The sequence below is a fragment of the Carassius auratus genome, chromosome 20 (genome assembly GCF_003368295.1).
Source record: "Carassius auratus strain Wakin chromosome 20, ASM336829v1, whole genome shotgun sequence".
NCBI classification, from domain to species: Eukaryota; Metazoa; Chordata; class Actinopteri; order Cypriniformes; family Cyprinidae; genus Carassius; species Carassius auratus.
Genome location: NC_039262.1, coordinates 13,577,188 through 13,822,377, shown reverse-complemented (window position 1 = coordinate 13,822,377; position 245,190 = coordinate 13,577,188). Strand labels below are relative to the sequence as shown.

The 245,190-nt window shown below is 37.1% G+C and overlaps 5 protein-coding genes across 10 annotated transcripts; 3 read left to right on the top strand and 2 right to left on the bottom strand.

The window, feature by feature from the left end:
- Positions 1 to 3,781: 3,781 nt before the first annotated feature.
- On the top strand, positions 3,782 to 10,213 carry LOC113121009 (uncharacterized). Its single transcript, XM_026291207.1, has 7 exons — positions 3,782 to 3,914; positions 4,742 to 4,934; positions 5,038 to 5,106; positions 5,289 to 5,390; positions 8,191 to 8,596; positions 8,721 to 8,858; positions 9,049 to 10,213. Exons 2-7 carry the CDS (start codon positions 4,743 to 4,745, stop codon positions 9,267 to 9,269), a joined length of 1,128 nt encoding a protein of 375 aa, XP_026146992.1. The 5' UTR covers positions 3,782 to 3,914; position 4,742; the 3' UTR covers positions 9,270 to 10,213.
- Positions 10,214 to 48,406: 38,193 nt separating this feature from the next.
- lnx1 (ligand of numb-protein X 1) lies at positions 48,407 to 86,766 on the top strand. 5 transcript variants are annotated; one of them, XM_026291203.1, is made up of 11 exons: positions 48,407 to 48,642; positions 51,945 to 52,452; positions 71,215 to 71,462; positions 73,125 to 73,280; positions 75,199 to 75,407; positions 76,052 to 76,441; positions 79,347 to 79,481; positions 80,904 to 81,081; positions 81,954 to 82,212; positions 85,059 to 85,217; positions 85,385 to 86,766. In XM_026291203.1, exons 2-11 carry the CDS (start codon positions 52,025 to 52,027, stop codon positions 85,518 to 85,520), a joined length of 2,298 nt encoding a protein of 765 aa, XP_026146988.1. In that variant the 5' UTR covers positions 48,407 to 48,642; positions 51,945 to 52,024; the 3' UTR covers positions 85,521 to 86,766. The 5 variants fall into 5 exon arrangements, with proteins under 5 accessions (XP_026146988.1, XP_026146986.1, XP_026146991.1 ...); XM_026291201.1 differs by having other exon boundaries at positions 71,215 to 71,468; XM_026291206.1 differs by lacking the exon at positions 48,407 to 48,642 and adding an exon at positions 54,917 to 55,026 and having other exon boundaries at positions 52,332 to 52,452; positions 71,215 to 71,468.
- Positions 86,767 to 87,223: 457 nt separating this feature from the next.
- On the bottom strand, positions 87,224 to 111,522 carry fip1l1a (FIP1 like 1a (S. cerevisiae)). Of its 2 annotated transcripts, XM_026291199.1 has the most exons (16): positions 111,256 to 111,522; positions 110,042 to 110,087; positions 108,399 to 108,444; positions 108,216 to 108,289; positions 108,014 to 108,063; positions 105,694 to 105,786; positions 105,449 to 105,576; positions 104,636 to 104,679; positions 102,047 to 102,146; positions 101,848 to 101,965; positions 98,250 to 98,301; positions 98,009 to 98,143; positions 93,254 to 93,315; positions 91,690 to 91,900; positions 88,447 to 88,593; positions 87,224 to 87,729 (listed from the first exon to the last, which is right to left on the bottom strand). In XM_026291199.1, the coding sequence occupies exons 1-16, from the start codon at positions 111,311 to 111,313 to the stop codon at positions 87,582 to 87,584; spliced, it is 1,512 nt and encodes a 503-aa protein (XP_026146984.1). In that variant the 5' UTR covers positions 111,314 to 111,522; the 3' UTR covers positions 87,224 to 87,581. The 2 variants fall into 2 exon arrangements, with proteins under 2 accessions (XP_026146984.1, XP_026146985.1); XM_026291200.1 differs by lacking the exon at positions 98,009 to 98,143 and having other exon boundaries at positions 111,256 to 111,521.
- A 658-nt stretch (positions 111,523 to 112,180) lies between these two features.
- scfd2 (sec1 family domain containing 2) lies at positions 112,181 to 220,787 on the top strand. Its single transcript, XM_026291198.1, has 9 exons — positions 112,181 to 113,100; positions 113,905 to 114,073; positions 130,412 to 130,539; positions 136,171 to 136,346; positions 169,200 to 169,473; positions 207,617 to 207,762; positions 216,328 to 216,462; positions 218,592 to 218,711; positions 220,093 to 220,787. The coding sequence occupies exons 1-9, from the start codon at positions 112,287 to 112,289 to the stop codon at positions 220,183 to 220,185; spliced, it is 2,055 nt and encodes a 684-aa protein (XP_026146983.1). The 5' UTR covers positions 112,181 to 112,286; the 3' UTR covers positions 220,186 to 220,787.
- A 1,446-nt stretch (positions 220,788 to 222,233) lies between these two features.
- rasl11b (RAS-like, family 11, member B) lies at positions 222,234 to 225,327 on the bottom strand. The gene is made up of 4 exons (XM_026291197.1): positions 224,995 to 225,327; positions 224,787 to 224,843; positions 224,610 to 224,686; positions 222,234 to 223,479 (listed from the first exon to the last, which is right to left on the bottom strand). The coding sequence occupies exons 1-4, from the start codon at positions 225,104 to 225,106 to the stop codon at positions 222,991 to 222,993; spliced, it is 735 nt and encodes a 244-aa protein (XP_026146982.1). The 5' UTR covers positions 225,107 to 225,327; the 3' UTR covers positions 222,234 to 222,990.
- Positions 225,328 to 245,190: the final 19,863 nt, after the last annotated feature.

Genomic DNA, 245,190 nt, shown 5'->3' with positions numbered 1-245,190 from the left:
TCTCTCACTGGGCCCTTGCTCTTACTCTTCTCGTCATATCATTATGTTTGTCTTTTTCTGTTTCTGTTTCCAAAAACATCACTCTTCAAAGTCCTCCTTTTATGTATAAGTGTCAGTGTAATAGAAAAAAATAACCCCTGCAATTGAGTCTAAGCCAGATTGGAATCAGCTGTGGTGGCCCAATTTACACAACATAAATCAGCTAAGATAATTGTTTTGAACTATTAATTGCAGAAGCAGATTTTTTTTTATACTTATCTATCAGGTTTGGAACATTGTTTTTGCTATTGTGGGATGTTGTGTTGTTTAACATTGTAAAATACTACAAAAACGATCCATAATTTTGTTGGAGGTATAGCTTGTCTGTTCAGAAAATGTAAGCATTGTGGAAATGTGTTCAATGACTCCATATTGTGTAAAAACGACATGAAATGTGTGAATGGTATGGCCACAATAGACAGATGCTGTGCTAATTGTGTTTAGAGTTTTTGAAAATATGACAACTGCTTGGACAAATACTTGTTTGCGACTGAAAACAACTGTAATAATATAAAACATCCAATTACTGTATATCCCACATTTCATGGTGCAGTTAATATTATTAGGCTAACGTTACCAGTAAATCCGACAAATGGTGGGAATGTTGTAGGACAAAGAAGCCTTCTGACTGACCACAGGTGTTTTCTCCTGTTTGTCAGCCGCGGTTTAATCGGCCTTTAAACTGCGTTTAAACACTGAAACGTCTGTTGTTCTGGCTGAAAGTCAAGCGCTTCTCACTGGGATCTGATGACAGAGACCGATCAGCAGTTAAACGCATCTGCTCTAGTGAGCTCGTGCGAGTCATGCTGCGCTGCCGTTTGGACTAATTGAGCCAGAGGCGGAAAAAACGGTCCGCATTGTGGCGCGTGGGTCAAATGAGTTCGGTTCCGCTTTTGGCGCATAAACATTATCGAACATTTATCGAACTCTGGATATCGTTTTATCGAGAAATTATATCATGATAATTATCATTATCATTTTATCGCCCAGCCCTAGTAATAATGTTAATCTACAAAACTGAGAATTTAATGTAAGGCAAGTCATATGGTTGTTAGGCCACAAGTTAAACAGTACTTTATAAATATATATATTTTTTATTGTGCAGTCCAGATTCCTGAATAGAGTTCTGCTGGCATGAGCCCTAACTGTACGTACACACAGCCGCCGACTTGAGCTGCAAAGAAGCTCTGGCCGCCCTGTCAATGACGCTTGTCAAAAAGTACGGGGAAGCTTGTTGACGCTTTGGCTGCTCTGACATAGCATGGAGAAGAGAAGTGTCACAACATAAAATGTAATAAACAGAAAAACAAGCAATACACTGAAGAACCATTTATAATGACAGAATTATTATACCGTTTTGGTCACATTTGTTTGGGAAGAAAAATAATTAGCTATTATTGTTATATTAATATTATATTTACTTTAATGTAATTGGTCAAATTGGTGTTACCGTGAGCAAATTAATTGCATTCCCGCTTAAAACGAGCGCTCGTAAATATTTCAAATAAGTTGAGCTCATTCTCAAATGTGTATCACTGTCGGATAATCGTGAAGTTGTTGTGTTTGGTGCTGCTTGAGAAGACATCGGACTCGGAGATTTTGGGTTCATGAAACCCTCCAGGGCCGTTATCAATTCAGAGAGTATCACCGGCTGGTGCAGCAGCTGCGGCTCGATCACGAGAGGTACGTCCAGCGGAACTTCAGGCTGGACACAGTTTGATAGCGTGTTGATAGAACTAATGTTTTGGTAAGAACGAAAGTTTACATCGTATGTTTCTCCGGAATCAGCCAGCGCGAAGGACGTCTATATTCCGATTGGTTGCTGGCGTTTTGCTGCTGCTTGCCGCTGAACATAGCTCATTACCATAAAGTTGAGCTACTTCAACTTTCAGATTGACGCTCTAGTCGCTCAAAACGCCATGCCAAGGAATTTGACGCTCCTTGCAGCTGAGAGAAGCCAGCTTCCATTGAAAATGAATGACTTCCGGTAACTTTGGAAGCTCAAGTCGGCGGAGGTGTGTACGTCGTACAGTAAAACAAAGCAGTTGCATTTTTGCACTTCTGGTTCCATCAACCCAAAGTCAATGTTTATTTGCACATACATAACCCAATTATGCATAATAAGCCAACAGTTCTGGTGGTCATGTAAACGCAGACTAAGGTAATCATAAACGGCATAAGCATAAACCAATCGACACAGCTAGATTTTGTCTATGTTGTTCCAAACCCGTAAAACCTTTGTTCATCTTCGGAACACAAATTAAGATATTTTTGATGAAATCTGAGAGCTGGATCACTCCTCCATAGACTTCCAAGGGACTGAAACTTGTTGGCCCAGAAAAGTTATAAAAGAGATTGTTAATATAGTCCAAGTGACTACAGTGGCTCAGTCTTAAGTTTATCAAGCGACGAGAATACTTTTTGTGTGCAAAAAACAACAAAAATAATGACTTTATTCCACTATTCATTTCCTTCTCTCTAGGCCTCGAGTGAGTTCACGTAGTAAAACTGCGCAGTGGGTCTGTGTTACACGTCACCACGTAGGCTCACTATTGGCCGACGCTGGTCATGTGTGTGATGCGTGTGACGTGCAACACAGACGCACTGCACAGTTTTACTACGTGAACTCACTCGTGGCCAGAGAGAAGGAAATGAATAGTGGAATAAAGTCGTTATTTTTATTTATTTTATGCGCACAAAAGTATTCTCGTCGCTTGATAAACTTAAGACTGAGCCACTGTAGTCACTTGGACTATATTAACGATCTCTTTTATAACTTTTCTGGGCCAACAAGTTTCAGTCCCTTGGAAGTCTATGGAGGAGTGATCCAGCTCTCAGATTTCATCAAAAATATCTTAATTTGTGTTCTGAAGATGAACGAAGGTTTTACGGGTTTGGAACAACATGAGGGTGAGTAATTACTGAAAGAAATTTCATTTTTGGGTAAACTATCCCTTTAACCTGTGTTCTGTGGCTTATTGAAGTGAGCATGTGTGATGTGTGACAGGAAAGTGTCCTTATTGTGGATTTAAGCACATCCAGAGAGAGCAAGCGTTTTCTCTACCCAAGAAACTCTTAAAATGTGTTCTCATCTCATGCAGAGGTGGTACAGACAAAATCCTGCATCCGATACTGGATGAGAGGAGAATATGAGTGTAAGATTCCCACTGATATTCTGGAATACTCTTGGGCTTTATTTAACATCACAAGTGACATGACATATGAAATACACAAAGTCAGATACACATATGGTTTGCTTTTGACGTCATTAACCTGATTTACTTATAAAGGCACACAATCAGTCAAACATACATTACAAGAATGTAGAAACATTATATATATTACACAAGGATATGGATTTTCTATAGGGTTCTAAAATCCTATAAGGTTTTTGTGGAGGGAACTAGGTGAGGTGAACTACCGGGTTGCCCTTCAAAAATACGTCATCACTGCGGCACTCTGTTCTAAACAATATATAGCCATGATCATATTGTTTGTGTAAGAAAATGTATGTAATTTTAACTGTATAATTTTAAGACTTAAAAGTATGAAAAGCAAAGCATGCTTTGAGATTAGCCTGGCTGACTATTTTCCTTCAGTAATTTCCCTTCTACATCATATAATGTACATCATATGGTAGAGAACTTTTAGTAAGAATCAAAATAATATTTGACATTAAAGAAACTGAAGCTAATGTATTTCTCCTCTTCAGGGCGTGGAGTTTTCACCACTGGAGCTTTTTTCAGAGGTGATTTTGTTCTTGAATACAGAGGTGAACTTCTGAGTTCACAGGAGAGTCTGGACCGAACTGGACACTACACTGAAGCTGAGAACACGTTCCTGTTTGATTTTCAGTGGCATGGCAAAAATTGGTGGTGAGTACAGAACTGTTGGATTGATGTAGTAGGTATGCTAAAATATCTGGAACTGTAAGATACTTAGTTCATGCCTGTAGTTCTGTTCGCTCGTTTCTTTTGGTCCGGATACGCTTAGTGTTCAGATTGGCATTTCTATCGTTGAACCTAAGTTATGATTGACCAGTCTGTCCTTTTTAGGGTCACATATTCCTGTTTTTGGTTTATTTACATGTCTCTGGTCCATGTTATGTTCATATTTCATTTGAACTGCACCAGAGTTCATTTGGAAGCCAACTGAGACCCTTCTTTTCAGCGTCTCGGTCCGCTTGTTTGGTCGCACCAGGTTTCAAATAGCAGCTTTCACATTTATTCAGATGAACCACATTAACAGTCTAAAAAAACATGCCACATGTGAACACACCCTAATACTTCAAATTCACCATGAACTGACATAGAGTACGGAGTGTAGTTTCTTTGAGTCATCAAAAAAAATTCCCCCTGTATTCCCTAAAGAGAACAACATGGTAACTTTTAGATGCTTTTATCTGAGAGCTGTACATTACCATACATTGCAGTACACTATCATATAGATCAGTGGTTCTGAGACCCTCCTCTGCAGATTCTGTAGGTCTCCTTCACCTGATGCACTCAGATGAGTTCATAGAGCCATGTTCTGATGATGAACTCCTCATCTCAATCAGGTGGATTAAAACACAGACATACAGCATATGCAGAGCGGTGGGTTCCCAGGACTGGGGTTCAGAACCACTTGTAAAAATAACTGTACATGTCTAGCATATATACTAAGATTATAAGTATTGAGTGTTCATTTTATGTTTTTATAGCATGGATGCATCTAAAGAAGACTTGTCTTTGGGAAGACTTGCAAACGATGAGACCAGAAATCCTACTTGCAAAATGAGAACTGTTGAAGTGAGCAGAAAACCTCACCTGTGTCTGTTTGCTGTACGAGACATTCTACCAGGAGAGGAAATCACTTACAATTATGGAGACTCAGATTGGCCATGGCGAGTCAAGGTACTATCAATAAAATGCTAAAGAGATTGATCAGTAATTCATGATAATTTTTTACTCTAATTCTGATTAGTTACTATGTGATTGTGGTCTCATATTTCTCAAGACTTTGAATAAAGCATCAGCAGAATCCACTGATAAAAAGCCAGTCAGCAGTTTGCGCCTGCATAAATCTGTAAGTCCACTTTAAAACATCTGTATCATTATTCTATATTATTGACTCTCTCAGCATAGAGTTGTGTGTGGAATGATATATAAAGTATAGGACAGCTAGAGGAATGAACATTAACAAGTTTTTTTGTCCTTTACAAATATTCTGATATTTTGATATTCACTGGTTTCTTTTCTGACATCTAGCCCCATTGTGCAGCTTCTGTTTCCTCTCCTGAACTGGACAAGGTAAACAGCAATGGTCCTCATAAGCAGTCAGGCAAATCAAGAACATCAAGGAATAAAACGGTAACCATCTTAAACATGCAACAACTATCTACTGATGTTTACTGCCAGCTAGTTAAAAATGCAATAAGTGATTTCTGAGAAACACTTAATATTTGAAATCGACACCCAAACAAACACACCCCTCCCTTCATTGCTCCGCCCCCAAAATAATGAACACGCAACACAGTAAACCACTATTAGCTGGTGCTCAGGTGTTCAAATAGAAAATATCTTTATTGCTGGCAAACCATAGAATGGTTTGGTTTAAGTTGATTTGTAGGTGCATATCGACTTCATCAAGCACCCGTGTCATTTGAAATGTATTTATGTACTCACAATTAAAAAAAACAAACAAGAAATTATTTAACGCTGCAGTCCTAGTTTTTCGTCTTTGTCGCCATTTCTGTTTCGAAATCTGCAATTGCAGTCATTCGTGGAACTATCAACTTTACATGGGTTGTGCTTTAACACGGCACAGGGAGAATGAATCCAATGTTTTGAGGAGAACGCGCTGCTGTCAATCACATCGCGTCGGTGTGGATACTGTCATTTGCAATGACCGATTATACTTTTTGGAAGTATGAGTCATGACCAACAGAAGAATGTTCACCGGAAAATGACACTGGAACAAGTAACATCCACTTTTGTTCTGACCAACTAAGGGGAAAAAAAGCATTGCAGTAAATCGCGCTGATGAAAGGTGGGGTATGTGATTTGCAAAACGGCCGGGAGATTTTGAAAATACACAACTCCTATGGTCTTACCTTCTTTCCTTTGACTCCACCCATTCGAAGTACAGTATTGTTCAAAATAATAGCAGTACAATGTGACTTACCAGAATAATCAAGGTTTTTAGTATATTTTTTTATTGCTACGTGGCAAACAAGTTACCAGTAGGTTCAGTAGATTGTCAGAAAACAAACAAGACCCAGCATTCATGATATGCACGCTCTTAAGGCTGTGCAATTGGGCAATTAGTTGAAAGGGGTGTGTTAAAAAAAATAGCAGTGTCTACCTTTGACTGTACAAACTCAAAACTATTTTGTACAAACATTTTTTTTTTCTGGGATTTATCAATCCTGTGAATCACTAAACTAATATTTAGTTGTATGACCACAGTTTTTTAAAACTGCTTGACATCTGTGTGGCATGGAGTCAACCAACTTGTGGCACCTCTCAGCTGTTATTCCACTCCATGATTCTTTAACAACATTCCACAATTCATTCACATTTCTTGGTTTTGCTTCAGAAACAGCATTTTTGATATCACCCCACAAGTTCTCAATTGGATTAAGGTCTGGAGATTGGGCTGGCCACTCCATAACATTAATTTTGTTGGTTTGGAACCAAGACTTTGCCCGTTTACTAGTGTGTTTTGGGTCATTGTCTTGTTGAAACAACCATTTCAAGGGCATGTCCTCTTCAGCATAGGGCAACATGACCTCTTCAAGTATTTTAACATATGCAAACTGATCCATGATCCCTGGTATGCGATAAATAGGCCCAACACCATAGTAGGAGAAACATGCCCATATCATGATGCTTGCATCTCCATGCTTCACTGTCTTCACTGTGTACTGTGGCTTGAATTCAGAGTTTGGGGGTCGTCTCACAAACTGCCTGTGGCCCTTGGACCCAAAAAGAACAATTTTACTCTCATCAGTCCACAAAATGTTCCTCCATTTCTCTTTAGGCCAGTTGATGTGTTCTTTGGCAAATTGTAACCTCTTCTGCACATGCCTTTTTTTTAACAGAGGGACTTTGCGGGGGATTCTTGAAAATAGATTAGCTTCACACAGACGTCTTCTAACTGTCACAGTACTTACAGGTAACTCCAGACTGTCTTTGATCATCCTGGAGGTGATCATTGGCTGAGCCTTTGCCATTCTGGTTATTCTTCTATCCATTTTGATGGTTGTCTTCCGTTTTCTTCCACGTCTCTCTGGTTTTGCTCTCCATTTTAAGGCATTGAAGATCATTTTAGCTGAACAGCCTATCATTTTTTGCACCTCTTTATAGGTTTTCCCCTCTCTAATCAACTTTTTAATCAAAGTACGCTGTTCTTCTGAACAATGTCTTAAACGACCCATTTTCCTCAGCTTTCAAATGCATGTTCAACAAGTGTTGGCTTCATCCTTAAATAGGGGCCACCTGATTCACACCTGATTCTTCACAAAATTGATGACCTCAGTGATTGAATGCCACACTGCTATTTTTTTGAACACACCCCTTTCAACAAATTCAACTAATTGCCCAATTGCACAGCCTTAAGAGCGTGCATATCATGAATGCTGGGTCTCATTTGTTTTCTGAGAATCTACTGAACCTACTGGTAACTTGTTTGCCACGTAGCAATAAAAAAATATACGAAAAACCTTGATTATTCTGGTTAGTCACATTGTACTGCTATTATTTTGAACAATACTGTACATGGACACGATGGGGAGGGGGTATGGTACGACCATTTGATTGACACAGTTACTGTCTAATGATTCTAGGTAGTTTTGGAAATGATTGGCTGGAGTTTTTCGAGTCCTGCCTGTTCCACAGATGATTAAATTGCTTACTTTTCATTTCAGTGCTTCTAACTCAGTGGCTGTAAGTGGGTTAGGAATAGGATTTCAAGTGATTTTGAAAAAATGGACAAAAAAGACAATTACATACCCCACCTTTAAATCTAACAATCGCTTATCAATTATCATATCACATCAAACCGTGCAAACTATACTTTGTTCTCAAATTGTTAATGTTAACAACATCAGCATTGTGTGACTACATTTAAGGCCCTTCAGATATTTATCCTTGTTTTCGTGTGGGCCAGGCGGCCAGTCTCTTTTTTTCTGTAGCCACTCCAAAGTCCAAGTCACCCACGTCACCTTCAACCTCGCCTGTGCAGCCCTCATCATCCTCGCCTGCCTACAGAGGAGGAGAGCGCATCAACAAAGCTGCTTGCGAATGTGGCATAAAGAACCCTGAAGCACTGTCATCAACTAGGCTCAGGAAACACATAGCAACCATGTCTAAAATTCTTAACCTTAATGAGAATGAAGCAGACCAACTGGCTGATTTCCTTGGTCACGATATCCGAATCCACAGACAGTTTTATCGGTTACCAGAGGGAACACTGCAGCTGGCAAAAATGAGTAAAGTCCTAATGGCCATGGAGAAAGGAACACTGTCTGACTACAAAGGAAAGAAACTTGATGACATTGAAATCGACCCAAATGGTATGAGTATACATGCTCTGTGTGTATCTGTGCTGTACATATTTGCAAAACAATGTATATATTCATGTCACAGATACTAGGTATAAGCAATAAAGTGTTCATTTTTCGTTAATTAATTATTAAGAGCAACTTGAGGCCCAAGGTGATTCCATGTCAAGTGATGAGGAGGATTCCAGTGACCTATCTCAGACACCAGCACCAGCACCAGTACAGACTGATCAACCTGTTCAATCTGAACAAGCTGTTTCACAGGAGGATCAAGGTAAGAAAAATCTCTACATTGCACAAACAACAATAATCAAATAAACATGAATTAGCTCCATGCAGCAATATCCAGACAAATTCAAAAAAAAAATTATGCATTGGGAACACAGTCTTGATTTGCTCTTTACTCACCGATTTAGTTGTAATGAGAATGTGTAATGAGAATTTACTTTTTAATTATTTCATAGGTTCTTCAAATGCTCCAAAAAAGAAATGGGAGGACAGTGAGGTAAAAGCAGTAGAGAGACACATGATGAGTTTCATCAAGACATGCAAAGTTCCTGGTAAGCAAGACTGTGAAAGATGCATTCACGCAGAGCCAGAAGCTTTGAAGCAGCGAACATGGACTGGTGTGAAAAATTATGTGCGGAACAGGATCACGACTCTTAAAAGAAAGGGTGGTTTGTAGGGAGGGACAAACACTTCAACACTTTGCACATTATGCTCTTTTTGTAGGAAATGGAGCTAAATTAAAAGAAATGAGGATAAAGGTGTAGAAATATTTTGTGGATGGAATGAAACAGAATATAAAGTGAAACGTTAGAGTATAAGAAGGCTAATGAAGAAGTAGAGGATAGTAAGAGTCAATTTTCTTTGTTCAGTTACAATATAGTTGGATGAAATGTCATGTTAAACTTTTTGATATTTCTGTCATAGAGGGAGGAGAGAATGTAAAGATGATAAAAAAGGGAAGAGTGAATAGCTGTGCTGGACATGGGCTGTGGCTGGATGTAACTGATTGGTGAGAGTTGCTGTGTGCAGACTAGAGAAGCTGAAAACTGAGATGTGATGTCAGACACTTTCTGCTTCCCGTAGTGATGCAGAGCCAGAAGCTTTGAAGCAGGGAACATGGACTGGTGTGAAAAATTATGTGCGGAACAGGATCACGACTCCTAAAAGAAAGGGTGGTTTGTAGGGAGGCACAAACACTTCAACACTTTGCACATTATGCTCTTTTAGTAAGAAATGGAGCTAAATTAAAAGAAATTAAGATAAAGGTGTAGACATTAAAATTAAGAGACGCTCGCGCTGTTTGCATACTTTACCACAGCTGAAGTAGAAAAAATGCATTATTTTCCAAATACACAGATATTTCGGAGACATTTTCATTCAATACATGCACTGCTTGATACAGTGTCTGTTTGTACAAGAATAAAGTTCAACATAAGCCTAAATACAAACGTAAAGCGGGAAGAGAGAATGTAAAGGGGGACGTTAAAGGACGTAAAGTAGAAGAGCATGTAAAGGGGACGTAAAGAGGGAGGAGAGAATGTAAAGGGGACGTAAAGAGGGAGGAGAGAATGTAACTGGGACGTAAAGAGGGAGGAGAGAATGTAAAGGGGACGTAAAGAGGGAGGAGAGAATGTAAAGAGGGAGGAGAGATTGTAACGGGGACGTAAAGAGGGAGGAGAGAATGTAAAGAGGGAGGAGAGATTGTAACGGGGACGTAAAGAGGGAGGAGAGAATGTAACTGGGACGTAAAGAGGGAGGAGAGAATGTAACGGGGACGTAAAGAGGGAGGAGAGAATGTAAAGGGGACGTAAAGAGGGAGGAGAGAATGTAAAGGGGACGTAAAGAGGGAGGAGAGAATGTAACTGGGACGTAAAGAGGGAGGAGAGAATGTAAAGGGGACGTAAAGAGGGAGGAGAGAATGTAAAGAGGGAGGAGAGAATGTAAAGGGGACGTAAAGAGGGAGGAGAGAATGTAAAGAGGGAGGAGAGATTGTAACGGGGACGTAAAGAGGGAGGAGAGAATGTAACTGGGACGTAAAGAGGGAGGAGAGAATGTAACGGGGACGTAAAGAGGGAGGAGAGAATGTAAAGGGGACGTAAAGAGGGAGGAGAGAATGTAACTGGGACGTAAAGAGGGAGGAGAGAATGTAAAGGGGACGTAAAGAGGGAGGAGAGAATGTAAAGAGGGAGGAGAGATTGTAACGGGGACGTAAAGAGGGAGGAGAGAATGTAAAGAGGGAGGAGAGATTGTAACGGGGACGTAAAGAGGGAGGAGAGATTGTAACTGGGACGTAAAGAGGGAGGAGAGAATGTAACGGGGACGTAAAGAGGGAGGAGAGAATGTAAAGGGGACGTAAAGAGGGAGGAGAGAATGTAAAGGGGACGTAAAGAGGGAGGAGAGAATGTAACTGGGACGTAAAGAGGGAGGAGAGAATGTAAAGGGGACGTAAAGAGGGAGGAGAGAATGTAAAGAGGGAGGAGAGAATGTAAAGGGGACGTAAAGAGGGAGGAGAGAATGTAAAGAGGGAGGAGAGATTGTAACGGGGACGTAAAGAGGGAGGAGAGAATGTAACTGGGACGTAAAGAGGGAGGAGAGAATGTAACGGGGACGTAAGAGGGAGGAGAGAATGTAAAGGGGACGTAAAGAGGGAGGAGAGAATGTAAAGGGGACGTAAAGAGGGAGGAGAGAATGTAACTGGGACGTAAAGAGGGAGGAGAGAATGTAAAGGGGACGTAAAGAGGGAGGAGAGAATGTAACTGGGACGTAAAGAGGGAGGAGAGAATGTAAAGGGGACGTAAAGAGGGAGGAGAGTATGTAAAGAGGGAGGAGAGTATGTAAAGAGGGAGGAGAGAATGTAACTGGGACGTAAAGAGGGAGGAGAGAATGTAACTGGGACGTAAAGAGGGAGGAGAGAATGTAACTGGGACGTAAAGAGGGAGGAGAGAATGTAAAGGGGACGTAAAGAGGGAGGAGAGAATGTAACTGGGACGTAAAGAGGGAGGAGAGAATGTAAAGGGGACGTAAAGAGGGAGGAGAGAATGTAAAGGGGACGTAAAGAGGGAGGAGAGAATGTAACTGGGACGTAAAGAGGGAGGAGAGAATGTAAAGAGGGAGGAGAGAATGTAAAGGGGACGTAAAGAGGGAGGAGAGAATGTAAAGAGGGAGGAGAGAATGTAACGGGGACGTAAAGAGGGAGGAGAGAATGTAAAGAGGGAGGAGAGAATGTAACTGGGACGTAAAGAGGGAGGAGAGAATGTAAAGAGGGAGGAGAGAATGTAAAGGGGACGTAAAGAGGGAGGAGAGAATGTAAAGAGGGAGGAGAGATTGTAACGGGACATAAAGAGGGAGGAGAGATTGTAACGGGACATAAAGAGGGAGGAGAGATTGTAACGGGACATAAAGAGGGAGGAGAGAATGTAAAGAGGGAGGAGAGAATGTAACGGGGACGTAAAGAGGGAGGAGAGAATGTAAAGAGGGAGGAGAGAATGTAACTGGGACGTAAAGAGGGAGGAGAGAATGTAAAGAGGGAGGAGAGAATGTAAAGGGGACGTAAAGAGGGAGGAGAGAATGTAAAGAGGGAGGAGAGATTGTAACGGGACATAAAGAGGGAGGAGAGATTGTAACGGGACATAAAGAGGGAGGAGAGAATGTAAAGGGGACGTAAAGAGGGAGGAGAGAATGTAAAGGGGACGTAAAGAGGGAGGAGAGAATGTAAAGAGGGAGGAGAGAATGTAAAGGGGACGTAAAGAGGGAGGAGTGAATGTAAGAGGGAGGAGAGAATGTAAGAGGGACGTAAAGAGGGAGGAGAGAATGTAAAGGGGACGTAAAGAGGGAGGAGAGAATTTAAAGGGGACGTAAAGAGGGAGGAGAGAATGTAAAGAGGGAGGAGAGAATGTAAAGGGGACGCAAAGAGGGAGGAGAGAATGTAAAGAGGGAGGAGAGAATGTAAAGAGGGAGGAGAGAATGTAAAGGGGACGTAAAGAGGGAGGAGAGAATGTAAAGAGGGAGGAGAGAATGTAAAGGGGACGTAAAGAGGGAGGAGAGAATGTAAAGGGGACGTAAAGAGGGAGGGGAGGAGAGCATTAGGCTTGTTGGACTTCATGCAGCGCTGCACAGAACGATCAGCGGCTAACTTGAGCAGTTCTTGACGGTTAGAACTTGTGTCTGACTTCAGACAGCGATGCCCGTGACTGTGCCATAAGGCAACAGAGTACAACTAGAGTGATTGGAGAGCAGGAGGACTCAGATAGAGCAGATTCTCTAGAGCGACTCACGAGCTCTGATGATGACACAGCTAATCCACGATTGGCAGAGTACACTGCTTGACAATGATCACGTGTGTTTCATTTTTCTTCTCACACCTTCAGTTCCACTAAGGATCACATCTGTTCTTTATAACAGTAAAAGCTCTTTTCATGTAGTTGCGATAGACCCCACTTCACTGGTATTTAGGCTTATTTTGAACTTTATTCTTGTACAAACATTAGTGCATGTATTGAATGAAAATGTCTCTGAATTATCTGTATTTGGAAAAAAATGCGTTTATTCCACTTCAGCTGTAGTAAAGTATGCAAACTTAGCCTGAGCATCACTACAGGAAGCAGAAAGTGTCTGACATCACATCTCAGTTTTCAGCTTCTCTCATCTGCACACGGCAACTCTCACCAATCGGTTACATCCAGCCACAGCCCATGTCCAGCACAGCTAATATAAGGGAGGAATAGAGGCAGTAAATGTGAAGAGGATGAAAAGAGGGAGGAGTAAAGCGGGTAAAAAGAGTGAGGAGTAGAGTTAAAGAGGATAAAGAGAGGGAGGAGTGAAGAGGGAGGAGTAGAGTTAAAGAGGGAGAGAATGTAAAGGAGGAAGTAGAGAGATTTTGAAGAAGGGTGGATGGAGGAAGTACAGAGGATAGTTGGGCACTGAGAATCATTCCCACCTCCAAGTTAATTGATTTTTCATTGTTGTTCTGTCATTAACTGCAATGTGCACTTTCAACACAATGTGTCCAAGACTGTTAATATTAAAGAGTCATTTAATCAGAGTCCCCAAAGAGTCATTTAATCGGAGTGTGTGTGTCACTCGAGTCCCCAAAGAGTCATTTAATCGGAGTGTGTGTGTCACTCGAGTCCCCAAAGAGTCATTTAATCGGAGTGTGTGTGTCACTCGAGTCCCCAAAGAGTCATTTAATCGGAGTGTGTGTGTCACTCGAGTCCCCAAAGAGTCATTTAATCGGAGTGTGTGTGTGTCACTAGAGTCCCCAAAGGGTCATTTAATCGGAGTGTGTGTGTGTCGCTAGAGTCCCCAAAGAGTCATTTAATCGGAGTGTGTGTGTGTCACTAGAGTCCCCAAAGGGTCATTTAATCGGAGTGTGTGTGTGTCGCTAGAGTCCCCAAAGAGTCATTTAATCGGAGTGTGTGTGTGTCGCTAGAGTCCCCAAAGAGTCATTTAATCGGAGTGTGTGTGTGTCACTAGAGTCCCCAAAGGGTCATTTAATCGGAGTGTGTGTGTGTCGCTAGAGTCCCCAAAGGGTCATTTAATCGGAGAGTGTGTATGTCGCTAGAGTCCCCAAAGGGTCATTTAATCGGAGTGTGTATCACTATTTTTATTTGTATAGAGTTTTTTTGACAATTACTACACTTTACAGAGGAACATGCCTAATGTCTTAAAACCCCAGTGTGTAGCCAAAGATGACTCTGGTGAGGAAAACTCCTTAAGATGTTTTTGTGATAATGATTAGTTTACAGTCGATGCTAAATTAACTAGAGGGATGCAGATTCGGTCAGTGAAAGGTTCTCTGCCATGAAGTGAAGTCCGTTTTATTTCTATAGCGCATGATACAATACAGATGGTTTCAAAGGAGCTTCACACACATAAAATAACTTGCAAATGTCAACAATTATGAAATGACTAATGTAGAGCTGTTTTGCAGTTGAAATTAAAGAAAATAGGGTTATTATTCAGCTCAATTCTGTTCATCTTTTGCTTCTGATAGTCAATCAGTCAAGTCAATAACATTTCTGAATGTTAATTGTCATTCCCCAACTGAGCAGCCAAAGGCACTTGATCTCAAGCTACAAATCAGACAAAACATGTAGGCTACCCATTTACAGTGATCTTGCTGAAAAGAAGAAACCCAGTTTACTCTCTCACACCTGTATCTTTGCACTAGCTTGATTTCACTGTCCAGTATTGGAACTTTGAATTGTAATATTCTACTTCTGTCTTCTTAGGATAAATAATATATACCATCTCAACAATGTCCTGAAAGTATACCTTAACCAGAGTTTGTGTATCACCATGGTCCTCAAAGTATGACTTGATCAGAGTTTGTGTTTAATGTCCCCAAAAGCGACATATAAAATAATGTCCCTAAAGTGAAGGTAAAATGTCAGGTCTTTAAGGAAGGCTTTTATTGATAAAATCAAGTGATATTTGTGATGACAGATTCTCCAGAAGTGCAGTCATATCTTTCTTTAGTCTCTAGACCCTTCAGAAAGGGGTGTCCCTAAAGGTAGGGTTTCCAGTCATACGTCCTCACATTGTGGTTAAGTAGGTATGTGTGTGTGTGTGTGTGTGTGTGTGTGTGCCTGTGCTGCTGCATGTATGCATGTGCATCTGTCGTTTCAAAATTTGAATCATATGTAGATGAATTCACTGATCACTTTCATTTCCACACTGTCATACTTGTTTATCCATAAGGAGAAGCACTGAACTCATCTAATGCACTTAACTTCAATATAAACAATTTCAGATTGTTGAAATAAACTAAATAGATTCCACAATCTGACTTCCATTACACTAAAATTGTTCTGGAAAATAAAGTACTGCCACATTTTCACGAAACTCATTACATCTTTTCTTTTCGTAAATATATCAGCTGCAGAGTGGAATGTCAGTATGCTAATGAAACATTACATTTTTAGCTGCTCATTTCAAAGATTTACGTTCTCTTAAAATGGATATGTTGGGACAGAGAGCAAATTATTTGCAAACAATATATAGGCTTATACATACAAAATCAGTTTCGACAGCCTAAACAACATTAAACAACTATGGTTTAAGAGCCCACACATATTCTCTTCTTTTCAGTCACCCACAATTCCCTCCAACTTCTAGAACGTTAAAGTACTTATGTAAGAAATAGAGTTTGAAAACAACACAGGTGCAAATTAAGCTAAGAATAAATCTGCTGCCACTTTTTTCTTCATTATCCAATCAGTGCATATCTAATCTGCAGCTTCGACATCACAGCTCTTAATCTTCAAAGTGTCAAAAAAAAAAAAAAAAGTGCTTATCTCTTTGACTTTTGAGATGCACAAATATGCATACACACAGACAGGCACAGTTCTGCACTGTTACGTAACCTTTATATGAAAGGTTGCAACATCAAGGCACACAGTAAGCCCTTGATCAGCAGGAGAGCGGTTGAAGATCTCTCATTGGGAGAGCGGATAATCAGGGAGAGGAAGCTGAGAGCCCAAAGTAGGTGGTTTAGCATATTAAGAAGGCGGCTCTGTTAATGAGCTGTCTGGATTCAGTGCCATCAGAGTAAAAAGTTAGCTGATTAAATAACTAACGGGGCAAATGATAAATGTGCCATGTCTTCCCGGCGATAAATAAACCACCATCTGTTCAGTCATCTTGCGTTTTGGCTCTTCAAATTGACCAGGAACAAATGGCATGATCATTTACCTCTCTCATCAATGAGTGTCTTAAGAAAACTGCAAGCCAGAAAAACCAGCAACAGAAATATCAGAGGAAAATTAAACATCGCAACTTTTTATTAAGCAATTTTTTATTGTCATCCATATTGGTATGTTAAGTAAAACAGGCAGATATATTTACGTTTATAATTTATAGACCCTGGTACTGTATATTAAAAGTAGTGCTGTCAAACGATTAATCGTGATTAATAAAAGTTTTTGTTTGCATAATATATCTGTGTTCTGTGGATATTATGTATACACTAGAAATACACACATATACAGTATATATTTTGTATATATTATGTAACATTTTTATGAAGTATATACATGCATGTGTGTGTGTATTGATGTATGCATATTATATATACACAGCACACATACATGTATTATGTAAACAAAAACTTTTATTTTGTAGACTATTAATCATTTGACAGCACTAATTTAAAGTCTGCTAAACTGGAAGAACTCATTCTGTACTTAATGCACATAATGATGCAAAAGTAGTGCTGAAGTCCAACTAAAGATATACTGAAGTAAGTATATTTGATTGTCTTAAGTGGAACTATTGCAAGTATACTTCAGGGACACTCATTATACAATCATCATCAATAGCGACATTAAAACAGTTTGGGCTTAATATTAAGAAATATGCATTGTGCACTGGTAGTACTTAAATTATAATTTTTATATCAGTAAGTTTTGAGTGATATGTCAGTAAATGTGTTAATATATCTGAACCACACTTAGTATAATAAATGTGCAACATACTAGATACCAATGATGCATTGAGAAGCACGTCATAAGGACCAAAGCTGATGATTTAATTTCTGGATATGGCATTTTTGGAAGGAGATTGCAAGCAGCCAGGAGATGATTCAGCCAATAGGAGGTTGGAACAGGCCCCACATGGGACAGAGTGAGATGTTTGTTCACTAGATGGGAAAAAGCTTTTAGCGGACCTAACTACCAGACCTCCCTTGATCTGTTTCCTGTTGTGTGGTTGTGCTTTATAAATAACCCGATAAGAGTCTCTTTCAGTCGCACAAGCTGTTTTGTTTCTATTAAGTTACTAGTTATAAGAGAACCAGATTTGTGACTAATGTATGATCATCTGCTTTCAAATTTTTGCTCCTCAACATTTGCACCAAATTTATATTTTACTCAGTCAAAATATTCATACTGAAATGGCATATTCTAGTCTTTGGTGTAGCTTTGCAGATTTAAAGGCAAAAGGGGACATTTGGAAGGGAACGTTAATTAAAAGATTTGCTTCCCATTCATGATCAAAGACTACAACTAACCAATAAGTGAGATGCGTTTAAAGGGTTAGTTCACCCAAAAATGAAAACTATGTCATTAATGACTCAACCTCATGTCGTTACAAACCCATGAGATCTCTGGCATTTTCAGAACACAGTTTAAGATATTTTAGATTTAGTCCAAGAGCTTTCTGTCCCTCCATTGAAAATGTATGTATGGTCTACTGTCCATGTCCAGAAAGGTAAGAAAAAACATCACCAAAGTAGTCCATGTGACATCAGAGGGTCAGTTAGAATTTGTTGCAGCATAAAAAAAAAAAAATACATTTTGGTCCACAAATAACAAAAACTACGACTTTATTCAGCATTGTCTTCTCTTCCGGGTCTGTTGTGAGTGCGTTCACAACACTGCAGTGTAGTGATGTCTGGTTCGCGAATGAATCATTTGATTTATCCGGTTCTTCTTGAACCAGCTCACCAAATCGAACCCTTTAATGTCTCAATAGTCAAATAAAATGCAATTTAATAAAAAGCAATGAAGATTTTTATTTAAGTCTCCTACTCCCCAGTTGTTTCTCTTGATGCAAAAAGTTATAAAGTTTCAGAGACCTTAACAATGTTTCACAACAAAGTCTGCAATCAAAAGTCATACATTTAAGCATCCCATCAAATTCTTCCAAGGCCAGATTATCTCAAATAACCTGTCTATACCAGTTTATAGTTCTTTTTATAAATATTTTTAATGAATCTCAACAATTGTCTCATGTGCATATATACCGTTTTCGTTTTTAGAGAAACACTTGTTAAATGAAACATAACCGAGGTCTCTATTTCATCTATGCCCTCTGAAAAAGCTGAGTAATACATTTTTCCTTCGAGAAGAGCTCATAAAGAAGATCAGTCGGTGGGCTTCATGGGTGGCTGAGCCAATGACGAAGAATTTGAACAAGCAATGTCAAGGGGGGAAAAAGACAGGAACACCTTTTCTCACTTTTCCAAATAGTAAGAAACCACATACACACATATACACAGGCACACATCTCTGAGGGGCTCATGAGGTGAAGGCTGGTGTCAAAGGTCACATATGTTGACTGACCCTGTTCTCTGACAGCTTTGAAGAGAATTCATGCATTGAGGGGAATCCTTCATGTCAAACCGAGACCTTCTTGCACACAAGACCTATTTTTTGCGTGTGTATCTGTGTGTGTAAACTTGCAAAATTTACTAACCTCAAATCACACTACTTTTGTGTCTTTTGCACTATAATAGACCACTAAATCCAATGGTTATGGAGTACAAAAACACAATGAGGTTTCGTAATAACAAATTCTGTAGCTCACAAGATAGCACCACAAGAATGCCAAAGGCATAGGCAAGATTACCAGGGAATGCATTACATTATCTTTCTTTCATTTAATTATTTATTTTTAATGCTTTGAGTTTGAAAAACAAAAGCCAAATGCATAAATTTAATGTAAGATGTCTTCATAGTGCAATTTTGAATGAAGAGTCTTTTGAACAGTGCTTCCAAACAATCCATAAACCTGATACAGTGAAAATATGACTAATATCAGGTATATCATTTACACACCAGAGCATCCAGATGGTTTACTGTAATCCATCACTGGTCTCTATCTTGGCTGGTGAGAGTAAACAGAAAAAGGAAGAAGTTGATTGGTTACAAGAATACGTTGAAGTAGGCATCTATTTAAACACCCTTGTTTTGTGATTGTCAGGATTAAAAGAACATGCACCTCCCAACGTTTCATATATAACTCCCATTAACTATCAAAATTATAAAATAATCGTCAAAATCAGGCTAAAATCCAATGAAAAATGAGGGAAAATCAATGAATCTCTACACTGAAACAAAATTGTTGCTTGAAGACGTCACAGATAGAAAAAGAACTCAGCCATCAGATAAGTCACCCTTCCTGTTCTCTCCGCATCTCCTCTTTATCCGTTTCCTTCTGTTTATTCTGTTATTCCTTCTCCCTCTACATTCCTGATAAGTATCCTCTATATCTCTTATTCTCTCTTTTAACTTTGCTGAAAAGAAGTAACTGTGTGTGTGTGTGTGTGTGTATGTTTGGCTGTGTGCGTACGTGTTGCGTAATGTTGCTGAGTGAACATGTTCCTATCCGTCAGAATTCTCTCTTGGGACACATCCAAAATGTCACTTGCTCTCCCTCGCTGTTCCTTTCTGTGTCTCTTCAGTATCCTTCAGTCCCTGACATTTACACTACATACTGGAGCCTTTACCACACTTCACATGGGACACACTCTGAGAAAGAGGGAGCTGGCAAGGACCGAAGAGATAAAATCAGGTGAAAGAAACTAAGAAACAGGCAAACATTAGAGAATAACAAACCTTGCAAAAAGCAGGGAAAGATGAGAGGACACCTACATAAATACAAGCAAGGCCTGTTTAACATTACAGTGCCAAGCTGTGCACCAGGCACATCAGCATGGTAACATAAAAATAATACACCAAGTATTTGAAATAGCTATGCACCATTAAAGCAATTTTCTATGCAGGAGGTCGAACACAATTAAACGGTACTAACACAAATAGCATATAAATCCTTAAAAAAGAAAAAAAAAATGTGTCTACCATCAGACAGTAGGCTTTTGCTTCATTAATATAGGAAAAATCACAAATCGCATCATATATTAGCCTAACTTAAAACACACAAATCATAAACATTAAGTCTCACATGTGAATGTCAAATATGATTTCTTGCTTTTCATTGTTGTGTTATTCCCTGCTGTCCATATTTATATATATAAAAAAATAGTTAAAAAGGGAAATTTTCAGAAGGAATTACTTGTGAAAGTTAAAACAGCTTAATGATGAATCTGTTTCTTACAGACACACAGCTTTTTGCTTCACAAGATGTTAACTGATGGAATGGATTTGTGTGGATTATTGTGATGTTTTTATAAGTTGCTTGGACTCTCATTCTGACAGCACCCATTCACTTCAAATGATCCACTGGTGAGCAATGTACTGCTATATTTCTCCAAATTTGTTGTGATGAAGATACAAACTTATCTACATCTTGGATGGCCTAAGCGTGGGTAAATTTTCAGCTAAATTTTCATTTTTGGGTAAACTACTCCTTTAAGTTGAGAACCACTGATTGAGGTGTTATGTTCAATACACACACAAAAAAAAGAAGAAAACAATTTTCAATCCTTAAGGTAAAAAGTCAAGCTCATCAAGCACACTGAAAAGTGGATCCCTACCTTGCAACAGCTAGCAAACTCGCTAAAAGGTGCTACAAGGACCCCAGGTATCCCTCGTATTTGCCTGCATTCAATCATTTACATCTAGCAGATGTTTTTATCCAAGGCGACTTACGAATGAGGACAATAGAAGCAATCAAAACTAACAAAAGATCCATACACACACACACATATATACACACACACACAGACAAAAAATTGTGTTTTTAGAAAAAAGAAGATAAATAAATAAAGTATAATTAAAATAGAATAGAAAGTGCTAGAGTTAGAGGGTAAAATAAGTTTTTGGCCGTTTCTTGAAGATGGCTAATGACTCAGCTGCTCGGATTGAGTTGTCCAGGTCATTCCACCAGGAGGGAACATTTAATGAAAAAGTCTGTCAAAATTATTTTGTGCCTCTTTGGGATGACACAATGTAGCAATGTTTACTTGCAGAACGCAAGCTTCTACAGGGCACACAAGTCTGAAGTAATTAATTTAGGGGTGCAGAGCCAGTGATGGTTTTGTAGGAAAACATTAATGGCTTGAATTTTATGTGAGCAGCTACTGGAAGACAGTTCAAATTGATGAACAGAGGTTTGATGCACGTTCTTTTCAGCTCATAAAAGATTAATCTTGCAGTGGCATTTTGGATTAATTGTAAGGGTTTGATAGAAGTGGCTGGAAGACCTTTCAAGAGAGCATTGCAATAGTCCAGCCTGGATTGAACAAGAGCTTGAACAAGGAGCATGTTCTGAAAGAAAGGGAATGAATGTCGTGGCCTAATGGTTAGTGAGTTTGAGTGTCGGACCGGCAGGAATTGTAGGTAGGGTGAAGGAATGCACAGCGCTCTCTCCAATACCACGACTGAGGTGCTCTTGAGCAAGGCACTGAACCCCCAACTGCTCCCTGGGTTCTGCAGCATAAATGGCTGCCCACTGCTCTGGGTTTGTGTTCACTGCTCTGTGTGTTCACTTTGGAGAGCACGAATTCAGACAATTCAATGACAATCCTGGCTGAATGTCATGTTACTTATTTTCACTTTATCTTCCTAATGTTGTAATCAATCAGTTACATCACAACCAGCTAATACCTGTTGAAACAAATTGATATCTTGCCATCCGCCGCTAACACTTAGTATAGCTTTTCAAACTACATTGAGAATTGATTTAATAGGTGCCACATTTACATTTATCTCAAGCTGTAGCTATGAACGCTGGATTCAGTCAGATTTACTGAACAGAAATTGCTGTTTGTGTCTGTCACTGTGTGAAACTCGCATCAACCCTGACTGACATTTGTTTTCAAATAACTGGTGAGTAATATGATCTATTATTTTATCTTTTTATCCAAAAGGCCAATATGGCAAAAGATTGTGTTGATCAATATGTTTATAGTGCTATTTATCTCAGACATATTTTACTGCTAAGCAGAACTGTGTTTGTGTGGACAGTGTGACCTGTAGCCTGTTAATATAAATGGGGAAATAAATATGCACTGCTTTCACGTGTGTTGTGAAACAGACCTCGGAAGCAAAGACAAATGTAAGTGAAGGAGGGAAGGAAAAACATCCCTTCTCCCCCAGGGACTCACTTACTCCTCTCCTTCTCTCTCTTTGAGTCATCCATCTGACGGAGATAAAAGAGCCTATAAAACATCAAAACAAAAATAGCATAATTTATGCAGCAACATCATCTTAAGGAAAATAAATAAGAGAACTAAGCATCACCTCATTGTAACTGAGCAGGCACACAAAGAGTTTAAAGGGCCAGAATGCTTAAAGAAACCATAAAGATTCTTCACGCACCTTGAAATCCTCAGAGACATGCTTACATAAATGATCTAAAGAACAGTCACAGGCATTAATAAAAACTTTCTTTGGTCAGTTTCACACACTGACTTTTACATACACACTGAGCTCTCTATAAGCTCTCATAATCTATATGGTAGCTGTGTCTGGTTTAGAGGAAAGTCAAAGCTGCGAAATATTCTTATTATTCTGCTAGGCTATGACAGTCATCAGCCACAGAAGCTCCCTTTATCTTAATATTTTTGTACATCTGTGTAATTTCTGATCAATTTAATGTGTCTTTGCTGAATAATAATGTCAATTTCTTAAAAAAAGAATTACAATTACTTTTGAAAGCCTTTCAGAGTGAGGTGGGCAGTTTAAGCATCTTAACAGCAAATATTTATTTGTCAGTCCTGGAGGGTCTACGGTGGCCCAGTAGCACACAACACAACGAAATCTCCACAACAACAAAATCCCTACAACACAATGCATAGGAATAATTTAATTGTGTTGTGCTAATTTCTTTGTGTTGCAGCTTGTTTCTGTTGTGTTGTACTAATTTCATTGATGTGGCTTGTTTCCACTGTGCTGTGTTGCAGCTTGTTTCTGTTGTGTTGTACCAATTTCCTTGTTCGGTCTTGTTTCTGTTGTGTTGTGCTAATTTCGTTGTGTTGTGGCTTGTTGTGGTTGTTTTGCTAATTTTGTTGTGTTGCAGCTTGTTTCTGTTTTGTTGTACCAATTTCATTGTTGTGTCTTGTTTCTGTTGTGTTTTGCTTATTTCATTGAGTTGTGGCTTTCTTCTTTAGTTTTTAGTTAACTTTGTTGTGTTGCAGCTTGTTTCCCTTGTGTTGTGCTCATTTCATTGTTGTGGCTTGTTTCCATATAGTGTTGTGCTTATTTGGTTGTGTTGTAGCTTGTTTCCATTATGTTGTGCTTATTTTGTTGTGTTTTGGCTTGTTTCCATTGTGTTGTGCTTACTGTTGATAAGGCGCTAATCATGGGAGATTTTAATATTCACGTTGATAATGCAAATGATACATTAGGACTTGCGTTTACTGACCTAATAAACTCCTTTGGAGTCAAGCAAAATGTCACCGGGCCCACTCATCGTTTTAATCATACACTAGATTTAATTATATCGCATGGAATCGATCTTACTGCTATAGATATTGTACCTCAAAGTGATGATATTACAGACCATTTCCTTGTATCGTGCATGCTGCGTATAACTGATATTAACTATATGTCGCAGCGTTACCGTCTGGGCAGAACTATTGTTCCAGCCACCAAAGAAAGATTCGCAAATAACCTGCCTGATCTATCTCAACTGCTAATTGTACCCAAAAATACACACGAATTAGACGAAATTACTGACAACATGGGCACTATTTTCTCTAATACATTAGAAGCTGTTGCCCCAATCAAATTGAAAAAAGTTAGAGAAAAACGTACTGTACCATGGTATAACAGTAATACTCACTCTCTCAAGAAATTAACTCGTAGTCTTGAACGCAAATGGAGAAAAACTAACTTAGAAGTTTTTAGAATTGCATGGAAAAACAGTATGTCCAGCTATAGACAGGCTCTAAAAACTGCTAGGGCAGACCATATACACAAACTCATTGAAAATAACCAAAACAATCCAAGGTTTTTATTTAGCACAGTGGCTAAGTTAACAAATTACCAGATGCCACCTGATTCAAATATTCCACCAACGTTAAATAGTAATGACTTTATGAATTTCTTCACTGATAAAATAGATAACATTAGAAATACAATAGCGAATGTAGATTCTACAGCGTCTAACACTTCAGTTTCATCCATCGCACCCAAAGATAAACTGCAGCGCTTTACAACCATAGGACAGGAAGAGCTAAATAAACTTATCACTGTATCTAAACCAACAACATGTTTATTAGATCCTGTACCCACTAAATTACTGAAAGAGCTGTTACCTGTAGCAGAAGAAACGCTTCTCAATATCATAAACTCGTCGTTAACTTTAGGACACGTCCCAAAACCATTCAAGCTGGCGGTTATCAAGCCTCTTATTAAGAAACCAAAACTAGATCCTAGTGTACTGGCAAATTATAGGCCTATTTCAAATCTTCCATTTATGTCTAAAATTTTAGAGAAAGTTGTGTCTGCTCAATTGAGCACCTTCCTGCATAAAAATGATATGTATGAAGAATTTCAGTCAGGTTTTAGGCCCCACCATAGCACAGAAACTGCACTTGTTAAAATTACAAATGACCTGCTCTTTGCCTCAGACCAAGGCTGCATCTCATTTCTAGTCTTACTTGATCTTAGTGCTGCGTTCGACACCATAGATCATGACATACTCATAGATCGATTACAAAACTATACAGGTATTCAAGGGCAGGCTCTAAGATGGTTAAGATCCTACCTGTCCGATCGCTACCATTTTGTTTACTTAAATGGGGAGTCATCTCATTTATCATCAGTAAAATATGGAGTGCCACAAGGATCCGTCCTAGGTCCCCTTCTATTTTCAATATATATGTTGCCCCTTGGTAATATTATTAGAAAATACGGAATTAGCTTCCACTGTTATGCTGATGATACTCAGCTATATATCTCAACGAGACCAGATGAAACTTCCCAATTATCTAAGCTAACAGAGTGTGTTAAAAATGTAAAAGATTGGATGACACACAATTTTCTCCAATTAAATTCGGATAAGACAGAGATATTAATTATTGGACCAAAAAACACTACACAGAATCTTGTAGATTACAATCTGCAACTAGACGGATGTACTGTTACTTCCTCTACAGTCAGAAATCTGGGTGTTATATTAGACAGCAATTTGTCTTTTGAAAATCATATTTCCAATGTTACAAAAACTGCATTCTTCCATCTTAGAAACATTGCCAAGCTACGAAACATGTTATCTGTTTCTGATGCAGAAAAGCTAGTTCATGCATTCATGACCTCTAGACTGGACTATTGTAATGCACTTCTAGGTGGTTGTCCTGCTTCTTCAATAAACAAGCTACAGGTCGTCCAAAATGCAGCAGCTAGAGTCCTTATGAGGTCAAGAAAATATGATCATATTACCCCAATTTTACAGTCTCTGCACTGGCTACCTATTAAGTTCCGTATCAGTTACAAATTATCATTACTTACCTATAAGGCCCTAAATGGTTTAGCTCCAGCGTACCTAACTAGCCTTCTACCACGCTACAACCCATCACGCACCCTAAGGTCACAAAACGCTGGACTTTTGGTCGTTCCTAGGATAGCAAAGTCCACTAAAGGAGGTAGAGCTTTCTCACATTTGGCTCCCAAACTCTGGAATAGCCTTCCTGATAATGTTCGGGGTTCAGACACACTCTCTCTGTTTAAATCTAGATTAAAAACACATCTCTTTCGCCAAGCATTCGAATAATGTTTCTTTTTAATTGTGAGTGTAGTTGCATCTGTTCAAAGTTGCATTTTTATTCATTAGCTTGGGTTAAACTAATTTTACTTTGTTGGATCAGCAGCTATGCTAATGATGTCTGTATTTTGTTTCTATGTTTCGCCACGGGATTTACATCCCGTGGTAACTAGGATTTAAACAAGCTCCAGTCTGGATCCAGAACACCTGAGAAGAGATGATGCTGACCCTCAGAGGACCCCAGATGATGCTAACCTTGAATCAACAAACAGAACTAACAATTATTGCAAAATGTGTGACTGAATCATATAATAACTTAATAATATTGATAGTTCATCGTCTAGCTGACTACGTCTTGTATTATTATTATTTTTTTTTCTAAAATCCTGTCAAATGTGCACAAACTACTAGCTACTACTAAATATTGTAGAAACATAATTTTCTGTAAAGTTGCTTTGTAACGATTTATTTTGTAAAAAGCGCTATACAAATAAACTTGAATTGAATTGAATTGAACTGTGTTGTGTTGTGGCTTGTTTCCATTGTGTTGTGATGATTTCTTTTGTTTTGTGCACTACTGGGCCACCGTACCCGTGTCATACATAGATTATTAACAAATCCCAATGTAACCCACTCTTCTAATAAGTAATACCTGAACACCTTGACTAGCTTGTTCAGGTATGTCCGGTTCTCCAGAAACAGGGCTAAGGAACCCAGTTGTACGTTTTATACTGACATGAAACAATTTGTTTCTGAGAGCAATCTGTCTTAATCTCTTGTTCTGAGTTAAATGTGGAAATAAAAATAAAAACAATGTACTGAAATTGCTCATTTGTGTAGGCCTACTGCACGTGAATGCATTAGCCGACTAATCAAAAAACTCTTCAAGCATTACTCACCATGATTGCACCTGTGCAGTGACTGTTGTTGATGTAATACCTCCCCTTAGACAGAGAGCTGTCTACATGCATACTTGTCCCAGATAAATACCTGCTCCACCTCAACACCTGTTCCCATTGTCTATTAGAAGGGCTTGCACTCCACCCAGTCAGTGCAGAGGTTGATTTAAAGAGACTGCAATGAGCCTCAAAGCAACAGGAACTGGACGCTCACTGACTTTGACTCACTCTCTCTTGCTTCCTTGCCATTTGTACGTCTAGCTTGAGTGTATCATGAATAATGTATTTAATCAGCGCTTTGTCTCCAGTGTGGTGCTGCTCAGGGTTGAATTACAGAATGCTAGTTTGACGATTGTCGTCTCGATGAAAGTTAAGATCCTTTTTTTGGGCTGAAGGAAGAGTTGGACACAAATGTCTTGGCAAGCATCAAAAGCCGTTGATCATACACCAAAAGGCCGCCTTGCCTCTGATCATGTCCTGGAGCAATGCTTTCATTTGTAAAAGTTCCTTCCAGTGGATTTTTTAACTGAACATGCACCTCGAGGAGTTTTATATTAGCTGGATATGTGCGGCCATCTTTGCTTTGTTGTTGGCATGCTAGGTTTTGAACTACCATGTGACTTAAAATTGGTGTCATGATTGGCAAATATTTAAATTCCATTCAATAACAAGTTTGGGGGGAAAACTTACTAGGTGTGTTTGACATAATTTGGTACTGCGCAGACCGATAAGTGTCTGGCTTGAGGCAGTGCATGTTGGTTCGAAATTTTGTCCAACTTGAGACAGTCCCAACGCCAAATTAATCAGACAACTATTTGAAAGCAGCTGGTTCGCTCAATCAGTAAAACTTATCCAGATCGGCTACACAAGCTCTGATGATAACAGTTTAGGATTGACAAAACTCAATGCCAACAACAGTGAAATGCTTTTGTTAGAGTTATGACACCATATGACACCAAGATATACTCGATTCATTATCAGCAGTACGTAAAGTCTCATAATCATCCAAACGCGCCGCTCCTCTGTTCTCATTTGATCAGCAAAGCTCACTCACACGACTCCAGAAACTTTTTCAAACTCTGCTGAATTAGCGTGCCATCATGCATCATGACGCAGTATTTTTGGCGTAGCACATAAAACAAAAAATATACCTGTTGCATGGTTACATGTCATTTCAGGCTCTTCATTTCTGTGTAAGTTCGCAATTCATTGTGTAGTTAAACCAAAGTCTTTTCTTAGACTCATTCATGACTCATTGACATAACTAGCATTTAGCCATTTTTACAGTGTAGTGTAGCTTAATATTATTCAAATATTATGCAGATTAGTTTAGATCTGTTAAACTTTTGCTTGCAGTTATTGCAATTATATGTGTTTAAGTGACTTAGAACAACATAATGATATTGAAAGTATTCTTTACACAAGTACAGTACTATTACATGCAAATACAGTACTCTCATGTATGACACTGAATGTCAAAATGTATGTCGAAAATTAAACTTCAAAGTTTTATTAGAGTGTACTGTATAAGAAGTGTATTTAAGTTTAGAATATACATTTCAGGTGCATTCATGCACATAGTATATATTAAAGACTAAATACATTTAAAATACATTAACAAATGTAATTTTGAAGAACACACTTAAGTAGAAATTAAAATAAATTATTTTACATGTGATTTAGTATACTGATAAATGCATCAAAATAAGTGTACTTATTTTAAACAATCAACTCATAATCATGTAAAATGTATGTTTAAATAATACTTAATAAAACAGTATTATAAAGTGCATTTTTTTAAGTGCATATAAAAATGCAATGAGAGAAATTATTCTGACTGAAAAGAATACTCCCTCAAATAATGCATTCACATTCAGAAAAAATGAGCAGTCAGTGGTGTTTTGATGTCTCATGGTGATGCTTGCTTATCAACATTCCCCTCTCTCATGAGAACACTCACACTCCTCATCAGCAGTTTGGACTCAGAACACTGTAATCTGTAATCATACTGTATGCACAAAAACAAAGTCTGAATTCCTTCAAATCTGGCACTTATAGAACCTTTCCTGTCTGCAAATCTGATCACAATGTATCTCACATCTGAGAGTCTCCGCCACACACAGGCAATGATTTGCATACACTTGTGTCAGGAGTTCAGTGGACGTGACTTCCATTCTACTTTTTATTTCTCACTTCAGTTATGCAGTGTGTGTCTTCATGTTTTACTTGCTACTTGTGCATTTGTTTGTCTTGTTTGTTCTGTTTGTTCCCTAATCCAAATATCCCTTTACCTCTGTAGTCCATAATGGTGTTACTGTGGGCTTCTGGGTGGAGCAGTGTTTATAAACGAGGTCGCTGTAATTTGGGATATTCTCTCATGTATGTGTCGGAGCTGTTTTAATGCATTATTGTCAATGTTCCTTTGAAGGATGGTTAGGTGTTTGTTTGTTTATGAATCTGATGGCAACTGGCTCATCCAAAGCTACATGTCTCTTGGTAATGCTGGTAATTACCCAGCATTCCAGAGTGCTTAGTCTCTCTAAATTACTTACTGAACATGCAATTCATGTACAACTCACACAGGACATGGGTTTTCATTATAAATGAGTGAGCGTGTGTCTACATGTGTTTGTTACACAATATGATCGACTAAGTTATAGCACACTGATGGAAATTCCTAATAATAAGTGTAATGCTACTAACTAATTTAGATTCCTCAGGAAATGAAGAAATTACATAATCCTGTGAATATCAGATTTTGTGATGACAACCTTTTTTGAAAGTAATTTATTTAATAAATAATTTATAACTAAATTACCATTTTTAATGAGGTCTACATTGTCCTGCTATATAAAAAAATAAAATAAAAACATACAAGTTTTAATTAAAAAATTCTGTTTAATACTTTTCCAAAATAAATAAAAAAATAAAAAGTGATAATGCCTTACAGGAGCAATAAATCAGAATCCGTTGATGCTGGATATATTTTCATCCATACAAGGGCATATGATGAGATGCTGATGTAACTGTTTAGCTCCAAAAAAAGGACCATAACAGTAGTCCATATGATTTGTATTTATTGTTTCAATTATCCTCAAGTTATTTGATTGTTTATTGTGAAAATACATTCTTTAGTCATCATTCACACAATATCTTGGATCGCACATTTGAATCCCATACGTAAGCAAGAGATTTGTTTACTGAAGCCCCCCCCCCCACACACACACACACACACACACATACATAATATTGTTGTGGATATAAGGAGGTCTTTAGAAGTCATTCATGGTATGTTAAAAGTAATTTGTCAATGCTTTTACGCTTTTAAATCTGTGTTTAATAATCAATGGTTGACGGGTGAGTAAAATAATGTCACCTCACTGTACCCAGTTATTGAAATTGCTTATTATAACATTCATAGACTGAACCTTTCGCAGATAGTTACAGATACAGTGTAAACAGGATTTAAGCATCATGGTGCATAGAAAAAAGGTGGATAAAAACAGCAGTCACACAACTTTTTACACAATATTACATCAATATTATGTAATATTATGTCAATAATATCATTTTACACATGATACATTCAGAATGTAAACAAAAAAGTAATAAAAAGTCAAACAAAATAACAATCTGGCATATTTTGGACTCATCACCTTTAAACCTCACCTTTAAAATGTAGCTGATTGCAAACCACTTCAAACTCCCAGCACAAGAACACACGGCTGAGAACCAAGTACTGTGAAATCTCCCCATCTTAGTCTCATTCCTAAATCAGTCAAGGTCTAATAAGCTTGTGATTTGGAGTTTGTTTGTCGCTGTTTTCCTTATGCCTGGTGTCTAACAGTGCAGTGGGGATGTTTTGATATCTCAGGTGATGTTTAGACAGTCGCCACACTCCACTACAGAAATGGGACATTTTAATAATTTCACATCTGCCACAGAGTCATTCATCACACATCAATGGGGAATAACTCTACTCATGATTTCACTCACTCACTCCTACCTCTCTCTCTCTCTCTCTCTCTATGTCTTTCTCTGTCTCTCTCACTCTCACTATTTTTCCAACTCTCCCACCTTCTTTTCTTGTAGGCACAAGTTGAAATTGGAATTCAGAAAGCGTTTTATTTGCCATGACAATAAGCATATTGAACACATGCCGCATTCAATTTCATCCTGAGTAAGAAAACTTTCCCTCTCTTGCGTTCACCTTGCCTGTGTGTATTCACACTTTGCTTTTATATGGCAGATTTCTTAAGCTTTTGCTTGAGAAAAAAGCTCAAAGAGATAGATGAGAGAGAGGGAAGCAGAAAGAGAGGTGGGCACTGAAGAGCGTGAGCTGCTCTGTGTCGCGTTCAGAGACAGCAGTCACCCCTTTGTCGACTTTAATTAAAGCTCATTTAGCATATGGCTAATGAGGAATGGTTTTAATCAGTGAGGCTGTGAAAATGACAAAGCGAAATGAATTGAATTTGCTCAATAGATGATTTAAGTTCTCCTGCAGTCTAATTGCTCTTGTGAGTTATGTAGTTTCAAGGCAAGAACAGAAATAAATGGCTCTATGGATATGAAAAGTGTCCTGTGCATTCTTATTACAGTATATACAGAGTCACTATTAATTATTAAAAATAATTATTTTTTATGCTAATAATTCCACTTAAACATATTCAAAGTACATCCTTGTCTTTCTACCTTGCATAATTTTGCATATGTGAACTTGAGTTTATTTTGTTGATAGTTTAACTGGAAAACTACAAATACATACAACAAGAAAATGAGAAATGAGACTCTTTTGCTGTATATAATCCATAATCAATCTGCACTTTGATCAAATTCTTAGTTTAGTTGGTCACATAAACTGTTAATCTCTTGTAAAACTGTTTACAGTATATATGTGTCTTTGGCTTAAATGCTAGAAAGACCATATGGCTTCTATGATGTCACTACTCTTTCTCTCAATCGACTTATTGACCAGCTGTTTATTATGTAATAATGTTCATGTAAAAATAGCTGCTATCACATCTGCCATTCACATTCAGTCAAATCAATACCTCCTGAGTCCCAGCACCTGCTATAACATGGAGTATTAGTCTCCAGACATTTGATTACAAACACGGTGGCATCTGCACACTACATATCTATAGTATGAGTTTAAAACAACAGCACCCAGTGACACTTGACCTTGTACACAGCTGTTGAATTACACAACATCTTGTCAACATGGATGCATGTTGTCACGTTAAAGCAATCGGCAAGAACGATGGCAGTTGAATGATGCATTTCATTCAACAAAGACAACTTACTTGGGAAACTATAACAGAATTCTGCTTGGAAATTTACTCTGATTTACTCTGACATACGTAGATAAATGATATAATTATGTTATCATGATGATATTATACTCTCTATAAAATAAAATAAATTATAATATGTTAATGAGCTAAACATGAGCCAGCAATATGATATATTATGTACACTAAAGTAAAAAAGTAAATGAATAAAAAATGCTTACAGAGACAAAAAAAAGTAGTACAGTTAAAATTTCATTTTTGTGAAAACATTACAATTTAAAATAGCTGTTATTCTATTTCAATATATTCCAAAATGTAATTTATTCATGTTATGGCAAATCTGAATTTGTAGCAGTCCTTTATTTTGTCTTCATTGTCACATGATCCTTCAGAAATCATTATAATATGCTGATTTGCATTTCAATAGACATTCCTTATTATCATTGAAAAAGTTGTGCTGCTTAAAATGTTTGTGGAAGCCATATGTAACAGTATAAATTTCTTCACTGTGACTTTCGATCAATTTAATGCATCCCTGACGAATAAAAGTATGAATAAAAACTGACCCCAACCTTTTCAGTGTAATAAATAATACAGTAAATTATATTTACTCCATCCATTATCTCCATTGCAGCGAGGAGGGTACAAAATGTTTAGCAGAGAAAGGTGTGTAAAACATGGTAAATTACTGTATCATCTCTGCTGATACTCACACACCTGCAGAAGAATTGCTAGCACTGCATAGCAAACCAATTTCTTTGTTGCTGCCATCTATGTTGACAATATATGAAGTGCAAAATTAAAGTTAGCTCTGCCATTTTATTCTCTACCATATTTTATTTGAGAGTAAAATATGAGGCCCATTAAAACACTGTGGTAGGCTGTGAGATTGTGCTTATCTTAGCACTGAATTCCGACAGAACGCAGTGAAACGAAGAGGCAGTCCTGCTATCTAACTCTGCTCCTGCATTCCCGTCTGTTGTTTTCTCTTTCTCCTGCTGTCTGTTCTATTATGTGGTTGCGCTTGGCTGCGGACTGAGCTGTGATTGTCTCTGTGGGCTGCTGCTAGCAGTGCAAAAGCTGGTATTAGCCAAGTATAGAGCTGTCGGGACAGAAAAAATCAACACACCTGAACAGGAAAGCAGAAAAAAGAGAATTAACATTACTCTCTATTGAGAGTTAAGAGCAGTTGTATTGTTAATATTGCTCTTCTGCTTCTCTACCATGAAATGCATCTCAGTACAAGCAGGAAATGGAGTGTAGTCAGAATTTATGTTTGGGGTGTTTAACCAGAAAATAAATGGCAAAATCTTTTCCAATTTTGAGGACACATTGGCCTACAGTATGTGTATAAACAAATGCTCAAATAAGCCTTATAAAGCAGTTATTGTGTGAGAAGGTGAGTATGACACTGAGTCATAACCGCAGACGTGACTGTTTGACGTGTACCAGGTGTGTGTGTGTCTGTGTGTGTGTGTGTGTGTGTGTGTGTGTGTGTGTGCTCTTGTTTTTGTGACATATCAGGACACAACTCAGTATAATGACATGGGTATGACACAAGTATTAAAAGGAGAAGGTGACTTATGAGGACATAACGCTTGTCCCCATTTTTCAAAATGCTTATAAATCATACAAAAATAGTTTTTTTGAGAAAGTAAAAATGCACAAAGTTTCCTGTGAGGGTTAGTGTTAGGTGTAGGGTTGGTGTAGGGCGATAGAATATAAAGTTTGTACAGTATAAAAACCATTACGCCTATGGGATGTCCCCACTTTTCACAAAATCAAACGTGTGTGTGTGTGTGTGTGTGCTCTTGTTTTTGTGAAATATCAGGACACAACTCTGTATAATGACATGGGTATGACGTGTGTGTCTTTGACTTCGTGTCTGTGTGTACCAGAGTCTGTGCAAGGGGACCTTGAGATGCCATTCATGATATTTTCACTCCAATGACAGTTTTGTTATAACAACAGTCTTCAATTAAACTCTTTTTTTTTTCTCTCACTCTCGCTCTACTTCTCTAATGTCACGGTGCCTACTGTGTGGAGTAGAGGAACATGGAAATGAAGGAGAGTCACAAAGAACAGTCTTTATTAATCCAAACCGGGGTAACACGGGTCTTGGCTGGAACACACATACTGTAGCACATAATACGGACGACACTGGACAAAGGAAAAAAGGAAAGGACAACACTTTAAATACAAGACTTAACGAGACACACCTGAACCAATTCATTCAGTCACACAGGGAAGAAACTGGGTCACGGGGAGCACATGGGGAGGTTAACACATACAGACAGTCCAGGGGCATGACATCTAAATAGCTATTGTCATTATTAAACTTATTGTAAGTTTAACTGCATTGCTTTATTTTGATTTCCTAATTTGATTCTTCAGAGACTTGAAGGATTTAATATTTTGCATTTATGCAATTTAGAGTTATTTCAGTAATTATGTGCAAGTAAATGTTAACAACTGTAACTTTTTTAAATCAAATGCAGCAGCTTTTCATTTTGGAATGATTTGTCAAATGCATAAATCTGCTGCATGAAAGGTTTTCTGTAGACATGATTTATGGATCAGATGCAGAAATATCAACAATTTCCTTTTGATTGTGTCTCAAGTTGCAGTTTTGGGAAGTAAACAACTGTAAACAGAAGTAAACTTTGTCTCATCACATTGACAGAAAATTATAAAAATGAACATAACTGTTCTCATCATTGCACCAGCTGCTCTGTCTCTTTCTTGTTCTCTTCCATCTGTGTCTGAGATCTAAGACAGACTAAAAGTCCCTGCGAGACCGAGAAGAAAAGGTGTCTTGAATATTTATGAATATCGATATTCTCTAAACTCTGAACACATACTCTGAATTCTGTTGCAATATTAAACTTTGGATGGTTGAGTGTGTGTGTGTTTGTATGTGTGTGTGTGTGTGACCTGTAAATACTTATGCGACCTGTCATTTGTTAAGTAACATTCAAATCAGAGAGACATACAGTAGCAAATGTATTTGGGCACCCAATCACTTGGCCTATATGTGCTTGATGAAGATTTCATTTGAAAACCATGGAAATTAATGGGGAGCTAGACATGAGCATCAATAAGGTCAGGCACTGGGCAACTGGGTCTGGTTCAGAGACTGTTTCTCAATAGATCCTAAATGTGTTTAGTATGGGTTTTAGGTCTAGATGTTGTACAGTCATGTTTTTCCACCCCAGATTTAGTAAAACCTTTCATTTGTGAACGTTAATGCATTGCATATGAAAGGCTTATTTGTTTGTTTGTTTGTTTGATTGTTTGATGGAGCTGATATAGTCAAATGTGTTATTTAGAAAGAGGGGTAACACTTTAGTATAGGGACCAATTCTCACTATTAATTTGTTGCTTGTTAGCATATTATTAACATATTGGCTGTTTATTAGTACTTATAAAACACATTTTGCATGACCATATTCTACATCCCTAATCCTACCTAATATCTTAACTTAACAACTACATTATTAACTATAAAAAAGCCAAAAAAAATAGGAGTTCATTGACGGTTAATGGTTTGTTCATAGCAAGAATTGGACCTTAAAATAAAGTGTGACCATTTATATTTCTTAATTTATTCAATGTATTAGGCATCATTAATGGACAATATTTCTATGTCGTTTCATTTTGTATAAATTCAATTCAGTTAATACAATATGAACAAACAGAACATTGATTAACATTGAAAAATATTATTTTATTAAACTAACAAAATAACTGTCCACTATTAGCTTATGGTATCCAATTAACTATCAATTAACTATCCCTTATTTTGTTCCAAAGCTGTATTACTTTCTTTCTTTTGTTTAACATATTTTAAAGAAATTTGACAACCAAACATTTTTGGTTACCATTGACTTCCATTGTTAAATAAATAAATAAATAAAATAAATGTTTGAAATGACAGGGGACAGACTATTTATCTTTGAATGAATCCTGTGATGAAGTCTTTTGGGGAAGTAGATGAGTGGATCTGTTTATCTTGCTGAGAAAACCCCCAGGTTATGTGTGATTAGACTTCTCACATTATTTACTATCATAAGATCTTTCTTCTTGAGGATGGTGTGTCTTAAGAGTCTTGTGTGTGATTGTGATGCATGTTGTGTGAAAATATTTCATCTGGTGAGAATAAACACTTGGCCCAATAGGCAATGTGTTTCTTTAAATCTGTCAATCGCTTCAGACACAAGCCGTTCTTTTTATGGATATTTTCAGCATCTCAGACAGGCACATTTTACTATTATGACATATGCGGACAGCCTCTGGGCCAGTCGGCTGAGTGGGTTAGTTATAAGATGGCGTTTTGACAGACAGCTAGGCTGACAGCGTGGATCTGTTTTTGAGAGGATGGAGCAGATAACAAGACTGCCCTCTCAGATGGCCACCTGTTCTGAGCGCAACCCCATCAGAGAACGACCCAAACAGACCTCCGCTTTCCAGAGGAAGTGAGTGTGTGACAGACAGACTTGAAAATTGAGAGCGTCTCTCTGTCAGGAACTTCAGCCAGAGGGAAAGTGAATTATTACCAAAGGCCTGTTAGCTCCTTAGGGTGCAATGCTCACCATAAGGCTAAATGTCTTTGCTGAGGTTGTTCTATTTGTGCTGCTTGAGGCAAAGTAGGGACATGTTTTACTCTGTTACAGTTTGTGTGTGATCACACGTTTAATATGCTTGTGTGTGCATGTGTTCTACTCTGTATTTATATTATCGGTGTGTGGTGTTTGTGCTTTTCGTTCACTCCTGACAGGGTTGTGTCACATTTAGTTCATCTGTCTTCATTTTATGCTCACTGCAGTGATACATTGTTACCTGTTTACATGAAAACACTCTTCTCTCATTCTGAGAACAAATGAAACACAGATGTCATCTATGGTGGGGACAGATGGGACATGGCTGACTGCCATCTATCTGCCGTTATTTCCTGCTATTGTTTACATAGAGACTGCAAACTCACAAAATATGATTTGTCACTGAAAATATGCATAGGATTGATTTTAGTATATAAGAATCAATATTGCAGTTATTCACATGATTATTGTGATTATTTGGAAAAGGTGATTTTTTTTTATCTTTCATTCATTCATTCATTCATTCATTCATTCATTCATTCATTATTGGAATGATTAATAATAATCATATCAATAATAATTAATAATCATAATCATATGATTATGATTAATAATCATAAGCTAAACCTTTATTTACTTAAATATGCACGTTCAATTTTATATTTTGTCATTTAAAATCATAAGCTATTTATTTATTGTTTGTTTGTTTGTTAAATTACTTGCTAAATCTAATTAACAATCCTAAGCCAAGCCTTTTATTTTGTATTTATTTAAATATTAGCTAACAAAATTATATTCATCATTTATTTATTTATTGCATAACATAATCAACATTAATAAGCTGAGCCTGAACATTAAATTATTTTGCTAAAAAAATATATTAATTAATTAATTTATTTAATGTTAAATTATTTGCTAAATTTAATTAATTTTCAATTCAAGCCTTTTATTTAGTTAATATGATTATTAAAATGATTGCTAATAACATAATATTCACAAGCTATTTATTTATTTACTTAGTCGATTGTTTAATTATTTGCATAACTTGATTTATATTCACACACAAAAAAAAAACTAAGTTGAATTCTTACTTTTTTGATGTAAGAAGAAAAGACTTTGCTTTCACCGATTTGTTGATTTTTGTTCGTTTATTCCCCTGTAGTTTACTGAATCATTTTTATTATTATTATTACTATTATTATTATTTGCATAATGGAATTAATATTGCCAAGCTATAACTTTGTGTTTTGCCATTTTGATTTCAATTGCCACGTTCATCTTTAAATGTTTTCTATTTTCACTTTTGCTTTATTCTGTGACTCTCTAGTTCTCCTTTACATACATCCTCCATCCCCTGTCTCTTTCTTGATTTGTGTCTTTAATCATGCTGTCATACTCAGAACTGTGTATGAGTCACATCAGTGTTTGGCTGTAGTTCAGCACAGGGCTGGATTGGGGTCTTTCGAGGTCCTCTGGTACAGCCTGCTCATTAGGCCTCACCAAAACAATAAAAAAAACACTGCCTAGAAAGCCATTGATTAATACAAGCTTCTTTCTCCTATGTAGTTAAACTAATGAAAATCTCAGTCTTGACTTTCTCTCTCTCTTGCTAATGAGTTATTGAATAAATCATCATTAGTTCTTCATATTCATTTCTTCTGAAAAATTAAAATTGATTATTTTCTAGTGTTGTTTCTTCTTCTCCGTCTCTACAACCATCTTGATTAGAGACTCTCAGTCTGTCTTTTTCTCCCATATTAGTTTTTACTGTGACCAGACTCTAATATAATATAATATAATATAATATTCCACATAATTAAAAGTATAAATCATTTAATATAAATAATAATAATAATTTTTCTTCAAATATGTTCTGATCACTTGTTTTTTTTCTCATTGTGGATGAGGGTTATATCTACTTTGTAGGGAGATGAACTCAACATACTCAGTATTGACATATTGGCAGCGGCTGTGTCAATGATGTCACTGGAAACTGCTTGGCTCTCATTGAAAATGAATGATGTGTTGGTCTGTTTATCACTGCAAGTGGCTGTATGTGTCAGTGACTTTTTTTTTTTTTTTTTTTTTTTTGCTAATAGCCCTACGTCTCGTCACTTGTGTCACCTCAAAATGATAACTTTCATTAGTAGTGAATGAACAACTGGTTGTGTTGTTGCTGCAAACAAAAAGGGAGCGAAATGAGTCATAGATCAAGTAAAATGTGCTAATGTTTGGATTGACAAAATATATGTGAAATGGTTCTTTGTTGCATCATCAAAATGCACCAGGTCAGTTGTTGTATACGTTCTGTGAATGTGTATCTCTTTGTGTGTGTGTGTGTGTGTGTGTGTGTGTGTTGGCTTCAGTTTGAGTGATTGAAGCTCACACACCATTACTCTAAGAGGTGAGAGCAAAGAGCCGTGAACCTCCGGTCTGACTCATATGCCACTTCTCATTAAACCTTGAGACACACACACTTTCTCAAACACAGAGAGCTGTGGATTTCTAGCACACTAATGCTGCAGAAAACCCGTTATTTTATAGTTCTGTTCATGTATGTGAAAATACAGATCATGTGGGTCAAGGGCAAAATGACAGAGTGTTGAAGAAGAAAAAGATAGTCTCAGTCTTTATCCTTCAAAAAGAGGCAGAGAGTCAGAGAAAATATCTCCTCATATGTCTTTGAATAATTACCTCATTAGAGTATCTGGAATAAATATAGTTAAATATATTTTAGGCTAAGCAGTCCACAGTGCTTTCAATATATATATATATTCCTAATCAAAATGTATTTGAAGCATGTTTTAATACATTTTGGAAAGGCTTGAATATATTTAAAAAAATAACAATAATAATAATTAGTATTATTATTAAATAGTTATTAAATAATAAAACAAATAAATTAATAAAATTATTAAATTATTAAACCACAATTAAACCCAATAAACCCATATACAGTATATTATAAAAGGAAAAAGAAAAAGACAGTAAGAGGGATGAAAAAGGAAATGGAGAAAGAGAGGAAGAAAAAAGGGGGATTGGAGCAAAAGAAAGGAAGAAGAGGAAGAGTAAAATAAAAGTGAAAATGCTCACATTAAATATATTTTATTGCATATATATTACAATGCTTTTATCATTATTATATCTATATGCTTTTTATATGCTTTGTTCCTCTTCTTTTTTTATTTTGTCCACAGTTCAGTTTAAAGGTAATGCATATATTTTTATATAGGCATTTTAAGGGGGGGGGGGGGGGGTGAAATGCTATTTCATGCATACTGAGTTTTTTACACTGTTAAAGAGTTGGATTCCCATGCTAAACATGGACAAAGTTTCAAAAATTAAGTTGTACGTTTGAAGGAGTATTTCTGTTCCAAAAATACTCCTTCCGGTTTGTCACAAGTTTCGGAAAGTTTTTTTCGAGTCTGGCTCTGTGTGACGTTAGATGGAGCGGAATTTCCTTATATGGGTCCTACGGGCACGTCTGCCGGAAGAGCGCGCGCTCCCGTATAGCAGAGCACTGAGAGAGGCTGAGCACAGACAATCACTGATCAGAGCGAGAGCGTCGCGAAATGTCACAAAAGAAGTGTTTTTGGTTGCCAGGGCAAGACAACCCTGCACAGATTACCAAAAAAAAAACAGCATTAAGGGACCAGTGGATGAAGTTTATTTTTACAGAGCATCAACGGAGTTGTGCAAGTGTTTGTGTTTGTTCCCTGCATTTCGAAGATGCTTGTTTTACAAACAAGGCCCCGTTTGACGACGGATTTGCACATCGTTTATTTCTTAAGGATGATGCAATCCAGTTGCTGCTGCTGCTCTCGTTCAGTTTCAGCCTCGGGATCTGATTCTGGATCATAAATAAACGGCTGAATCTGACTGTTAGCCATGGTTTATTTTGGATGATTGTTTTTTCCTCAAGGTAATGTCAGAGCCATTAAATATGTTTTTCAACGGCTCTGGGTAATGTCACAGCTTCCAAACCATCTCAACGCAAAAGCCTACTGGCTCTCGTGATTCTTTAGCTCCGCCCACACGTCACGCCTCCAGCCGGTCGTGTTTTTCCGGGAAAAATCTGTATCTTTCTCTTATGAATATAATAAAAATAAAGACTTTTTGGAGTTATGAAGGATGCAGTACTACTCTATAGGTACTCAAGATTAACAGGATATTGAGTGAAAATGAGCATTTCACCCCCCCTTTAAATATCTTACATATTTATTTAAAAAACTATATTATTTTAAACATGCATACTGTATGTATTTTTTTTTTTTTTTCAGTTTTTGTATATTTTAAAATGTCTTTGTCAAAGGTAGGATGCTCTAAAAATTGCCATTAGGAGTATTTCAGACTCCCAACCATTCATACTGAGAGAGCATGATTAATATCATGTCTGCCTAGAGCAGCAAGAGACCATAAAAAAGCATGGATAAATGTTCAAAGACTAATAGAATAATTATAGCTTCTTCACAGTTTAGTAACAACTGTGCATGCTGCCTGGATGTTTGGGAGTGTGGGTGAGAGAGATACTTGCAAGAGCACATGTCTGCATACATGTGAGGATGAGGCTTTAGATGTGAGCTGAGGGATGTCAGCTCAGTGATGATGAGAGAGGGACTGAAAGACTTCCCTGCCCTGATTACATCAGTTATCACCTCCACACACCCGCAAACGTGTGAAAATCACTTATCAGTTTGTCCCCACGTGTGTAAGGGGGTTACTGTGAAAGGAAAGGAAAGAAATGGTATTTTCCATCAACAAGGTGCCATCGTACATCTTTCCATTGTTGTAGAACTGAAATAATTGGCTTTGCATTGGGTCCTAAAATCAGGAACAGGAACCTCTAACATGCAGCTACTGAATTTTCCATTAGTTTAGAATATAAGTTAAATATAATCGTGTATAAAACGAATTTATATGCGTTTTGTTCATCATATAATCAGAATAGCTTCTTAAGAATTGTACGATTCATAAAGTTGTTTTTTTTTTTTTTTTTTGGTCAGTGTGTATAGTAAAGAAGCCGGTTACACCAATATATGGCTCTCAAGTCAGTTGAAATGCAAGCTGGTTCTCAACGAGGTTCACAATCCAGCACCATTTTTGTGGAAATGTGGTAAAAGAGAGAAATATCGATTTGATGAGTTCCCATTAACACCTGTTCCATTCCCATAAGGCACTTCTGGTACACTGTGGTCATTCTATGCTGTAATAGCTGCTCGGCTGTTGTGATGGACTACTGGATTCCTAAATGAATTACTTTGCACCTTCTGATGGATTGTGGTGTGCTGTGCTCCGCTGGGCTTTTCATAAACAGCTTTGACTCTCCCATTCCTTCTCTCAGATTCCTGAACCTCGAATATTACTGGAAGCTGATTGGTGAAGGTAGCTATCGTTGGTGATTGGCTTTGCTTGAGGCATGACAAGTGGCATGATGCTCAGCGTTTATCTGTATAAATTATTTAAAAATACATAAAAGTGCAATTCATATTTTTGAATAGCGGGGGCTATTTCAAGCATTTTCAAATTCTTGATTAAGTAATCAAAAAAATAATTTCAGTTAAAAATAAGAAATATAGTTTTTACAAATAATTTATTGTGATCATGGATACTTTTAGTTGACCCAAGTACAGTTGGATAGATGGTTATTTTCATCTAGAAACTTCTCAGGACAAAGATCATGGCAGGACTTTGAGTTAACAGGCTTATTATGTTTAAATGATTTAAGCGAGACCCATTTGCCAATTCAAGCAAAGCATAACCTACTCCTAGTCAGAACAGTCATTGGTTCCCATATCTCTGGATCTCATCAAAACTGTCTCAAACATTCACACAAACTTACATTTTTGGTCTAAATGAGTCCATTTTATGAGTGGCTTGTCTCACCACCATGTACTGTCTGTTCGTTGACCTTCTTGTCTTCCTCTTGCATATTCATATGCACAGTGACATTAGCACTGCAGCTATGAAATATGTATGCTGTATGAAGCAGAGAGCGCAAAGGCTGCCCTTTCACATCCAGAGTCACTGGGGATGGTGGTGAGGGAGTGTTTCTTGAAAAGTTTGGAGACTTTTGTAAGGCTTTTGTGTCAGAATCTTGTGGGAAAGCTAAGTAGTTCCAGACTTGGTAATAGAAAAAGTGGGGGAGAAGGAGGGTGGGCAGCTAAGGGCAGACAGCACTGTCTCTACGCCAGCTAACACTTTAAAAAAGCCATTGAAGTTCCAGACTCACACTGGGATTTGTGGACTGGATTAGACTCAAACTAAACTAGATATGCACCCAGACTGATTTAGAGCCTGATATGAATCAGATTTTAAGCCTAAACTCTGTCAAACCTATTCAGACTGATGAAGGAATACTGACTCTAGCACTATTACTGTCTTTAGCTCTCTCTTCTACACATCCTTCTTGTTCTCTGCCTCAGACTTAAGTTAGTCTTAAATTACAAAATAAATACAATAATAATTGGGCGACTCGTGTAATTTATATATTTAAAAATACATGAAAAAACAAAACAAAACAAAAAACAAACAAACAAGAAAAAAAGAAACAAAGCAAATTAAGTTTAAAATTAAAATTGAATGTCAGATGTTTTGTTTATTTATTGAATGTATGCTGGTGAAACCAGATGATTTTGCTGTTTTTCAAGCAGAGAAGAAATTTTGTTAAAATGCATAAAAAAAAAAAAATGATGCCAAACTGTTTTGGTTTTCTTTATAAATGAATTGTTAATAAGGATTTTTCTTAGTTATGATATTAGATATTATTTCTTATAATGATATATATATATATATATATATATATATATATATATATATATATATATATATATATATATATATATATATATATATATATATATATATAAATTTAAATTCAGAAATTAAAAACATGCTTATCATAGAAGTCAGTATGAATCATATTTTTATGCATTTGTTAATAAATTAATATATACTGACAAAACCCAAGGATTATGTTATAGATCTAATTATTGATCAGAATGTCATACTGTCCAAGTCTGAGAAAAAAAAGATGAAGTAGATGGAAGAGTGAAATGGGAATATTACTTCAATAACTGACATAATGTTAGTTTCTAAAAAAAAATACTTCTGTTCATTTTAGGACATTAGGTCATTAACATTAGCTCACACACTGTACATAAACTAATATTAACAGATACAACTTTTCATTTTAAGAAATTAGTTAACATTAAAGTAACATAAACTAAGATGGATTAATTCTTAGAAGTATGTTTCATTGTAAGTTAATGTTAAATAATGTAGTTAACTAATATTAACAAATGGAACCTTTTTGTAAAACATTACTTTAATTATTAGGAGGAGAGAGAATAATATGAGAATTAATGCAAGATGCAAGAAGAGAGTGGACTAAAATGAAATGAGTGAACTGAAAATAGTACGCAAACTACTTCCTGTAAGTAAGACCGCAGGAGTGATAGAATGAGAAGAAGAACAAAACAGAAAGAAAAGGTGAATCATGTATCCTGTCTAAAAGATCTCACAGGAGTGTGTGTGCGTGTGTGTGTGTGTGTGTGTGCGTGTGTGTGTGTGTGTGTTTGTGTGTGTGTGTGTGTGTGTGTGTGTGTGTGTGTGTGTGTGTGTGTGCGTGTGTGCGTGTGTGTTTGTGTGTGTGTGTGTGTGTGCGTGTGTGTGTGTGTGTGCGTGTGTGCGTGTGTGTGTCGCCTCTCATTCTCTGCAGGGGGGTCAGTGAGAGGATGATGAGGGTGACAGTAGGTCACCACACAGCATCATGGGAAGGCGGGGTGTTTCCATTGCACCACAGCATTAAAGTCACCTTGAAATGTGTGTTTATGTGTGTGTGTCATACAGTAATAGATCAGCTGCATGAGCTTTTATCATTATACTGTAATGATATATACAGGCATACATACTGTAAGGCATGCAAATGCACAGCTGGTGTCAATAACTAAAGCATATAAATCAAGCTGGCCTGGATGTGCTTACAAGTCTGCTTTTATGTTAGTGTGTTTGTGTGTGACTCATTCGATGTGGGATTCTGTGGGCATTGTCATGATGTCATAAACTGTGTTTCTGAGCCAGTTATGCCCTACTTGTGCTCACTTATGATCTAATGAGTTATTAATGATCACACACATAGCCATCGCCACATACATGTGCATAGACATATTACTATGATGTTTTATCATAGTTGTATACCGCTGATCAAATGTTTGTGGTATGTTTGTGGTCAGTCTTATTCAGGTATGCAAGAAATAACAAAAGATTTAGATTTCAAAGAAATGCTGATCAAAGAGCACTGAAAATGTGTCACTGAAGACAAATCAAATCACAAATCACTTATTATACATTGTTTTAAATTGTAATAATATTTCACAATATTTATGTTTTTACTGTAATATTGTTTCAGCAAGGCTGCAAAAAAATGCAGTGTTGGTGAGCATAAGAGACTTCTTTAAAAAATATTTAACAAATCTTTCAGACCTCAAACTTTTGAAAGTCACCTTTATTTATAAAGTGCTTTTAACAATACAGATTGTAAGACAGTGTTCAGTCCGAAACCAAAAGCAACCAAATATATTGCATAAATTAAGTGCCTTATCTGAAAAAAAAAAAAAAAAAAAAAAATCAATACATGAAAGTGGCATCATAAATATTATAGTCCAGAATCAAATTTAAGAATAAACTCTGATTTCACTGATTTCACATTAATCAAAGCAGACAGCTCTATAAAACCATTTTTTTTTTTACATCTGTTCAGTCAGTTGTCATAGCTGATTGATTACCTGCTTTGTTTTAATATTTCATGCACTCCGCTGTTGCTCTTATCATCAAAATAAGCTCTTTTTCTATTATTTCAGTGCATTTTCTGAATATAGAATAACCAAAATTCTTATCCATTTAGTATTCCTCTTCTTTCTCTGGAATTTGGAATTTGTTTTTGCATCCAATGTAACTTGATTTTTACATGACAGTATTACCAGAAGTTTAAGCAATATATATATATATATATATCTACACACACAGGAAAGACCAAAAGTTTGGACACACCTTCTCATTCAAAGAGTTTTCTTTATTTTCATTACCTTGAAAATTGTCGAGTCACACTGAAGGTATCGAGGGCTATTTGACCAAGAAGGAGAGTGATGGGGTGCTGTGCCAGATGACCTGGCCTCCACAGTCACCGGACCTGAACCCAATCGAGATGGTTTAGGGATGAGCTGGACCGCAGACAGAAGGCAAAAGGGCCAACAAGTGCTAAGCATCTCTCGGGGAACTCCTTGAAGACTGTTGGAAGACCATTTCAGGTGACTACCTCTTGAAGCTCATCAAGAGAATGCCAAGAGTGTGCAAAGCAGTAATCAAAGCAAAAGCTGGCTACTTTGAAGAACCTACAATATGACATATTTTCAGTTGTTTCACACTTTTTTGTTATGTATATAATTCCACATGTGTTAATTCATAGTTTTGATGCCTTCAGTGTGACTCTACAATAGTCAATAGTCATGAAAATAAAGAAAACTCTTTGAATGAGAAGGTGTGTCCAAACTTATGGTCTGTCCTGTATATATACATATATATGTTTATTTTTATTTATTTTTACCCTTTTTAGAAATAATGATCGGATAGTAATGGCAAGCTGTGTTTAATTTAATCAAAATATCTGCTAGTGTCATACTGTAAAGCAGGGGTGCCCATCTCCGGTCCAGGAGAGCAGCTGCCCTCCAGAGTTCAGCTCCAACCTTAATTAAAACTCACCTGCCTGTAACTTTCTAGTAACCCTTCAGACCTTGATTAACTTGCCCCAGCATTCTTAGTTCTGAGTCTTTAGTTTTTGATGTGCTGGTTGATATGTTATTCTGGTCTTGGATTTATTTAAAACAAAGTTTATTTGCCTATGAAGTGAAACACTTACAGTAATTATTCAAAGTTTGAACTTGTGAGCTGTCTCATGATTCAAAGACCAGTAATTGTCTAAATATTCACACCGTGACGCACAAACACAGATGACCCATTTAAACATGCACGTGTGTGTAGATGCAAAAACACCCTCTGGTTACATGTGCTTTCTGATTAATTTATACTATGTGTCAGAATATATAAACCTGTTTGAAAAATCAGCTCTATCCCTTCCTTGTTTAATAAATTCAGCAATGAAAAAGTTATTTAGAACATCACTTGTTACTTAATGTGTGATTGAGTAACTCAAAGTCAGCTTGAAACCCTTAACTATGAATTTAGAAATTTTATGTAAAGGAGTTGAACGCAACTGAAATTAAAGTTAAAATGCAAATGAAAGGGAAGCATGTTTATTTATTTATTTACCAACCAGTTATGCCCACAGAGAGTTTGTCATTGCTCTACTGTAATAATTGATGTTGATATTTGATACTGATATTTTCAGAGAATTACAGTTAAGTGTATTTACTGTTAGGCTTGCTGATATTCAGTGTGAAAACCCTGTGAAATAGGGCCCAGGTACAGATCATAACATGCAGTACATTCCACTTTAAATGACTTCATTCCACTTCAAATGCACTCTGTAATTGAGCATTTTGATGGGAGCAACAAGCAAAACAGGCAATTGAACATTTCATTCATAATTGGAAGAATAATAGACATACATACATACAGACAGACAGACAGACAGACAGACAGATAGATAGATAGATAGATAGATAGATAGATAGATAGATAGACAGACAGACAGACAGACAGACAGACAGACAGACAGACAGACAGACAGACAGACAGACAGACTGATAGATAGATAGATAGATAGATAGATAGATAGATAGATAGATAGATAGATAGATAGATAGATAGATAGATAGATAGATTGATTTTGGGAGCTGAATAAATATATGGGACATTGAAACAATATTAAATCTCTGTCTCTCTCTCTGAAAAATTCTCACAAATTGAAATGATCGCACCTCATATTTCTCAGGAAGAGACAAAACTTTACCAAGCATGAGTTGTAAAAACCGCCCCTGATCTCCATACAATCTTTCTTAATCACACAGCTCATACGCACACAAACATTATGACACACGGTTTCCTGAGAAATCAAATCCACAGCAAGTGAACTGAAGACAAATATCTACAGTTGTTTTTGTGCAGGTAACCCCCACCCAGACAAAGATCCTAACCAAATGCGAAGATAAGACCAGCCTTTCCTCTCTGTCTGGTGTCGTTGGTTGGGTGTGGGCCTCTGGATAGTGAAAATCAGCTTTACTGAATTGTTTGGGGGTTCTTAAAGCACTTTGTTCATGGTTATGTATGAGGATTTCTCAGAGGCATGTCACAGCTTGCCACATGCCACCGCTGTGTTTGCATTCAGTTTGGTGTGACAGCATACAGTAAATGTACTTCCTTAAAAAATGGCATTTGTTTGTTGTGATAGATTCTACTTTAGTTGTAGCCATGTTTTTGGCATGGTTTAGTGTACACACAAACTTATTTCTTTATTTCTAAAGTATAATGTTCAGAGACTGCTATCTTCCTCACAGTTATACCGTGTGTGTGAGTGAGGGTAAACCAGTTCCTGGCCATACCAGAACAGGTTAGGGCAGTTCTCATGTTTACCTGCCTACCGTTTTAGCTCTGCCTCTTCTCTCTCACTTCCTGTATCAGGTGCATGCATGTGTGCAACAGAAGTTGGCGTCCCAGTGAATTACAGGATGGCCAGGGGTCCCTGGATTAAAATACTTCCTTGAAGACCAATAGGACAACTTTCAAAGTTTACTGGACATCAGGGAAATTTTTAACTTGTGGCCACAGGGCCAAAGTCCTTTTATTTTCTCTTTTACTTTCTCTCATTCACGGTCCTTTCTCATTTTCCCTCTGCCGGAGCGGTTGGATTACCTGTTCAGGTAAGCAGGAGAAATACACCGGTCTGAGTATATGTAATCAGCACATTTTATCTCTCACATTTCACTCATCACACTTTCACCTGAAGCTGATTTTTGTTTGGTAACCATGTACTTGTTGACTCAGCACAGCTGTGGAGAAACTAACTTTGTGTATAAAGCAAGATGAATCCTTTGAAGTCACAAAGCCTGTGTAAATGTGTGTGTTTGTGCACAAGGAGGCATGTGTAAGCATGGCACAGGTGTTGATTCATCTAAACACCTTTAGCTTAGATTGATCATCGCCATCATTATTCTTTTGGTTAGACTGAGTTTTTGTCAGCGGTTTTGACCACCAGATCATGTCACCTGTCAGTGTGCGTGGATGTGTGTGTGTGGAAATGGAGAATTATAGCCTCACTTTTGCTATGTTTGCTGTTATCTTTATTGAATTTTACTTTATATGGCATAACTGTTAGGCTTTTATCAGTGATAAGACATTTATGGAGTGTAAAACAGTAAAAATAAATCCTACAAAATACTAGTCATTTGCTAGATGGCATTATATTATATTGTATTATATTATATTATATTATATTATATTATATTATATTATATTATATTATATTATATTATATTATATTATATTATATTATATTATATTACACTATCATATAATTACATAATTTTTAATTAAAATATTTTAAAATGTAAAATGAAAAAAATTAAAAGACCACACTAAGAATTTTTGAACCACACTATATATGTGACATAACATCAGTGGAAACAAAAGATGGCATAGAGAGGAACAGATAGGATTATTAAGACAAGATTCTGAAGAAACAGATGAAAACGTGTTGGAAGGAAAGTGGGTTAAAGAGGAAGAAAAGAGAGGGGTTCATACAGAAAGAGCCTGAAACAAAAGGGTGGGGGTGAGCTATGTACATTTCCATATGAACACTTATGTAACTCTCCCCATGCTATGCTTGCGTGAAGTTTTGATGTTCTTCTCCTACATACCTTAAACATATAACCTCATTTCTTATATGCACTTTTTATTCAAAATGTCTCTTCTGAAATATATTTGCATTATTTGTAATTATTTTCCTCACTCAGAACACCCACTTCTGTCATCTCTTTAAGTGTGTTATTTTTTGTGGGTGGCTATGCTCATTAATATCCATAATGTCTGAATAGCCATTATATGAGCATTAATCACAGTATGGATTTATTGCATTATTCATTAACTATATGACTTAACAGTTGAATGTCTAATCAAAAGGGAACCCTAAGGCTCCTCATTAGGACCTATAACTCAACCATTCAACCCTGTTCAACAAAATTATTGTATAATATTTTGTGTGGGTATAGATATACTGTATGATAGTATGTATGCATCAAGAATCAAGAGTATCCAAAGATTCAGATACACTGTGGAATGTTCTACAACATGTCTGAACAAAGAGCGGTGAAGTCAAATACAGATCCACAGCAGGAGCAAGATAGCAAGAGATCCACCCTTCTGCCACTTTTCTTCATCAAGCGTGCTATCTGTTCTCTTCTATTAGAAGCACGGGTGGTATTGCAAGGCTGAGATGTTACAGGGGGAAAATGCCATCTATGAGCATTTTCACTAGTAGTCTTAGACTTTTGGACCCCACTATATAATTCTGTGTCTACTTTTGCATTAATTCCTTCATTGGTGCATTGCTGTTCACTTTGTGTGATGGGAAAGTATGTGTTTGTCTGTGCTGAGTGATATAAAAGTGCTGACACACAACACACACACAAGACAAGGGTGATTAGGCTCAAATGACTGAACCATTAATACACTACAGTATGTTCTGTGTCTGTCAGTATATTCCTTGCATTAAGCCATTTATTGAGGATATTTTCAGCTTTTTCAGTCATTAAGCAATGATCCCACTGGATCTAAGATTATACTGTTATTTTTATGTGTGTAGCTTTCTGGTTGATTGTGCACTTTAATGCCATTAACACTTTTTTATGCTTAGTACACTTACCACCGCTTTCCTCTGTGCCAAAGGTCACCCGAGAAACAATATTATTTCCTCAGAGGAAAATATGAGTGAAAGAGACAGAGTTGAAAGAAAGAAAGTAAAATGAAACAAGTAGCTATTAAGTCCTGTCATTCTGTTTGTTTAGAGCAATGGATCTTTCAATAGAAGTTCCTTTGAATCCGGGAAGACAAAAGAAAATGGAAAATTCCAATTGAATAAGATCCACAGGGTAAAAGCAATTATTTTTGTGTGTGTGTGGATCTCTCTCTCTCTCTCTCTCTCTCTCTCTCTCTGTGTGTGTGTGTGTGTGTGTGTAATGCAGTGCAGTTGCATACTCAAGCCATATCATCACTCTAAAGGATCATTAAAGAGATGATGATTTACGGAGAACGCAGGGTTGCCAGGTATAACTGTGTCCTTGGGCACACTCCTTTATGGGTGGGAGTGTGTATGTGTGTGTGTGTGTGTGTGTGTACTCTTATAGTCCTGGTTAAGCTTAGATCAGATTACAGGGAGGCAGACAATAAAGCTATTCTCATGCATTCACCTGGAGTGCACTGTCGTTCAAGGGTTTCCTGTTCAAATCAACAGACTTCACACAATCGGAGGAGCTATATTCAAGCTCACAGAAAGATATAACGAGACTTTGTGTTAAGTGCAGAGATTGTACTCAGACACTCCAGACAAAATTTTATGGCAGTAATAAAATTACACTCCCATCATAACCATACAAACTCCCACGTGCAAATGAGATGTCTGTGTACAACAGGTGTGGTGATGCAGGCTCTTATGCAAGAACATCCTGACCACAGCATTTCTTTAAAGATAAAGTATGAAGTTAAACATTTGTCATCATTTACTCACCCACATGTTATTCCATACCTGTATGTGATTGTTTTTACTGTGAAACATTTATTAATTTATTATAAAACAACTGTTTATAGAGACTATGCTAAGCTAGGAGTGCCAGTTATAAAATAACTTTTTTTTCTCCAACTGGGTTTATTAAGAGTCATCAGGTGCAATATTGATATTTCTGTTGCCAGTGGAATATAAAATGAGTTTTGGATCAGTCTGACATTTATCCTTCTGCCAGCTCAGGGAATTAAAAATAGAGTAAGAGCAGAACGGGCAGAAAGTAAAAACTCATTTTTGCTGCCCTCTTTTTGCTAAACTGTGACTTTGGGTGTGTGCGAACTGGCTTTCCGGCAAAGTCAGCTAGCAAGATTATTATGTGGACACACCTATTTGCCATTAACGACAGTTTCTTTTCACTTCTTCTTTTTATGTGCTCCTCCCATACAGGTGGATGGCTCAAAACGCAACCTGACACAACAAAGCCCTCCAACCACAAAGATTCAGTAAAGCTTCGACACAATTACACAATGAGTCATCAGGAAGAGGAGGGTGCTGAAGCCATACCTGTTTGTGGTGCAACAGGAGTCAGTCCCACGTCCCCTCCTCTTGACCTTTGCCATGTCTGTGGACAACGGCACCTACAGGAGGAGAACCATGAATATTCCTACAAAGAGGAGGTGGATGATGACCTTATGTGCCACATCTGCCTTCAGCCTTTAATCCGGCCACTGGACACCCCCTGTGGACATACCTATTGCCAGGAATGCCTGACAAACTTCCTGCTGGAGAGCGACTTCTGCCCGGTGGACCGCACTCCCCTGATGCTGCAGACCTGCCGGAAGTCCAGCCTGCTAGTGCACAAGCTGCTGGATAAACTGATGGTGTCCTGCCCCTTTACAGAACACTGCACAGAAGTGATGCTGCGGGGAGAAGTGGAGGGACACATCAGGAGCCGGTGAGGAAACCACTCTCTAAGCTGTTTTGATGTGATAGTAGAGCTCTTAACAGGATTTGAGATTCTTGATGAAATTTAGGATGGCGGTAGACAGGTTTGGATAATGTACAATGTGATTAAGCCAAGTAGAACATAGATCTGCTTCTTTTGTTGGTCCGGGAGCAATATTGCTTTAATCATAACCCAAATACTACCAGAGGGCATGGTTTATGAGAAATACCATTGTTTTTTATGTTTATTTTACCTGAAGTCAAACAGCTGCATGGATGCAAACACTAAAGCAGCCATCTTACTATGGCAAATGCTTATTTATCTGTCAGCAAATTAATTAGGACTTTTTTTAGCCTTTTAAATACAAATTAGGTAATGTTTCTTTGAGGGTTAGTTCACCCCAAAAAATTTATTCTGTCAATAATTACTCACCCTCATGTCGTTCCAAACCCCTTAATACTTTTGTTCATCTTCGGAACACGGATTAAGATATTTTGAATGAAATCTGAGAGCTTTCTTACCCTCCATAGACACCAATGCAACTACCACATTCTTGGCCCAGAAAGGTAGTGAGGACATTGATAAAATAGTTTATTTGATAGCAGTGGTTCAACCTTAATTTTAATAAGCTACAAAAATAATTTTTGTGTGCAAAGATGACAAAAACAATGACTTTATTCAACAATTTCTTCTCTTACTCTCGTGTTCCTCTGCTTGGAAACAAGGTGTAGGGTGTCTGGGTTTTACCTCTACATTCAACTCTGCGTGTTGAAGACCGACATGGAAGAGAAGAAATGATTGAATAATGTTGTTATTTTGGTTTTCTCATAAAAATAATTCTCGTAGCTTTATGGTGGAACTGTTGAAGTACTGATGTCACATGGACTATTTTAATAATGTCCTTACTACTGTACCTTTCTGTATTTCATTTGCTGTTTATGCAGGTCAGAAAGCTCTAGGATTTCATCAAAAAATCCTAATTTGATAGTAATTAATGACAGAATTTTCAGTTTTGGGTGAACTATCCCTTCAATATTCATGAGCCAAGCAGATATGTTTTATAATTGTATCTGTCCATTTTCAGACCTTTCTATAACGCTGATCCCCACCATGGTGTGGTCACATTTACCATTGCTCAGAGAAAAAAAAGCAGAACAAGATGTGACAAAATACCATGAATCACATACAGGTATAATGACAATGAGTTGAACATACCAAGCTATTCTGCAAGCCAGCAATCAAATCAACCCTAAATAACTGCTTTCCAAACAGACGTTTTTATTGACAGGATTATAATGTTGGTGAGTAGTTGCTGCTTATCCATTGTGGATCTTATGTTTTTTTTGTTTTGTTTGTTGCTTAGTTACGAGTTTCTGCCCACACAGAGGTCACTGACGAACATCAACCAAGATGCTTGTTATTGGCAATTGCTGCAAATTTGCACAGGGAAATGTATTCACCACCGGAAGTTTATCTGGTGAAATTGCATTACACCAGTTCCCGTTGAACTGACTGGATTTCACTTGTGAAATTTTGCCAAGCCACAGTAAATGTGACCACACTGTAATGTTTACAACCAGATGAAATCACGAAAAAATAGTGGTGGGGAGATAAATATGAGGCCAACCCTAATCCTAACCCAAAACTAAAACCTAAGTCTTATTGGCTAAAAAACAGTTTTTCAGTTTTAAAGATGTTGATCCAGACATTCAGCCTTAAGGTTTGAAGGACATTTTAAGTAAGGACTCATCTTCAGATGTCTTGATTTGAGGTTAACATGAAGGATTCACAAAGCGCAGTTTAATGTATTTAACTGTATAAGCAAGTTTTGAATTGCTGAATGTGACTGATGTATTCACGCTTCATCTTCTCATTGGCATTCATAAGCAGCCCTTCATTTATTGTCTTTCATAAAAGACTCTTGTCAGCGATTTGCCTCAATAGAAGACATGTGTCGAGCACATATCTGTCTGCGTGCATGCATTTTGCTTTGTTTATTTCGTTAAGAGGATTCTTTTGTTCTCCACTCCTCAGAGGTAGCAACCCCACAGTGACCCCTGTTTAACCGACTAAGATATCTTCCACCTCAGTGCCTTCGGGGACGTTATGCTAACTAATGGTTTTTATTGGAACTCTCGCTCACTCTTGCCATTTTCAGGATGGTAGAGTCTCTGCCGTTCCTGTGGACTGTTTCTGAATCATTAGTGCTCCACAGGCCTGAGGGCCTCTGTTGAAATTAATTGCATTTTGTTACTGGCGTTAATGGAAAGTTTCCCTCTCATTTAAAATTCCACTTACGGAAACACAATCAACTTGCCCTTTTCTCCAGTCACCCAAGAACCCACACTTGCTTCTTTCCATTCTATTGCTCCTCTCCCCTCCCACATCCTTCTCTCCTTATACTGTGCTCTTGGGCTTTCAATTCATAGTTCTTTGTCTTTCTCTTCCTCTCCCTACTTTCTCCAATGTCTAGTCTCCAGTGGTCACAGTAGGTTCAGGACTGTAAAGTTGGACAACATTCAAAATGGGATGGGACTTAAGCGGAACAAGCACTGGTGAGGACCAGCCAAAGACTCTTTCTATGTAAGAATGGCCTTCCATACACAATTTATGTTTTTTTTTTTTTTGAGAACTTTTGTACAACGTAAAGTTCCTCTTAATTCCATGCATGTAAGCTCAAGAGATGAATTTTTTTGGTGTCAGCTGCAACATATTGTGTTTGTGTCCCAGTATTTGTGTTCATGTTACGTTAAACCATGAGGCGTCCTTTACATTGGTGACTCATAACTGTGTGGTGAGAAGATCTGGTGTGCTAAGTCAGTTTTGATTGCAGCTTTGATGTGTTTTAGCTAGATTGCATTTGCTCTAGAGCTTTGTGTCAAATGTTGAGAACTTTGTATCTTGTGCCATATGTCGGCCTGTTTAACTTTTCCGTGTTTGCACTCAAGCACATCTAGATGCACTTTGTCTCTGTGCGTAAGCATGTGCTTGTGTCTGCATGTATTTGGCAGTGCACAGACTTTCCTGGAATCCTAGATCAGATCTGGGTAGAGAGGAGGGAATGTACTGCCTTAGGCTGTCCTAGGGCTCTTATGGACATGCAATATTAATGATAACACATACTATACCTTCACCAAATTATACGGTTATTGAAACTGCTGTAAAATTTGGAAATCTTTGAACCTATAACCATTTTCTGATTATGTGATCTCGTGAGTTATTGTCTCTTTGAAGAATGATTGAAGAATATTCAAGTTAATCTATCTATCTATCTATCTATCTATCTATCTATCTATCTATCTATCTATCTATCTATCTATCTATCTATCTATCTATCTATCTATCTATCTATCTATCTATAGCTAGTCACACAGCTGAACTGAAATATATCTGTTTCTATCTCTCTGTCTATCCTTCTGTTCATCTATCCATTCATCTATCTTACTTTCCATCCGTCCATGCGTCCATCCATCCATCCTCCACATGCCTACCCTCTACACACACGTACACATAAGCACACACACACACCGCTTCATAGCTGAATGAACCGTTGCGTAGCAGAGGGGGGTGGTCTTTGCCACACGCTGTACCCTTGAGGCATACGGACAATGATAGATAGACCACCCAAGCCTACATCTCCCCCTCTCTTCCATGTTAGTTGGTTCGCCCCAGTTCTCTCTCTCTCTCTCTGTAGAGCATGCTGCAGTATAAGTCAGACGCTGTGTTGCCACACTCACATACTCGCTCTCTCTCTCTTTCTCTCGCACAATCACAGCAGCATGTGGGCTCGTGAGCGTAAATCCTCTCACTCTTGGATGAAGCCCAGGGCAGATTAAACTGCAACGCAACCATCGCAGCCGACCAGCGTGCCAGCAAACGCCGCTCTCTGCCTCCTCTTCTCCTTCTACCTCACCCTTCTCTTTTCTTCTCCATCTCGGCTCCCGTGCACCTGCACCAGCTCCAGACGCCGCTTCTGCCACCTTTTCTTCTCGAGTCTTTCTTCATCCTGTACTCTCTGTTCTCCTCCGCTGGCAGCGCTCCCAGTCTTTACCTCTCCCTCTACTGCTGCTGATCTCTCTACCGCTGAGATGACCGGGCTAAAAGCCTGAGGGAAGCGAGGATTGAAAGAAAAGTGAAAAGACAAAGAAACAAGAAGAAAAGGAAAAGGAAGAATAGCTTTTTTACATGAGAGAAAGGCGGGAGGGGGGGTCAGAACTGTAGTAGAGGTGGAGAAGCAAGGGGCAGGGAGGAAGCCGGATAGGAAACACTGCATTCAGTCTAGAGAAAGAGAAAAAAAGAAAAAAAAAGAGAGACTCAAGACCCTGGAGAGAGAGGGTCATGAAGGCTCTGCTGCTGTTGGTTCTGCCCTGGCTCAGTCCAGCAAACTACACTGACAATGTGGGCAACCTGCACATCCTCTACTCAGAACTGTAAGTAACACACACGTTGTCCTGTGTGCCTGTCCGGTGTGAGTTGCGTCCCATAAGTACCATCTCATCTTCTAGTCTTATACAGGACAAGTCGCACTGTACCCCATCCCATCCAGTACTGCAATGTGTGCATCTGGTTGTGTGTATAGGTGTTTATGTGCGTGTGTCCATACATCATTCTCAACAACCTGCATAAATCCCAATTGATCCCATTTTTTTTTTTACCTAAACAATTGCTTGCATATCTGTTTGTGTTTGTGCATGCTTGCATATATGAATAGGAGTTTCTAGATGTAATTTAAAAATGAAAAATTCCTCATGTTTCCCGATGCCTTTTATTGTAGTTGCATGGCTGGGGACAGTGGTGTAGAGGTGGTTATGGTTGCGTTCTGTGATGAAGCAAGTTTTGTTTTGATGCTACCAAGCAATGAGGCACACTGCAGCATGGCTGAGATGACCTAATGTGTGTGCAGGTGTGTTTTCACATCAAACAATCAGGAGAATTGGGATTTCTGACATTTTAAGGAGGTTTTTACTGTTATATATCATATATTTGTATATATGATACAAAATGTATGTTATCTTTGCATAAGAAAAAGGACTGAGCGCACTGTTGCTAGGCACACCATTCAGGAAAACAAAACACAGGTATTCAAACACCCACTGGATATCTGACAACAGCATATTCAGTTGCTCTTGGATTTGCATGGAACATAAAACATTCAAGCTGAACTTCTCTCTTGGGGCAAGAGCACCACACACTCCTTAAAAGAGTAAAATATACGCCTTTACGCAGCAACAAACACTGTAAAAGCTTCTTCGTTGTGCGCTGCACTGTTAAAAAGACACTTCTGCATTCAGCGTGAGAGTACCGTGAGTGTGTTTGGGTGCAAGCTGGTTATATTGATCCCGGGTCTTTGGCAGGAAAACCAATTTTGGCATTTAAGTGTGTGTGAATGGCTGAGCGTAGTACAATGGACTGCATTACAAATCCTCTCTGCTTTTAGAGTCTAGACCATACACAACACAAGCATGCTGAAATTGGGGTGTATAGCATGGAAAATAAAGAAAAGGAGCATTGGAGTGGAACAGGACAGTCAGGTGTCTTCAGAGGGATGAGTGGTGAGAAGACAGATAAGGTAATTTCCTGCACCATCTGCCCATATGCTTGTTTGGCTTGGATCTCTTAGGATGAGGTCTTTCTGTCTTTCATCTCTATGTATGCGGGTCACCGTATGAGCCGTGTCTTATGATTTATGTCCCTGTGTATGTGATTGTCATGTGTAGACATGTATGAGTCGATAAAAGATAAGAGAGAGGCTTTGTGTAGTCCATTTTTGTTTGGCTGGCTGATGGGAGCATGGTCGTTCGTCTTCATCATATATAATGACACAAAGCTCCTATTCTCATCTCTCTCGCACACTCTGGCCTTCTTTCTTGTATTGTCAGCTAGCTGTGCTTTGCTTTGCCCAGAAAATCTCTCTTCATTTATCACATATCAGTATCTTTTTCTTTCTGTCTATCTTTGTTATCGTATGTTATACTTTTCACAGATTTCTCTGTGGTGCTGTGCTGGGTTGAATAGGAATGGATAGGAATGGTGGCAAAATAATCACACCCATGCTAGTATCTTGTATTAACATCTATCTCAGGCGTTCCAGTCACAAGTGTTCAGGAAAGACAGGTTTACTTGCTATTAACATTTCATGGAACCACTCTTCTGCCAAATATACCTTTAAGTTTTTCAATATGTTTTGCGTTCCGTTTTTTTTTTTTTTCAATTAGACACTTTTATTTATGTATTTTAAACCACAAAGTAAAACCCTTGTTTTAGTGCAACTGATGACTGAGAGGTGAGCATGAGGTCCTTTTATTTTGTCTGGGACAAATGCAGTGTGATCCAATGCATGTCTGACTACCTCCGTATGTCGTCTGAGTGTTTGGATTGCATCTGTTTTGGACCGTGTTTACACTTGTATTTAGAACTGACCGAATGTGAAATTAATGTTAATACAAACAGTGTCTGTCAGAGCTGATATCCTGAATGTTTGATCTCGGCTGAGGCACACACATTTCCCTTCTCTCTTATTCTTTGACATGCTTAATTAGATTTTGAATTAAACATGAATCTTCTCTGTGCACTGTTGCAGATGGGTTTTTTTTTTTTAAATGCAGATGCTTGATGTGTGTTTGTTGTGTGATGTGTGTAGAGGCACAATACCTGACAAACAGCATTGCTAATAATACTGCAAGCAGTTTAGAGGTGATTTCTGCACCACTAGTGTCACTAAATGGTATTGCAAAAACAATATTGGGCAAGCAGGTACCCTGCCTCAAACTTACGCCACTGTTTGAGCCAATGTTTCAGAGTTGTCAGAGTTGTCTTGATAGTGTGACAGTCATACTCATAGTCAGTATTTACACTCTTTTAGGAAATTAATTTGCCAGTGGATCACTTGTAATGTCCTCTCTTCCTGATATCCAGCTCTGTTCATTAAAAAAACAGTTCTGCTCCCTAATGCTTTTAAATGTGTCGGTGTATCTTGTGCATTGCATGAGTGTAAAAGTATGCTGAGATGTGCTTTTTCATGTTTGTCTGATGTTGGTTGTGTCTGCACATGCTTTATCAGGTGGTATTCAAGAAAAACATCTCTAGAGACATAATAAAGCGCAATAGAACTATTGCCAACATTAGCATATAATCTGAAATGTAAAATAAATATGAACAAATTTCATAATATGCAAATGTTAATGAGGTTCATGGAATGTTTAATTCGTTTAATGAATAGATTGATTTTAATGTATTTCACAGTTAAAATATTAACCTATTTGGACATTATATTGGTTTCAAGAATACACATTTCTGAAAGGATTTGAAATCGTTTTAAAGAGTTTGAAATAAATAATTAATTTGATTAAATAAATCATTTTGCCATTTAAAATAGGTTTTCTGACAAAGTTTTTCCATAGTTCACTGCTAAATGAGAGTCGCGCTATCAGATTGTGCTTGAGCTGTGATGTAATCAGAAGAAGATGCTGCCAGTATGATCATATTGTACATTTCGTGTCTATCCAAATGTAAATATAAATGTTTCACATGAAAGCATATGAATACTAATAAGATCTTCGTGTCTGTCCACATTTCTCACTGACTTTTTAACCCGGCAGATAGGTGTGAGGAGCTTCTGTTACCATTAATCCGATCACGTTATGTTACCTCAAAAGAAATGTGTTAAAAAGTGTTAAGATGTACTTTAGAGGTAAGACGTCACACTTCTTGAGGGCCGTGCTAACTTGTCTAGACCTTTAATATGTTATTGTGGCATATGTGGGCTGGAAACAGTTCTTGTGAATCAGATTTGTGTTACGATAAAGCTGTGCTTGAAAGCGGCTCTGACTAATATGAATGTGAATGAGAGTGGCTGGAAGGCTGATCCCTGTCAGTATGAGACTCTAGATGAATATGGTGTTGATTCGTGCACTTCGACCTGGTTTATATTTTTATCTTTTAGTAGGAATAGATCAGTTATGGGTGTGGGGAATGGTGACTGATTTTGTGTACGTGCATGTGTGTATGTCTGCATGGCTCTGGTCAGACAGCAGCATGTCGTCATCAGGGTGACGTCCATGTAGTGAGAAAACAGGGCTTTAGCTGTGGGGCCGCGTGTTGCCGCGGTGACCTTATTTTTAGGCATAGTGAGTGGATGACCGCTGAACGTGAGCGGTTTGTCCTGCGGCATTCGCTGGCTCACTCAGTGACCACATAACCCATCTACTTATCTGTGCCAAGGCACATTACACAAACAGCACACTGCATAGAAACCACATTTAAGAAGAATTTATATTCTTATATTTTATATGATAAATATTAAATATATAAACAACATATTTTTCTTAAATATATACATGTATGTGTTTGTTTGTAAGTATATATACATAATAAACATAGACATTATACACACATATATTATGTAAAGAAAAACCTTTATTTTGGATTAGATTTTATCACGATTAATCATTTGGCAGCACTAATATGTAATATAAGAGCCATCAATGAACAGACAGCAGTAATGTATGGAGATATATATATCCACTACCGTTAACAAATTTGGGGTCAGTGAATTTTACATATATATTTGAAGTCTGCATGGCAGCATTTATTTGATTAAAAATACAGTAAAAACAGTTTACACTTTTAAAATAACTTTAAAAATATATTGTAACATCTTCATTTGGTGCTAATTAAGAGCACAAGAAACATTTTAATAATCAGTGATGAAAACAGTTGTGCATGATTAATTTTTCAGGTTTCAGTTTTCTTAGATTATGTGTGTGTGTGAGTGTGTGTGTATGTATATATATATATATATATATATATATATATATATATGTGTGTATGTATATAATCAGGGATGTCAAATGATTAATCACATTTAAAATAAATGTATTTGTTTACATAATATAAGTCTGTGTACTGTATATATTTATTATGTATGATATATGTATGTGTGTGTGGTGTATATATATATATATATATATATATATATATATATATATATATATATATATATATATATATATATATATATATATATATATATATATATATATATATATATATACACATATACACATGCATGTATATATTTAAGAAAAACATGTTATATGAATATACATGTATACATGTAAATACATGTAAATATTTTCAAAATATATACATGCATGTGTGTGTATTTATATGCATAATAAATATACACAATATGCACATACTGTATATATTACGGAAACACAAAACTTTTATTTTGGATATGATTAATTGTGATTATTAATGTTAGACGCTCACAGACCAAAATACCAGAGACAACATTACTACAATGTACAATGTGCCCATGTTCCGAAGTGAATTAAACCCCTGCTCAGGGAGTTAGGGAGCAATGAACATGGTGTAGGGATCATATCCATCGAAATATAGTTCATGCACGTAGCTCCCTTCTAACGAGCTGATTATCTGAATTGGGTGTGTTAACTAAGCAAGACATGCAAAATATGTGTGCAAGGATTGGAATTGGGAACCGCTGGGCTACATCATGTGAAATTCACCGGCGAGAAAACTTTCAAAGTACTACAATAGCAGGAAGGAAGATCGGCCATTCTTGCTCTGGCTGCACAGGTGGGTGAACGCGCTGATGATGTACCCTGTCTGCGCTAACAGAGGGCACAGAGGTATGCAGATACATACTTTGACATGCAGGTAGGGAAGCCAGTTAAAATGCTCGGACCTAGCATTTTGATTGGACGAATGTTTATTGGTCCTACGCAATACGCAGAATATATAAATATAGATATTTAGACCACTTAACTTAATGATTGCTATCGGAGACGTAAAGAGACTTTCAACCAGCATAACAAAGAAGACAGTCACCTATTGCACCTTTAACACTATGTTCACCAGAAAAAGTATTGATGAATGAAATAGGAGTCAAATCTCTTCTACATCCCACCCTTAAAAGTGCCTGTTGCATCCCTGTCAGACAATTATCATTTTGAACTGTGGCACATCTTACAAAAGACAGACCCGAAGCCCTGTTTTATTATCAATCATTAATAAGGGATGTCAGAGATGGCTAGTTATCTCTAAATAATTACTCCATGTCTGCTTTCCTTCCTTGTAATTATTCATTAAGATTTCATTTCAGCTTTCACACGCACATGTACCTTTAACTGGTGCAAGCCTGCAAAATCAAAGCAGTCTTCAGACAAATGAGAAGGATGACCTACATGTGACTGCCACGTTCTCCTCTGCAGAGTCAAATACAGCTTCTGAGCACTTTCCCCGGAGAGCAAGAGTTCAACAGATTGTCAGATGTTCTGGCCTAAGTGTCTGTCCTGCAGTTGCTCTGCAGTTGTTCTGCGTCCTCTCGCCTTCCTCTTCAAGTTAATGATGATGAGGAGCAGGAAGAGCAAAAACGTTGTTGCTAATTCGACACTTTAGCTGCATCCGAGACAGAGAGTTGGCAGAGTCCTTTTCCCTGCTCAGCACCTGAGCTCAGGGTCAGATCTGCACCTGGGCTGGGTGCTCAGTCACTGCTGGGAGATGGTAAGAGGGTTTGGAAAAGGCACAGGAAGTGGAGGGTGTGGGTTTCCTGTCTGAGTGTAACATACACTGGCCTTACAGCTTAAAGTGTGCCTTTTACTGTTTTTTTAATGGTTTTGAAATAAGTTTCTAATCAAATGCAGTCACTACAGTAAGATACTATACTAGTGTGATTTTGGATGAAGCTCACTTCTCAAGATATGGCACAATGAGTTTCCAGCTACGAGCAATTTGTGAGTTCACAGTAAGACTGAAATGGAGCATGGCATGAAATGCTTAAAATGGAATTTGAGGTGGGTTTGCACTTAACTTGTTTGGGATAATATGCGTTTCATATACATGAGGAAATGCTATGCAGGATCAGTGAGGTTTTATGTGAAGCTACCTGGCATTTCACCACAGAAAAAAAAAAAAAAACGAGCTTAGGCGCATCACGTCTATAATAATCCTGAAGCATAATCATCAAAGATACAAATACGTGACCTCCCAGTTTGAATGGGCTCCTGCACACTAGTGTCGTCACAGTGGCACACTCGAAGAGGACCGCATATGTGAAGATATCTGGAAAACTAGGCCAAGCAGAGCAGCTCAAGTGAAGCTAAAGTGTGTATAAACAGAAGCTTACACATATACACTCAAACCAACAGTGACCTCCTCTGAAGATGTTTTTGCACTCTTAGGACAGATGCATATTTTAAACCTTACGTGCACAAGCACACACACATTCACTGGAGGACAAGCATATTAAAAAAAAACTTAAAATGCACTGCTGGGGTGTCAGTTCTGAATTTTTGCAGAACAACATGCAATGGGAAAATGGATGGAATGGAAAAGGCTCGCTCTCCGTCTGCCATGAGAGTGGGTCAGCTGTATCTACCACTTCAAATAGTGCACAGGTCTTAATGTTAATTGTTCGGAAGATAACACACACTCCGGCGCTATCTCCTGCACACATTAGAGAACTAAAGCAGATCACTGTCCTGGTTCACACTGAGAGAGAGAGGGAATGTGAGAAATAAAGTCAATGCGGTCGCTCAGCTGGGAATGGGGAGGGGGGGGGGGTGGGGGTAGAGGGATGAACATAAATCTGCTGCTGTCTTCATCCTGCTGTTCTCATCAAAGAGAAGAAGGGAAACAAAGAAGTGGGAGGGGACAAGGGAGGTATAGAAAGAAGGTATGAGAGAGAAAGAGTGGTGGAGGGAAAGGGAGGTCTGCATAACTGTCCTTGTAGTCTGCCAGTGTGAGATCATTGGTTGGCTGAGTGAGTCACATGACACGGTTTCAGCTCAGGGAACTGGTTAATGCTAATGGTTAAAGTATTTATTTGGCAAAGTGTTTTTATTTGTATTTTTAATTCCAATGCAAGTTCAGAGGCATCGATGAACAAGGTTATTCTTGTTCACTAAAACTAGAACTAAAAAAATAATACTTTTTTGTTAAGTTTAAAATAACTAAAACTAAACAAACTAAAAAATATAAAAATACTTATAATAAATTAAATTTAAAACATACTTATAATACTTATAATAAATAAAAAATAATATAGACATAAAAAAACTAATAAAACTGACAAAAGCACACAACATAAAAAAACCTTTAATAACAATTAAGATGAAAACAGAAAATATACTAAATATACAAAAAAAAAACATATTTTTAATAAATTAGTTGTATATATACATTTTTTGTATGGTATATCAATGTAATTAATTGTAGATATATCTGGGACTATCTGTTCACCAGTCAAATACTAGCGAGTGGGGCCCACATAAGGATAAAGGGGGAAAAACAGGCTGTGAAATTTTGAGAAGTTGAAATGGATTTAAAAAAAAATCCCTTAATGAGTTTTCCTTGGCCATTCATCTGTCTCTCCTCTTCTCTGGTCTTACTAGTTCTCTCAGAGCGTTTGCCATGAGTGTGCAATCCTCCAGACAATGAATTACTTGACGTGAATACGTCACAGCTCCAAAAGACCCGAAGAAAAACGATGTCTCCTTCACCCTCCTCCTTCCTGTATTTTTCTCCCTAAGATTATTACTTTCCTTAATCCTTCCTGAAGCACTGAAGCACTGATCTTCAAGCCCATCAGCAGATTAAGTACAGATAAGGTGGAAGACGTCTCCTTTGATAAACTAATAAAACTGCATTTATATGTGTGCGCATGCCTACCAAGTCAAACATGACAGAGCAATTAAAGAGATCAGACAAACCGAGCACAAATTTCCCATGATGCACTTCTCTTTACAACTGTTCACGCAATGAAGAAAGGGCAAGACCTCTGAATTATATCCCTCAATGTATCACATACATTATATAAGGAGTCTTAAGTTGCTATAAACTAGACGAAGTTTCACACATTATGATCCCTCCACTTTTAGTTTAACCCGTAAAGCACCGTTCACTTTCTGCATTTCAATTTTTGACGTATTGCAGCTATTCCAGACACTTTGCATGTTTGTCTGAAATAGAATCCTTGCGTTTACTTTTTTACTTTTATATATTTACATTTATAGTTAAATAACTAATTCGAAACCCCTGCAATATATCAAATATACTGAGCTGGTTGCAGGAACACACACAATATCCTGCAGCGCTCTGAGATTTCAGATGTCAATCGGAACTGAATGTGCTGCAGTTTTGTCAGAAATGCATTTTGTGCTGGTGCAGCGTTGCGTTGCAATGCTGTCTGTCGGACAACTACAGTCTCCGGCTCTTTAACTGCTGCAGTGAGCGTGTTTGTGTGTACGCCTATGTAGCCACTTATAAGACTGCTGATTGTGTGCGAGGATGGCGTGATTTAGTAGCTCTCTCCCTCTTTCTCAGTGGTTCAGCAGTGAGCTATGAGGATGATATTTCTGTCCTGTCCTCTCCTCTCTGTGTGTCAGTCGCACACAGCTGTGATTATCCTGATGCTTGGGCCTGGATTAGCAGGCTAGCGGTGGAGATTCCAGGGGGAAGGGATGGAATATCTCACATTTTTTAAAAACACCTCTGCTTTCCTTAAGATGAATACACTTGAGTATGAATGCAGAGGAGGAATGCATTATGTATTGTTAGTATCTGATGTGGCATGCATCCAGGGTCTTAAATACAGTATAGAATGAAAAAAGAACAATTAATAAGTATTATCTCTGCATTAAAATTAATAGTAGTTAAAAGTATACTAGTATTTTTGTAGGTCTGAATGGCTCTCAGCCACTCACAAACAACCCAGTCCTTATATATTATATTTATCTATTTCCAAATATCTTTATAATATACACATATACATAGATTAGGAATAAATACAAATAAAGTAAATAACAGATACATTTAGAAATAAATACATTTAGTTTAGTCAATTAAACATTTCAATAAAAAGTATATGATGGTGTTACAAAAATACAAAGTATAATATAATATAAATATAATATATAAATATGGAAAGTATTACTTAACTGCACTGAAAAAAAGAAAGTAAATAGGTCTGAAAATGTGTGTGTTTCATCAGTTGAACATGTCTTAATAAGCTGAATCTGAATCATGACAGTTCCTGCTAGAAAATGGTGGAAAAATATAAAAAGGATAATCATACACATACAAAAGTAATGCATGTAGTTAACACTGCATGAAAAAAAAATCTAAATAAATCTAAAAAATACAATATAATACAAAGTCAAGAGTATATACTTCACAAATGTTGCTGTGTGTTTATGTGAAGGATGAAGGATGACAAAAATCTAACCTTCACCATGAGAATCAGTCAAAAACTATCAGTCCTGCAACACCACCAGTCTGAAAATATGATTGGCACATGGTGTATTCTCACACAGACACTAAATGTGTGTGTATGTGTGGAGGTCTTTTTAGGTCAGTTTCAGGAATTGAGTCTGGCATCTCGCTCTGATGGAAATATGTTTGTATGTGTGTCTAAGACTAGTACATCCCAGTCTTAGGGCTGTGTTATTTGGTTAGGTTAAAGGTAATCCATTCACTCAAAAGAGGATTGAAATGTCGATCTGGTTTTTATGACTCAGATTCAGACCATTGTGTATTCTGATGTCTGTAGTCAAAGATTTAGTGTACTGGATTTAGTGCGTCCGAGCTGTAAGTAGCCAGTGGAATATTCTGGAGATTAATTTCATTATTATCAAGAGGAGAGGAGCACATAATTCTCCCTCGTTTTGTCAGGTCATTATGAGGTCTCTCCAGGCTGTGGCCTACATCTCCATTTGCAATCAAAAACAGCTAGGGTAAAAATAAAAATGAAGAGCAGGGTTTGATTTTGTGTGTATATATATATATATATGTGTGTGTGGAAAAAAAAAATGCCTAAATTAAGAACTAAAACTAATTAATCTAATAAGTTTAAAAATCTAGGAAACAATATAATTAAATAAAAATATTTGTTAATATATAATAAATATATAAAACTAAATTAGAATCTAATAAAGATTTTTTTAACTACATAAACATAAAAAAAGAGTGAAAAAATTAGCAACAAAATGACTAAAACGTGAAATTGAAAAACAAAATATAATTTGAATTATCAAAAAAATAAAAAAAGCACAGTAAATATATGATTCTAAAATAATGTGATTGTGATTTGTGATTTTGTTTCAAGACAGTCAAGAATCAATGACATTTCTTCATAATGACATCCCCACTGGACAAAGATGTATATTCATTCGCTCACTCGCTCTTTTACTTGCTCATTCATTCATTCATTCATTCATTCAATTATATGCATAATAACAGCATTCAGGTTTGGTAAAACATGAGGATGAGTAAATAATGACTACAAATAATGAACATTTTTAGATGTACTGTCTCTTTAAGAAAACTTTGAACTTAAAATATTGCAGTCTGGATGACAGTGAAGAGAAAAGGATGCATGAGAAGAGGAAGTTGAGGTCGGGGTCCCGGGAAGATTGAGAGACAGAGAGAAGAGAACGAATGAACCGTTGGGAACATGGGGAGAAAGAGATGGAAAAGTGCATGAGAGTTGTTAATCTCTCTCTCTCTCTGTTGCTCTGTGTCCTGCTGCCTGTCCATATGGCTGCGTATGTGTGAGAGAGAATAGACGAATGAGGAAATTGGGAGCAAGGTGACTGACACATGCCATCATTCATATAACGGGATGGTTGGATTAAACGATAACTTCTGGATTGCTGTTATTGTGGCTGCAAGGTTTATGTGTGAGTCTGTCAGGACAAAGACTCGGCTTATGACTTCAGACCACAGACTGCTGCTTTATCTCTAACAGGAAAGCCTGTTTTAATTAACATCTGCCTAAGCCCTTTAACGAAGTAACAGACAAGACCATTGTGTTGCATCTCTTTCTCTCTGCACACATACACACACTGCATAGCACTCTGCAATACTAACTAATATTATCATATTAACAGATTGTATCATTTGCTATATTAAGGCCTTCTGTAGTGAATCAGTGCTTATTATGAATGCATTTAACGTTTGTTTACAGGAGCAACGTTATAATATAATATTTAGTGGAAGTTAGAGAAAGGGGTTTATAACATTTTTAAAATAGGTATTTTTCTTAAAAAAAAAAAGTCAATTCACTACAGGTTGCCTTTATTCACCCCCCGGGGCCATGTTAGACACGTTTTATTATGGATGGATGTGCTTTGTTGCATTTCTTTTGAACAGAAACACCCATCTACTGCCATTATAAATCTTGGAAGAGCAGGGAGAATTTTTTATACGTATAACTTTGACTGGATTTATCTGAAAGAATACATTTTTCTCACTTTAGTAATTTTAACTGTGTCATTTTTTTTAGAAAACAAGACTTAAGCTTAAGCCATTTTACTTCTCAAGTAAACATTTGTTGTTGTTTTTTTTTTTCTTTTTGGAGCCTTCACCAGACAAGTATTTGCATGGTGCAGAACAAAACAAAACAAAAATCAATGACCCTTCATGAACTCCCCATGTACTTTTCCTCTCTCTCCTCTAAGAGAAGAGTAAAACTTGGCTTTATTAGCTATGCAATTCACTAAGGAGACTCTTCTTTGCAACTTTATAAATGATGTAAGCATTTTAGACTGACAGACTCAAACCAAGGGGGAAGATCCTGAACTGAACTAACACTGTCCCAACTGAGCTGACCACTGGTTGGTCTCCACTGAGCCCCTGTGTTACATAATATAAGGAGATGAAGTTTCCCTCTCAGCTGATCACACTAACTGCTTTTGATGGCCATAGAAGAGGCCAAAAGTGCCTTTCATTTACTATACTGTTCTTACCCTTTAACAGTAAATGAATCTGTCTGTCTGTATGTATCTGGGTTAGGTTATAAAAGAGGGGTAGTTGTCATCATAGAAAACTCCTAAGCCGCAATTTTATCTTGACACACTGTCAATTGACCAGTGTGAGACAGCATTTGAGATCTTTCATCAGCACAGTAACAGAGCCTGATTGAAAGCAGCCGTTGTTCTTTTAGACCAGTTATTAAGTTTGAACACCTGAGGCACTCCAATCAGTGGTCAGCAGTAAGTGAGATATATACGGCCAGTGTCAAGCTCTCTGCCACACATACCTTTTCTCGCTTTCTCTCTCTTATGGCATCTATGAGGATGAAGACAGGCATGAATACTAAGACAAAATGTTTTATTTTAAACCAGGTCCCCAAGGCATGGCATCTCTCTTGGTGCTCTACACACCTTTTTGCTTTTATGTGTCCACCCATTGATTTATCTCTTCACAGCCGGCCCTTAGAGAGAGAGCTCTGCTCCAGCAGCCGCCATAATGCTGTCATCATTCACTTTGCAATTGTTTGAGATGACTTTATTGTTTCCTTGTTAGTATACAATATTTACCCAACTGTTTAGCATCGATGAAATTAACCAATCACAAGTGTGCAACTGGGAAGTATCTATCTATCTATCTATCTATCTATCTATCTATCTATCTATCTATCTATCTATCTATCTATCTATCTGTCTGTCTGTCTGTCTGTCTGTCTGTCTGTCTGTCTGTCTGTCTGTCTGTCTATCTATCTATCTATCTATCTATCTATCTATCTATCTATATGTCTGTCTGTCTGTCTGTCTAGCCCCTTTCACACTGCCATTCCGGCAAATACAGGGGTAAAGTGTTCCTGTAATTGTTCCCTGGTCGCTAGATTTGGCACTTTCACACTGCCAGTGATGACCCGGTATATGTGCGTGCTTTCACACACAACCCCTGAAGATCCCGTAACGACACGTGACATCAGCGCGTGACGTGTAATGTACGAGTCGACAACGCTTGGCACGTTATACTTTAACTGAAGCAAGCTAACGATCTCTGCGTCAGCGCGGAAAGTGAGGAACTAACTGATCTCTGCTTCATTACAGTTTGCACATATGTTTTCGTCGCGAATGTTGATCTTCCTTCAAAACAGCCGGTAAAAGAGTCGCGCGATAACGCGCGTCATCACTTCGATACCGAATTTGATCTGGCTTTTGTTCACACAGCGCTCGTTCCGGATCGATTACCGCAATGTTACTATGTCCCCGACCCGGGTTCGATTCGGTAATCAATTCCGGGACGTGGTTGCTTTCACACAGAAGGCGACCAGGCAATGTTACGGGAATATTGCGGGTCCGACGTGCAGTGTGAAAGGGGCTTCTGTCTGTCTGTCTGTCTGTCTATCTATCTATCTATCTATCTATCTATCTATATGTCTGTCTGTCTGTCTATCTATCTATCTATCTATCTATCTATCTATCTATCTATCTATATGTCTGTCTGTCTGTCTATCTATCCATCTATCTAGCTAGCTAGCTACCTACCTACCTTCCTCTGGGTAGCCCCACCCACGCTGAAACCTCATTGGTTCAAAATTAAAAACATGTGCATTGTTCACTTGTGTGTCTACTCACGGGCTGCTGGTTTATTGGTTTGTCAGTGTGTCTGTGTGTAAAGAAATAGCTTTAGCACATGATTAGTTTTGTAAGATAACAAATCTCATTTCAAAGGTGATGCATTTATATTCTAGTCTTTGTGCTTGTTTCCCATGCTTCCTTGGGCAGACATGTTTGTTTGTTGGTCTGCTCTTTCGACAGTGCAGCATAATATATCAGCTACACCAGAACACAGACTCACAAAGATCAAGTCCAAATATACCCTCTTGCAACAAAGTAATTATCCAGTCTCCTCTACTTGACTTTGCTTTCCTAATTGGCACATACAGTAGATGATGGCACATTCATTGTATGGTAATGTATCTTGCTGACCTAGCTGTCGGTGTGTGTGTTCTCACAGGTGTAAAGGAGCGTCACACTATGGGCTCTCCGCAGAGAGAAAGCGGCGTTCTCAGGAGGGAGACTGTACAGACAGCACCTCAGAGCTCACTGTGGCAGCACTGCCCGGGGAGGGATGCCCCTCCTCTGCTATCGCCCTCCTATCAGACGACCCCGGCCTGGTTAATCCCGCCTACGAGCCCAGTGTGGAAGATAACAGCCAATCTGGGAGCACCACCAGCCTGGCGGCACGTAGTGGTTCGAGGAAGAGTGAGTGTGAGTGCACACATCATGTATTTGTCACACACACATACAAAATTGTAGTTAGTAACGTAATCCATTACAAACCATTAATTATTCATCATTCATACAAATTTAAGGTAATATATTTGTCTAAATTATGTTTTTAATTTCACAAACACATTGTATGTAATATATGTGACCCTGGACCACAAGTGTCAATTTTTTCGATATTGATATTTATATATTATCTGAAAGCTGAATAAATAAGCTTTCCATTGATGTACGGTTTATAAGGATCATACAATATGTGTCTGAGATACAAATATTTGGAAATCTGGAATCTTGGGGGGCAAAAAAATCTAAATACTGAGAAAATCACCTTTAAAATTGTCCAGATGAATTCTTAGCAATGCATATTACTAATTATAAATTAAGTTTTGATATATTTACAGTCTCTCTCTCTCTCTCTCTCTCTCTACTGTATATTATATATATATATATATATATATATATATATATATATATATATATATATATATATATATATATATAATGTATTTCATAATATAGGATTTTTTTTTATAATAAAAAAATAAGTAATTGTACATTTGAGGACATCCTTCACATATAACTATAAAGACAGATAATCTGACTAATGCCAACTGTTCGAAGTATAGCCCTCTGCACTATTTGTCATTTTTGAAAAAATCTATTAAAATGGCTGAAAAGGCTCAGCTGAGACTCACAATTGATATTGCAGTTAAAGAAACAAAGAGGAGGATATATATATATATAGAGAGAGAAATAGAAGAGTTCAAATATGCCTTAAACATACTTTATGAGGCCTGTTCCTGACCTCCACAAAGTAGTTCAGATGTGTTTCATTGTCTGACGTCCCCTCGAAACATGAAGCCTGGAGAATGTGGACAATAAATGCTGCTGCACCAGCATTTCTGGCTTTGGGACTGGAAACAGTGTGACATTGAAGCTGAACAAGCTGTCTGCCTCCAATCCAGCCAATGCTTCTGTCAGAACTATGTCCATCAGGAGCGAAAGACTGAAAGAGTAGAGGAATGAGACTGAAAAAGCGTTTTAACCTTTAAAGACCCAGCAACCTTTGACACAGACTCTCAACTTCTAATAATCTAAATCCACACTTAGAATAACTTCCTTTAGGAACATTAACTAAATTCAGAAACATAACTAACTTAACCGGTCATTAGTTTGTAATACTCTGGAAGTTTGATATATTTTCTCCACTGATCACCTGGAGGGTGTTTGAAAATCTTGGATGTTTTAAAATTTGGAAGGTTTGTACATAATATAGTTTTAATTTTGTCTTAAACTTTCATCTGTGATGACTTAAGTAACACAGACATGCAGAAAAAAAGTGTTCTATACACTGTTCCGTGCTGATTCAGGTCTGACCTGAAGAAGTTATAATCGTACTGCAGTGTCTACAATACAGAACCAGCAGGTGCTGCTTACTTCAGATGTTCATTGCCTGGCCTGCAGGTGCAAAGCATTATGATGCTCAATAAAAGAGACAATTTGATTGGCTACTGTGTGCCCACTCAATTCTGATTGGCTGAAAGTAGACAGCAGAAGAGGGACAAGTCCAGGCATGTTTAGTAGGAAAATTAATTTCTCCTCCTTTCTCACTCAGTTCCTTCTCACACTCATTCACAGATCGCAACTTTGACAGAACGTCAGTGCGTAGTCGCTCTTTTCGCCGCCTAAATCGAGCCTTCAGTGTCCTGAGGAGGACCAAGAGTGGGACAGCAGTGGCCAATGAGACCACAGAGGAGAGAGACAACCTCAGAAACACCAACATACCACCGGAGGGTGAGTGCGGGTCTTGCAAGTGTTGTATTCGGACACCAGAAGAAGACCAAATTAAACCAGTTAAGACCAACAAACTAAGTTGTTTTATTATAGACCCTGTTTTATCATTAACATTAGCATGTATTGTAGTAAGCATGTTTATAATTGTTAACAATGTAGTGTAACTGTGCTGTTATTAAGCATTATTGCATACCACCTTGCCAAACATGAACTGTCCTATGAATATCATTCAATAGCATACTAAACCAATATCAATGGATAATAAAAGGAGAAAGGGAGTGTGTCAGAAGGTGACAGTCTGGTTTGGGTCCGCTCAGCCCCGCAGTAGCATATGCTCCTTTAATAATACAGATGGAGCCTGAGGAGACTTGTCAGAGAGAGACAGAGAGGAAATGAAGCAGTGTGTCGAGACAGAGGGACTGGACAGATGAACGCTGAGTGAGAGGGTTGCTTTCTGAATGAAAACAAAAGAGAAAAAGGATGCTTGGGAGATTGAAAATGATTAAGGAAAATACTGATGAGGACATGTGTGTTCATTATGTAACACCCTGGTTGCGGTAGTAATGAGCTTCACTTTCTCTCTCCCTGCAAGCATTCAGGGGAGATGTGAGGAAAATATTGACTTTGAAAGAGAAACTGCAGATTGTGGAGAACAGGCGGATACGAGAGAGGGTGTGTGTGTGTTATAGAGAAAGAAGGGATGGATAAAGATAAGCAGAGACAAATCACAAAGATTGTTACAGAAACCGGCTGTAGTTTACAGTCTGTTCAGGCACAGGTGCAGTGTGAATCTTTCACCCAGAACAAATAGAAATGCATAGCATATGCTGAACAAATTTACAGTATGAACATATATTTTCAGAAGTGCCTGACATAACACTAGCTCTAGAGCTGCATATGGCTCCTTTAGTAATTTGGATTTCATCAGTAGTTCGGCTAACTTTGATTGTACAGACTCTTTCTGTTGTCTTAACCACAAGCAGACTTGGTGACACATAAGACACTCAAAGGTGATTGGTTACTTCGAATAATGAATGGTTGAAAAACGCCTTTTCTTTTCTTTTTCCGTTCCCTTCTTCTCTTTGTCATATAGTGATAATTTAAAAGGAAAATTATAGCAAAATGAGAAAAAATACAATATGTATGTATTTTTCACAATATACACTACTGTTCAAAAGTTTTGGGTCTGTATGGTTATTTTTTATATATAAAAAAAGTATTCTATGCTCACCAGAGCTGCATTTATTTGATAAAAAAAATCCAATAAAAACAGTAATATTGTCAAATATTACTACAATTTAAAATAAATGTTTCGGTTTAAAAATATTTTTCAAAAATAATTTATTCCTGTGATGTCAAAGCTGAATTTTCTGCAGCCTACAGTTTTCAGTGTCACATGATCCTTAAGAAATTATTCTTATATTTATTTGATGCTCAAGAAACCTTTCTCATAATTATTGTTGCACTGCCTATTTATTTTTTCTTTTCTTTTTCTTTTTTTAATTTAATGACTAGAATTTGAAGTTTATTTCAAATATATATATTTTTATAACATTATAAATTATTGTACTGTCACTTTTAATTGATTTCATGCATCCTTGCCTGTTTTCAATCTGACTGACCCCAGATTTTTGAATGATAGTATATCTGAATTAAGCAAATTAGTGGTTAAAATGATTTAAACAAACGTGAACTCAATCACCGAAATGATAACATTCATCTTGAATACATTTTCGGAAAGTCTTGGCCCTCCTTGCTTCCTCTGATGGATGATGCCCTGTAATGCTTTTTTAAGGCTAGTCACGTTTGGCTCTGCTCTGCTCCGCTCTGGACAGATGCCCTGTTTGTGGAGCACAGAAAGTGATGATCATGTGGGAGTTCACTGATTACAGATGCTCTCTTTTTCTCTCTCTCTCAGTATTTGCATTACCTCAGCTGCATCATCTAATCCCTGATGGTGAAGTCACCAGTATTAAGATCACCAGGGTAGATCCTTGTGAACCACTGGCTATCAGCATTGTCGGGGGCAATGAAACGCCTCTGGTTCGCATCCTCATTCAGGACATCTACAGAGAGGGCGTCATTGCTCGAGATGGAAGACTTCTACCTGGGGATATGATCCTCAAGGTGCGTATGTGTGTTAGATCTGATGTTACGTCACTGTACAGTAGGAGTGAATGGTCCTGGTTTTGATAGCACATGTTGTAATGGGCTTCACCATCTGTTGTTCAGAGGGGAAGTGTATGAGGATTCTGCATGTAAATTTGTGGAATGGAGTTCTTTTCAAGTATAATTATTTTAATGTTTGTAACTGATAAATGGCCAATATTTTAATATATTATGGTACTAATAATATCAATAAATTCATTATCAATAAGATTAATAATAAAACACTAAAAACTGCAAATGTTTAAAATGAAGTGAATTTAGGCATCACAACTTGTACAGTATATACACACACACACACTATATATATATATATATATATTTTTTTTTTTTTTTAAGATTTAGCTAAATACTTAAAGGTATTGTTAGTTTCTATATTGTTGGAATAACTTACAGAATGATTGTTTTCCAACTGATAAATGATAAAAACACAGACAGCCAATCAGTAGCAGACATAAAGTTGACTCCGAACTGAATCCATGACATTTTCAATGCCAGCACAATCCTCTACTGTGTGAGCTTCAAAAATGCAATACAAAAATCTTACAAACATAATCACATTTTTCTGGATTTTTCTCTCTAATCTCATGCTGTCCTCCCATCAGGTCAATGGTATAGACATCAGCAACGTGCCTCACTGTTATGCCGTGGCGGCTCTGAAGCAGCCCTGCACACTGCTGCGGCTGACTGTTCTGCGAGAGCAGCGTCACCGTTACCGTTCCCATCATCACTCTCCCACCGAGGCCTTCCCCACCCACACCCCCACCATCAGGGACGACAGCCTGCATGTGGTCCTCGTTAAGAGGGCACCAGACGAACAGCTGGGCATCAAGCTGGTGCGCAGACCTGACGAACATGGCGTCTTTATCTTCCACCTGCTGGAGGGAGGGCTGGCCGCCAGCGATGGGAGGCTAAGGGTAGACGACCGCGTGCTGGCCATCAATGGCCATGATCTGAGATACGGCACCCCAGAGCATGCAGCACTGCTTATTCAGGTGAGCAGCATTATGGGAGAGGTTATGTGGTGAGTATTAAATTGATTGTTTACCCCAAAATTTTTATTCTGTAATTAATTACTCACCCTCATGTTGTTCCAAACGTTATAAGACCTTCATTCATCTTCGGTACATAAATTATACACGTTCAAGGTACAGAAAGGTAGTAAGGACACTCTTAAAATAGTCCATGGGAAATCAGTGGTTCAAGCTTAATCATGTGTAATAAATTAGTTAAAGGGATAGTTCACCCAAAAATGAAAATGTTATGTTTATCTGCTGACCCCCAGGGCATCGTAGATGTAGGTGAACTTGTTTCTTTAGTATAACACAAACCACATTTTTTTTTTTTAGCTCAAACCGTTGCAGTCTATCAGTCTTATAATGTAAGTGGATGGGAATCACAGCTAAAACATACAATAAAAAAAAAAAAAAAAAAAAAAAGCATATTGTGTGGTTTGTGTGATTGAGATTGTTGTATAATATTAAAAATCTGTAAAAGTATTTGAATAAAATAAAGAAACTTATGTGACAAAAACAACAACCGGGAAATGTAATTTTGATGCAGTGCTTCACTAATGGGTTGATATTTATAAAGCCTAATATTATTTGAAGTAATGATAAATAATTTAAACACTTTTATTGTTTAGCCTTTCCAGCATGTCAAAGAATGAATGTAAGCCATCTAATCCTAACCTGTGGCATCTTATTCACTGAATCATTCATTAAATGGTAATAATTACACTTAAACCAAGGATTAGACTTAATCCTGAGCCCCCAAAACCAACTATGTAAACTACGTTATGTTTCCAAATAAAACCTGTTGTGTTCCTTGAGCAGAATTGCAAAAGATGTAGAGCTTACATAAGGTTTGTGGCAGTTTATTTGATTGTGGTTTCATCTCTGCGGTAAGAAGTGTGTAACAACGATATAAGAGTGTGTAAGAGTGAATTGACATTCAACCAAGTATGGTGACCCATACTCAGAATTCGTGCTATGCATTTAACCCATCCAAAGTGCACACACACAGAGCAGTGAACACACACACTGTGAACACACACCCGGAGCACTGGGCAGCCATTTTTGCTGCGGCACCCGGGGAGCAGTTGGGGGTTCGATGCCTTGCTCAAGGGCACCAAAGTCGTGGTATTGCCAGCCCGAGATTCAAACACACAACCCTAGGGTTAGGAGTCAAACTCTCTAACCAGTAGGCCACGACTTCCCCAAAGAGAGTAGTGAGTGTGTGATTCAATATGTATTTCAGTGTGGTAGGTCTTTCCGAATGTTGTTCTTCAGCTTGTTGCTTCCTGTCTGGTTCAGATTGGTCTCGAAGGAGACAAGATGGCCGCTCACAGCAGGAGTTTCTGACATAGAGTAACTGCTGGCAGGAAACTGATTAAATTAGTCCAATTAGGCCGATAACAAGCTAAGCCCACTCATTTAAGTGGCAGCGACAGAGCACTGAACTCCATAGGCTCTCATTGCGAGTGTGCACTTGAGAGCAACACAAGCTACAGGGTTGTCATAATAAAGGGTTAATGAAGAAGAAAGCGGTGATGCACTCAGATGGAACGACAGGAATGGATGAAAAATAAATCAGAGATAGAAAAACTGGAGCCTGTGCCCTACTTCAGCTCACACATCCACACAGACTGCAGAATGGATCCCAAATCTCCATATATATTAGTTTTACTTTAATAAGTACACACCTCTCAGATATACTCACACATTCACACTGAGCTGGAGCTGTAGGGCATTGGCAGTCACCACAACATCTGGTAATTGTGCTTGCTAGACATCCGGAGAGTAATGAGACATTACACACACACACTCTCCAGGGTATGAACAAATGATTTAAAATTTTAAATTCAGTTTTTGAACCGCTCGCTCCTCAGGGAAGTTGTTGTCCTCTGTTTGCTCTCCTGCGGAGTTCGAAAGGTTTTTGCAGTAGACAGATAATGTTGCAGCTTTCACCCACCATAACGCCAAAGGCCCCATGAAATCAAAATTGCAGTGTGTTGGCTTTAAGCCCATTCCTACAATATAAAAGCAGCTATATTTTTAAGATAAGATACTTTTGTAGTGAAAATAATATGCAGATCCATTGCCATTTTAATGCATAAATTTCAACGAAACATAAAATCATGACTAATCTGAGCAGTCTTTAAAAAGATTTTATTCCCATTCAGATGAGTTTTAACTTATTTTTATTATTTATATAAATATTGATGACGCATATTGTGCTGTACAGATTTTTGTCCAATCAAATGTTCTCTAGAATAAAATGTCCATCAATTTATTTATCCTGACACTTCTAGTAAACAAACATTTTCATCATCATTCATAAAACCTCATGCATTAACCTCTTTTAAGGCCCGTTTACACCAAGAACAATAACAGTAGGATAACTATAATGATAATGACACTAGTCAACATTTGAAGTAGATCAAAACCTTTCATCAAAGTTGTCCTAAAACCAAAATGCGTTCTTGTATTAGGACAGCTTTGATGAATTTTCTTGATCCACTTTAAATGTTGACTTCTATATATTAACATTCACACCAATGGCAGATAATGTTCTGTTTATTATAAGCATGTTGCAGTTTTGTTGTCTGCCACTTTAAATGCTCAAGCTCTTTAAAGCAGCATTGATTCTGATTGGCTGTCATTGTTTTGATCACTCATCAGCTAGAAAATAATCCTTACATTTATTACAACAATATCGTTCTACTATGCCATTTCTGTTATAGCTGTGGTGTTGATTTCCCCATTCTCATAGACTTGGAACAATTATTCAAACTTTATAGTTATCGTTACAGGTCTTTGGTGTGAAAAGGCTTTTAAACCCTTAAAAAAAAAATCACATAAAGCAGAACACTAATGCTATCTGCTATATGTTCTGCAGGCGAGTGAGGACCGCGTCCACTTCATTGTGTCCCGCCAGACTCACATCCCCACTCCGGACATCCTACAGGAGGCGCCATGGAACATGGAGGGACCACCACCCTACTCGCCTGTGGATATTGAGCACTCTTTACTGGTTGGTTTCCTGAGCATAAGCTGCACAAACTCTTTATTTCCCTTCCCTCTGCACCGCTTTACTAAACATTCTCTTATTGAGGAAAAAGATCTAAAAGCCTATTACTTCTACATCAAAGAATCAAGCAATCAGCCAGCTCTCTCTCTCACACACACACACACACACACACACACACACTCCTTTGAGACAGCCGTCTCCAAACCTATTAACAGAAGAAAACCCAGCAGGAGGAAACACAGCCACGGCAAGCTGGGTTTCAGTGTGTCTTCGAAACTGGATTTTCTGCTGCTCAGTATCTGCACTGACAACTTCCCTTGTTCTTATAAAAGTCAAATACATTGTTTAGTCATTTCTCTTTCTCCTTTGCCTAGCAGAAAGAAAAAAAAAACATCTCAGATCAACTTTTGAAGGTTTTTGCTTGCTTAAGTGCCAATAACAAATAAAGGAACAGTCACAATTAGTTGTTCTGTGAATTTTAATTTTTTAAGTATTATATAATGCATTATAAATGTATTTTAATCTCCTTAATAATTGTAACAACAGTCAATACATTATAACACAAATAAATTCATTGGAATTTTAATTTTTTTTATAATTATTTACAACAATAAGGTATTCATTCCAATGTAAATTATGAATAATTTGTAATGCATTATATATAAAGGCTTTAAGTAAAGTGTTGACATTTAAAGTCCTAATAATCTGATATTTTAAGAGACTTATTAACCTTGACGCAAAGTAATGTGGATCTACAGGGGTCCTCTCTATGATATAATTTCCTGTTGTTTTTCAAAAGGCCCAAAACCCCTATAAAACCAGACCAGAAAAAACCAAACCCTAACATGACCTCTCTTCCTCTCTCTCTCTCTCGCTTTCTTTCAATCACTTTTTATCCTTTCAGTGACTCTTGTTAATTCTCTTTTACACACTTGGAGAGGTGGAAACACTCTGGCAGCATATTGTCAGAGGCTTTTCACTCCTCTGAATTAGACACGGCCTAACACACAGACACACGCACACACACAGTCACTCCAGCGATAAGCCGACACACTAACTCCAGATCTGATTTTTTCTGTAGCCAGAGGCGCAGACTAAATATAAACAGCCCTTTTATTGAACTTTAATAACGCTTTTTATTAAGTTAGGACTTAGTGACTGTGTTTGTTGTTTTTGGAGCAGTTCCAAGGCAAAATTTGACTGCGGTCAGCAATAACAGCGTCCTGCAAGCTCACCATTTATTACAAACACACAAGCACACACACACACACGCTTCAGGCAGTCATGTGTTTAGATATTATAATTTTTTGTGGCATCAGGAAAGTGTGAATCCAGATCATAGGTTAACAAATGTCAAACAACCGAGTAATTTGCTCTGAAACTTGAGTGAGTTCATCTTTCTCATTTCCTGTCCCTCCATTCCAGGATTCATGTCAAAAGCCTGCATGTTACGAGAAGACAGTGACTCTGTTGAAGGAGCCGCGCGATTCTCTCGGCATGACGGTTGCAGGTGGGATGAGCAGCAGGGGGTGGGATCTTCCCGTCTACATCACCAACGTCGACCCTAAAGGAGTGGTTGGACAAGAGGGCTCGATCCGCAAAGGTACAGCCTCACAAAGTGTGTTTGACCTATTCAGACACATCTGACAAAGCCACACACACCTGTTTCCAAGGTGCCCATCTGATCTTTCCTCCTTTTGAATGCAAATACACACACACACAAAGACACACCTGCTACTGCATATGTATGACCGTCATCAGCTCTGCAAATAAATGCATATAAATCACTAGAAAATGACAGACTCCCTCATGTACACTTGCCATACTGCTAAATCTGTCTCTGTCATACAAACAATTATCAGCTTGCGATGGAACGTATGGAAGTTTTTCAGGTTTATTTTTGTCATATGTGATATGTATGTAGGCGTGTGAAGTTATGATCATGCACAGGTCTGTGTTTGAAGGCAGTGCTTTAAAGTTCCTAACAAATACAGACACACGCATGCAAGATCAAAGCTTTGAGTCTTTATATGCTGAACAAAGGTGTTGTAAGCCTAGTGTTTGAACTGAACCAGAAATTTTGGGAAAACCTGATATTTGAAGAGAGTAGGTTTCAAATTAGGCACTAAGCTGTTAATAAACTACAGCTAGTTACTCCTTTCCATTTTATGGATTACTAAGCACAACTATGTACAATAGAAACAGTTCATAGAATAGAAAATGATTTATAATGATGCTGAAATACAGCACTTCAGCAATCTCAATATGCATTTACTGTCACATTAATTATGAACATTAGGTTTTATTACAAATAATCTGAATATATTTGTATTGAAATTAATCTAATAATAAATTAATAAAATTTAAAAAATATAAATCATATCTATTCATCATAGTAGTATGTCCTATTAATGTAACTCTTGATCTGTTACGGTCCTGTGATCCCCATAGTAATGTGACCATCCCGTCTTCTAGGTGACATCCTTCTAAATGTGAATGGGCTTGACCTGACGGGTGTGACTCGTAGTGAGGCCGTGGCTAACCTGAAGAACACCTCGTCCCCGGTGGTCCTGCGGGTGCTAGAAATGAGACCCCCAAATGAGAGCTCCCTGGACTGCATGCCGCCCCTGCATTCCCCCTGCGCTCTCTCGCCCTCTTCACCCGGAGATATCAAACTACCCCCGCCTAATGATGATTACTCCCCCCTCTGGGTGTCCTGGCTCCAGCTGCCCAGGTACACAGAGCAGAACACACACACAAAATAGACATACATTATTTGAATTCATTTGGTCTCTTTACACATACAGTATTGTTCAAAATAATAGCAGTACAATGTGACTAACCAGAATAATTAAGGTTTTTCGTATATTTTTTTATTGCTACGTGGCAAACAAGTTACCAGTAGGTTCAGTAGATTCTCAGAAAACAAATGAGACCCAGCATTCATGATATGCATGCTCTTAAGGCTGTGCAATTGGGCAATTAGTTGAATTAGTTGAAAGGGGTGTGTTCAAAAAAATAGCAGTGTGGCATTCAATCACTGAGGTCATCAATTTTGTGAAGAAACAGGTGTGAATCAGGTGGCCCCTATTTAAGGATGAAGCCAACACTTGTTGAACATGCATTTGAAAGCTGAGGAAAATGGGTCGTTCAAGACATTGTTCAGAAGAACAGCGTACTTTGATTAAAAAGTTGATTAGAGAGGGGAAAACCTATAAAGAGGTGCAAAAAATGGCTGTTCAGCTAAAATGATCTCCAATGCCTTAAAATGGAGAGCAAAACCAGAGAGACGTGGAAGAAAATGGAAGACAACCATCAAAATGGATAGAAGAATAACCAGAATGGCAAAGGCTCAGCCAATGATCACCTCTAGGATGATCAAAGACAGTCTGGAGTTACCTGTAAGTACTGTGACAGTTAGAAGACGTCTGTGTGAAGCTAATCTATTTTCAAGAATCCCCCGCAAAGTCCCTCTGTTAAAAAAAAGGCATGTGCAGAAGAGGTTACAATTTGCCAAAGAACACATCAACTGGCCTAAAGAGAAATGGAGGAACATTTTGTGGACTGATGAGAGTAAAATTGTTCTTTTTGGGTCCAAGGGCCACAGGCAGTTTGTGAGACGACCCCCAAACTCTGAATTCAAGCCACAGTACACAGTGAAGACAGTGAAGCATGGAGGTGCAAGCATCATGATATGGGCATGTTTCTCCTACTATGGTGTTGGGTCTATTTATCGCATACCAGGGATCATGGATCATGGATCAGTTTGCATATGTTAAAATACTTGAAGAGGTCATGTTGCCCTATGCTGAAGAGGACATGCCCTTGAAATGGTTGTTTCAACAAGACAATGACCCAAAACACACTAGTAAACGGGCAAAGTCTTGGTTCCAAACCAACAAAATTAATGTTATGGAGTGGCCAGCCCAATCTCCAGACCTTAATCCAATTGAGAACTTGTGGGGTGATATCAAAAATGCTGTTTCTGAAGCAAAACCAAGAAATGTGAATGAATTGTGGAATGTTGTTAAAGAATCATGGAGTGGAATAACAGCTGAGAGGTGCCACAAGTTGGTTGACTCCATGCCACACAGATGTCAAGCAGTTTTAAAAAACTGTGGTCATACAACTAAATATTAGTTTAGTGATTCACAGGATTGCTAAATCCCAGAAAAAAAAATGTTTGTACAAAATAGTTTTGAGTTTGTACAGTCAAAGGTAGACACTGCTATTTTTTTTAACACACCCCTTTCAACTAATTGCCCAATTGCACAGCCTTAAGAGCGTGCATATCATGAATGCTGGGTCTTGTTTGTTTTCTGAGAATCTACTGAACCTACTGGTAACTTGTTTGCCACGTAGCAATAAAAAATATACTAAAAACCTTGATTATTCTGGTTAGTCGCATTGTACTGCTATTATTTTGAACAATACTGTACATATACACACACATACATATATATATATATATATATATATATATATATATATATATATATATATATATATATATATATATGCTGCTGTTTTTCTTGAAAATCTATTGTGTAGATTTGATCCTACCCCCTTTCCCGCCATTTTCTTGCCTTCTCACACCAAATCTGTGGGAATTTACTGTGATGGAGTATGAAAGTTCTTAACAACTTTCCCAATTATTTCATATGCATAATAATTGAGAAAGTTGTGTGTAGGGTTGAAAGAGAGCGCGACAGGGGAGAACAGATCAGGGTTGAGGAAAGCCCTTCTCACCCTCTCTGCTGTAACGGGTTTAGACGCCTGAGAGAGTGTGACGGCTTTAAATAGACCTCTCTCTTCCATTCCCTGAACGTTTCCTGTTAGTTCTGTTCCTTTATTTCTTTCATGCATTCGTCTGCTCTCCATTTCTACATCATCTCATTTCACATAAGTCCACTTTAAATCTGAGCTCTGAGCTTTCACGCTGTTAGCTGCCTGTCAGACATGGTTGATATCGATATCTATAACAGTAGCATTTTTGCAGAGACTGTAAGTCTTTAAACACAAATTGATCCTTTCAGGGCTGCTCTTCATTTGAAACTCAATTATTTCTCCAAGATATCCATAAGCTCCCTCTGAACCTTTTATTTATTCTGAATTTCTCTCGTCCCTCCAGCTCCTGAAATGCACCCCTACGTAGGATAGTTGACCAAAAAAATAATAAACATTATAACAATGTTTAATAATATAAAAATAATTAACAACGATTTATTAATCTAGGTAAATGATCATTTACATACAGCACTGTGGGTAACCCTACTGCATCTCATTCACCTTTCTTCTCTCCCATTGCTTTCACACTTTTCTTGTTTTTCCCTTTTTCTTTTACAATAATAATTGATTCAAAATAGTTGATACCAAATGTATTAATATACTTAATATGGAATTTAATAAAATGTATTCATATACTGTACAGTATATACAGACATTATCATCAATCAAAATCTCTTTCAATAATTACAACAACAACCCAGTTTAAATTGAATTTATACTGTATATGAGAAATGAATGTCTGCTGATTCTGAATGAAAATAAAATTAACCTTGAATTTTCTGTCCATTCCAGGCATCTATATTGCTGTAAAGACATTGTCCTCCGTAGGAGCACGTCGGGCAGTCTGGGTTTCAGTATTGTGGGTGGGCAAGAAGAACTCAACTGTAACCAGTCCTTCTTTATCCGCTCTATCGTAGAGGGCACACCGGCCTACAACGACGGGAGGATACGGTACGGACACCAGGAATACGTCGAATTTGCTATTGTCGGAAACCATGCTTTAAGTAGAACACCTATAAATAAACTGCCTAGCACAGTTTATTAAATACAACTTTTTTTGTCTTTACTCTCTATCTTGTCAAGACATAATAAAACTTCATCCCTTTTTTTCCTATTAGCTGTGGAGACATCCTTCTGGAGGTGAATGCGAAGAGCACTTGGGGAATGACGCACACGGCTCTAGTCCGCCTGCTCAAGGAGCTGAGGGGTCGGATCACTCTTACCATTGTTTCTTGGCCTGGAAGCCTGCTATAGGACTACTCTGCATGTGGGAGGGGCTTATCACATTGACCCTGCACTAGAGGGTGGAGCTCACACTATAGACCTTATAATGACGACAACCAAAAGGGTAGAATTGAGAATCCGAGACTTCCTTGAAAGGTGGGGCTTATGATGCGGACTGTTCTCCGGGAGCAGGAATTGACACATGGACCTCATTCAGGTACTAGGAGCTCAGACTCTAAACTTGAAGGCGGGGCTAATACCATGACTCCGCCCACAAAGCAGCACGTTTATCACACTCCAAAACCAGGAGGAGCTTTCACAATTGCCCTTATGTCAAGGCATAAAGATGATATGTGTGCATGAGATGAACAATGTCTCGTTAAAGACAAAAGGCGGAGCTTTTAATCTGTATTAAAGGACTGTGAGCGTCTAAAAACACAATTTCAGGATGCAACGAGGAGCGTGTCAGTCAACAAATGAGTCGGATATAGATGTATAACCATTATGGGCACTGTGCTATATGTAGTCAGACTGTTTGACTCTAATGTTGTAATAGAGGACTTAATAAGAGGGGTTTCGCACATAAGAGGGGTTTCCTTCGAATGAGAGGTGAAATGTGTAGGGTTTGGGTGGGGGGGACATGTTGCCAATTCCATTAGTTTTACATGTTAGAAAATGCATCGAAGTGGACGCACATTCTTTACTATAAACGTCGATGTCTGAAAAAATAACTAAACGGATTCAAGCACTTGTACTATGAGTAATAGTAATTTTGGTTTATTTCTCTCTGTTCCTATGGCTTTCAGATATCGGCTTCGTTTTGTTCGTTCTGACAGTGGTTCTTTCTCTCCATCCGCTGGCATGGAGGCACACTTGCCAAGTAGTTCTATCTATGTTGATACATTTCAGATGCTGTCGCATACGAAAATAAACTATAGTGAGTAATAAAAAAGAATAGCAACTGAAAAAAGAAAAAGCAATGTTAATACTCTATTTTAAAAATGGATGAAAACTTATAATGCTTACAATGATAATGTGAGATTTTGGCGGCCTTGCTGACTTTTTTTTTTTTACTTTGGAGGTGAAAGGATAGGACAGAGTGGTGTGTGAAAAGCTCACTGTGTGAGTGTGAGTGTGTGTGTGTGTGTGTGTGTTTGTGTGGGTATCATTGTGGGGTAAGGTGCGTGCTCTGGCATCTCATGCTTTGGCTTGTGCAGTATATTGTATCTGTTGGTACCTTTGGTTCAATGATCAATAAAGTCAATCTACATGGAGACTTGTGTTACTGTCTCGTGTTCTTATTGTGCACTGTTTGTGCATATGAATATTTACATACACACACACACACACACACACACACACACACACCCACACACACAAGCATTGAGTTTCAGGTCAGAAGGATTTTTGTTTGTAATAATATTCAACAATGTTATTGTATTTTTGATTTGTATTTTTGAATAGATTTTAAAATGTCATTTATTTCTGTGATAGCCAAGTAGAATTTTCAGCATCCATTACTCCAGTCTTCAGTATCACATGATTTTTCAGAAATCATTCTAATATTCTGATTTGGTGCTTAGGCTTTCCGATTATTATAATTATATATGTTGAAAACATATGTGCTGCATAATATTGTCCAGACTTTTTTTTTCCCCCAAGATCCTTTGATGAATAGAAAGTTCAAAACCACAGCATTTATTTGAAAGATTCATTTCTTTCTTCTTTCCCCACACTAAATCATGGTTCACACACATTTACATTTCTTGATCATGTTTATAATTATTTTGCTTCAACAAAATTAACATTTGGCACAACAAAAATACCATTTTGTAAGTCAAGTCATTTTAAATAAATAAAAAAATTGTACACTTTTGACCACCTTTTACTTTTTTTAAATCATATTTTCAAAAAAAATTAAATGTTAAATAGCTAAAACGGTAACATAAACTATCAAGTGTTTGGCATAGGATTAATCAAAATCTAATCACAGTTGTTTACTCATAATCTGACTCACAGTGACGAGACTAATGATCTTTCACTAAAGACCTCCTACTGGTCAACAAATGGGCTCACCAGCTGGCCAGGGAGTTATTCTGTGGCCTCTGACTGGTTCTCCTGGTCCACACTGCACTCCTCGCTGGGCTCAAGGCTTCCTCTGTTGTGTCTAGAGCGTTTGTGCCTGTGTCTCCTGTGGCTATCTGCGTCATCACTATCATGATGCCGCCTACCGCTGCCACTAATGAGAGAAACGGAGAGAAGGTCACATGATCTATATATACTGTATGATGGTTATATAAGATGGTTTGCCCCCAATGAATCCCCTTTAGTGCCTTCTGTGTGCTTTTGTGTGTGTTACTCTGCATGATGGGACCGATATGAAACTGTAATGGCATGTTTTGTATGGGGACATCCTGTACATGCATTTGCTGTGGTGAATTTGTACATGAGTGTATGGGCTATTATAAAAGTAATTTACAATTTAATTTATATTAAATACATTTTCTGTGGTAATTTTACAGTACCTGTAACAAAAAAAAAATACATACATCACTTGGTCTATGTAGAGTATAATATAATAAAATATAATTCATCTGGAAAATTATGAATGCTATTTATATAATCAAAATCAACATACAATTTTGAAAATTCCTAAATAATTTCAGAATAAAGAAGTTATCTGTTGGTATAAATTCTGAATATGAGATTCAGCGATATTTGTCTCTGACACAGTGACTACAGATGACAGCTACAGGTCACTATGGTGTCAGTAGAGGAATTAAAGATCATAACTAGACAGGATTAGAATAGAATATTATGAAATATATATCAAACGTTAGATAACAGATAAAACAGGGACTTTTACCGCAAATACTTTTTCTTCCTAACATCTAGGGCATTTTAGTCACCTTTGGTATTTTTCTTTTACTGTCCGGCACTCTTTTCCTGGCATTACCTGTGTGAGGATCTGTGTTGTTCACTCCGGTCTCTGTGTTGTCTTTCTCGATGTCTGTCTCTCATTCCTTCTCTTCCTGAGCTTTTCCTGTACCTCTCACTTCCGTAATGACTGTGATCCCTGTGTCGAGACACACGCTCCTCCTCACTGCGCACACATGTAAAAGCAAGCAGACTTATTAATAATGAGGGAATAATGAGCGCTTCGCTCAGTCGTGGTATTGAGGGTGGAGAGAGTGCTGGTAATTTACTCCTCCCACCTACAATCCCTGCTGGACCTGAGATTTGAACCCACAACCTAGGGGTCAGTCCAATCTCTAACCTTTAGGCTCCAAAGGGGACAAACAACCATGAAACAAAGTTGTGAAACTGTAAGACTAATGGTTCGGTCACACCTAAAAAGATAACTATAACCGTAACTAAATTAGCATGCCAAGTGCTCACATGTTGAGTGGATTCCGATTGTTAAAATGTTCCACTTGTCAGGTATCATTTTATAATTAAGTACTTAATATTCCAATCTAAATAGTTGCAATTTAAATGTAGCTTCCCCAACACTGTTAACATACACAAATTATATAAGAATATATAACAGGGTCAATGTCAGATAAATGCACTGCATTTCTCTGAAATTACTCAACCTGCAGCCGTTATGATGTACAGTACTATAATGAATGCCTTCCGGTACACTTTTACTACATTCTTTCTCTTTCTCCGTGCACATCCATACAGAAAATAAAGACAAAGAAAAGAGAAAAACTCAATAACCTGATCACTCTGTCTGTAATTAGCAGTCAGTTGAATCTTCCGGCCCTCAGGTGCTGGGCTATAGATTAGTCTTGGAAACACTAATTGTTTGACAGGGGATAAGCGAGTTTGTGGTGGCAGAGGTCACTTGTCGAGTGTATGTGATCACTCCACAAAGCCAAATGTTTTTGTTTTACTTAAAGGCACCGTTCACTCAAAACGAACATTCTGCTGCAATTAACCTTTTGGGTGAACTATCCCTTTAAATCTTCTATGTTTCCTTTTTGTGCATTTCTCATAGTTAGTCAAATTATATCCATGTTATTGTTAGCAGCTGCAAGCCCAACATGAACCTGTATTTATAAGTCACATTTTGTTGCAATTTTTTCATGCTATTTATTAATAAAGATTTGAACCATATACAGTACATGTTCCGCTGGGACTTACAAATGTAATAAGGCACAATGAGTAAGACATGTTGCGAGTCTCTCTTTCTCTCTCTCTCTGTGTGTGTGTGTGTGTGTGTGTGTGTGTAGGTGTCATGCCAGCTGGACTGAAGACAGGCCAGTCCTTTCTCTAAGCCACAGGAATGAGATCATATCTAGGGGACATGTGTTCACCAAATGCTAAGAGCATCCACGTCCATGCTAAGAGAATTACCAATCAGATTAAAAGAGAGACAGATTGAGCGAAGGATAGGGCTAAGTGAGAAAAGGAGGAAAAAGTTAGTGTGGCAGATTGTCAGTGCAGGTGTTGTGGATATATCTGTGTTATTCTTGCTCTTGAGTTCAGCCCTGTTTAACCTTTGGTGATCCTATCATGAGCGATCCTGCAAAACAAATTAATCATGTAAAAGTTAATAGTTTAATATTAAAAGAACTATAAAAAAAAATTGCTAAAATATTTTAAAAAGTGATAATTTGCCACAAATGTGATGTAATTAGTTAATTAGTGTAATTACAGTACTTTTTTCAAATACATGTATTCAACTTAAAAAATAACTCTACATTCATTCATTCACTTTACATCACACAATATGTCCTGTGAAGTCTTTTGGAGTATTTCTAAACATAACAAACATCACTTGTTGGGAGTATATAGTGAATATATGAAAGGTCCTTACACAAAGCCATGAGGGACACCCCTGAAATAGTGATTGGACCACAAAACATTAACACTCATATTTATAGCTCATGATCAAATCACTTGAAATAGAACTTACCAGCCATAAACTGGATCTTAGTGTGTGTGATGGATGTAAAGTTCTCTCCGCATGTGTTAAAGTGAGAGAGGTTGTGTATGGTAAACAGAGTTGTTGTCTTTCACTCAGAATGTGGCAGACAATAATGGATTGTGCTGTTTTTGTGTGGATATTACATAAAACAGTGATAGAGAAGACAGAGATTTGTCAGTGCATATCAGACAGAGGATCTGGGAGCTGAACAAATATGTTGGTCAGTAGGTTCTCTGCTCTCTCTGTGCAATGACACAGATGCAAAGCCGCCAACATACTGTACCCTCAAAGCCTTGGCATGTGTGGCTGTGTGTGGCAATGTAATTCCTAGTTTATGTGGTACCATGGCAAAAGTTTGTGTGTGTGTGTGTGTGTGTGTGTGTCTTTGCACAGGCCGCGTGTCAGAGAACTTATGTTAAGATTTTGAAGTCATTTTATTTAGTACATTGTCATACTTTTTGATTAAAATGCAACCCTTAAGGCACCAAAGAAAATATATCCACTCAAACATGGTATCTCATTTTCATGTGAAGTGAGAGTAAGAGAGATGATCTAAGAGCAGGAGCAATTTGACTTCATAAGTCTGACAGACAGGTGTAACGAAATATGAATCATCCAAACTGAATGAGTTTCTTCTGTGGCACACTAAAGCAGTAATTCTGAGGAATGTGTTGGTTACTTTGCTGCATTAAGTTACAATGAAAGGGAACTGAAGTTGCCAAGCTTTGAAAAGTATGCAATGCACTGCACCATTAAACAAACCATAATAATGGTCCATATGACACTATTTAACTTCTTCTGGTGCCACATGATAGCTTCATAAGAGTAGAGTTCAATTGTTTTTTTTTTTAAGTTTGGTCTTTTAAATGAACACAGTAAGAATACAGTTGATTCAGTACACAAAAAAAACTTAATCACTCAATCTGATCATCAGTGAGTAATTTCTGTTTGTTCCTCACACAAAGCTGTCATATGGCTTCAGAAATCTTGTAATATAGCCCTCTTATAATTATTTTGCTTCATTTTTGAAGCTTAAAAAGCTCTACATTTGCTGTAGACTAATTTCATGGAAAAAGAAAAAAAACAGTAGGCTACAAATTTCTAGTTTGTTTCACAGAGAAATGGAAGTAATGCTGGTTAAGAATGAGTCAAACACTTGCACAGATCTTAAAAACAGCTCCAATTAAAGGTCCATTTAACCTTTCTATATTGAGACTGTTGGGTTTTCTTCACTGATTGGCTCGTGAAGCGAATTGGTCTTACCTTCTGTGATCTTGTGAGGACGGACTGTGTTCTCTATCTGTTTCTCTGTTTCGCTCTCTCTCTCTCTCCCGCTCTTGCTCTTTCTTGTGTCCTCTTTCTCTGGTTTTCTCTCTCACCCTTTCTTTGTTTTGGCGGTTGTAGTTTTCCCATGCTTTGCCACTGTCAATCACACCTGACCACGAAGCCATGCCCACTGCAGGTGAATACACACCTGGGAAAAAGAGACATAAGATTATTAAAAATATACATATGTACTGATTTGTGTTGATAGAAATATACATCTACTGAAATCTATTATCAGAACAAAAAAATATATTAAAAAAAAATTATGAGAACATATAACTGATAATTTATTGTATTTAATTATTATATTATATTACTATTATTTTTAAACGTGTGAAATATATAATAATTCATTATTATAAAAAACACACACACACACATACACACACACAATAATGAATTACAATAGTGACGTTAAATATCAAAGCTATCACACAAACAATACTGAGATCAACAGCATTTTACAATAACACAACAACTATAAAAAAAAAAACAATTCTGTTCTAAAAGCAAACCAGTTTTATGCAGCACATTTTTACTGCATATTTAAATGGCACATTTGAGACAGATGGCAGGATAACAGCTTGCTATTACGATAACAGCTATTGCTTGATTTCTACCTCTCTTTTACACACGAACATGCATACAACAATCACTGAAAGCTCACAGTGACAATAACCAATTTAACTTCTTGAGTATGCCCAAATCATTCCAACATGTAGAGGTTAACAAGGCCACAGCAGATTTTCTGACATGCTCATATTCTCTGTGTGCGTGTATGTCCTTGTTAACCTCTGCCTGCAATAATGATGTGTGCTGGACTGCAGTGGAAATGCTTGCAGTGCATTTCTATGCTTAGTGACTGGAAACGTATCCTTCTACGGTTTAACGGCGTTCGTTAGTGTGTGTGTGTGTGTGTGTTTGTGTAGTGATGATGAGAGTGTTGAGTATGCTAACACTTTGTATGCAGTTCAACTTTCTGTAGTCACCACCAACCACATGCCTCCCCATGCATCCTCACAGCTCTGTGATGTGTGTGGCAGTCTGGCTATGTTTGTGCGAGCAGAAACTCTTCTTTTCACTCTTTTGACTGGCAGTCCGTGGTGTTGGATGCTCCAATCAAGACTCTCCAAATACGGGTTCCAAATAAAATATTTTCTCACTATTCGCGAAAAGATGTTTGGAAAATCCACAAGGAAACGTTCCCCAAACACAGACTTAAAACACATACACAAAACATAACGAGGTTTCCTTTCCCACACACACACAATTCAGAAGCCAATGAAAACTCAAAAGAGTTCCATTAGAAAATATATTTAATTTCCCTCAAGTCAAAAATTTATTGCTTAACATTTCAATTGATAAAAATTCTGATTAGTAGGTTAAAACTTGCAAATAATGGTTTTTAGAACAGTAATATATTCAAAATATATTCTTTACTCAGTTTTACCCAAAATTACATGTGAAATGCATATCTTTTATAAACTTTCAATATTCATACCTGCAGGGAAAGGGTAAGATGTAGCCGACCGTCGATCAAAGCCTCCCGCCAAACGTCCACTGCTGCAATTAGAAAGAAAGTGTTAGTGTTGATAGTGTGGTTTCACTCATACATTATTTTGAATATTTAAAATAGTTTTATTTGTTGATATGGCTTTACATACACAATCTATCAATTTTTCTCTTTCAGTATAAAGTGGTACTGTAATGTATGCAATATTATTTACTGTGCCCAAACTGACCTTATGAACAAAACTGAAAGAGTGTTAAAAATATATATTAAATTCAAATGGTAATTACAGCACACAGAGCAGCAACTCCCCATTATTTTTTTAACTAACAACAAAGAGACAGGAATAAATAGAGCATACCAAAAAAATAGGCAAAAAGTAAGAGAAAAAGGGGGTAGACAGAACTTTTCACAATGATCAAAAGACTTTCCTCTGTTTCTGAGCTCAATTTCCTCATTGTTTGATGTTACTGGCATTAACTCAAAGTGCAGCATGCGCCCGGTAATGTGCCAGCAGTGTGTGATTATGTGTGTGAGTATGTGAGCAGATACAGCTTCATCAGTAACAGCTCTGATCAACACTGTTCATGTACCTCAGGGTAAGATTCAATTAATTAACATTTAACCAGTTTAAAATGGAGTCACTGAAATGTAAACCTTCGTTTATGTATTTTTGACTTAACTACACTGTATCTGACGCGAGAATAGTTCGTAATTTAGGTTTGTACCTTAGCATGGACTCGCCAACTTTAACGTTAGTTTTAGCCAGAGATATCTTGCTGAAGCACAAGATGATATTAAGGTTCTGCTTGAGCAGATGAAAACTATAACTTAATGAGAGTATGGAAATCAGAAAATTATCATTTTCATCTTCATTGGGATTGGGGTTGAATACTTGGGTTTGTTTGGGTTTAGGAAATGTAATAAAATACATTTTGATGTCTATCCTCTCGAGATACCTGGAACCAGTGTTTCAGTTAACCCAGACACAAATCGGTTTTCCATTTTTGTAGCATAAACACCATCAAACTTATGAAAGCTTAGGATCTTCCAATGTTTCTCTATGGCCCTGTCCCAAATGGAACACTTAATGTGCACTTGCAGTCTTATGGACTTACAATGTCCGCCGTGTGCGCAACACACGTGATTAATGCCACGAGACCATAGAGTGTGCCATTTGTCATTTTAGCATTCAGAAGGGTGCTCACGAGCACCCCCTCTGTGGTGGTTATTTGCCCTTGATCCACACTTCTGACGAGCCCATATTGGTGCAAGCTCCGCAGCAGACTTCTACCTGACAGTAAAAGCGGCATTATGTCACGAAATTGCCGACTCAGAGGAAGACTGTGAGGGTTTAGGATGCCATTTGGGACAGGGCCTATGGCACTGAAACCTAAAGATGAGCGAGTTCCGCTCCCCGAGAAACTGATACTCGACTGCCATCGGCTCATCTGCTTTCGAGGCGAGGGGCTTACCAATAGGTCAATTGGTGATCCATAAACCCTGGCTGGCCGCCCCGCTTTAAGGGCATTCTGCAGGAGTAGAAGTTAAGTGTGTGTGTAAGAGAACTTGCATCCAACAGAACTCCTGGTGGTCAGGTGTTGGTTAAGAGTGCACAGTTTCTAATAATATCTCTGGAAAAGATGCTACTGTTCTGGTTTCTCTTTGTCTTTCTTCCTTCCTCTATCCCTCTTCCTCTCTTCTCTTGCTTATAAACCCTTTTAAATTCAGCCAGCTACAATAAACGTTCAATATGTCTTTTTCCCCTCATTCTTGTTACAGTATATCTCTATATACTGTACAGCAGAACAGACAAAAGGAGATCAGAGGAATTTATAATAATTGATATTAGATGATCTGACAGTTACAGTCTTATCTCACCCCTGAGGTAAGCCTTAATTAGTGCCTGGCTCATTAAGACAGCTAATCACTTCAGAATTTGACCTCAATGGGCTCAAACTAATGGCTGTGCAAAGATGCAGCCCAACCAGTAGGCATATCTGCATCCCTCTGGTAAGTAAACGTATCAACAAAACAATCATTATTGATATTCCACAACATGTGATGAGGGATTGCTGACAAGTCTCAAGACATCCATTCAAACCCAGCGTTGAAAGCATTTTGCCTTCAATATAAAATGATTGTCTCTTCCCTAAAATGCTGTACAAAATGGGTTTCATAAACATGGACTGTGACTGCAGAGCCAAAGCATGATACTGTACATTTAAAGCAGAAGTAAAGGTTTTGTGCTTTTGAAATGATGCCCCAGAGAGCCTTGTGGGCTATTACAGGGGTGTCCCTCAGGGATATGTATAAGGACCTTTTATATTTATTATATACTCACGACATGTGATGTTTGAGTGTGAAAAATGAGCATGCACATGACAGAGAGGACAGAAAAAGAGAGGGAAAAATAAAAAAAAGGTTTTTGGCATGATGGTATGAGAGGAAGTGATTCATGAATTATACAGTCCTTGGTTGGCAGGGTTCAGATGAACGGAAACTCCTTTAAGGATGTTTGGACTTGGCAGAGAGACTGAGACATGAGAAGAACCATTCTCAAACAACAGAAAAAATAAGTTAAGGACCAGGAAATGGGGAAAAAAATGAGGGAGCTGGGTCAGAAGATGGTGAAAAAGTATAAAAATAGCACAGAGAAGCAGAGATAAAGAGGAAGAAAATATAACAAAATAATGACAACAGAGACAAGACTTTAAATGCTTAGCTTCAATATCATGTACAACATAATATATAATGCAATATAGTATTCCAAAAATGTCTCTTCAAATATAAATACATATAAAATTAGGAATATATATATATAGTAATGTGTGACTGTGTGTATTTATACATTTAAAATAAAATTAAATAAATATTATTTATTTGAAATAAATAATAAATTATTAATATATTAAATGAATAATAATTTTGAAATGATCTCCCAGAAAGAATTTCAGGGTTGTCCCCTCGTGGCTTTGTATGAGGAAAGGACCCTTTATATTTACCGGCAATATATGTTATTTACAATATACTGCACACACAATAAAACAATTGGCACTGAACCACACAAATGTTCTGCAGATGATGACGATGCCTGTCAAACTGTGAGGGGGAGTGAATCTAGAAATAAAGTGGGGGGTATGGGGGGGAGATGTAGACAGGCCAAGACTTGGCTGTTTGTCTTAGGGAGAAAGGGAGGAAGCGTATGAGGCATAGATGGATGGGGAGTTCTGGATGCCTGTAAACAGGAGGCCGGAGGCACAAACATGGCCACCCTGTCTGTGTCTTTCTCTGCTTTATTTGGCATTTGACTTGGTAGGGGATGGCTTTTTAACCGTTTAACCGTTCAGTCCTAAGAAGATAAGTTACACTGTCAGAGAGCTGAGAAGCAAATAAGTACATGTACAAAGACACACACACACACACTTAACCACCTAAACACACATTTGATAGCTTCCAAGCACAGGGATGAGCTGAAAGAGCCGGATCAAACTGAATAAGTAATTTTGTGTGTATAGAAGAAAGACAGTCACAGTGGATTAACTGAAGCAGATGGGAGTTTAGTGCTTTTGTCTTGATTTCTCTTCTTCTAAGTCTGGGGAGAAACTTTGATGAGCTGCCCTACATACTGTAGGCAAGAATAGAGACAGAAGTAACGACTCTGACAGAGCAATACAGCTTTTGTGGCTGCAGCCTAGTTTTACTGTCCCATAAACTCCATGAAGGCTGTCAATCACAGCTTTAGGAAGAGTCAATCATCTCTGTCATGAGGGACAATGAATGTTTGAGTCCCATAACTTTATGGACATCTTTTTTTCTTCAGATTTATGTGATTTTTCTTTTTGGTAGTAAAAATTTCTCACAAAGCAGTCTGCTATAAGACAATATTGGGCCCACTGGTAGTATAATTTATTTAGCATGTGCTGTTTGGGTTGTTTTAGCACACAATGCATTAATTATGCTGATAAGGTAATCTAGCAAATACATGTCCCATTCAAGCGTTATGCTATTTAAACTAAAATGTCTTTTTTTGGCCTATTGCTTGATTTCTGAGGATGGTAATAGAGGTTATAAAAATAACTATGTTTCCATTCAAGTTGCGAAATATGCAATGCGTTCAAAAGTTTTTTTGTTTTTTTTTGTTTTTTAAGAAATTAACACTTTTATTCAGTATGGACGGACACATTAAACAGATTGAAAGTGATAGTTACAACTTTTACAATGTTAGAGAAAATTTCAATTAAATGCCGCTCTTTTGAACTTTCTATTGAAAGAAAACTGGGAAAAGCATCATGGTTCCCACAAAAATATTAAGCAGTGCAACTGCTTTCAACATTGATAATATTAAGAAATGTTTTTTTAACACCAAATCATGTGAAGGATCATGTGACACTGAAGACTCAAATAAAGCCTGCTGAAAATGCAGCTTTGCCAACGCAGAAATAAGTCACATTTGAAAATATTTATATTTAAATTGTAATAATAGTAATTGTAATTCCACTATTACGGTTATAATATTTATTCACCTCAAATAAAAAACAACATAAATATTTAATATTAGCCTATAGGCATTTTGGATTTTTTTTATCTTGTTGTTTTTACACATTTTAATGCTATATCTCAAAATTTGCTTCAAGTATATGGATGGACACTTCCGCTTCATTTGAAAATCAACTGATATTCAGGTTTTCTGAGACACAGGTATTTTACATCAATGTAACATTAAGTTTCTTTCACAAGCTCTACCTCCTTCTCTCTCCCTTTCTTTCTATATCTTTCTTTTTCTCCTTCTTTTGCCTGTATAGTGACTTGCTATGTTCTTGCTTTCTCTGTCTGCTAGATCTCCTCTGTCTCTCTCTCCAGTTTCTATACGAGACCAACCTGCACACATATACACACATGATCCATATATCATACGCTAAGCCTGCTAAAATTCTTAACAATCAATCAGTAAGAAAAAAGAAAAAAAAAAAACATGAACACTTACCTATCTAATGGTGGTAGCATATGAGGAGGGGCACCAGGAGGCAATGGGAATGCTGAAATGTCAAGCACAAACAGATATTATGTGAATAATGATAAGGTGAAGTCAAAACTGTAAGGAGAAATATTCAAATAAGTGTATATGCAGTTCATTTATCATAGAAAATGCTTGTTTGTGTCTGTGCGTACATGTCCAGATGTCTTCAAAAAGACACTGTTTATGACACATCCAGACAGAATTCAACAAACACAGTGTCCTGCAACTTTTACTGCCCCGCTAACCGTGACGCCCTCCCTTAAATGCATGCGTGAAACAAATGGGCCTTCGCAGCACCCCAAAAAACACATTCTCCATCACATGGCTGAGGCACACTTATCTGCTTTGATCACACTCAGCCACAGACTCACAACATTCATGCACATCTGGGCACCATCCCCCTTTTGTTTTTCGATGGACCCCTGATGGGAGCCAGCTCCAAAAAACAGTTTTCAACAATAACAAAAATGACAAAAAAAAAGGACTAAAGAAAAACAGTAATTTGAGGAACACAGAAGTCATGCAGCTATGGCTAACACAGAACAAGGCAGAAATGCAGCGTCCCCTCCAACGCATGCATCCACTCACACAGAGCCTCGCAAATCATCTGTGTTGTCCTTGAAACTTCAGAGTCTTCTAAGAAAGTATGTACTTTGTGAACTATGCCCTAAACTACTCTTTTTTTTCAGTCTGCCTGTGGATGCTACGCTAATTTATGTCAGAGATCTGCTGCTTGCAAGCTCTAAAATAGTTCAGTAAGACACACATATGCCTCTGGTGCATATAAACAGATGCTCTAAACACTGTTTCTATGCCATATAAATGTCAACGTTTTTGTTTTTTGTAATGTTTCTATTCAACAAAGAATTGATGAAATATCGGCAAATTAGAATTTCTGAAGGAATCAGAACGCACATGACAGCTGGCCAATCAGAGCACACCATGCTTTTCAGAATGATGAGCTTTGTAAAAATCGAAAGGCAGGGCATAGAGGAACAACAATAATTCGCAGTATGTGGAAAATAATGTGTTTTTTAACCTTAAACCATGTAAACACATTGCATTACACCAAATAGACAAAATAATGTTCTTTTTAGCAACGTCATATGACCCTTTTAAGAAATGCTGTAAAAGTACTGTGCATTCTTAGTTCATGTTATGCTATTGCATTTCCAATAATATTAATAAATAGAACATTGCATTACATTTTAGTGTGACAGATATGACATTTTATCATGAAGTACGTCACAATTTTACATGGGTGTCCCTTTTTTCCTTGTTTTTTTCATATTTCTTGATTTAAGGTTAGAAGTTTCTATATTTTGTGCAACTGGACATATTGTGTAAAGGTACTTTATGAATGTTTACAACCATTAATGTCCTCTAAAAGAATCAAAGTGGATCAATGGACTCTTTCTGGACAAAAATATTTAGACTGTCAGTACAAAAATGTAAAATACAAATCCTCTACTAACAAATCTGTCATTAAAATCATGATTTGAATGAAAAAAGCCCTCACTCCCCCACAACCCCATTTAGTCAAAACAATCCTCTCCTAACAACTGGCTCTCTCTTTCAGCACAGCTGGGTCATTCAGCACATTCCCAGTGCCACGATTCTGCTGGCATGGCACTTTTTCTTTCTTCCCACCCTGAGCTATTTTTAGCCACACGCAGCACATTAACAACACAAAAGGAACAGCGTGGCCGTAACGGGACAGTGATATCCGCAGGGGGAGCGAGTGAAAAAGAGAGGCCTATAACTTAAAGATGGGGAGGTGGGCTTTTACGATAAAATGAAAATAGCCCCGTTTTGGATTAAAAGCTGAAGTTCAAAGGCTAGGCCTGACCAGGAAGTTTAATATTTTGACTGTATTAAAAAAGAATGAGTGGGTCCTGAAAAAGTCAATGAGAGGTCTGAGAGGGCCGTAAAAAGCCATTTCTGATGGGGCTTTGAAGCAGAAGAGTAGAAGAGTTAAGAGAGCTCAACTATAGACTTCCTGTCGAAAGTGTGGAGGAGCAGCATCTGAGCAGGAAGTTAGGCGAACTGACAGCCAGCAGGCCTGCGCTGCAGAGAAAAACCTGGAGAGAATTACACACACCTGGATACAGACGCAGCAGCTCAAGCGCATATGTTGTCAGACTCCTACAGAGACACATGCATGCTCAATATTTAGTCACTGTCAAATAAAACACGCAGGGCTGCTGCAGCTCATCTGTTTTAGCACCTGAACCTGAAGCACACACAGCATTTTGGGGCATCATGGGGCATTTTACTGCATTTTAATCACAGCCCTAGTGTGCAATATTTTAACATAAAATATAAATAATAACAAACTGCTTCATGGGGCAATAGAGGCAGATTCAGTTTACTATACCATACCAGGCAAAATGTTTTAAGTAGACCAATAAGACATGCGTTTAGGATAGTTAGGATCTCAGAAGACAGCAGGCTGCTCAACATGGGTGTGAATCAATCACATCCTGGATAAATGTTGTCATAGCAACCACAAATTCCCTACGGATGACCATATGTACAATGCAGTGCAATGAAAATATATCAACATGACCTTTGACCTCCCCTGTGCTGGTCTGGTCAAAAAAGGTCCAGCCACATGGATCAAAATAAGTCTCTTATGCTAATCAAGGCTGCATTTATTTGATTAAAAACACAGTAAAAATAGTAATATTTCATTACATATTAATACAAATTAAATAGTGCTGTAAAATTATTAATCGTGATTAATAGCATACAAAATACAAGTTTTTGTTTACAGAATATGTGTGTGTACTGTGTATATTATGTGTATAAAAATATACACTATTTAAAAAAATATGTTATGTTTATGTCAAATATTTTTTATACATAATATAAATTATATGAATATACAAATATTTAAGTAAATACATGTAAATATTTTCAATATATACTGTATGTGTGGGTCTTTACATATACTTGATCAATATACACAGTACACACATATATATTCTGTAAACAAAAACTTTTATTCTGCATGCAATTAATTGCGATTAATCATTTCACAGCCCTAAAATTAAAATAACTGTTTTCTATTTTAGTATATTTTTAAATGCAATTTATTCCTGTGATGAAAAAGAATTTTCAGCAGTCATTATTCCAGATCCTTCAGATCATGCTGATTTGATGCATAAAAATATTTCTTACCCCCGCTTTTTTTTTTTTTTTTACTAATGCCAAACTTTTGAACAGAAACATATTCTACTATAATTTATTAAGCAAATATATTCAGAAACCTAACAAAAAACTTTGATTTAAGCTTATTAATAGTAATATGAGGATTGACCTGCTGGTTATGAGAATAATCTGATGTACATTTATTAAGATGGTTAATATGCTGCACTGTGTCAATGTCTAATGTGTTCTGCTTGATTTTGGAACCATTAGAAGTGAAAATTTTGCTCAAGGACAAGCTATATAAAAACCTGCAATGTCTTAACATTCACGTTACTACGTCACTACACACACAGCACAGACCCGTCCCTTTTCTGCTGACACAAGTGAGTGTGCATGAGTGTACAACACAAACCGGGTGGTGGTGGTATATTGGGAGGAGGAGGGAAAGGTGGAGGTGGGATATTGGGAGGAAAGAAGGGCAACAGCTTCGGGGAAGATAGCTCTGTGTCTGAGGACTGCTCTGACACCACCTGAAATAACACAGATATGAGATCAGTGCTCTTCTATTTATAGTGATTCACTCTGTGTCCATCAAGCACGCAAAAACACACCTGGATGTTATTTTCATCAGCGCTGTGACGTCTTCTGCCTTCCACTCGACTGATGGTCCCTGCTTGTCCTCCGATAACATTGATCGAACCACTCGACTTCCTGCATTCACACCCACATGCATAAATCAAAGTCAGATCATTATGTTGAGTCCATATGTGTGAGTGAGGAGGATCAAATGTGCGCTGCACACTGCAAGCCGAACACAAAAGATCCTGGTTCTTTTTTGCACTATAGGACACTTGGTTGGCACACACACAATCGCATGCAATCTCAGTCAATGCTATTTTCCTGCTGATCTGGGAAATCTCCTCTGATGTGCTCGACAATATTTTTAGCTCATGTACACACAGCAGTTACACACTTGCACGAATGTGTGGTAGTCGTCACCATTCATAAATCTTCAAGTCCCCTGGAACAAGGCTACAAATACTCTCAGTAATGCAAAAATGAACTAGGCAATAACCTATTTCAGTCACTAAAATGTAATCAGATAGAAAAGAGTGCATTAATATTGCATTAAACATTATGCATGCTGCAAGAAAAGTAAGCATTCAGGCATAGTCTTAGTAACATGGCCATTTTGTCTGCAGAAGTCTCTTATCGTTTCTGTCTTGCTGGTGAATTCTGGGACAGAGTCAACTATGGGGGGAAAAATAGACATTCAAAAGTAAAAGCCTGAAATTGACACACTTCTGGTGTTTCGCCTACATTCGGCAGACACGACAGTGGATTTAAGTGCTACCCTCTCATGATTTTATAAAAAATTCACACCCCAACCATGGCTCTGCAGTCTGCTCTCATCGCGTGTTCTCTGTATTTTTAATCTCAGCATTGTAAATCATGCAGTAAACATTTTAGGCACATTTCTTCATTTAAAATGATTCATCATTTACACACAAAAAATAAGATACTTTCAGAATACCTGTAATCAAACATTTTTTGCATACCATTGATTGCAATTGCATGGACTGAAAAAAACACAGACAATTCGTAAAATATCTTCTTCTATGTTCCACAGAAGAGAAAAGCCTGCACCGGTTTGGAAAGACATAAGGGTAAATAAATTATTAATTTTATGGTGTACTATCCCTTTAAATGTGCATTAAGTAATTTTCTCTCATTTAAAATGTTTTACACTTACACAAAAATCTACGACATAATTTTTCTTTAATGTTTCAATTAGTGGGGTCCAATACAATATTGTAAACAATCACGGTCTGAACAATTAAACTAATTGTTTAGATTAAACTTGATTTCTAAACGGTTTTAAAAATAATACATAAACAGATTGCGGTTTCGTTCACAATAAGATCAATTATAAGCATTTAATCATGCTGACTTTAACTCCCATTCATGGAGCATGCAGTCAAGTGCTACCTAAATATGCACATTAACTCACGTGAACTCATGTAGGGATTTTTGTGCAAAAACATTGCATTTTAATGGGGCTGAACAAGATCGAATGACAATCTTTGTTAAGGCCCATTTGAATCCGAAAATGCCACATCATGCTCTGTGTTTAAATGGGTATACTGTAACTGACTCCTGTGTGTGTATGTGTAATAATGGAAGCTGGACTGTTGCTTTACCCATGAATGTTTCGGTTCATACACGTCCCCCTGAGCGAGGCATAACCTTCAACTGATCGAGAAGTTCAAGGAACGGCTGATTAAAAATCACCCCCGCTAACTCCTTCCCAGGACCACGCAAGGCAGTCCGGACCACCAGGACTGAACCATGGTTTGTGTGTATTTGTGTCGTGTCTCAAAGAAAAGTAATAGTGAAATATTAGAAGGTTTCAACAGTCAGGATGTTTTCTTCAGGGGAGAACAAAAACAAGAGCTGATAAAAATCAAGTGGAAAAAATGAAAAAAAAAATGAAAACCGGCATAAACAGGGATGATAATATGAGTACAGAGCATTTGGGACAACAGCAGAAAGCCATTATAAGGTAATGATGTTGTTACTGGGAACATGGCTGGCACGCACAGTACATAAGCGGCCTTTAAGAATGCTACACTGCCCTTACGCCAAACAGTTCAACTCCACAAGATGATTTAAGCACAAAAATACAGAAAACAACAATAGAAATGACAAAGTATTGTATAGTCATTCTACTGAATCTTCATTAAAAATTCTTGATATAGGTTTTTTTTTTGCACATTGTATGCAAAGCTGAATAGCCTTCACTGAACACATAAGATGCTTCATTGGTGCACCTTTAAGATCAACTGAATCAATTGAAATGACTGCTTACAGTTGGTGAATTATAGCCTATAATATGCATCAGTGCATGGACTGAATTTGGAAGGAAGATGATCACATTCACTTTACTAGTAAAACATTTTAAAAGACTCAGAAATAGCTTTTAAATGGTTTTAGGACTCAAGCCAAAGACCCTTAAAACTAAAATGTTGGCTAACTAAGGTGTTTTAAAGGGACAGTTTACCAAAAAAATTCTGCAAAATTCTGTTGCCATATTTTCTCCCTTATGTTGTTCCAAGAAGTAAAATGTGTGTAATGTGTGTGAATGGGTTGGTTGGTTTCATTAGTTCATACTGATGTGTCTAAAAAAAGAATTGATGTACCTGGATGAGAGTTCTGACAGATCACTACTAGAATTCTGATGAACCTGGAGAAAGAGAGAGAGAGAGAGAGAGAGAAAGAACACTTTTACATGTTTACACACTCATTCTACTTACACAAGTGTTTCCAAAACCTCATGAGCTGCTTAAAGAAGCAGCATTTTAAGGCCCCATAGGCACTTCCAGATTACAAGTTGTTCCAAAAGGTAAGGATCCAGTAAATTGTCTCCTCCTAGGATGTACTGTTTTAGCCAAATTCTAAGGCACAGTTACACATGTGGTGAAGGCAGTTCCAATGCACTGCAATCTGGCAGATGAAGCAAAGAAATGTCCATAAAATAAAATAACATAAAACATCATATTTCAAGTTGAGTGCACATGAACCCCACTTCAAATTTTATTTGGTGTAACTCATTTATTGAGCCCTATTTTCTGGTTGGCATCAGTAAGAAAACATGGCGGAAACACTGGATGCACTGTCTGTATTGATGAAATTTGTTGAAATTAATTACTTTTTATCACACATGGTTTGGGATTTGTAGTGTAATTGTGGTTATACAAATGGTAATTAATACGCTAAAAGCCATGGTTACTAGACTTTAACTATAATAAAACTTTTACTTTTTGCAATGGTTATGTGGCTTCAAGAATGTTAGACAGCGTGTCTATGAAGGCAGCTAGGTGACTTCCTGGGCTTTGGAACAGAGCTAGCAAGTCTGAAACCAGAGTAAATGCCCTGCCATAGCTCATTATCAACATCTTAGCATGAATCATCATTATAGAAGTAAGGGCATATTTTAGTTATGCTAAATATACCATTATTTTGCTTGATGACCCCAGGCTCAGGATCTCTAGGCTAATGCGCAGTCGTCTCTGTTTGTCGCAGTATGTCTTCCAGGTGTCCTCATTAAAACCATAGTTAAAGTAGTCAGACAGATCCGCACCTGCGTTTATACACAACACATGCTGTTAGAGTGTGTACTAGAGAAAACGGTACATTTGAACCTGAGGTAGACTAACACACACACACACTTCACACATCTTAATGCAATCAACTGCACCTGGCTTCCTCCATGGCTTCTCATCAAATGACTCCACATCCACCTGCAAGACATTGCCTTCAGCATCCAGACCCAGCCCTGTGGACTTGGAGCCTGACTCACAGAAGATAAGACTTTAAAGGCTGGATTCCCACACACAGATCAAACCAAACCAAACCCAGAGAAATGTCCTAAAGGGATTCTCAGCAGCACAGTTCAGTCAGGCTTAAATGTAAACTTTCTTCATGAATGCATGGTGGTAATTTAAGAAACATTAAATATAGAATACATATTTTATTATAAATATTCTGGAAATATTTAATATTTTTAATTGAAATGTCTAAGTTTAATAATAATAATTGTAATTAATTTTAATTGTGGAATGACACTTATGGTGTTTATGTAACAGGAGGTGTGATTAGGAGGTGTTATCAATAATTTATCAATAATGTATTATTGAATAATAAGGGCTTTAGATTACACTGACCAAATTTGGTGTTGATCTGTTTACATCTCTAGGAGGAGTTTGTTTAAAGGGGTCATATGATGCTGCTAAAAAGAACATTACTTTGTGTATTTGGTGTAATGCAATGTGTTTATGCAGTTTAAGTTTCAAAAGACATTGTTTTCCATATAATGTACATTATTGTTCTCCTCTATGCCCCTGCCGTCTGCCTTGATCTTACAAGGATCATCGTTCTGAAAAAGCGAGGTGTGCTCTGATTGGCCAACTATCCAGTGCGTTGTGATTGGCAAAATGCCTCAAGCATGTGACGGAAATGTCACGCCCCTTAACATACTGTGATGCCATCTCCCAGGCCAGCAACATGAGACTCAATCCAGCTGCTCTGCTCGTGCACATCCCATCATCAGTTCTCCTTTCAATGTACTGTTAGGAGTAACTGAATAACTTGGGATATTGATTTATTTTGTGTCAGAGAGAGTGTAAGGCAGGTTTATAAACAAATAACTTTCAAATGATTCAATGCGATTTGGTGAACTGGTTCGACCTGTTCACTAAGAAGATCCGGTTAAATAGAAAGATTTGTTCGCTATTCGGACATCACTAGAGGAGACAAAACCAATAAAACCCATTACAAATGAGGCATTTGTTGCATCCAGTGGGGACATAATTACTGATTATAATAACTTATATTGTCTTTTTTTTGTGTTGCGTTGCGTATTGCGCTGCGTAAACATAAAACCATCTCTGCATTTGTGATCTGAGAAAAAAACTAACAACAAACTCACGGTTGAAATATCATTGGCAAATTATTTAAATATAAAATATGTACAGTACTTACAGGCTATGAGTCAGATGGGCGAGACTGCCCTTGCAAATTTTGAACTGCCCAACTGTAGAAACAATCTTTGTGCCACAGATGCATTGCAGGCTACTGGTTCAGGAAACAGTAAATGATTCATCCTCCATAAAATGCGTTGCACACATCTGAATATTTGGGTTGGACTGTTGTGGAACAGTGTTGAAATTCAACTCAACTGATTTCTTGTCTTGTCCTCATTTTGGAAGGCCAAACAAAGTAGTTTCGCTTTCACAAGGAAACACAAGGTGACTCCACGACAATGCACCGGCGGCAATAGAGAGAATAAAATGTACGTCTTCTTTCTTTGCGTGAACATTTGGGTGGCGTTATGCATATCTACCCACATAGTGATGTAGAGATGTGGGGGCGTGTTAGAACGAGACGTTTTTGGGGGTGTGGACGAGTCTTAACTTTTATAAAGAACACCTCTTTGGATTTGAGACTTAAGTCTTTGCAACTTTAAAGATCTTCTTTTTGCACCAAAAGCTTGTAATACTCCAAAGAGAAAGGAAAAATTGAAATCGTATCATATGACCCCTTTAAATACAATGCCTGAAAATGGCAAAAACGGCAAAAAACTTGCTGAGAAAATGCAAAATAACAGACCTCCTGTTGGATTTCAGACTTCATACCGGGAGACCTTTTTGTGTTAAACGTGTCTACCCAATTTTGGACCTGTATGTGAAGCATAGCTCAAGGGGCACTTTATTCAAATTTTATAGGTGGCACTATCGATCCATTTTGCAACCCACTTCTGAAACCCATATCAGATGTACATTTTTGCTATTTCAGGCGCATGTGAAAAGTTTCATGAGTTTTCGAGCATAATGTATTTAGGCCCTAAAAAATGCGAAGAGACAGGGCAATTCCAATAGGGTCCTTGCACCACCGGTGCTCGGGCCCTAATAAATAATGCAGTGCCGGGAATGCACAAAGAATTTCCAGGCATATGGTAATTAAAATTAGCTAATATTTACAAATATTTAGTTATTCAAATAACTGAACATCTTTATTACCTGATACAGAGGTGTTTATGTTCAGACCGATGGAACTGGAACCAAATGACCTACAGAGCAAACCACAAACAGATCGAATCATTATAACAATTTATTAGACCCAGAAACCTTTAAAGATGTGATCAGTATCTCTGTATGACATGAAAAGACTTGACAGAATGACATATATAACTAAAACTGTCCAAACTTCTGAATTACTCACGAGTCCTGAGATCCGCCTGTTTTAATGTCACCGATGGTCACACAGACATCATCATCACTGTCTGATTCACTTTGCTTTGAGGGGGAATAGCAAGAAACAACTGTTTGTTAAGTGTATATGCACTACATTACCATGGCAAAGTGATATAATTAAGTCTAAAATATGTTTTGCTAAAACGAGCACCTGGTAATTGAGTCCATTCATGTCTTCCACATCACCAATCAGAGCACTGCAGAGGTTAGATTTATGCTTATCCAGTTAGATTATACAATAGTACATGTATTGAATGATCACAAAAAAACAAAGATATGGAATGGATTTAACTTAATGACAGTTGAGGAATAATTTTATTAATTTAAACATTTTTAGGGCCATATTTCATCAAATCAGTTACTACGGAATACTACGATTATATTACAACCAAAAAAAAGATTTTTTTGATGAATTAATTTTGATATTACATATATACATACACAGAATATTAAATAATAATTTATATCTAATAAGTGTATTAAAATACTTTCTAAAAATACTAAATGCTTAACACACTCTTAATTAAAGCGTCAGCTGAGATCAGGTGTGTGCTCTGCAGAAGAAACTTCATTTTCCTTTGGATGCACAGAGTTCCTGTCAGCTTCATCTGTCCGTCTGATTTAATCACATGCACTAATTGATGCTACAGAACAATAAAAAGGCTTTTACACTCAGCAAATATGGGCAATGAGGAGGATCAATTTACAAGCACATCTTTAGCTGCAGGCCTACATTAGTTTAAGTGAGGCCTATATCACTGTGGCCTCATCAGGCTTATTTAAGGCCAATGCAACGTGAGGAAAAATTCTCGCTTGGGTTTGAGTTTTGCCCCGACTCTAATGAAGGTGAAGCAATCCAACCGATTATAAAACGCTGCGTCAACTCCAAGAAACAGCTAACAAGTCTCTACGTAATGCTGGGAAGCAGAGGAATTAAACAATGGTTCTCATTCCTACTCCAGTGAGCACATAAGAGGAGGTTATAGTGTGCACATCCAATGCTGAATTTAAAAGGCGTCCAAAGAGTTTCATCAGACACGCGTGGCTTGATCTGCTTTCAGAGCATTTTTCAAAGAGGTGTATCGGCAAAGACGTTTCACATACCGCTAATGTGCATGCTTGGTCATTACTAAGCGGTGAAAGGGCATTAAATGTACACGCTTCATTTGTATAATGCTACTTGCCCTAACAGGAAATAAATGTGTCAGTCTCTCTTATTCTGAGTAGGCACACGATAAGGTCTTGTAAACTCTCATTTCAAATGCAAAAGAGGCAAGGGCTAAAGCAACCTGGAAAGTTTCTGACATTGCCAGGAGCAGAAAATCCCCAAACGGCAGAGAGTTTAAATGGTAATGTGCGTGTGTTTGTGTTAGGGACATGTATTAAGAGTAAATGCTGATGGAGCACATTTGTAAATGCAAATGAAATCAAATACGAGGAAAAGCGGTTTCATAATGCTTAAAAAAAGGCATACAGACATTTTGGAGAAGTTTTAATAAATCAACTAGATGATTAAAGCTATATAAGATGTCAACAACAAAACTTCAATAATTAATCCAATGGTCTTTGCACCAGTTTTTACTCTACTATATTTCAGCCTTTGCCTCTACTATATTTCAGCCTTTTCCATGCAGTTGTGAACTGTCCAGTCTAAAAAGGTTTGTATAAACATCTATTCATAAAGAATAATACATTAAAAAAAAAAGATTTAAAACTATTTTCCAAGTTCTACTCCATCAACTTTCTCATTAGAAACTCATAAACTGCTGAAGATAGTTTCTTGGGCACACTCACCTGAAGACTTCCTTTTCTGTTGTCTCATCTTCATCAAAATTGTCATCTATTTATAATAAAGAAGTAGAGATTAGCACAAGATTTGTGAAACAGACAGTTTAAGAAGTTTATACATAGTTATTGCTATAGTTTTTTTATAGTCTAGTCTATAGTCTATAATTATTATATTTGACTATTATATTTGACATGTAAATTAGTAAGGAATCTAAATTATCAACATGATCATAAGCTTTCTGTCATCTGGTGGTTTCTACCTTTTTTGTTAAAAGGGTAATCCAAAAAACGTCCACTTTCAGGTCATGGGGTGTGTGTGTGTGTGTGTGTGTGTCAATTTTAGGAAGAAAATGAAATAATATATATTTTTATTGTTCGTAATATTTCAGAATTAAAACTTACTGGACAGAAATTTAAACTTTGTTGTTTAAGAAAAAGCACAATACAATGGGAGTATTAAATATGATGTATCAGGTTTTTGTGGAACATTTATTTGTCCATCTCTATCAATCATCATTGTATTACATTTCAATATATATATTTGCCTCCCACGATTAAAAAACTACAGTTTTTTTTTTTTTATCATAAAACTGCACTAATGTTCTTATTGATCTCATAGATTTCACTAAAAAAATTATAATCAGATTTCTTTTTAATATTTGGTATAATTGGTCAGATGGGGGAATAAATTACATAATCTAAAATGCTGCAATATTCAAAATGTTAACTCTACCTTATATTTTTACATTGATTTTTCTTTTTTCAGATTCACCATGTCCTCTCCCATAATTGATACTGTGAAAATAATAATTTAAAAACAATATCCTGATCCTGAATATATTTTACTGTTATTACTGGATTAAAAGCTGTTATTATTTTAAGATATTATTATTATTAAAAGCTGCCCAACTTTGAGCAGCTATTTTTAATGCAGCAGCACTTACTAAGTTATGTTAGATGTGTTTGTAAATGTATTCATACCATATGTTCTCTGTAAGTGTTGATTTGAAAGTAAATGTTATGAAACGCGTGCAGCTGGATAAATAACGGTCTCTGATGTAATAAACTCAGGGTCAGATGATCAGACCCCTGCTTCGAAACGTATGCTTTTGGTTTTGGTAGATGTTGGTGCTTATTCATTCATCGAGGACGCTTGATTTGCCTTGCTGAATCACTTCAGACAGTTTAAAAGTCGGATCATCAGTGCGTTTATTTCTCACCTCCATAAAGCCAGTCCGTCTCGTCATCAGCTGTTTTCTCTACTTCTCTCGTGGACATGATCACCTCCGGGCTTTTTTGCTTTCAGATCAGAGGCTCAGTTTAACTCAGTGATTCACCGAGTTCGACAAAGTAACTTTGCGTAGTGTGATAATAGTTTTAGGGTTTACCGTCACAGCTGTCACAGTGACACGCCGCGTGCTGTTGTAGCAGGTGCACGTTACCAAAGAGACACATCTCACTGCACGCGCACGTGTGCGAGACACGCAGGAAGTTCAACATCAACACATCAATACACACATTTGAACACATTTCTTTTTTCTTTGCTTCTTTCTCTCTATCTTTTAACAGAAAAGTAGTTTAATTGACTCTTAATTTTCTTAAATTTTAACAATGAACAAAATTAAAAGGCAACCACGTCATTTATTAAAACGTCATTTATATAAAATCATACAGACATAAGAATATTTATAAGACAAACATAAGAATATTTATTGAAAAATAAATAAAAATATATCCATATATATATATATATATATATATATATATATATATATATATATATATATATATATATATATATATATATATATATATATATATATATATATATCAGCATCTTGAAAAGCAAATAGCCTACGTTGTGTGTGGCAATCAACGGATGACTTTGTCAGTCTTTTTTGCTTCGCTTTTTATGTTGCTGTTAAAGAATTCATAGTGGCCTGTTTTATTGTAAAATGGGTACAAGTGTGGATAAAGAATTATATATATATATATATATATATATATATATATATATATATATATATATATATATATATATATATATATATATATATATATATATATATTATACAGTACTTTTAAAAAAAAACCAGCCGATAGTCATACTATGACGCATAATTATCGCGACGCTTTTGCGCCACGTCACCTTTGAGAGACTCACATGGGCTTGTTTTGAAAGGTGTCCTGTTTGAAAGTTCTGCTGTTGCTATAGTTCGTCTCAATTTAAAACCCCAGCATTTGCGGAAATATGTTGCCTACAGATGGAGTCATATCTTTTCCCGGTCAGACGTGGGAAAAGGTGCTGTCAAAGGTAAAAAAGGCTGTTGTTTTCATGGATGATCGGTGCTCGGAGAGTCTGCACTGGAACGGAGGAGCTGCGCTTCTGTTTGAGGCTGGAGCTCGAAACATCAAACAGTTCTCAAGCTTTGAAGCAGGCGGACAGAATGAACCCAAAGCTGTGTTTGTGGTCAGCACCGTGCTGAAAGGTAGAACGGCAGACATTATCAAAGACATCATTTCCCTTAGTCACTTCCAGTACTGCGTGGTTTTCACAACTGTTCCTCACTCCATTCACCTGCTTGCGAATAATGTGACTACGGATCTGGAGGGGAAACCAGTGTTTGAGCAGTTTGAAGAGAAACTGTGTGAGTGGATGGGTGATATGAACTATACTGCTGAGGTCATGCATGCTCCTGTGGTCTTTGCCCCTCTGACACAACAGCTCCACCTTTTGCCTGCTTTCTCTGAACTTTTCCCTTTATTGGAAGTTGACCTTGAGGCCATCAATAAGAAGAGGCCAGAGAAGAAACGATTTGGGAGTCTGATGGATGTGGATATGCACTCTGTCCCACCTGAGTTGCAGATTCAGATTAAATCCCTCGCATCAACCCTCAACACCCTGTTTGAGTTCATCGGTACCCGTGAGGAGAGTTTTTCTGTGGGTCCGATGAGCCGTCTGATCGCAGGGGAGCTGGCCAGTCATCCACAGGCCAAAAACAGGAGGAAGTCAGCCCCCAATAAAGCATCAATAGTGTTTATTGACAGAACTCTTGATCTTACAGGTGTGGTCTAAATACTATATTATATTCAATCATTAGTACTTAAGTCAAGACAATACAGGATAAATATATATAACTTTTTTTATGCACTGGTCAATTTTTTGATTTTGGATCGTTTGGCTTCCATAACATGTCCTCTTTCAGATTAGTGTAAAGTAAATAACCACAATACACCTTTATGTATTTATTTTATTACATTTTATCTGCTTACATCAGTAGTTTTAAATTTCAATGCATATTTTCAATCAGTTTTCTCAAAATTAGATATTTTTCTCCTGCATGTAGCCAAAATTAACCACTTTCTTAGTACTCACTTAATCCAAACTTAATTTTTATTTTATTTTTTATAAAATCCTCTTTTTAAAGATGGGGAGTGTTTAGGGATAATTCACCTGATGACATTTTATTCCTAAGATAATGTTATTTTTTCCTGGCTGTTGAAAGTATTTTGTGATTTATGGCATGATGCGAAGGTATATCCGGAAACTCCTTCTGAATGAACTGAAACAAGATTTATAAACCTGGCTCTATCCAATGTTCCGATTTTTGTTCTGGACACGTATTCAAATTATTGCACATTTTATTAGATAATGCCTCTGCGTATTTAAAAAAAAAAAGTACCCTTGCAGAATTTGTAATGTTAAGCAATCGTCTGTACTGGATTAAACAACTAGGAAAATATGGTGAAATCTGTGGCGTTTTATCTTAAAATCTCACACCACGGCAGCATATAACTCAGTATAACTTTTTATGTCCTTTCAAAAGCTATTTACTTTTTCCTCTGTTTTTCTTTTGCCTAATCTATAGGAGCTGTGGGCCACCATGGGGACAGTCTGGTTGAGAAAATCCTATCAGTGTTGCCACAGTTGCCAGGTCATGTGACTGACATTCAGGTGGACATGCTGGAGCTCACACACCTGAAGCAGACAACTGATACCAAGGACATCTTGGCACCAGGCTGCTTGGCACAGAACCAGTAAGAGCATTTACACTTGTTATGGGATGCAAACTTTGTTTCATTAGGTGAATTATTTAGCTCAAAAAACTAAAGTCGGTTCAGAAAATGCCCCAAAGCACTATTGTAAAGGCCAGCTGATGAATATGCGATGAGATCATGTTCACACCGTGGTGGAATTACAACTCCATTAGTGTTTTTAAAGCTACACATTATTTGAATTTTCAGTATTTTAATTTTTGTACATGTTTTAAAACTGATCACACCTTTAAGATGGGATGATTTTAGTATTAACTAATTTAACAAACATTTAGGTTTAGATCTAGGGTTTGATTTTGGAACTGAATTGCTTTGTACTTTGGAATTGTTTTGGGATAGTTTTACCAAAAATTGAAAATGTCAACCTCATGTCACTCCAATTTTGTCCACATACTGAAATTTATTTTACCTCATTGACTTTTAAATAACTTATTCTACAGAGTCATACATGATTTAAACAGTCTTTTGAAAAATCTTTCTTTCACATAGCATCTTTAGGTTATAATAACATAAAAACATTCAAATCCAGTTTTAGGTTTCCCAAAATGCTATAAATCCATGAATAAATCCATAAATCCAAACTGATGAAAATACACAACATAGTAAGTTGATCCTCATATGACAGCCTCTGAACTTGGTCAATACTAATTATATTATATCATAATCAATACTTGTATACAGGCACAGGACTAAAAATACATTCATCGGTCATAGCTTCCAAAATGAATTCAACGAGTCATCTTGTTAATGCTATAAATTAATCACAGCAATAAAATAAAATTTCATCATAAAGAAGAAAATGAACATCATCACATTAGACCACAGAAATTCCAAAATGACATTTCCCTTACATTCAACTTTCAAAGGTGCTTTTATCTTTGCCATGTTACATGGCATTTAGTTGACTAGTGTTATCTGTTTTATTAACTAAAACATAAATGGCATAAAAATACTTACACTGACAAGCTATGCAATATCGCATTCATAATCGAATGTGATTCATCTAATGAACACTATATAGCGTATCTTGTCAGTGATCTGCGGCTCTGTGTATGAAATGCATTTGAATAATTTCCATCTGAAAGCACGTGATGGAGATTACTATACACAGAATCTGCTTTACTGACAATATGCTGATGACAATCTCATGTGATTTATCGTGCAGCCATTGTCTGTTGATCACAAACTACAAAGTAGAAGTGGAAAACTAGGATGGCGGGTGTATTCAGATTTCAGAGCACCACCATTATGGTCCAGATTGCTTGAATAGTGCACTGTGATTGGTTGTTACTGTCTAGAGTGCATGGAATGGAGCGCTGTGATTGGTTGAGTGGATATTTCACATTCAGCAAAAATGGGAGACTGGCGTATGTCACGGTTTGGAGAAAACATGACCTAATAAATCTGCAAATATTGCAATTTGCGTAAAATAAAACATTTTACTTTTCAATACCAACCAAGATACAATTCTGATTTTGGCGAAAACTGGCGTTTTGGAACCAAACCCCTAATTTATATATATATATAAATCTTGTCATTACTTCTGTTTTATAATTATTAAAGAACAGAGAGTGTGTGGTAGAAGGGACAGGATTTTTTTCCCGACTTATTTGGAATGCCAGAAAAACACATTATCTCAACATATCGTTTGCCAAGCCATGTTATTTTTAATTTGCTTTTGGAAATACATGACTTAGAATCCTCAACTAGGACACACGCAATACCAGGTCAATCAGAACTTCTTGCATACCTTCATTTTTTGGCCTCCGCTTCTTTTTAATATACTGTGGCTTCTTTATTCTTTATTTGTGACAACACTAATTATTGGTCGATATATAAATTAGATGTTGCGTCTGTGTTCTGCATTATTAATAAATCACTCACAGAAATTTCCACGGCCATCTGCGCTGTTTTGGAAATGCGCTCTTGCACTAATTTTCCCTGTTTAGTAAAACGGGCCCGTTGTCATCAATGTTCCAAGGGTAATGTCCCTACTGTAGTTTGGTTTAGACCAAAAACCTCAGTTCTGGTAAAGGATTAGAGAAATATATTGCATAATCATGACTATTCTCAAAGTCTTTCTGTCCACTGTAGGAAAGATCTGAGGAAACCATGAGACTTGGTTACATGCTTGTTGGCACAGGAACAGTGCCCAGCAAAGTATTTTTAATAGAGAACCACCATTTCTTTTGTCATAATAAATGTGTATTTAAATAACTAAAAGGCTTTGCTAGAGTTTTTGCCAATGTCATTTCCTACGAGGTGGGATGTGGTAAAGAATGACCCCAAGTTTCTGCTGTTCTGTGTAATATTGTCATGCTGCTCAGTTGTTTTAACACGTATTTGGTGAACTCGCTCACTGTCTGAATGGAACATAATATTTTTCCTAAATGAACCCAGTCATGCTTTTTGGATGGGAATTTTTTGCTAAATGTATTGCACTTATGGCCTTTGACTGAACTGAAGTGAAAAGTCTTGAGTGAAAACATCAACTGTTAAAATGTTTGGGGTAATTGACACCATAAAACCTTTCTGGCAGATGTTTTAGTGGTGGACCATTGGATATTGACAAAATATTCTCTTGATACAATTTTTTTTATAAGCAAGCAGCAATGTCAAAACTAAACCTACTTCATCTAGAAGTCAAATGGCATTGGCATGGAAACCCAAATGCTGTTTAAGTACCATTAGGTCTAAACCACATATTAGACGTCAGGGTTTGTTAAAGGAGGAACTTGTTTCATATGTCTGTTTTCTTTCCAGATCCCATCAGGCAGGGATTCATAGAGCACATTTGCCTGCGGAAAGAATTCGGCTCCATAGAGATTGATTTAATGGGATAGGGACTTCTCTATGAGCTATATCAATGAATAAACCAGTTTCACCTTTTACATTTTGTGCCATCAAAGCTGCCAGATTAGTCTCCAATTTGGGCTCCCATTGTGCCTTTTTGTCATCTTAACCTTGTTCCATCATTGTTGTTGAGAGCATCGAATCAGCTTTTTTACATACACAATATACAGACAGATGCAGACACATGACCACATCCCGTCACTGCTATAAGCTGGTTACACACTCTTGAGACCTCCATGTAAATATACAAAAACACACTGTTAGCCAGATGATGTGGAGACTGAGTAGGACAAGTCTCTTTGAAGAGCCTTCCGTGACTGGATTGTGCAAAAGTATTTAACAGGGTTTGGAATTGGTTTTTATCGTGTTGCACTTTAAATGGCCCATATTTCCCACCTTAGGGCCACTCATAATGATAGCCTATGTTTTCTACAGCAAGAAAAGTCATAATTAAATTCTCTGAATCATTTACCAACCATTAATTGGTCGACACAAAACCACTGAAGAGTTTCTTCGCCATTAATGAGATGTGTATTTTAAGTCTATGCAAATGTTGGCCTTATGTGAAAATGCCTTTTGCTTGGTCAATCATGTGCTTGACTAGAGAAGCATGAAACAGGGCTCATCTGACAGGCTTGGCACATTTCTCAGAAGGACTGTAAAGAGCATGCTCTGAGCTTAAATAAGCCTGCCCTGAACGTGCATCCACATGCAGAGATGAGGTGGTGTGTACCTGATGGTCTAGATTCATTCGTCACTGTATATAAGCCACCCTATATATGGAGCACATAATCCATGGAGGTTTTCAGAATGTTGAATGTGTAATAACAACAGTACGGTATTCACAGATAACCTCAATTTGGTTTATCAGAATTAGATTTATGGTCATGGAACAAATTTACAGAAAATTCTTTTTCACAAATATATTATATTATATTATATTATATTATATTATATTATATTATATTATATATCATATCATATTATATTATACATAATCATTTTAATTTAATAAAAAATAATTTTATGTTAAAAAAGTAAATATAATTTTTTTGGTCAAAATAGAAAATGATAGCAGAATGATTCACACACACACACACACACACACATATATATATATATATATATAAAAACAACAAACTTAGATTTTTATAAGATATATAGTTGGTAAATAATAGTACTTGTACTGACAATGAACTTTCTAGAAAATCATATGTACGCTTTTAAAGTGTTTGTGCAATGGTGACTGCTTTGAGATGTTGTTTTCAATTATCTGTTTGTACTTGTTTAGGCGTGTGTGCTAATGACCTTAGTATGTGCTCATTCTGTCATTCTGTCATGACGTGATCTGCACATTAACTGAGTAATGGTTGTTTGCTCATGAGAGAATGTTTTTGTGTTTCTGCGTGTAGTTTTAGTATTCCCTACAATTTCAGGTTCAGTATTTTTTTTTTTTTTTTTTTTTACCTCCCTTATGTTTCTAATTTTAAGTTTGAGAGTAAAAAATAAAAGTATTTGTTTTGCCCACTCTCTCTGTATCTACACCAGTTCACTCTTTTTAGGCCAGTTTATTCTCGGCTGGAGCTCCAGGACTCAGTGGAGGAGAACCGGTCCAGTTCCACACAGTCAAATCCGTTCAATGTAAGCGTGGGGATTTCTAGCTTTAGCTCGGCAGGGAAGCGAGTCACAAGCCAAGGGTTTGTTTAGCAGAGTCTAGACAGGCTGCAGGCAAATATCGAAGCTTTTGATGTATTCTGACAGGGCCCAGCTGATCCTCAAGAGAGCAGCTCTACTCCCTAGACTCTTAATGTCCTGAAACGTCTCTTGAGACAGTTTTATAATGCCAACTAAGTTATTCATTTCTGACTGAGTTTTGCCAGGCCAATGTTCTGGGTCAAAGAATATGCACATATCAGACAGATCATCTAAACACAAATAATTTAATTCAGTTTCAGTACTCTACAACTTCCTATCTAGAGATTTCTGAAAACAAATATGAGAGGTGCTTGTCTGTGCAAAATTTGCCATCACAAGTAAAGGGATTAAATGCACTTTAAAAGTTCATTTATCAGTTTTAAATTTGTGATCCACTTTTCAAAAGACAGAGACACTAAGTGTGTTTAACCCTTTGAATGATCGATTTGCCATTTTCACATGTATACTGGGAGAGACAGATGAAGACAGCTTGAATACAAAACTTGTAGTAGCTGGATTATAACTATGCATGTAAACATATTACTAGATTACATTAGGAGTTATTTCTAAAGAACAAGGAATAACATGTTTTTGAAAAAGTTTTTTTTGGATTTGGGCTCAAATCGTAGCCTTTATTCTTAAGCATGTAAAGTGTTAAAGCTTTTTTTTAGCTCTTTGCTGGGATGTTTGGGATGTTTGCTCAATGGCCAAAATCAATAGAGCATACTTGTTGTGTACAGGTCTCTTTGATATTCTCACCTCAAGATAAATCTATTTATTTTTTGCCTGTTTTATAATCCACCAGGCGTAAATTTTAAGCCTTATCATTAAAAATAGAAACCAGCACACCTCAAAACCCTGTACTATTTGAGTATCATTTATGTCTTCAGCACAAATAGTACAGGGTGAGTTTACACAAAACTTCAAAGGGATATTTCACCCTCAACCTACATTTGCAGAACTCCAAAAACATACGTATATATGCATACATTTTACTACAGTTTCTGTCTGAAATTAACACTAGTGTCAGTAAAACACCAACAACTTTCATTAGTTTGGACACAAATATTGTGGCAGATTGATTAAATACTTTTGTGTGGATCCCTGCACAATATTATCACCTCAAAATACATTTTGACATTTACATTGCATAACCAGCTCCATATGTATGACTTTTCTGATGAAGTAAACTTGCTTGGTAACTCGCCTTCATTAATGTGCCAGACATTTAATTTCCAAACCTGGGTGATCTGTATACAACAACGATTGTTGTCAGATTCACGTATCTCTCTCTTTAGCCCCATTTACTGGACATTTCACTTTGAAAGTGTGTTGTTAAACATACAAACAGCGGTTTAATATAATTTTGCACAAAGGTTGCCAAAGTCACATTTTCCCATTGAGACTTGGTTTCTATTTTTCTTATATAGAACACATTATTTTGAACAGAAGTGGAGTCTATTCAGTCTGTAACCCAAGTGAGTGAGCAATACTAATAGGGATGTTTGCCTCAGCAAACACCACTAATAATAATGGTTCTGACTGGGTTTTTGTGGCCCAGCCCTGCAATGCTGATATTGGCGTTATTCTTGTCCGCTCAGGTGAATGAAATTGGCTGCATTGTGTTATTCTAGCCCAGCAATATCTATAGGCTCTGAAAAATATTTATAAAAGGTTTTATTTTAAGATTCTAATTGCGGGCTGTCTGGCTAATTTAGCCATTTTTATTGTATGGTGTTTCCCTTTGTAATTGTAGGCTCTGTTTCAGGGTCGCTGGATTTAGTGTTGTTATGGGTGGTCATTTCAGATGGCCGTCTTGAGGCGACCGGTGCGGGCTGCTGATAGGAGACTTCCTCTTCCTCGCCTGTGCGCACCCCGACTTTTAATAACAGTCTGGTTGTACACTGCGCCTATTCAGGTCTGACTGGAGAAACGTCCAGATCTCTCTGTGTTTTTAGTGTGGTTGTGGGAGAAATCGGAGCGTCTTTGAAATGAAAGCCGTGTCTGGTGTTTTGGTAGGTTGGCTTTGAAATACTCCACTAAGGACATGAATTTATGTTCTTCGAAATGGTAGCAGATGCAGTCTCTGGTGGGATGGATTGTGCTGTGTGTGAAATTTTGGTTCTAGATGATTTCAAGCCATCGTGTTTGGTTAGCTAAAGGAGGACTGTTTCATGCTCTGCTCTACGGCAACATCAACCAACATGTCTAACTTCTTTATTCCCCGCTCCAGTAATACAAATAGACAATTGCAATTGGCCAAGAACCTGTTTTTGGACTGGAAGATTGTGTGTGGTCAGGTGTGTTCCAGTCAGGCTGGTGTAATGGGTTGTTCTTGGCACTGCGGTAGAGCAGTGGTGCTTTGATTTTGTGTGTGTGGGATACTTCAACTATGTCCTTGCTTATGTAAGGGTGTGACACACCCTCCATACTTCTACCCTGTTTTACTACCGTATACCCAACTGTGTGCCCGGTCCAGCCAGCATTAAACCCGCATGTTATACTAGAGCTGATGAAAGTGGTAGTGTGTGTATGCAGAGGGGAAGAAATGGACCACACTGCACTGTGAGAAAACAACACTAGAGAGAAGACACATATATCACACACTATTTTACTGGCAGCTGGAAAGACTGATTTGTCATTTGTCACATTTGTCATGCTTAGCATTGAGTACTTGAGTCTTTGTTGACAGATCATATCGTTTCCGCTCTCTTTAGCCTCTGCTGTATCCTTCCCACTAGTTCCCTGTCTCTGATTGACAGGTTGGTTGTTAAATCAGAATATGGTGTCAGTCTCACTTTAGGCCCACACACGACTCTGGCATAGAGATTTCTGCATAGCTTTTGGAGCATATTTATAAAAGTAGAGCTTTTTTATCCCATCTAACCTGGTCTTATTTCATTTTATTTTGTCTTATTTCCTCTCTTGTCTCACCTCATCTCCTTCTTGTCTTCTCAGCTCATCTCCATCTTAACTTCTTCTCACTTTGTGCACTCTCATCTTTTCTCCTTATCTCTCTTCCAATTAATCTCAGGTTGTTACATAATCTTGTCCCTATTCTTGTCATCTCAGTTCTTCTCATGTCAGTTTATCTCATCATCCTATCTCTTTTTTTTTTTGTTTCATTTCTTCTCACCTCGGTTTGTGCCCACTCATCTCCCCCCCATCTCCTTTTTATCTCTTCTCCGTTTTGTCTCAGTATGTGTCTTCTTCTCTTCTGTCTCCTCTTCTCATCTCGGTTTGTGCCCCCTCATCTTCTGTCTCCTCTCCTCTTCTCATCTCAGTTTGTGTCTTCTTCTCTTGTTTCTCCTCTTCTCATCTCAGTTTGTGTCTCCTCTTCTCATCTCGGTTTGTGCCCCCTCATCTTTTCCCCCCCTCTCATCTCCTTCTTATCTCTTCTCTGTTTTGTCTCAGTTTGTGTCTTCTCTTCTCTTCTTCTCTTGTGTCTCCTTTTCTCATCTTGGTTTGTGTCTCCTCATGTTGTTTTTCATCTTTCTATTTCTTCTCATCTTAGTTTGTGTCTCATCATCTTGTGTCTCCTCTTCTCATTTCTTCCCATCTCAGTTTGTGTCTTATCTTGTCTGTTCTTCTCATCTAGAAGTCATGGCCTAGTGGTTAGAGAGTTTGACTCCTAACCCTAGGGTTGTGGGTTCAATCTTGGGCCGACAATACCAAGACTGAGGTGCCCATGAGCAAGGCATCGAACCCCCAACTGCTCCCCGGGCGCTGCAGCATAAATGGCTGCCCACTGCTCAGGGTGTGTGTTCACAGTGTGTGTGTGTGTTCACTGCTCTGTGTGTGTGCACTTTGGATGGGTTAAATGCAGACCACGAATTCTGAGTATGGGTCACCATTAGGGGTGTAACGGTTCACAAAATTCACGGTTCGGTTCGATACGATACACTGATGTCACGGTTCGGTTCGGTTCGATACGTTTTAGATACAGCAAAATGTAAAAACATCTCAACTTTTCAGAATGCCGCAAGCGCACCGCGGGTCATGTGACAAGAACCAACCAATCAGCTTCATCCTTTCCCGTAACAACGTTGAGAGCTCAGCCAAGATGAAGGAACAGCTGATCATAGTTGTATATGGATTGCAATTTTGAAATAAATTCAGTAGCAGAGCTACTGCAAGCGATTTTTAGAGCTGCAAATCCATTTATCCTTCGCTGAAATTTCCGCGTCTCATGGAGAGAGCACGTCATTGTTGCTTAGCAAAGACAGACGCCTCATGAGCGCTTCTGCCCGAGCGCTTTGGAAAGGAGGAGAAAGACGCGCTTAGCGTTTTCCATGCGTTTTTAGGCACGATATGTGAACGGCCCCTTACTGTGCGTTCACACCGTCGGCAGCTAGAGCGTCAAAAATCGCTCTTGCCGCTCTGCTCACGACGCTGCAGAAAGGTTCGTGAGCGCTCAGACGCTCTGACGTAGATCGAATGCTTATTTTGAATTTAAAGCGGCCGCAAAGCAAACAGCTTGTTGATCTCGTGCAGACTAACCACAAGGAGGGTAAAGTTATAAGTTAACCTCATTAAATATTGTTGTGGACTAAATATTAAGATCCTTTACTTAAAATGAACAATCTCAGACACCTTGGTCCACGTATCACTTTTAATCTATTTTTTATGTCCCTGTACGTAAACAGGGACACATCATAGATTATTGCAAACGCGAAACAGCAATAATCAACCTGTCCTCCATTGTGATTGGGAACTAATGGTCGGAGCTGCGTTCTCTGGAATCCTCTCAAGCGGTGGACTTCTACGTTCCGATTGGTTGCTGCCCAACCGCGTCATAGATCATTACCATAAAGTTGCCCTGATTTCAACTCTCCTCGACGCTCTCAACGGCCAAGTCGCGCCGCGCCGCTCCTCGCCGCTGCTCGACGCCGGCTCACATTGAAAATGAATGACTTCCGGCCACTTTGACGCTCTCGACGCTGGCGGTGTGAACGCACAGTAAGGCGCTCGCTCACTCAGCACGCGCTGAAGGCTCGTTGCAAAATGTCTAATGCATTTAACAGACCAGAAATATAAGATCCTAAAATAACCAACAGGTCTGGTGTTTGGGTTGGATTCCCTGTAAGCTATAGTGTCTAAATGCTGCAGGGATAGTTTGCTGCGTGCATGTTTCTCCTTTTTTTCGTCTTTTCCCAGATAGTACTGACGCATATATCCCAGATATTCCCGCTGTTTTTTTTTTTTTTTTTTTTTTTTTTTGTAATCCCGCTGGTGTACCCTGTCATGTTGCAGATGCGACATACCGTTGTTTTTTTATCCACCACTCTCTTGCCATCACCATTATAGCTTAAAGGGAATCCAAAGTGCACCCAAACACCAGACCTGTTGGTTATTGGAGGATCTTCTCATTTCTAGTCTGTTAAACGCATTGGCTATTTTGCAACGAGCCTTCAGCGCGTACTGAGTGAGCGAGCGCCTGCTGAGTAGCCTAACACATATAAGATGGTGTTTTTTTCTTCTTCGGGAGTGTCAGGGGCGTTGCCTGTTACGTTGTTTGGGTTATTGGGCTACCTTGTTGAACGCATATCATTATATTTCTTTCTCTCTCTTTTTTTTTTTTTTTCAAATATAATTAATTACTCCAACGAACCGTTCGGTATACATAATGCGTACCGCGTACCGAACCGAAAGCGTCGTACCGAACGGTTCAATACGAATACGCGTATCGTTACACCCCTAGTCACCATACTTGGCTAAATGTCATGTCACTTTTTTTAATTTCTTCTCCTCTTGGTTTGTGTCTCAAAGTCTTGTGTGTCCTCTTCTCATCTTGGTTTGTTTCTCATAATCTTGTTTCTTCTCATTTCTTCTCAACTTGTTTTTTCTCCTAATCTTTTCAATACTTGGCTCCAGGTGTAATTTTTTTGCTCTCCTCTCCTCTCCTCTCCTCTGGCTGTACTGATCGTCAAGTCAATCTATTTGTAATGGAGCTGGAGGAATAAGTAGATTTAAATGAGATGAAGACATGCAGTATAGATACTCGCAGAAACCCTAAACCCCCAGCGGGCTGTGAGTGCGCCAGCAGCTGCTCCTGAACCTGTGACTGTGCTCCCATTCATTGTGTGTTAAAGGTTAGTGTCTGCTCTCTGGGATTTATCTTCCGCTCAGGGAGTCTCGCATGAAACAAAATGAGCCACACATGAGAGAGATTTGCAATGTGTATTTTTGTGAGTTTGTGTGTGCCAGTCTTTTTTAGATTTATGTAACAGGATGTTGGTTTTATGTGGGTAGCATTTTTAGCTTGACAGATTTTAGCAGAATGATGCTTATTTTTATGGGGAGAAATGATAACTTATTTAAACCATTCAACACAAAAAACAAACAGTAAATATAGTTGTTACTTGCATTTATGTATATATGTTTATATTTTTACTACATTCAAATGTTTGAGGTCAGAAAGATTATTTATTTATTTATTTACTTATAATAAATTGATATTTTTTCAGCAAGGATGCATTCAATTGTTCGAAAGTTAAAAGTGACATTTATAGTGTAGCAAAAGTTTTCTATTTCCAATAAATGCTGTTCTTACACCATGACTGTTTTCAACATGGATGTAATTAGAAATGCTTCTTTAGCAGTAGATCAGCATATTAGAATGATTTCTGAAGGATCATGTGACACTGAAGACTGGAATAATGACTGCTTTGCCATCACAGAGAAAAAATGTATATTTAAATTTTTTTAAAAAGAGCAAAAAGGTTATTTTAAATTATAATGAAACTACTATTTTTTTACTGTATTTTTGACTTCTAAATGGTAATGTGTACAATATATATAAAACTGCTTCTTTTGTATTCTTATGTATGTGTGTATATATATGCCATTATATAAAACCATTATATCACAGTACAGTAAATAGTTATGTGGAGACCTGAATGGTAATTGCAACAGAGAGGCAGTTTTATGGCTAGATCTCACAGGACTCACTAAAATACATGTTAAAACCACACATCAAACCGAGGGAAAAGATAAAATACTCAGCTGCAGCTATCAGTGAAAACCGCCAATTACACAATCTCATTCTCTCTGGATGTAAAGGCTAGAAACAACCCAATTTCTTAAAGTCTCCTTGTTTGCCATCACCAGTATACTTCTCCAAATGATGCTTGCATAACAGTCATCCTCCAATATCTTCAAGAGACGGATGACATTTGTCTTTGAAGTGAAAATGGCAGGCTCGCTTTGGAGACACTTTTCAAATTTAAGAAACTTTTTGCAGTCCTATTTCCTTTGCTCTTTCCTTTATCAAACTCTGACAGAAAAAAAAAAACTGGCCTGTGTGTGTGTGCTCGTGTTGTTTCTCTGATGATGAATCCAGGTTTCTGCTTGCTTTTGTTTCTTATTTTTAGTTTTGTTTATTTCTCCTGTTACAGATTGTAATGAGCACGGAAAAACACACGCCTCACCCATGGAGCGTCTGCCAGGTCTCCCTGTGTGTGCAAGCATATGTGTGCATAGTATCATTAGTCCTGGAAGTGGGCGTAATTGAAGAATAACTGACCTGGATTGAATGCTGCTAACGAGGGAGGTTGTTCGTTTCCTGTTTTTGATAAACACAGACTTAATCACTATCTACTAAATCATTCAGCTCGTCACAACGATCATGGAATCATAACATCACATCTGTATAAAATTGCGGGTGTAACGTTGGCTTCATATTCTTTGGGATTTTATTTAAAGTGCATGTTACATTACGACACACCCAAAACATTATAGAGAAATGGCATTTAAGTATTGTTAATCACATTTCGGAACAATTTTGGATGCAATTTAGTGACTGTGTGTGTGTATAAAGTAGGATCTTACGGCGTTCAGGCATACTTAGTCAGTTGAAGTCCATTCTTGAGTGCTCAGTCATGTGTTTCCAGGAACCCTGAACTTCCCCTACCTACCACACACACACACACACACTGGACCTTACAAGGAGGTTGTGGCAGGAATGGGTAATAAATATTTTGGCTTTGCAGATCAACACTGCCCTCCATAGGTTAGAGTACTAATGCAGTAAAACATTCAAATACAAACTCACTGAACCCCCTTTTCAGGATATCGAGCCTGGGGTACACTGCAGGAGAGGAGTGGAGCATAGAAGTGGGGGAGGTTTTGAGGTAAATTGGAACCATGTTGCCCCTCCGAAACATTCCAAACGGACCCCTCGTCTTCCTGGAATACACGCAGAGTCGACATACACATGCACACAGAGAGGGTCCAGTCTTAATTCTGGCATGTAAACTACGCTGACTATGTGTGCATCTGTTTACGACATGCAAAATCAGTTCAGCCTCATTGCAGCGGACACACTACCTACCCGCAAACATGTACTGTAACATACTTGACCGAGTTTCAAAGATTTGTGCTTGCTGAACATTCACTCGTCCATTAAAGATCTCTTTAAGATGCCTTGATGTAGTCTGTACCTACTACCACTCAAAACCTACTCATTCTTAGGCTATTTTCTACATACAAACTATGAATTGACAAAAACTGTATACGGGAAATTTGCATTGACCAGAAAATGTGAGAAGTATCTGACTGTGTTTACACTTGGTATTAACATGCGATAACCGTGAGCCGATCAAGCAGATTGAATCATCAGTCAATCGGAACGCAGCGTGTTTACACTTGGCAACATCAACTGACTTCTCTATCTGGATAACCGATCAGATCTGTCTTTCCAGTGCAATATTTAAAGTCTGCAGAGAACGGCCCAGTGCAAAGTCAACCTGAAGTGGTGGGTTTTCTTTTGAAAAGCATTTTCAGTCGCGGGCCATTTTATAAATCTCATAAGTCTCATTAGCGCTCCACATGGGTGTTCTCTGTCTTTTTTTTTTTCTGGTAGTTCGCGAGAGAGGGGGTGGCGTTTTGCGTGATATCGACCTGTGCAGACACAATAGCTGGATTGCGTTTACATTACAATGAGAACCGATCACAATACGCATTCCTTGACTACCTCTGGACCAGGACACAATGATCAGATAATATTATGATCAGAAGTGTGTTTACACTTGTCTTTCCAATGTGTATGTGGACAACATCCGGAAACAGCGGATGCGGATCATATTTGTTGACCGCTTTTCCATCACTTCCCCCACACACTTTCTTATTTTCTTTCATTTTTTATTACTTTATATATTGTTTTTCTTTTGTTTCGTTAAAGTTTAGTTTAGTTTTTCTTAGCTAGCCAAACACCATTTTTCTTTTCTTTTCTTTTCTTTTCTGTTTGCTGGTCAAACAAATCTAATGTATTTTTCTTTATTTTTACATAAACTAAAGTTAAGCATTTAAGCATAAGACTTGAGATGGAAAGGTTTTTGCCATCATGGGAAACATAAGTTCACTCAAGTGTGTCCTGACTTTTGACTGGTAGTGTACACCATTATATTCTCATCTGTTTTTTTCAGGTTACTTTCATGGTGCTTAACCTAGTGTAATCTGAAAACACAATGGGCTCAGCATTCCTTGCTTTTACAGTCTGTTAATAAAAAAAGACTGAATTTTTTCTGCTTTCACAAGAAGCGGCAAGTTAGTGTGACCAGCCCATCATGTGATCTTATTTTTCTCCAATTTTCAAAAATTCTGGGTCACATTTTGCAAATCTCCAGAGCCAGTTTGTGTTCTGAGCCAGTTTGCATTCTTTCGTTATCTGCCGTGTTTTCGTACTATCCCTCCACTCGTAATTCCCGACACAAGTCTGTGCTTTAGAACAACAAGCCCCATGTTTATTATGTAGGCTTTTGTCCTCCTCATTTTTGTTCCCCCACTTTTTGTCTCGTTTTTGGAGTAATGGAGTCAGGCCTCTCTCTAGCACTGCCAAAACTCTGTCTGGAACACATTACAGCTGAGATCCAACACATGGCAACTGTTAGAAAGGGAGAGAGAGAACTAGACAGAGGGAGAGAGGAAAAGCAAAAAGAGCAAAAGAAAAACAAAGCAGGTTTAACATTTGGTTTCAGTGTCAGTAAAACACCCCCACCCTCCGTCGCTTGCCCTCATGTCTCTCCTCTGCCCCGTTCTCATTCCTTGCCCTTTGTTTCCTGTCCTGCACCCTCACTTTCTTCTTTTATGCTTCTTCTTCTATTCCTCTTGTCCTTTTCTCAAAATTCTGCTTATTTAAATGATGTGTTTTCTCAGGCTGCATGCCCACCCCCCACAATTTCATTTTATTCAGTCCGTTCTCTCATCAAGAGTTTGTGTGAATTTTCCGATGACTGATTAATATGACAAGCAGCACATAAGCCGGAACTCACACGCACACCCAATCCAGCAGATGATTAAAGACAGGAAGAGGAGGAGCCAGTGATGAAGAACAGAATGATGATGCCTCATAATCTCATGTCATAAGAGGAGATCATTTGAGAAACCCTTGCTGAATAATGATTAAACAGTTACTCAAGATGGATCTGTTTACTCCTGATGAATGGGCAGGAGATTGAAAATGATGAATATCCAATAGAGCGATGCAGGAAGACTAGGGACGTGTTCTCGTGCCAGTCTATACTGTCTTTAATTGTTGTTTTATGTAAACACTTACTTAATGGATTGTCTTTGGCTGTTGTGATGTGACTGCTTCTTGGATGCCACGTTTTTAAGATGCCATGTCAAGTTAAAAGAAGTTAAACTTTTAATGGGTCTCAAGATCCCATACATTCTGGTCCATTATGTTGTATAACTGTTTTCAAGTGTAATAATGTGTCCTGTCCTGTGTGAGTAGCTTTGAGCACATACAACTGAAATAGCTTGTACAGTGGTTTAAAGAAATATTTCACTTCCAGAATAAAAATTCGCTAATAATTTACTCACTGAGGAAAACATTTATAAAAAAAAAAAAAAAAAAAAAACATTATTTCTCTAGACAAGACCCTTATTCTTCAGTTGAGATTATGTACAGCCCTTTGTAGCTGCATTGAAATTGCTATTTGGAATTTCAACCCATTGGTCGCCATTGAAGTCCAGTATATGGAGAAAAATCTTTTAAATGTTTTCCTTGTAAACCTGAATTTCTTTGCGACTGAGGCCAGAGGTGAACATCTTTGATGACAAGGGGGTGAGTAAATTATCAGGATTTTTTTTATTCTGGAAATGAACTACTTCTTTGAGATCTGAATGCTAACCAACATGTTACCAAAACCACACAAAAACCAACCCAAAACATCAAATACTGTTTTACATGATAATTTATTAGTTTTCCATTAACTCACAACCCCCCTGAAGTTCCCTCAAGATCCCATAGAGGTTTGTGGACCTGCATTCATGGAAAAACTGCCCTAGAGCACAAAGCTTAATCTAGGTTACCCCAAATTCTGTTGCAACAACTTTTAGTTGAACAGTAAAGCTTTGGCATCTCACATCCACTGACACATTCATTTTTTGTTTTGTTTGACTACTTTGTCATCCAGTAGTAGTATATCATTGGACAGAGAAACACTGTTGTGAAAGATCTTCTCATTCTAGGGGCAACCTTCTTTTGCTAAACTCTTTTGCAAAAATCAAATAATCACCAATTCTACACAACAATTAATCACGATTAACATGATTTTTTTTGTTTTTTTAAAAAAAGCACTAAATCAAATTGTATAAAACACTGGCTTCTAAATAACTATGTTTTTTGATAATAATTAGTATCTGTGAACATATATTATTAAAGTCCTATTTAAATATATTTTTTCTCTTCTAGCTCTTGCATTTATGGGTAATGTGAATCACGAATAAAAGAGGTTGAGTCCTTATTTCCTGGCCTGTTTTCCACAGATCTGCCACTGCACGGTTGCTGTGGGAGACAATGCTGGTTGCTAAGCAAAAGGAGGCAGTGATGGAAGTGAGGAGACAACTGGTCGAGGCAGCCAGCAAAGAGAACCTGCCAATCAAAATGAGTCTAGGTAAGGCCACGCCCACATTTAAACTACTAAAGACATTGAGAATCTATTTCCTACCGACATCAAAGGGTTAGTTCACCCCCAAATTTAAATTCTGCCATTAATTACTCAACCTCCAGTCATTCCAAACCCGTAAGACCTTAGTTCATCTTCGGAACACAAATTGTGATATTTTTTAATGAAATACGAGAGCTTTCTGAGCCTCCTTAGACAGCAATGTAACTGAATTGTGTCTAGACCCAGAAACACAGTGAGAACACCGTTAAAATAGTCCATGTGACATCAGTGGTTCAACCGTAATTTTATGAAGCTACGAGAATACTTTTTGTGCCCCAAGAAAACAAAAATAATGACTGACACATTAATTTTTTTGAGTGAACTATCCCTCTAAAATACTCAGAATACCACAGGATTATTGACTCAGGATGATTGTGAATCCAGAAATTCAAAGCTTATATTTAATTAGTAAATGTAAATTTACCTGCAAATGACATTGATGCTATGAACTTTTAATTGCTACCAGAATGCAAATTAGGCATTGTGCCCAAACAAAGAGCATCCTGTGGCTTTACACAACTTTCTTGTACATTTGCTCAAGCTTTTGCATTTTGTGTGTGTTGCTGCAAGGCAACAATACAAAGGTGTATATCCAAAAACTTCTTTCTATAGATCTGTCATCAATAGCCATGACAAACATAGTGAACAATAGAGAGACCGGTTCGGTGTTGAAGACAGAATGAGAAGAAAATAGGAACAAGAAGGAGATGGGGGGCATTAAGATTCAAAGACCCACAGCACCTCCTTCAGACAGCAAGCAGTACTACAGATGGGCAGAACACCCATATGGCCACTAAGGAAATATGAACCTCATGTGGAATCGCATGTTCGCACACACATATGTTCTAGAGCTGCTCTGCTGTTTATAAGTTAAGCAATACAGTCTGAAATGAGTGGTAAAAATACTCACAGGCATGTAAGACATGTATAGAGCTCTTAAATACACACAGACACAATAACTATAATCAGTGGGAATAGAGTGTTGAAGAGCAGAGTAAAAAACTCATGTGGAAAAACTAAAGTTTTAGTTAGCCTGTTCCTGCAGTGTTTGTTTTAGTTTAGCTGGACAGTTTTATCTTGACCATTTTTACTTTTAATATTTTTAGTATAAAAGTGATTCAGATTTTTTTTTTATAGTTCTAGTTTGGTTCAACAATTTTAGTATACATGTTTTTCAGCAGATTTGTTGTAACTGAGCAGTTTTATAGCTGGTTTTACAGTTTTAAACTGTTTTACTTAGTTTAGTTTAACAATTTTGGTGTTACATTCATCAGTTAAAGTTAGTGTATTTCAACAATGTTTTTTTTTTTTTTTTTTTTTTTTTTTAGTTTTAGTTTAGTTCATTCAGTTAGTTAGTGCAACAACTTTCCAACAGTTTAAGTTCAACCATGTTAACGTAACAGTTTTAACCAGTTTAAATGTTGCAGTTTGACAGCTTTCCACTAATTATAGTTAGTTTAGTAAAGCAGTTAAGTGCAACAATTGTTTTCCACTAGATTTGATTAGTTAGTCTTTCCTACCTATTTTAGTTAGTTTAGTTCAGCAGCAGTACTACACCAGCTTTCTACCAGTGTCGGTTTAGTTGAACAGTTTTAGTATAATTTAGTGTAACATTTTAACAGTTCTCATCTGTCAACCAACATGCAGTTTGTTAAATCTGAATGTCTACTAAAATCATACACACCCTTAATGACAGGGCAACAGTTCATTGGACCAAAACCTCTAAACTGACTCACACACTTATTATAGGTCATCTCATTTATGTTTTTAAATATGCAAACAAGACAACCCTTTTTGCTGTTTCTGCGTGTTTGTTTGCAAATTTAACTGTCAAATCCTATAAAGTGAGTGCTCTTCTGGTTAGTGTGACAACATGCACATCTGTCAATAAGAGAATATCATGCCAGTGTGGGTTTATGTTGCTAAACGGTTGTGATTCAATAACACACAGGGCTGTTCTTCCAAAGCACTCACACTTTTACAGTAAAGAAACTTCAGCCAATCTTTCTCACTTGATCACAGTTATTTCCTGATCTTCAAGCCAAAAGAATTTTTACAGTGCCAGAACAATCATACTGCATATCAAACAGAACAAGTGACACACACACACACATAGTATTTTTCTTTGCAATGCAGTCACAGCTGTTATAGATTTTGTTTTTGTTCATCTTGTAGCATCAGATACATTATTCTGATGGGCTGTCGTAAAATATAAGTATGTGCTCTGGTGGTCGTTTTTCACTGTACGTGAGAGTGTTTGTCTGCGTCTACATACTGTGGGTCATTGCTTCGCTGTGTGTGTTTATGTGCGTTCTGCCATTGTTTCATGGTCATGTGATGGTTAGTGTTCCGTGTCTCTTCTATTCACGCTTTTGGTCTGCTTGGAACTCACTCTCTCCCTTTTCCTGATGAAGCTGTGCTCGACAAATTATGCAGAGTGATTTTTGGGTATTTTGCTAGAGCTTTCTAAAGCTGACTCAATCTATAATAGCCCTTTTCAGTCTTTGGAAATTTCTGGAACAAAATCCACATTCACAACTCAACATTATTTTATGAGCTGGCAAAATTTGACTGGTCTTTCTAGACGGTGCCGCCATTTTACCTAACCCTGCCACCCACAGAATGTGGCCATGGACATCAGAGGACTACATTTCCCCTGATTCATTAAATACAAATTAGCTGGCAAAGTTTTCATTATTGAGAAAAAGGGTTTATGGGGTTAGCGGCTGTGCCTTTTTGAATTACCCCCAACTGTCTTTTCATTTTGCCAATTGTCAGTTTTCATATGCATCTGCTCTCTGCCCTACATTGATTTTAAGCCAATTAGTTTACAGTAGTTGGAAAAGGTTCTTGACCTATAAACCATCTCCAGACTTGCACAATCAGATTTTACTGCAGTTTTGGAGGCCCGTTGTCCCCCTCACTTCCACCTAGAGTTTGACTTTTATCTGCAGGAGTGCAGTATGGTGTGTGTGTCCTAATTCTACTCCCTGATGTCTTACTAACATTTGTGATTTTCTCAATTTCACATTTTAAATAAAACGCACAGGGTTCCCATGGAAGTAATTGTTTCTCAAGAGGCATGATTACAAAACACCAGTGGATTGTATGTTTGTGAAATTTGGGCTGTAATGGGGTTGGAATCATCTTGTGAATTTGTCATCTTACGAAAATGACCTTCAGGAGAACCACAGGGCTCTCTGCTCAGCCCGCCAATGATTCAATCTCAATCTTCTATCGTGTAACCGCCCTCTGGATGTCTGCCTAATTTTTGCTGTTGGTGCGTGGCTTGTTCTAGTTATTTTCAAGCCAACTTTCATTCTGTTTGTGCTCTTTCTGTCTCTTTTGTGTGTGCATTTGGCTGGACTAAAGCAAACATTGGCTGCATTGGTGCACAGGATATACTCCCACATCTGGTGCTAGTTCATAGCAACAACATAGCTTTGTGGCTCTATGAGTTAATGTGAACCCCCCTCACCCTCAGACTTTCTGGGTCCCTCAGACCTCCTCACTGTCTTGTAATGCTTCCCGCCTCCACCCACCTCCTTAATTTTTGTGTATTTCAATCTTTTGTCTTTAGAAATCTGAGCATGAATTATATGATCTAATTATACAGAAATTGTACAGATGTTTATAAAAAAAAATCCTGTTGGATCTAACAAATAATATATGGAAAATGTGTAATTTATGTGTAATCTATCAGCTGAAAGGGTAAACAGTTAGGCCAAGATGGAGTAAAGTGCTTTGCTACATGAAATCCCTTTCTTTCCCTCTCACCATCTCTTCCTGTCTTTGCAAGCTCCCTTAAGGGAACACCAGGGTCAGTGAGGATGTGTTTCTGTTTTGGAGTGTTTTGGCTGAAACATTCCAATGTAATAAATGAGCTTGTTATAGACTGACCACATACAAACACTTTGAGTGAGAGATACATCAGCCTAAATCAAGCATACTCCTATATTTTTGGCTTGTATCTCATACTTGAGGTTTCCAAGCAGTGTGCCCTTTAGATCCATCATTCTTCCAAACACTCATTCTCAACACACACGGAGGACCTGAAGCATGTGTGTTGTGGTTTGGTGGTGTGTTTGAACAGCAGTGTGTGTTGATGATCATTTTATATAGGTAGGGATGCTCTCCCCTACCTCCCATAGTGTGCCTGTTTAAAGGGATAGTTCCCCCAAAAATGAAAATTTAAAGTTTATCTGCTTACCCCCAGGGCAACCAAGATTTAGGTGTCTTTGTTTCTTCAGTAGAACACAAACAGATTTTTTACATAAACGGTTGCAGTCTGTCAGTCTTATAATGGATGAGAATGGGAATCATGGCTTAAACATAAAAAAAAAAACATACACAAAACCAAATTAAACCCTGCGGCTCGTGACAATACATTGATGTGTAAAGACACAAAACGATTGGTCTACGCAAGAAACTGAACAGTATTTTTATAGTTTTTTGTCTCTGATTCACGCTGTGTTCGAACTGTCCTAAGCGCGTCCTCCTGAGCACGTTTTCAAGCAGGCGTGTGAGGCATCGCCGCCGTCTTTCATGCTTTAGGGCAGATTGCAGACTTATAAGTGCATTGCCACCACCTATCTCTCAAGTGCACCATTGACTCTCCTAATTGAGATTGTAGATAGTGTCAGTGGTCCATGTGAAAGAGATTTTGTGTGTGTGTGTGTGTGTGTGTGTGTGTGGTTTTATTGTATGTTTTAGCCATGATTCCCATTCACCTCCATCATAAGATTGACAGACTGCAACAGTTTGTGTAAAAAAGTTTTGTTTGTGTTCTACTGAAGAAAGAAAGTCACCAACATCTTGGTTGTCCTGGGGGTGAGCAGATAAATATCATATATTAATTTGTGGGTGAACTATCCCTTTAAGTATTATTCTGCTTAAGTAAAACTCACTAAACTATTGATTTGAACAGCATTAGGAAGTTCAAATAATTTTAGTGAATCAGTTCATTTGAAATGGTTCATAAGAACGATTCAATCATTTACTTTAGTCCAAAGTGTTCCCAGAGTTTCTTATGAGGAATTTTGTGCTTTGGTTTTGAACTAGGGAAAAAAATAATTTCAAAAGAATGATTCGTTCACATTTTGAGCATCCTACTTACTTGCATAGTACACATGGTTTTACCTAGTACTACATTAGTTTTTATTTAAATTGGTACAGCTAAACATACATATAAATTCGCAAATAAACTTGAACATGAAAATTGAGTAATGTTGAGTTATTCCCTAGTAATAATATTATGGTTTACTGTAGTATCATAAGTATTTGTGAGTTCATAACACTGAAGAGACTGTCCTACAGGATTACTTGCGTGTTTACACTAGTTTACCACTGTGTGTGTGTGTATACCCATTAAGTTTGTGTGTTGCTAATGGATTTGCATTGATGGAGACTGAAATAAAAAAAAATCTGGAATTCAAACAGTGTTTGAAGTTTTGTTTGGCACCAAAGATACAACTGAAGGTAAACACTGAATTCAGAATGACTGTATGTTGATTTGTGTAACTGTTGAATCAAGACAGCTTAAATAGGATGCTTGTGTTTTTTTTCTCTGTTTCTCAGGGCGGGTTACAGCCGAACAGCTTTGTTCATATGTGCAGTTGTTTCGGGACAGTTGGGGGGCTCTGGAAAGTCACAGTGGGGTCCTACAGCTGGGACTGGCTGCTGCTCAAGCTCTCCGTCATCCTGCCCTCCCACGCTGGGATGCCTGCCTTGCTTTTGAGAGACTCCTCCTGCAGGTTAGCCAATCACACAGCTCACTGATCTGTCAATAACAGGCTATAGTGTTCTGATTTATGAGATCTCGAATGTAGTATGTTACATAACTCTATTGTGAGAGTCAAAGAGTAAGTGATTTCTGTAGTTCGCTCCTTCACTGTCTTTTTCTGTCTTGTACATACTCTTTGAATTTCCATGGCTTTAAAGGACAATCAATATTAGCTGAAACACCACCTTCAATCTTAGAAGATCAATGTAAATCTTTTTCCATTAATATTTGTGTTGGATAATCCTTGAATACGATTTAATTCATTTATTTATATATTGTTGGCTCTGTTCTGTGCAGCAATTTTGTAGAGCTCCTGGAAATTTTATAGATTTCCCAGGAACATATTCTAGCACTCCTTCTCCAGTTTTATCACTCTTTAATTTAGAATATATATTATCTTGTTATTCATGACAATGGCATCCCTCCATCAATTGAACCATCTATTATTTTATACGAATTCTATACATCTAACCTTCTATTTCATTCATCGTCCATCTATCTATCTACCATACTGTATATCTAATCGCTTCTCATCCAGCTACACCTATATGTTGATCAGTCCTCATCCATCTGTCCATCCATCCATATCTGTTCTCTAAACCCCTCTCTCTTTCTCTCTCTCTCTCTCTCTCTCTCTCTCTCTCTCTAAATATAGATAGATAGATAGATAGATAGATAGATAGATAGATAGATAGATAGATAGATAGATAGATAGATAGATATCCACCCATCCTTCCAGCTGAACGTTTTCGTCAATCCATACCCATCCATTTATCTAACTACACCTATCCATTGGTCTATCTGCCCTCATTCCATCCCTTCTGCTAAATCAACTAAAATACCCTTAAATCTACGCCAACTAAAATCCATCCACCATTCCTTCCATCCCTCCAACTAAACCAAACTAAAATCCACTCTTCTATCCATCAAAACCAAATGAAATCATCCATCCATCCCTCCAAATAAACCAAATAAAATCCATCCACCCTCCATCCAACTAAACCAACTGAAATCCATCCACCCCTCCATTCAACTAAAATCCATCCATTTATCCATCCACCCAACTAGTTAAACCAATTTGTCTAGTTAAACCAATTTGTCTGTCTTTGTTAGATTCTAAGAAAAGTTAATGGCCTGATGAACCCAGGTTTACTTTAAAGACATAGTAGGGATATTTTTGTTACAATTTTATTATTGTAATATTAGGTGCTATGTACATATATCATTTTTAAGTAATCAAGTATTTCATCTTAATGCAAGGTGTACTGGTTACTTTAGGTGGTTGTGTCCTGCTGTTAGTACTGTACTCTCTACAGTTTACTCTGGTGTCTGCAGGTGCAGTGAGTGAGTGAGTAAACAGTCTAAACAGCCTAACTGGCCACAGCTCTCAGTAAACACCCTGTGTTTGGCTTTGGGGAAAAAAAGAGAGATTCTTTAAGCATCACTAGACTTGTGAGGCAGTTTGGATCTGAGCACTCCAGTGAGTGTTTAGCTTTCTGAGGCAAAAGTGAAAAGGAAATGCTTTCACTGGTTCCTGTCTGGGGCGGATACATGCGTGTGCATCACATCACAGGTCAAGGGTCAAATATGTAGAGGACAGAGGGAGTGAGGGAGACGGTAGAAAGAAAGGACAGAGACCTTACTAGGACATCAGAAGAAAGACAGCAAGCCAAGAGAGAAGATAAAATGCAAAATTAAGTAATTATAGACGTTTAAAAAAGGTTTTATTAGAGGGTTGAACTTATCAAAATTTCTTAACCACTCTAGAACATGCCGAAAAGAGTGTTCCAGATGAATATCCTCTAACTAGTCCTTTATTAGTTTTCTCAGACTGTTTTTGATTGAGTTTCTGGTTCCTGTGGCTGTAAAGAGATCAGCGGGAAAGCTCAACCCATAGGAACTCATAAAACAAATCAGGAAAAACATGAAGCTACAGCAGGCCAGACCGGCCGCATCAGCCAAACCGCCAAACAGCTAAACAGCAATCAGCACACAAGCTTATAAACCTTTAGCTCTCCAGTGATCATCAACGCACTGGGGAGAAAAGAAGGAAAAGGTGTTTACTAACATGTAAAACAAAATGCTAATCTCTTGTTTGCAACCAAGCTTTATATAAAAAAAGCAGCACTACCTAATGCATGCTCCATGTATGCTTTTATTAAAGGGATTGTTCACCAAAAAACTTGTATGACTTTATTTCTTCTGCGGAACACACACAAAAGATATTTTGTAAAGTCAATGGAGTCAGAAAGACATTGGAGATTATTGACATTATTGATTTTTTTTTTTGTACATTATATATTTATATATATATATATATATATAATTATTTAATTTTTTTCTTAAGCATTCTCAGAAGAAAGAAAGCCATACAAGTTTGTTAACATAGAAGACTTCTTGAATAGGCATATAAATACTTCTTTATTAAGTATTGAATGGAAGTTTGTCTCTTGATGTTTTGGAGTGCTCCATGAGTATGATTGTCTTACCCACTCTGTGAGTGTTTGTTTGTGTGTGTGTGGGTGTGTACGTGTATGCCTCCAAAAGTCAATATTCTGAAATTATAAGGCTCTCTGTGGGACATCAAATATCTGCATTCAGCCTTGAGAAAATCATGCTAGTTTCTGTTTGGACTCTAAACATCGGCCGTAACAGGATCTCTGATTTACCCAAGGTAATAAATAAAATGAGCTCTTTTTCTTCCTCTCTCCCCTTGTTTATTATATTTCAATTTATTTTCCATTTGATGTTTTTCCTCTGATATTTGCATGCTGGATTTCCAAACCGGAGAATGAAATTGTTTTATTGAAAATACTGGCATGAGACAGGCTCATTCTTCAGGTCAATGGTTACCTCTCTCACCCTCCTGGGGCACAGTACGGGAAAGCTCCATAATGTTAATAAAGACGCTCATTCAACCAGGCCTCACCCTGCTGTACTGAGTTTGTAGCTCTGTTCCCAAAAGAATAAAAATAAACCGTTAACAATTATTGGTTATTATATATTTTAGCATAGTTTGAACTATGTTTATTAATACTTAGGTGCTCATAATGGTCGATTTCAATACGGTTTGATATTAGCTAAGCTATGTTATGGCTCACTTTAATTCCCTTGGTCACCATTTTTTTTATTTTGAAGGATAAAGGTCTTATGGTACATATTTATTTATGTATTTCAACATTGCTCATCCATCTTGTGTTCAGTGGAGAATTCACAGACTGGTTAATATATCTTTTAAAACAGGAGTTGTCAGGTGACTGTGTCCTTGTTAAAGCTATGGCCTTGGCTGTAGTTAATGACAGTAATGCACTGATTTGTTGACTATGATTGTAAGTTTTGACAGGTTGGGTTTCTTTGGCTTCTTCTTTTCCTCTAAGATAGTTCCCACTAAGAGCAGCTTCGAGTTAATAAGCTGACACAAAGCCGAGGAAAGGTGGGCATAATGCCCTTGAGTCTGGTATGGCTGGTGAGCAGCCCTGGCAGGGGAATGTGTGCATGTGAGAGTGTGTTTGCTGTAGAGGGTGTTGTGGTCAAGAAGAGCTGTCAACGGGTGCTCTCTTTCACCCATTCCCGTTACCTCACGGCCCAGCATACAGACTGTGTAATTACAGTGGTATGCAAAGTTTGGGAACCCCTAGCAGAATCTGTGAATAATTTTAACAAAATAACAAAGATCATAGGTCTGTGCAATTAATCGCATTCAGTTATCATGCGCTTCTCCTCAGTAAAGCCAGTCCCGTGATTAGTAGTAAATCACCATCACCTGTTTTCAGACTGTGCGGCTTTCACTGCACAAGGCCTTAATGATTTAATACAAATTTCTTATAAAAATTTTTATCTTGTAATCTTCTGGTCAAATAAGTTGCTGCACTACAGAAATTGTATGCTGTATGAATTAAAATATGGATGAAAACATATCTTATATGATATTCCTTGTAGAGCTGAAGATCTTTGCCCGAACCCGATGGGACCCGTCTGGACCCGGCGGGTTCGGTCGAGTTCGGGCTTAATTTCTATCATCTTACGCGGGCTCGGGCCGGGCTCGGGCTTGCGCTCCAGTTTGCGAGGTAAACGAGCGTTCATGTGATGTGTTTCGATTAGCACGAGAAAGATGCGAAAATGAATGCTGAGCAGGTGTAACGGAGGCTTGCCTCTAGTGATTACGTTTTGGTTGCACCAGCAACTAAAGCAAAGTCTGAGGTGTGGAAAAGTTTTGACCATGTTTATAATGAGAATAATGAGTGAATAATGACGCACCATCAGTGAGTGCAGGAACGCGCTGAAGACATCTACAGTGGATTCAATCATTTTCCTCCACAAAAACATGTAGTCCTAGCCTAATCTCTGTGAGTAAAGGTTTTTCAAATGATAACTAAATATTCATTGAGTCTTAAATGCATAATATTTACGCTAATGTTGGCATTATTATTTTATTAAATAAAGCAAATCCGGCGGAGCCTATATCTTAATTTCGTTATTGCCAAATACCCATCTTAATTTAAAATTTATCTTAATTTTTTTTTTAAATGACTCGTTTTTATTGGTGCGTTGGTCTATTTATAGGTTAAATGAGCCTATGTCTAGAATGCTGAGATGTTATGATGTCACAGAGGACTTATTTTATTTCTTTATTCCAACTTCCAAGTGGTCTAGTCTACGTTAGTTATGAGTAAATTATGTTAAAACATGAATAAATTACTCATTGTTGACAAAAGGCAAAAGAGCTGTGTGCGTGCGCACATTTGAATAATGTCGGGCTGTAAACGGGTTCGGGCTTTAAAAAAAGCTGTCAATCAAAATGTACTTGTCGGGCTAGGGCCGAAACCAGTCGGGCTCGGGTCCTGTCGGGCCTAACTTTTAAGGCCCGATTACAGCTCTAATTCCTTGAGAAGATCGCCGTTACATGTGCTTGAATGATGAATCTCTCATTCATACAGAAACACAGAATATGCAGACTTTTTAGCAACGTGCACTCGATCATCTAGATGTAAGCTAAATATTGAAAATTACTCCAATGTTTGTTATTGATATTGTGAATGGCGATTTATTACCAAGTGCTACTTTAACAACACACAGGCACACTGACAAGTGATGTATGTAGTAACAAAATCCGAGACCCCTGGAAATCCGATCACAAGAGATGCATGTTACCAGCAACTGTAAACAACAATCTGTCTTGCGTGACCACTTGTGATCAGATTTCCTGAGATGGATGTATATGGCCCATAAGTGGGAGTTATAGTATAAGTGATGTTTGTGTTATCTGTATGTATGTAGTGTACAATGTTTTCAGATGTTCTGAGGTCCTTCAAAGGGCAGTGGTGTTAGAGGCTGACTGAAGATTTGATTAATTGTGTGGTAAATGTGCTCTTAATACTGCAGTAATGGACCTGTGACCTTTGACTTCCTCCACCCCACACACTATCAGGGATTCATTCTGCTTCAGCTCAGCTTGAATCCTGTTTACTTATCAGAAATCTACAAAGAAAGGGTTCAGCCCTAATCTCTTTCTATCTTTTCTAAACCTTCTCCTTCTGCTCATCCTCAGTATTCAGCTTAGGACTGGGTGGTATGACAGTATGCTATCAATGTTAAAATTCATCAACTGGTAGAGACTCTGCAGTCGCAAATGCATATTGGCTGTTTTATGATGGCTTATGTGACTCATCTGCTCATATTTACATTACATTACTCAATTTGAGTCATTCATTTTGACTCTAGATACATAAATATACTTTTTTGCAATGTTGACAGGCTTAATGAGATATATATCTGTATATATCAATATATATATATATCACACACACACACAAGTATTATATTATATATTATAAGTATTTAAGTCAGTGGATCATTAAAAATGGGAAGTAATACATGATCGAGAGATGCATAAAACATTTCAGGATTATATTCCTTGAAAAAAAAAATATTTATTTAAATATACCTTTACTATATAGCCATATATTTGTTAAAATTACTTAAACAGTCATATGAGATTTCGGTCATTCCACCAAGAGAACAAAGGTGGTTTAATAACATGACAATTTTAATTGTCCAGCTTTATTCATTAATAAAACAATACATTTAAAAAATTACAATTTGTAGATATAATGACTTGAAAATATGTCTTATATGTTGTACATGTAATTAACTTTTTTTTTATTTTTTATTTTTTATAAGCAGTATAATAATAATTAAGGAATTTAAACTCCTATGTATTAAAGGTGCAAGGAAAATATGTTATTACTTTTTATTTGATGGTCATTAAATTTGAATCTTTCTAGGATGTTAAATGACTTTTAATCTTTGACACTGTTGTTTCTTTTTGTTTGTTTTTTTCATTACAATGCATCCACAGACCAAACTATTTCTCCTTACTGACACATCAGAAGCTAAAGACATCTTTTCTGTGTCTCTTTTTGTTTTTGAAAAGAGATTGGTAATGCACATTTACGCACGCTTTTAAACTGCATCAGTGGCTCCAGGCCGTCATTAACACGCACACAGACAAAGTTATGGCACTTCACCTTTGACCTTTGAACCCGTAACCCACCCTCAGGTCAACCCGCTCCCCTCTGGCTGGATCCCAGTACCTCTTCCTGGATAATATCTAACTGTATGCACACTAATACACATGCAGAGATGCTTTCTGGACAGTATCGAGGCTTTCTGACCTCACTAACACAGTAAGCTTGTTTTGCCTCCCCCATACACATGCATGATCGCTGTGGGAGTAAACCGCGTGCCGTTATTCCAGTATGAATGTGTGCGTGGGCACGAGCATATTCATTTTTGACTCAATATCCAAACACCCTTGTTTTTCCTACTGCCCTGTCTGACAGTCCTCACAGATCCCTAAAAAACATCTCTGTAGACCCCTCCATCCGCCCCTCCACCTGGAGCTGGTCCCAGCTTGGAAGAGTTACATTCTCTCTATCTTTCTTTGTAAATCTGTCACTCTGTTTTAATTTGAATCATTTAATCTCTTTGCTGCTTTGATCGTTCATCTGTTGATTTCCTTTTCTATTTCCTCTCATCTCTCTTATCTGTCTACACTCTGTAACTGTGTCTGAATATACTCTGTCAGAGTATATACTACATTTGATGAAGAACTTGCTTCTTGACCATTAATAAAGAAGTTGTTTTTAGGTTTGCATGTTTATAATATGAATACACTCTGGACGTGCTATAATCTGCCCTGTTGGCATTGTCATGTGACCTTTCTGCTCTTTACAAATATGAGAATGACCTCATGGAATGGTACAGTTTCAGTTATGGAAACAGTGCATCCAAGAATATATGTGAAGACTTTGAATGGGAGAAACTGCAAGATGCAGTGTGAAGGCTCGTCATGGTACTCATATAAATGTGCAATTTCAAGACTGACACCGAAGAGAAGAAATTGTTGCATGAAGTCGTTATTTTAGTTTTCTTTGCAAACAAAAAGTATTCTCATAGCTTTATAAAATTATGGTTGAACCACTGATATCTCATGGATTATTTTAATGATGTCCTTATTACCTTTCTGGGCCTTGAGCGAGTTAGTTTCATTGCTGTCTATGCACGATCAGAAAGTGTTCTAAAGTATTCTAAAGCTGAAAAAAGGTCTTATCGGTTTGGAATGACATGTGGGCAAGTAATTAATGACAGAATTAGCATTTTAGGGTGAACTATCCCTTTTATTCTTCCTCTTTTTTTAACAGTTCGAAAGTTGGTTTCGAACCAAATGTAGTACCTACTAGTAGGGTTGGGCTATGTCCACCAAATTGGCTTTGAATGATGTCTGCAGTGAAACATCATGATCACAATTTCTGGCTCAACATCGTGATGTTTGTAAGCCTTTGGTGTTGGTCAATTCAATTCAATTCAAGTTTATTTGTATACTGCTTTTTACAATACAAATCGTTGCAAAGCAACTTTACAGAAAATTACGTTTCTACAATTTTTAGTAGTAGCTTATAAGTGGTGACTGTCAGTTTGTGTGCGTATGACAGGATTTTTCAGAAAAAAGTTAATACAAGACATAATCAGCCAGATGATGAACATCATCAGAAATTATTATATGATGCAGTCACACTTGTAGCAATATTTGCAATATCTGTTGTTGATTCAGGGTTAGCATCATCTGAGGTCCTCTGATGGTCAGCATCATCTCTTCTCAGGTGTTCTGGATCCAGACTGGAGCTTGTGTAAATCCTAGTTACCACAGGATGTAAATCCCCAGAGAGAGTGTGTCTGAACCCGAACATTATCAGGAAGGCTATTCCAGAGTTTGGGAGCCAAATGTGAAAAAGCTCTACCTCCTTTAGTGGACTTAGCTATCCTAGGAACTACCAAATGTCCAGCATTGTGTGACCTTAGGGAGCGTGATGGATTGTAACGTGTTATAAGGCTAGTTAGGTACGCAGGAGCTAAACCATTTAGGGCCTTATAGGTAAGTAATGATAGCATCATTACTGGCATCGATGGCATCGCCTATCGGCCAAACCCTACCTAAACAATTTTGGATTGCAGTTCCTCACAACATGGAGGACATAGTTGTCCTGATATCATTCATACTACAGTATACTCATACTATACAGAACTTACTTTTTATTGGTTGCAAACTTTGTTACTCATCAAATGTAGGTTTTTATTTATTTTATTATTTTATTATAATCTCATGCTACACACATCCATAAAGGACAGTCTTTAATTCAATCTCATTGATTTTTTTTTGTGCACTGTAGAAAGCAGTTATGAAGCTATTGATTGATAGTCATTTTATCGGTTTTCATCTAGGATGACAGTGCCTCATAATAGATGAACAGTATTTGCGTTTGAGTTTGATAGAAATCACAACATATAAGACTCTTGACAGGAGCAAACACATGAGAGAAGAGTTCTGGCTGGAGTCCAGCTTGTGTTTAAGTGTGTGTTATAGGACTTATTTAGCCTGTCTGCCTTCCTGTGTTTAGATCGAACGGATTATTGCCGGAAACAAGACACAACCCGTTTACTCCTCACAGGAAGTTCCAGTATCTCTCGTACTCCTCCTCACCCTCCAGTGTAAACGCCCACACTCACATATACACACGCACAATATATTTTAACTGACCACACACTGATTTCAATGAACCCCCACAAACACACAAGACTCAAACTCACACCTGACCTCCTCGAACAGCTGTGTTTGTGAAGTAACATCCTGCATGGATTTGTTTCTCAGTGCCTTTGCATATGACCTGCGCATATATGGCAGTCTTTTTGTGTGTGTTTGTATATTGGCTGTGTGTGTGTGTAAAAGCTTCATGTTCCTGCTAATACAGCACAGCTGATTGAAGAAATTGTTTGGAACAGTCCGTATGTATCAGATAATCAGCAATCAAAGGAAACGCTAAAGATACAGATCTAGGAAATACATTCCGATCTAGGTCTCATAATTTCGTTTTCTTAATCAAGTTCATGAAAACATATTCCATATTTTCCAGTCTGGGTCAAGCATCTTTTCTCAGTAGTGGTCAACCAGTATGTGCAACAGTTTTCAGTTTTTTTTAAGAATTTCTGAATAACTTAAAACTAATAATAACTTTAAAGAAAATTATTTGTGATTGTTCACAGTTTTTAAGTCACTTAATTAATATAAGTTTGTGTGCATATAATATAATATAATCTTTTTTATTATATATACATTCATGTTATTATCAGAATTCATATGAGGTTGGTTTGAGGTTCGCATAATTTTGTTTGTTTGTTTGTAAGAAATCTCTTCACCAAGGCTCCATTTATTTCATACAAAAATACAGTAAGAACAGTAATATTGTGAAATATTATTACATTTAAAATAGCTGGTTTTTTTGTTTGTTTGTTTTTTTATACATATTTTAAATGTAATTTATTTTTGTGATGGCAAAGCTGAATTTTCAGCAACCATTACTCCAGTCTTCAGTGTCACATGATCCTTCAGAAAAAATTCATAATATGCTGATTTGGTGCTCAGTCTCACCTTTAGTTTGTGGACCAATTCTCTCACTATTATCTAACTAGTAACAACAGCTTTTGTCTCTGTAAACTCCTAATTTTCTGTTTTTTTTTTAATTGTTAGTAATGTGATTATTTAGTTTAGGTATACATGCAAGATTAAGGGTTCTAAATTATGCAGAATAAGGGATTAATATATGAATAAACAGTTTTGGCGAGTTACCTTGTAAACGTGGACTTAAATGAGTTATAAAGTCTTAAATGACTATAAAGAGTTGGGAGAAAATCGGATGCATGTCAGATCCATGTTGTGCATCAGGTTTTAAAGAAACAGTGCTGATTTTAAAGTGAAACCTGCTGAAGTCTGTCATTGATGTAAATCAAAGAACAAAAAAAAAAAGAAATCCCTGGACCATTTTAGTCGCTGATTAACTTTTATAGCTTGAATAAAGATTGATCTGTATAGTTTATGCATATATAATATAGTTTATGTGAAGATTGTTTTAAAATCACAAATTAAAAGCTGTTATATATTTCAGAGCCTATTAAATACAAATAATAAAGGCTTTCAGTTATACTTTAACGTTAAATGGCTATAATTTAGGGGAAAATGCACCAGCAGGACAAATTAAAAGCATTGTAAATATACGAAATAATTTTAGTAGTAATAACTGCCTGTTTTTGCAAAAGAAAGTTTAATGGCCGGTAAAAAAAAAAAAAAAAACATTTTGGTCGGTAAATTTTATCATGTCACATGGCCTGGTCAGCATCAGTCTATTGCTGTTTCTTAGCACTCATTGGCTGTCAGACTGCATCCAGCTGTATGAGAGAGTCCAGCATCTCTGCGTTGAATGTGCTGACAGCTCTCTGAGGCTCACGGCTCATTGATTTGAAATGAAATGCCTCCCACAAGGAACCAAACCAAGCTTGATCAGAACCGTTTCTCCTCAAACACATTAACAACAGCCTTGGATGTCCATTATTCAGGTGTATATTTGTTTAATGAAGCACTAACATACAGGATCACTGATGTAACCTTTAGTAACATCTTGTGTGAAGCCTTTATGTATAAAGCATAATCTCGGTAAGCAAGTCTTACTGAATGCAGCACTGAGGTGTAGCATAAGGATCAGACATACAGTATATAGTGTATGTGTATGCAGTTTTGGCTAAAGGTGTGAAAACGTGCTGAATGGTGAATCAGGTCAGTGTTTTGGTTTTGCAGACAGAGTCAATGACAGTATGAGTGTGTGTCAATCTTTACCGCCACAACGTCTGTATGTCTAAATACGTCAAGGTGGTCTGTGTCTTTTCACCTTTGTGTGTGCGTCTGCGGACAAGCTGGCGTCGAGCTGAAGTAAGTGTACTCTGGAGCTCTCGTCGGACACTGCTGACTTTTGGAAATCCCCCACAATGCAGCTCTTTCACTGAGCCGAGTGCCGTTAGCCAGCGGCGACAGAGAGCTCTCATATAAAGCTGGTTTAAACCACCACAACTCGAATATTACATTTCTCTGATGATGAATAAAGCAGCTATGATTTTGGTGAACAGTTTTGTTTTTCATTAAAGCTTAGTCACAGATAGTTTGGTCAAGCCACTCACTCTTACACACATTTTTCATTTCTAATTATTCCCAGATTCCGATTGTGACATCTACCTTCAATAATATATCACCTTCAAACAGAGTCCTCCTTTGTCCTGCCTCCATGTTCCTCTCAAGCCCTAGGCTGTGTGTGTGAGAGATATTGGAGTGTTGTGTCATGGTATTGGGTTGTCTAGGGTCAGTCGCGGTCAATGACACACAGGTTCAGTTTTCTCATCACAAAGCTCAGCCAGAATCCGGAGCATCCTGGGAATTTTCCGCTCAGCGGTGTGGTTCTTTCTCCACTCTGATTGGCCCTGCAGCGGTTGAATAGTGTAATTAATTCTGATTAGTTTCAGGGTACTGCGGCTTTAAGTCAGAGACCAGCTAAATGAAACCGCCTCAGGGGTCCAGATGTCTGAAGTTGTTTGTTGTTTTGTGTGTCTGAGTCTTGCAGGAAATAGTTCACACAAAATGTAAATTCTGTCATCATTTACTCGCCCTCGTGTTGTTCCAAACTTGAATTACTACTTTTTTTTGTTGTTATTATTCATGGAACACGTAAGCTATTTGAAGAGTTTTCAGAGCTGTTTTTTTAGTATTTAAGGCTCCAACATTGACAAAGCAGCAACCATAAAGTTACAACGCTATATTATAAGTGTTAAGAAACTGTATGATTACACTAAAGAGCAGACTGAAATGTAAATTAAATTGGTAACACTTTAGTATAGGGATCAATTCTCACTATTATTTGCTTATTAGCAGGCCTATTAATAACATATTGGCTGTTTTATAGTACTTATAAAGCACACATTCTGCACGACCATATTCTACATCCTTAATCTTACCAATGCCTAATAACTACCTTTAATAAATATTATTAAGCAGCAAATTGTTTATTGATGCGCAAGTCATAGTGAATGGTTTGTTAATAGTGAGAATTGGACCTTATAATAAAGTGTGACCACTAATTCGTTTAGTGAATTTTCGTAACATTGTCAGATACTTTTTATTTTACAATTTTACATTACATTTTATTTTATTTGTATAATCCTCATTTAATTGTCAGCTTTAAAGCATGACAACCAAAGAATCCGGAAAAAAATATTTTATCCTAGTCCTAGTACAAAATATCATATACCACAACAGTTTCAAAAACTGATAATAATAAGAAATGTTTCCTGGTTTTTGACACTGAAGACTGGAGTAATGATACTTAAAATTCAGCTTTGCCATCACAGGAATAATTCACAGTATATCTAAAAATATATCATTATAGAAAACAATCATTTACAATTCTAATAATTTCTAAACCTTTTTTTTTTTTTACTGAATTTTCATCAAATAACTGCATTTTTGGTGCACATAAGAGAAGTTTCAGTAACATTAAAATATTTTACTGAATGCAAAATAATATAGTGTACAATTACAGTATGTAATGTGTTACATAAAAATAGACAAAGATGGAAACTTTACAGTTCAGTTCTTTTAATTGTCATACTGTATACAGTATGTGAATATTTAACCCTGCTATTTTACAGTGTCACTGACATCTAACATCATGGATATTCTCCATAATTTACCATCAATTTACCAACAACAAAAAAAGTAATGCAGGCATGAAAGACATCATGAGGGTGAATAAACGATGACAGAATTTTCACTTTTAGTTAATTGTTTCTTTCCAGGTTTTTCTGCATCACTTCCAGTATGCTGCACCAGCAGTGCTGCTTATGTTGTGTGTTTGTGCGTTTTGATGAACATTAATGGTGTCTGGTTTTCAGCTTGACATGGTTTGTGGGGAAACATGAGTGCTGGAGAATGCACGCCACTTTCATGTTGTTTTTCTTTCGTTTCGGCCTTTGTTTACACTTACATTTGGACTGCGTTCATTTGAAGCAGAGAGAAAATCTAACTCATCTGACCTAAAGTATTTTTTTTTATTTTTTTAATGTTTTTGGCACTAGCTGTCAGCTTCACTCCTCCCACTCATCTTCATCTCCATCTCCACCCACACGCACAAACAGTGATTGACAGCGGGACACAGAGGAGGTGGGGAGGCCTCAGGCTCTGTGCTGATGTGTCTGGAAGTATTTAAATGTCTTCTCTCTGCTGCTGGTTTGCACTGAGCCTCTGTGCAGCGACCCTCAAAACATCACTTTTTGTTAGCGAGCAGAGAAGTGCTGTCTACGACATGTTTGCCTGATGTACTCCTCCTGAAATCTGGGATTATTCTGTGCTATCTCTCTCTCTTTCTCACTCTGTGACTCATTTACTGTTAATGGGATTGAAAAAAAACTAGGCTATATTTGTTCAGAGTACCTTCATCCTATGAACAGAATAAAGAAATATTGTATTTAATACAATTCAATTCAAGTTTATTTGTATAGTGCTTTTTACAATACAAATCACTGCAAAGCAACTTTAAGTTTAAGGAACAAAATTAAGTGTCTACGATATTTAGTAGTAGCTTATAAGTGCCACATGCTCCATGTGTCTGACATCAGTTTGCTTTCCATTTGTGTGGCGCGGCTCCATGGCTAAACACAAATTCAACACTGTTATCAGTTTATATGCAAATGACAGGAATTTTCAGAAAAATTATACAAGACATAGTCAACCAGACGTTGAACACTATTAACAGCTGTTATAATGTGATAGCATAGTAGCAATATTTGTTAGTTCTGTATGTTGTTTGAGGGTTGGCATCATCTGAGGTCTTCTGAGGGGTTTGCATCATCTCTTCTCAGGTGTTTTGGATCCAGAAAAAAAAAATCTTATGTTTACCAAGGCACTTTATTATTATTATTATTTTTTAAATACAGTAAAAACAGTAATATTTTTAAATATTATTACAGTTTGAAATAGCTTGTTTTTATTTGAATATATATATATATATATTAATGTAATTTATTCCTGTTATGCCAGAGCTGAATTTTCAGCAGCCCATTACTCCAGGCTTCAGTGTCACATGATCTTTCATAAATCAAAATATGCATAGAATAAACATTATTGTCATTGTTAAAACAGTTGTGGATTTTGGTGGAAACCAACACACGTTTTTTTCTGGATTCTTGGATACATAGAAAAAATCCTGTCGACACCAGATGATTTTGTTATAGTGTCAATTTTAATATTAGTTTTATGTTTAGAGGTGGAATTTGGACATAATGAGCTTTATAATGTATGTTTATGACTAGCATTCTAAGAAAATGCTTTAATTAAAAAAAAATGATTATGGAATTTCATTCAAATTTAGTACAATAAAGATAAAACTGGAATGTGACTTCATACAGTATGCCAAAAATAAACAAATGTCTCTCTTCCTCTGTCTTTGAATCTCATCTCTCGATCTCTCTCATGCAGCATATCTGTCTCACCCCCTCCCTCCTTCCCACTTATCCATTATCTAATTGACCTCTGTAATTAGAGACACTCTTGCTCTTCCTGTGTGGCTTGAGCGTGTGGTGTCTGTCTCTCAGAGTTAACCTCCGCTCAGAGAGACTGAGTGCCATTTTGAGATGTTTTCAGTCGTAAACATGGATTTGAGGCAGGCCTATGCGTCAGCATTGAGCACGGGTCTAAAGCGCCACATGCTCCATGTGTCTGACATCAATTTGCTTTCCATTTGTGTGGCATGGCTCCACGGCTAAACACACATTCAAGACTGTGTGTGGTTTTGATATCTGACGTAGCCAAGCGCCTTTTCCGCTTGTGAGACTTGTGACGGCCGGATAGGGGAAGATGGGACTGAGGGAAAGATAAATTCAGAGGGAAGAATGTAACTTCATGTGTCTACGAGGCTGAGGGAACTCGAGTTCTCCTTGTTTCCCCGTTCTGTGTCTCGTTTAGGGGTGAACAGATGAGTAGTGCCATGTGTGTTTGCAATTGTTGTTGTTTTCCATGGAAAAGAGGGGGAAATAAAAGGAATGAAAGTAACCCAAACGAGGCCAGCACGCAACCGCTAATTATGAAGCTGTTTGGGGAGGGGGCAATGGGTCCAACACACACTCTTCACATGCAGCCCACGTCTTTGTCTTTCTTTCTTTCTTTTTCTTTCTTTTCTTTCTTTCTTTCTTGCTTCCTTGCTTTTGTTATTTTCATTTTTCTTGTTCTTTGGTTGGTTGCGTTTTTTTTTTTTTTCCTTTCTTTGCATGTTATTGTTTGTTCTTTCATAATACCAATGATTGTCATAATGTTTTCTCTTGTTCTTTAAATGTTTTGTTGACTCATTTGTTTGTACGTTCATTCTCTTTTTTAGTCGTTTATTTGTGAACACAATTTGTTCACTCATTTTGTCTGTTCATGTGGCAGTTTTACATTTATTTTTTTATTTTCTTCAATTATATAATTATATATTATTTTCAATGAGTACTTCTTTGCTTTTTGTTTTTGTTTTTTGTGTCCGTTTGTTCATTTTTTCTGTTCATTAAGTATTTACTCTTCTATCAGTATTTTATTCTTTCAATTGTCTGCATTTTCATTTTTGTTTGTTAGTTCTTTCTCTTTGCCTTTTTCTATTTCTTTTTAATTTTTTTTATATTATGTTAATTTTTTTTAATTATTATTATTTTATTTATATATTTATTTCTGTCTTTTGTTCCTTGAGCCTTTTATTTTCTTTGTTCATTTGTCAGTACTTTTTTTTATTTTTCAGTACATTACTTTTGTTTACTTGTTCTTTTACTTCGTTTTTTATGTCGGCTGTGTGTTAGTTTATTTATTTGTCTGTCTTTTCAGTTAGATTGTTTCCCCCTTAAATTCATTTTCAGTGTTATCCAAATATTTCAGTGCTCAATGGGATAAGATCTCATTCCTTTGCCCTTAATGCAAGTTGTTCTCATCCTCATAAATTCTTACGAGTGAGAGTCTTGACTCTTCCCGTAAGTGTCCTGAAGTGATGTGTGTGTGTGTGTGTGTGTTTTTAAAGAAAGACAAAGGCTTACTCACTCTTTTATCCAATCTGTGAGTTTGTTCTTGTAATTTGCACTGCTGTGATAATGACTGTTAGTAATTGTTACAGTGTGTGAGTGTGTGTATGAGCATGTATTTCGTCTCTGGAATGGACACACACACACACACAAAGTCTAAAGTCAATGCAGTTTCTGTACTCTGTTCAATTCAAATGTATTTGTATAGCGCTTTTTACGATACCAATCATTACAAAGGAACTTTACAGAAAATTATGTTTCTACAATATTTAGTAGTAGCTTATAAGTGGTGAATGTCAGCAGTACACTGTAGTTTATTACAAATAACTTTATCTGTCTGTTTTCTGTTATGTCTGTTCTATCAGTTAAGCAGGGAATGGGACAGACAAGATATTATAATGTGTGTTGTGGCTCATGGGACTTACTTTTTTGCATGTTTATCTTTTAGAGCAGATTTGGTGATACTATGATCATATGGAGCATTGCAAAATAACTGAAAATCCAAGTTATGATGAAGGACAGGCGGGAGTTTAGGTTACTGGAATATGTTGGCTGGAGTTCTGAATTAACTAATGTTGGTTGTTTGGATGAGGAAGAGGAATTTGAATGAAGATATTGCAGCCAGTAATATCGAGAAATGTAAAAACAAAAGGTCAGAGTGAAAGAAACAAAGAGCAGGAGAGACAAATAAGGGTTAGAACGTGGTTTGATTGAGAGCAAACTTGTGTTTAATAAATGCTGTATTTTTCTCTGGTGGTGTTTTTCGCTGATCTGTTGTTTTTTCTGTCATGGGAATGTTGTTTTGTGTGCAGCTCTGTTGATTTTGTTTCAAGTGAATCATTGTCCTGATGTCCTGACCAGTACTTTTTCAGCCCATCAGGCGGTCACTTTGTCAGTTTCCCCTCCCCTAGATTACCTGGCATCATGTTTAACGTGGGCGAAGTCTGTGCCTGCTGGATGCCACTGATATAACAGATTGATGAATGATCAAGTTCATCATAATATTATTGCATTATTTACAGTACATCCTAGCGGAACAGCTTGGTTCCTCCGAGTCCTCTTCCATGGAAAGCTGGATTCCCATGGCGTGCTCACCACAGCAGCTCCGTGTGTCAATCAAACGCCTCAGCTGACTCTGCACACTGAGCAGATGGAAAGAGAGCAGAACACACTCTGTACAGCCCTTCTGTCCTTCATCAGCACTGAAAACACATCCCACTCACTCTAATCAGCACCGATACACAGGGTTTCATCTCATCACAGACCTATGAGAATTTAAGCAAATATTCAGGTTAGTTGAAATTAGACACGTGCCGGTGTTCGGTAATGTGATATGTCACGGTAATTGATATGCACGATATTGTTATCGTGGGCACTCCTAAATACCATGAATAATTATTCATTACAAATTAAACAGAATTTGGGATGCATTTTAAAAATACTTTTCCCATCAACTGGTCAAAATGCACAGCATTGCTGTATGCTGCTTGAAAAAGGTGCGCTCTGGTGTAAACAAGCACACATGAGAAGCACACGGGGGAACAGTGAGAGACGTGCTAAGTGAAAGCACATTAACTTTTTGACAGCAGATGGCGCTAAACTGCAGAAAATACAGCCATTACCCTCAAAACCTCATAAATAAAGCAGCTGCTACTTTCTAAAATGTATTTAAATAGATTTAAACATACATTAAGATTTGTGGATTTGCTGTGTTGTTCATCACAGCACCAAATACTTAAATATTTAGACTAAATAGGCTATTGATTTTCAAACTTTTTTGTTTTAATCTGGACTACAACATGACCTAGATATTTTTTGAAAGTGTTTTGATTTTTTATTATTGCTCATTCATGCTTTACATTAAAGCTTCATTAATTCATTCGTTAACATAAACTGCCAATTAATTTTTTTTCTAAACACATTCATTAATCTTATGTATTCCAGTATTTAATAAAACGTTGTTAAAATCGAAAGTTGCAACTGTGTTATTTAATGAGCTAACATGAACTAAGACTTGTATTTCTTAACAAAGATTAATAAGTGTAGCTAACATAGCTATTTCTCATTGTGAATGTGAATGCATTAACTAAGATTAACTAATGAGGTCTTAATGTAAAGTGATACCTATTGGTCTTTACAGTTATTTTGCACTTTAATTGGTGTAAAACATTTAACTTTATATATTTTTCTGTATTGCTTTATTGTATTTAAATATTCAGTTATTTTTGTTATATGAAAAAGTTATTAAACCTGTTATACTGTATTATGACCAAATTTCAATATCGTGATAATATTGTATACCATGATAAAAGCGATTAATTGCAACATGAACATTTAAAACCGGCATATCCCTAGTTGAAATAGTAAAGTTTAAGAATCATTCATGGAAAAAAAACAATATTACTTAACCACTACATGATCTTTATCTGAGACAATTTGTTGACTTTTTTTCTGAGATAAACATAATTGGTGTAATTTTGTATGGTTTCTAAGAATGTATTGGAAATGTATTTTTTTTTACTTTTGTTTAACTTTTAACTTTGAATCCTATTGGTTGGTCTGTTTTCTTTGCAGCAAAATTAGAAAATCTCTCTCTCAAAAAAAAAGACAGTACTAGTAAGCAGCTAGTACATCTCTGGAAGATTGATTCTGTTTGTTTGACCAATGGCTGACTGTTTTAAATTTACAAGAAACCTGTTTCTTGACACAGTGACACAAAATTACAAATTTTACCTTTAAAAAAATACTGAAGAACAAGCCAGAGATACTTGTTTTCCATACAAGGAAAATTACATTTTCCATATCCAGTCCAAGTATCATTTATTTACTATTATACTATTATTATACTATTGCTATTATGTTTTTATTCATATTTTAAATTAGCTTTTTACATTTTCTTTATATTTGAATTAAAAAAGTCATTTTTTTAAACATGCCTGTAATTTTACATTTTTAAGATTTTTTTTTTAATACAACATCTTTTGCCTTTTTCTTTATTTTAAGTTAACATTCATTTCAGGCAACAAACATCTTTAAGTTTTCATTCGTGTCAATCTTCCTGCCCTGTCAAATTAAGAACATAAAATTCCCAAAGAATATTGCAGAGTTGCATATAATCTCATCATGTATTGATGTCCTCTCTGATCAAACTTGGTCTTGTCTTGTCACTGTGAGAGCTCAGCTTGTTCAGATGCTGGATCTCTTTCTGTGAATGTGTGGGAGATGAAGAGAAAGCAGATAGAATGAATACAGACAGACTGATTAACCGCGACATGCTGATTTTGGCTTCTGTTTTCAGCTGTTCTCTCTCTCTTTCTAAATGATAGCAGAAGATGTCTGCACTTGTTTTAGCTAACTAAGCCTTATGGTACAGCATTTGAGCAGTTTGTTGTTTTGTTAATGCGTATGTGTGACAGAGAGGGTGTGCATTCCTCCTTTTGGACTCTTGTTCCTCCCTGGTCAGTTTGAATCGCATAGTGTTATGATAACAGCATTAAATATGAAGTGTTCATAAAATAGCCCAATTCTGCACTGACTCATCGTCCATCTGTGGTTGCCGGGAACAAATGACTAAATTTCCCTACCCCAGGAGCGTGTACAGTACCCCCATGAGATATCTCTGTGATCATAGTGCTCTCCACTGAGTAACGTCTTATTCATAAAGGTGCTTGTTTGCCTTCTTGCCCTAAAGGCAAATTAGCAGGAAGTTAGAATTATGTTTCAAAGCATAAAAGCGTGTTTGACTCATCTTTATGCAGATTCCCTGCATAAAAGCACACTGATGTTTTATGTGAGTGTATGTGAGTTTACGGAGTAATTTGACATTTCCTGTTTATACCTGAATCGAATGATTGTAAATGTTTGGACCGGTTAGTTTGTCTAGGTGCGCCAGGACGCGGTAAACAGATGCTGAAAAAGAGACACAAATTTCAAAGTTGAATCCTCCGCAGTGAGCATTTTATTAAGAAAAAAAAACACACACACAAATAAAATATGCAAAACCCTAGTTTTTTAAAGTACATGCTCAGAAACACATACCCCCACACACACACATCTGAATGAACTCTAGCTACGTGGTATGTCGCTGCCACCTACAGACCATAGTATTTGCTCTTCAGAAGCCAGTTCATTTTAGTCAGTTCACATACTTTGTGCAAAATGTCTTCAACATATTCTTTTAATTACACACATATAATTTAATAATATTTTGTATGGAAGGTTTTTTTTTTCTTTCTTTTAAAGGTATTTGCTGGAGGGGTATAATTCATTGGCTCATCACACTCAGCAGTATAAAACTCTTATTTTGAAACCTGCTTTACTCTCATTATGCACACACACACACACACACACACACACACACACACACTTGAACTCAACCCTCTGACTGTGTGTTAGAGACACAAACTAGAATCAGATGGTGAAGTTTAACCCCTCGTGTGTGTGTGTGTGTGTGTGTGTGTGTTTGTGCGTGTGTGTGTGTGTGTGTTTTCAAGAGTAATGTTTTGTTAGGTGTGTTTTGGTGTTTCAACCTGACATTAATTATTAGGTCAAAGTCTATGGTTGGGCTTGTGTGTGTGTGTGTGTGTGTGTATGTGTAACACAGAGAGAGAACAGCCATAGTGCGTTTTGTGTGTGTCGGACTTCTTTATATTCTGCTTTCTTTCTATAGCAAATTCAAACAAAATGAATAACAAAGTACTTTGCACTTTCATGCAAATACAACACACTCACAAATTCCATTAAATAAATGCGGAACTCTAAATAGAAAATGTTTAGTTCTCTGTTGGAGGTTAGATACTGTGTTTGTTTTGAAGTAGAGTTAAATAAATGCAAAATGTTTTCCAAGTATTTTGTTACTAAAGCCCATTTCTGCCTCCGAGTTTAACCAGTCTACAGGTAATTAAGATAAAAAAAATATATTAAAAAAATAATATTTAATTGTATCAAATAATGCAATTAAATGAGCAATTATAGAGATTGACCTTTCAATTATGAGAAATTAAGTGAGATACAAAGTTGCCATTACAAGAGCAAGCTTGCAATAGTAAAATATAAAGTAAAAATGATGAGAAAAAAAGCCACATTTTATTTTATTTTTAAATGTGGAGGAAACAGCCATCAGGAAACAGTAATTGCATAATAAAATTAAATATTTTAACCATTTTATTTTCCTGAATTCAGAGAATATTAAGCATTTTAGTTGTAAATCGAGTGATAAGAGTAGGTGTGTGTGTTTGTTTTAGCATGTGTTTGGATGTGGTTTCAAAGTCGTGTCACAGCGACCATCTTATGGTCAGCGGTGACACTGCGGGGAATGTGGCCTGTCAACTCTATGCCATTGTGTGTGTGCGTCTGTAAACACGGTCTGAACTAAATGATACAGTTAGCATAACCATACAATTACAGGGAAGAGAATGGGGGAATATATTGGTGTTTTCTGACTTTATTTATTTGTTCACTGTGCAAGAGAGAAGGAAAGCACAAGTGTGTTTGCATACTGCAACAAAAACAACATTACGCTGCGTTGGTTATTTTACATACTGCATTGTTCTCATTCAACAGCAGAAAACACACTGAAACCACAGCTGCCCCGGTCTGTCTTTATCAGATCAGATCAGTCTGGCCTTGTTCGAAACCGCTGGACCTGTCAAACAGACAAGACCTGGCACATTACTTGTTTTTGAGGTAAAGGACTATGGCTGTGGTCCAAACCCCAGCAAGCTGCATTGTTGTCTGCTGCTAAGACAAAAAAGTAGCTTCGTAAGTGACAAAGAATTGCCTGAAATTCCTCACAAACAATTTTATTGTACTCAACTAATACTAACAGTCAATTCATATAAGTATGATGTTAGCATGTTTTCAGCATAATTTTGCATTCTAAAAGTCTAAAAACAGCTAGCTAACTCCTTATTGGCTCACTAGGTTTTGAAACACAAACTATATGTGTGTCCCTTTATTTGTCATTGTTAAGGTAGGGTTTTCTGTGTTAGCGTATAAAGGTGGCATGGCTTATGCTGCACTTACAGCGCACATACACTCAAACAGCGGAGAGCGGCTCGTGTTTAAAAGAGAAGATTCATGAGGATGTTCTTACATAAACTTCCCTGATGCAGGCCATCTGCCTTTACCTTTAAGAGAACATCCATCAGCTGTATTATCTAGCATTACCTCTAAGAGCATCTCATTAGCTGTGCAGTTATCTATCGGCCTGTGTAAATCGCCCATGTCTTACTCTATTTGTCTCCCTACATTTCTTTAATTTCCTTCTGCATACATTTCGATATCTTTCTGTTTTTGCATTAAAATCGGGCTCTTCCTTTTCTCTTCATTGATTCTCTTCAGTCATCCCTTCTACTCATTCATCTGTTTTAGTCTTTCTCTGTAGACAGAATGAATTGTGTCCCAGTGTCACTAAACACACCACAAATGATGCAAACAACATTGGATTATATATCCAACTGTTTTATTTTTTTATTTTTATTTTTTACATTCAGGGTATAAAGTTTGCTCAGTGTGTACAAAAAGAATACATAATATGGGATAAATGCAAAAACAACAATATCAGCACACTAAACAAGCTTGAAAGCCTCTTATGCTCACAAAGGCTGCATGTATTTAATTTAAAAACAGTAAAACCGTAGCATTGTGAAATATTATTACAGTTTTAAAAACTGTTTTCTATTTTAATGCATTATAAAATGAACTTTATTCCTGTGATGACAAAGCTGAATTTTCAGCATCATTACTGTCTTCAGTGTCTCATTATCCTTCAGAAATGAATTTAATTTGCTAATTTGCTTCTTACGAAATATGTATTATTATTATTGTTCATGTTGAAAACAGTTGTTCTGCGTAATATTCTTGTTAAAACTTCTTTCTACATTATTCCTTCATTAATATAAAGTTTTGTAAAGAGCAGCATTACTTTTTATTTATTTATAATTTGTATTTTTTGTAGTGTATATGAATAGTACATTACAGATTTGTCATTTTTTCCCTAAAGCTAGTATTCTATTGGGTGATTTTCTAATTAAATATTGATATTTAATTATTTTGTATATTTTATTAATTAATAGCCATACCATAATGGTATGTTCATAGATTTTTCTACATTTATTAATCACCTTGTTATATAAAAAGCAGAATATAAATAATACACAGCTTTGAAAGTATTGTTGTACAGCAGGGTCGTTTTTTGCACACACTGACCTGCGGCTGAACTGGTAAGTGTGGAATGGGTTTCATCTCCATAAACTCCAGAGATCTGTACTCAATGAGCTGAATGAAACTGCTTTGATCAGGTATAAGGAGGCCATTTCCGATCTGATTGATGAAAAGAGTGCTGTACTCCCAGACGGTCTACACCTCACTGCATTTCCCTTAGCATCTCTGTATGTTCATCTACCACACTTCAACATTGCCTTTACAGAATCAGACCAGGCTCTGTGGTCATAAACCACATCAGATCTAGGATCTGCCTCAGCTTTGTGTATAATCCTATTATTAGAGATAGGGAAGCCCTTACTCTGAGAAACTGGACAATTAGTCCAAAACCAACCATTTTTGACTGTGTTTTACTAGGAGAGTCCTAGTTTCGGTTAGAGCCCCGACATGAACATTAAAGACCTGGATGGTGTTGTGACGCGATCAAACAATGGTCCACATACCATCAAGATGCTGTAATCTCGAGGTTGAGTAGCCATTCTTGACAGCACATGACTTTGTTTGGTCTTTCTTGCACAGAGTTGTTTTGGGGATTCTTAATTGTTTTAATTTGTGGTTTGTCTTTCTGAGTTTTGCACTTTTAATTCTAATGGCCTGCGATGGTGGAAAGCAGTGACCTGTGACATTCTTACTGAGTGTATTTCTGTTCTGATGAATTATACGTTAGTCTCCATCTAAGTGTGTGTGTTCATGAAGATTTACTGCCATCTGATTGTTTACACTCCTCCTTCCGTCTTTTCTGTAAATGTCCTCTGTAGACTAAATGGATGACTGATGCCATTTTTCCATTTTTCAGGACTTTCCTCTGGGTTCTGTCTTTTTGCAAACTGATGGATTATAATATTTAATTATAGTGTTGCGTGTGTGTGTCTTAAAAGGGATAGTTTGTCTTAAAGCCTAGTTCTGTCCTCATTCACTCGTTTATGACCTGTATGAGGAAAAATTTGAAGACTTGCTTGCATTTATACTAAATATATTTTTGATATGAGTTTATATGACTCATAGACTATATTCGAAGTGTTTTCAAGTCATTTGATATCTTTGTGTCGGGATTTAATTCATTATTTATGGAAAGTCTCGTCATCTCTACTTCTTGATACATTCCTGAGAGAAGTGATGTATGTTTCATCATTTTGAGTCATTTCTGTTCAGTGATTCATATATCCAGTTCACAAAACTGTAATTAATGATTCATTCGCGAATCAGATTGGTTTGAAAGATTGGTTTCGAAAACTTACTGTAACTGTGGTTCTTGAGTTAGCTTATTATCCATGAATAATGCCTGAAGTTTCATAGTCTTGAGTTTCATTGTCTTCTTGTTTCATTGGTTTCCACTTTTATGATAATTTTATCCATTCATTGTGATTGCATAAAAAAAAACAGAACATTCTTCAAATAAGTCAGTCACACAATACTGTAGAATACTGTAAACAATTGAATAATTAGGGTTACCTTAGAAGTAGAGTTGGGGTTAGAACATATTTGGGTGTGGGATCATTTTAAGAAGGGAGAAACCAATGAATGTAATATGAAGTTATAACTTTTATTACTTAATTTTATTATAATTATCATTTTAATAGTAATTTAAATGAGCTTTAGCTCCTGACCTATTTTAGTGGAGTCCAGCCTTTCCTCACTTACTGACATCATGCTTTTATTCGCAGACCTTATTTTTGGCTGGTTGTAACCTTCTTAGGGTGCTCTGTTTTTACAGCCCTTCTTATAAAAGGCTTCAGGCATCAAACATACACTCATCAACAACATTCCTCCAGCGGTGTGCCCACAACAACAGTTCCCCCTCCCTATAAAAGGTCCTGTCTCCCACTATCTTACCCCAGAGTCCCTGCTGCCCTGAGGGCTTTAGAAGGGCTCCATTGTGTGGAGAGAGGCACCTGGTTTTGGTTAGTGCCAAACTTGGATACACACTCTCTCACACACTCGTACAAACACACGCACAGCAGGGTCAGCTCCCTCTAGAGGCCCATCTGGAGTTCATTTCCTGTCGGAGACGGCAAGCCATTACAGGCGTGGTCTGGCAGCCTCTTGTGATTGGATGAGAGATAAGGGGCGGGGCGGGGCGAAACTACACGGTAATTTGAATTATTGGCTTGAGAACTTTTTTTCTTTCATTTTAGGAATTTTGTGCAATTTTAAGTGTTTACATGACTCACATTTTATAAAATCTTGAGAGTGAAACAGTCTGCTTCTGTAAGTAAAACTCCCATTCATTTTATTCCATAGGGGAATAGATTTTGAACAACACATTGTAAATGTTTCTGTAAAAGGAACTGTGAGCTACAAGGTTGTTAATCGATGGTGTATGCTTTTAAAAAAAAAAAATCAGCCTTTAATTCAGCTTCTTTTTCAAATAATTGTATTTAACAGCATCACTCCTAGTTCAGAACTACATGACACGTGATTCTCTATACTGAAGACAATTCTCCACCAACCAGAGAATCTTGACAAGTAAATAGATTCTTACATTCTTTGAAGCCATTAGGCACACAGTCTTTCAAATACAAAATTTGTAATGTTTTGATTCACCTCATTTTTAGTTGGTTTGGATTATGGCTTTTATAACTCATGAACAAAGATTTCTTTGAAAACTTTATATGGGAAAATACTCCTGGAACCAAGGCCCCTGAAAAAGTGAACAGGAGCTTTTACGCTCATTTCTAAAATGGTCAATTTCCCCTCGAAGATCTGTTAATCTTTAGGGCTAAAATGATTACCGCTCAGACCACTGATATCACTTGAATGCAGTTTTTTTTTTTTTTTTTTTTTTACATTGTTTACCAAAGCTTTTACTGTTCAGTGAAACAATTATGCTTAATGAATATCATGCTAAATGGCGACAATGTGGTGATACAACTTAAGCTTTACTGTAACCCTGTTTATCAGTAATTGCAGCTCATTTTTATTGTAGCATATAGCGACAATATGGCTCCATTAGCTAATTGTGGTTAATAGCAGCAGTAATGCGTGGGCCGGCGTCTGCTCTCTTAATAATTGTTTCCTATGACTAGTTATCAGCCACACGGGTCTCTTCTAGAAAACCATTTAAAAACTTGTACCTCACACTTATATATATACTTCACTTTAGCAAAACTAGCTGCCATTTTACAGAAATACCACACCACATTTTATTGCTTAAACTTCTAATTTTGGTTTCCTGTTTGTGTTTAAGACAGGAAAAGTGACTTAAGGAGTGACAGTATTTTGTTATTTTGAAGCTTAAGACTTTATTTAATGTTACAAAGGTAGGCCAATATGCTTGGCATTCGGCAAGCTGTCATTACCTCAAAGTACTTTCTGTCTACATAATGTGTTCCTTAATTCTAGCGATATCAAAAGTATTGGCACCTCAGGATCAAGTCAATATTAAAGGGGTCATATGATGGGATTAAAATTTTTCATTTATCTTTGGAGTGTTACAAGTTCTTGGTGCATAAATAAGATCTGTAAAGTTGCAAATACTAAAGTCTCAAATCCAAAAAGATATTCTTTATAAAAGTTAAGACTTGTCCAGGCCTACCTAAAAAAAAACCTCATTTTAACACGACCCCACATGTCTACATCACAATGTGGGAAGGTTTGCATAATGCCATGCAAATGTTAACCAAGAAAGAAAGTGTAACTTTTATTCTCACTGTTGCTGTTGCTGCCATGTTGTGGAGATGCTGTGTGTTTCATTGTGAAAGCGAAGCTACTTTGTTTGGCCTTCCAAAAGAGGAAACAACTAGAAATCAGTGGTTAATTTGTATTTACAACACTGTTCCAGACCAGTTCAAACCAAATATTTAGATGTGTGCAGAGCATTTTACGGAGGACAAGGACTGTTTCCTCTGAGAGTAGCCTACAATGCCGGTGTCAATTTCTATAAAGTGGGCCAATTCCAAATTTGCAAGGACAATTTGAAGCTTCTGACACACAGTCTGTAAGTACGTTTTCATGTGTAAAGGATTTGCCACTGATGATTTTAACATAAGTTTTCAGCAGTGTAGCACTTGTTGTTTGTCATTTCTCTGATCACAAATGCAGACATGGTTTTATGTTATGTGGCGCGATACACAATGCAACCTGTAAAAAGACAGTATACAATCAGTCATTATAATCAGTATTTATGTTCACACTGGATGCAAAAAATGCCTGGTTTGTAATTGGTTTTATTGGTTTTGTCTTTTCGAGCCGGCATGACAGTATGGTAAGGGGAGTAACATTTCCATCACATGCCTGAGGCTTGAGGCCAATCACAAAGCACTGGATAGCTGGCCAATCAGTGTACTGCTTTGTGGGGCTTAGTGGAGAAACAGTAATGTACAGTATGTGGAAAATAGTGTTTTTTTTTCCCCCAATACACCAAATAATGTTAATTTTAGCAACATCATATGACCCCTTGAAAATAATCTTTTTACTGCTATTAGGTATTGAGTTCTGCATGTGTGGTGTCTGACTAACAAGTGGCCTCTTTCATTAATGTATTTAGCAGACAGACGCGTTTATCCAAAGTGATTTACATTGCATTCAAGCTAACAATTTTCTCCTAACATTTAATATACAGTGTGTTGAAAGCTTCTCAAAATGCTTGTTTTTGTGTGGTAAACAAAGTCAGATACTTGACTTGATGGTTATTGTTTTGAGTACTGCAGTAAAGAGCAAACTGCTTAACCTTTTTAACTTTTTTTACTTTTGCTTAAAAACAAGAGATTTTTTTCCCTTAACAACACTAGATCTCAGACTCATGTTTATAGGTTAAATATGCTTCTGTTCAGTTACATTTTCAGCCACTTGATTTCCTGTGCCGCTACCACTGAAACCAATTTTACAGTAATCTTTTAGATCTTAAGTGGTGTTGAAAGGTATTGGCATTTTGATTTCAATGCATAACTTCAATTGCAGTAGGAGTATCCAAGTTTTTTTGGAAGCCACTTGTTACCAAACCCATGTTTTTGTTTCCTTCAGCCAAGATCTCATTTGGTTTTCCGATTTTTTTGCATACTTCGTGAATTGATTAATCTAGGGCTTCTAATGTTAGGATTGGGTGGAGAGAGAAAATGGTTCTCTGAGGACTGAGAGTTTAGTTTAGCAAATTTATTATATTCCTTACTCTACTTTGTCAAGGAAAATCCCTGGACACTATTAGGGGAAATAACGTCTCGAATCTCTACGTCAACAGCTGTAAATTTAAAATCTGTGCATTTTTCTCCTGTGTGTGTTCATGTGCTTGTGTTTGTGTCTCAGCAGGTCACTTTACTGAACAGCCCAATTAGGTGAACATGACCCTCATGCAGATGTCAGGTGCTCTAAAGAACACAAACAAAGACCATTAGGGCCCTGAACACAGATGAAGAACTTTTAAAAATACACCACACACTCTTTACAATCAGACGGGTATATGTACATGTATGTCTGAGTCTAAAGAGTGTGTGGTGTTTTTTTACTCCAAGATATCTTTTAAAAAAAGCTTTTAAATAAGCTAAACAAAAACTCTACTCTGTACTATCATGTCTAATACTAATGTGAAGAATTACTAAGCAGTTTAAGAATCCTGTTGTGAGAGAGTTTGGGTTCAGTTAGCAGAACTGTGACTTGCTTTATCGAGCCTCCACTATATGAACATTTTAAATTATTATAATGTTTTAATCATATACATGCATTTTACTATATACATACTTTATAACATTTGGATTGTTATATAACTCTGATATTTGGTCCTGAGTTTTGTTTGGTTGTCCACTTTTGGAATGATGTGTCATTTTTATACCCATATAATTTATAGATATTATTGAATATTATTATGCAAAAGAGCATTTTAATAAAAAATAATCATAATTATAAATAATATTCATAAAATCATTTCCTAATATGAAACCTATCAAAATATAAATGTAAAATGTTTGTGTTAGAACCAGTGTGTATAGCGCCAAAATGTTAGCAGGTCAAGTAGAAGTCGGGACTATAGAAGCTGAAAAAATCTGGATGTTAACTACCAGGTGTGTTTTCCCTCTGATTGTGTCTTAGCTTGCCTTGACTACGAAGTGAGGTAGTCAAAAATCAAGTAGGTGCATAACGGCCCTAGCACCTTTTATCCTTTCTAGCACAGAATCTTACTGAGCGAATGCATTTGGGTGTCCTTTTATGTAGTTTGTGAGGTCAGATGATGTTACGGTCCATTACCAATCAAAGATGTAGAATATCTCTTACCATCATGATGCAGTGACAACATCATAAAAGAATTCTCTTTTTCATGCTCTCTTTCTCTGTATCCCCCTCCATCTCTGTCTCTCATCTTTCTTTCATCAGTAAATGAAATAGAAAAGAGAACGCCTAAGCTCTGTTTCACAAATATTTGGGCTAAGGGTTCCGCATAGTGTCGATTTCACAATGTCAAAGGATAAAAATGTGTCTGTGGTAGAGGTTGGTGTGAGTCACGTGCCTTTGAGGGAGTTTGTCTTGTTTCTCTTGATTTGCACTCATTGTCAGACACAGATCTGGGCTTTGATTCAGAAACAAGAACAAGACTGGATGTTGTGCTCATGTTTGTTTATCTCCTTACCAGAATTACTGATTGCAATGTCCGGTGACGAAGTGTTTTGTCATTTTGCACATTCTCAAGTTAAGTGATGAATTATATGTAATGTCATTTAGATTACATGATGATGGTCTGTTCTCTTATATGCTCATCTTGTTGATGCCTGTGTGTTTGTTTCAAGATTTCATGGATTTTCTGATCCTTCTTAACCAACTACTTTGCACAGGTCTCCAAAATTTCTGAGCAACCTTTTAACCTGCATAAAAAAAATTGGCAACCAAACCATCATCAGAAGAATTTGAGCATTGGCTTACCAGACCCACTTCCATTTCCAATTCCACTTCTGACAGAATTGGATTGTTTGTTATTAATGATTTCCTAAAAAAATTGAATCGATTCACAATGGTTCACAAACTTTCTTTAAATATGTATCCTTTCGTTTATGGATTGATGCATCACAGGTGTGACTCAATCCGATTCCAGGCAATGTCCTCCCTACATTTCCAGGCCTGATTTAGGATGATTATATCCGATGGAGAAAGAGTGAGTCCCTTATATCCTGGCGGTCTGGCTGGGAGGTTACATGGTGCACAGATCTGAATTAGCCCGCTGGGGTTCGACTTCCTTAAGCTCTTTGAGTTCCCCCAGAAAACAGTCCAAAACTTCTAAAAGTCACGAGAAAAAAAGTACGTTAAATATATGAATCTAAATTCTGTATGCAATGGGGAATCTCATCCACTAAAGCAGGTAACGGTGTGGAATTACATTAACTGTGAGAGAATAACCTACAACACACTCCATTTATTCTCTTCTGGCTGATAATGGTTACCTCATAAGATGATTCAGGTGGGCCGCTCATGTTCGGAAGGAAGGATGACACGCGGGGGCCTAGTGGCCTGAGACTCCGTGTTTCAGTGCTTTGGAATGTATTGTTTGGTTGTCATTTTACTCTCAGGCTCAGAGGGAGGATTTTGTAGTTTTCAGATATGAGATTTTGAAGCAAGGCCAGTTCAGCTCTCTCCAGAGAGAGAAACCGTGTTTGTGTTGGGCAGAACAGCTCTGTTGAGCTCAATAGGGACGCTTTTTCATTGCAAATGAAATCCATCCTCAAGGTTATTAGATTTTGGAGGTTTTTTAATGCACACAAGCTCTAACACACGCACGCAATCATTCTCAGACACACAAAAACACACTGATGTGTATCTCAACGGTCTGTCCTCGTGTAAACCGAGCAGCTTTTCCAGTTGAATTTGTTCTGATATCGCCTCCTGTAGACAGATGGCATAACAGAGATATCATTTAAGGAAACTTTTCTGGGTATTCTGCACTTAACCTTGGTTGGGCATAAATATTCCCATTCAGAGATTCCCTATGTAAGGCAACTTTAAATGCCTTGCAACTACTAAATGCAGGCTAGGAATTGATGGCATTATACATTTAAATCTAATTAAAAATAATAAAATACTTTAAATATATATATATATATATATATATATATATATATATATATATATATATATATATATATATATATATATATATATACAGTAAATTATTGTGTAACCCTTTACTTAAAGCCTTTATGTATAATTATAAAGTGTTATTAAAGTGTATAATGCATTTTAATTATTAATAATGTGCATTGTAATACATTGTCTTCTCATAAATAATTATAACCACCTTTAAAATGCATAGTAATGAATTTATACTGAAAGTATTAGAATGTAGTAATAACTGAGGTAACAATTATTCATGAGACTGTACAGTGCATTATAAGGTGCATTACAAGGCATAATTAATGCATTACAACGTTTTAGAATGCATTATACATTAAGGCTTTAAGTAAAGCGTTACCAATAATTGTGTTTTTTATAGTGTTATGACACATTATATTTATCTGAATATATTGAACATGCTACCATTCAAAAAAAGTATTATATAAAAAAAGACGTTTAAGAAGTTACTTATTCAGTAAGGATGCATTAAATTGTTCAAAAGTAACAGTAAAGACATTTAAATTTGTTACAAAATGTTCAAATTCTATAAGAGAATCTTGAAACAATTATCTTCATTTTTTTTATTTCTTCAAAAAACAAAACAGCATTTTATTAGAATGATTTCTGAAGGATCATGTGACATGTGACACAATTCTATTTTAAAACATATTAAAATAGAAAAGTTGCATTTTCTTCATTTTTTTATTATAATAATATTTCACAGTATTGCTATTTTTACTATATGTTTGATCAGATAAATTCACTTTTTTTTCCAGAGGCATATACTTACGCTTTAAAAGATATTTTTGCAATTCTCATTCACAAATTTGCTCAGTAACCGAATTAGGTATTAGTTCATGGTTTGAACGAGTAATTGCTCCCTTCAGACTTGATTTTCTAAAGAATTTAACATACGCAGAAGTGGAAAAGGCTGTGGTGGAGGTCTCTAACATAATGATTGATTGTGTCCTGGAAATAACTATAGCAGAACTATGTAATTCCTGCTGGATCAATGTCACAGCTGTAGTTTGATATATGCGATGCTACATTTTTTAATAGTCTTAATAGTGCTGACGAATCTCTTGTCTCTGCTCTGCAGGCCTTGGGGGATTCGGACCTGGCAGACGTTCTGAAACAACTTCTTCCCCTCATAAAGTCCAGTGAGTCTGGAACAGGTTCTGACTCTGGTGATCTGAGTGTGGATGATCTTCTGGTGCTGCTGGTCTATGTGTACTCTGTGGCCAAGGAAGCATGTCCAGGTGGTGCTGATGAGGAAAAACGTGTTGAAAAGGTGGAAAATGAGTTGATTGGCGCACTGACACTCCGACTCACCCGGCAGACCTCATTAAGCCCTCTGCTGCAGGAGATCACAGGTAAGTGGTGGAATACTACTTCAACATGATCCCAGTACCCTTAGAATAAAGCAGTAATGTATTGAGACAACTCGAAGTCAGTCATTTGTGGGTTGATAGGAAGAGTAGATTACTAATGATTACTGTCACATTATTGTCACTAAGTTTCCACATCACTGAGTGACTTCTCATGAAGCTGTCAAGCCCAATCTCAATGTAACACACTAGTGATTAGTGCTGAAACATTTAAACAACATTAAAACAGCCACCAGCACAGCCGCTGCACAGCTGCTCTAACCTCCACTTCAAAACTACATACATCAGTGGAACAAGAACAACACTGATCGCCCTGTAATGGGACCCTGACAAACCAGAGCCATTCACCCAAACCGCTATAAGTTGGAACCATTCAATGTCTCATGACACACACATACTGTACATACACATAGATGGTGTCATCTTTGGACATGTCCTGAGGTGTGACATGCAAGATTTTGCTCATTCTTTTATTCATGTAGATTCCGTGAGCTCCTGTTATTGAGAGACAGTGTACATGTTCATCTACATCTACTGCCATTTTTGTAGAGATGCACAATATTGGTACCATATCAGTTATATTAAAGATGGGACAACTTAGAGATAGTCCACCCAAAAATGAAAATTCTGTCTGTAATTACGCACCCTTATGTCGTTATGTTGTCCTGTAAGACCTTTGTTCATCTTCAGAACACAAATTGAGAGCTTTCTGACCCTGCATCGCAACACAACTGACATGTTCAAGGCCCACAAAGGTAATAAGGACATTAAAATAGTCCATTTGACAGCAATGGTTCATTGCAATATTTTTTTGCTAAGAAATTATGATTTTATTCAACAGTTTCTTCTCTTCTGTGTCAGTCTTTGACGTGCATCATGAGAGCACCACAGAATGCAGCTTTAAAAATTAAAAGTGAAGTGAAATGACGTCTGCTAAAAAATTCTGCTTTGCTGTCACTGTAATAAATTACATTTTAAACTATATTAAAAATGGTAAACAGACATTTTAAATTTCACATATTATTGTTATTTGACAATATTACTAAAGCTTTCATCAAATAAGTCCCAGATCAGACCAAACATGTTTTTTAGCTCTGAGATGCACTGGCTTTTTTTGGTGACTTTTTAAAGAGCCGTTTTATGTTGCTAGGCAACCACCAAATCAGCTGTTCTGTCAGTATAATCAAATGATTACAGCGCGAGCGCTCTAAAATCTTTGGCTTTGCTGTCAAGTAAATTGTCATATTAGCAAAAAACCTTCAAAAATACAGCTCCAGGTAAGCTGCAACAGATACAAGTCAAGATTATATGAAATGGATGGAGACTGTAAAGTGATTGAGTGATTGAGATGAATGAAGGGAAACACCTCTGCCTTCTGTCTTGTTTAGGATAAAAATGCTTGCTTTGGATGAAAGCATCTGCTAAATGAATAAATGTAAATGTTCTTTTGTCTTCAGGAATACGCACTCACCACCCTCACACTCCATTAGTCACACACACACACACACACGCGCTAACACACTGCTCGCTTTTAGGGTGGAATCCACTTCCAAAGTAAAAGATTCAAATCTTTGATTTACTTTTTCCTCAAACGTTCTCCTTTCCCTTTTTTTCCTCTTTTTTTTTTCATGCTCTCGCTTTCGTTTGGTGACAGTTGATGGAAGCCATCTGAATCTGTGGCCCATATGAGAGCCTGTAAACCTGATTCGGCTTGATTTGTGAAGGCAGGAATGAACTCTGTACACTCGCTGCACTTCAAACCAACTCATTCCCAAGGCTTCAGTTTCTTAGTCATTTTTGCTTGCCGCCTACATAATGTTGTGTATTCAAGGTTACATGGAGGTTTCTCAAAAGAGTGTGTGCCGTGCATCTTTGGAAACATGACTACAAGCTCAACTTTTCCATCCTTGAGGTCTCTGTGTGCAAGTGTGTGTATATAAAGTTGTTTTACTCCTGCGATGATTTGATGTTGTACTAAAGTGAAATTCAAAGTGCCCATTAGGCTGGTGGACACACCCTAAGAGAGTCGCCATCTGCGCGGCCTTCGAGAGCGTCTAATAGATGCTTTGCCACAGTGGTCAGACTGGCGTGTGGTCCTCCATCTTTACCGTGTCTTTCAAATCTTTGTGTGTGTGTGTTAGTGTGGTTGGAATCAGGGTTTTTAAGTTTAATGAATGTTTCCGTACCTGTGGGCTTCAGAAAGGAACAAGCTGGCATGATGCAGCATTGCGATTGTTGGAAAATATGTTGTAACTTGAGCATACATGAGCATACGCTTCCTCGAGCTTGAAGCTCCATTAAGAATTAAAGCTGTGATATTATACAGTATTATTTATTTAATAGTAAATGTGTGTGTAGTTTGATTTTATCATAACATGTAATTATGTGATAATAATAATTATATTAATAATAATAATACTAATTAAATAATAAAAATAAGTTAATAAAAACACCTAATACATTTTATATATATATATATATATATATATATATATATATATATATATATATATATATATATATATATATATATTTATTTATTTATTTATTTATGTGGTTATTTATATAATACTATAAAAATTATAAATAATTTTTACATTTGTTTGCTTTCATTCTAACACTTATTCTGTATAATAATAATAAAAATAATAATAATAATTTATCATATGTATTATATTATATGTATTAACATTATATATGCATTACATTTTCATACATCATTATTTTCTTTTTTTTTCTCATCTCACATTAATGATGACTACTATACTTCTGTAACAATATTTTATGCAGTAAAAGTTAACATTAAATGTAATATTATAATGAATATTCGCTTTCTTTTACTTGCTCTTTTGTTCTTGTCTTTTTCTTCTTCTTTTGCATTAATGAAGAATGCTTTGGCTCTTGCTAACTTCCTGCTCTGCTCGGCTGAGGGGCCCCTCGTTCCCTCCCTCTGTCTTTTAAAGCTTATGACTCTCATATAAACACAGGACTGCCAATTACAGTGCCAATGCACACCAGGTGTGTCCAGGCAAATGTATGACCGACCGCTCATTGACAGTTATTTGTAGAGTTTCTGAGCGTATGAACGTTGACGTGTGAGCCTGGACGCACGTGTGATGAAACTTCTGCCATGTGTTTTCATCATCAGCGTAACAATCAGATTATTTAACAATGAAAGAACGTGCAGCTGTGGCTGGTGTTCTTGTACCAGTGCCGTGCATGTGTTCGGTGAAATATATATTGATTGTGACATTCGGCTCAATTAAATTGGTCAGAATGGAAAGCAGGCTCTACTTGAAACCTGGTCGCTATGGGAACGAGCCGCTTACGCACACACACACACACACACACACACACACACATGAACTCAGCCCTGGTCAGCATGGGAACCGCTCTGCTCTGACTCTCATTTTTAAATCCGCAGAAAATCAGCCGAGAAAGAAACACACACAGACATAATCAAACTAACACACATCAACGTATTCTCTTAAACTCTTGAATAACAGGACGTACACCCCAGCATAAATACACAGCAGAGAAGCCTGGCTGAGCATACATACACATACAGGGGGTGAGATAAGATGCGTTTGCCTTCTCAGGGGAGGTGGATTACAGAGCGTCATGATTACAGACGGGCTGATGCTGGAAGTGCTGGTGTAACCTTCACAGCTGTCTTTCATTATCTGTGCCGGCCTGTTTACCAACATCAGCTGCCCATTCTGTCATTTTATCTGTCTTATTCAATATTTATCTAGCTCTGTTTTATCTGTCTATCCATCTGTCTGTCTGTCTATCTATCTATCTATTCATCTTGTCTGTCTGTGTATTGTTCTAGAACATCTTGTGCATCATTCTTTAACCCTGCCTGCCTGTCTGTCTGTTATTCTGTCATTCTATCTATCATTCTATGTCTCTACCTATCGTTCTCCTATTATGCTATCATTCTAATTATCATTCTTTCTTTCTGTTTGTCTTAGGGATGGGAATACTCATTGATTCTCTCTGTGCATCGGCATAAAAAGTTAACAATGCAATGCATCGATTTAAAAAAGTGTGCATCAGATACAAGTTGAGATTTGTATTGTGATGCATCGTTACTAACATATTTGCATCAGCAAAAACCGATTTGTTTATATATTTACAAAAGTGAATGGGCTATATACTGTGGTTTTATTGTTTAGAAAGTGACCAGGAATCTGTGACCAATATTTTATACATAGATTGATTTCTCCTCTCTAAACTGTTTCTCAAGCGTGTTCTCTCATCACTGCTGCTGTGCAATGGAGACATGAGGAAAAGCAAGTATTATAGTCCTTAATGTCGATCAAATCAAATTGATACACCATGGCAAGTGTGTTTTCACGATAGCTGTAAAGGGAGTATTGTAATGGGTAAATAAAATGTAATCTAATACAGTCCTAATTACTAAGCTCAAATGAGTTAAAGGGTTAGTTCACCCAAAAATCTAAATTATGTCATTAATGACTCAACCTCATGTCGTTCCAAACCCGTGAGATCTCCGTTTATCTTTGGAACACAGTTTAAGATATTTTAGATTTAGTCCGAGAGCTCTCAGTCCCTCCATTGAAGCTGTGTGTACGTCTACTGTCCATGTCCAGAAAGGTAAGAAAAACATAATCAAAGTCCATGTGACATCAGAGGGTCAGTTAGAATTTGTTGAAGCATCGAAAATACATTTTGGTCCAAAAATAGCAAAAACTACAATTTTATTCAGCACTGACTTGGTAGTTTTTGCTATTTTTGGACCAAAATGTATTTTCGATGCATCATTCATTTTGGTCATTTTTCTTAAGGTTTCTTTCTTTTTCTTTTTTTTTTTTTTTTTCAATACTTACCCCACCTTTAATTTAATTATTTAATGTAACATTAAAATTGAGTCTTTTTGTAGAGCATTTTTAGATTCTAATGTTCTGCTATCTGTTCTGCTAGCATAATTAGGTACAGCTGTCATAAAACCAGAGAGAAAAGCAACATGGCTATAATTCTAGGTGAGAGAATCATTGTGTTAAGAGGAGCTCAGCCTGACAGTTATCCAGTCCCGGACCAGGTTAGTTTCCCAGCATAAATGGCCACAGTGACTGAGCTTGATCTATGTTAAATTTGATTTATGGAAACAAATCATTTGACAATGAGTCAGACTACCTGAAATAAGGCTGGTTTATTTGGAAAAATTGTTTTATACCACAGGCCTCGAGCCGTTAGAAGTCAGAAGACACTTAAGTTAATTTAGAATTTGCTGTCTGTCTGAACCTAAGAAAATAAAAGCAATCATATTTTTTTCCATTGTATCATATTGCATCGAATTGCATTATGTTGAATGGAACTAAATTGAAATCAGATCGTGCTGCATCGTAATGGGGGAATCTATATATATGTGTGTGTGTGTGTGTGTCTGTGTGTGATAAGCGATTATTTTAATATTATTTTATGTTGAAAATTTATTCATTTTGCTAAATAAATATATTGGTTTTTATTATAGCAACTAAATAGGACTGTGCAGGGACTAATTAATTAATTAATTAATTAATAGTTTTAAGAACCAAACAACCTGATTCACTATAATGATTGTCTGCTTATACATTTATCTGTCTATATAATTACATATTGTGCTTGCGATGGCAGTCTTAGTTTCTCTCTGTGAGTTTGATCTACAGCAGTGCAGGGGTGTTTGCTGCAGCATCTTATTATGATGTTATTGGGGTTCAGCGCTGTCATCACTGAAGCATTGTGGCTTCACACGCAGCAGGTGTAGAGTCAGAGGTGAGGCTGTCGAGTTCCTCCAAAAAGAGAAAGGTTGAAGAGCAGATCAGAGCTAAGAGATGGATGAATTCACTAGAGGATGGACAGAGGAGTGTTCTCACTCCTGTAGAATGTGAATGAGAATGTGCCTGACTCTGAATCTGGCTTTAATGGTTGTCAGTAACTTATGTATGTGTGTAAGTGGGTGTTTGTCTCTGCTTTTGATTAAAGCGCAAGTCTGTTTATCTAGGAAAATGTTTCAATTTCAGACTTACATCATAGGAAACAAGTTCTTTAGTGGAGTTATCTACAGCCAAATCCACATGTGGTACCTGAACTATCACTACTGCTATGAAACAAGAAATATGATTGGATGAAGAGGCTCCCTGTTGAGCTGAGGAGGCAAATGTAATTGGATGGCTTCAGATGGTTTTGTGTGAAACACAGAATGTTATTGACGGAGGTGTTGACTTTCTGAAAACAGCGCGATGGTGTGCTACTGTGTCTGTTTATAGAACTGGACGAGCCCCATCAATAAATAAAACTTTGAAGACTGTTTATAGAGCGGTATTGTCTGAATTAGGAGCTGATGGATAGCATATGAATCACAGACCTGATTTCAGAATGGCTCGGCGCTTTGAACATTGAAGAGTAATAGAAATAGAAGAGAGTCTGTTCTTTGTTATGGTTTATGATTTATGATATTGAATGATATTAATGTCTGCTGGCAACGTCAAGTTTTAAAGTCAGCATAAATAAGTGGTTGCAGCCCATTAACAGGTGGGATTTCCAAGTGATACAAGATGTTTTATTTTATATCAGTGATTTTATCCATTGATAACTCTTCGGATTATGAAAAGGTGTCTCTAATAGGGGGTTGAAAAAAATTATACTTGTACAGCATAATTCCAAAGACGGAACAGTTTTTTTACATTTTGACTCTGTAGAAGAGTGGCATTGATAAGAAATTTTATTAAGAAAGTGATTAAAAAATGTCACTGTTTTCATTCATTCTTTTTACTGCCACTGCTTACAGGAAATTGTTAATTTGAAAACTTAATAACGAATGACTGCTGAAAAAATATTTATTTGATAACTGTTATCTTATAATCTTTAGCAAATCACAGAATTAATATTAGTTTTTCATACTCAAATACCATGATGACTTCATCCACTTGTAGGATTTATTTATTTGCTTGCTTTTCTTTCTTTTTTTTTAAGCTTATTTACACAAAATGATACTGAATATTAATATCAGCTATTTTATTGGTTATTTAGTCTGATCATATAGTAATAACTGTCCTATATCTGCCCGAATTGCAATATTGTTGAATTTCTATCAGTGTTATAAAGTTTAACTTTTGTTTAGGATGAATTCTAATAATATCACGGAGTCATCATTCATTATTAATGATCTTCTAAATATGTGCCAGCTTTATGTGTGTGTTATGAGGAGTCACAGAAACAAAATATCTGTCAGCAAAATTATTAATACACTTATAAGTGCACATATGTTTAATTCATAAATGCACACAGACATATTTTGGAAAGCAGTCAAAAACTGCAGAAATAAACATACACTCAACTAAAAACGTACGCTCAACTGTTAACACACATGTACAGTACATGTAGAAATGCCATGCATGACCTGAATGTGTCCCAGCACATAAACGCATGCACATCATTTCTATTTTCCCGGGGATTTAACTACACATATATACATTAAAAACCGTAAATCCCACTTCATCCTTTCAGCCAGGAGTGTTTCATCCTTCATAAATACACATGTTAAAACCAAATACAAACACAAGTACAATTGCATCTGCACTAACACATTGACAGAGTACATGACAGAAAAAAAAAAGAGAATATATATATTTTTTCTTTTTTCTATATCTTTCACTAGTCATTGTGGGAACCATAGGCAGCAGGGGATCGTGCTGGGAGGTCTCTCTGGAGATGATATGGATATGGATATGAGGGATAGAGTGGATGTGTAGGTTTGTTTTGGTGAGAAATCAGATATCATATCTAATGATGTGTTCCTTCTGTGTCCATGTTCATTCATATTTGTGTGAATGTTTTTGACATTAATCAAAAAACAACTTTGCAATAATCATGCAATGAAGACTAAGGCAAAAGTACAATTTATATTTGTAGTACACACATAATAACAGCAGTGGTTTGTACAAACTGGTTTCTTCAGAGGAAATTAGCAGCCATGTTTTAATTTGAAGGATTTTTTTTTTAAAATCCCTTTAATTAAAGGAAATGAAAAAATCCTCATCTCCAGGACAGGAGGCACAACCAGACAAGCTTACTGATTGGAGGATCTCACCACTAGTATCATCCAATCACAATTTGCCTGCAGGATATTTCAGTAACAGTTTAAGTGTGTGTGTGTGTGTGTATATATACTGTATGTTCATGAAGGAAGTAAAAGTCTAATAAATGCAGTTAGCACTTATTTGTGACAGGAAACCCTTCAGCTCATAAAGAGGCTTTAAACAGTAATCATAGCTGCAGGGGTCACTCGTACTCGACAGACAAACACGAGCGAGGGGACAGTCCCTGCCGTCTTACATGCAGCCAAACACACGTCCACATTCTTTCTGGTCATATCACTCCTTTGGGAATGGTTGAGATTACTCACTCACAGTCCAACACACTCTCTCTAGCTCTGTTTGTCCTCTCTTGGGGTCTGTCCTGCTTGCCCTTTACGCATGCTTGTCTGTCTCTGTCTGGGTCACTGCAGAGATGCAACTTTTTTCCCTCCCTCTCTCTCCATCTCTCTGCATGTCAACAATTGTGCTTTCAGTCTCCAAAATGTTGCATCTTCTTGAGTTCATTGTTTTGCCTCTAATAGCTGTTTTGATTTTTGTTTTGTTTTGTTCTGCTTTGTCTGCTTCATTGATTTTTCATTCATTTTGTTTTGCCATTTGTTTTATATAGTTTTGCTTTTTGTTCATTTGTTAAATTTTTTTTATTTTTTGTGTTTTTTTCTTTCTTTTGTTTGTTTTTTGTTTTAATGAATTACTATTTTTTTGTTTTACTTTTAAATAAGGAAATATTCTTTGTGACATTTATAAGTTTAGATTATTTTCTTTCCTACTAAAATCACTGAATTACAGCAGAAACAACAGTCAGCCTACTAACATAATTCTGTTTACATTGTTTCTTTTGTCTCTCTGCTTGTGGGATTGAATTCATTATCTGTGGCAGACATTTTTATTCTGCTGTAATGAGTGGAATTAGCAGTGAAAATGGTGAGCTTTCTTAATCATTTTGGTTTTGGTGAAATCGGTGTAGGTTTTTATGGCTCTTTTGTTCTGGTCGTTCAGATGTGTGTGTTCGAGGCTTGCACAGTGCTGGGCTCCAGATGGAAGGCCTCCCATTGCACGACGTTGGCCGGGTCATTTCCTGTTTGGAGGTCTGGTGTTAATCAAGGCCCGAGCCAGGGGGAACGGCCCCTATATTCTGCTCTTCACTCCACCACACTAACCCTGTCTTTCCTTTCTCAAGTCTTTTACTGGAGTAATATTTTACTATACGTATCTGTACTTTTACTCAAGTACTTGATTTGTGTACTTCATCCACCACTGACTGATAATATGGTACAGTTTAAGTGTAATTCTCTTAAAATGCAAGAAAAAGTTTGGTATTGATTTATTTAGTTTTATAAAAATAAACATTATGACTTTGTGCATAATTTATGATTTTGTAATTATAAAAAGTAAGGGATAAATTATCCATTTTCTGGCTTTTATGTTTTGTTTTTTGTTTTCATTATTTTCCGTCATAGGAATTATTTGGAAAGTGTGTGAACTTCCCATAGGTGATGGGTATGAATGGAGAAAAATTATACTCTCATTTATAATAATTGATATACCATTGATTTCTGTGGTGAAATGATGTTTCATATCTTTGTTAAAGGCCTTCTCTGCCTCATTCCGATGAACACATACTTGATGTGCTCTTTTCCTGTTCTCCTCCTCTCTATCTTTCCTTAGCTTCCTCTCTTCCTGCCTTATTCTTTCTTTTTACAATATTTTTCAGTCTTATCTTGAGCAGAATGTGTTCCACTGCCTTGCCTTCTTCATGCTTCTGACAAACGCACACACACTCACTCACTCACACACACACACACACACAAGGTCATCTTCACCCTTTGATGCACAGAGCTGCTTTCCATCAAGGGCCATGTGTGTGAGTTTACCACTTCAGCTCTGAAAATATGTACTGTATGCCTCCACATACATACAGACTTCTCTTTCTTTTGAGTGTCTTTTAAAGTATAGCTGTGAGACATTTGTGTTAAGCTTGCACTTCCAGTCCAATACCAGGTAAATTTATCACTAATGAATTTGTATAACCTTCTCTACTCATATACCTTGTCACTTTTACAGTGTCAATTGATTTTTGTCTTATTGATTTTTGGTGTTTTCTAAGGCAAGGACCAGAATCTTACATAAGCAATCGCCCAGAACACCTTAGCAACCACAAGTTCAGAGATAGTTGAACTCCTCCACAGCTTTAAGGTTCTCCTCCCCACCATTTTCTTCCATCATCAGACATCTCATATAGGTGACCAGCGTGACCTTTGCTCCACTAGGAAAGACTAAAATATCCAGTCTGAAACCTGTGTGCTTTTTGCTCTATTTTGAGCTCATTTTTTAATTTCCTCTGCATTCTTAGAGCTCCCTAATCCAGCCATACATCCACCTCATCCTTTCTGCCTCCTCAGCCTGCAAAATATGCTTCTCATTTACTCCTGTCCTGCTTTTTCTTCTCTCTCACTCACTCATCTACCGCTTTTCTGGTTCTCTGCCTTTCCTAATTACAACTCTCTTGTGCTCACCCGCCATTTTTCTAATTTCCTGTTGGACCGTTGAACTCTGAGCTAAATCTCCTGAACAAATGTACACATTCTTGCTTTTATTTTTAAAATATTCTGTCTTAATTGACACACACACACACACAGAGAGAGAGAGATTCATAGTCCTGTGTTTCTTACACATCTGTGGCTCAGGTGTGAATGCAGGGCCCAACCAATGACTGCAGCACTTAAGTGGCAGAAATCACTATTTAAGTTGCACCATCTACTGTATAAAAATCTGAAATGGTGTGTGCAGCCAATATTTACAGTATGATATGAAACATAAAGCTAGTATTGTTTATGAGCTAAATGCATCAATGCATAATTTGAGAATATAAACTTAGTATATAAACTTATGTCAATTGTGCATTCCATAATATATTATTGTATATAACATTGCAAATTAATAATTGATGTTTCATGCTGCTTAGTATGACTTTCTGTGACTATGTTCTATTCATATTTGTTTATCTCCATTTGAGCAAAATATTAATTATTGTGATTTGCTTGCTCAGTTATGATGTATAAAATCAGTGTTTTCAGTAACAGTAACTTCTTAATATTTTAGTGAAACCCTGAAACATTTGTATTATTATTATTATTAATAGATAAAAATTTAAAAAATAGCAGCATTTATTTAAAATCTTTTCTTTGTCACTTTTAATCAGCATAAAGTAATAATGTTGAAGTAATAATGTCTTTAAAAAAAAAAACATTCGAAATCTAGTCAACATCTATACAATCAAAACTCTTTAGTAGACTGTAGTCAGTAGTCTGGCCTCTGCATATTCTCTCTCACTAAATACAAGTAAAGTTTCCATTCAGCGCACAAAAACAATCTAGAATACACATCCGCTGTCAAGATCTTTATCCAGAATCTCTCTGGCAGCACAGAGTCTGGGATACTGTCCTCTGTTGTCTAGTACTGTCAGTAAAAATGCTTTCTGTGTGTGTGTGTGTGTGTTCTTACCCATTTCACTAATTCTAATCGTCACTGGCTGTGGCTTAAACACTTTGTTGTGAAAGTTGAAAGTTTCACACTACCCTCCAGCAGAGCAGTCCATCGGATCATCATATACTGTGTGCCATGCTGTTATATGCACAAACAGAACTGCGTTACATTACACATGACTCATGGGGTAGAGCATTCATCTTGTTTTTTTTTTCTCTGGATATGAAATCTGTTGCAATTTAGGGTCCTACAAATTGAAACTTCAAATGAAACACATTGTGCGCTGAAGATTTATGGCCTGGATTTGCGCATTTGTGCTTCCATTTAAGTAGACTGAAGACACAGACCAGCAGTACATGAATTACAAGAGTATGAATAATGTTATGAGTGTACAGTGGGGTCCAGAAGTCTGGGAGCACTAGTAAAATAATATTAATGTAATATAGTCATCAGTAAGACTTTATTTTTTCAAGAAATCAATACTTTCAACAAGGATGCATTAAACTGATTAAAAACTGATTAAAGACATTACTGTCATGACAAATCACGTAAGGATTGTTAATCTATTTGGTCTTGGGCATGAGTATGGAAGAAATATTGCTGCTGCAAATATAACATACATGAATTAACCCCCACATAGCCTACATGTATCAGCTCGTAGCAGATCTATAGAGGTGGAGCTGGGGAAGATGGAGGGTTTCTAAGGCAAGCTGCACTATTACCTAGGGGTGTTGGAAAATATCGATACACGTATCGCATTGCGATATTTTGTTTGGCGATACTGTATCGATTCTCAAAAAGGAATAAAGATATTTAGAAAAAAAATATACAAACATACAAGTTTCATGGCAGTTGTTTCATTTTGAGTTTATGTCCCGACCGCTAGATGGCAGTCTTCATCTCTGAACTTAAACAGTGACAGGAAATACTAGCATTAACGCACGTCACTATCATTAGCGTTAATATAATTATAGTACACTGCCAGTAATGGAGGATGAGGGAATTGTTAGCACAACTGTTTTTAACACTGATAATAATAATAATAGATCTTTCCTGACTGCCAAAAAAGCATATTAGAATGATTTCTGAAGGATCTTTTGACACTGAAGATGTGAATAATGGCTGCTGAAAATTAATTCAATATTAAAATAAAATAGAAACAGTTATTTTAAATTGAAGTAAATTGAGTAAAGGACGACAGAATAAAAATTTTGGGTCAACAACATCAAATACACTGTATTTGACTGATAATATTGTGTAACATTGAGGCCCATATCATTCGTTTTACATAACCATGAACATGCATGCTCATTATGTTTCTTCGATTCTCTCAAACGTAGGAAAGATCAAAGTTTAATCGTGTCTTTTCATCAATCAGGCCTCATGGGTCTCTGCCTGTTCTCCCCGAGCTCATGAATTAATGACTCTCATCTGAATATGCCGCTGAGGCTCTATGATTCATCTGCTATGTGCTGCTGACTCTCACAAAGGCATTTTCACACATTTTCCGAAGAAAATAGATCTTGTGGTTGCCCTCTCATTTTCATCTGCTCTTTCCATCTTTTTATCTCCCTCCTGTGGAATGTGTGTCTCCCTCACCAAAAAGATTTAACACCAGCTCTTCTCGTAAAACTCCCCATTGATTTGAAGAACACTTGTATGAGGCTCAATTCAATATTTTAGTTTTTATTATAACTGGTGTGTGTTGGAATGCTGATTGCAGATGCCATTTTATAAAAAAAAAAAAAAGTAAATGAAAGAAGCCAATTAGTTCCCTTTTGGACTTTTTGAATGAATGATGAAAAATGATTGGGATTGTTATGCATAGCTCAGCTTGTGTGCCGTAAATAATCTTTAAACAGGAAATGGTATTTCACCAGTTTGGTCTCTTGGTGTCTGGTGTTTCAAAAGTTTTGTAGCGTCAGCAAGATTTTTTTACGTAACTTTAATATTTTTGTGAAGACCATGATACGTTTTTTGTATTCGTTTATAAATAAAAAGTAACATTATAACGTGTCCTTACCGAATAAAATTAATTTCTTTTTGGGATTCAAAATCTTGCTGGCCATACATTTTTGAATGGTGTGTACAGTATGTACACAATTGAACTAATACTCTCAAGACTAGCTATTAATTAATCCATGTGGCAATACATTCACACCCACTTACTACAACACTTGTGCTCAAGGGTCCATCTCATGTGGACTGAGGGTTTGTGTGTGGTTTCGTTTGGCAGCAAAGCAGAATTTCATGCTGGATCATTGGTGAAATAACTGTAAGTCATGCCAGAGACTTATCCTACAGAACAGCCCTGTGAAATACTGATGACAGCTCACTAAATACACTTCATGTCTTTCTCCAGAGTACACACACACACACACACACTTATCTTAATTTGGAATATACATTTATTTGATTTTATATAATATTATTTGATCATACTATTTAATTTATTCATGAATATTTTTTTTTCAGTTTAAAGAGCCAGTAAGATGAAAATTCTAAGCTTCCTATCACTGTTTATAAGTCCTGTACATTAGGTTTAAATCCATCCAAGGTTAAAAAACATTGTCATTTTGTCAAAATATCATTTTAAAATTACCTCAATTCTCAGAGATCCCCAAACGGTTCACGCGAAGCTGTTCAAAAGATTCATTTTCCTTAAACCCCACCTTTCGGTAGCATACTGTGTTTTGATTGGTCAACTAACATGCAAGCAGATTGGATTGGTTGTTCGCACACACCTCCACGGTAAACTATACGTTAGCATCTGTTTGGGGTGAATTATGTCTTATTCCTCTCACCGCGAAGCAAACAGTAAAATAAAAAACTTGAACAGCTTTTTCTTCTGTGTGAAGTGTGCTTCAGTTTGAATCTGAATAGCGCGTTCAGCGCAGGGGCGTGGTCACATATAACGAAGGGAGATATGAAAAACAGACATTGCGTTGTTTTCATATGGATTACTTTATCATAGAATATCTGTTTTCGGCAGCACTTGTTTAGTTTTAAAGTAGACATGTCAAGCTTTCTATAGATATCTCTCTCATGTCTCTTCGTTGAGTATTCACAGAGTTACACTTCATTTTAATGACGTGTTTCTACATGTCGATCAGCGCAGAGAAAGGCTGCAGACAGCACACACACTGATAAGACACTCAGGAGAAAACAGACACATAACTTCATAATCATACTTCGCGTTGTGATTCGGAGATGCTCGTTGTTCTAAATAAAGTTGGTAATGAACCCTCTTTTATGGCCAAACGCTTTGAAAATCCCGCTGTACTCACAGAGATTAGGAAAGCAGTCATCAGTGAAATGTTGTGAACACAACAAAGATTTGTTGTACTGCTGGTATTGTGGTAAAAATGAATTTTAGCCATTGGTTCTTCTGATCTTCATTCTTTGGCAGTGAAAATAAAACAAACGGTCTCCTCGACATGATGCTCTCACACCAAACAGAGCGTCTGTGTGGGGGGGTGGGGCAGGTCAGAGTTCCGTTTCTCCCAACACGGTAGGCGGAGATTATTATGCAAAGTGTTCCTAGTGACGTACATAGAGATAATAGGCAAAATATTTGAAATCTATAACGACTCATTTCAGTGATTCAGAGTCGACTCCTTACTTTAGAAGCCAATAACTTTATAAATCGTGTACTTTTTGGTTTAATTATTTGCACATTGTTTACACAGAAGGACAGCTACATCATACACTGTAATACAGGTAATTTTTGATTTCCCATCTGTGTGGCTCTTTAAGGACTGCCCTGTATGTCCTTACAGGGAGGTTTTGTCAAGCTCAGCTCACTTCTGGAGACAATTTTGTCCCCTAAACTGAGCCTCCGCTCTTGTTCATATATCATTTGAGCTTGCAGAGGTCATCGTAGCATACACATTCATATGCACACATATCGCTTATGAAAACTCGAGTGCAGTTCAAGTTTCACTCATGAACATTACGCTCAGATCCAAGCCAGAGGTTTCAGCCTCAGATCGTATTACACATACTCACTTCACTGCCCTCATCGGCTAATTAGTACATCATGTCTGATTAAACACGTACACTCACTTTACTGATGTGTGCTGCGGTCATGTCTTGAAATAGGTCAGCAGTGTGCCAACTCAAGTTTCATACTTTGTTTTCAGTCATTAAACTCAAAACTAACATTCTCTCATTCTTTTTGCCTTTTTTCTAGAACAAAATGATTCCGCGCTTTAGATCCTCAGCTGTGTTTGCTGGGTTTTATATATAAGTCAGCCTGATTGTTTTTGTCTGCTTGACAAGTTTAGGCTTTTGTGGATAAGGTTTTAGTTCAATGATATAGAACAAGAGCCAGAAATACTTCAGATGAATATAAACTGACCGTTAGTAAGAGAATGTACTGTATTTAATATTTCAGTTAAGAAGGCATTCATATTAAAATTCTGGCTGATGTCGATAGGCCAGTAATTAAATTCATGTGATAGCCAAAACTGGAAAATTAACAATATTCAAATTCTACACATCTTTGTCTAAATAAATAAATAATAGAAAATGCTTAAAATTAAAATTTACTAAAATCAGTTAACTTATATGAAGAAAATGAACATTAATTCTTAGATCTGCTAAAGATTACATTTAACAGTGTTATTAAATTATTTTAAGTCAGCATTAGTTAAAGAAAATGGCAATCTTCAAAGGGAAATGAGCATGTACAACAGTTCGTTTTTGCAATTAGCCGTTTGGAATTTGCCGTTTGCAAGAAAAAATCCCAAACATTTACTTCATAAGGAACTCCATAAACCTTTAAAGAGCTATGAGGTTGTTATTCAATAGTATGTGCTTGTGCTTAAGACATCAGTCCACATTATTTTCAATTTTATTTACTGTAAAATTGCTGGTGGAAAACTACATTACCCATGAACCTACATAGAAATCTCCACCAATCAGAGAACTGTGAAAAACAAGTTGTGCCAAAAGTTTTGGTGCAAAAACACCCATCCACTCCCACTGCATGAAGCACAGCTTTAAATCAGTTAATTAATATTTCTCTGTCATTCACAATGCTTTGTGGGATTGTATTTTTTTTTTTCTCGCATTAAATCTGTTAAGTACACATTCTGCTTGCAATGTTGATTTGGTAGCTGGTTGCTTAGGTTCATAGCTTATAACTGTTTAACGAAGACTAAAGGGAAAAATACTTCCAGGCACTGGAAGTTGCACTCTATATCGACCAATATTGTTCAGCACAGTCTCAGTAAAGCACGTCATATTGCAGTAGTCTGCTGCATCCCTACAATATGCCACTCAAAGCAGTCTTGCAAAATGAGGATTGTGTCATGAAAATTACACAGTTTTAGGCGTTTGTGTACATTACTAGATTTTCAAAAACAGAACTATCATTTGCTTTCAATCTGAGTTAATTCGCTCCTCAGACGTCAGATGTAATTTCTCACACTTTTTTCAGTTAAAGAAACACCAATGTGTATCTCAAAGTGTGAGAACAATGTAACAGAGTTTGTTTTAGTTGAAATCAAGACAGAAATGGCACAGCAGAGCATTTTCTCAGTCTTTCCCAGAGTTTCATGGGACCGCTCTCATGATAAGAAGGGACCAGTTTGCAAACAAGAGATGATGGGAAGAAAGGAAGGTAAAAGAGGGGAGGAAATGAAGGGATGGAGGGAGAAACAGGAAATCGAGGAGAGGGCATGCATCTAGAAAGGCACATCTGGGCTGCATAGTGCTGGTGCTTTTTTCTTGCTTTTTTGTGTTATAAAAAGAGACGTTGGATGAAGAGAGACTGACGCTAATCTCCCAGAGGAAAGTTAAATAAAATAGCCAAGTTTTACTACGTGTGTGTGTGTGTGTGTGTGTGTGAGAGAGAGAGAGAGAGAGAGAGAGAGAGAGAGAGGGTGGGTGTGTGCCGCTGGCTTATATAGCATGTTACTGTGGGGGTGGACAGAATGAAGCTTACCATCAGTCGACTCGGACCCACCCGATTCTTGGAGCCGCAGTGACCTCTTGTGGTTTAATAAAACCTCATGGACACATTCCCATAAAGTCACTATCCCACACAGTCCTTGAATGTCAACTTTGTGTTCTCATATATTTTTATTTGTGTACTCTATTGCGTGCACGCATTTATTTGTGCATGACCTAGTCCATTACATTTCTTGTCTCTTTATGTTTAGAGTTAGAGTTTAAGTAGTTCTACATATAAATGGTTAGGTTAGTTTTACTGATGCATGTTCACTGGCAGCCCAACATATGATTCATAGGTCTCAGTTAAAAAGTGTTGACTGTACCAGTTTTAACCAGCAGGAGGAAGTGCTGAATATATCAGTAAGAAAAAGCTGACAACTACGATCACATTTTGAAAACATTTATTCTTGTGAAGGGCAACAAAAAAAATGACACTGAGCAATTAAAAAAAAAAAGGATGAAAAAATGCTGCCCTTTTACTGTGTGCCTGTTTTTTGTGTGTTTTTACACACATGTTGAGAGCGGATAGGATTGAATAAGAAATGTAGTCACGTAGATGGATGGCTGAATAGACACAGAAATGAGAGCTCTCTAGTTATGAAAGGGGGTGAAACAAGACAGGATGTCATAAACATGTCTTTCAGGATTTGTCTCTGTGGACACACAGTGTGTTCGTTCTGGACTTCAACAGCCATTTCTCTGACACTCACTCTTACAGTCTGTGTGTGTGTGCACGTGCAGAGATATGCTAGTTGTGTGCCAGAACCATGTGTTTGTTTTTCAGAGTTGTAATGGGAATGCCAGGTGTCATTTAACCCAGAGGGAGAAATAGCATTTCCCCAAACACACACACACACACACACACTCCGATTTATGCAGTGCACACAAATGCACAGCCGTTACCTCTTCATTCTTGATACCCAATCGCTTCACAGCAGGCTGCACAGGAAACTTCACTTGAGATTCAAGTTCTTCTCATTCTGTTGAAAATATCAATACATATAACAACACTCACTCTGAAGAGACAAGAAGAAACAAAAGATGTAAATGGCAACAATAAATGTATATTAGTAGTTAATTTCCTTTATATTTATGCAAATATTCATCCAGGCTGCCATTTCAGCATTTATTTACATTTTGTAATTTATTTTTTTAATTACTAAATATATATAAAAATATTTGTATATTAATAAATACATATATAGTAATGAATAAATTAATTGCAAAATGTAAATAATTATTCTGTGCGATATTGGCTGTTTTTTGGAGCTGAATAGGACACTAGTCGTATTTCTGAAGACTGAAGCCAGAGGGCAGTGTTTCATGGTTTATTATAGTGGATGCCTGGAATATACTGGAACAGACTTTCATTCTCTCTTCATCACACAATGGGTTCTTTACTCCTGATTATTCTTTGCACAGAATGTACATTAACTGACAGTCACCACTGATAAGCTACTACTAAATATATTGTAGAAACTTAATTTTCTGTAAAGCTGCTTTTTAACATTTGTATTGTGAAAAGTGCTATACAAATAAACTTGAATTGAGCACATATATCTAAATATTTCCAAATGTAGCTGCTTTGACACAGGACAGTATCTATGAATTCTGTGTCATAAAAAACAGGTTTAAGTAAAAAAAAAAAAAAAAAAGCCATTCTGAATAGCTTGCTTTGCTAAGTATGGTGGTTTGTTCCTGTACTTTAGTTTGAATACTTATTTCCTTCTGTTTCAGCTGTGTCATTGTTTGGTCTATTTACATTCCTTTGCCTTATTTGTCTGGGTCTTGAGAGATGAGAGTTTAATGTGTGTTAGTTGTGTTCAGAAGTGAAACATCTTGATTTATTGTATTGCTACTCTTTTTGCATTCGTGAATATTAAGTCATTAATACATTTTATAGTCTAGTAAGAGGTTTTTTCTAAGACCATGAAAGTTGGTTCACAAGTTAATTCATAAAAAAAAATTGCAAACTTATGAGGCAACATCAAATTTCTATGTTTACTTTTTTTTTTTTTTTTTTTTTTTTTGCTGTTGTGTTTTCTGCAGTGTTTGTAAAGAAATGTGCATATAGGCCTAACATATTCAAAACAGAGGCGAATCCCAGTTACCATAGTCAACTATTCATTTACTATGAGGAAAAATGAGAAAAGGTAGTCACAGATGAATTGAGAAATGTGGATATGCGTAAAATTAACATGTTAAACCAAATGTCAACTTGATTAAGCTAACAAGCAATTTCATTAAACAATATTTCTGATTTATTAATAATGTATGTTTTCCCAGCATGCACTGCAGCATGAATATACACTAGCGATGCTGTGGTATAATTTAAATGTTGTTTGTTGTTGGGAGACTTTATGAATTATCCCTAGTGAGGTTCTATGTGTGTCTTATTTAGTATTTTCTCCAATAGGGGGCGATAGCGAAACAGGACATTATAAAACCTCAACAACTTTTAATTCATCAGAGAAAGGTCCTCTGGCAACATTATAATGTTCTTAAGTTTGCAAAATAAACTTAAATCCTCACTCAAGGCCATAAACCTTGAGCATGTTTGTCACCGTTTCATAGCCATAATAGGACCATCAATTTCAAACTCTGGGTTTTCTGTGTATTTAAACCTTGGCTAAAAGGGGTCTCACTAGGCCTCTAATCAAGAAGGTGTTTGTGTGTGGCCCTGATTAATATTTATTGTGTCATAAATTTATGTAACTAGTTATCTATGTAGATAATTTACATGGTAAGTCGCACTGGCAACTAAGCAGCTGTTAAGATAAATATTAATGTACATGGAATGGGTTACAGCGGGACCAATCTTTGTTAATGTAATATAATTAACTCATACATATGCCACTCGCACACATTATTTAAACAGACATGCTCCATCCATATACATAACTGTTAGATGAGTGGATTTACCATGAATATTGCAACAGCTCTCTTGAATCATAATTTTCAATGAATTTGCTTGTGTATTTATTGATCTTCCACACACTCACAGAGTTCATTGTGATTCTGTGAAAGCGTCACAGACCTGCAGGCCCATTAAAATGATAAAGTGATATTATTTAACTGCAGATCCTCTGGCTAGCTGTATTCTATAGTGGAAACTCTCATAGCTGAGGAATTAACTTTGTCTGTCTTTGTTTAAATGCGGTTATAAGGATTTTAAACATACCACAATGGCATGTTGCTGTGATCTGTCTGTGGGAGGTGTGTGTGTGTGTGTGTGTATCCCAGGTTATGTAAGAAACTTGCCTGGTATTACTGCACTCACATACGTAAAGGTTTAGTTCAGCCCAATATTAAAATTATGTCATTAATAACTTACCCTCATGTTGTTTCAAACCCGTAAAATCTCTGTTTATCTTCGGAACAGAGTTTAAGATATTTTAGATTTAGTCCGAGAGCGTTCTGTCCCTCCATTGAAGCTGTGTGAACGGTCTACTGTCCATGTCCAGAAAGGTAAGAAAAACATCATCAAAGTAGTCCATGTGACATCAGAGGGTCAGTTAGAATTTTTTGAAGCATCGAAAATAAATTTTGGTCCAAAAATAGCAAAAACTACAACTTTATTCAGCATTGTCTTCTCTTCCAGGTCTGTTGTGAGAGAGTTCAAAACAAAGCAGTTTGTGATATCCGATTCACGAACTAATCATTAGATGTAACCGGATCTTTTTGAACCAGTTCACCAAATCGCACGGAATCGTTTGAAACGGTTCGCGTCTCCAATAAGCATTAATCCACAAATGACTTAAGCTGTTAACCTTCATAATGTGGCTGACACTCCCTCTGAGTACAAACAAACCAATGTCCCGTAGTAATTGATTTACTCAAACAGTACATTGACTGAACTGCTGTGAAGAGAGAACTGAAGATGAACAGTGAATGTAGTGACAGACTTCTCTGCCAAGTCTGCAACTGCGGTGCAGAGGAGGACCCAGAGTTCACCAGCGGGGAACAACTGGGAAAAGACGGACATATCCTAACTAGGAATAGCTGAACACGAGCCCGCTTCCCCCAAATTACCTGATATTACCCAACAGACGGGAGGACACGGGCACCCCCAGAAGATTATAGAACCTTGCAAAAGGTAACGCAGGAGAAGGCAACACAGGTGATGGCATCCACCAACCAGTGAGCCAACCTCCGTTTAGAGACTGCCATCCCTTTCTACTGGCCTCCAAAACAAAAAAGGAACTGCTTGGAGCTTCTGAAGCTCCGGATGCATTCCACATAAATGCACAATGCGCGGAAGGGACACAGCAATGCAAGTGCCGGGTCTGCCTCCTCTCAGGACAGCTCTTTCAGGCTCACCAAAGCCCCTTTCACACTGCCATTCCGGCAAATACACGGGTAAAGTGTTCCGGCAATTGATCCCGGGTCGCTAGATTTTGCACTTTCACACTGCCAGTGATTACCCGGGATATGTGCGTGCTTTCACACACAACTCGTAAAGATCCCGTAACGACACGTGACATCAGGGCGTGACGTGTAATGTACGCGTCGAAAGCATTAGGCACGTTATACTTACACTGAAGCAAGTGAACGATCTCGGCATGAGCATGGAAAGTGAGGAACAAACTGATCTCTGCTTCATTACAGTTTGCACATATTTTTTCATCGCGAATGTTGATCTTCCTTCAAAACAGCCGGTAAAAGAGTCACGTGATAACGTGCATCATCACTTCAAAACGGCATAAGATCTGGCTTTTGTTCACACAGCGCTCGTCCAGGGTTGAACCCGGCAATGTTACTAGGTCCCCGACCCGGGTTCAATGCTGGAATCAATCCCGGGACGTGTTTGCTTTCACACAGAAGGTGACCCGGCAATGTTCCCGCAATATGCCAGGTCCGAAGTGCAGTGTGAAAGGGGCTCAACTTGTCTTGAAAGGGAGTTGTGGGAACCTTGGCCACATAAACAGGCCAGGGTCCCAAGGTAACGTGAGAATCAGCCAGACCAAACTCAAGGCGCGATTCGTTGACCGAAAATGCCTGCAGGTCCCCCCCACCCACTTGATGGAAGTGAGAGCGATCAGGAGTGAAGTTTTGAGAGACAGATGTTTTAGCTCAGCTGAATCAAGTGGCTCAAAGGGATCCCTTTATAATACCAAGAGAACCACAGAGATATTACAAGGGGGGATTAGGTGTGACCTAGGAGTATTTAGTCTCCTCGCACCTCTGAGGAACCTGACGATAAGGTGATGCTTCCACGGGGTGAACTGTCCACACATCGTGGTGAGCAGCAGTGGGAGTGACCTACACCTTCAAAGTGGAGGGGGACAGACTCCATTCAGTTTAAGGAAAGCACCACTTCAACCGAGCATTTACAAATTTATAACTAATTTAGACAATTCTACTTCTCTAAGGAACTCTGATGAACAAATCAAAGTTCGGTCTGTTTTTCACAAACATAAATCATGAAAATGTAGAAATATTTTGTATAATTTAGCACACAGGTTGTATTAAGCACCATTATAATATTTTTACACCTTGTGGCGTTATCAAACAACAGCACATTCATTACAACAGCACTGACGTCAATGGTTAATGTCTTTTTGTTTTCTAGTATGTATAGAGATTTGTGGTGTATAATGTAATTTATTTCCTGTCTTTTATGTATTGAAACGTTTGGCCTTCAGTCTTTGCCAGGACTCCCTGGGAGAAGAGTTACTGTAACTCAGTGAGACCTCTTCTTAAATAAAGGTTAAACAAAATAAAATAAAATAAAAATCATTTTTACCTCAAGTATACATGTGTGTGGGTTTTAAATCAAGTACACTGAATATCTAGTTACAGTACACATGTGCAGCGGAGCACAGTGGAGTGGAATGTGGATCTGAAAAATTTAATTTAAGTACACTAATCCAGTTTTATGGCATCATATCCAAGCAATTTGCGCCTTTTGCATAACCCTTGTGGATTGTTCAAATTCACTACCCTTTCGAGTTGTTCATGGATGAAAACATCCACTCAATTAAACTGCTGTAAAAATGTATCAGATTCATATTTTTTTTCAAATTTTTTTGCATAAATCTGTTAATCAACTTCAGTCCTGAAATTTAAACTCTTTAATTGCCACGTTCATAAATGATGTCACTGATTTGGGGGGGAAAAACACACAAAAATGACTTATTTACAATATAAAAGTAATTGTGGCTGGATTTTTTTTTTACTTTTTATAACAGTCTTGAGCATGTCAAAGATTAGTAGCAACATTGGCTTTGATGCATTGTTAGTTTTTGTGCAGCATTAGATTTAAATTTTTTCTCCCTAATTAGTTGTTGGTGGCTGTCTTTGCCCGATGAACTTCCATTATAATGACATTTTTTGATTGCAAAGCCATGACACCATATAATCATGAATAGAATAGTATTCTATCACATTGTGAGTTTATATTAGCACCTTTTGTTGTTTTCTCGTGGTAACTGATAGAGCGTTTGGACACGGAAGCGCTGCTACGTGATGTCAGACTTAACAAGGGAATAGACTGAACAAAAGCAAAGTACATGGATTTAAACACTTGCATGGCATCGTGCTGGTCATTTAATGGTGAGAAGAGCAGCAAGCAACTTGTACCAAAGTTTTAGAAATTATTATGTAGCGTGACCCCTCCAGCGAGCTGCAGATTATTTGAAGTTGGTATTGCATTTTGGTTCATAATACATTATGTTCATAAATTTAATGCAAAGTAGACCATCTGTACTTTTCACCATCAAAAGGCAGCATGTGCATAAACACACTTCTTTTTTTATTGTTTACTCCATGTAGTTCTGAGAGCATGAGGTGCATATTTGGATTTTTTCCGGTACTGTACATCAAGGTAAGTGCACAAAGGTCTCTCTCACACCCTCTCTTTCTCTCTCTCTCTCTTTCTCTCTCTCTCTCTCGCTCTCTCTCTCTCACACACACACTATAATTTGCTATTATACTCCATATAACTCCATATACAAGCCAGAAACTAAGCCTTTTTTTGCACAGGCCTATCGAAAGGGTAAATGGTCCCACCTAGTGATCAACTGTAAAAGTAAAAAAAATAACAAATGTTACCTCTTCCCAACAGGGAAAACCACCAACAATCAAGAATCTCACACACACACAAACACTATAATTTGCTGTTATACTCCATATAACTCCATATACAAGCCAGAAACTAAGCCTTTTTTTGCACAGGCCTATCTAAAGGGTTAATGGTCCCACCTAGTGATCAACTGTAAAAATATTTTTTTTTACCTCTTCCCAAAAGGGAAAACCACAAACAATCAAGAATTCATGATTATATGGTGTCATGGCTTTGCAATCAATAAATGTTGTTATAATGGAAGTCAATGGGGCAAAGACAGCCACCAACAACTAATTAGGGAGAAAAAATTTAAATCTAATGCTGCACAAAAACTAACAATGCATCAAAGCCAATTTTGTTTCTAATCTTTGACATGCCCAAGACTGTGATAAAAGGTAAAAAAATATCCAGTCCACAATCACTTTTTATATTGAAAATATGTAATTTTGTGTGGTTTCTTCCCCAAATCAGTGACATCATTTATAAACTTGGTAATTAAAAAGTTAAAATCTTGGAATTTTTTCAAACATTTGGTAGTTTTGATCAGGACTGAGGTTGATTAATAGATTTATGCAAAAAAATAGAAAAAAAATATTTATCTGGTACATTTTTACAGCAGTTTAATTTAGTGGATGTTTTCATCTCGAAAGGGTAGTGAATTTGCCCAGAGTGTACCATTGAGTTTTCAAAAAAATTCAAAGCATTTCCCCAAAATATGGGTCAAAATAAGATTTGTCACCAAAAATCATTCCATTAGCTCAAACACAAATAAGACTCAACTTTACCCCCTAGTGGACGAAAACGTCCCCAACAACGCACAAGGGATAAAGTAAACTTTCCAGCTACCAATCAAATTTCCCAACTACAAATGGCTTGTCCCTCAAGTACACAAAATGTCTACACGTGCACAGTGACATCAACACCAAACACTCTGCAACATTCACCTCAAGTGGTCTACATTTATAGCTACATGCCTTCTGACATCGTCACCAAACAGTTTGCATCTTTTTTTCTCAAGCACACTAAACATTTAGATACATGAGCACAGTGGCATCATAACCAAGCTTTCACCTTAAGTGCACTAAATGTCAAACTTCCCGTGCCCCGTGGCACCATCACCAGACAATCTGAAGCAGGCTTTTTTCAAGTGCAATAAATGTCTTGCTCTGAACAGAAGGTGAAATCAACAGCAAAAAATCTGCAGCTTTTTCGTCAAGTACTTTTAAACGTCACCAATCTTTAGCTTTTGCATCAAGTATGCTAAATGGATATGCAGTGTATATGCACATATGCACACAAGTTAATGTATGTAGTTATAATAGAGATGCAGTCTTCGTCTAAAATGTGTATATGGAAACACCAAATCAGTATTTTTTCAGGTCTATTTTTATGAAATGTCACCAAAAATGATACTTTTGTTGATGAATCCTGCAGTGAATTCACCGCTCTGACCCAGATCAAGCTGCTTGGATTGAAATTAATTTTCTGTAAGCAGTGCTTCATGCATTGCTAATTTTCAGCTTCACGGGTCCTGTGCAGAATTACATCTTTCATATAGACTTGTTTCTAATCATTAGTGATTCCTGCCCTTTCACCGAAGTGCAGAATAATCACAGAGGAATATTAATTTATTCTGGAGACGACCATGACCCACTTTTTCAATGTCAATGGAGACCATGCAATTTCTGAAAAATATGACATTTATATTCCTGACGCATTGCTCCATTTTGATGATAATTAAAGCTGTAGAATATCTCATTTCCTAAGATTTTTTTTTTTTTTTTTTTTGGTGTCTTTGTGAACATTTACAGTCCTGTTAATTTTTTTTTTGCCACTCTGTAATGCTCTGAGATACTGAAGACACACACAGCCCCCTGCTTGTAGAGGACTGATGGCACATTCTGAGCATCTTTATTTGATGAAAACAGTGAAATGGATTGCGTTATGCCTTTTCCTTTAGTTATACACAGGGTAAAGGGGCAGAGATGGAAAGTGAGTTAGTGTGTGTGTGTGTGTGTGTGTGTGTGTGTGTGTGTGTGTGGAAGCTCCATAGCATGAGATGCCATAATTGAGGCTCATTTCTAAAATTGTGAACAGCCTTCAATCTATACTTCCTATCAAACATGATCACCTTGAAATAATACAACTGCTGAAATCACATGTTCACATCGCACGCAACTCTGCAAGGAGGAAACAAACCACCTGAAGCCTGTGGAGAAATGGCAGCCAAGGCAATCTAGCAGCATGTTGGTTGGAACCAATTAGACTGTTTTTTTGGTTTGCGTTTATGTTTTCAAGACTGAGATTGTGTATTATTGGGGGCCAAGAACTGAATGTGTGTAGGCATCAGTTGTGTTAGTTTTCTTGTTAGGAGTCTAGGCAGTCCGTGGAACCATATGTTTGGGCTTAACAAGACATTTCCCACTGGAACCCACTAGTGCCATCATATGCTCAAATTTGGCTTTTTGTCATCATGTAACATCTTGCCTAGCAACATAGTTAAGTCTCCTATTTCTTTGGCTCATGCCAAACTCAACAAAACCAATTTCAACACAGTTGAAAAATTGTTTTGCATTCACAACAAATCACACAGTATCTCCACAACATAGCAGCGGCGGCGGCAGAAAACAGCGAGAATAAAAGTTACACTTTCTTTCTTTGCGTAAACATTTGGGTGGCATTATGCAAATCTTCCCACATCATGATGTAGACGTGGGGGCATTTTAGAATGAGCCATTTTAGGGGGGTGTGGTTGAAACTTAACTTTTACAAAGAATATATCTTTGGATTTGAGACTTAAGTTTTTGCAACTTTACAGATCTTCTTTATGCACCATGAGCTTGTAACACTCCAGAGAAAGGAAAATTTGAAATTGCATCATATGACCCCTTTCATATTTATAAAAAAAAGATAAACAATTGCTATTTAGACTTTTAAATTATTTGGTCCAAAGTCAGTAGCCTGAAAGAGTATCTTTTTATGAAGTGCCATTTTTGTCTGTCTGCAGTTCAATTTGGACATAAATTACTGAATCTCACCGACATTTTGGTTTGTTGAAATAAAAGTAGGTAACCTGCACTGATAGCAATGACATTTAGTGGCCAAAACACTACAAAATATAAAATCTGCAGTATGCTATTTTCCATTTAGTTGGACATTTTGAACTTATTCTACAGTTGTAATCTGATCATCAACAAATTGTAGTCATGAAATCCAGCAACAATAATAAAAATAAAAATAAAATCCTGTGACATGCCAAGAAAACTGACTCTGAAAATGCCAGGCATGCCAATCAAGAAAAGTTTTATTTTCTCAACACTTTTGTTCTCACCAAATTTGACTCTGACAAACCACTATGATTCTCAAGTACATACCTTGGTCTGCTTGACAATGTTTGGTATGTCTGTTTGGCCACACACCAAAGCTAAATTCATGCCTCTTTTTTGCACCTCTTGACGTGGCCTCATGCAGACTACAATGTAGGTCAAGCTTAGGGCCTATAGTCCTTTTAGTGTTTGGCCCGTGTAATTGTTTGCAGCTTTATTATTAAGATGGGTTTGTGCTTCAAGATTTTCTGATATTCACAGGCACTAGGATGTTTCTGAGTTCAGTCTTCATTAAAAAAAAATTATAATTCAGACTTATTTAGGACATCTGTGTGTATTTTATTTAAGTAAGTGGAATGGAACACTTGTTCTACATCTTGACCCAAATTCAGTATGTTACATAGTATATACACGCATAAGTCTGCATTTAGGCTCTATTTTCTATACAGTGTCCATGTATATGGTAAATAAGCATACAGGCAGGTCTTTTTGATCGTGTGTGTGGATACCTGAACTATTGTCTTGTGGCGCTTTTCCACTGCATGGTACGGCACGGTACGGTTCACTTGTTGGGGGGTTTTCCACTGGGTACATTTCCAGGGTACCTGGTACTTTTTTTTTTTAGTGCCATTTCAGTTGAGGTTCCAAGTGAACCGTACCATTACCAAAACGTGACGTGTAAATTCTGCAAGTCACTGATTGGCTGGAGAGAATCTTCATTACCTGTGTCACTGAACTTCCAACACAAACATAAAAGAACCGCTTGATTTAAAAAAAGCACAACCAGTAAAGGAGCGAATGTATGTAGTTTAGTACCACTCTAAAGCAGTACTAAACTACAGTGGAGATGCAAACCAAGCCATGTCGAGCCATGCAATACCGTAATGAGCCATACCGAGCAGAATCATACAATGCAGTGGAAAAGTCCCATTGGTGTGTTTAGTTCTCACTCTTAAATGGATGACCTCTACTAGTATTAGATCACATACAGTAGACCTGGGCCTAATATAAGCAATGCTTTTTTTCTTTGGTTCTCTTTTCATGTTTCTAATCAGTTTAAAACTTCAGATGTGGGATTTGAACAAAAAAAGCTGAAAATAATCCATTAATGTACTCGTACATGCTCAGACCCTTTGATCTCAAATGAAACTTCCTTTCTACATGACTTACGTTACACACACATAAACTACAGTGGTTGATCACATACTGTAACTTTTGCTCTTCTTGCCCTTAGTTTTTTGTTCTCTCTCCCTCAGTTATTCTCTCTCTTTCACTCTCATCCAGCCATGATTTAAAAGGATTATTATGAGTCTCGCATCAGGGCCAAGCGGTTATGGTTTAAAGGATTAGAGTAGCAGAAATAAAAAGGGTTGAAGTGTTCCTGCCGGAATTCTCCTCTTTCCTGGATAAGAGTTTAGCTTCAGAGATCAACATCAATTTCCTGCCTTTATCCTTTGTTCTGGATCTCGAGACCTTTCAGATGTATGCAAAGGTGAACTTAGGTCTTGACCTTGTCCTGAACTTTGGAATCATCAAAGAATCCTGGAAAAAAATAAAGTCCCGTTTCCACAAATACAATAAGCAGCACACATTAATAATAAGAAATGTTTCTTGAGTTCCAAATCAGCATAGTACCATGTGAACTTGAAGACTGGATTAATGGCTGCTTCGTAAAAAGTTGCATAAGACGTGCATACCTAAAAAAAAAAAAAAAATATATATATATATATATATATATATATATATATATATATATATATATATATATATATATATATATATATATATATATATATACTGTCAGTATTGTGCATTTCAATGCATATAACAAACATACAAAAATTTTCATAGTCTTGAGTGCAACTTGTGTTGTGGCCTTGAAAAGACCTGACTTGTGTTTTGTTCTTTGCTAGAGTTTTGATCTCACTTACAATCTTGAGCTGTATGGTCTGTATGGCTTGCACAGATAAGGCCAGTCGAGTTGGAACCATTGGTGCCAAGCAGGCTGTGATTCATTTTCCGTTTAGCCATTTGGGTGATTGATCAGATGGTGCGGCCGCAGCCTCCTCTAGCTGAACCCATTGACGACAGTACAGATAATTGTGGACCAAGAGAGGATGTGAAGAATGTTAATATTTTCCAGTCTTAATATCCTAGTTTTATTACTGAGTTCATCTCTACCTCAGTCATATGTGTATACAGGTAGATCCCCAAATATAGTTTAGTCTTTAAGTGAAAATCAATAGCTGCAAGTTGCCCAATCAGATCCTGTCGAGGTTCAGGAAGCAGTTAGGTGAAATTGTTAATCACACTTCTCCAGCACTGATTTCCAAAAAGCAATTCAGGGCCGTTGTGGAAAAGTGTCCAGGTACAAAAATTTTATATACACCGATTTGTCTAAGAATTAAATGCTTGTCTGTTTATTAACATCTTATTAACAGCTTGTTTATTGCTGTTGTGAATATTATGGCCCCAGCCTACTTGTTAGATTCACTCCAGCCAATGTGTGACATGCCAAAGCATTCCAAACATTAAACCATTTCAACAATATTTACTCTAGTTTACGTTTCCATTACCTTCATATTACCTCATATCCTCTATGTTAATGAATGTAACAATAGCATTTCTGTTTTATGTGACTTTGGGACTTGCCTGGTCATATATCTCAGTTACTTGGTGAATAAACTTTATTGTAATTTTCCTTCCTTTTATTGTAAAGTCTCCTCTCAGTCTCCAAGGCTTGAGATTTGGTCCAGCTACCCACTTATAGAACTCCTCCAGGAAGAAACTCTGGAAAACCTCCCTAAAACAGGACCCTTGGTGCTGGTGAAGTGTAAAGTATGGAATGTCGGAATATTGTTTGCTGCTTCTGGAATGCCGAATGTGAGCCAGCTCTGCTGTTGATTATTTGAAGGTGTTGAAGACTCCTCAAGCTGCTGACAGAGCTGGTTGAATAATGTAAGCTTGCTGCCAACCTGATGGAATGCCAATGGCATTATTTTTGGCATTTCTCAAACTCCAATGATTTTTGGATTGTTTTCTAAGGGCATGAGATGCAGGAGGATCTCTCCAAATCTCTGAAGAGCACTTAGTGATTCGTGTGATGAGGAAGTTTTGCAGATTTTAAAAAGTCAAGTGTCACTTTTCATTGACTAGATTCCTCATTTTTTTACCTTTACAAAACTTTTTCTCTCTTTCTCCCTTGCAATTTCTACAACAGTTTCTTCTTTCTTAAACACTTGAGTGTGTATCTGAATAGCATTACTGAGTTATATAATGTTCTGTTAGAGATTAGCTGCAAGAATGCTCTGCTGAGAGAGTGGAAGTACGAGGAAGTCAGCATCAGTCTGTTACAATGAGAATGTGTGACATTTTTCATTTAAACAATGAGCCAGATTAGTCTTGTAGATTAGGGGAACAGTGGATAAGTTTGGAATTTTTGATTCAGATTTCAAACATTATAATCTATCATATCTTTCATTCTCATGGCTGGCTTGTAACAGTTTGGGGACTCTGTCACCAACTAAAAGAACCCTGTTATTTGTGATATGTACCATGGTACCAAGTACTTTTGTACACCATGCAAATAACAATTGTAAATGCATGGTGATCATACACTAACCTTAGATATCAAAGCACCAATGCATTTCCATTGCATCATGTTTTAGCAAAATCTTTGGCACAGTATCAGAACAAATCTTTTTTTTTTTTTATGGAATAATGACAAGAAATTAAATGTACATTTTGGACATAATGTGCAATAAACCAATCAGAGTCTCATCTTCCATTCCGTTTAAGAGCCAGTTGCATTTGTGCCATGACAGATTTGCTATTTACATGGCGGAATTTGGCAAGCACCAAGACAAAATGCATCTCTGAGATGAAACGGATCTGCTCGTGTGCAAGCAAATAGATAGCCTAATTCTGATACATGTGATGACTATCCATTATGACATGTAGGCATTTATATAAATATATATATTTAATTAGTCTACATTAGTCTACAAAAAATTATAATGCATTGCAATCCTTAAATTTTTTATATTTGGCATGTTTGTGTGCTGCTGTCCTGTGTTTAATAAGCAGTGTGTACGTGCGTTGTGGACCCACCTATACTTACACAATGTTTAAATAACAAAGAAAAAACATTGTGCCGGACTTAAGGCCAGGTTTGAGTTGGTCTATGGCGCAGTCTATTTTCAGGTCCTTAAAATAGCTATGCGCAAGCAATGTGCCTGAACACACCTCTTTTTTAGACCAGCATGCCCATGGGCGCACAAGTGGGCACAAATACATTTGCTAATTAAACGGTGTGGTGCTGGATGGGAAAATGCGAACGGCGCCAGGCTGAAACTAGCAAACACACTTGCACTGATCCTTGCGTTGCATTGTGCCAGGTGTATGATAGGGTATGATACATATGATTGTATGTTTTAGTCAATTAGCAGTGTAGTCTGATTCCTGACCAAATGACACACATGAACTGGTTCATTTAGTAGTAGGCATACAGCATGACTAGCCTGATTCTTATTAACCTGTTCTTTTAGTAAATGAAAATAAAAAACAATTTTATTTTTGATTATTATTTTAATGAATTGTTCAAAAAGACGAGCTACTGGTTTGAATTAGTCTGACGAATACTTCACCGAACTGAATTTGTGACTTTTACTGACCTGCAAGTTATCGTTTTCAGTGATGATGTTTAGTTTGATTGCAACATATAATAATTGCTGTTTATAGTGTTCATTGTCTGTTTGATTATGTCTTTAATTGATTTTTCCGTACATTTCAGCCATGTGTACATTAACTGACAGTCACAACTGATAAGCTACTAAATATAATTGTAGAAACTTTGAGTTAATGGAAGTTAATGGAATAATTACAGAAATTTTATCAAGAACTTCTCAAAGAGTTTCCACCTCTGCATTCTTGTCATTCAGTTTCTGCACTGACCTCTGCATTTTTACCCTCTCTTTCACTTTCTTACATTGCTGTTTGCATACCATTTGAGATATGTAACTGTATTTTTAGATCTGAACCAGAATTCCGTTACGGATTAACATTATTCAGAGATGTTCTTCTTTTGTTCCCAGGCCAAGAAGACAGTGCTTTGATTCACAGACTCATATACACAATGCATGAATGCACACGCATATCCTGCTCTTCATCACCTTTTTAGTCCTATTACTAAATCAAGCATTGCTAATAATAGTACCATAGACTGAAATCCTCTAAAAGAGGCCTAAGACTGAAACTGGTGTATGTGAGGGGAGCAAAGAGGACAAGGATGGAGAAAAATGAAGTTTATAAAGGTGTATACATTCCTTTGAGGAGGGAACCATTTTCAGTTGTTAAGGGGATGGATCTGTTTAGTCCAGTTTAGTAGACTTTATTGCATTCAGGAGATTATGTTATTGTCTGTGGGGGGAATGAAGTAAAGGAATGTTTTTTGTTCTGTCAGACTCTTTCAGCCTGCATTGATTACAGGGTTTATGATTCACCCTTGTGATATTTGAATAGACAGCAATGGACAAGCAGTTACATGTAATCAGCAGAATAAATAAAAGTCTTACTAAAGCAAGTAACACTAATAGAGAATTATATTTTCATAGTTTTAGTAATTTTGCTATCTGCCTTTGTCATTTTAATAGTTTTTACTTTGTAAAACTTTTCTTTGTGTAGCTTTAATTGAAGAAAAAATTCTTAATTTATGGGGATGAATTTACATATGTTCATTATTGTTGGTGCCATATTTGTGTTGTGCTGGCACAAAGTTAGCTGATAAGGAGGCCATCTCGCCATCCCACCAGAATGATTTTGTTAATGTGGAAAGTCTGGAAGTCATTTTTGGAAACTGTCATGTGTTGTTATTTTTTGTTTTAGTAGATTGTTCTCAGAATCCCTCATTGTTGGGTTTCCAGGAATTTGAATCTGCCGTTTTCCATGGCTGGACTACGGTCACAAGGTTGCATTTGGTCACAAATAACAAACACTTTCTAGATTCCACATTACGAAGGGCTAATGCTTTGCTTCATGTTTGTTTGTGAGTGCTGTCCTTCAAAAGCAAAATGCAATAATTTAAACATTGCGCCAAAATTGAGGCTCAGTGTAACGGAAGAAGTAACTGAAAATTACATATTGTGATGTACATACAATTTTAGTAAAGCAGCATGGGTGCTACAGATACTTTTATTCAGTGATGTTACCCCTTTAACAGCAAACTCCATTAAGCACATCTTGCTGTGCAATTTTTCAGTAGAGTGATTTCTGTATAGGTGACTAACCTTGTTCACCTCTGTCTCATTAGATCTCATTAGGAGTGTACAAGTAATTCATTTAGCATAATGTGCTTATTTCAGTCACACGTGCACCCTTTGTTCTCTGTTGTGTCTAGTATCTATCTAATCAACTGTTCTCTTTCTGGGGGTCATGTACCCTGTTGTTTGGTCAACACTCTTTGCTACTGTATATAGATCAGTATAAAAACAGTGGAGGCTATTGCGCACACACTGCCTGTATTTCAAAGGAAATGGCTTGCGTGAGAGTAGAATGTGGGGGATACGCACACACACGTGTATGTGTGTGACTCCTGTCTGTTCTGACACCAGCACCTGGCTGGCTCTCAGGATTTGGTGTTATGATCACCATTACCATCTAAACCACAGCCAACACCCCATCGCCACAACTGCACTGTTTCTCTTGGCCACACGGTCAAATAACCGTTTGTGGCTACATAAAAACACACACACGCACACACACATTAGGCATGAACCTTCTGCTGCAGATCTCTTGCAGTTTCTTAGTCAGGGACAACTGTTGATGGATTGATATGCTTGTGTGGAGATATATTTATTTGCATTACCCTATGTTTGTGATTATTAGTTATTGTTTTTTTTTAAAAGCTTCATTGTAGCAAGTTATGCAAGATATGCAGATAAAAGACTATGTCCACGTCAGAGTAAAAAAGTAATAATAGTGACTTAATTTCTCATACTTTTGACTTCACATATTTGCTATTAATAGTAATTGCGATTGTATATCTTAGTCTTTATATTTCCTGATATTACTTTATTTCTTATTTTTGACTCTTTTTTTTTTGCTCCGTAGCTAAAATGGGTTTTCAAGGGATAAATTGAGTTACAGATGATCTTTTTGATCATTAGGGGGAGATCATTAGGGAGGAAAATGTAACCATAAATAGCTATATGAAATGAATTCCCCATTTGATAGATTATCTTATGTTTTATGAAATGCTTTATAGCTGCACCATCTTAAAAGTGAACTATCACAAAAGCACACTTATGTTAGTTACTAGTTGTCTTACATCCCCAGATGCCTTGATTTACTTCAGGCATGTTATATTTACCATGCCTTTCCATCTTCCGGAAAAAAACATTCACATCCGAATCTGCCTGCATCCCTCTATCCTTATCTCCCACCGAGCTGTCAGGAGCGAGAAGAGAGCAGAGACAGAAGAGGCTGAATGGCACGCATTTGGGGAGAAAACAAGCAACTCAAACAAACAGCCAGCAGGCTAAATATGAAACCAGTTATATTTGGGCTGACATTAAATACGGTCATAACAAACAGATAGAAGAGAGGCTGACTCATGCTCTTACTCCCTGTTATTTGTGATTTGTTTTGATATCAAGCTTTAAATCAGAATTTCTAGAACCATCCAGAATAAAAAATTAAAAAAAAACACTTGTTGCTTTCAGGACCCATCTTTGGCATCTTCAGGCAGTTTAAACAGCGGCTCCTCAAGCAGAATTAACATCCTTATCCTTATAAATATTTATACCAAATGCAGATTATGGCTTTGCACACACACACACAACTGTTTGTGCTGGGTTTCCACCAATACGTTTTTGTGGAAATAAATTATATAACCGCAGACACATTGCAGGCTCAAAGGGTTCCCAGAGCAATATTTTACTTAGGAAGAGCATGCATCCACTCTAAAGAGTATTTATGTACTATATGTCTTGCTACTGAACACAGTGACACGTTTACAGTAAGCATCTCAAGTGAGTGTTTGCAGACCAAACTGATGCCTACAGCCAGAAGCCTAAATTGATAGTTAGTGCTAGTCTCAGAAAGCATTGCATAACCACTGTGCATGCATTTATGAAAACAGAAATGTTGAAATGATGGGACCATGCAGAGCTCAAGTCATGATTATAAGTGAGCTATTTGTAAAAGATTCAGTAAATGTCAAAAGGGACTGAAATGTATACTTCTCACCGAATATTTGGAATGAAAATAATTTTTCATTCTCAGGTCCTGCCATCTAAACTGATGTTTGTAGTTTTGCACTCGGTTGATGTAGATTGTCCTAATCAGACTCTTCTGTCAGCTGGGACAGCACAACCTTGGGATTGTTAATGTGTGCAAATCATGTTGAATATGTTTATATGTCATTTTTGTCTTTTTTTTTTTTTTTTTTGGTTTGTAATTTTCATATGTATTTAAAAGTTTGTGATCATTAAATTTTTTTTATAGAAACTAATACTTTTATTCATAATGGAATAATTTGAATTATCAAAGGTGACATTAAACATAAAAGGTTTCTATTTCAAACATATGCCGTTCTTTTGAACTTTCTATTAATCAATGAACTCTCAGTGTAAATGATAAGTTTCCACTAAATATTAAACCGTTTTCAACATTAACAATAATAAGAAATGTTTCTTGAGCAGCAAATCAGCATAATACAATGATTTCTGAAGGATCATGTGACACTAAAAACTGAATTTCAGTGGCTGTTGAAACTTCAGCAGTTTCACCAGGTTTTTTAACGGTAGATTGTATGACTGAAACATACAAAATACTGTTTGTTCTTGCTTTTCCCCCTTCAGAGGTGAAGTTAGATTATACATTTAAAGAAACACGTGTCTGTGGCACTAATAGCACCAGAAAACCTAAGTCATTTTGAATCCTTTAAATCATAATGTGTTCCAATAATCAATATTGTATGTTGCATTTCAGCTGTGATCTTTTGGGCAGATTTTAGGAACATTAGCTACAGTATTAGCATTGGTAGATATCCATCTTGTCAAAATGCGCCTGAGCTGGTGCATCTGAACATAAAGCCTTTTTCATCCTGCAGTCTTACATAAGTGTACTGCTCCGCTAGCCATGCGTCTGCGGTTGTTTTGGCAGGTCCAAAGGGGTTTAGCTGGCAGAGCTGAATGTCTTATTTCTCAGGTGTGAGATTGTTTAGATCTGGTGTTGAAGGACGGGCAGCTCTCTCATTACCCAGCCCTTGGATTCCACAGCTGGCGCAGGACTTTGTGCCAGCCTCACCCACCCATGTTGCTGTTTCGTCCTCCATTTGTCTTCTCTGAGTCTCTCTTTGCTTTCAGCACCGTCAGTGCTTCTGGAATGACAACAAAGTTTGTTTTTGTCGAACACCCTTGTTCACGCTTTCTCCCCTTAATGAAACTGAGACATTCTCTCTCTCTTTCACAGTCTCTCATTCTCTCTGTCCCCAGTGTCTGAGTTTAGTCCATGCATATAATTTTTTTATTAACTCATGCAGGAGCTATTGCCTTCCAATGAAAAGAGCTTTTGTCCTCTGATTCCCTTTCAGCAATACAACTCTATATCTAATATGGAACCCACAGTACATACTTGTATACAATGTATTCTTTTAGTGTATTTCAAATATAATTTATCACAATTTTCAGTATTATATATATATAAACATAAATATGTACACTACCATGGAAAGGTTTGAGGTTGGTAATACTTCTCATAATACAGCATTTGTTGAATAAAAAAAACTTTAATATTGGGAAATATTATTAAATTAAAATAACTCTTTTCTATTTTAATATCATTTAAAATCTAATTTATTTCTGTGATGGCAAAGCTGTATGTTCAGCAGCCATTTTTCCCGTGTTCATATTAGAAATCATTCTAATATGCTAATTTGCTGCTCAAGAAACATTTCTTATTATTATCAATGTTGAAAACAGTTGCGATGCAATATCTTTATTGTTTGGGTTGTTTGATTCTGCCTTGGAATTCCAAAACAAGGGTTTTACCTTTTGTAAGATTGTGCAAACAACATGCATATCTTTATAGTAGTACAGTACATTCCACATAGTGTCTAAAAGACATAAAGAGCTCCATGAACACTGATGTAAGGGTTAGACACTCATCTGTATCTGTATGTGCATCTGTAGAAGTCTCAGGCCCTGAGGAGCTGACTGTGGAGCACGCTCATTCTGTCCTGGAGAACGTGTTTGAGAGGCTGAGGGGAGTCAGTCGTGCCCGGGACCACCTGAAGAACTTCAGCTCTGTGTACACTCCCAGTGATGGAGCACACCAGGTCAGTGAGAAAACATGCAATTTACGTTTCTCAAACACGCAATGCCACATATTAAAGGGGTCATGCAGTGCACAGCATAAATGAGTACACCCTCTCTAAAACTTAACACATTCAGCAATGACTTTTTTTTTAAGTGAAGTGACATTCATTCAAGTATGGTGACCCATACTCAGAATTTGTGCTCTGCATTTAACCCATCCGAAACGCACACACACAGAGCAGTGAACACACACACACACACTGTGAGCACACACCCGGAGCAGTGGGCAGCCATTTATGCTGCGGCGCCAGGGGAGCAGTTGGGGGTTCGATGCCTTGCTCAAGGGCACCTAAGTCGTGGTATTGAAGGTGGAGAGAGAGCTGTACATGCACTCCCCCCACCCACAATTCCATCCGGCCCGAGACTAGAACCCACAACCCTTCGATTGGGAGTCCAACCCTCTAACCATTAGGCCACGACTTCCCGTTAAAGACATCTTTTAGTTAAAGACATGTTTAGGTTCTTTAGAGATATAGTGTTCCAACAAGCCGTCTTGATCAATTACCAAAGAAGAATGACAAAATTATCCAGCCATATAAGATCTTCTTATCAAAGTGATTAACATTTTGTGTTGCAAAAATTAGTACACCCTCCTGAGAGTTACTAAATATTTAAGGCTACTTTTGATCAACAGGTAAGTATCTTGAACCAAACTTTTAAAGACAAGTAATTTCCTGACAATTAAAAGTGTTATATAGCGCACTGAATAATACTCAGATTTAATGCTGGCAGCAGTGGAACCACTTGGGAGAGAACTGCCAGGTGATGTTTTACTGGTTAGACTTATGTATGCTGCTATGAAAGACTAGGTAAAATGGCTTAATAATTCTATGCACAAAATTACATATTTAATAAGTATTGAATGTACAATGCCACAGATGTGTTTTTAAGTTTATTGTTTACAGTACGTTTTGAACCCATGTGCTTATCTAATGAATACAGAGCAGACTGATATTGTAATAATTCTCTGTCCTGTTTCTTGATAAATAGTGTCTATCATGCTTTTAGCTCACAGTATTCATGCAGGACCTGTGACAGACTGTGTGTGACTGTCTTTGACGACTGGAAGCTGGAGTGCGTCACAGCCTTTTAACCATACTGTATGACTGAACTGAACATCCACTCTTGTACCTCTGAGAGTGTTTCATGCACTCTTGTGTGCATTTGTGTGACAGACATTTTAAAGAGAAAGAGCCAAACCGAGGGACAGAGGAGAAAAGAGCTGATTATGTAACACATAATGTCTTATTTCTCTAACCTGAGAGCACTTGCAATCCAGTCATTTTAGAGATGTTCTCTACTGGTTCAGTAGTTTTTAGTGGTTTTATTCATCAGTGTTGGAGTAATTAGCTGGAAGTAGTGATGCTTGTAACTCATTACTTTTTTGTAAAGTAACCCTCGGTGTCCACTACACACGCCTCTGTCTGAAGGAGGATTGTGTTAAATTATATTTTACATTTGAAAATATAAAACACATTTTAATATATGTTGAAATAGTAAACAGTTCATTTAAATAATAATGATATTTCACAATATTACTTTTTTACTGTGTTTTTGATCAAATAAATGCAGCCTTGGTACAGATTTCAACAAAAAAATAATAAAAGTTGTGTATTTATGAAGCTTCTGTTAGTTACTGTAGTAGTTTTTAGGGTAGCTAACTACTACTTCAAGAGAGTAGCTTCACAAGTTGAGCTGTTTTAAATGATCACCAGCCTGTAACTCGGCAAGGTACAGTTTCACTGAATATTTTTATGGATTTTCCATTTTATTGTATTTAGTTCTAGTTAAAACACTGTCTTTTGAAGTTTGTTAGTTTTAGTCCAGCTTCAAAACTGCCTTAATCATATTGGCCTTGTTGACCTGAAGAGTTTAATCCACTCAGTTCCTGGAGTTGTTTTTCACAGATGGAGTGTTATGAAACCGTAAGTGAGCCATCACATTAAAAACTCTGCACCACTGCGTTCATGATGGGGATCGTATAGCACATCCTCAGTGATCACCAGTGGACTACATCTAATTTATGTTTTATCTCTCTTGTTTTTAATAATGCAAGAACATATTGTCCTCGTATTTTGCCATCCAAAAACCATTTTTTATTTGTTATCTTGATTTTGCTTTAGAAATACATCATCAGATCACACTGCTCTGCAAGAATGAGTTCTCATGAGGGACACCGTTGGGAAGAAAAGCTGTTTGCCAGCTGTAGGCCTCAGATTACTTCTTTAGATATGCGACGCTTCATTGGCTTCGAACCGAAGTAAATAAGGATGTAAAGCTGACAGTGAAAACTGTCGTTGACACTGGAAAAATATTAAATAAACTTTACTGACCAAAAGACTTGTTAATTATAGTGTCAGTTAATAATATAAAATTCAATGAAGGTTATATTTAAAAATAAAATATGAAGAAAAAGGTCACGGTCTCAACCGATCCTTTTATCGTTTTAGACCAGAAATATTTTGATGGAATATTTCTATAAAGGAATCTGGGATAGAAGGAGCAGTCAGACACAAAAGAACATCATCTTTTAATGTGTTACTGTTTGTGTCTCTTCACTCGTGGTTAGATTTCTGTCTTTGACACACATCAGCCGTCAAGAGCTCACGTTACGTGCTTCAAATAACTAAGACAAAGACACACATCAACATTAAAACATCTAATCTGGAATATTTAAACCAATACATGCGTACCTCTGTGTCTGACGTTTTAGATGCTAAACAGATGAGGTTTATCAGTGAGGTTTGGTACATAGCGTGACTTTGGCGAGACTTACGGTCCGGGAATGTTCCTTGCTAATGAATTCTGTCATAGTAGTGTGTGTGTGTGTGTGTGTGTGTGTGTGTGTGTGTGTGTGTGTGTGTGTGTGTGTGTGTGTGTGTGTGTGCGTGTTGGTTTAAAATTTTCATGCATCTACATTCTACCTAAACGCACAAGCTCAGGTACTCGTATCCAGTTTCATCTCATACTCATCTCCATATAGAAGCTAATCACTAACAAAGTCATTTTAGTTTGAATGTAGGTCAACAACATGGAGATACACATTTAAATTTCCCCAAAATAAAGCATATTTCTACGGAATTGTGCACATGCCTGTTTGGAATAGTATACCATCAATTCTCTTTGCTATTTATGCAGTATATTATGTATACGATTTGTTGTATTTACATACTAGTTGGCACACTGTCCTGCATTTGTATCCTACGATGCAAAGCAAAATAATCAATGACTGGATGCATTGTGACAGTCATGGTTTGTGACAGTTATGTTACATACTACTAGTGTGTAGTACATACTGCGTAGCATGCAGTAAGCATTAGATTAGCATCCTATTACAAACCCACCTCCGCAGAGATTTTTCAGGTCCTTTATATTCCTCACAACTTGTATATTTATTTAGTAGATTTTTTTTGGCCAGTTTAACTGTATTCAGCTCTGTTTAAAATACTTGCTATGTTTAAATCTGTTAAACTGAATCCTGCAGATTATTTTTCATAATCAACCTGCAGGCACTATCACAATCCAGAAAAACATGAGTCACTTAATTCAAGAATAATAAGCCTTTTTGCTATCCTCTTTTGTGTTTTCTTTTTTTAGCATACTAGTTTAGCATACTGACTAATCTTCATCTAACACTTTTAGAGGTTTATTTTGGAGGTATGATCTAACTGTGGCTGTATGTCAATAATAGGCTATTTTTTATCTAAGCAGTGGGTGCATGTTATTTTTGGAACAAACTAGTGAATGAAACTTCTTTATTGGACTCGAGTTCTTTTGACTTGCAATGCAGCATGTACAGGTGCTGGTCATATAATTAGAATATCATCAAAATGTTGATTTCAACTATTCCATTCAAAAGTGAAACCTGTATATTATATTCATTTATTACACACATACTGATATATTTCACATGTTTATTTCTTTTAATTTTGATGATTATAACTGACAACTATATAATATACAAGTTTCCCTTTTTGAATGGAATTAGTGAAATAAATCAACTGTTTGATGATATTGAGCTTTATAAACAGATTGATGATTTAATTCTGAAATAGGGTTTAATATGGTCAACTTTTAGTTGGTTGCGAAAAAGTCAATTCTTTACTGAAAGATCTTTATTTGGTTTGCTGTCATTTTCTGACACCGTTTCACCATATACACCAATAACACAGTATCAAATGATAATAATAATACACTTAAATGCACTAATACTAATAATAATACACTAAATAAACTAAAATGTTAAGTTATTTTTTTATATAAAATTATATTTTCCCTCAATTTTACAAAATTTTGAATATTTTCAAAGGTGAAATATCATGAAAATCAGTTTTTTTTTTTTTCTGTGTTCAAGTGCTATAATTGGGTCCCTGGTACATCTACCAACCAAGGAATCATAATTTGTTTTTTTTTTGTTTTTTTATAGTTTTTGGTAAGCCTTTGTCTGCAAGCTTGTGAAAAAATGAGCGCATCAGATGAAAATGGCGAACACAGTGCACATTTTGCGTTCAGCAGATGTTCTCCATAATGGCGCTATGAAATGACAATTTTCATTTTGGGGTGGAGTATCCCTTTAATACTTGAAAAGCAGAAATGGAAAGGCAGAAATGGTTAAGACATTTTCTACATGTCAAAGTCTCTTTCTTATTGATGAAATCATAATGTAAGGGTAAAAACCATCTGACCTTGAGCAGACATATTGTAATGATTAAAGAGTTGTGTATATTTAAACGTTTTGCCTATTTCAATTTTATTTTAATATCATAAATAACATTATACTCTTACAATACTTTTAATAGTAACATTTCTTTTATGCAGTCTGTGTATTAGACACTAAAGTTTATTTTCTATATATTTTTTATAATTAATCACCCTCAATTAATGGCATCTTTCTTGTTGTTTATAGTTTAATAATGTATATTGATCTTGAGAGATTGACTCAGTGTAGCTCATCTCCCCCTCAGCACCTCATTTATGTTCATCGGTTGATGAACACTTTACAGGCACGTCACTGCGACCTAGAAAGGCAAATTATTGTTTTGTGTGGGCATAAACATAATTAAATAAATTGTTTTGAGTGTATAATAATGGTGGTTCTGAATGACTCAATAGATGACTAAACGTGACAAAGTGCATATTTACTTTAAATGGGTGTTTTCCATTCAGATTGCATATTTTAACTGATGGTACATTTCTGCGCTTATTCTGTGTTGTTTTTTTCTTCCTCGTGTGTTGGCCAGATATTATTTAATTTATCATTTGTATGCTCCTACTAAATGCAAAATGACTCCTTTCTTTTCTGCCCTTATATGGGCATATCCAGAGAAGGAGGGGCTGGTTAAAATTGTTGAGTTTAATCGCTCATTTATGGTGAAAGCAGAATTGTGACAGATATTGTCAATCACCTCCTTTAGAGTTGACAGGAAGTGCAGTTTCTACAGGTACACACATGTGAGTGAGTTAGTTTGCAAAGTCACATCTGAGTTACAGAGATGTCAAAACCTGCAAGACAGACTTAAGGCAGCAGTGGTGATTCTTGAAAACCCATTAAGAGAGGTGTGTATCTGTGTGGAGGGGTTTGCATGTTGTGACACCTGGCATTTTGGCCAGGTATGACATCTCTAGCCCCAGGTGCAGATTTCAAGGAAAGATTCATGAAATCAACACACACTTCTGTGTGTGTGTGGCTGTGATTACTGGAAATCTTTGGATATGTGAGGTTGAGCAGGTCATGTCATGTCAACCATCTGGAATTATTATCTGGAAGTATTTCATTTTAATTCATAAACTCTCCAATGTCTGTACTGGCATTCTGGGCAAAAAATTATTGTGTTAAATAGTTAACAACTATAAAGATTTGTTTTGTTCCTTTGTTTTTAAGTTGAACATGACACCAGTGTTAAGTATTTTTGAGATGCCATTATAGTTTTTATTAATAGTTTGAATATATATATAAATCATCAGATCCTTCTGTCTGCCCTCTCATCACTGGGCATCACAGGGATTCCACTTCACTGGATTGAATCCTATCTCACTGATAGGTCTTTCAAGGTGGCTTGTAGAGGGGAGGTATCCAAAGCATCAGCTTGTCATTGGGGTTCCGCAGGGATCGGTTCTTGGACCCCTCCTCTTCTCCATGTACATGACATCACTGGGTCCCATCATACAGGCACATGGATTGTCCTACCATTGCTATGCCGATTACACACAGCTCTCTCTTTCATTTCAGCCAGATGATCAAACAGTAGCTGCATGGATCTCAGGCTGCCTGATGAACATCTCTAATATCACCTACAGCTCAACCTGACAAAGACTGAGCTTTCTTGTCTTCCCTGCCACTCATACTGTACAGTTGGATTTCTCCATCCAGCAAGGCTCTTATACAGTTACCCCATCAACTTTGGTCAGAAATCTTGGTGTTAACTTTGATGACCAGCTTTTCAAAGTTGTAAAGTCTGCTCGATCTTGCAGGTTTGCATTGCACAACATCAAAAAGATCAGGCCCTTTCTAACGGAGCATGCTACACAACTTCTTGTCCAAGCCCTTGTCATTTCTAGGCTAGACTACTGCAAAACTGTCTTCTAGCTGGACTTCCATCAAGCACAATCAAACCTCTACAAATGTTTCAGAATGCAGCAGCACGACTTGTCTTCAACGAGCGCAAAAGAACCCATGTTACACCTCTTTTTATCTCCTTGCACTGGCTACCGCTTACGGCTCGCATCAAGTTCAAGATATTGATGCTTGCATATAGAACCGCCAAAGGCTCAGCACCCCTCTACTTCCACTCACTGTTACGAATCTACATCCCCTCCAGAAGTCTGAGATCCATTAATGAGTGACGCCTCATGGTACATTCTCGTTCACCATTCCTTGCTGGTGGAATGATCTTCCCGCCCCTATCTGGAATGCTGAATCCCTAACAACTTTAAAAAACAAAAGCTGAAAACTATTCTCTTTAGAAACTACTCGGCTAAAAGATTTTCTTTTTATTTATTCCTTCTCTTTCTAGCTTGTACGTACTTATTTGAACAATGTCTAAAACTTGGTATTACAAGCACTTTTTGTTTCTGTTTGCCTCTTTAAGCTTTGGATAAAAGTGTTTGCAAAATGTAAATCAAAATAATTTTAAATAACCAAAATGTTTTTTATGGTTTTATTTTTAGTTAACTACAATAACCCTGCTTGCTTTTCTCCTCTGCCTACATTTTCAGTTGTAGTCTTTTTCCAGCAAATATTAGTATATGTAATATATTGTGAATTATTCAGTTAGGTAAACAGTATATCATGTAGTAAATTATATTAAAACTGAATCCATTGACAACCTTAGGAAAACACAATGTAGGCTCAGGAGAGCTGCTACTTTTGCTCCGTTTTAAACTTATTTATACACCCACATATATCCACATACAAACACACATCTTCTCAACTTGTAATCACCAGCTTTTTGAAATGCACATTTTCATAAACAAACACCTAAACAGTTTAAGTAGCTTAGACTTGTACATAAGGATCCATGTTGAACCTAACAATGGTGCTATTTCAGTGCAGCAGCAATGTAAGTTAAACAGTAGGGGTGGATTAAAGTGGCCCAGGGCTGTACGTTCATATTCAGGGAAACCGTGAATCATCACATTACTGAGTCTTCAACTTAACTGGCCCCCGCTGATGCTGTTTTTGCTACCGATAATAACTGCCCTAAACAACCCTTACTTTTAGACCAACTCCTACACTCAATCACCACACAGCAAGCAGAACATTACAGAAACACCATGATGGGGAAAAACATAATTGAAAATGGAAAATATAATTTTTCATTTTTCCAGTACGCCTGCCCACATTATTGTACCTGTTACTTTGTGTCATCTTATGATGTTCTTTTTCTAGCAAAGTTAATTGCTTGCGAACGATGATGGATTTTATCAAAATAATGAAAAATAGCAATACTGCACGGATTGAGTTTTTTTACTTATGTTGTTTTGTTTAGTTTTTTTCAAAATAAGTTAATTATACACATTCAACACATGCTCATGTTTATTGTAAGCTATTATTTTTATTATTTCCCACAAACCCTTCTGTCATGATAGTAAATTTGGTGTACCTCAAGGTTCAGAACTGGGTCATCTCTTGTTTTCTTGTTTTATATATTAGACACATTGCTCTGTGAAGAGAACAGTGTTAAGCAATGTTATTTTAAATGTCTTGTTTGTCACTTTGAATGATGCTTATATGCTCAGCTGCACTTCTGTCTCATTCTTTTCTCATATTTTACATCACTAACAGTTGTAAATATGTTCCTCTTGGGGTTCTCTTGAATCAGGCTTTTTTCTTGGAAAATAAATATTGTGCTATTTGCATACTAATAGGCCAATTTGAAATCAACATATGCTCCAGGGTAGCTGAAAATTGTTTGTGAGTGGGAGTTTTCTCAGTATTTTATTTTATATTGCTACTGGGATTTTAAGTTTATCCAAAATTTTACCTGACACAAATTATGTTCTTTTGTTGTTGTTGTTGTGTACAGGCAACATACCGTCCATTGCTTAAGCAGGTGCTAGAAGAGATCTTCCACCCAGACAGACGTGAATGCCCTGATATAGAGCACATGTCAGGGGGACTCACTGACCTTCTCAAGACTGGCTTCAGCATGTTCATGAAGGTAATTCTCACTTACCTCATCTTCAGTTTTTTATTTAATTTTTTTTTTTTTTTTTTTTTTTTTTTTTGAAACAAGGAGTATTGTGAAATGCAAAAAAAATTTCAAATTAGAAGCTTCTTTCTTTCCATTCACCCCTTTGGAAGTCTGTGATGTTCTGTGTCACTGTTTGCATTATTTCATTTTTCTGAATGTGTTTAGGAGGTATTCTACTTAATTTGGATGATTAATATGATAATCAGAAGATGTGTCTCCCTGAAATTTCCTCTTGTTCTCTTTGCTCTCTCTAAAATGTGAGCAGACACGTTTTTACTGATTCACATAGCCTGCTGTGTGCTTGCCCCCTTTGGGATATGGTTGTGAGGCTGTCCTTGTGTTTTCCTGCTGTTGTTATTCACTTTTCAAGTATATGTACTGTAGCATGCATTACCTGGTAATATGAGAATGTATGATATTACCTAATTGTGTGCGGTACACATGGCTGGACATACTCTTCACTCGACTCACATGCTGGTGTGTGGATAGATGACAAAATAGTTAAATGAAATTGAAAAGTTGAAGAATCCTCCAAGAATTAACAAGGTCTCTCCTTTTACCTTTTCTATGCAAACATTTATAATGAAACGTCTCTTTCAAGTACATGTGTGCCAATCACACTTGTTTACTTTACCAAGGAATATCCTAAAGAAGGCATTTTTTATCTATTCATCCTTCTGTCACTGTCTGTGTTGCACATGTTTGTCCATGCGGGTTTAAGGTACAGAGTTGCACGTGGCAGCACAGCCCCACTCCTGATATCCTGCCTGCTGGATATGCATCCATAATTGCCTGATTATTATTCAAAACCCGCTTTTTCTTTCAGCCAATCAAAGGCCAGCACTCTGTCCACCCGACCAGGCATGTACAGCAGTACCCCATGTGCCTGAGCGACTCACCTTATCCACATGTGTGCAACAGCGTGCTTGTGTCAATATAAATGTGTGTAATGGTTCTATGTGTGTGTGTGTGTGTGTGTGTGTGTGTGTCTTCTAAATGTTGTGCTCCCACTGTGCTTGTCAAAGTGTTCAGTCTTGACCCAGACCTCCACCTGAACTGTGAATTACATAAGACATACACACATTTACCAGGGATGGCAGAACTGTATGATTGACTTGTCTGACTTTGGGAAGCCCAGTGTTGTTACGATGGATTAGTGTCATCAAATGTTTCTTAGGGGATATTCACATGATACACGTTATTGTGTAAAAAAAAAGAAAAAATCCCATCTTAACATCTAGCAATAGAATGGGCCAGATCCCATTGTCTTATCTATTTTTAATTTGTCATGCTATTTAAAAAAAAAATGCAGCACTCATAGTATAAGATGCTGAAAAATAGCTTTGGGAAACCTGTATCTGCACATGTAGACCAGTCACATAGGGTCACTGACAGATATTAAACAAATAAGCTACTTTTTATTTTTTTATTTTATTCTTTTTCTTCTTCATCGTACAAAAAAATTATAAAAATGTTTTATCCTGACAGATATTCATCAAATAAATAAGCTTATTTGACTTTATTTTATTTTATTTCAACATACTGATTATGTAGAGTAACGGGGACATTGCTCACAGCAGACTGTTTCCTGGCAGTAATTGTCTTGAATTGAATTATTGGAAGCAGTGAATTTGTTACAGAACTGGGGTTTTGATGGCTGTAGCTGCAGTGCTTTCAAAGAGATGAATTTAGAGAAACAGCTTCACAGAAGGGTTTTGTGCTGACAGTCTCACATGCTAAAGCACAGTACACAGCCAGTATGCCAAAATCCTTTCTGAGACATTGTGTCTCTAAATACATCACATTTAAAGCAGCGAAACCAAAAATATGAAAGGTAAAGCATACATCTGAAAGAAGACTAGATAGTCAGCCTCAAATGGATTTTAAATTATAGAGGGTGTGATAAATGATAGAAGTGTCTGATCTGATTCTTTGCATGCTAATCAATATCCTGAATCTCAAAGATTTTTAACCTCTTTATGGTTTATGGAAGTGTCAGCAGCTGAAAACCAATATCAAAGTGAAACTGGGGTAATTGGTTAGTTTCTGATTATGTTCCTTGTTTATCCCCTTTTGATGTTTCTATTTCCCTGCAGGTCACCCGACCACACCCAAGTGATCATCCGCTCTTGTTTCTCTTCCTGGTGGGCGGAGTCACACCATCAGAGCTCCGCCTCATTCGTGAAGTTGTCTCCACCCATAAGTCAAGCCCTCAGGTGGGAAGTCACACCGCTTTCTTGACTAATGCTTTATCTATTACATTATCATTTTAAAAAAAATAGAATGCTTTAAATGCAGTAAAAGTGAGCGTAAAGGAATTTCTAATGTTACAAATTATTTCTATTTAAACTAAATTAAAGTACCCCACCTCTCATTTTCTCTATTTGTTTATGTCTGTGGCTCTCTGCTTTTTCTCCGTTTCATTTACTCAAGATATGATAGGAGTGTGTGTGCGTATCTGCACTTGTGTTTGTGAATGAAATGAATAGAGATGTAACTGGGTCAAGTCAGAATAAAAGGAGTTTTTTTGATCAAAGTTTCATGTCATGAATAAATCATTCATAATGAAAGCAGAGAGTGGACCCTTATAGAATAGAAATCCCACACATAGCCTGACCTAAACCCACAGCTGCGCTAGTGTGTGTGACAGAGATACACTGATGGGAATGTAGGGTATCTCGTACTAAACGAAGGTGCACCACACTTGAATATCAAGACGGTCAGGGGAGAGACATGCAGCGAGGGTTCTGTAAAGCCCTTTTGAAGTGATTATCTAAATTAAGTTCTTAGGCAAGCCAAATGATCTTCATCTTTCCATCAGAGAATACAAAGCATCTACTTATCTCAGCACATGCGTCAGCAGGTGCAGTAATATTCTGCCCTATTCATCTACAAGACCTGGCTAATAACATACAAGCTAATAATCTTGCAGAACCAGACTTTTGACTGTTGCATCTAGTCTGCTCCACTTTGCCGTTTATTGTGGTTCAAACTCCCCCAGATAGATAAGAAGAGACTAGCTAAAAATAAACCCAACTTGTTCTTAAACCTTTCCACCAATTTTTTTGTTTGTTTGTTTGTTTGCTCCTTTTTCTTTTAGTTGGCCTGCACAATTTTATGTAGAAGCTTTGTTTTGTGTTTGTTTAGTTGCTTTTATTCAGCAAGAATGCATTAAATTGATCAAAAGTGACAGTGAAGATATGTTATTTCTTATTCAATTAAATGGTGTTCTTTTGAACTTTTTCCCCAAAGACATCTGAAAAAAAATAGTTTCTACAAAAATATTAAGTAGTCCAACTGATTTCACTATTTATAATAAAATATTGTTTTTCTTGAGTACCATATTAGCATATTAAAATGATTGCTGAAAGATCATGTCATTTGACACTGAGGACTGGCTGCTGAAAATTCAGTTTTGTGATCACAGGAATAAATTACATTTTAAAAATTTATTTTTAACTTGTTATAATATTTCACTCTATTGCTGTTTTCATTGTTCAAATAAACACAATTTTTTTGAATATTTTCAAATGATTTAAAAAAAAAAAAGAGAGAGAGAAGAGAACTATCTAATCTATTTCTTTTGTCTTTTCTCAGGTACTCCTAATGTCCACTAGGCTGCTGAGACCTTCCGATGTCCCTCACTTACTCTTCAGCACTGACAGGCTCAAACCTGACATTGGAGTGTGAAGGGACTGAACACACACACTTCTGGCTGTTGAATAAATTCTTTCCAACATATTTTGCCTTTTGTCTCAATTTCAGAGGCATCCGATAAAAAAAATAATAATAATCATGAGTTTAAAAAGGTTTAAGGAATATACAGAACCTGCTTCTTTTCCTTAAAGGAACACTCCACTTTTTTTGAAAATAGGTTCATATTCCAACTCCCTTAGAGTTAAACAGTTGAGTTTTACCATTTCCGAATCCATTCAGCGAAACTCCGGATCTGGCGGAAGCAATTTTAGCTTAGCTAAGCATAGATCATTGAATCTGATTAAACCCTTAGCATCTTGCTCAAAAATGACCAAAGAGTTTCGATATTTTTCCTATTTAAAACTTGACTCTTCTGTCGTTACATCATGTACTAAGACCGACGGAAAATAAAAAGTTGTGATTTTTTTTAGGCTGATATGGTTAGGAACTCTACTCTCATTCCAGCGTAAAAATCAAGGAACTTTGCTGTCGAACCATGGGTGCAGCAGGAGCAGTGATACTACGCAGCGCCTGAAAATAGTCCCCAGCTAGTTTGTGTGGTTGCAGCAATAGCAGAGTTGCACCCATGGCATTCAATGATCTATGCTAAGCTAAGCTAAAAGTGCTTCCGCCAGACCCGGAGATCGGCTGAATGGGTTCGGAAATGATGAAACTCAACTGTTTAACTCTAGGGGAGTTGGAAGTGTTACTTTAAAAATACCACAACATCCCATTCCAATTATTTTACATTTTGTTGTATATGACCAAAGATGCTGTCTTACCATTTTCCCTTAAATCCCTCCATTTTTCCCCTTTAAATAAAATCTTTATGGTTGGCCTTTTGCTTGTGTTTAAAAAATGATGTTTGTTAATGCAGTGTGTAAATTTCTACAGCCACATTTCACTGCTTTTTTCATGCCATTGGCAAATACAGCACATTCTGCAGTTCAGATCTTACAATCAGCCAAGTGTTTATTCTCACAGGAGTTTCCCTCTTCATCCTTCACTCACTTCAGTGTTGCTGGAGAAGTGACAGATGGGAAGAGGGCAGAGGTCAAAAAGGTTGGTGACATCCTTTCTGTTCTGCCTTCACTTTCTCTCACACACACATTTACTTAGCCATCTATAAAGAGACATACTATAGACCGCTAATGTTTTTTATTAAACAAATCTAAGTAAAAATCTATTTGCCATAGATAAATCTAACCTTAACTTTTTGAAAGATTAGCATGATGTGTACCAAACTTGACATTTTGTCAATTAAAACATCCCTATTCCTTAAAGTTTAGCAAAGTAAACATGCTGTAAGCTCAATGCTTTTATATGTGTATCTCTTACTCATATGAGATTTTAGGTTGTGTTTCGCATTTGCCTCAAACTATTACCCAGCAGGTGTCTGACAAAGGTGCTAAAACACCTGAATTCAGTTATGTTCCTCTAAATTCAGGGGTTTTTACACCTTAATCCTTACATAAGTGTATTTGTCTTGTAAAATGTTTATTTCGGGTGTTGGTAGTTTTAACAACTGTTTACCATGTGGGGAAAAAATCTGCATTAAAAATATATTAAATCATAAACTAAGAATGCTTGTTTTATATACACTACTAAGATGCATTTCTATGTTTTTAGTCTCTTATGCTCAAGTATGGATTTATTTGATCCAAAAATGTCACACAATCCTTTTAATTGTATATGCTAATTTGCTGCTTAGCAAACATTCTTATCGATGTTGAAAACTATAGTGTTGCTTAATATTTTTAAGAAGAGCGTTTTAAAAATAGAAATCTGTTTAGACATTATAGATTTATTTACTGTAACTTTTGATCATTTTAATGTATTTTGCTGAGAAAATAATTGGTTTATTTTTAATAAGGTAATGTATATACTGTAAAAATGGTGGTTACATTTTAAACAATATTATACATCTCATCTCTCAAGGCTTCATTAAACCAAATTCAACTAAATTAACCTTTACATATACAGGTTGGTTTAAACAGAATGAATGAGTGTGCTTATACATTCAGACACAACGTTTTTTTTTGTAAAAACAACTTTATTTCCAATCACAATCAAATACCATAAATAAATAACTCTGAGCTTCAGCCCTTTGGCTTTTTTAAAGTGCATTTACACAAGAAAAATCTCTTCTACTCCACTATAGAAAAGTGGCACAAAGCACAGTTACACAAAACCAGGAGAAACATTCTGGCCTTGTACACAAGAGTAGGACTGTAAAAGAGACACACACTCTCTCTCTCTCTTTATACGCTTAGCTTGAGTGCCTTGTCCTTTAACAATGCCTGCTTTCAGACCATACAAGCCTTGACCACAAGAAGGAACAAAAAACGCACTCTTCCCATGCTTTTCAGAAAAGCAATTCTTAAAATAGTCTGTTTTGCACCCTCTGTTGCCAGGAGAATGTGTCTTACAATTTCACAGGTAAGGCAGTGCTAATAATATTGTGTGTTTCATTCAGTCTTTCTTTTTGCACTGTCCCTCTGTAAGGAACTAGGACCACATCTCCCAGAATGCTGCTGTGTGCAAGTGACAGCAACACACGTCCACCAGCTCTGGTGAAAATGTAAGACTTCGCCGGACTCTGCTTGTTTGTCTGTTTTTCAGCGACCATGACACAATCAGAGGTCTAGTTTCAGGGGCCTCTGTTTGGAACCGGTCTGCTGATCATCAACAGATCTCAGGAACTTCCAAGGAGCGAGACCTATACACTCAGAGAGATCTTCTCCTCTCTCTTAATCCTGCACTTTTGTTCTGCTTCTCCTGCTGGTATTCGAACCCTCTTCACACTGAAGTGACAGTCCGGACCTTGGCGGACAGCACCTGCTTGAAGCGCCTCTTCAGATCCTGCATGTTGGGGGATTTGGGCCGGGGGATGAGGGGAGATCTTTTCTTCTCTGTTCCAGCTGAAGCTGCATTGACGGGGGTCTGAGGCTGCTGCTTGGCCAGATCTACACACAGTCTGTGGAAGGCACCGTGGACCTGGCTGTAGTCCTCGCTGGCGGACACCTCGTAGAAGGAGCAGCCCAGCGATGAAGCCAACAGGGGACCTTCTTGAGCATCGACATGCCTTACGTGAAGGAGATCGGCTTTATTGGCCACCAGGATGATTGGCAAGGACCTATCCGTAAGGGTGCGGGTAACAAGTTGGTGTAGCTGGCCAATGAGATCAAAGCTTCGACAGTCGGTAACAGAAAAGACCATAACTACGGCGTCTGCCCACTGAATGGAGCGAGATACTTGGTCAGTGCAGCTCAATCCATTAGCATTCATCTGAAGAAAAAAAATACAGACATTTATCAGTTATGCAACACGTTTGGTTACTCTAGCACATTTTCTTATATTATTGAATAGTGTGAGCTTTGTGGGTAATAAAGCATACAGCAAAGCTGACTAAGAAGCTGGAAAAGTATAATTTGCTATTGGCTGCGATTGTTGTTTCACAAAAACGGGAGATTTAGCCGGCTAGCCGGCTAGAGTCTTTCACCCTAGTCCGAAAAGAAAAAAAGGTATTCTGTGGTTTTGGACGACCGCCAGCTTTGAGAAATGAGCCTTGAATGCCAAACTTGGCACTAAAATATCTGACTAAAGACATCTTGAAAGAAGTGGCCTGTAATTGAATTAAAACCCATTCTCTAATTTTAAAAGCAGGGGGATAATTTAGATGGGCTGGTCTACTGTAACTGTTCCGAACTGCTTATTCATATCCCTAAACCATCTGAGCACTGCTGAAGCAGCAAAACCTCCCAACCGCTGCTACAAATATCCCACAGCGCTGAAGTGAATCATTCTTTGGAGTCGGATCTTTTTCACAAAACCGACCTTCAAGATTCGTTCGAAATTGAATCATACCATACGAACCAGTTGATTTTGTATATTAACATTTTTTATGAAAAATAAAAAAAAAATCGAATTTTAACTTTGTTGATTTAGCTTTTAAATGATTTGTTTTTATGAGCTGAATCAAATTGGGACCTTTACGACTTTAGGGGGAATATAACACTGAATGGTAACTTTTTGTAAACGCCTTGGAGTTTGAAAGCCGCGAAGCCGTAACCGTTGAATAATTGTAACCTGTTCTATGAACCGAACTGTTCGAAAGAACCGATACGCTTAAATACTTCGGTCTTTCCTCAAGCTGCAATATATGAACGCGCTGCCCCCATATATGAGTGCAACAGCAGGCTTCCCGCTGGCCAATTAACCCCAAGTGTTAAACACAAACCCGGAGAAACACAAAAGAAGATCTAAAAGACAAAGGCGAAGGTATGTGCTCTTTCTACACTTCTCACCCGTGAAGAAGCAGCGTGGGAAAGATGCTCTGTATGTAACGGTAACAAATGTGACGGGCTACAATCGCATAAAGAACAACTGTGTTTCTGTGTCGCGCATAAGTTACTTACTTCAACTCCTGGTGTGTCTTGAACTTGAATGGCCACTTGTTCTCCGTCTATCTGCACTTCTCTGTTGTACAGGTTGCCTGTAATGCAACAATGCAGACTTTAAAAAAACTGACAACATCACTAATGAGTTTAAACGAAAATCAGTCGTCTTGGAAAGATTGGGGGGGGGGGTCTTACCGACGTTTCTCTCGTAGTCACCAATAAACCGCTTAGTGAGGAAACGAACCACCAACGCTGTACAGGAATAAACAAGAAATGGGCATGAATATATAAATATAATTGTATCACAACACTCATATCTACAAGAAATTGGTTTCTGTGATATTATATTATTAGGTGTAATATGATAAGCTTTAAAACGAAATAAACTTATCCACAAACGTACCGGTTTTGCCCACTCCACTGCCGCCGATGACTGCGATCTTAATGACCCGCTTGGACGGGCATTCGGCGCTGGGGTACTCCGCAATGGTAGACATGTTCTGGATCAGACGCATTTTGGCTAAATAAAGATAGGCTACTATCCAAAGCCTACAACGGAAAATTAGGACAAAATATCCACAGACGCCGTAAAAGTAAGTGAAAGACAGAAGTCAGCCAACGACATAAACGCAGATGTTGTCTTTCAATGATAAGGTCGGATATTATCCTAACTCCTTCTCCTAGTTATAAACACCAAGGATGTACTTGGTTTACTGAGCAGCACAGACGGGAGCTCGGGTTTATTTATATAGCCACAGAAGCGCTCGGCTCTGATTGGCTCCTGCAGACAACGGTCTCATTCCCTCGCCCCGCCCACCGGTTCACGTGTACGCGCGAGCTGTTTATAACCGAATAAAAGGAAGCGAAAGACAGCTAGGTTCACCCGAGTAAAATGACTGTGGCTTCGGGAAAACCTTCCCTTGCAGTCGCTGAGAAGGAAAATAAGACCCTGTTTTAGTCGATTATGCTGTAGAAATTATTTAAAGTGGAGGAGCCCCACAGAAGTGGAGCGGGGTTTAGTGCTGTGATTGCTGATCTATCGGTCAGTTGTAAATGAGTGACTTCAAACGCGCGTGATGAGAATGTTATCTATTCTAAATGATCTCTAAGCGCTTAATGTGTCACTTTTTTTAGCCTGGGCAATGAGAAAAAGGCATTGATCAGAATCCCCACAGAGTCGCCTCAGGACCTGTAAATAAATAAATAAATTACTCTCTCTCTCTCTCTCTCTCTCTCTCTGATTCAGTTTTTTTTTCCAGGATGAAGTATATTTGGTAAATGCATATATGTTATATTAAATGCACACAAAAAAGAAATTAAAATTTCAAGTGGTTTATTGCAGTGATAAGGTTTATATACAATATTGTCAAAACACAGTAAGCAGTGACAGGAAAACATTAATAAAATAAATACAAAATAAATAAGAAGTTTCTGCAAAGGTAATAAAATATATATTACTATAAAATTAAACATTCATCAGGACATTAGTCAGCATTGAATATGCAGTCGCTGGTTTCAGTATACAACTCGGATATGATTAATGCATAATGTATAAATGTTTTTCTACAGACAGTGAGTTTGTAATATTGTGTGAACATTTTTCTATCTGCATTCACTCATGCAATTATCCAGTTGTCATTTGCATATTTTATTTCTCATATCGCATAAGAATTGACATGCATAGTAATGTAATATTTAATGTATTTTGCATGTTCTGTTATGCTTTCAGTCTTATTTTATCTTTTGTATTTTCCTAAATCTGCAAAACAGCATATTTCTATGATGAATCAGAGCTTATTGTGCTTGCTTGCTGTATGTAGGCCAGTATGTAAGCAGTACAATTCAAAATGTTTGACATATTCAACCAGTGTTTATACGGTTGTGAGACTCCGTGTACCGCCAATGGATCTGTGATTGCTTAGTCAAGGGAGTGTTTTCTGTCCTCACCCAGTACCTCAGCCAGAGAACAGACATCTACCTCTCACACTTGTTTAATGGTCCTGTAAGAGAATAAGCACTTCTGAGCCTGGGGTTCCCTCGGGAATCTCAAACTGATTTTTGGAGTAGTGTTTTTTTTTTTTATGAGTACAGTATGGTCTGTAGTTAACACTACTTTAAGAGACTTTCACGTTTTGTTCTAGAAAATAAATCACACACAGTCATTCCTCAAATGTCACTTTAGTAACATAAGGACTACAAATACCACGAAACGGTATCTTAAATCCACATTCGAAATTCCTGAAGGAACCTAGGTAGAGTTTTCCCTTCCAGATTTGCCTACGATTGACGTCAGGTCTGAACAGCTCTTTAGTGTTCAGCTGATGGCAAACATTGAAGGAATACTTCACATTAAAAAGCCATAGACTTGCTTGAACAGATATTTTAAAGGATGTTTCAACTATTTTTATAGACACAATACAAGTCAAAACAGCCCTGGACTGACTTTCTTTGCATGGACAAAAAGCACCAATAAATTTTTTGAAATACAGAAAAAAAAAAAAAAATTCTCCCCTGTCTGTGTGTTCCTTTAGTTTAGACGTGGACACTTTATACATTGCTTGTCATATAGCATGTTTTAAAGTGATTAAGCATCACAGTAAGATGTTAAGCTTTGGTGTCTTCAGCATGTTCTGACTTGTAGTCCCTCAATAGTAGTCGGGGGGTAGGGGCGGATGCTTACTGACATCTCAGAGATCCCACTGACTCTGCCCCCTACACCTTACAGAATGCTGAAACCAATCTAAGTATACTGTACTCAGAGCATGTGTTTGTGTGTATTTAATGTGTGCTGTGCATATTAAAGGTTCATATCAGATTGTAATTAACTCATTGCATAAGTGTTTTTCTCTCTGAAGTCTTCTTCATGTTTGATCTTACAGTGTTCATGTTTAGTGTCATTGTGCTGTAGTGTTTGGAGGGTTTCATCTAATCAGGTTTAGAAGATCAAAGTCTAACCTTGTTTCTGAACATGCATTCATCTGCGTCCTATAATGAATATTTTCATCTCTCACCTACTAAAGCTCCTTGACTGTTTTTTGTGTGTAAATTGTTAAAAGAGAAAGGCTAATTTAAAGGAACAGTTTGTCTAAAAAAAAAAAAAAGAAAATTCTGTAATTTACTCAACCCTCATTTGTTTCCTGTGTTGTTACTGTTTTCAGTAAAACTCATTTCCAGTAAATTGAAATAAACCTGAAATAGATTTAACAAAACACTAACTTTTGAGTTGATAAAATTACTAAAACTTTTACTAAGAACTGAAAATATTAAAAAAGCAACTTCAATATAACACTAATAGTATAAACATAATGCTAAAATAGCACTGTCTCAAGTCACTTTCTTCTGAAGAATGTATGAGGAAACTCTTTGAAGAATGCTAATGCTGCTCCTGCCCGCTTATAATGAAAATTAGATTGTATCAAGCTCCAAAAATAGGGTAAAACCGTCGTAAAATTTCAATTAAAATTAAATGTATGCATTTAGCAGACGCTTTTATCCAAAGCGACTTACAGTGCATTCAGGCTATCAAATCATGTGTTCCCGGGGAATCGAACCTCCAACCTTGCCATTGACAACGCAATGTTCTACCATTTGAATTACAGGAACACAAAACATCATAAAAGTATTACTAATCATTTACTTTTTTCACAAGTCATATAAAGCCATACAAGAGCTTAGAGTGAGGAATTCTAGTTGTTTTTCACCAAGCTTATTTTGAAAATAATGCTTGACAGTTGTGGTCTCCATTCACTTTCACTGTGTGAAAAGAACAACATGAACATCCACTATAAATAACTCAATATGTGTTGCGCGAAAGAAAGTCATATGGGTTCTGAAGGACATGAGGGCAAGGAAATGAAGACAGAATTAACATCTTCTAAGGCTTGTTTTGTTTCTGATAACGTACTCGAAACCCTCCATCAGTCTTTTGTCCACGCTCATGCGTTAGTCTCTGCAGGTATGCTGGCGGTGGGCCCTGCGTGATTATGAGCTGGTATGAATATATGATAAGAGGAATGATGACAGGAGGCCTTTGCTGAAATATGAAACTGATGGTGCTGATTTGTCTACGTTTGACAGGTCCTTACAAGCTATGGGCCGTTAACACTCACATGCACAAAAACCTTTCACAGCTCTCTTCACCACATCAGAGCCCCCAAATGAGTCTAAGCTGTCTGGGGTCTGTTTAATGGACATGAAAGGAAACTATTACAATCTTGTAAATGTATTCATTTTGGTCATATAATGACTAAATTAGTATTGTTCTTTGCCAAAAATGAATTGAACATTTCTGTCATAATTTGATATAATTACATTTTGGCCTATAGGTGTCAGCATAATAGCCAGGTACTGAGATAAAAAGAAGAAAGAAGATGACGGATGGTATTTGAAGCTGGATCAATATGAGCAAATGGTTTTATTGAAGGTATGCATGAGAACTATATTGTATAGTATATTGAGGAAACTGTTTTTTTTTTTTTTTTTTTTTTTTAAGAAATATCTTATGCTCACCATGATTACTTATTTGATCAAAAAAACACAATATTTCACAAACTGTTTTACTATTAATTTTTTTTTTAATTATCTTTGAAAATATTTCACAATGTAACTTATTCCAAATTACACATTGACTGTAAAAACTTAATTTTCAGCATCATTACTCCAGTCTTCTTCAGAGTCACATGATCCTTCAGAAATCATTCTAATAGGCTGATTTGCTGCACAATAAACATTTATTATTATCAATGCTGAAACAGTTGTGCTGCTTAATATTTTTGTGGAAACCATTACATATTTATTTAGGTTCCTTTGACGAATAGAAAGTTTAAAACAGCATTTATTCGAAATAGAGATCTTAAAGTGTCTTTTGTGTCTCTTTTGTAAGTTTTATGCTTAAAACAAGACAATTTGCTGATGGTCTGTGACATCATATGATACACTTTTCCTTATCACTGAATTGAATCAATTTGACCACTTTTAGATCATGTTTAAAAAAAAAACTGTATTTAGTGTTTAAATGTTCATGTTTTTATTTTTCTCCCAGACATGTTAATTTTAACAGATTTACAGTAGCTTCTTCTCACGTCTGTGGAAAAGTTCCCACTCTCGTAGTACTGTGTACTTGTAGTGTCTTGCCTATAATGCTAATGCTAGCACCAGTTCTCCACTTACTGTAAATGCTAATAAGTCTGTGTTAACTGTTAGTATGTTGTCTGATAACAAAAGACCCAGGTGCTGCACAACAGGAAGCGTCAATACACTCATCAGAGGTGAGGAGAGAGTGTGATGTTAAGTTATTTAACATGTTGTTGAAGACACGTCCAATCTAACTGTCACCTAGTTAGTGTAGTGTGAGGTGGGCATGAACGTGTGTGGCCATGTGTATTTTCTCTGAGGGATTATGATCTTTAATATGCATTTTTCAGTATCTGTGCGTATTTGTAAGACAAATTATTACAATTTAAAATAGCTGTTTTCAGTTTGGATGTTTTTTGAATGCATTATAATTTAAAAAGATCAAAAGAACAGCCTTTATTTGACAATTAAATCTTTTATAACATTATAAATGGGTTTACTGTCAGTTTTGATCAATTTAATGTGTCATTGATGAATAAAAATATTACTTCTAATAAATATTAATTATTAAAAATGTCTTGCTGATCCAAAACATTGGAATACTAGTGTATGTAATCAAGAAATTTCTACCACTGAATGTTATGTAAACAGACTATGGTTTCTAGAACTATCTTTTTAAATATATTGATAGGAATTATTTAATCTTAAAAATGCAGCTGTGTTGCTGGTTATTTAATACCAGATGTCTTCTTTGTGTGTGCTGCTGAAGTCAGACATAAAACTGTCAAGGCTGATTCACTGTTTTGTACTTTTATTCTCTTCCTGGAAGAACTCTGCAGACTTTATCTCTCTTGTCATTCTGATGGAACAGATGGATATAGAAAAGGTAGCAGACACTTGACATGAAGAATCCACATCAGAAGAGCCCTGGCTGACAGGAGATGAGCAGGGAGGTGTCACTCACACAGGGGTAACAACAGAGCTGGTAAGAGGCCGGGTCAGTAGTGTGGTAATACAGCCTCCCCATAGGGGGACAATCAGTGAGGCAAGGGAAGGGTTGAAGGGACAGGTATTAGGGCCATTTACACGATAACATTTTCTAGAAACTTTTTATGCGTTTTGCCTGTTTGATTATATGACAATGCCGTTTTGGGGACCGAAAACATATATTTTTAAATGGGTTTTAAAGTGTATGATACAAAGATAGAGAGTTTTATCCGTACTGCTAAATGTAGGTTAAGTGTTTGAAGTGTTGAAAGTATTTGTCGTTCCTCTTCAGAAAGTAAATGGACTGATTTAGGTGGATTATGGTCTAATGCTGGTGATGTGTGCACACTCTCCCTCACATTACCACAATTACCTACACTTCATGTGTGCCTGCTTTTAATAGATAAATCAACATGTATGCCACTGTCTGATTGAAGTGCTAATGCATTAAGCGAAGTAAAGCCATCTCTACTGTAAAAGTGGCGCATGTCTAAAGCGACATACAGTATACCATGAAAACATCTGAAATAATAAAAGATGTAAAAATTTGTTTTTCATAAAGAAACTAATACATGTATTCAACAAGGACAAAATCAATTCATGAAATAGTGGTAGTAAATACATTTATAATGTTTTTTGTTAAATGCAGTTCTTTTGAACTTTCTATTCATCATAGAAGAATGTGATGGTTTCCACAAAAATATTAAGCAGCAAAACTATTTATAATAATAAGAAATGTTTCTTAAACAGCAAATCAGCTGGATTTGGACAATTAAGGATCATGTGACACTGAAGACTGGAGTAATGATGTTGAAAATTAAGCTTTGCATCACAGGAATAATAATACTGTTTTACTGTATTTTTTTATTAAATAAATGCAGCCTTCATTTCTTTCAATAACAAAAAAAAAAAAAAAAAGTTATCAAACCCAAACTTCAGGTAGTACAATATGTATTTATATTAATATAGTTCATGTTAATTTTATATATATATATTTTTTTTAATTATCCCTTAAAATGTATTAATTGAAGTTTCAGTTTCATTTTTATTGGTGTGCTCAAGTCATGTTGGAATGATCATATTGACTGACTGAGTTTGGGGCATGTTAATAAATAAATAAAACTACCTTTTAGCATTTCCCAGAAGCAGCAGGAAAATGATAAAATACACAGACAGACCATCAAATACACACCTAATGAGCTTACTTTGCTCTTCATTATGTTGCATTAGCACTAAAAGTCTGCCGAGAAGTGAAAACGAGAAAGAAAGATATACAAAAATGGTTCAGCGAGTTCATTCATTCAAACCAAATCACTTAAACACATCCAAATTATGATTTCCTGTAAATAAGGTCTTTCTAGGAGGCAGTGAATGCAGCAAATGCTACTATGGCTAACTTCGGTTTCCAGCAGAGGTCTGTCAATAGCACATGCTCACAGGAGCTCCAAACTCTTCATTGTGATCCACAGAGAGGGCTCCTCTCCGTCTGATAGCCTAACCTCTCTGAGGGGGTCCAATCTGTTCACAATAGATACTATCAAGTTTTGAGTAATAGACCATAAGTACATTAGCGACATTGGTTAATTTTAACCTGCTTGTTTAAAGCAAGCTGTCTGAGAGTTGCCACAAACATTTAGCATTTTTTAAAATAATAAATATGTTATTATATTCTAATAGAATTTATACGGTTTATTTCAGCTAACTGTGTTTTAGTCGTTGTTATTTTATCTCAAAACCGCCAAACAGGGTTTTTTTTAATATTATACCAATGGTTTTTCACATGTTAGCATATCAGTACATTCACAATTGGTTTTAAGCAAATCAGAGCTACGCATAGAGCTGCAGGTGCTGTTGTTTTTGTTCTTGATAAGGGATCACTGTCAGAACAAAGATTTTGTCATGCTACTGAGCTACTTTTCCCACAAAACTTCCTATGTGAATGCTAAGATCCATTGATAACTCATTGATATTCTTCAGCGCTGTTTATCTCACTCACAGGACCGTTAGCATCTCAACAGCTATTGGAAATTCTTTCGCCTGCTTCTTTCCCCCCACCTCTGTTCTGACAAAGGATGAGAGATTGTTTTTTCTCATTGAGATGTAAACACTCAAACATGTTCACTCTATTTGCATTTGTCTGCATGTCAGCACACTGCAGCGGGCTGAGGATTTGAGGAGAGTAAATGGGCTGGGTGGGGTGCTCATGTTGGTGGTTGAATCACAATGGGCCACAAAACACACACACACACACACAGAGTGAGGAATGTGCCCCAAGCTTGTACAGTATTGTGTCCTGGGAGCTCAGCGGGGCAGTACTGCACTCACATACCTGAACAGATCTCAAGCGTAAGATGGATTGGGCTAATAGCGCTTACCATCTTATAGCATCTGTCCCACCGTAGCAGAAGGTGTGGCACACTTCATGAGATAGTGTTAAGATGTTTACATATTTGTTTGTACTTCCTTATGTGTTTGCGAGAGGCCATTTAAACAAGTCTCTCATAACTGACTTACTTTTCCTGATGTTGTTTTAAACTTTCTTTCATGAAATGCTATAAGAAATTGTGTTGGTAGTGAATGTGCGGGTTGCTCTTTTTCATGCATTTATAATGAATGGGGACTGGAGTTTTCAAGCTGTGTGTGTGTAAAAAAAGTATTAATAAAGTGTATCTGTTTACATTTACAGAATTTGACGTTTCATTCTGCTTTCTATAAACTGTTCAAAAATCATAACAATAATCAGAATTACTTTATGTATAGTACAATAGTTTCATGTTTCTCCTCAGGTTGCATTTAACATTACTTATTTTACCAATTAAATAATATACAATAGTGTGTCAGAATAATTATTTTTTATATTTTAAATATTTTACTTTTTATTTTCCGTAAAAAAAAAAAAAACCAAGTCAATCAAAATTGGTCTCATTGTTCTGCGTTACATAAATGTCCATATTGATTTTTCACAGGTGTTTTATATGGAATCTTGCATTGCATTATGTTTTGTTTTTTAGGATTAAAAGAACGGTCTGTAAACTGACAGAAAATTATGAGTACATTTTACTCTTTTATTTTTTTCATAGTGTATGGATCTTTTTGTGTATATAGAAAAATGTATAATGCTTAAGTAGGTGGTCCTTAAGTGCATCATAATATTAGAGGTGGTTTTTCTCATTATATAAGGGCAATGAGCACAGTCTTCCAAATATCTTCTTGTATATTACAGAGAAGAAATTAGTCATACACAGGGGCGTCGCTAGGCCCTTTTTAGGGGGGCTTCAGCCCCCCTAAACTTATGCCCAGCCCCCCTAAAAAATTATTTGATTAATTAATTAGTGATCGCTTCAGTCCCCTTTAAAAACTCATTTGAGACGGTGGCAAGCTGCATCAAGTTCCGGCTCCTCCCCTTATCTGAGTCTGCATGGATTCAGCGCGTTTTTCAATCCACAGGGGCGCCGAGCAGAGCGAACATCAGAGAGTACAAGGTGTGTGTGTGCGTGCGTGTGTGTGTGCGTGTGTGTGTGCGTGCGTGTGGTGTGTGTGTTCTCGCATCCAATACCAATACGTCTTCGCTGCGTTCACTTTCAGCCTTTATCACAGTGTGACAGATGTGTTTTCTTCTAACAAAAATGAAGCGATTAACACCCATGAAAACATACTTTAGAAAACGATCATGATTTATTTTAATTTACTTTTTGAAATTGAAAACATATTATTGTGTATTTCGGCATTACATTATGCAGCCATGCAAAATAAATTATTAACGACACACATCATTGTCTGAAAGTACTAAATGGCACAGAGAGAGAAACATCATGTGGAGTTATTTTGTTTTCTATTATTAAACATAATTTTGTATTAAGTAATAATTAATCATTAGTGTATCATGATACATATATTAGAGTAAGAGTAAAGGGATCTGTGATTATTATTTTTTTTTTAAGTAATTGATTTATAGAAGTGGCAAATTGATAATGATGTTATTTTTAATAAATATAAATAAATATAGAACAGATTAAACATATTGCCAATAGACAATTTCATGAATACATGTTTTGTCTATATTCTTAATGAATATTAGCTGGTTAGTTAAATTATTTGAAATGAAATAAATTTTCAGGGACTGACTTGATGTATAACCAACCGTATTGTTGATTATAAAGGCTAAAAAGCTAAAAATTAATAATAATAATAATAATAATAAAATATAATAATTTATATTTCATTGTAGATGGATATACAACATTTTTTTTTGTCGTGCGGGAGTAGGTCTGCAAATGAGCAACAGTCAGGTGAGAATAGAACAGACAGCCTCACACACACACACACACACAATACCACTGTGTTCCCAAGATTCATTGCAGTCATTGAACCCTTATGTTGTTTTAATTTTCTGCCAATTTCCACGTACATTTCATAAGAAAAAGCAGTGGTATCATCAAAGGATAAACATGAATGTCCTAATACTGAATCAGGAAGTCTTTATTGTAAAAAAATAAAAATAAAAAAAAATATCTACATTCCCAATTCAAAATTTTCCAGTGACTGGTCACATCTAAAAAACTGTATTAGTTTTTTTTACAGTGTTATATGTGGCTCAGTCAGTACTCCTACTCCCATATATGAAATACAGGGAATACAATGGAATAGTGGATTGCAATAAGGTTAGTAGTATACAACCCTACCCTAATAGTAAAATAATATTTTTTTAATCATACCCTTATTGGGGGCTGAGCCCCCCTAAAATCAAAATCTTAGAATCGCCCCTGCATTGAACCCTTATGTTGTTTTAATTTTCTGCCAATTTCCACGTACATTTCATAAGAAAAAGCAGTGGTATCATCAAAGGATAAACATGAAGTCTTTATTGTAAAAAAAATAAAAATAAAAAAAAATATCTACATTCCCAATTCAAAATTTTCCAGTGACTGGTCACATCTAAAAAACTGTATTAGTTTTTTTTTTTACAGTGTTATATATGGCTCAGTCAGTACTCCTACTCCCATATATGAAATACAGGGAATACAATGGAGTAGTATACAACCCTACCCTAATAGTAAAATAATATTTTTTAATCATACTCTTATTGGGGGCTGAGCCCCCCTAAAATCAAAATCTTAGAATCGCCCCTGGTCATACAGATTTGTAATGACGTAAGGGTTGAGTAAATTACACCAGAATTGATCCTTTAAAAGTGTGCCTGATTGATATCAACATATTAAAAGGAGCAACATCCTTAATCTGTGGGGCATTTGTCATTTCTTGCATGCATAATTGCATGTATTGTGGGAGGGAAAGACTGACATAAACACTAGGATTATCGTGCTGGCTTCCGCTTCGAGCTTTTGCCCTCACATGGAAAAAAGGCTTGTTGGTTAAAACGGATTTCCCAAGAAAATGATGAAAAAATATGCTTCTAGAGTACATGGGAATTGCACTCATCCCTTCATAAATTCCAGAAAGTGTTGTAATTGCTCAGTGGAAATTCTACATTAAGTCAGAGTAAACAAGCATTAATCAAACACACTTGCACGTAATCTCCACTATTTTTGTTTACAAAGTTGTTTGCTATTTCTTGATTACATCTTGGACAGTATATACATTCAAGCAGGCATTAGCAGGATCTTCATCTTTCTATTATAGTCATGGCGTTCCCTTTATTGGTGTTAAGAAGCTATACAGCCTTTTAAAATGAGTTTACTTAGCCATGGGAGATCAACAGATGGGCTGTTTGATTAGCTCCTCAATCAGACACATTCATCTAGACAAAAGAACAGATGCTGCAGCCGCTTGACTGAGATGCCTGCAAACTATAATATATCAATAATCATCCAATTATAAAGAATGTTCAAAAGTTTGGCTTTGGTATAAGATTTTTAAATGGCAAATGGCAGTTACATTTTTAGCAGCCGGATTTTAGTGTTGCTCAAAAACCGCTATCTTTGTAGATAGACCAATAAATAGAAAATATAATAGAAACCTGTAATGACACAGGGGTTAGTAAATAAATAATTACAGATGTTTCCCTTTAAGGCATTATACATGCTCAAAAATCATGATATGCATCAAGTACTTTCACTCTTAGAGCCCTGTTTTGATAATTCATGATAGTGTTGTAGGGATTGGTCAAAGGTTATCTGTATGAAATACATTAAGATATGATCAGAGACAGCAGGTTGTGCCAATGGGCTTAACATTCACACATGATCTTATGATCACACACTCTTTACACACTTTATGTTTTGATCTTTCTTCGGTTGCTTCTTCCTGTAAATGAAAATAATGGATAATATGCTACACGTTGGATCATAAAACAGCCTGCTCTGTTACTGAGTGGTGGTCTGTGTCAGACTCTCTTGTCATTTGCTTCAGCCCTCAGGAGTTTATCGTCTAGCCAGCTTTTACTGCTCCGGCTGCCGAGAGACAGAGAGAGATGGGACGGAGCAGGAGGCTTTAATTGTGGAGGTTTGTGGGTTACAGATGAGATAGAGCGAGACGGACATTAGGAGAGTCATAAACAAGAGGGAATGAGCGAGATGAGGGACGGATGGAGGGATGCTGAAGGAGGAATAAAACTGAGAGTTCATATTGAGGCAGCATGAAAAACTGCTTTCTGTCAATGCATTTATGTTTGTGGGATATGTGCCTTTGGGTCAGGTAAACAATTAATATGAGCTTCATGTATCAAATGAGAAATATGGTTTTACCAGATTTTAGAATGATTTAGCATAATTTAATCCATACCAAAACCTAAAATGAATTATTATGAATTCACAAATTCACCATCAAAATGGTAAAACATAATATTCTTACAAATATACGAAAGACTTATTACCAACAAATCAACCTGCATCAGAGCTAACAGACTAGGTGTAACTAATCGCATGTTTTTCTTGTGCGTTATGCCTGTGCATTAATTTTTTTTTTTTTTTTTTCATGACTAGCTTTGACTTGTGTGTTTGTGTGGTTGTGTGTTGGTCTACATGAGCATAATACTCATTACTGTCTGCTGCATGCATGAGAGAGTGTCTAGGAAACCCATTTGTCAGAGACATGAAAGACAGCACAGAGACGCCGCAGAGACTCAGGAGTCCTCCTCTCACTGCCAGACACAAATCAACCTCGGCACAGTATGTTAAAACCACACATAAAAGAAATGTTCGCTAAAATGTCTGCCGTGATCATGCATATGTATGAGTCATTTGTCGCAAATGGGCTTTCTGAGGATTGATATCCTTCTGTGTGTCCTTTTTGTTAAACAGATGTGAACGGTCAAAAAGTGCAGTGAACTCGCCTCTGGAACATTGGTTGTTCTCTTGTTTTATTTAGTTTTTCTTGGTGGGAACAAAATGACCTTTCTAGATAAAAGAATACAGGAAGAACTGTATGTATCAAGTGTTTTTATTGTGAAAGAATACTCAAAGTTTCATAGACTGAGATCCAATGAAAAAATAGTGTATATATATATATGGACTCCCTTTTGCACTCAGAACTGCCTTAATTCTTCATGGCAATTACTCAACAAGGTGTTGGAAACATTCCTCAGAGATTTTTTTTTTTCTCCATATTGACATGATAGCATCACGCAGTTGCTGTAGATCTGTCAGCTGCACATCCAAGATGCGAATCTCCCATTCCTCCACATCCTAAAGCTGCTCTACTGGATTGAGATCTGGTGACTGTGGAGGCCATTTGATTAAAGTGAACTCATTGTCATGTTCAAGAAACCAGTCTGAGATGATTTGAGCTTTGTGACATGGTGCATTATCCTGCTGGAAGTAGCCATCAGAAGATGGATACACTGTAGTCATAAAGGAATGCACATGGTCAGCAACAATACTCAGGTAGCATGTGGCATTTAAACGATGCTCAATTGGTACTAAAAAAGTGTGCCAAGTAAATATCCCCTACACCATAGCACCCCCAACACCAGCAGCCTGAAGTGTTAAGACAAGGCAGGATGGATCCATGCTATCATTTTCTTTACACCAAATTCTGACCCTATCATCTGACTTCTAGGGAAGTTGTGGGCTAGGGAAGTCATGGCCTAATGCTTTGAGAGTCAGACTCGCAATCGAAGGGTTGTGAGTTCGGGTCTCAGGCCGGCAGGAATTGTAGGTGGGGGGAGTGCATGTACAGTGCTCTCTCCACCTTCAATACCACGACTTAGGTGCCCTTGAGCACTGAACCCCCAACTGCTCCCCGGGCGCCGCAGCATAAAATGCTGCCCACTGCTCTGGGTGAGGGTTCACAGTGTGTGTGTGTTCACTGCTCTGTGTGTGTGCACTTCTAATGGGTTAAATGCAGAGCACTTATTGTGAGTATAGGTCACCATAGTTGGCTGAATGTCGCTTCACTTCACTGAATGTTGCAGCAGAAATCGAGACTCGTCAGACCAGGCAACATTTTCCAATCTTCAGTTGTCGAATTTTGGTAAGCTTGTGTGAATTGTAGCCTCTGTTTCCTTTTCTTAGCTGACAGGAGCAGCACCTGCTGTGGTCTTCTGCTGCTGTGGCCCATCTGCTTCAGGGTTCGATGTGTTGTGCATTCAGAGATGGTTTTCTGTATACCTTGGTTGTAACCAGTGGTTATTTGAGTTACTGTTGCCTTTCTATCATATCTAACCAGTCTGCCCATTCTCCTTTGACCTCTGACATCAACAAGGCATTTTCGTCCATACAACTGCCGCTCACTGGATATTTTCTCTTTTCCAGACCATTCGCTGTAAACCCTAGAGATGGTTGTTCATGAACATCCCAGTAGATCAGCAGTTTTTGAAATACTCAGACCAGCCCGTCTGGCCCCAACAACCATTCCACGTTCAAAGTCACATAAATCCACTTTCTTCCCCATTCTGATACTCAGTTTGAACTTCAGCAAGTCGTCTTCACCACATTTAGATGCATGAATGCATTGAGTTGCTGCCATGTGATTGGTTGATTAGCAATTTAATTTACCAAGCAATTGAACAGATGTACCTTATGAAGTGGCCGGTGAATGTATATAGACTTATTACTGAAACAAATATTTTTTATAATAATAAAAAATCTGAAATAAAACTATATTAAAAAAAAAATTAACTACATATTACAAATGACTAAAACTGTAAATAAAATGAAAAATATAAAAGGTGATTTAAAATTTACATCTTTCATATATTTTTTAAATTTTTATAATTATACTTATGACATTTTGCCATTATAAATCACTTTATTTTATTACATATTAATTTATTACTTTTACTAAATTATATATTGAAGCAGGTAAATAATTAGTTGTCTTCCCATCAAGTAAAGAATAATCTGAACGAATATGAAATCTATGAATGGATATTTATGTTTGTAAACCTTTTTATCAAATCTTATCAAATTAGGTGATCACATTTAAGGTAAATCACAAAAATAGTTTATCTTTGCTCTAATGGTGATTGCAGTGGTTACTGGTATTTGTGAAATCACAGCCATGCTTGAAATGTCCTCATTCACACAGAATTAGCTGTGATAACAGAAAGAGGCCTACAGCTACATAAGCACCTAATGGCACATTGAGTGTCAGAGGGTTTCCATTAGTCCGTCTGTCTTCTTCATTTTGCTTAATTGCAGGACACATCCCAGCTGCTCCCCATGAGTCTTTTTGTTTTCTTCTCAGATACTGAGGCAAATTAAACCCCACCGAGTGTGATTTTCCACATCTCTCTCCGCTCAGGACAGTTGCACTTGTCGAGCCGTCTAAGATGAATTCTGTCTAATTCTTTCTCCTTAACTGTGCAGTTTCTATGTGGGTGGCAAGGATTGCAGGCAGACACAGCGGGATGTGGTGACACACCTCAGAGAAAAAAAACATTTAAATAAGGAAACATAAGGTAAGAAAAGTGCCATGGGTAGAATGGGGAACAAAAAAAGTTTCCTTCGTTATGCCAGGAAAAGAAAAGGTGGGTGGTAAAGGTTCAGAGATGCAGGTGGTCTGAGCAAATCATGCTGGGAAACACCATGTGAATTTACAGCAGTGCTGAGGAGCCTGAAAATGGGAGGACGTATATGTAGCATGTGTATAATTACACATGCTACATATATACATATATACTACACAACCATTAAAACATAAATTTTTAAAAGAAATTAATAGCTTACATTTGTTCAGCCAGGATGCAATGAATTAATAAGAAATTTGACAGTAAAAAATGTTATGTTACAAAAACTGACATTTCAAGTTAATAATAATAACACTCTATTCATCCAAAAATCCTGAAAAAGGTATATCAGTAAAATATTGAGCACCACAAGTATGCCAAGTTTCCTGTGCACCAAAACATCATATTACAATATTACTGTTTTACTGTATTTTTGATCAAATAAATTGGTGCACATAAGAGACTTGTTTCATGAACAGTGGGGTATTGGCCAGTAACTGATTTTAATGCTCAAAAGAATTCTGCAATCGAGTTATTTTTGTGCAAATTTACTTTTCCAAGAAACTTTTAGTCAATGTTGCTGTTAGATTGTTTCCTCAAGCACCTAATTATTGTCAATTTTTTGGGATTTTATAATAGACTGAAGTCAAAACATCTACCAGCCTGGTCTAAAGTGCTTCAGTGCAGTTCTTCAGAAATAACACTGGTAGTTAGGTTCATTCTCAGCTGTTGTTTGGATCAAACTATTCGTTGCTTGTATATTAAACTGATCTGTACCCAATACTGATGGATAGTGAATGGATAAAATCCTTTACTTGAACCCTTTGTCCTCTATCGCACTCTTTATTGCAGATGTTGAGAAGCATGTGTAGGGTGTGCTAATGGATGAGACTCAACAGACGTCATGGATGACTCAAGATTATGTAAGCATTAAGACCAGACAATATAATTTACAGTATGCCTAAGACCGCTGCATTCACACACTTAATGGCTTCTACACGTGGACTAGACAGACAAAAAAATAAATGTTAGTGAAATGTAAACTCTTTCTCGCACAGAGTGTTCATACAGAGACTCATACAGACAGATTAATGGATGAAAACAATCACAGTACAATCTGTTCATACAGCTCCGTATTTAAATTAAATATAAATCTTTGTTGTGCAGAATCACATTAGCATGTAAAAATTGGCAGATGATTCAGAGTAATTCCGTTTTGTACAATAAGCAGTTTTGATATTAATTTAAGTCGCCATATGTCAAATAAAGCAAAACCGGTTAGAAAACCCGCATTAGGCAGTTTGTATCATTCAAACAAAACCAACTCATATTCACAAACCCTCTTCTTCTTTTCAGCATGAGGGTGGCATTGACGTCGATGAGATGCCTGAAATGTGTGTATGTCTGGCTGGTTTGCCAAGGTCACTCTGAATGGGTGTTTGCACGTGTGTGTCATCGGAAGTACGCTGTGCGTAGCTGAATAACAGAGTCGTGTTAGACTTTGCCGTGCGCGAAACCCTTACAAACACACCTCCATGTGCAGGGACCCTGCAGTAACATCACTTGACTTAATCTGATGCATGGCCACAGCGTCATTTCTATCACTAAAATAATAGGCTGCTTGCATAGCCAATGACTGGTGGTCTACAGTTCTTAAAGACTGAGGGTATTATGGGTACACGTGAGGTATTTTTGGTGTCCCTCTGAGGCCTTCCTGCAATAGAAACATTTAACTGCCATCTCTTCAAACAAATAACCAAACTTTTTTTACCACTGACAAAGGGATCAAACTTTGGATGAATCAGTATATTGAATTGGATGTTTTTAAACACTTTATATTCAGCACTGGAAAGTCTGATTCCTTCTAATGAATCAGTATATTCAAATCCATTCATCCTAGAATTCCATATAAGTTGCAGGAAATTTGAATTGGTTCATCCTAAACTCTTTGATATGTGGAATGATTTCTATTAAATGCTCTCGTAGTGAGGACATTCAATTCACTCTAGAGCTGACTATAGATAAACTCTCTCTTATTTGAATGGTACAATTCATTCCAGGGAATCAGTTCACATTTAAGGGGATGCCTAATGCCATTTCATGCATTCTGACTTATTTACACTACTAAGGAGTTGAATTATCATGCTAAACATGACCAAAGTCTAAAAAATAATAATAATAATAATAATAATAATGAGTTGTACATATGATAAAGTATTTCTGAGCCGAATTCACTCCTTCAGGGTTCATATAAATTTGGAAAGTTTTGGCATTATGAAGTATGGCCCTGTATGATGTCATAAAGGACGGAATTCTGACCTCTTTTATTACATAAGAACTTTCTGATTCTAGTAAACCATTTCATATAAACTTATGTGTAGAATAGGAATATCAGAGTAGAAATGGTCACATTTTGTATTTTTCTGTTTTATAATTGTATATTGTAGTAGACATTAAAGCTGCGGTAGGTAACTTTTGACGCTCTAGCGGTTAATAAACAGAACTGCTTGCGTCTTGCGGAAGAACATCGTAGCCGGAACTACTTCTCTCTGTTTATGTCTATGAAGAATCACGAAGGTACTGGATACTCCGCCGCGGTACCCCCGAAGCAATCTAAAATAGTCAGAATATAAACACTTATTATAGGTGCACCCTATTGATTCAGGACAAGCCAAAAACACGGTTTGGAAAATGGATTCATGGTGTACTCGCTTATTATATACATTTTTCTACATTTTGAACACAAACAAAGTTACGGACCGGACCTCTGATTGGTTGTTTTTTACCGGGAGCGCATGACTTTCTGCAAATGGCAATAGGAGCACTGGGAGGAGCCAGAGGAGCTTGATTTTTTTCACAGATTATCTGTCTCATATTCTACTGTCAGGACATAATGACAGGTTTAACAAATATGTAAAAAATATTTTTTTTTACAAAAGTTCCGTACAGCACCTTTAATACCATTTAAGTACAGATACAATTAACTGTTAAAGAAGCAATAAACTAATACTGTACTTTGAAAGGTTAGTTTGATGGTACAGTAGTTGAGTTGTATTAAATTAGCTTGACAAGTTGCAGTTTTAGAATAACTTTCCCAACACTTCCCTATATAAAGTCAAACAATGATTAAGAGAAAAAAGTTGAGTGGGTACATAAAGGAAATAAAGGGGCAAGACAAAAGCTGACCGGAGCCTTTGCGACTGTGTAACTGAATCAGGTGTAAACCACATCAGTGCTGTGAGAGAGGACAGGAAATGAGCCAATGTACATAATAGAGATGCTCAAGACGGCTGCTAAAGCCGCTGCTTGTCATTTTCTAAACTAGCTGTGTGAGCTGTCAAAACTGGTCTCTTTTATCAGTTCAGCTGTGCATGGGCCAAGAACTAAAGCCCTAAAGACTGTACATTCCTGTTACAGGGTTACTCATTATGAAACATCAGAGGAGGAGGACACTGACAGGAAACGGAAACAGGTGATCAGGATATTAGCCTAATAAGTACAGAAACCTTTGCAGTGAATGAGAAAAAGTGGGACAAGCAGACAGATTGACAGAATGCTTGACCTTACAACTGTGCATTCAATAACGCTCGAATGATTCAACTTCAACAAATGATAGTACAGTAAGCTAGTGTGCCGGCAGGAAGTGGGGCAGCCAGAGATGAGGAGAGAGACAGAACAAGAGCAGATGATTTAGAGAAAAATGAGGCCACAGCCATACAAGTGTCTTATGAAAAGCACATGTATTTAGAGCTAATAAAGAGGGAGCAGTAAAGTGCCAACATGAGGGAGGAGAGGCAGTCAAGAAGCACAGGACTAGTTTGACCACCTTAAGTTTCTTTTAAGCAGCTACCACGTCCAAAATGCAATCAAAGATGGTTTTCAAGCTAAATAAATACATATGACATTAATGTATTTCAATGGAAATACTGTAATGCAGACACAGTTCTTTCATTGTTCAAGTCTTTGACAGGTCAAATTAGGCCATGAGTCTGCATTTGTGAGGTAGAAAATGATGAATCACTGAATTGAAATTGTGAGATGTAAACAACAGCATGAATAAGCACTGATGGTGGCCAAGAAGACTGTTTATCAGAGCTTGTCTAAGGTGGTCGCTACTGAGAAGACAGTGAACCACTGTAACTTACTAAAACTTTTTTTTCTCAGTGCAGGAAATTTTGCAGGTCAAATGGTCAGAAAAAAAAACACTGAGATTTTTTTTATTTTCAAATCTCATGTCTTCTCATTTCTCAAATCAACTTTTCTCATATCTTTAATGTTTCACAGAAGAAAATGGTCATGTGCAATACGGAATTTTTTTTTCCCCAACAGGGGTTCAATCAAAAATGTGCAATTTTTATACAACCATAATCAGCTGCCTCTCTGTTTTTTGTTGTAGTTTTTTTCTAGGTCACTGAAACAAAAAGAAAAAATGCAGGCTTACAAAACTAAAATTATAATGGTCTTCATCCATTCAGAAAAAGCACTGGAAAGCGTGCATCAGCTTTATTTTTAACACTTAAATTGCAATGGCATAAACGTAGATCCCGCCTTTGCCACTTCCTCTATCAGCACCTGCACACACACACAGTGATACTCTCAGTTTGAAAGGGTCAGGGTGAACTCCTGTGCCCC

Bases quoted from the DNA above. Each gene is read 5' to 3' on its own strand.
- fip1l1a (XM_026291199.1), bottom strand. From the start codon at position 111,313: ATGTCCACGAGAGAAGTAGAGAAAACAGCTGATGACGAGACGGACTGG. The intron at 110,088-111,255 runs GTGAGAAATAAA...TATTATAAATAG, and splicing joins GACGGACTGGCTTTATGGAG to ATGACAATTTTGATGAAGAT. The intron at 98,302-101,847 runs GTTTGTGTTGTA...TTGACATTTCAG, and splicing joins CAATATACCACCACCACCCG to CATTCCCATTGCCTCCTGGT.
- rasl11b (XM_026291197.1), bottom strand. From the start codon at position 225,106: ATGCGTCTGATCCAGAACATGTCTACCATTGCGGAGTACCCCAGCGCC. The intron at 224,844-224,994 runs GTACGTTTGTGG...ATTCCTGTACAG, and splicing joins CAGTGGAGTGGGCAAAACCG to CGTTGGTGGTTCGTTTCCTC. The intron at 223,480-224,609 runs GTAAGTAACTTA...TTTTTTCTTCAG, and splicing joins AAGACACACCAGGAGTTGAA to ATGAATGCTAATGGATTGAG.
- scfd2 (XM_026291198.1), top strand. From the start codon at position 112,287: ATGTTGCCTACAGATGGAGTCATATCTTTTCCCGGTCAGACGTGGGAA. The intron at 207,763-216,327 runs GTCAGTGAGAAA...TGTTGTGTACAG, and splicing joins CCAGTGATGGAGCACACCAG to GCAACATACCGTCCATTGCT. The intron at 216,463-218,591 runs GTAATTCTCACT...ATTTCCCTGCAG, and splicing joins GCTTCAGCATGTTCATGAAG to GTCACCCGACCACACCCAAG.
- LOC113121009 (XM_026291207.1), top strand. From the start codon at position 4,743: ATGGATGCATCTAAAGAAGACTTGTCTTTGGGAAGACTTGCAAACGAT. The intron at 4,935-5,037 runs GTACTATCAATA...ATATTTCTCAAG, and splicing joins ATTGGCCATGGCGAGTCAAG to ACTTTGAATAAAGCATCAGC. The intron at 5,107-5,288 runs GTAAGTCCACTT...TCTGACATCTAG, and splicing joins GTTTGCGCCTGCATAAATCT to CCCCATTGTGCAGCTTCTGT.
- lnx1 (XM_026291201.1), top strand. From the start codon at position 52,025: ATGAGTCATCAGGAAGAGGAGGGTGCTGAAGCCATACCTGTTTGTGGT. The intron at 52,453-71,214 runs GTGAGGAAACCA...GTGTTCTCACAG, and splicing joins GAGGGACACATCAGGAGCCG to GTGTAAAGGAGCGTCACACT. The intron at 75,408-76,051 runs GTGCGTATGTGT...TCCTCCCATCAG, and splicing joins CTGGGGATATGATCCTCAAG to GTCAATGGTATAGACATCAG.